Source organism: Lonchura striata, chromosome 15 (assembly GCF_050655825.1).
Source record: "Lonchura striata isolate lonStrDom1 chromosome 15, ASM5065582v1, whole genome shotgun sequence".
Classification (NCBI taxonomy): domain Eukaryota; kingdom Metazoa; phylum Chordata; class Aves; order Passeriformes; family Estrildidae; genus Lonchura; species Lonchura striata.
The window spans coordinates 5,050,015-5,302,464 of NC_140717.1; the positions used below are offsets into that span (position 1 = coordinate 5,050,015).

The 252,450-nt window shown below is 42.2% G+C and overlaps 8 protein-coding genes and 3 long non-coding RNA genes across 25 annotated transcripts in view; 6 read left to right on the forward strand and 5 right to left on the reverse strand.

Moving 5' to 3' along the window:
• Positions 1-843, forward strand: part of LOC110481290 (glutathione S-transferase theta-1) — an 8,207-nt gene extending 7,364 nt beyond the window's left edge. For both annotated transcript variants that reach the window (XM_021549826.4, XM_085592987.1), the window contains one exon: positions 509-843. In XM_021549826.4, the coding sequence (XP_021405501.3) occupies positions 509-709 (201 nt within the window). In that variant the 3' untranslated portion in view covers positions 710-843. The remainder of the gene's footprint in view (positions 1-508) is intronic.
• A 2,485-nt stretch (positions 844-3,328) lies between these two features.
• LOC110481323 (D-dopachrome decarboxylase) lies at positions 3,329-5,485 on the forward strand. Its single transcript, XM_021549873.3, has 3 exons — positions 3,329-3,450; positions 3,519-3,694; positions 4,477-5,485. Exons 1-3 carry the CDS (start codon positions 3,343-3,345, stop codon positions 4,547-4,549), a joined length of 357 nt encoding a protein of 118 aa, XP_021405548.1. The 5' UTR covers positions 3,329-3,342; the 3' UTR covers positions 4,550-5,485.
• A 3,516-nt stretch (positions 5,486-9,001) lies between these two features.
• On the forward strand, positions 9,002-118,119 carry CABIN1 (calcineurin binding protein 1). Of its 5 annotated transcripts, none has more exons than XM_021549888.3 (38): positions 9,002-9,154; positions 10,114-10,251; positions 11,348-11,412; positions 11,845-11,937; positions 12,233-12,346; positions 12,517-12,651; positions 12,915-13,095; positions 13,852-13,981; positions 14,674-14,823; positions 15,690-15,982; positions 16,532-16,700; positions 17,132-17,268; positions 17,653-17,870; positions 19,268-19,346; positions 19,587-19,774; positions 21,012-21,161; positions 21,540-21,734; positions 22,762-22,998; positions 24,238-24,391; positions 24,625-24,740; positions 28,576-28,737; positions 30,312-30,518; positions 30,903-31,048; positions 33,582-33,843; positions 35,915-36,175; positions 36,757-36,908; positions 38,288-38,466; positions 48,755-48,937; positions 51,339-51,673; positions 57,223-57,336; positions 86,937-87,100; positions 90,424-90,520; positions 91,753-92,382; positions 92,810-92,884; positions 102,493-102,784; positions 114,098-114,262; positions 115,981-116,207; positions 116,708-118,119. In XM_021549888.3, exons 3-38 carry the CDS (start codon positions 11,410-11,412, stop codon positions 116,849-116,851), a joined length of 6,537 nt encoding a protein of 2,178 aa, XP_021405563.3. In that variant the 5' UTR covers positions 9,002-9,154; positions 10,114-10,251; positions 11,348-11,409; the 3' UTR covers positions 116,852-118,119. The 5 variants fall into 5 exon arrangements, 4 of the variants coding, with proteins under 4 accessions (XP_021405563.3, XP_021405564.3, XP_021405565.3 ...); XM_021549889.3 differs by having other exon boundaries at positions 15,690-15,973; XM_021549890.3 differs by lacking the exon at positions 114,098-114,262.
• LOC146765991 (uncharacterized) lies at positions 56,439-57,307 on the reverse strand. Its single transcript, XR_014958562.1, has 2 exons — positions 57,203-57,307; positions 56,439-56,637 (listed from the first exon to the last, which is right to left on the reverse strand). It is a non-coding gene; the product is annotated as an uncharacterized LOC146765991 (long non-coding RNA).
• A 154-nt stretch (positions 118,120-118,273) lies between the features above and the next one.
• Positions 118,274-148,879, forward strand: LOC110481287 (T-box-containing protein TBX6L). Its single transcript, XM_021549820.3, has 10 exons — positions 118,274-126,914; positions 136,410-136,736; positions 140,821-140,965; positions 141,957-142,059; positions 142,502-142,666; positions 142,985-143,131; positions 143,627-143,697; positions 144,478-144,569; positions 144,906-145,098; positions 145,699-148,879. The coding sequence occupies exons 2-10, from the start codon at positions 136,721-136,723 to the stop codon at positions 146,123-146,125; spliced, it is 1,359 nt and encodes a 452-aa protein (XP_021405495.1). The 5' UTR covers positions 118,274-126,914; positions 136,410-136,720; the 3' UTR covers positions 146,126-148,879.
• A 9,796-nt stretch (positions 148,880-158,675) lies between these two features.
• Positions 158,676-176,407, reverse strand: CRKL (CRK like proto-oncogene, adaptor protein). 2 transcript variants are annotated; one of them, XR_014958563.1, is made up of 4 exons: positions 175,595-176,056; positions 171,990-172,452; positions 171,583-171,727; positions 163,303-163,438 (listed from the first exon to the last, which is right to left on the reverse strand). XR_014958563.1 is itself a non-coding variant. In XM_021549866.3 (3 exons), the coding sequence occupies exons 1-3, from the start codon at positions 175,906-175,908 to the stop codon at positions 163,304-163,306; spliced, it is 912 nt and encodes a 303-aa protein (XP_021405541.1). In that variant the 5' UTR covers positions 175,909-176,407; the 3' UTR covers positions 158,676-163,303. The 2 variants fall into 2 exon arrangements, 1 of the variants encoding a protein (XP_021405541.1); XM_021549866.3 differs by lacking the exon at positions 171,583-171,727 and having other exon boundaries at positions 158,676-163,438; positions 175,595-176,407.
• A 71-nt stretch (positions 176,408-176,478) lies between these two features.
• LOC146765992 (uncharacterized) lies at positions 176,479-187,913 on the forward strand. The gene is made up of 2 exons (XR_014958564.1): positions 176,479-176,619; positions 186,636-187,913. It is a non-coding gene; the product is annotated as an uncharacterized LOC146765992 (long non-coding RNA).
• On the reverse strand, positions 179,114-181,959 carry LOC146765993 (uncharacterized). Its single transcript, XR_014958565.1, has 2 exons — positions 180,879-181,959; positions 179,114-179,612 (listed from the first exon to the last, which is right to left on the reverse strand). It is a non-coding gene; the product is annotated as an uncharacterized LOC146765993 (long non-coding RNA).
• Positions 181,959-197,924, reverse strand: KLHL22 (kelch like family member 22). 5 transcript variants are annotated; one of them, XM_021549865.4, is made up of 7 exons: positions 197,875-197,924; positions 189,578-189,830; positions 188,586-188,751; positions 186,760-187,478; positions 185,467-185,659; positions 184,557-184,790; positions 181,959-183,117 (listed from the first exon to the last, which is right to left on the reverse strand). In XM_021549865.4, exons 2-7 carry the CDS (start codon positions 189,802-189,804, stop codon positions 182,740-182,742), a joined length of 1,917 nt encoding a protein of 638 aa, XP_021405540.3. In that variant the 5' UTR covers positions 189,805-189,830; positions 197,875-197,924; the 3' UTR covers positions 181,959-182,739. The 5 variants fall into 5 exon arrangements, with proteins under 5 accessions (XP_021405540.3, XP_085448754.1, XP_085448755.1 ...); XM_085592628.1 differs by having other exon boundaries at positions 184,557-184,829; XM_085592629.1 differs by having other exon boundaries at positions 184,557-184,845; positions 185,519-185,659; positions 189,578-189,847.
• Positions 197,925-198,237: 313 nt separating this feature from the next.
• MED15 (mediator complex subunit 15) lies at positions 198,238-223,700 on the forward strand. Of its 4 annotated transcripts, none has more exons than XM_077787126.2 (18): positions 198,238-198,363; positions 202,323-202,410; positions 203,580-203,631; positions 204,102-204,131; positions 205,303-205,518; positions 206,032-206,297; positions 207,706-208,083; positions 209,114-209,215; positions 213,999-214,118; positions 218,755-218,897; positions 219,222-219,349; positions 220,032-220,166; positions 220,555-220,618; positions 220,772-220,838; positions 221,291-221,451; positions 221,623-221,789; positions 221,927-222,025; positions 222,160-223,700. In XM_077787126.2, the coding sequence occupies exons 1-18, from the start codon at positions 198,296-198,298 to the stop codon at positions 222,294-222,296; spliced, it is 2,421 nt and encodes an 806-aa protein (XP_077643252.2). In that variant the 5' UTR covers positions 198,238-198,295; the 3' UTR covers positions 222,297-223,700. The 4 variants fall into 4 exon arrangements, with proteins under 4 accessions (XP_077643252.2, XP_077643253.2, XP_077643254.2 ...); XM_077787127.2 differs by having other exon boundaries at positions 222,163-223,700; XM_077787128.2 differs by lacking the exon at positions 213,999-214,118.
• Positions 223,701-223,974: 274 nt separating this feature from the next.
• Positions 223,975-239,970, reverse strand: SMPD4 (sphingomyelin phosphodiesterase 4). Of its 2 annotated transcripts, XM_021549862.4 has the most exons (19): positions 239,870-239,970; positions 239,564-239,650; positions 238,776-238,918; positions 238,549-238,624; positions 237,584-237,692; positions 236,930-236,982; positions 236,243-236,394; positions 235,776-235,908; positions 235,087-235,158; positions 231,618-231,707; positions 229,190-229,335; positions 228,645-228,735; positions 228,314-228,414; positions 227,859-228,022; positions 226,992-227,197; positions 226,247-226,480; positions 225,480-225,611; positions 225,188-225,316; positions 223,975-224,498 (listed from the first exon to the last, which is right to left on the reverse strand). In XM_021549862.4, exons 1-19 carry the CDS (start codon positions 239,906-239,908, stop codon positions 224,172-224,174), a joined length of 2,484 nt encoding a protein of 827 aa, XP_021405537.1. In that variant the 5' UTR covers positions 239,909-239,970; the 3' UTR covers positions 223,975-224,171. The 2 variants fall into 2 exon arrangements, with proteins under 2 accessions (XP_021405537.1, XP_085448751.1); XM_085592625.1 differs by lacking the exon at positions 231,618-231,707.
• Between the last annotated feature and the right edge of the window lie 12,480 nt (positions 239,971-252,450).

Sequence of the window (252,450 nt, forward strand, 5' to 3'; positions counted from 1 at the left end):
AAGGACTTCTTTCTCCCAGTTCAGTGTCTAAGGGACTGAAAAACAGCAGTTCTGCTTCTCTACAGTGAATTTCAGAGAGTGGCACAGGCAGAAAGCAGATAGATTATGTTAGTTAGGGCACTGGTTCAGTTAAACGTATTTTGTGCTGGGTGTTGCTGTACAATCCAGCACTCTGTACTGCAAACTGGGCAGTGGTCCCTGGGACTGCCAGCCCACCACATCTTCAGTGTCGTGGCTGAAAACCACTCACAGAATGTGCTTATCTATGCTGCACTGAACAGCTATTCCAGCCCCCAGGAACTGAGTTTAAATGCCCTTTAAAATACAAAGGTTAGCTTTTGTGTCCCCCAGATAGCTACACTGACCAGAGATTTCCCTCCTTCCTACTGCTCCTCTGTGAGCTCTTCCTTTTTTCCCCTTTAATCTGCAAGTATATTTTTAGTGCCTGTTGTCTCAGTTAAGAAGTGACTGCCCCAAGCCTCACTGTTGCTTCCTCTCCCCTCTGCAGCCTGTTGGAGTTGGTTGTGACATCTTTGAAGACAGACCCAGGCTGAGGGAGTGGCGCAGGCGGGTGGAGGATGCTGTGGGGAAAGAGCTTTTTTTCCAAGCCCATGAGATGATCCTCAATATCAAAGAACTGAGCAATATTCAAATTGATCCACAGCTGAAAGAGCAACTGGCGCCTGTGTTGATGAAGATGTTGAAATGAATTAACCTATCACAGCATTTTTCCTGCCTTTTGTTTTTTTTCCTTTTTAACTTCTTCTCTGACATCCAGTTCTCCATGTAATGGGCAAGAACACTGTAATTCTAATACAGAAATTACAGAGTGTTTCCCTATGAGCCAGGTCTTTCTTGTATCTTTGGGGGTGGAGGCTGGGGAATGTTTATGACCTAAAACATTAAATTTATACAGAAGGCTGAGGCCCTACAGGTCGCTTAACATGCATCTGGATTTTATTTCAGTGTCAGTCTTCTCAGAGATGGTAGAGACAAGAATGGTATTTCCTGACAGAATTCAAGCCAGCCTACAAACTGGGGACATTAAAGAACTGAATGGATGAGGATGAGGATGATTGTTTCCAATTTTAACATTTGTACTGCAAAGTGTGCCTGATCCTCATCTTCCCAGCATGTGGCTGCACAGACAAGTAGAGCACAAAACTACTTCACAAAAGTGAAAAAAAAAAAAATTTAAAGGTTTCTTATTGTTGAGGCATCTTGTTTGGCTGTCCATTACATTCCACACATCTTTTTCCCTTGAAGTTCCTTTGAGAAATTTCTTTTTATTCATCTACAATGGTGAATCTTTATAATTCCTCAGTTTAACTACTGCTTTGGATTTCTGAAAGCCTGGCTTCTGTTGATGCTCTGTCTACAAGTGCATGTGTGGCAGCAGCTGTTCTAGGAGATTCATCCTGCTGGTGGTCACAGCCTTGGAATAACTGCCTACCTAAAAACCCACATTGATATTATATAGGGAGTACCCTGAAAGAATGCATTCACAGTGTTTCTGTAAAAGAGAATATAACAGTACACAAACTGGGTTTTTTTTCTACGGTAATACTGTAATAGCACATTTCTCCTAGGAAATGCAGAGAGGGAATAAATGCAGACATGCTCTTCTGAGCCTGTTTTGGATGGAAGTTCACCAAGTAAGTCACCCAGTGCAGCTGAAGTAATAAGAAAGATTTTGTGGCATTGAGCAACACATGCATCACAATAAAAGGGCAAAGAGTTCTTTTGGAGCTTTTGGGCACTTTTTCTTGGCTGTTTGTTTCTGCTCAGTTGTAGCTCAAACACTAAATCCTTTTGTATTGCAGCACAATTTATGAGATAAAACTGAGCAAATCCAACTATTTCCAGTTTCTTCAGTTGAAGATAACAAATTGTAAAGGATGTAGAAATTGGTGGAATATATATCTTTATATTTCTGTTCATAAGTAGTTGTTGCCCTTACCCTAAAATCCTTGCCAAAAATTCTTCCTGTAAAAACTAAAACGAGTCATGGAATTCAGGAATTGCTTCTTTCACTAATCAAATAACTGTTTGTTATTTTTTTTCCTTTAGTTCTACCATGTCTTGGCCAGTGACATTTTTTGCCAGCAAGTTCTAAAAAACCTGTTGTTTTCTCATGGTGTTTTTCACCAAGGTTTCTGTTCTAGAAATCTTTGCCCAGCCTTCTTCCTGGCTGTTTTTCGCACATAACTCTGGGCCAGTATTGTCTTCACTAGCAGCAGTGAAGGCCAAGCAAAAAAAAACCAAAAAGCAATTTAATCAGTATTCATTAGCATTGTCTGGAATTGTGATTGTGTAATTGTAAAAAACCAATATGTCACATTACACAAGGCAAATTTTCCCAACAGTTTTGTACCTTAAATGATGACGTTTTAGTACAGCTGATTCATAACCTTTTATTGTAAAAGTGCTCATGGAACCTCACTGGACAGTAGCTCAGCCTCTGAGAAGCTTCTAATCTCTAGTTTGGACACCTGTGATCTGTAGATTAGACTGCTGCTGTGAGCCAGCGTGCCAGGTCACTTATCAACTTGGGAGTTCAAAGTCCTGATTGCTCAAAGTCCTTGTAATTAATACACGTTGGATAAAGCAGTAAACCTCTCTGCTTGCTTTTAAATTTCTTGTCATTTTGGTTAAGAGAAATTACCGCACTTCCATTCTCAGCCCTCCCTGCACAAAGGTGTATGTTGTAGCGACCTGAAATGTTTTTCCAGTGGCAGTAAGGGCTGTCACAGAACTCATTCTAGGCATCCCTTAGTGAGATGTGATGGTTTTGGTTTCGCAGCCTCCAGTGCACACCCCAGCAATGCCCATTTGGGTGAGCTCGGCTGTTACTTTGTGCTCATGGGTGTTCTTTTCCCCATTCCCCGGGACCCCTCCTTCCTGCCCTGACAGGGTTGGCGGAGAGCCTGTCCAAAGCCTGGATAAACCCCTGACATTTCTTGTTCGTCCTCTTTGCCCCGCTCTCCCCATGGACATCACAGAATAAAGAGAGCTGCACCAACATATATCGGGGTAAGAGCCTCTTTTGGAAATCTTTGCCCTCTCCTGATATTCCTCCCCTCACAGCCTCGGGTCTCTGGGTTAGCCTGATAATTTAGGAGGCCGAGAGGGGTGAAACCATCACCCGGCAGGCAGTCGGTGCAGCTGGGCTGAAGCGCGGTGACCCGCCCGAGGCCGGCGCGGAGCGAGGGGCGCTGCGGGGCTGCGCGCTGCGCGGGCGGTCCCGGCGCTGAGCCCGCCCCGCGCCGGGCGGCTCCGGGGCCGGACCGGGGCCGGACCGGGGCCGGGGCAGGGCGGGGCGGGCCGCGGGGCAGCAGCGCCATGCCGTTCGTGGAGCTGGACACCAGCCTGCCGGCCGAGCGGCTCCCGCCGGGGCTGGCGCACACCCTGTGCGCCGCCGCCGCGGACATCCTGGGCAAACCGGCGGAGGTGAGCGGGGCCGGGCGGGGGGCGGCGGGGCTGGAGGCGGCGGGGGCTGACCGTGGCTGTCCCGGCAGCGGGTGAACGTGACGGTGCGGAGCGGGCTGCCCATGGTGCTGTCGGGCTCGGCCGAGCCCTGCGCGCAGCTGGTCGTCTCGTCCATCGGCGTGGTGGGCACGGCGGAGCAGAACAAGGGGCACAGCGCCCGCTTCTTCGACCTCCTGACGGCGCAGCTGGGCCTCGGCCCCGAGCGGTGAGTGCGGCCCGGCGGGGGTCGGCCTGGGCACCGTGCTCGCCCCAAGGGCAACGGGAGCGTCCTCCCGGCGGGCCTACAGGCCTGTGTGCTCCGTGGAACACGACAAACAAGTGCCAAGGGGATGTTCAGAGCACTGGAGATAGTGGCTGTTCCCGTGGCCTCCCGGAGACTAAGTGGTAATACAGATCCAAGACGACATTGCAAACACTAAGTGCTCGGGGATGCTGAATCCCTGACATGTGGTTTGGAGCCAGATAAAACTACAGACTGGCACTTGTTGAACAGTCTGGGCATTACTGTTCTCTGAAGATCAGTAGTTACAGCTGGTGAAACTGCTGTGAAACACCACTGGAATTGGTAGAGCTTCACCCTGCCAGGGTGTCACCCTTCCAAATGCTGGAACAAGGCTGTTCCTGAAGGTCAGCCATGTCCGTCTCTGCTTGTCTTACCCATCTCCCCAAAGGAGAGTGATAATAGTACTTCCCTGCCTCTTGGGTGCTGTCAGGATAAATCCCTGACAAGATTATGCACTACATGAATCCTTTTAAAATGTACAAGTATGTCATTGAAAGTGTTGAAATACAGACTGGTTTTGTTTGTGTGGGTGAAGTGTGTTTGTACCCTGACCCATACACAGCTTATATTTCCTTCTGTTAAATGAACACCCTGAAGTGTAAGACAGAGAGACCCTAGTGCAGATTTTCTACTATGTTACAAACTGGGCAGCAATAATTGTAAAATTATGTTTCTTGTCCATGTTTTTGCTTTATACCCAAAAGGATTCTCATCCGCTTTTACCCACTGGAGCCCTGGCAGATTGGCAAGAACAGGACAGTCATGACATTCCTGTGATCCTTGGAGCGGCTGCTGGAACAAAGCCATGATGAAGGCAACCCAGAGATGATCGGCTCTGTCTGTCTACTTGTTTCCTCTTGTGATCAAATCTGTGTATCTTGATTCACCTTTGTCTTTGCATCTTGTACACACAAAGCTCAAGCGTGAGGCAATCAGCTGTACTGGTTTTACTGAAATAGTTCAAAGTCTTTGTCTCAAGCTCAGGCCTAGACAAAGGCTGCTTGTAGCAGTAAAAAGTTTAATTCTAGAACATTTAGCTTTACAGAGGACCAGAAAGACTCTGAGGTTTATCTAGTTTTTCTCCCAGTTTGAAAGGCAGAAAAAAAAAATCCTTTTTTTCTGTTTCTCTGTGGCAGCAGAAGGGTCTCAGGCCAGCAAAGATGACCTGGAAGTCAAATTCTTTTATTTTTCAGGTTCCCCTGAAAGCCCTTTCTAGAAAGAGAGGTGAGTACTGGGAGAGTTTAGGCATTGCAGGCTCATATCAGATCTTGTGCTCTGTGCTCTGTCATTGCCACCTCCTGTGACTGCTCCTGCAAAGTGTTCCTTGTTCACAAGGTTTCCAGGGCTCAATGTCTGTTGCTGATGGCAGTGTCTGGAGGAGGGAGTCACTTCTGAAGACCTGCACTGTGCCACCAGAAAATATTTTGAAGTTTCTGCTACTGCCTGCTTTAATTCCTGTTGTTCACTGTTCAGAGTCCTTTTCCTCGCTGTTATGGGGAGTTTTGGGATGATACAGCATCTCACTGTGATCTGTGGCTGATGTTTCTGGCTCAGTGTCCCTGCAGAGAAGTGTTTTAGGTTTTTAGCACCTATATACTCCCTTACTTTATACCTAGAATGCACAGGGCATTTTATTAAAATGAAAACAAGGTACTTTTTGTGTACAATGTTGCCTCTGCCTTCTGCTGCTAATAAAATAATGTATCAGTTCCCTTTCACTGTGTGAATTGGTCAGCTGGAGGTCAGGGAGCTCGGCAGAACTGAGAGCACATCCCTGGGACATGGGGGTACATGAGAACACAAGGCTGAAAGGGGCTGCTGTGCTCCTTCATCATTCTAAATGGAGTTTTATTTGTTTATGGCTTGAAGTATCTTCTAATTACCATTTAATTGTTCCCTGTACACCATAAATGACTTCTATGTTTGACAAATCTGACAGGAATACAATACCAAACATAAATTTGTGTATCAGGCTGGGGGGCTACACTTTATCTGGTTAATGAACTGTAGCAAAGCTTCTTTTGATAAGTATCAGTTTACTGGCTCACAGCACTGGGGTTTGTAGGTCTTAAGTGCTTGGACACAGACATTATGACTGCCCAGGTCCCTCCACTTTCTCAGGAGATCTTTTCAATCAAAAGTTGTTGAAACTCAGGCAACGACCAGGTGCGTGACCTGAGTCTGAGAACACTGACTCGACAGTGCTGTGGTGCAGAGAAGGGAGTGGACAGCCCTGGCTTTGCACCAGCTTGAAGTGAATATTCTGAAATGCAGAAAATAATCTCACTTTAATTCTGATCTGCAGGTGGTTAATTTCCGGGAGGTCCTTCTGCCTCCTGAAGTAACAACCACAGACCCTTGCCAAAACCTTTGTTTCCTTCAGACAAAACTTGCTCAGCCCTAGGCCCCAGCTCTCTTGGTTTTGGGCCATGCTGGCCACCCTGGGGATTTCTGCAGACTCTGCTTTCCTCACCCTTGGCTGCTCCCAGCGTGGGTTTGTGCCTGGGAATGACTTCTCCAGGATTGCAGAGTTGAGCAAGAAGATGTAAGAAAGTTCATGTTGGTCTGAAAAAATGGCCTATTTCTTACTTCATGAACTAATGTTGGAATAGGTTTGACAGTCTTTTGGGACTCAAGAAGCATAACCTGCAAAATGGTTATGCAGGCCTCTGGAACCCCCCCCAAGGCAAGAACACATCAACCAAATGAAGCAGGAAAAGTTTTCACTCTTCAGGTTGGAGAAAATCAGATACACCACCCTTATCTATGGCTCAGCAATGACATTATAAAGTCCCTTTCCCTTGCATGCAGATGGTCCCTGTTCCATGGGCTGGAGCCTGCCTGACATCTGGAGTTAGTAGCTCCCACCTATGGTTGATTTTTTACTGTTGTAACTTCCCAGGCTCAACTTCCTAAGGTTAACAAATATTTCTGCTCCACAAAGTGGCCTCTGTTTTTTGACAATGCTCTATAGGCATATGTTCAAATTGAAAGGCAATGCCCTGATTTTGAACATTGAGTAACCATTTCCTAGCCTCAAACCTTTGGACTTCGGACAATCTTTCTGTGTGTTTATACTAGAGAGGAGCAGTGAGGTCCTGAGGATGATGCAGGGCACCACTGACAGGAAAGTGCTGCAGGGCTGTGACAGCTTTGTAAGTTACTCTCCAAACACAGCAGTGGGATGCTGCTGCTCACAGCAGCCCTGTGCTTGGAGCTTCATGGTGGAAAGAAGGGCATTAACACAACTGGCACATTTGAGATGAAGAGGGCTCAGTGGTGATTCAGTGCAGTGCTTGAGCACAAGTTTACCTTCATCAAGGTGTGTGATGTGTTGTAGCCACAGGAGTCTTTAAATGTGAGGTTCTGTCCCACAGCTGGGGCCTTGCCAGCCTGTCTGGGCTGTGCTTGGGTCTCTGTGGGGCTGCAGGTGCCACATCTGCTCTAACACTCGCTGCTGTCTGACCACCTTACACCTTAGAGATAAACTCATTTCCACAGGGAGCTGTCTCAGTGCTGCTGGGCTTCACTTCCCCCAAATCCCAGGGGCACAGAAGTGTGTTCCCATCTCCAGCTGGCTCCGTGGCAAGCTTTAGGGAAACTCAGTGGCCTTGGGCTGATTTCCAGCCCCCTGGGCAGGGGATACACACACACACTCTCAGGGTTTTGCCCACACACCCCACACACGTTGTATCTGAAGCTCTGGGGCAGAATAACATCTGACTTTCCTGTCACCTATTGAGTAGGAACAGTCTTTAGACTTCTTGATTTCTGAAGCTGGAATCTAAATTTTGCAGATGGGCTGCAAAAGAAGGATGACAGTGTCTTCGTCTGTGAAGGAAAGCAGCTCTGCCCAGCATTGTTTGTGGAGGTGTTAGGGTTTGAGGGCTGAAAAGGCAGCCCTTTCTGCCCTTACACCATTTTTCTGTGAGAAATCCCCAGACATCTTCAATTTGGAAGATCAGCTCCACAATTTGGAAGTCCTCAGACTTCTTAATTTCCGAAGCTAGAATCCAAACTTTCAGATGGCCTGCAAAAGGAGGATGACAGGGCCTTACTCTGTGAAGGAAAACAGCTCTGCCCAGCATTGTTCGTGCAGGTGTTAGGGTGTTTGAGGGCTGAAAAGGCAACGCTTTCTGCCCTTGAACCATCTTTCTGTGACAAATCCCCAGACATATTCAATTTGGAAGATCAGCTCCACAATTTGGAGCTGGGCTGCTGAAGGACAGTGACAGTGCCGTTCCTTGGGAAGGAATGCTCGTGGTCCCAGTGTCGATGGGTCAGACAGGACTGCCTGGGGTACAGGAAACACCTTTTTGCCCTGACAGCTTTTGAGTGGGATCAATCCTTGGACGTATTAATTCTTGGAGGTGGTATCCAAATTTCAGCGGTGGATCCCTGAAAGGGAATGGTGATGCTTTTCCATAGGAAAGAGCTGGATATTGTAAATGCAGGTGAACCCAATGGGAAGAAATGACGATGTCTTGACTCAATCCAGAAGGCTGAATTATTTCTTTATTATAACTATGGTGAAATACATTAATATGCTATATAAAAGGAGGATACTAAAACTACATACTACTTTCTCTGACTCTATTTCTAACTCTAACACAACTCGTGACCCTCTCTGAGAGTCCAGCCCCAGGTAGATTGGATTGTCCATCAGGCTCAAACAATCCTCACCAGAATCCAATCAAGCAATCACCCCAGGTAAGCAATTCTCCAAACACATTCCACATGGGAAAAACATGGAGCAAAAATAGAAATTGTTTTCTCTTTCGTTTCTCTCTGTGTACCTCTATGAAAAATCTTGAGAGGGAGAGAAATGAGCTTGCCACAGCTGGACCTAGTGTTTCAGGTGCAGATACCAGACTGTCCAGGGGAGGTAAAGGCCAGCATGACTTTGCTGTCCTGGTACTTTTGCTGTTGATGCAGATAATTAATCTGGGCCAGGGGAGCTTTAGATTGGATATTGGGAGGAATTTCTCCACAGAAAAACTGATTCAGACATTGACCGTGCTGCCCAGGGCAGGAGGTGGTGAAGCCACCGTCGCTGGAAGTGTTTTAAGAAAGACTGGACGTGGTGCGGTCGGCACGGGGCTGCTGGTCCCGGCCGGGGCCGCCGAGCGCCCTCAGCCGCCCTCCCGCCCCGGCAGTGCGCGGCGCTGCCATTGGCCGGCTGCGGCGGCGCGGCCCGGCCAATGAGGCGCTGCCTTGTTGGCGCGGGGCTCCGGAGGCGGTTGCGGTGGAAACGGGCGGAGCGCGGCTCCCGGGGGAGCGGCGGAGCCCGAGGGACCCGCGCTGGGAACCCCCGGGAGACCCCGGGAACCCCCCGGGAACCCCCCGGGAGCAGCGCCGGCATGCCGGGGACGGCCCCGCCAGGTGAGTGTCCCGTCCGCCCGGCCCCGCGGAGGGGCAGCCGGCGTTTGGGCCCTGCCCGGTGAGGGTAGCGAGAGCCCGGCCTGGGCGGCCTCGGCCGCGCCGCTCCCTCCGCGGGGCCGCGGCCGGAGGCCGACGGGGCTCCCGCCTCCTCCCGGCCCTGCGTGCCCGGGAGCAGCGGCCCCGGCCTCCGTGCGGAAAGTGATCGTGTTCCGGTCCGAGCGGCTTGTGCTAAAGTGAGGCGGATCTTTGCAATGGTAAAAAAAAAAAAAAAAGAAACCCAAAACAAAAATCAAGTGTTTTTAAAACGTGTATCTGAAATGTATGGATCCCAAGTAGCATGAACAACAAAAAGCTGGGAAAGTCTAAGCCACTCCCTTTGTTTCTTACTTAGAAGTTGAGAACACAAGCTCTGGGAGTAAGAGCTGACATTGGAAATATTTACTTAAATTTTAAACTACTAAGGTTAAAGAAGAAAATGTTTTGAAGGCAAAAGGCTTGCTGCCTTTCAGGATGTGCACACCTGTTGTAGCTGCAGATTTATAGCTGAGACACTCTTGTATCTGAAAGAATGCAAACTGATTTGTAGTACTTAATATGAAAGAGTAATTATTTTTTGCCTGCTTATCTCATGTAGTTGTGTTCTTTGGAAGTGCTTGCAGTGACACACTCAGTTCCTAAGTGCTGTGGCACTGCTGTAACTCGCTCCACAGGCAGGGTAGTTGTGCAGCCCTGTACAGTGCCTGGTTTAAACCAAAGTGAAACAAAACCCTGCAAAAGCTGTGTGGGGGCAAACCCCTGCTCCTGTTTTCCAGCAGCATCTCAGTCCTGTTCGGTTCTGCTCTTTTAGCCTGTGAGCACCAGGCAGGAGAGATGTTAAATGGTTGTTACTAAGTTCCTGTGTGTTACAAGCTTCCTAAATAATAAGTAGAACTGAAATTGTTTTCCCACGTTTTCTGCAGCTGCAGTTTCTCCAAGAGTCCAACCTCAGAAGTAGAGCCTTGACTGTAGTCTCTGCTGCCGACTTCCTCTGCCACCTTGAGCAAGATTATTTGGATTCAGCAAAAGACTTGGGCATATTACTGAGTATAGGCATTTTTGTAAGTGGACTTAAACCCCATGAACTTAAATATGGAATTGATTTGGGATCACACAGACTGACTTACTTAAATGTCATAAGCATCTACACCCTGTCCAGATGTGTAACATTGTCTGTCTGAAAGAGGCAACCATTAGTATCTGTGCGTGTATTTTCTTCATGTGAAAAGTAGACAAAGTGTCTGTCCTGAAGGAGATTTGAGGTTTTATTAATGTTTATCTGGTGACTTTAAAGGGAAAATGCTTCATTGCTGTGCACTTGTCAGTCTGATTTAACTACAAGCCAGTGGTGCATGGGCCAGTAAATGCTCATTGCTGAATGAGTGAAATTCCTGTCAAGGCATTATTTTCTCCACATGCAGGACTAATCATGATGATGTATGAGTTAATTCAGTTTATAGTTCAAAACTCCCACTGCTTCCTGCTGTAGTTAATTCTGGACTTACTCTTCTATTAATGGAGTTTCCCATATTAGAGACTGTTTTTAGCCTGTCTTGCATATGTCATCTTCTTGTTTGAGTTGATGGGAAGATTTTATCATACATCAGTGAAGGTTTTCTTTAAAAGCAGCACAAAGCTCTTTCATATATTTTTGCCTTTGCTAACATGATGTTTCAAGCAGTTAATTGAATATAAATTGTGGGCTTACATATGAGGAAAAATTACTTACAGGTTATAAAGGTGTATTTGCCCCTTCAAACTTTTTATCAGTGGTAAAAAGGACTGGAAACATGAGTATCCTTTTTCAGAATGAAGAAATGCTAGTTAATAAAAGTTCAATAAAAGTTCAGTTTCTTTTGTTTGTTAGTAGATCTCGGTGTGTCTGCAGTAGCTATAACTTGTTTTTGCATTGGGGCTGGTCTGTAGAGGTTGGTCAGTATAGTCAGAACAACTGTGGGACAAACACTGGTCCTGTTCTAGCAGGGATGGCAGTAATGAAAATTATTCCTCAGTGAAATTGTTCCTCAGTTGTTGGGCTATCTCTTGGCATACTTTACAAGCATATTAAAGTATGCTTGTAAAGTATTCCCAGCTTGTCTTTCACTTAGTGTTTTCTTTGCCAACAGAATAAATACTCTAATCCTGTTTCCTTTTCAGACCTGTTTGTGATAGACCTCTCCTTCTGTTCCTGGAGAAAGACATTGTGAATAGTTGTGAACATGGTAAGGGTTTCTTGAGATGGCTTTTGAGGTGTTTTGCTAGCAATAAAATTGAGAATTTTCCTCTTTCCCTGGGACTAAGAATAAATTGCCATAATGAGAACATTGTTTTTAGAGTGATTGTAGTTATTGGTAAATTTAAGAATTTGGAAAAAAGTCACTGTAATGCACGTCTCTTTAGGAAAGCTGTTGCTTGCAAGACACTTGAAATTTGTTTTTTTTTCAGCTGATTTGGGATGGGAAGTGGTTTTGATATTTGTTTATTTGCAATTAGGGATGATTAAATAATTACAGCTCTTGTAATTTCATGTAGAGATCTCTCAGTATTGTTCATGTACCAGTTAATTAGAAAAAAAGGGAAAAATCCAGTTTTTAAAGGAAACTGGGATGTCTGTTGATGTCACATCTCTTGTGACATCTCAATTGTCATTCCAGATTCGCATTGCAGCACTGAATGCGAGCTCCACGGTTGAGGATGACTATGAAGGTACCTTCAAAAGTCATAAGACACAGACAAAGGAAGCTCAGGTAAGTCATTCCACAGTTGTCTTAATGAGGTTTTGTCTTGATGGGGGTTTTGTCCACTAGTTGGGATTTGTTCAACTGTGATATTTTGTTCTCATGAAAGTTTAGTTACTCTGTCTTGAACCCTCCTTTAGCAAACTTAAACTTCACTCAGATGAGTGATTTTAGGACAGTAACACAAATGTTCTGCTGTGTAGCAGAAAGTACTAAAAATGTGAAACCACTGAAATACATAATAAATGTAAGTGTATTTAATAAAGTTGCCTTAAAAAATACATTCTAATTATTTAAATCACAGGAAGCAGAAGCTTTTGCTTTGTACCACAAAGCTCTGGACCTTCAGAAGCACGACCGGTTTGAGGAGTCTGCTAAAGCTTATCATGAGCTACTTGAGATTCGCCTTCTGCGAGAGGTCAGTGACCCTGGGAGAAGGACACTAAGAACTGTTTGCTGTATTTTGTCTTACTTCAGTTCTAACTGGCTAACTAGAAATGTCAATATTATCAATTAGCAAGTTGTTTGTTGTTCTTGCTACTTGTCTGATTCCTAATGCTCACATTGCATTTATTTTATGATTTTTAGGCAGTTCTTTCTGGTGATGAGAAAGAAGGGCTGAAACACCCGGGTTTGATGTTAAAATATTCCACCTATAAAAACCTAGCACAACTGGCAGCACAGCGGGATGACTTAGAGACAGCCATGGAGTTCTATCTGGAGGTACAGTGCAGCTGAAATTAGACACTGGAACCTTAATGTTTGTAAAAACTTTCTAAAATACAGACAGATACATGCAGCATACATCATGTCAGAGTACAGTTGGGTACTGTATTCTTTCTGATGCTATATGGGATAAAATTGGTTCACCATTCAGCCCCCAAAGCAGTTGTGATCGTGCTGAAAACTAAAGCAGTGCCAGTCCCTGCAGCAAAGTGGGTAGGCATGTCTGAAATGTGGATAATATTGTTTGTTGTGCTTTCCAGGCTGTAATGCTGGACTCCACTGATGTCAACCTCTGGTATAAAATAGGTCGTGTGGCAATAAAACTGATCCGCCTACCCTTGGCTCGTCATGCTTTTGAAGAAGGGCTCAGGTGTAATCCTGATCACTGGCCTTGTTTGGATAACCTTATCACAATTTTGTATACCCTCAGTGACTACACGAGTGAGTACAATGCATGAGAAACATCTCGGGATGTGTGGAATTTTACATACCAAGAAAAATTGTAACAATGAAATCGTATAGGTTGAAGTGTCTCTTGCATAAGAAATGCAGCAGGATTTGGTAGAGACTGCTACATCAGGGTAGAGATTTTACTGAATTATAAAGCATAATGGTTTAGATAAGTTTTGGTTACCCTAAAAATAAACGTCTGTGGTCTTACAGATCAGACCCTCTGCAGGAAGTTCCCCTGTATAGTGTTCTTTTGCCTTTCCATACATATTTTGGCTTTCTAGTATTTTCTTCCTGCATAGCTCTAGGATTTGGGTATAAAAATACAATCTCTTTCATAGCCTGGTAGGATTAATTGTAGTTACAGCAGTGGATACACTGCTTCCTTCATTAGTGGAATCTGCAGTTAAGATATTTGATAACATAAAAATGGAGAATAATTGTGTTTCTTTTTTATGGTTGTAATTTCTTCTGTGCCAGAACAAGCTTGAAAGTAAGTGGAGGATCTACTGCAAACATTGTTTAAGTAAAATTAATTACATTATTTTTCTGGATATAGCACCTAGGAAGACACAACAGGCAATTTTAACGGTATGCATGTAATTATTGACACCTTACAAAGCAATTGGACTAATTCATGTAAATGTCACATTTGGGTGGAATTCAGTGGTGTATGTGAGGCCCAGAAACGGGAACTTTGAATTAACCAAAGCAGCCATTGACCATTCAATTTTGTTTCTCTGTCAGCATGTTTGTACTTCATCTGCAAAGCTCTGGAAAAAGATTGTCTGTATAGCAAAGGATTGGTTTTGAAGGAGAAGATCTTTGAGGAGCAGCCTTGCCTCCAGAAAGATTCCTTACGGATGTTCCTCAAATGGTGAATGTTGTCTTAGAGAATATGCTGCCTTTGGAGTGTAAATTTTAGGTTTGGGGTTGCTCAAAAAACCTGCTGAGCTCTTGTGCTTTAAGTGGTAGGAATACCTTGCTGAACTTCCTTCTGAATAATAATGTGTTGGTGCTGCTGACAGAATGTTCTTCAGGAATTCCTTTTGGAGGGAGGTAGAAAGAGGAAAAGAATCCATTTGTTGCTGCTCATTTATTTTCATACCTAGATCTCTTATAATCACCTGCATTTGTTTTTCTAATTAGTTCCTGATCCCTACAGCATTCACTTTTGTTTTCCTAATTAAAACAATCTAATAAAATAAAAACCAAAACAACTCTCTCCCCTCCCAAGAAAACCTCACCAAAAAATCCCCACATGTTACTGCCTTTCCTTCTGTGTGGATTTTGTAGTAAGAGCAGGTAGGAGGAAAGTGGGAAAATAGAGGCCCATAAAATTTACAGGATCTGTCTAAGTTAACTGATCATTCAGAACAAAGATTTCTGATGGTTGACACATCTATATGTGTGCCATAAAGTTGGTAACAATGTTGTGTGAATGCTTCTTTCAAGGCTGTTTTTGTTATGTTATATGATGGTATTAAATAAATCCCCGCTAGGCTTTAATAAAAAAACAAACCAGCAAACAAAAAACTTTTCTTATCTCCATTTTTTATTATTTCTTAGTGACATGTCTATCCATAATGTGAATGTGAGTGCAGCTGAAACAGGAAGAATCATAAATGAAGCTCTGGAGCTACGTAAGAAAAGACAAGCATTGCTGGTGCGTGACAGAGAGCCAGACCTCAGACTGGTGCAGCCAATTCCCTTTTTCACGTATGTCTATATTTCCTCTTTTCAAAAAGATCTTCTGAAGAGTTGACAACTGTGTTGTGCTTTGGATTTCTTCAAAACGCCTTTTTTTCCTTGTAAAAACAAACCAACCCTCCAAATGTTTTCTTATTAGCTGATAGGTTGGTTCGGTGTGCTTATGGTTTTAGCATACACCCCATAGTAATTATTTTTCAACTTTTGATTTTAAACCAGTGATGTAAAAAACAAATATGGTATCTGAGAATGATTTGGCAGCTATTCCAATGTATTACTGGATTTTTCATATGTGACTAGAGTTTGTATGTGAATTTGAAAGCAAGTTTAGCTTTTAAAAATTGTTTTTACTATTGAGATAATGAAAACTCAGAAAAAAAATTGCAGTTCTTTATTTGCAGGAAGATATAAGGATACTAACAAGTTGTTATATATGTATTTATTAAGGCATAAAAGATTGGGGTTTGGTTTTTGTATTACACATATTTATCTGGAATTTTAATGGACTCTGCATGTAGTTCATCTTGCAGAGAAATTGTTTCTACTTGTGAATATGGATGAGTTCTTTTAGTGTTGTTGATTGAATGCAGAACCTGAAAATTTTTCTTTGACACTACTCTTTTTAGCTTTTGGTGTAGAGTAATTTCCTCAGCAACTACGGCATGGACCTTGTGTTTTTTAGAGATATTTTTTGAGTGATGGGACAGGTTTTTGACACTCAGGTGTGTATCACTGTCCCACTGAGAAGCTGCTCTTGCTATCTCTAAGCTGTTAGAGAGAAACAATATTGAACGCTGTTAGGTTTGTAAACATAATATAGAAAATAATGTGACAAGAGCTGAAGACATTGTGATGCTGTTGTGTTTCCCTCACAGGTGGAAGTGTTTAGGAGAAGCTTTGCTTGCCATGTATCAGCACCTCACAACATGTGATCCTCCTAGACCCAGTCTGGGAAAGAGAATTGATCTCTCAGAGTACAGAGACCCAGTTCAACATTTGATGCTTTCTCCCACCTCTACTCCTGTCAGTGTTATTCAGCCAACTCCTGTCAGCACTAATCCAGTGGTGACAGTGCCAGATCCTGTATTACCTTACACTCCAACCACACCCAACTTCCCAAGTCACAGTCAGAGTTCATTGGAACCAGGAGCTGCTGTAGGTGAGCAAGGTACTTCAATCTAAGATTCAAGATCTCTTTCCTACTTACCTGGATACAAAAAACCCTTCAGATTCTTTGGGATGTGCTGTCTTTTGACTGCATGTTGGTAGAGGTGGAACCTTTTCAGCGTATGTGTGACATCTGATAGAGAAAGTGAAGGAGTATCTGACCTTTTCTGGTTTTGTGCTGTTACCCCCACAATTCAGTTTTTCAGTCTTTAAGATGAGAAAAATTGTGACTCCATTCCACCAGAGATGCATATCAAACTTTTTATGCTGGGAAGGGCCTTGAGCTTCTTAGAATGAATGAGCTATTTTACAAAGAAGATGACTGTGTTATTTTTCTGCTCATGTGTCACTTTAAGAAGCTGAGAAGACCAAGCTGTCAGCTATATTTATTTGAAATCTGTAGAAGTTTTTTTTGGCACTGTCCTCAGAAGGAAACCAATGAATCTCAAGTGTTGCTGTGTAATTATTTTTTTTAAAATAAAAAAGATTACTCTTTTTTTTTTGCCAATTTAACCTGTCGGTTTTGGGGTTTTTTTCATTATGTTTTTAGGTGACATATCTGCAGGTGATAAATCTAAGAAAGGAGTGAAGCGAAGAAGAATTACAGAAGATAGTGGTGAAACAGCCAAAAGGAGATCTGCTAGAGTTCGGAACACCAAGTGTAAAAAAGAGGAGAAGGTTGACTTTCAAGAGCTGCTGGTGAAGTTCCTTCCTTCCAGGTACTGTACAGCAACAGCTTTAATCATGAGATAATCATAGAGAGAAAGCTATTTGGGATTTTTTTTTGATTGATATCCCCCCATCCTTAAAACTGCCAGTCCCCTGTTATTTTTTGAAGCAGATGTGGTGCATTGTCTTCTGGTAAATGTAGTAAGATTGCTTGTAGTAAAAATTGCTGAATAAAAATTGAAAAATAAACCAGCTTTTACTACTCTTAAAGTGAATTAGTGGACAATGCACATATCAAAATGGATAAGAAACTAGTCTTGATTTGGACGAAAGGAACTGGATGCAAATCTCTGAATTTGTTTCAGTAATATATTCTCACTGTTAAAATTTGCACAGTGTTTCATATTTAGGTTTCACCTAGTAATGAAAGAAAGAATGAGGACTTTGTTGATATTATGGTTTTTGCTCCCCTTTCACACAGATTAAGGAAATTAGACCCTGAGGAGGAGGAGGACCCTTTCAATAACTATGAGGTGCAATCAGAGGTCAAAGAGGAGAATTCTCAGCATGTTGGACCACATAGAATGTCATTTGATTCTACAACATTTATGGAATCTGGTAGGTATTGCATTATAACACCTGTTCTTTCTTTGTTGTTTTTGCCATATAGTATGCTTTATTTTCTGTATTTTCCTGTCATGCCTAGAAGATACAGAAGTATATGCTGTTTTGAAAAGTGTAATTTTATGGTATAGAAGTATCTCAGTTGGTACTAATTTTTTTAAGTTTTGGGGAATTGTTCAATCATGGTGTGCAGGAGCCCTGTTGTGTGGAATTTCCCATTTAAACAGATCAGAATACAGTAACGGAATTCTGTACATGTGCAGTGCAGATGAACTGCTGTGATATAAGTGCACAAAACCCTGTTGAAACTTAATTGTTTAAAGTTATGATCTGCCTCAACCTTACACATGCAGGCCTTTGTGTTTATCTGCTTTCTAGAAAAACAGGATGTTCATGAATTCCTGCTGGATAATCTGAACAATGGTGGGATCTTGGAGCTGATGATGAGATATCTGAAAGTCATCAGCCAAAAGTTCCTGGTGAAGTGGCCTCCTGGCTTGTGTGAGGTGGTCCTCAGTATCTATAACAGCTGGAGAAAGCACAGCAGTAGCCTTCCCAACCCACTCCTGAGGGACTCAAGTAATCAACACATCAAGGTAGTTTCAACACCTTTCCTTATTCCATCTTTGCTGTTGGCTTGGTGTCAGGATGCTCGAAGTGCCCAACTGAGATCCAGCAGACACAGCTCAGCTCAGCTCTGCTTGTCTCAGCTGTGGTAGCTGTCCTAAACTTGGGTGCAGTGCAGCTCCTGGAGCTGTTCCTGAGCTGAACAGACCTGGGTGATGCTACCTGCAACTCTGACCTGTATATAATGGGTGTTTATGGACACATACACCTGTAGAGATGTAATAGATGCAGATATATTTTATCCCTTTATTCTGTTGTTGCTCTTTCTCCCCCCTCCCCTTTTTCTTCTGGTATGACAGAGTTTTGTTTTATCATCAGGTCAGTACAGGGGCTGCTCTGCTCTCACTGGCTGATTGAGGGTCAGCATTGGTGCTTTAAACAGAGTAAATACTATGTAGTTTTAAGATAACCTGAATTTTACAGTAAAAGAACCCAAACAACAAACCAAACCAAAACCACCTCCTCAGCATCACCATTTTACTACCTTTATAAATCTGGAATTTCCTGAAAGCAAATAGAAAAAAATAGTAAGTTCTTTACATTATTGTTAAACCAGCTTAATGATAGAAGATGGTACTTCTTGAATTATAAAATCAGTTCTGATACTTCTTGACCTCTGAGCCAGTCCATTTTATCTTTTTAATGTTAGCAGTTTGTATTAATTTGGAAAGTTATTTGCCTTTGGTATGACTTCAGTTGGAAAATTTTTTTCAGATCAAGTATTTTTACTTCTTTGCAAATGAAATATTAATTATGGAAATTGCTGTGTTCCATTGATGTAATTTACAAAACAAACAAAAGTGCCTCTATGTAGCAGATGTTAAATTTTTATACATCCTGTGACTTATTTATGTATATATTTCATGTATACGTACCCTTTTTTAAACAAATGTAAATATATTTATAAATGTATTCCCTTGGTTCTCATTATTACTGCATAACTACTTTTCTTAAATTTTGTCTTATTTTTCAAATGTCAGGGCTACTGCTGTATTCTGGAATTATGCTTTTGGCATGATTTGGCAGTTTAATGTAGTTTTATTTCAGCCAGATAAAAAAGTAAGGATGACAATTTTTTCTAACGTCAAGCAATGCTGTTCTGACCTTCTTTCATGAGCTGAGATTTTTCTTTGTTAATGGTTCTAAGTATTGTTTGGTTTTGTACCTGTTGATTTATCAATAGTATTATACACCTTTCAGGCAGAAGAAGTACTTAGACCTTGGGAATAGAAATCCCAAGAGGACAAGATGAAGGCTTTCTTTGAAGTAAATTGCAAATCTAGTGATTTTTTTTTTTAATTTATGCTTCTTTTAATGTATTTCTTTCTGTGAATACTCTTTTGATATCTCCTTACTTTTTCTGAAGGATATGATGTTAATGAGCCTTTCTTGCATGGAGCTGCAATTAGATCAGTGGCTACTGACAAAAGGGAAGAGTTCTACAGGTGAGGACTTGATGTCATTTTCTTCAGACTCTGAAAACACTGGGGGCATATGAAGAAATGTTTCTAGGAATTCACTTGGTTTTGGCACTGTTTTTTCTTAATATCCTCCAAATCTGTGTTTTATTGGGGAATCAGTTGTTTGCTTTCAGGTTGATCAGTACCTTTGAGATTCTGTTATGTGGGACTCCTTCCATGGGATGCCAGTAACTTAATGATAAAATGTAATTAATTGACTTGCAGTTTCTCCACGAAATTGTCCTGCTGCCTCTGTGAATGGCAAGTTTGGTCCTGACTTCCCAGGAACTCATTTTTTGGGAGACCTGTTGCAGCTGTCATTTGCGTCCTCGCAGCGAGATTTGTTTGAGGAGGGCTGGATGGAGTTTGTCACTCGGGTCTATTGGCTGAAGGCTCGATTTCTGGCACTGCAGGTTGGCTTCACTTTTGGTTCAACAAACACAGCTTGTCCCAAATTCAAGTCAAAATTGTTCAGATGCAGCTGATTTAGGAATCTCAACTCTTTTAAGCATGTGGATAAAAGCAGCTTAAACTATAGTGATTTAGTTTTACTTTATTAAATATAATTAACTTCCCCTGAGGGTTGAAGTGGAAATGAAGTAGGAGGTCTCACATGCTAAGCAAATATTCAGATATGTTTAATATGTAAGTTTTTGTTTAAATTAACTGAAGCTAAAAAAAAATATTTGTAATAAAGTTAATTGGAATAGTGTTGTGGAGCTGCAGAACATAAGATTTTTGAGGGCCTGGACTCGTGGACACTGTTGAAGTCTCAGGAAGTCCAAAATGCAGATTTTAACTGAAGCAGACACTGTTTTATTACTGTTTCCTCTGCTTTTCCTAGGTGGCATGGTTCTGCTTTTGAAGACTTTTAATTTAATATGCAAATTTTGAAGCAGAGGGTTTTAAACCTATCACTAAGGGAATAATTTGAAAGAAATGTTATTTGATCCCTGTCTTTTTCTTCCCCTCTAAATGTTGCTTCCCCAGGACATCAAAGAGGGTTTTTTAATGCAATAATTATGTCTAAATCAATTGTCAACTAGTTATGTGAGTCAGTTTCATAAGTGTGAATTAACTTGTTCCTTCCCCCTTTTTTTCACTGCATCTAAGGATTCCTTTCTAATAGAGTTATTTAGGAAAAATGAGAGTTCCTATACAACTAGTGGCATTCTTTTCCTTGTGATATGCAGAGTTGTATTTTGCCTGTGCATGCCTTCCTGACCTCTCAATTTCAGTAACTACTTTGCACAGAGCAAGTAGAATTCATTCGCTTTGCAGAATATACAAATGTTTCTTTACTCACTGTTTTAATTTGCACAAATGGAAGAGTTATTTCTGCTAGTTTACTCTTCTGCCTTTTTAAAGAAAAGGGGTTTTAGCACTCCGGACCAATCTTGCAAATTTATGCAGGCTGAATTCTGTTTTTCTGATTTATCTGTTATTGAAATAATTTGTAAAATATTTTAAAATATTTTTGCTTTAATTTGAGCTATTCAGTTGAATTTGTAATTTTTGAGGACATGCAGTAATCACACTGGCAGTGCCTGCATTAAATTTAAGCATTTCTATGAGTTTTGGAGACTCTTTCTGCAGTGAGAACCATAGGATTTTTTTGGTTAAATGTTTTTCTCTGTACTGTTTCTCTAGGGAGACATGGAACAGGCCCTTGAAAACTATGATATCTGCACTGAGATGCTGCAGAACTGCACTAGCACACAAGCTAAAGCTGGCAATGAGTGTGGCATTGTCATACGGTTGCCTAATCTGCACGTTGATTCTGTGGTCTCTTTAGAAGAGGTAAGAGTTCATTTGCAGGTGTGTGTTCCCTGTTCCACCCCTCCCACTCCACCTCTCCCAGTTTCAAATGTCACCTATGTATTAGTTCTTTTGTGATAGAAGTTTACTGTATTTCAGAGTGAGGGTTTTGTTTTGTTTGAAGATCATGTCAAGGCTACCCTCTCTTTTTCAAAAACTACAGTTTTTGTATCTCTTGGTCCTTGTACATCTTTAGATTGCTTTTATACAAAATAAAAATATTAAAGCAGCTGCATGCATTAAAACAGCAGTAGTTCATTGAATCAGTGTTTTCTTAAACATTAAGAGCTGGGAGAAGCATCAGTAGCCAAATATAAGTGAAAACAAAAGTTAAGATTATATCATCTGTGGTGTTTGCAGATTGAAAAGAACCTAAAATCTCTGGAGAGGTGCCAGTCTTTGGAAGAGATCCAGCGCCTGTATGAGGCAGGGGACTACAATGCAGTGGTGCATCTGCTCCGGCCAACCTTGAGCTTTAATGGCTACGGCAGAGCCAAACACCTGGAGTTTGTCACATCCATTCCAGAGAGACCAGCTCAGCTGCTGCTCCTCCAGGTTTGCTTTGTTTCCTACAAAATCTGGTCTAGTAAGGAATTAATACACATTCCTGAAAACAGGAGGGAAGGATTTCTGGAGTGGGTGTTAACAGTTATGAGTCTTATTTACGAAGCAAAACATGGAACCAAATCTGTAAATGCTCTGAAGATCTCAGCTTTATCGACATCAGTAGCAAAGTGCCAGCTCTTGCTGACTGAGAATGTGGCTAAAGATACAGGATGTTGAGGCCTCCATTGAATGAACAGAAACTTGAATAATTTCCTGAGTTATTTCATGGGTGAATTAATGCTGCTTTGACTATATGGTGACTTAAAACCATTTTGAAACTTGGTTATCTAGCATATGAATGTTTTTTATGCTGTAAAGACTCACTACTGCATGAATGAGAAACTGTTGATACATGCAGTATAATTGCTGTAAAGTTAATCCATTTGACACTGTAAAAATAAATGTACATTAAGTGTATAAATGAGCTCAGCTGAGTATATTAGGTTATTTGGGGGAAAAAACGTTTGAACCGAAAAAACTGATGGTCTTTTAACTGGACTGAACCAAGTCCTACATTTTCCATGCTGTCAGGTGACCCAGCCCTTTCAGAGTAGAAAGAAGCAGAAGTTGCTGTTACACTGGCCTTAGAGTTGCTTCTTTGTTATTGATGAAGTAATAAAATGGTAGCACGAGATCATCAAGATCCAAACCTCGTTTCTTGTAAGGGCTCTGTTGAGCTTGTAGATCATTAGAATTACAGACTTACAGCCATCCCTATTTTCTTTCCTTGCATGTCTTATTAAAGCAGAATGATGTGATAATTTTTTTTGTATTTAGGTCCTACTTGAGTATTTGTTGTCCAGGATCCATGTACCTCCTATTGTCCTTTTAATGTTGCGTTTAAAGATGTTGTTTCATTTCATTGAAGTAATCACACTAACTGAATATAGTGTTTTGCTTTGCCCTGCTGTGCATTCATGTTTAAAATAAACTCTTCATTGTTATAATAGATCTTTTTCATATTTACATTCCCTAGGACTCCCTGCTCAAACTGAAAGACTACAAGCAATGCTTTGAATGCTCAGATGTTGCCTTGAATGAAGCAATTCAGCAGATGATCAATATGACAGCAGCCTCTGCTAAAGAGGAGTGGGTTGCTACGGTAACACAGCTGCTCACAGGAATAGATACTTCATTATCATCAGTTAACAGCATCTTGAAAGACTCCTCTGTCACACCAAGCCTGGTTCGCTTAACAAACAACCTGATCCAGGTAAGCCATGGCCTGGCACCAGGGGAGATGTGCTGTGTGCTGCAGAATTCAAGGCATGATGCAGTAGCTGTGTGAATTCCCACCCACTCATAGTGATGGCTTTGGTTACATCCCTGTTACATTTTTGGGGAAGATGGGTATCACCATATTGTGTGAGCATTGTCATAGTCTGCAGTGTGACAGACCTGCACTGAGCACACACCTGTGTTAGAACCAGTACCTTTAGACACCAAGCTGCCTAAACCAATCAAAATATGGTGGTAAGATAACCCAACACTGGGGTTTTAGGCTATTTGAAATGGTGATAATGTGAAGATTGATTGAGCTGCTTGGGTGAAGTTTCTAAGTTATGGCTCTGATCTTGCCTGGATGTGCTTCAGGCTGGAGGGCAAGGTCCATAAGCCTTACAGGTAGGGTAGAATTGCTTGCAAATGCTTGCCAAAGTGTTTTTCTAGTAAAAACAGAAAGGATGATCTGAACAGGGCAGGGGAAAAGTAAAATGTGAACTGCTTCTAGAATTATGAATACAACTAATTTTAGCCTTTTACAGAAGGTACTTTCAAACCTCAAAACTGAATGAGTGTTTTCAGCCCAGGTAACAAATGGCAGATTTACAAATGGCAGTTCTGTTAAGAAGCAGGTGTAGTTAATGTCAAAATTCAATGTGCTTGCAATTCTCAAATCTCTATTTACTTCTGTAAAAGCCAAGGACCCTTCACTACTTACAAAATCATACTCTTATTATGTAAAATTGTATGTTTTATAGAATGTAATGGAATTCTGGAGAACAGAGTGTTCAGGCACATCATTTTTATAGCATCTTTAATGATTCTAGTTGGTCTTTTAACAGTTGTTGTAAGACTAGTTCTAGAATTCAGGAATTTTTTAAAGTTCCTCTTCATCTGGGTTGTAGGGAAATTTCTTGTACAATAATGAGGCCTAGTAATGCTAAGAATTGGTGCTGTGTATTTCCTTACTATGAATTGCTCATATAGCATATAAACAGAGACATGTAGGTGGAAAATGGGGGTGCAAGAGGAATGTCAGAGTAGGGCAAACCATCTGCTATCCTTCCCCTACTGATTGGTTTATCTCTAGCATTTTTAAGCCACTTGTGAGAAGCTGAGACTCAATTTTAGATTATTTCCTTGGGGTAAAATGTGGGATTGTTTGGGGAGGATTCACACCTGACCTTTGTCTTGCATCACTTTGTCTGTATAATGTCTGTTTCTTTATTAGATCATAGACTGCAGCATGGCTGTCCAGGAAGAACCAAAAGAGCCATATGTGTCCTCAGTGCTTCCATGGATCATCCTGCACAGGATCATCCAGCATGAGGAAGATGCTTTTCGATCCCTTTGCTGCCAGCAGCAGCAGAACCAGGGAGAAGAAGGTAGATTATTTCTTCACTTTTATATATTGGACCTGAGCTCTTTACCATCTAGCTCAGGAAAATATATGTAATAAACTATTTGTTTGTTGTCTTACCTTGCTGGCTGAGGGGAGTAGGAGGGCTATGCAAGCATTGCTTTCCATCAGAGAGGAAGCTGTTTGCCAGCTGAAGCATTGACTCAGACTTAACTCAGTTCTGTGCTACTTTAGCATTTACCAATTTCTTTCTTCCAGTGAGTCCTGATACCCCTATGTTGCCTTCTTCACTTATGCTGCTGAACACAGCTCATGAGTATTTGGGGAGAAGATCATGGTGTTGCAATTCAGATGGTGCTCTGCTCAAGTTCTATGTAAGTATTGGCATTGTGGAATAACTGAGATTGAACTTTGTTCCCTGCTTTGAGATGTGGCTTGGCCAGATGACTTTCAAGGATCAATCAGAATCAAAGTTAGATTGTTTATTGCCTTATCTTCATGTTAAATATACACTTTTAGATCCACTTTCCATCTTCTCCCAGACAAACATATGAAAGTTTCAGTCAGTTTAATCTGAATAGCAAAGGCTTGTTATTCCAGACCCTTTTCTATTGGTCTGCTTCTGTTATACTCCCCATTGTTCTCTAGACTTGCCTCACTGAAAAGAATTGTTTTATTCTTTCTCCTTTGTTTTGCTTCTTGCACTAGTATTTTATTTTGTTCATGGGATTTGAAAGAGAGGTAGGAATGACCAAGCAGTTGGATAGTACTGTACATCATTTAGAAGCTAAAAAAAACTGTTGTGTTACATCTTTAAAATTGCTGCTATAATAACACAGTGGGATTCCATATTCATCTTGTCTCAGTGATTCTAAATAAGTTGCTCACTTCACAGAACTGAATTTGTCAAGTGTTAGGTAGGGTTTGCACGTTTTCAGTGTACATAAATACTGTTTATCATGTAAAAAGAACATATTTAAACTTTCAGCCAAGAAAATTCAATTTTGAACAGCTTGGTTGTTTGTTTCTTCCAAATCATAAGAGTAAAGATTTGCAGCCCATCATCTATCCACAGTTACACAACTGGAATGCTCCTGATTGCACCCACATCCTGTGGTGTTACCTGGATTTGCACTGAAGCTGTGATGCATTTAATTGTTCTGCGATTGATAAATTTGTCTTGTTTGATTTTAGCTACCTTGATTTTATACCACAGTCTGAAAAAAATTGCAATTCTATTGTTTTCAATGTTATTAACTAAATATTATTTTAAATACTCAAACACAGTTCATCTGTTGAACAATGATAAGAATGATGAATTACTTTAACCCTCCATTTTCCCATGTCTTAAGGCTGTTCTTTGCTCTGTTGTTCAGATGGGTGTGTTGCATCTCATCTCATGTGCTCCAGGAATGGGTGTCTGGGCAGGAATACTGTAGCATTATTAGATGAAAGGACTTAGCCATTCATGGTTGATCTTTTTAAGATTATTCCTTGAGGTCTCGTTGTTACACCAGAAAAGAAATTTCCCGTGGTAACTAGAATGTTTGCTCATTTTCTCTTAGCTCAGAAAGCCAAGTGTTTCCCTGAGCAGAGCACTGACAGCCTGGCTTCTGGCAAATCCCAGATAATGTGATGCCATGGCATCCACTGGGTTGTGCTCTACAGGGACATTTCAGTGGCACTTTGCAGATTCAGCTTGACTTCACTGAGGTTTATTACCTTCAGCCAAGAGAAAATCATGATTAGTTCTGCATAGAGCTACTCAGGAATCTCCTAATTTCCCTTCTCAGCACTCCCTGGAGCTTATTAGCCACAGATCAGTGCCAGACCCCATCTATCTCTGCATTTGAGCAGTGGCATGTCCAGGACAGTAATTTAGACAGCTGGGAAGGATGGCACAGAGAGCCTGAGGGGTTCTGCAGGAGTCAGCTCACCCTGGTAGGGCTGGAGTGAATGAGCAGTGTTTGAACTGAGGCTGATTCAGGGTAGAACTATCAGATTATCTCTATGTCCTGCTCTCCTCAGCCTCCCTGGTGTTAGAAGCAAAATGCTGATACACCTGAGCTGCCCCTGCAGGGACTCCAGAGGGCTTATTAGCTCAGCCCTGTGCTTCATGAAAATAGATGGGCTGCTCCCAGGCTCCGGCTTGCCCACAGATGTCGTGCTCTGAAGTAATGAGTCTGAATTGTGCCTGAAAAATGTGCCTGTACCCACAGCCTGTGGAGTCACAGAGTATGGGCTGGGAACCTGGGAAAGTACAGATGACTGAGAGCTGCCAATGTATTTACAGTGAGATCTTTGCAAATGTCATTGGGTACTTTAAACAAAATGTTTCATTTTCACCTACAGAACTGGCAGCTTCTTAAACAAAAATATAATATAGTATTATTAAAGACAAGAATTTGGTTTTCAGAGACTAGAGGGTGTTGGAAGGATAGGGAAAGACAAAGGTAAAATGAGATGAATTATTTGAAGAGAAAGGCAGCTTCAAGAATGTGAAAAGTGTGTTTCATAGATTAGTGTTAAATGGTCACCTTCTGTAGGTAAACTGTCTGCTCGAGGACCTTATATTGCTTGTGGATGAATGTGCTGTGCAAGAGAAGGTGTTAATATCAATTAAGGCTTTTAGCAATACTCTGAATTATTAGGAACAATTCTGGATTTCTGCCAAGAACTTGAAAGTTGAATAATAACACAGGAGATTGTTTTGAATGCTGTTCAAGTGAGAATTCTGTTACTGCTGTTAGATGTGCTTTTGTTTGTAGGAGTAGGAATACAAGGGTTTTGTTACAGTATCCTCTGATGCTCACTGTTTTTCTTCAGCTTTTTTAGCTACCCTTTCTGTAAATTTCAAATGTTGATCACAAATTCATGTAGGGAAAGTGCTGGCAATAAGGTGGCTGCTGGGACTCAGTATGAATGAGTCTGCTGTGACTCCAGATGTCATTGAAATGCTTTCTAAGAATTGTCTTTGCTTTTCCTTTTCAGGGGTTTGGCTCTTAATAAACAGGACCTTGATCTTAGCACAGATATTTTAATCAGGAGAGAATCAGCATCTTCTATTTAATTCCACTCTTATAAATAAGCTTCTTATATATAGAAAGTCAGACTTTTGCCTTGTAATGCAGTGTTTGTATTGATAGGAAAGCCCATCATGATGAGAAGCTTAATGTAGGATCTTGCATAAGTAATTGAGTTTGCAATCCTAGGTGTTGAAAAATGATAAATGGTCACAAATAAACTTTTTTTTTTTTAATTTAAATCTATAGTGGAACACATTGAAGTTTAATCTTAAACCTCAGTGGCTGTGTGGGTCTTGTTTGGGTTACAAAATAAATATCCAGAATAGCCCTACACAGGTTATTTTTGGTGAGCATATTTTTATTGACCTTGAAAAATGTCTTCTTGGAATGTGTTCCTTAGTGAGAATTTTCAAAGAGCTACCTTTCTTCTTTTGGCATTCAGCTGCTGTTTTTATAATGAATGTCTTAAAGTATCAGCATCTTCCAAAATATTCTACTGATGGGTGCTTTCTCTTGTAGTGTTGAAGGTAAAGATAGCAACTTGCTACAGTGTTTAGTAATTTGGGATCAATCCAGCCACTTTCCTTGGTGTGTAGCCATCTGTGTAATACTGTTCATACTGTTCAATTCTATAGTCCTTTTAGCCAGATTTTCATTAACTCTCTCTTTTCTTTTGCTGCCAAGTCCTCTCCATCCTGCTTTTTTTCATGCAGAGGAAATTGCTGGTTGTGAGTTAGGGCAGAAATTCTTCTGTACCTTTTCTTTATTCACAGCATTGATGAACTGTACTTCACAGTTATATTCACAGAAGCAGCTTGGTGTGTAGGGGAGAACTTTGAATGATTTTAAGTCTGAAACATGAAGCTGATATTTAACCTCATTGATTAAAGATAAGTATTTATGAATTAATACAGGAAGAAAAATAAAAGCACTTCAGTACTGCTGCAGTGCCATTGGAATGACTTATGTGAGACCAGTTTACAGAATTACACGAGTAATATTTGGTTGTTATTGGAGACCAGTTTATAGAATTACACGAGTAATATTTGGTTGTTATTGGGGAAAAATCCATGTAAAAATCCCTTAAAATCTCTTAAAGTTGTTTCATCATCTGCCTTTAGCAGCTCACTGGGTAGCTCATTGTGATCTGCAGGTGACCTTGTCCTTGATGCTTGGCTTGCAGGTTCAGGTACTTCAGAAAGAACTTGCAGCTTCCACTTCTGAAGATACTCATCCATACAAAGAAGAGCTGGAAACAGCTTTGGAACAATGTTTTTATTGTTTATATGGTTTCCCTAGCAAAAAAAGCAAAGCAAGGTACCTAGAAGAACATTCAGTACAGCAGGTAAGTTATGTGGTATCCAATGTCCGTGAAATATCCTGAAGTGATGAAAGATGCACTCTTGTTTTGTTCTAATGCACTTTGATATAATTTGGAGAAAGCCTATTTTAATTTCCTTGTAAATTTTATGTATTTTACACATTGTAGAGAATAAAATGAAAGTTCTAGTATTTTTAAAAATTACTAAATATTTTTTAAATTAATTATTAAAAATTAAATATAACAAGTCGAATATTTTAAATGCTAGTCTTATCCATAGTAGTCTGCCGTTCTGAAAGTATTGAGAAATTGATTTTATTAAGCTATCACTTTCCTATTTTCAGCTGAGAAGAAGTTCAAGGTTGAGGAAAATTTAGAGAGGAAAAGTCAGCTTGAGAGAAGACAGTTTTAGCGGCCAGCCTTGCAGTTTATGAAAGTGAAAAATGTCACTGTTTAAAGTTTGCAAGTACATTATATTATCATTTATTTTGAAATCTCTGATGGTAAATACCTGATAGCTGTTTATGAGAAATGTGAAATTCAGTTGAATTTGGGAGAAGGGCGACTACATAGTGCCTCTGGAAGACGGTGGTAATATTAAGGGAGGAAGAGAAAAATACAGAGCACCAATACAATGTCCTCCCTTGAGAAACATCACTGATTTTGTTCAGAAATCCCAGACTATTTTCCACTTACCAAATGCAAGGGGTCGTAGAATTATCAATCAAAACCATTTTCATACAAGCAAAATTATTGTCTGGCTCTTTTGAACAAATCTTTTAAAATACACAAATACTCTTACAGTACTATTCACTGAGTATTTGGAAATTTTATATGTTATACGTACATCTTACAGAGTGAAGATAATGAAAGAAAGGGGAGAAGTAAGAAAAAGAGAAATATGAGGAGATTACCCTCTGCAACTTCCCTGCTTTTGAGTGCAGAGCAAAATTTACTGTAAGGGTAAAGTGAGCAATAAAAGGAGAAAAGTCTAGCAGAAGAGAACTCTCGATTATTTTGGGTATTTTTACTGCTTTCAAGAAAGAAGAGTGAAGAGAAAATGGGGAGTAAATTCTGGAAGTAACTTTCTGTAGAGATTTCAAAGATTTTTAGGGCTCAGAATTTTCCCATTTCATTGACTCTGATTAATGAAATCTGAATCATGAAAATGATTTGCATTTCATTAACTCTTCTTACTTGGCTCTGAAATGAAAGGGGCAGAGTTCTTCTCCATATTTTACCCATGATCTTAGTGTCACATAGAATGTTTACAATTGATTCTTGCTTATAAACAATTTTTCTGAGCAAGTCTTCTAAGCAAGTAGAATTAATTTATTTTTACTTTATTTTGACTTTAGTGACATACACTAAGTTACAGCAATATCTTTGTCTGTTAAATCAATGAGCAGTATATTGTATTTGTGAGCAGCATAAATTAATAGCACCATAGGTCTATTCTGGGGAGGTTTAGTTTGGTTCCTGCTAGAGTAATGTGTACACTCCTATGAACTAGAAAAGCTATAGAAAACCATCATTAGTAGACTTGAATTTTAGAATTTGAAGTATTTTTCCCCCCTCTCATCTACCTCCCTCTTCAGGTTGATCTGACATGGGAAGATGCTTTGTTCATGTTTGAGTATTTTAAGCCTAAAACTCTTCCAGAATTTGATAGTTACAAAACCAGTACTGTGTCTGCTGATTTGGCCAACCTTCTGAAGAAAACTGCCACAATTGTTCCTCGCACTGACAAGCCTATGCTGAGCCTGGAGACTGTATCTGCCTATATTGAAGGAACGTGCAGCAAGGTATAATTAATTGTTATTTTAAAAAATTAAATTGAGGGGAGTAAAAATTGGCGTTGCTGATTTTATGTTGACTTTGAGATTATTAGTGGGATGATTTATTCCATGATGTTGGGTTTCCTTGGGTAATTGCATTTAAATAAAATAAGAATGATCCCACCAAAGCTTTTAGTCTTTGAATGGTAAAATATAATCAGGATGAGATGTTCATTAGTGTTTGTAAGTGCTCTGTGTATCTTTGAAATGCTTTCAATGGCTTTATATTCAAAACCTTCATATTGTATGATGAAAACCTTCATTTTGTGTGATGATTGTGCTACTTCCTCTACAAGGAAGAAGCAAATGTGTATCTCATTTAATATAAACCCTTGCCTTTTTTATTTTCAGGCACCATCTCTCCCCGAGGGTGCAGACTATTCTCCACCAGTGGTGACTGAGCTGTATTATCTCCTGGCAGATTATCATTTCAAGAACAAAGAACAGTCCAAGGCCATTAAATTTTACATGCACGACATTTGTATTTGTCCAAACAGGTCAGTATTTTTGAATCCTGCTGCATGTCCTTCATTCTTCTCACTTTATTCAGCACTGAAAAGCAGACAACTGGTGTCATGAAGGAAAAAAATGCCCAAACAACCAAAACCTCCACCTGCAATCCATTTTCACAGGTCCATTGTATAATTAAGGGCAGCTCTTAAACAACCCAACAGAGAAAACAAAACCCGAAACACAGGGTTAAATATTTGATTGCTTTGAAATTAAAACCAAAAAATGAAAGGAGGGGTGAAGCTAAATTGAAATAAAGAGTAACTGTGAAGAATGAGCTGTTTGTACCTTTTGTTCTTGCTTTGGCATGTTCATGCATGATAAGGAGTGAAAAATATCATCATTTGCTAAGTGATGATAGCTATAGCACAAATGGCATCCTTTAGTGCATTAATTGCTTAGGCTGACCTCTTCCTAAAAGTGTTGATATTGCTGCTAGAGAACTACACAGGGAATACAAATAAAGTATTTAAGTGATACTTAAACAAAACCACCTTGTTTCTTGGTAATTTACAACTCACTGAAATACCATCAAGACTAAGCTCTCTCATCTTAAAAATAAAGGATGTACTGAATATCTGTCTTCTAAATTAAATTAAATAACCTTTAAATTTACTGATTAAATATAGAGTTTGCATATTAGGTGGTATCATTTTAATTCTCCTTGAAGTTGATAGATCAGGGTCAGTAATTTGATAGATTTGAGACAAGAAGACTGTTTCTAAATCCAGTCATGTAATGGAGACAAAAGGGAGGTGAAGGCACAGAGCAATTTTAGATGTGAAATCTTCAGAGGAAATAGCTGTAGCTTTAATGTTATTGCATCTTTTAGTATGGGACTTGTGACTAGCAAATGGCTAAACCTTTTGTTTAAAGGCAGATAAAGAAATTACCACTCTCACCCCCTTACCCATTTTTCTGCAGTTTTGATGTTCTAAAACTTAAATTCAAAAATAAATGAATGGAATGCATTTTTACTTTAATATGTGGTATTTTTTTGCTCAGAAGATGCCTTATGTGGTAGTATAGTATTTTTGCCCCAGTCAAATTAGTTGGTATTTGTCTGTACTACAGTTCCTGTTTCATTCCCCTCAGGAATCTGACTATTGAGGTCACTTGACCTAGAAATGGGTTTTCAGTTGGAATCAGAAGAAATTGCAGGCAAAAATATGAAAACATTACAGTTGTTGCCTTGGTGCTAAAATCATGGTAAAATTGAAAAACCTCAGAGAAGAGGAACCCTGGTGTTAACCCTGGTGTTAGTGAGGCTGTGGCCTATGGAAACCACCCTTCAGACTGTATTGTCAACAAACAGGGCTGGACTCTCAACAGTCCTTCAGGCAGAAATTACAGTTTTGGTGCATCAGAATTTTGCTACTTGAATGCAGTTTTGGCTTTATGATTTTTATGCTGGGAAATGATGATGATTATTCACAGTTGAGTCCAACAGTACAAGGTGTCATAATGTCTGCTGGCCTACAGGGTGACAACATTTTGACAAGACTGCATGGTTACTGAGAAAAAACAATGGGAGTGCTGCCATTAGAAATATAGATATCCTGGCTTTGCATGGCAAATAAACCTGGATTTTTCATCAGTTTTCCATGTGTGACAGTTACTGGGGACAGTGCTTTGTTAGGAAATCACTTTAAGAAAATCAATATGATTTAGGCCGTACAGCTTATGTTCCACTCTGAGGAGAGGAGGAAGTGCAGAAATCTGTTTTGTGTGATGAAAGGAGGAAAAAGTTGTAGATACAAGAAGACAAATCTTGTCTATGCCTTCAGTGTAATGTTCAGGGGGGGTTTGTTCATGGGTTGTAATAGCCTGAGATGAGAGATGTGGGACTCCAGGCAGCTCTTCAAATGCTGTTTATTGTGTAGAAGATGTTACAGCAGTCTCGGGTGGTGGGTAACAGAGCCACGCCTACAGCTGCCAGCGCCAGCTGCAGACAATTCTGAAGCTGCTTTAGTTCTGGTTACAATGCAGTATGTATTTTTCTTTGCTGATCATCTTAATACATAACAACCAATCAGCATCATACACAACACCTTTACTATTACCTACAGCTTATCATAACTACTGTCATTACCATATTATGGTCATTACTATCCAATCACCTGAGTTAGTATGTTACAGTTTAAGCTTAAAGTTGTTTTTCAGTTTTCTTGCAGTGGAACTTGCCACATTGGCATATTTGTTTGCCTATGGTATATTTCTGCTTTTCCTAAGACCTATTTCTGCTTGGTAGAAACATCTTTTTTGTTTGTGGTCAACATATCCTTTGCTGTAGTCATAAAACCTCCTTCCAGCTCGACTTAACCTTTGCTTTCTTAGTTGTCCAGCAATGGCTCAGCAATTCTCAATTTAGACATCTATTGGTCTTTTATATCAAAACTTGCTTCCATCTCTGTTCTGCTCTCAGGTTCTACGTTCAGAGAGCTTTCTGCCAAGCACACGTATCTGTGAAACTTTCTTGTCAAACTTTCATCTTTCCCAACAATGTTCCTGCCTGCACAGGTTTGACTCCTGGGCTGGGATGGCTCTGGCTCGAGCGAGCCGCATTCAGGACAAGTTGAACTCCAATGAACTGAAGAGTGATGGCCCCATCTGGAAGCACTCTACCCCTGTCCTGAACTGCTTCAAGCGGGCCCTGGAGATCGACAGCTCCAACCTCTCCCTGTGGATCGAGTACGGCACCATTTCCTATGCCCTGCATTCCTTCGCATCCCGACAGCTTAAGCAGTGGAAAACGGAGCTTCCCCCTGAAGTTGTGAAGCAGGTGGGATCTAACAGAGAGAGTATAACATTTTAAATATTTAAAACTAGCTTTTCTAACATAGTAAATATTTAAATTACGTATTTGCATGCTATATTCTACATATGAGACCGTATGGTTGCTTAGTAATGTTGGAAATTCCAATATTCATATAATATGGTGGTGTCAAGTAGCATTTGAAGGCGGGCTTTTTCCTTTCTTTTTCTTGTGTAAAATCAGTTTGAGCCTAATCTTCAAATTGTCTTTTGAAGATGACACATAATTATTGTAACCTTCTGGAAATTATATTTACCTTTCCTTTCTGTAAATGTCATACAATGTTTCCAGGAAAAGGTGAAATGCATAAATACTGAAATAGTGAAGAGATCAGAAATTACTCTGATACCTGTGTCCACATGTAATCTCTTATATCTAAAGACCTCTCCCCTTTTTCTGTGGGTTGGGCCATTTACCTAAACAAAAGATCAAAATGAGAAGATTGATAGAATTTCCATTGAAAACATTGTTATGAAATCATTATCTCTTTCTGTGTAAGGGAGGTGAAAAAGATTATTAAGAAGTTTATTGCTAAACCAAAATGAACAATTCTAAATACACTGTGACAGTGATAAGAGTTGCTTGGAAAAATGTGAGCTCCAGTGAACTCCATTTCTGATCTAGCTATTCTGATTTCCAAATGTTACCTACTCTGCAGCTGGAAGCACAGTGAAAAAAAGGAAGTGCTGGTGCTCTGCTGTAATTTGTAAAACTTTCAGTGTTTGAACTAGAGAGATCAGTGCTGGGAGCACCTTTTGCTTCTGGGAGAAGTATTGACAGGAGGTGGTGAGTGTCACATCTGAGCTGCCTCCAGCACTGCATTAACACTGCACTTCCCACAGGCACTTCCTTGCCTGAGAACAAAGCTGATGTCAGCCTGTATCAAAAGGGAACAAATAGCTTATTAAAAAATATGTTTGAAATAACAATAGAGATTTCTTCTGGAGGGTTATTGCATCCAACAACTCCAAAGTGAGCTCCTCATAAAATTAAGTTTACTACATTTTTTGTCTTTGCCCTATCAGAAGTTTGGTCTTATGGTCTTGCAGCCTCTTGGCAATGAGGGATTTGTTGAAAAATTCCAGGGATAGTGCTGGACTTACTTCATATTATCAGATAAAAGGAGCAATACAGAGCAGCCATCTGAAGTTGAGTATTAAATGAGAATGTTTGTTTAGGACTACTTAAGTCTTCCTTTTTTCAAGTGAATATATTAAAAATGCATAATTTAGTAAGAAAAGCTCTATTATACTAAAAGATAAATTGAAGCAATTTCATCTCATTTCCACAGATATATCTCTTCAGGTATGTGTTTCTCATACATAAAAACCTTATTATTCTCTTCTTCTTACAAAATGCTTAGGAAAGGAAAGGTTATGTTTTAGTTCTTGGTTATAGCCACACAGCTTAAATTTATAAACTTCATTTTCAAAGAGGGAAAATTACATTAATGCATCTTTTGACCTAGTTTTTTTTACATGAATTTATTGGCATTTAACTTTAATTTATGCTGCTGGTTTTAATATTTTTTGATGGGGTGGGGAGAATATTCATCTCAAAATTTAATACATTGCAAGCAAGATGAAACACTTTTCTTCACAAACAAGAGTGGTCCATAGTGGCTTTAGCAGACTTCAGTTGCAGAACAAAGCAAATAATTTTTTTCTTTGAAGAGTTAAGATAATTACAGCTGCGAAAAAGCAGTAGAATTTCTGTAGACATGAATATTGGGTTGTTATTTTTCAGATATCGATATAAATACATATAAATATATATAGATATAAGTATTTTTTCTGTCTTACTATTTTGTTCTGGTTGTTTGTGCCAGCAGTTACCAGAGTGAACGCAAACCTATCCATAAGCACATTCTGTGGGCTGTTGGGGTGTGTTTCACCACTTGGGATGTATTTGATCACTTCTGCATCTTTTCGGTGTGAAGTGTTTAAAGGCTGTGCCGTGTTCATGTGCTTGTACCCGTTTTTGGGGTTTGCCACGTGAGCTGCAGTGACCTGGTGTGCTGTGTTGTGCCCCGTGGCAGATGGAGGAACGCAGGGACAGCATGCTGGAGACAGCCAAGCTGTGCTTCACGTCGGCGGCGCGCTGCGAGGGCGACGGCGACGAGGAGGAGTGGCTCATCCACTACATGCTGGGCAAGATAGCTGAGAAGCAGAAGCAGCCTCCCGTGGTGTACCTGCTGCACTACAAACAGGCAGGCCATTACCTGCACGAGGAGGCTGCTCGCTACCCAAAGAAGATTCACTACCACAACCCACCAGAACTTGCCATGGAAGCGTTGGAGGTAAAAGAATGTTGGATGTGTAGGCTCTAAGTCTTCTTCTCTACAGGTTGGTAGGCACTTGTAGATGGTGTTCTGTGTTGGGAAATGTTTGCAAGACACACTTGGAGAGTGAAATGGAGCCTGGTTTCATTTCAAAGGCAATTTGGACAGGTGGGTAGCAATTCCACTTCTGAATTTTGCTGCACACAGTTCATTGGTTTTTATAAAAATCAAACCCTTGATAGGATTCACAGGCATCTTGTTCCTATGGAGGCACAGGTTCATGCATGAGGTGGGACCTTTGCTTTCACTGGGTTTTCTGGTAAAGGCAGTGACTCTAGAACATACCCAGTGGTCACTTGGCCCGCAGCGAGGCCAGTTCTGCTTTCTTTGTTGTGTTCCATAGGTTATGGTTATAAAATTTGTACAGTGTTAAGATTTTGTAATTTAAAAGCAACTTTCAAATGCAGGGAAAGTTTAATTCAGGTAAGTTTAGGTGACAGGTAGCTAACTCCTGCAGATTCTGTAGAGAAAGGACTATTTGTAATAGATTACAGAGCTACAAATTCTTTACTGACCAAAAGGACTTTGGTGTTTTTTAGGTATATTTTCGACTTCATGCTTCTATTTTGAAACTTGTGGGGAAACCAGACTCTGGAGTAGATGCAGAGGTTCTTGTTAGTTTTATGAAAGAAGCTTCCGAGGGACCCTTTGCCAGGGGTGAGGAGAAGAACACCCCAAAAGTTGCAGAAAAGTGAGTGCTAGCTTCCAGCAGTATCCTCTGAATGAATGCTGATAAACTATTGTACAAAAAGCTATTAAAATGAAGCTGAATAAAATATAAACAAAGTGAATAAAATTTATGCTAATGTTTGCAGTTTTCAGGTACCATGAATAAGATTAAATGCTACTCTGAGATCTCAATAAGTGGCACAGAGGAAATGGGAGGGGAAGAAACAATTTTGATCTTGTGATCCATTTGGAAGCCACTGTTTTTATTTATTCATAAATTTTATTTTTAAAATCAACAGTTGAAAAATGCAAACACAAATTACATTCGCTTATAGGACAAGAGATTTTGGTCCTTACAATTTTTCTCATTAACAACTGCAACATAAAGAAGAGTTTACTATTGACCAGTGATAAGGGAGTGTCATGGTGGAGAAACTTCATAATTACAAATTTCCCTGGGCAGCTGCTAATCATAAAAATTGAGAACCACAAAAAACTATTTTTCCTCTTATTAAAAAAAAAATCTCCATAACATTGACAAAAAAAACTTTCTCTCCCTAAATAAACTAAAAAAAAAAAACCCTATTTGAAAAGTAATAAACTAAAATTTTAAAATTTTATTTCTGTACATTATCAATAAGAAAAAAACTTATTTTAAAAAGTTTTCTAAAAAATGTATTTTAATTCTTTCTACTTTTTTTGATTACTATTAATAAAGTTTTCTTTATACCCTTTTAAAGTTTTAAATCTACTTTACCTTTCTCCTAATCCTATCTTCCTACCTCACAACAAGAAATTAATACATAAGTGATTAACCAACACTAAAACCCACAACACTCATCAATACATTAAGTTAAAAATACATTAAGTTAAAAATACATTAAGCTAAAAATACATTAAATTAAAAAATCTTAAATTAACAAACCAAAACCACTGCAGGGAGGAAGATAACTTGTACTAAAAATTCTTTATTTAGAATTTCTCAATGAATGTTGCCCTGATTTTTAAAAGTGTTAAGTTTTCTTTTACAGTTCTTTTGAAAGTTTTCTTTTAGTTTTCTATACCTCCTGATGTTTACATACTTCTACTGGAGTTCTCATGCACTGTTCATGTAAATAATGATTGTTTTGCATTCTTCTCTGTGGGAGAATTGATGGACTGTTGGTTTGACCAGTGTGGTTGGAGAGGTGGCAATTTCATCCTCCAATCCCCTGTCACTTTTGGAATTCTATATATTGCGAGGTCAGCAATACAATTGGCTCTTTTTCTCTTTGGAACTTACTAAGACTCTGTGTACTCACTTCGTGTCCAACAGCGACAAGTAGTGAGTTTCAGTTGCTGTATTGGAAATGTTGTAAGAACATGTATATAAAGACTTCCCCTTTCTTCTCGCCCTCCCAGAGAAAAACCTTGCTTGATAGATGAAGACTCTCACTCCTCAGCTGGAACAGTGCCAGGCCCTGGGACTTCCCTCCCCTCCTCCTCGGGTCCAGGTCTGACATCCCCACCTTACACAGCCACTCCAGTTGACCACGATTACGTCAAATGTAAAAAACCCCGTCAGCAGGCAACGCCGGACGGTACAGTCCCTGTTCTCAATTCTGCCAGCAGGGAGGTGCTCTGAGCTCAGCATGGGGGGTTTGACCAGTTTGCTCAAACTGCTCAAGGAGGGTGAGGGGTCTGTGGTATCACGGGCAATATTGAAGCTCATTATCTTTTTATATATTCAGTGCCTTAAATAAAATCGATGTACAGTCAGAGCTTTAAATACAAAACTCAAAGTTGTCACCTGCCACCACTGGTACTTGTCATTTAGTCAAAATGGTAATGTTGGTAGGAGGAGTATGAGCTCACTGAATTTTCAGTGATTTTTGTTCTCTTCAGAGCTCTTTAGGAAAGATGTGGGTTCAAACTTTAGAAGGCTGGACACTGTTTCGGCCTGTGTGAAATGAATGGTGAAAATTTAAACTGGTTCCAACAAGACAAATTGGTAAAAAAACAACACAAGCCAGTATTACAATTTCTTGAAGGAGGCAGGTGGCAACTATTTTGAATATATTGTGATTCAGCACGAAGTGATTTGCATGACAGTCCAGTAGATTTCATCTTTTAATTTTTATTTATCATTTACAATGACTGGTTAGCAGCTCATCTTTGAATATAAAGTGATAAAATAAATAATTGGCTTATAAGTGCAAGAAGAAGGGGGGTGGTGTCATAGTGTTAATGAAGCTTTTGCAATTGCATATATAATAGAAATTAAGTTACAATTTCAGTAACCTGAGTTTATTATTTGGCTAGGAATTTGATTCTAATTCTAATCTTCCAGACATTTGTTTATCCATCTGGATCTATGAGTATCAGCACTCAAGGAGTAAAATACCTACAGTGTTTAGCTTGGTGTTGTTAGACTGTGCCAGGCCCCACAGAAATGCTTTGCTTGATATAAATTTATTTCTGGAGGGTGGGCTGCTTCCTATTGTCATTTTCTGAATAATGGAAATTGTAAATAACTTGGTTTACATGGTTTTGAAACAAATGTTCGTATACCTGAAATTTTTTCAGGGTGAATTTATTTCTTTTCTTCAACAATTCTTGGTGCAATTGACAGAAGCTCTTTTATTTCTCTCATTATATTGAACAGAGAAATGTTTGTTTTGTTACTGCTTGCATTTCACTTGGGACTAATTCATTAGACTGTTTTGAAATCATTTGTAGTGTGGAGGTGTCAATGGGTTATGTAGTGATCAGGCTCTTTTATTGGCTTTTTGATTTCTTTTTACACAACAGCATAGAAGAGAGCAAATATTTAAATATTTCTTAAGTAATATTCCCTGTGGGGGGCATTTCTGCCTAGGACTACATCTGCTTAGGTCCTGAAGAGTGTCTCAGTTCTCCCAGGAGAGCCATAAGCTAGATAAATATTCAGTGTGTGTGCTTTGGAGCTCCTCTCCAGTGAGGCACGCTGGGCTGCGGCAGCCGAGGGCCCGGTGGGAGCGGAGGCGGCTGCTGAGCCAAGCCTGAAGGTGCAAGTGCAGGAACATCTGCCTCTGCCAGGGCTGCAGGAGCAGTGCCTGGATCTGCAAGCTGAGCCTAGCTGGGACTGAGCTTTGTGCTGTCAAAGCAATTCCAAATGTCAGCTGCTGGAAGAGGCAGAGTTTGGGTGATCTTCAGGAAGGCTGTGTGTAACCATGACAAGGAGAATTGCAGAGTACTGCATCATTCATAATGTTTTGTAAGTTGCTGGCACAACTAAACCCTGGATACAGCATATTGAAGAACCCCAGGAAAGTGAAATATTTGCCTTGAGGCTGTTACAGATGGAAGAGCTAACAGGCTGAGCTAACAGGCTCAGAAGTCTTCCACTTTTATATTATTACATATACTGTGCTCTTCTGCATGCATTTGCATTTTACTAGTTTTAAAATACATACTTTTGAAGTAAAATGCTCTTGACATCTTACACATAATCACATCACTGAAGAAAGCTGGCACCAGCATTTCCATTGTACCATTCCTAAAAATAGCAAGAAAGTACTCATTGTTTGACTACTCTTTGGATTATTTTTTTAACCATTCTGACAGGAACAAAGCAGTCTATATTGTTGTTCAGAAATTAGTAAGTTGACCAAAATTCAGCCTAGGTATTTATTCTTTCTGAGGCTTGACAATACTCTTATTTACTCTTTCATTGATATTGTTGATCATAGATGGCATAGGTAAAGTAAGGGTGTACAGTTTTACACACTTTTCATATACTATCATAAGCAAGATGCTGTTGGGATTATTACTGACCTCAGACTTTTTTTGACCATTTCTGTCTTCTGTCCTTTGAGAAAACATGACCTGTGAGGAAAGAGAAAAGGAATTGCAATGGTTTGTCTGCAAAGAAGAAGGCTCAGGGGAGACATGACAGCAGAGTAACCTAAATAGTGTTGGAAGCTGCACTAAGAATTAGAGGCAAAACCCCATGGATATCCATGTTCATGGAAGACAGAACAGATGATATTGCACTTAAATTGCATTTTCATTCTGAACATTAGAAAACTGTGTTAGAGTAGTCTTAGGAAATTCTGGTTTTGTATAACCCTGCAATATTTAGCACTGGAAGTCATTAAAAAGTGGCAATGCAGCTGTCTGCCAGGCATGATGGAGATACAATTTATCCTGATGGACAGAGGAATGGACTAGATGAACACTTGCAGTTCCTTCTGAACTGTACTTACTCTGTTAATTTTGTGGGTTTTGTGGGTTTGGGTTTTGGTGAGCTTGTTAGTTTAGTGCCTTCTAGAGCAGTGAGTTATCTCATTACAAGCTGGAGATAATTGCTGTACAGCAAAACATCTTTTCTTGAAAATACTGGGGTTCTGAACTTCAAACATTTATCTGTGAACAGGTGAAGCTGTGAGGGCAGTCTTACTTAGAATACATTATATTTGAAAGTGTCATAGTTCTGTAGCTCTCTAGGATGTTTTGCTGGTAGAAGATGATGACTGGGATATGCAGAAATCACTGATAAAGTTGAGAGCATTAAGAGGCTTCAGATCCAGTGAATGCAATGCTGGTGATACTAGTTTTAAGTTGTGTATTTAATGAAAATAGTAGAAAGGAACCAGTAAATACAACTTGGAAAGTAACTAAACTTCTTTTTTCTTGTGGCAGCTGCTAGCACATATCTCCTTCAAGGAGACAAAGTATTGCTGAGTGGCAGCTGTTATTTGCTGGCTGACTTGCTGCTGTCATGTGTGTAAAATGGGCAGCTTCCTTTCTCTTTTCTTGTCCTTCCATTTGGCAACATCTTTTCTTTCCTTCTGTTAATCCCTTCTTTCCTGTCATCACCCCTGCCTATTGCTACTTTATAACCTTCCAAAGTGAAAACTTCCATTTGAAGTCTGAAGCGTAAGTTCAGACTCTTATTTTCTAAGAGCAAAATAAGAAACAGGAAAACCCAGGAACTTGCCCAGTTCACTCAGGCACTGGGACTTTCATTACCTGTGCTGTTACTGTGTTTACACAGCTAAATGGTCAGTGTTACATAGCAAAACAGATAAGCTCTCTGTCCTCCTCCATACAGACTGGATGTATGTAGTCAGTAAAGTTATTCCAATAAAAGCAATAGAGCTAGTTCAGAAAGCAGGAAAAGTAGTAAAATTTGAAAAAAAAGTCTGAATAAGGAATCTGTTTCCCAAAAAGTAGACTGGGAGATTGTTTAGGAGTCTTTTTTGCTGTAATATGCCTTTGTTGTGTTGATACTCAATTCCATATTCCTGTGGTGGTATGCAGATGATGTATCCATGGCTATTGCAGTGTTAAAATGTTGTGTTGTTTAAGTCTTCATCCATGTCATGTAGTATGTCGTGTGTAGTTAGACTTAATTGTCCTTTTTTGTGTTTGTCTTTGCCTGATTGCTTTTGCAACCAATATTGCCCGTGCTGCCTCTAACCTTTACACAAATCTCTGTTCCCCAGGCATTCTCTTCCTGCTTTTACCTGTCACGGCTTGCTTTTAATAATTGGCAGAACCTGCATGATAAACTCACTGGGAAAGGCTCCTTGCTTCGTGCTGTGGGAGAAGTCTCACTCCATAGTTTGTCGGTCTGTAATTCTGCAAATGTGATGAAGATGCACAGTTTTTGTAAATGGGGGTTCTCAACATCCTGATGAGACAAAGGTGATCTCTGAGCAACTTCTTGCACCAGGTTGTCACTCCTGCTTAACTAAACCAGCTTCTGGGATGGAGTGGATGTTTCTGTGCATAAAAAGAACATCCACTTTGCATTTTGGAACATTAAAAGCTTGCCCTTAAAATTCTCTCTCTTCAGCAGTTAAAAATGAAATCTTTGGGTCTGCAGTGCATGTCCTGTTCTGGCACGTGGTGCTGGATGTTCATGGGGACTGCATACTGGACTCCATGAATAATGAATCACAGCCAGTTTATTGCAGTGTGCTCCATTTTTACCTTTCCCCAATTTAACCTCTCTCTGATTAGTACAAGTGTCACACTGAGATGTAGTGTGAGATTATGTAAAAAGCATTTGTCCAAATAAATGGGACACGGGTGAGATACTCTGGTGCTCTGCTCTTGAAGACAGAACAGCAATATAGGACTGTAAGTTATGGAAACACATTCTGTGTTCGGTACAGCCAGACAAAATATAGACTCTCATCTTTGACTCATGTTAAAAGAGAACTCCCTTTGAATTGCTGTCCTCAAATTAACCTACTCCCATGCAAATCTTTGCAATTCTTTTGTTTTTTAATAATGTGCAAATGCCTTTTGATGCAGAGCTAAATGTTGTCTTCCGTTATGGGTGGAATCTGTTTGCAGAATGAGAATTCTGTGATACATCATGTTTCTGACTGCAGACCAGTAGAGAAAAATGCTCATATGTTCAAGTGAAGAGGGGAGAGTGGTGCCAGGCAGGACAAAGAGAGTCTGTACCTTCACAGCCTGTGAACAGCCCACTTTTATTGCATGAGACAAGATTTTTTTTTCAGTTATATATAGTTGCTTATTCATAAGCTCTGAACTGTGCAGCAGGATGTTTTGTTTCTGCAAATTGAGTTAGCATATGTATAGAGCTCTGTAGAAAGGGTTTCTATGCCACTCATATCTAATTTTTTGACTTGGAACTGATTGTTTATCATGATTCAGATACCTTCTTACAGTAACTGGATGCACATTTTCCTTCACATGTTTAAGACTGACAAAGATATCATTAAGAAGTGAGTTTGGTTTTCTGAGCCTTTTACATGCTCCTGTATGTAGGTGTTTCAGAGGTCTTCTCCATCTTCCTTTTAACTTCCAGAAAGTTTCAAAAGAAGATTACTGAGCTGCATAGTAAATAATTGTCAAAGGCAGAACACCTCATTGTCATTGGCACCATGAAGCTGTGCATAAATTCTGTAATTCTGTACCTGGTCATCGTGCTTAGCAGTGAGAGCTCTGGCACTGGGATTGTCTGAGCTGGTTCAGGTCACTCACACTGTGACACATCACCCTCCTTGTCCCTGCTCAGTGCTGGGGGGGCTCAGTTTGGGTCACTCACTGTGACACATCACCCTCCTTGTCCCTTCTCAGTGCTGGGGGGGCTCAGTTTGGGTCACTCACCATGACACATCACCCTCCTTGTCCCTGCTCAGTGATGAGGGGGCTCAATTTGGGTAACAAGGCTTATGGATGGTGCACAGGGCTGCTGTGGGAGGCTGCTGGCACAGGGTAATGCTGCTGCCTGAGCCTGTTTCCTGTTGTATTTTAAAATTAAACAGTCATTTATGCTCCCCAGAGTTGAGCACAACTTTGTCCTGGTGATGGGGTGGCCAGCAGGGGCTGTGCCCAAATGCTGAGGGAGCAGTGACAGTGACATGCTGATGGCTGTTTCTGCTTGTGGAGAAACAGTGGGGAACAGGGATTTTTGAAGTCAAGCCATTAAACCTATTCCATTCAGGATAAGATTAGTGTTAAAATGCTCTTAAGCATGGGATTAAGGCAAACAGACTTCAGATCTTTTTTCTAACATCTGTGACAGATGTGTTTTAGTAATGACAGTGATTTAACAATCCATGTGACTGACAGGACCTCTGGGTGATGCAATAAAGGTCTTGGCAGTACAGATGAATACACAAGTTCTTTCTTCCCAATGCCATCTTTCTGATAATAATTAATATTTTTTTACTAATTTCTTTGAAAGTTAACAAGATTCTTCATTTGACCTGTTTAAATCTCCTGTCCAAAGCTGCTCTTTTTCACCTTTTGACAGCATAGGGGATGTTATCTGACACAGATTTGAAATGAAATGTCACAAATTGAGGACATTATGAGAAATGAGGTAAAAGAAACTTGCTTTCAAGTGCCATTTTCTGAAATTTTTAGAGATAAGCATGAAGTATTAACTTTACATCAAATTGAGATTTCAGCTCATTGGGTTGTTTGAAATATTCCTAAAACTTAGTAATGATGCAATGAAACAAAATATAATAATACCAAGGAGAAACATCTGCTATTAGATCATATTTTTCATAAGAATGTAGTTACAGTTACTTATGCACAATTTAGTAGAACTTTCTCCCTAGTCTCTTCATTTCCGCTCCAGATAATAATTTTGGGACATTAATACCCAGCTGTGTTTTTATCTTAGCTTTTGAAGTAATAGGAAACTTTATAGGGAGGGACCTCAAAAGAACATTTAGTTCTTGATTTACCAATCTCTTACAACGAGGGACCACCCCAGCTTTTTGGAAAAGCTTGCATTATTGCTATTGCTGGGTGGAGAAACTCAGAAAATAGGTCAACAAAATATAAAAACATAAAAAAATAAAATATTTTTAACAATATAAAAATACTTTTTAATACTTTAACTCTTAAATTACACTGGGTTGCATTAAATTGTGTCTAATCATTTCAGAAATTATTAAGAAGCACCGATGTTCTCTGTGGATTTGTGTCATTCAGAAGGGCAGGTGTTGAGAGCAGTTGGGAATTTGGAATTCATTCTCGTGCCTCATGCACTGCAGTCTTTGGCACGTAGGTTAAGTAGCACTAATGACTGTCTCAACTGCACTCAGCTCTTACCAGAGAAAGGAAAAGCTTCATAGCATAACAAATGTAAAATATATGCTATATTTTTATTTTTATAAAAGAGATGCATTTGGCAGCTAGGCAAGAAGATAATAGTACTTTCACATATACAGAATATGGAATTTTTTTTTTTTTTTCGAAAACCAGAGTTGCCAATAGTTCTCTATTGCATACTGCAATATTTAGGTATTGACAGAGCTTTTTATTATATTAAGGAACATCTTGGGTAACCTAAGAAATGATGGCTATTTTGTCTGCCTGTCTTCAAAAGCCCACAGTGACGCTGTAGGTTGGTTCACTGTGCTATTTTCTAACTATGTGTAGCAGTTTAGATAGAGATGAGGGGAAAAAAAGTCAATTTTCTTGCTGCAGTTAAAACCTATTGCCTTTTGCACTGTACCTAATGAATATGAACAGCAATTATTGTATTTTTATTTTGGTTAATCATATGTATTTGGAAATTCTCCCTCATCTTTTTAAGAGAAGTCCAATTCTCCTGGTAATTTTCATATGTCATCTCATTAATCTCTCATTTTTATCCTCTCCTCTGAATTAATTTTTCCCTATTTCAGTGTCTTTTTAAAAATGTGGGTCCCAAATACAGACACCGTAATTAAGTTTAATTTTCATTAGTGATCAGTAGAACAGGAAGACTCTTACATATTTTTTCTGTGAAATTACTGATTACACATTCAAGAGTGCAGCTTTGCTGAGGTGTGTTTAGAGTAGCCTGACATTTTGGCCAGTTCTGGTTTGAGACACAAATTCATCACAAATTCATTTGTGTCACTGTGTGTGCTGGGATCCACTCACACATTTTCTACTCCTGATTGTGTTACCTTTTTTGTACTTAGAGAAGGATTTATTTATTTATGCTCAAATAATTCTGTGGAAAATGAAGGCTGGCTGGCTCCCAGCTTTGACCTTTCATCTTTTGTAAAGATAAGTACTACACTTTGTTTGACATTCCCTGGGACTTTACCCATCCTCTGTGATTTCTGAGAAATTAATACTAATAATTGGTGGCTGCTGCTAATTTCTGGAATACTCCAGAGTTTTCCATCTGGCTCACTTAGTCTGAAACTATCTGCTGCATTCAAGGAATATCTAATATAATAGAAAGTCTCAATAGTCTCAATAGTCATCTTCCTCTGGTTTCCAGTGATTAAGGAGCATGATGTTAATATATTTATTTTTTAAATAGAGTTAATGTATTGAAAGAAAAGGAGATTAAACATCCCTACCTAGACCCACACTCATTTAAGCAGAAATTTCAAATTAAATTAGCTAGCTAATTGTAAGGAGGTGTTTACATTTGTTCCCATAAGGAAAAGCTCATGCATACATTTGAAATCTAATGTGTTGAATCATTGTCTATCTTTGCATGATAAAAAAGTACTGTAATTTCCCAGTGATCTGATCTCACCCAGGCATATTGGTCTGGCACTTCTTGATTTACATCTGTCATAACCCATCATCAGAACTGACCTGCAGGCTTGTGGCAACATCTGGAAATTTGCAATTTTTTTTTCCCTAGATGAGTAATTCAGCTTCTCTGCCACAGATACAGAAACTTCTCTTAAAAAAATATCAAGAGAACTCCTGTAAATGGTTTTCCTGATGTCAACTGGGAGTTCAATAGTATCGATTTGTACCACAGAAAGTTATTAAAGCTTTATAACTGAGTCATTTAAAGCTTGACTGACCTCTCTTCAGAATCCTTCTCTTCCCATTCTTTATAATTATATTCTTTCTGTATAAAACTTGTCATCATTAACCAGCTTATATAGCTTCCAATTAGGAAGCAAATACTGTTCCCCCATTCTTTTTCAAGATATAGTTTTATCAAGATATGCTCACTGAAAGGGAAGGTTTTCTTTGTGTGGTAGTGAAAAACCTACAGAGTGCATCAAATTTGGTTTAAATTCATTGGAGTCCTAATAAGCAGAACATGATCTGCAAGCTGAAGGTTTGCAGAGGGGTTTATCTTGATAAAATAAATTCATAGGAGGCCCTTAGCTCTCTCCTGAACAAGTGCAATTCAGATGGAACAGAAGAAATTTAATTAAATTATCCGCTCATCTCAAAGCAAGGGCTTTTGCTTTGTTAATTTTCTTTCTTGATCTTATCAATAAAATTAGTGAATCAGAATGCAGTGGAACTACCTAGACAATGGATGTAACCCCCTCCTGGTTATGCCATTTCTGTATAGAATCATAAAATGATTTGGGTTGGAATGGACCTTTAAAGATTGTCTAGTCCCACACCCCTGCAATGAGCAAGGTCACCTTTAACTAGATCACAGAATCAAGTATCAGTATCTTAAGAAGAAATTTGAAATAATTCTTGTGGATTCCAGATTTAAAGGGAATTCCCTGTAATGGAATTTTATACTGAACACTAAATTATGTTGGCACAATATGGAAAAATGCCAGTTTCCCCTTTCAGTGGGAATGTGCTGGTCTCTTTCTGTCAGAGACTAAGCTGTGTTCTTTAGTCATGCAGGATTGCCTCTGATAACCCTTGATGTAAAGAACTTGGGTTGTATCTGGCAGGTTTCAGACATGAGTGGGAGGTTTTCACTTGCCTGTTCTGAGGTGTGTTTTATCCCCCCCGATAAAGTCACAATGCCTGTTCCTGTGCAGATTAACAGCTTAGTTGTGACTGTACTGCAGTCAGCAGCCGCTGCTCCACTCTGTCAAGGTAAAATCACTTCTGCTATTCTTCTGTGCTGCCTTGAAGTCCAGTTTCCCTGTCTGTGTTAGGCCAAGTTCTTTGATGTGTCGTTTATTTGCCATATTAAATCACCTTTCAGAATGTTTGTTGAATAGCATCTTACACCTGCAAGATAGTTTGCATCAGAGATCACTCCTGCAAGTCTTTGCCTTCTATTTGTATCTTTTTTTCATTCTTTCATGAGAATTTTTACCAGTATTGTTCTTCATGGTTTTCTCTTGTCAATTGAACTTTGCTTGTGTCAGGTTCAAAATTATACTGGGTGCTTTTCAAGGCAAATGGTAAACTTTGGAGATTTTACAGGGCCATACTACCTGAAATATTGTGTCCCCAGTCTAAGTGCTCATGAAAGTTGAGCTTTATTGCTTTTGAATCAAATTCCAGGATTATAATCTCAGAAGAAATGTGGTGAGAATGAAATACCTTTTCTTGGTGGTGGTAAGGGAACCTATGTGGCAGTTGTAAGAGTTTGCAGTTTTGTGTTGCTGTTACCAAGAGACAAGTAACAGCTTGAGGAGTATGAAGTGGTGCATTCCTCCTTTATCTCTTTTGCAGAGAGGAGTCAGGATAGCACTGGGGCAGTGCTGTCTGACTCCAGTTCCACACAGGATATGTTCAATGAGCCTGCCAGCTCTCAAGACAGCCTGAAGAAGACTTACACAGAGAAGAGGATTTCTGCTACCTATGCTGATACACTGATGCTCAGCAAAGAGACCTTGGGATCTGCAGAGGAAAAGGGTATGCCTGATCTAATAGATAATGTCAGCTGCAAGAGTCTCATTCAGCTGTTTCTGCTGGCTTGTAGATGCACTGAAATATGTTGCACTGTGACTAAGAATTTTAACTAGGTATCATTGCTGCCTGTATGTGTGCTTAAATTTGGAACTGTGCCTCACTTATGTGGCCACCAACCCAATTTTTTCTATCTGTTAAATCTTACAAAGGAGTACTAAACTCCTGTCTGCTGGCCCTTTGACTGACTTGCCTTATTTTAGGTTATTATTTGCTTTTTCTTCAGTGTTTAATATTTTAAATAATTTAAAGAGTAGTTATTTGAATATAGTCTCAAACTATATTCAAATAACTCTACTTTTCCCAGAAACAGATGCCCTCTTATTCTGTCCCAGTAGCAGCTTAATAATCAGTACAGAGAAGAGTTTAAGTAGTAGAATTTAGCTGCTTTATTCCATTGTATACTTGATTCCAGTGGAGAACTAGAATTGCTCTCTACCAGATTTTTCCATAAATAATAGTACTAAGTGTTCTGTATTCCACTGGAAAAATGGTTTCAAAATCCATTAGCTGGAATTTTCCTTTGTCTGATGTTTGTACAGTTGGATGTGGCAGTAGATAAAGAGCCTGGACTTCAACAGGGAAAGACAAACAAAACCAATGTGTAAATTTTGTCCACCTTTCCAGGCTGTGGCTTTTTGTGGGATGTTAAGTCTTCTTTGCCAGTTCACACTTTCCCAGTTCCAGAAATGAGAGATCATGCTGTGTGGAGAGTCCTGAATCACTTCCCTGATCTCACTAGGAGCAAGTGCCAAGCAGTTATCTCTTTGTTTGCAGACTTAGATTACCTTGGTTTCTTGTTTTTAAAAATACTTTACTTCAGTCATGCCTAAGCTAGGGAAGCCTGTGGTGGTGCTTGCATTGACATGCTGGAATAGATGCCAGTTCCTAGTTTTGTGAAATACTACTTGCATAATCACTAAATCCAGTAGTCTTTTGGCTACTAGACTAAAATCATGGCTCTTTTTGAGGCTTGCAGTGAGCTGTGTTATTGTCATCATCTCTCTGTCAGAAAAACCATCAAATGCATTCTTAAATTACTGATGTTTTTTAGAACAGATGTTGTTTCCCATAAAGCTACCTGTACAGTAAAATTATAATAGACATAGGCATCAGGCAAGCACATTTTGAAAAATGTGTGTTGTATAAAACATGTTTGACTCAAAAGTTCAGCCTTATGAAAGAAAAAGTTATGGAGCAGCTTTATATTTGAGGATGAAGTACATTTTAGTGTATGCATGTAGCATGTGTGTTTCCAGCAGTAATGGTTAGCTAACAGGAAATGTGGAAGCTGCCACTGTAACAAGATAATTTCTGAAGTAAATGTTGATATCCTTCAGCAAAAGATGGGTCACTTGAATTATAAGTTACCAAGTTAATCACAAAAATACTTACATGGAACTGTAGGTCCTACATTATGCAGAAGACCAGGTGAGCTGCCGAGTCCATTTTGAGCTCTGAGATTGTGTTCTAGGCAGACTATTAAGAATAATACATTTCACTTGAGAGCATGGCTTTAATTTTCTGTTCTGTCTTCTTTTCTTTGCAATAAAATGTTCCTGAATTTACTCTTTTATTTTGGCTTTTTTTCCTCCTTCTCCTCCTCAATCTTCCAAAAGTATGTAAAACCCTGCATTATGTAAGGTGTGCTGAATTCATACTATTGTTCAGGATAAAACCCATATGAAGACAGTGGAAGTACCAGGATAAAACCCACATGAAGACAGTGGAAGTACCAGGATAAAACCCACATGAAGACAGTGGAGATACCAGGATAAAACCCACATGAAGACAGTGGAGATACCAGGATAAATCCCATATGAAGACAGTGGAGATACCAGGATAAAACCCATATGAAGACAGTGGAGATACCAGGATAAAACCCATATGAAGACAGTGGAGATGCCAGGATAAAACCCTAATGAAGACAGTGGAGATACCAGGATAAAACCCTAATGAAGACAGTGGAGATGCCAGGATAAAACCCTAATGAAGACAGTGGAAGTACCAGGATAAAACCCATATGAAGACAGTGGAAGTACCAGGATAAAACCCATATGAAGACAGTGGAGATACCAGGATAAAACCCATATGAAGACAGTGGAGATGCCAGGATAAAACCCTAATGAAGACAGTGGAGATACCACTGTGTGGCTCTGTCAATAAGTTGCAGATTACTTGTTCAGTGAACATCATGAATAGTCACAGTTTTTTTTTCAATATTTCTGTCTATGCTTTAATGGAGAAAAGGATTGCCTTTTGTCATACTGAATTTTTGTCATTTTCTGTATGTCATTTGCCATTTGGAAATGGCAATTTCACTTTCCTCTTACTGTTCCAACTGCAGGAAAGTCAGAAGAGCTGCTGGAGATCTCAGTATCCTACGATCCTGCTGAGCCTACTGGCCAGAAACTGCTGATGGATCCTCAGTGTGCTTCTGGCAGTGCCCTCAAGGCTGCCATCCCGCCAGGCTCGCAGTGGGACTGCAAGAAGAAGGCTGACCCATGTGGAGAGGATGTGGCCGAGTTTCCCCAGGGCCTCCCCGCAGACCTGGAGGAGCAGCGCAAGTTCCTGACGGAGCAGTGCATCTCCGCCTTCTGCCTGTGCCTCAGCCGCTTCCCCCAGCACTACAAGAGCCTCTACAGGCTGGCCTACCTGTACACCTACAGCAAAACACACAAGGTGAGCTCTGAGCCAGCGTGGGGGATGGATCTGTGCAGAGTTCTCAGTGTGGGTCATATGCGAACCTTGAGACAAGAAATGCTGGCTTAGAAATGCCGTGGAATAGGACAGACGTTGGGAGAGAAATGAAGCTAGAAACAAGCTTCAAAGGATGGCCTTGCAAATAAGACGAGATACTGTGGAGAAATAGATTATGAAAATGCATTTTAGTGGGACCCATGAGGGGTAATTTTAGATTATTTGCTGTAAGGCATCTACAGCATGGTGTGGCTAAAGCTGAGAGACCAATAAACACAGTGTATCATAATTAGAAAATAGCTTCTGATTGTGATGATGTGAATTATAACATCTGTATTGTCTCACCCTTCTCGTGAGAGTGAAAATGTTATAAAAGTTTTTAAAACACCTCTCGGTTCCCCCATCTCTGGGTCAGGAAAAGAGCATTGTTTGACACCCCAGCAAACCAACTGTGCTGCCACTGGCACTGGTGCAGAAGCCTCAGTGTTAAAACACAGCTTGTTCAGTGCAATTGGGAATGAAACTACACTTGAGGAAGTCTTCAGCTCCTAGATTGTCTGACTCGTGTGTGAGGTCAGTTAAGGAGAAAATTTCTTTTTTTATTACTGAACTAAGTAATTTTCTGTCATTCAGCAGAGAATTACATTTTAGTTATGTCACATAAATTAAGATGTTCTTCTGAAAATGACAGCAATTATTTTACTGAATAAATGGACTGAAAAGTGACTTGGAAGCAGAAATTAATCAGTATTGTGTAAACACATCATGTGACACAGATAAACTTTCTGGGTCTTTGTTGGTAAAATGTGTCAGAATAGTACATTGAAATGATCAGAGGTATTTTACTATTTGTCATAATCAAGGTTTGCATTCACAGATTTTATATTTGGAAGTCTTGTATTAGATCATATGCTGTTTTGCATGGCTTCCTGAGTTTTCTTCCCCACCAGTATTAAAGCTTATGTGAGCAACAGGGTGGGGAAACAAATTGTACCCCTGGCCTGGAGGCAGCAAATGTCACCAGTGTCACTGCAAATCACCAGAGCACAAGCAAATCTTGCCAACCTACTGGAAGGTGATGAATATTCCATTTGTCTGTGGAGTGATTATCCAGAAAAAGATCACCCTTTTTTATGGAGAGCTTGTTTTGAAAACATTCTTACGCTGTTTGTATGTAACAGTTGTTAATTTTTCCATGGAGCTAATCATGAATAGGAGCCATAGATTCCTGCAATCTGTCATTACTGTTGCTGACATGATTCTGTATCAACATTCAGCAAAAAAAGCTGCCTGTTTTCAATTTATTGGTTCAAATAGCATGTCCTTGCCTGAGGAACTACTTGGAAAATACTTTCTTCCATTATTTTTCCCTGATGAAGCTTTCTCTTTTGCTTTTTATATCTCTCTCCTTATATAAATATCTACTCAGTGATGGATTTCTCTGTGAAATACACATTGTTATCTAAATCTGTTTCCTCTTGGAACTCAGAAAAACTGAATCCTGCCTGTTTGAGCCTAGTAGTTACTAGGCTGGCTTCAATGAGCATTTTTGGGTTTAACTGTTCTTTCTATTACTTCTGCATAATGCAAAATGAACTTGACACAGCAAAACCCAAAAAAATCCTATTGATATATATGTGTGCTATGTATTTTCACATGGGTTTTACATTTTCTTTCTTCATTGGCTCATTCAGGTTTTTTTGTAGAGCAATGTCCAATGTCTGTGTTTTAATGGCACATTACTGTATCTTTAGTGGAAATTATACTCCTGCACAAACTTAAAACACAAAATGGATCTATGCATTGTCAGCAGTAACTGCAGTAAGAATTGTGCTTACATTTACTCATGATAAGCCTTATTTTAAAAAATGAGATACATTTCATGAGCTTGTGTTGTTGGAGGGCAGAGTGGTAAATTTTAGAAAACCAAGATTAATTTTTAAATGCGTATAACCACCTTGGAAAATTCAGCATTTACATTCCAACGCCAGGAATTTGCATGAAGAATTTAGACTGATGGCCAAAATTCATGGTTGGCTGGGAAAAGGAGAGGATTGGCAGACCTCCATAGTGCTCAGAAAAACAAGTTTTCCATATGCAATCTGTTTTCTCCCATTTCACAGTTTTCCTGGTTTTGCTGTTGTGAGATTAGTGAAGATAGTTGAGTGATTTTTAAACATCTTTTCAAACTCTTTGAACATTTTGTTTGGCTACATGTTCTGTTGGGGTTTTTTTCCCCCTGCAAAATCCAGCTTAATATTTAGAGTCTATTTTTCTTTGTTTTAGTCTGTTATCAGAAGATATTTATACATAGCTGGTTTTAGTTGGATTAAATGTGCAGGAAAATACAGATGAGTTTTCAGAAGTTACTTCATTGCCAGTTTGGGCAGTAGTTTCATTTTCCCATCAATATTGTCTTGAAGAAAAGTCTTCATCCTTTGCAAGTTTTGCCTCCAAAATGAATGTTGGCAGTTTGGAAGGAGAAGTTAGGACTTGGCAGGATGTTTGTCAGTGTAACTTTGTGAAAAAATATTCACCTTATGGTCCTTATGGATCAGTATGTGGAACTGGTCTGATAATCTGTAACCAGCAGGTTGTCAGGAAAGAAAAATATTTACTTTTTGTAATGTTTTTTTAAAATCTCAAAATAAAAAAGTGCTCTGTAAATCCTGGAAGAGTCTGCTCATAAAGACAGTGTGAATTTTTAAGTTTGTATATTCTATAATGTCTGTTATTAACAGAGCACTTAATGGGGAAATGAATGTTGGGTGTGACTGGTTGGTCAAACCAGGCATAATACATGCATGTAGAAATTACAAGATTTTATGTTGGTAGGCTTAATATATACTTAGAGACAGACATAATCTGGAAGCATAATAGATGTAACCACTTCAAGTAGAAACAGTTTGATAATAACAGTTCATTTAAAAGGCAACCCTTCAAATCAGTATCTTTTTATTTTGCTTTTATTTGACAGAGGAGCAGGAGAAGGTTTTTGAGACCAAGTCTTCTAATGGACTGTAAATAAATCAGAGGGAAAGATTAAAGTATATTGGTGTGTTTTGTTCACCTCTCAGAAAGACTTTGTGGAGGTTCCAGTTTAGGTGAAGGTGCTTCTGACACCATTGAGTTGAGGGGTATCCATCCCAGGTGATTCAGTTCCACTTGGTTGACCCTAAGAGATTTTCCTTTTCTACTTCAGCTTTTTTGCAAGTTACTGTACCCTGTCAGTCATCTTGTCTTTGAATCTTGGGGTGATAAAGATGTGGGAGGCAACAGCTGAACTGGAAAGAGTATTTCATAATTGCCCTGAGTCAGACAGCCAAATCCAGCATTTCAGACTGGCAAGCAGCATGCCAAGAAGAATAAATCCTTTTTGCTGTGTCCTGGATCCCTTCACCCACTCCTAATAACTTCAGGTGGAAACCAAGCAGAGCAGACTCTGTGAAATCTAATGAGTTGAGACCTGCTCAGGCATATTTACTGGGAATAAGTGATCATGCTGATTTAAGGAGAAGGGTAGTGGAAAATCTGTAACTATGTCTTTTATTCCTATTAGCTTTGATTGTGTGAAGTTACCGTGTAATTGCTCCATTTGTCTGAATGATCTTTTCTCCTCCTAGCTGGGTTACTGCCATCATCTTGTTCAATAAAAGCCTGTGAATTATGTGTACCAAACACATGCCTGTGGATGGTCAGGGTAATGTGCATAGCACATCCCAGCACCAGAGCATGATGCTACAGTTAATGATACAATAAATGATCTCTTAACCTTTTCCTTTTAAAGCTTCCATTTGAGAATACATCCACAGCTAACATTTCTTTAGACTGGAATTTTAGATTTAAGCTTTGTGGTGGGATGGTAACTTTCTTAAGGATTTTGTTTTCCTTGAATTTTTATGTGGTAGTTTTAACTGTAAGATTCAGATTAGGCAAGTTTTACTTCATTTTCACACTTGAATTTACTTAAACTTCTGATGACTATGATTAGCACAAAAATAAAGCATTTTCTCTGCCTGGTTCTTGGATCTTCCAATAGGCTTATTTTTGTTGGATTCTGATTTTATTCAAAACAAGATGACTTTCATGGAAGACCAGATTTTTGTAGGTTCTTTTGTGTTGTATTTTCTTCTGTATGTATTTCCAAGCATTTTTCAGGATTAGGTTAACAGGATTACAGAAATACATATTACAAAATAAGTTATGTAGAGGAATGTTAGTATGCATCTGAGTTTACACCCTCTGCTTTCTTCAGTCTTAATTAAATTTGGCACTCAGTGATAATAATTAAATTTACTGATATCCATGACCAGCCAGAAAGTACCTTGTGATGTTTATGAGTGAATATGTATTTGTTCCATACCAAAACAAAGCTGTCCAAATCCCCTTGATTATGCTGTACTATAATCATGAATGTCCTGTGTAAGTACCTCTGTGAGCTCTTGGAATGAGGGATTTTTGACACCCGTAAATATCTGGTTATTATTGTCAGTGTTCAGCTCTCCTGCACATGAATCCATAATCAGCATTTTGCTAGAGGGGATGCTGCAGTTCTGGTGAGACATTGGAGATTTCTGCATGATTACTGTCATTAGCACAAAGGCACTGATGATTGAGCAGAGCTTTCACTGTTTCATCAGGGTCTTATAAGCAAAAATACTCTGGAACACAGGAGAAGAACTTTTCTAATAACCCCCGCAACCCCAACATACAAACATACACAAAAGAAAGGATATTACAGCTGGAATATGCTTCTTGGATGGACATGATTTAATCACATTTATGACTCACAGAAGTGTATTTCCAGTCCACAGAACACAAACCCGAGTGCAACATTCTTATTTGTCTCTATGATCCAGACATCTTCCTCTTTCTTTCATGTCCTCTCTTGTGAAGTTTTCTGTACAAAAGCTGGCCAAATACAACTCAAATGCCACTTCTGAACACTGAAATAAAAAAATGAAGTAAAGCAAAGCTTCCATCAGTGAAATCTCACAATTAATACTTATCCCATCTGTTGGTAACATTCTGCCTGGAGCCAACAGCTGTCCCTAGTTCTCAGCTACAAAAGAAAGCTTCATGCATTGAACTCCTAGAGGGATAGTGCTTTTATCAATTTCTGGTTGTTATCTATCATTTAGTCTCCTGCTGATGATAATTTCTTGATAATTCACTGAGCACTATTATCCAGGTTTGATGATAGTCGTGGAATTTCCAGGGAGGTAAAGTGAGCTCACATGGAGGGCAGTGGCTGGGTAGGGCCAAAGGCTCTGAATTCAGCACCCCACTAAAAGAAGGCTGCAGTTCAAGGCTGAGGGTCGAGGCCTCAGCTCTGGCAGGTATTCCCTGCAGGTGCTTGGCCCGAGGGAAGAGCTGGGAGTGCTTCCAGAGAGTATGTGGGGAGAACGGAGCAGCAAGTATGTGAAAAACAAGAAAAGACACTTCAGCTTAATAAATAAAAGTGTGCTTTGTTTTATACTTTTACCTGTTTACTTTGTTTTATACTCTCACCTGGCTGTTGTTGTCCACAGAACCTGCAGTGGGCACGGGACGTGCTGCTGGGCAGCGGGGTGCCCTGGCAGCAGCTGAAGCACATGCCTGCACAGGGCCTCTTCTGCGAGAGGAACAAGACCAATTTCTTCAATGTAAGTTTACACAGCTGATAAACACAGTGCACTTGTGTTCTCAGCCAGCCCTGAGACACCTGTTTCTTATTGGAAAGGTCTGCAAAGTGGTGGGGATGTGAAATTCCACACAGGCACGTTAAACAAGCCTTGAGCAAGTAAAGGAAAGGAGAATTACAGAGATATTTACTGGCTGAATATCTCTCTTGAAGGGTTATTTCTGGTAAGCTTGAAAATATGGGGAGAGAAGCACCAACATTTTTTCAGTTATGCATCATTTTTCATATACTTGATGGCTGAGTCCTCTCTAAAAATTCTAATTTTGTTCATCTTAATTATCCTCTTGTTTATTATTTCTCAACTCAACCTACAGTTCTCATGATGAAAAATAGTGCTATTTGCTCTGAGAACTCTGCTGAGTTGGAAGGAGCTTGTGCTCTGCTGTCTGCAGCATGGCTCAGCAGGAGGAGTGTCCCAGCCCCACAGAGAGAGGCAGCAGCATTGTCACAGAGCCTGTCCCTGTGTCTGATCACTTCCACAGGCTGCCTGTGTCTCTCACTGACATGGGACACACAATGCTCCTGAGACTCACATGGGCATTTGTCCATCAGTTCCCTGCTGGGATTGCCACTTACACGCTGCTGTTGTCTTTGGTATCTTTGGCTTTTCTGTGATATGTCCCAGGCTTTTTGCCTTTTGTTCTGTTGTGATAGGGTTCTTTAGCAATTCTGTTTTGCAGTGTGTGCTGAGAGTCTGGAGATGCTCTGCTTGCCATTCTGGGCTGAGTACAGTCCAAATGTGTTATGTGGTTGCCTGTGATGGCAGTGACAAAATTTTGTGTCTCTGCTTTCCCATCCAGTGCTTCTGTTTTAATATTGGAATTGTGAAATTTATTTCAGCTTTATATCTGTGTTAACACCTATCTTCATTTTTGCTGTATGTTGTGTTAATTAGCACATCTCTGCAAACCTCTTTTAAGTACAAGTTAAGTGCTCATCTCTGATTATAATCCCTCAGATGGGTTAAACAACTAAGGAATATTGACAATAGTTCAACATTGATTCATGGGTCTGTCTGCAAAAAGGGTTTCTATATCATTACATCTTTCTGGAGAGAAGTTTTGATTAACAAGTGCTGTCAGCCAGCAGCTAAATACCATGCGCCCATGTGATCACCCCCCTCCTGTATCCTCTATGGGATGGGGAGGAGAATCAGAGAAAAGGTAAAGCCCATGAACTAAGATCAGTTAAAAAACTGAAATAAAAAATATAATAATAATAATAATAATAATAATGAAAGAGAGGTAAGAAATAGAAATAAAATCCAAGAAAAACAAGTGATGCACAGTCCAGCTGCTCAGTACCTGCTGACTGATGTAGCAGTTCCCCAGCAGCAATTGGCCCCTTCCTGCCAGCTCCCCCAGTTTCTATCCTGGTTTATATACATACCTCTGTTCCACCCTCTGGCCAGTTCCAGTCAGCTTTCCTGGCCCTGCTCCCTCCCAGCTTCTTGTGCACTTCCTCGCTGGCAGACCCTGGGAAACTGATTTAGAGTAAGCACTGCTTAGCAACAACTACAACATCAGTGTGTTATCAACATTATTCTCACACTGAATCCAAACCAGCGCTGTACCAGCTCCTAGGAATAGAATTAACTCTATCCCAGCTGGAACCAGGGCACAGCTGATGGGGCAGACTAAACAGTGGGGACCTGATTGATGGCTACACAGCTGATTTCCCTGTGATGTCTGCCAGTTTTCCCTACAAAAATCCTGCTGTGATTAGCCCCTGACACAGCTGAATGCTTGGACTCAGATTCACATAACACAAAGTATTTTTGTGGAAATTAATGGAATTATTCAACATGCTTCAAGCTAAGTGTGAACTTTGCATGATCAAGGCTGACTTGTTCATCACTGCAGGGTTAAGTGTCAGAAGTATTCTGTTTTAATGTGTGAGGAAGATGAGCAGCAGGGAGCTGAGAGGTGTGTATAAGGGAGTGTTTCTACTTGAAAATGTGAATTACCACATTAGGAGAGATCAGTGGTTGACCTAAATTGTGTCTAGTTTTTGAATGCTAATGCTAGCTAATTTAATTTAAAGAGATTCCACTATATTCCTAGGTGGAATTTTCTAGCATTGTTTCAGAAAGTAATTATTTCTTACTCTGCATATGAATATTTTTATACTCGGAAGGGTGAACAGTACCAGTATAGATACTTGACCGCAGTATAATGTTTCTTATAAATCAACAAAAACTTAATTCCCATAATTGATTTATTTAATCAGAAGTTAGATACACTATGAAAAAAAAGACAACCTTCAGCAAAAGGTATATGCTGGCCCAGTGCAATATATTGGGAACACTGGTAGAAAAGATAGAAGGTATTTGTAAATGGTATTCTCATTTTGAACTTGGGTCTGTCAGCATACAAAGGTAGTGTTAGTCTGGAGTCCTCCATGTAGACCACTGTCTCCAGGCTTTAAAAGTTTTGTTTTGGGGATGAACTCCAGTGTCTCAGCTGTGGGGACATCTTGTCTTATTCTCCATGCATGTAGGTTAATCTTCCTGGTAACAGGCACGAGTTTAGCATGATGAAATATTTTGGTGGTCTCATTTTCTACCCAGCAATATTTTCAAAATCCTCTTCAAGTAACATTGTGTAAAGCATGTGGCATTAATCCAGAACAGATGACACAGACATAGCACAGTGAGAAAATCCAGATCTGAAAGGGAAAGGGCTACAAGTGCCCATGACAAAAAGCTGGTGGTGTCAGCTGACATTCCAGAATTGGACAAACCTAAATCTGTGAACAACTTGGAAAACAACCTCTCAGTTCTGACTTTGCCTGGGTTAAACCACAACTATTCTGTTCCCATGCAAAGCTCCCAGGCAGGCAGTGGGGAAGAGACTGAGCTGCACCATCTGGGTCAGAGCTCTGGTGTGTCATCCCCTGTGCAGATGGTGCTGCAGCCCACTGTCCCAGCTCCTGTCTTCACATACTGACTCGGGTGATAAAACACAAATTCTAGCACTCTACAAAAGTAGTCTCATCTAATCTTAGAAATTAAATGGCCAACCTTAAGATTTTCTAAGCCTAATAATGTCCCCCAGGGTTATTTCCAATAGAAATCTTTTGCCCAAAGTGTTCATTTGCTTCCATAAAATGCCTTTGGTTTTCTGTTTTGAGAACTCTTCAGCCTTCATGATACAAAAGAGTTAAATTAATGTCTCAGTGGCTTTTTGTAGATATTTTACTACTGGAATACCTTTTTCTTCTGCAGCAAGTAGCACTGGTGTTTTTACTCTCTTGTAGAGAAGATTTAGGGTTGTTGAAATTACAGCTGACTCAATTTTACAAGTACAAACAACAGAGTGCAAGAGAGAAAACTAGCAGCTCCTCCCAGACATTTTATAAATCATGCATACTCCTAGTAGAATTATTTATGAAATGTTTATGACAGCACTGTATGAAAAGAAATAAACCTGGGTAAAGCTGTCTCTTGTTAAATTTTACTGCAGAACTGCTGGTCTGAATCTGTGTGTCACGGGCTGTTGTATAATTTGTTAGCTGTCACTCATCTACAACTTAAATGAGCAAAAAAGGCATGTTCAGTTAGCCCCGATTTCTTCTCATTTGACATATTAGAATGATGTCGGGATGCTCAGAACTTCCCTTTTTCAGTTCTCAGAAAAAATAGTGTTACTGCATTATTGTACCTATTTGTTTCCCGAGCAGTAAAGAAAGGCCCTGATTTTCTGTAAGCAGAGGTTTTTGCATGTTCATGGCTTTATTAGTGATGGAAATCATATGACTGAATATTGCTCTTAGATTTTAAGGAGTTTCAGCTGTGTTCCTATAAATTACTGTCAAATCTGGTGGTTTTGACCATTTGTCTCTTGCATGTACAGGTATAATTCCAGCTTTTCTCCTCTTCTCAGTGTGAGTGTAAATATATACAGAGATTTTTTTAGGATGGCTGCAGGATGGTTTCTATAGTAACTAAATTAGAAATTATTTCAGCAGGAGAAAAAAAATCCCAATATATTGCTTTATATAGTAGGGCACTTTCTTATATATCCATATTTTGTGGTACTATTAATAAAACAAAGTTAAACTTTGTGCACAGATGATGGGTATTGATCAGGCTGTGGGTAGGTGGGGATTGTGGAAGAAGCATTTTGGTGGTTGAGCTCTACATACCAGCAAGTTCTCCATATGGTCTAATATACACTATTTGTATTTTCCTGGCACATCTTCTATGGCAATAATAATCTGTTATAATAAAGATCTTCATGTCCATCTTTAGTAACTGTTCCCCACAGACAAAAGCTGTGCATGCACACCATATACTACAGTGTTGACACTGATGTGCATGAAGTCTTGCTGTAAACTGTAATGGGTAATTGTTCTATTTTTAATTCCAAAAGCAATGCAGTGTGTTTATTCTCCGCTGTGTGTGTAAAGCCCTTCATTCTGTGGTCTGGGCAAGCAGGGTCAAATCAAGGTGGGAGCATCTACTGGGTGCCTGAGGCTGCAGACAGCAGCCAGTTCCCTTTATTTTGCCTTTGTTCATGCCAGGTGTGACTGGGCACTGGCAGGAGGCTCTGCTGAGCAGAAGGGCAAGCTCTGGACACTGAGTAGTTGAGGTCTGAAGCTGGTGCTGCAAGTTTCTAAAGGTAGTTCTTATTACACAGCATGGTGTTACCCAGTGGGGGCTTTCTCTGGTACTCTCTGTGTAGTAGCTACTTCCCTTAGTTGTGTCCCAGGAAGGCTGGTTCTGAAAAGGAGAGCAGGGTGCTCTTTTGGGATTCTGTGTGACCAGAGCCATTCAGGTGAATTTGAGATGCAGAAAATAAGTCTCTTATGAAGTCCCCAAACAGGCAACATGCCTCAGCTCTCCTGGATGTTCTAGCAAGGAGATATCATTTTAAGCCTCAGTTGCTTTTATATATTCCCATAGATGTATATTACTGGTCAATGTCAAAAATATGGTATTGAGTGAACATATAGGATTTTCTTTTGATACAATCCAGCTGTTGTTTGTTTCTCTCCCATTTCCTGAAGTGCAGCATTAACGATTCTCATGCCTTTGATTAAAATGAAAGATTTGTTACAGAATTTAATGTCTCTGTTAGAGACAACTGGTTATCTATCATCCAAAGGAAGAGGGAAATCCATGAGCAGTGCTCTGAACCTATGTTAAGTGTGTGTTCTTCCCAGTCTGAGTTTGCTACCAAAGTTGGCTTGAAGAACCCCCAAGCAGCACACAGTGCCAAGGGGCAGCTCTTCGAGGCTGCTTGAGGCAACCTGACTGGAACCTAAGGTTCAGTATTTCCTGCCATGTACTCCAAAACTTGAAAACTGGAGGAACAGCAGACTAAAAGCACTTTTGTAGAAATCTTACCACTCTGCTTTCCTTCCTGTCCTTGGCTGGTGAGAGATCTGAGTTACTCTCCTCCTGCTCATAGTTGATGTGTCTCTTTTTGGTTGGCAAATGTGCTTCCAGCACCTAGACATCTGCTATGTGGAACATGAGCCTTCCAACCAAACTACTGTGATTTAAATCAGACTGGGGGGAAGATGAAAAAACCTGAAGAAACTTGTTGTGCATCCATTGAGTTGAGATTGTGCCCTCAGCATGGTGAGAGGTGGAATTTAGTCATGTATTGGGGCTCTTAGAAAATTAATGATTATGTTTTAGTTTGATCATGATTGGTTTTTGAAAAAAAACAGTTGGTCTTTTTAGTGCTTCTAGTGCTTTATTTGAAAATGAGTATGAGGGGTTGCCAACTTAAAAAAAAAAAAGAAGAAATCACAAGGGACATCCCAGAAATCACAAGGGTTTAGTTATTCCGTTTTGCTGTTGTTACTTCTGAGGGTTTTGGATGCCATTTTTATGCAGCCTCAAGGGAACAGAAATCATAAGGGAATCATTAAAAAAAAAAAAAAAAACTTTCTTTGATTCCAGCAACTAGATAATGCTTGAAGCAATTACTAGACTAGTACCATTTGATATACAGAAGCAAGTGTCTAGAAAAGGTGACCTCCACCATTGACACTTTGTAGTTGCACTAAACAAAATAGTAATAATGCCATAATGACAACATATAATAATAATGTAATTTATTTTTTCTACTACTTATTTTTCTTTTTTGTGCTTAGGCTAGGTAGGGTCCCTAGGGATAGGGACATCTGGTAAGGACATGGTTAAATTCCTACCTACTTTAGAAGATAGAATTGTCTTTAATCTCTTCAGGACATGGCCATGTTATAGCCATGAAATATCAGGGTTTTCCCTGGGCAGGATCAGTCCCAGTGCTCTGCTTTGTGCAAGGGCTGTTCAGTAATGCAGCTCCTCCTGCCAGCTCCCCTGACTGGGAAGTGTTCAGATGTTAAGGAAGAGACATGTCTCTGCTGCAGATTTTCTGCTTGTGCTGGAAGAGGAAGCTGCTCGATGTGGCACTTTGGGAGCTGCTGCTGGCAGCAGGGCTGGGCACTGCTCAGAGGTTCCTGCAGTGCTGCCTGTGCTGCACAGGGGCTGGGAGAGCTGAGCCTCTCCTGGGGCCCAGATTGCACAGACCTTGCTGCTGTGCCTCACGTGGGCTGCAGCTGCCACGCTGCCTGCCTGGCCTGCTGCCCCAGGAATTTTAACAAGGATTTCAGAGCTTTTGCTACGTTCCCCAGTAATGACATTATGGGCCTATTGTTCCTCGTCTGTGTGAGGAAACCATTTCTGGTGTGGTGAAGACATATTTGTGTGGAAAACTTCTGGGAATAAATGAAAAACCCTCCAGGAGTTCCTTCTGAGCCAAATGATTCTATGATCATATGCCTTAATTTGTAAATACAGTCAGCTGTATAAATGGCAGATATTTTATGGTTACAATACAAGCTAAAGTTTGGAAGACTGAAAAATGCAAACAAATCAGTATTTTCCCATTCTCTTTTCCTTGGTTTTCTTCATTTTTGGTCTTTTCTAATTTTCTCCATTACCCTTCACTGTATCTTCTGCAGAGCAAAATAATGTTACAGGTGTAATGCTTCCAGCACTCAGCATTGAATGTTCCTTGAACCACAGGATAAAGCAACTCCTACTGCAAAAAATCATTGTCAGACTGTCTCTAGATTCAGGAAAGAATGTTTGCATTGGTTACATAGAATTCTTATTTACAGGAATATTTTTGCATCAAATATAGAAACTGGGAGTGGTAGGGGTTTTTTTTTTTGTTTGTTTTTAATGAACATCTAAATTTTGGACAATCTGATTCATTAAAATGCATAATAAGGTGATAGCCCAGCCCTTTTCTCAAACCATGACTGAAAGTCAGTTTTATTAAACTGAATGTATGAAAGATTAGTGACTGTTGAATTTACTGAGGGTGACTGTTTCTATGTGGAAAAAGACAGCTTTTCAAAAATCCACATATTTCAGTCAAGTAATTGTTAATATGATTGTTATATGTTATCTATCCATTGTTTTTCTCATCTAGCAAGGTAAATGGCCTCCACTGGGGAAAGGGGAGGCAGGAAAGTATGATACAAGTTGTCCCTACAGTCAGAGTTAAAATTAAATTATTTCTCTTCTTTACCCTTGACAGTTGTTCTTTTGTCAGTAGAAAGCCATTTTCCATCTTTGTCCCTTGTTTTTCCATCTGTAAAGTTAATTTCATTCTATTAATCCATCCCTTGTCCACAATTTTCTAACATTGTAGTTGATAGAATGCTTGTAGCAGGTGCAGGGGAGTTATACCTCTCATTCTCTGTCACTTGCTCCCATGTGTGCTCACTCTCTTCTGCAACCTTAGTACCAGCTCTGGGACCAAAGGTAAGCAAGGGGTTAACTGTGCAAGTGAAACTTTCATAGTGACTGGCTTGAGACCAGAAACCCAGCAAGCAATGAAGTCTTAAAGTTGCCTATAAAAAGCTAGATAACTTTTTCAACCTCTGCCCAACATGTTATTTACAGTTCTTCACTCCATCCTCTTGGAAAAACAGAACTCATCAGTGAAAAATGTCCATCGTTCACAGAGTTTTCTGCCTCAATATATACACACTGTTCTTCCTGGCCAACTTTGCAGGCTTCCAAGACCCAGCTAGTAAAGATGCCAATAAATCTAAATCCCTGGAGATACAAGCATGGGGTTTGGAACTGTCGTTTATGCCAGTGGATATTAAACAGCTATTTTTTTTTTTTCCATTCTGTTTCCCTAGGAAAAGTTTCTTCTTTTGTTGAGTAGATGAATTTCTAGGCAAAGGTAATCAAGGGAGCAAATAACCCTGAAATAAATGAAGCTATTGCTTTGTGGAAGAAAGATTGTCATGGAGACTGTAGTGTGTTAGAGGACATAAAGCGCTTTGTTTTAAACCTGGATCTTAAAAAGTCTAACAGCAACTTTTCCACCCACTGGAAACAGTATTTGAAAGGTGGAGCCTTGCTGGAATACTGTGTGATCAGTGTCCTTTTACAAATGTGTAATGAATAAATCCATTATTTAATTTTTCCATCTGCTAACTGTGTATCAGATATAGGTGGGAGAGTTACCTTTAGGCACTTAAAGGGATTACTTTTACACTTGGATTGGCTTCTTTCCTCTTAAAAAAATTGCATAGGATTTTTAAACTAACTTAAGATTTTTAAATACTCTAGGAGAACAGAGTTTTAAAGGTTGTGATCCATGAAAAGTCTTTAAAATACATGTTTTTTATTATATGTGTATTATATGTCTATTTATCAGACTAGTTTTTGCAGGTTCTTACTATGAGTTAGTTCTCTTAGTTTTGTCATGGAAATAAATGGCAAGAACAGTTACATCAGTGTAGACTGCTGCATAAACAAAACAAAGAAAACAAACCCAGAAAACTAAATCTGGAATATTAGAAGAAAATCTAAGGCATAAAATTGAATCTTCATTAGCTGCCATTAGCTTTCCTTTCCCCTACAAATTCCTACAGTCTCTCTCTGAAAGCTTTGAAACAGGATTCCTATTAATGTCCATGTGTGGAGTTCACACAGGAGTGTTGAGCAGGCCAATAATGTCCATGTGCCTGAAGTGGTGAAGTTGTACCTTTTGTCTTTAAATACCCCCTTGTTTTGTTCTACAACTGGTGGCATCACTCTGAGGAACATTTATGTAATGAATGTCGAGGAAGAATCAAGACATACTTGGGAGTTTTCTTCAGTGCTTCCTTCTTAGGTGAAGCTGTGTGTGATAAAACCAAGGTGAGCAGTGCTTTTTGATGAGCTGTTTCCTCCAGCTGGATGTTCAGAGGATCCTGTGAGGTTAACCATGGCAGTTTCCTCTTCTATACATTCAATTTGTAGATATTTCCACAACTGCTTTTGGTTGAGATATCAGCCTGTATATCTTGCTCAGTTCTTGTCTGTTCCATATTCCAGGTATGGCAGACTTTATTCATTCCTGTGTCTTGTCTGTGTAAAAATACCAATCTTACTCTGAAAGACCCCAAATGGCAGTAAGGGAACACAAAACCACTTCCATCAGACAAACTGCTCATCCTGCCTTTCTGGAACCCTGTGAGAATTTCCTTCTGCACCAGTGATGGTTTTAATTTACCTGGAATTATGGTAATTTATAATAATTTTCATCCTTGTAGAAATAAGAGCATTAATAATGAAATTAACTTTATTTTATTAAAGAAGTGTATTTAATGAGAAATATTCCAGGAATTTTAGTTCTCTGGAAAAGGATGTATTTGTCATGGGTAAACACTGCTGTAGTGCAAAAATGAAAACAGAAGAATGTGGGATGAGAGCAGCATGATGCAAGTCTGTATGTACCTGTGCAAGCAAGTAGCATTTATAAATAAATATTTTTAACTCAATGGCTGCAATAAGATCCAATTGGCCAAGTTAAAAATGTTAGGATGGAGAAGATAAAATGGCAGATGTTGGTAGGTAAGAGCATGTTTGTTGCCGTGTAGGCTGACCAGTTTGCAATGTGGACATTGAAAGTGGGAGTTCTCTGAGTAATAGTACTCCATCTTTTGGCAAAATTCCTAAAGTTGGAGGAGTAAAAATGTTGAATATTGTATAGTGTGTTATTGTTGCAGACTCTTTGGCTCCTGTGGAGGAGGTAGGATTTCCTGGCATAATATGAACACTTTTGGAGTTTGCGTGGTAGCTGCTGTGGAAGCAGCAGGGGTTGGCCACTTAGACAAGGTGACTTTCTCAGCCTCCTGAAAGGAATTAAGAAAAATAGGATTGAGTAGGTGAGTGAAAGTAATGAAGGCCATAGTGGTCAGTATTTCGGCATGCTCCTTTGAACACTCAGATGTATTACTGTGATCCGACAAGGGAATTTCTGTAAGAGCTTGAGTGACAAATGGCTTTTTTCCAGGAGCTTTATGGCCTTTGTTCATTTGAGTGGCCTCCACTCCATCTCCTCCAGTTTGCTTACTCACCTCCTGTCAATAAAGTTTCACAAATTCGGCTTTTATGAAGTTGTTTAATTTTTCTGTAGGTTAGAGGAAGGAAAATCAGAAAAAAAGCTACCAGAAGCTTTTCACTTGAAGCACTTACTTACAGGTACTCAGAATGAATTATGAATTTTGCTGGCTGTTTGATTTGCTGACACAGTAAAAATCAGAACTGAAAACTCCTACCGGGTCATTTTCTATTTAAATCTTTATCTCTTCAGCTGCTCCCTGTGTGTGTATTCAAAGTGAATTAGCACTTAGACTATGATCTCCTGTTTAGCAGACTGAAACTAGTGGGAGTCATTAATGCAATGGCATTTTCTTAAGTATTCAGATGTTTGAGATAATTTAATGAGCTTGGTGTAACAGCTAAAATGATTTCTGTTTACATATACCTGGTTTATTCCTCCTGACGGACTACGCTAAGGGTTTAAAGGCATATGTTGGGGTTTGTTGCTAATTTTTTTTCTTAATTAAGAGTACAACTATCAACTACAGCATTTCAGAATCACTAGGCTTCAGTTATTTCAGTGATACTGAAATGACTAAAGTATTTCCAAAAATCTGGACAAACCTGAAGATAGGCCAGGCTTTTATGTCCATGTAGCTCATCCATGGAGAAGCGTGTGAAGCCATCCCAAACTGACACTTCAGTGCTGCCTTCTGTCATGGGTGATCTGCTTAATATAGAGTACATATTTTATGTTTGTAATCCGTGTGTGTCACAGCTCGTGGCAGATTCAGTGTTAAAAAAAGCTGAAATAGAATCATAAATCAGATTTTAAAGAGAAGTAGGGCTTGCAGGCCCATGTGGTTGTATAATGAAGATGGGATTTGTGAGGTGAATGCAGTGCATTGATTTCAAAGGTATTTTCTTGGTAGCATAAGGGAAAATACTCAGGAATAGAAGTGTTGAAATGAAACGCACATTCCAAATACTTTGTAAGCCGAAACACCGACAATGGGATAAACATAATCCTTAAAAATTGCATTTAGTGACACTTAAAGGTGCTGTTTTCATGCCTGTACCACAGTAGTTTTTTCAATAGGCTTGAAAGAAAAACATATGGCTTTGTTTGCCCTTAGACTGACAGCTCTGTACTAAAGGTCCTACTGAAAATTACTTATTTCCCAGCAGGTTTCAAGTCAGGGTGTTTTCACTGTAATTTTTTTCCCAATTAATAAGAAAGCAAAAGTATGTTTCTGAATTATTTATACTAAAGAGAACATTACTTTTAGGACCAACAAAAATAATACTTCACATTTTCTAGTGTTTCAAATAAAACATGCAACTTTGTACACAGACATTTTCTGAAAGTTAAGCTTATTTCAAACAAAGAGATTTTGGAAGCTTAGGCTTTTACTAAATTTTTTTTTTTAACCTTCTTTTCAATATTTAAATTGCATGAGCAAATAAGCAATATTCTATATAGTTTGTAAACAGAACACTAAGCTATAAAAGTATTAGAAACTGACTGAAATTTAAATTAACAGCAGTGAGTGTGTTCCAGCTGGAGGGAGTTTTAGTCAGGAAACAGACTTGGGCTCTCAGCATTGCTAGGTCATTGTTGCAGAATTTCAAGTGAAGAATTTTACCAAAAAACCCAGTGTTGATTGCTTTGGAGATCATCAGTGTCTTGATGTGAAATTCCAGAACAGTCAGTTGCCCTTGCTGACATGCAGAAATATCAACTCCTGTGCCATAAAAGTTATTATTCCAAGTTGTGCCCCTTGTAACTCAGGCACTTAGAAAGCAAAAGGGTTTGAATTAGAGAAGAAAAGAGGAGACATATAGACAGGATTTAACTGCCTTACACATTTCCTGCCCAGGGAGTTCTCAGCCCAGGATTGAGACAATCAGTCGACGTGACCCCACTGACAAAGTGTGGGAGAAATAATCTGAAGCAGAATGGTGGGTTTCCACTTTGTGAATTAGTAGTCAGTGAGTATTGCTCTCTTTCTGAAATCACTGCTAGAAGTCACAGGCACTGTTTTTGGGCTGAGTATCAGGGTGACAGGTAAACAATTCCCATGTAGGCCCGTTTTCTGGGTTATTTTGTCACTGTCTTCTCAATATGTCACTTCTCTCCTTTAAAAATCTGACAAGTCTCTGCATGCTTTTTGTGAATAATTGAGCCAGAATAAAATTCCCTGCCTCTGTATGTTCTCAAATCGATAAGGTAAAGCAAAGCAAAGAGTCTTTCTTCCTGCAAACTTCTGTCTGAGAGCTGTCTCCAGCAGCAGACTGGAGCTGACAAAATGAAAGGCCCACCAGGAGATGAATCTGAATCTGAAGTCTTTTAAGTATGTGGGCAGCAAGGTGAAGACAGCAAGATGATGAACTGCAGATTTCTGTTCCAAGACTCCTTTCAGCTTCATTTATTCCTATTGCTACCTTTTGACATCCTCCTCTCCCATTTTTCCATTTGTACTTGTTCTTTCTTCTTCCATTTGCCCTTTTGAGAACAACAGTTTGAATGTCATGTGTAGGCAAATCATTTGATATGATTTTACATTTGTTTGTCTCTAGACACACAGCATATGGTCCATCTGAAATTGCCAAAATAATAGCTCTATCTGTAGAAATTGTTGTTCTTGAGTAAGTTTTTGAGGCATAAAATTATATCAAATTCAGTTCTAGCACTGATGGAAAAGATAAATTTTCCTGGAAAATACTTATATAAGACCACCAAATTTGCCAGTCTGGATTAGACGGGGATTTCTATATAGTCTATATTTCTATATAGGCAAATATTTCAATTTGGTAGCTAGTGTTATCTCACTGTTTGCAAGAAAGAAACAAGAAAGAACTCAAGAAAATACTTGAGTTAAAGGAGGCAAATACTGCTGCTGGAGGAATGATACTTTCTAGTTCCTGTAGGACTAGCACTGAACTGGAAACTGCAGATTACTCTTATCTCTACAAGGAAAAAAGAAGTCATCTATAAATGAAAACAATGTCCTACTTCTTTAAAAACAAGAGGTGAAAGCTACCTCTGCTAAGTGGAAATAGAGTTCATGCTAGGATTTATAGTGCATATCCTTCAAACTGAAAAAAAACCATTTGAAAATGGAACAGAATTTCAAATGACCCTAACAAACTCATATGCTGTGTTTGCAAGGAAAGCTGGCACCCTTATCTCAACAGTGCAGAGAGGTCTGCAATCTTTCTGAACATTCATTATTCACCCTAGAATATTTCATGGAGAAATCCCAGAGTGCAGAAGTGTAAAATCATTTCCATCTGGCTCCTAGAATTGTGGCACTGGAGAGCACATGCTGGAGCTCACATACTGTAGGTGATTCTGGCTGAGGTGTTCATCAGACTTCTTCTGATTGTTACTGATTTGAAGATCCAAAGATTTTTACACAAATAAAAAATTTTAATGAGGCTCAAAGTAGGAAACATGGAGTGCAATACAAACTGTAAGTTTTAATGGTCTTTAACAGCTTTAATGGTCTTTCACATAATTGAAGGACAAGTATAGGACATAGTCTTTGAGGATTACCAGTTGCACCTAGGATGATTGTTTTCCTTTCTCAGAGATAGTTTGCTGAGCTGGAACTATTATTTCTGAGTATTTATTTTTAGAAGAACAAATGTAAAGTCATCTGTTGACTCTGGGCATGTTTCAAGTTCCTTGTAATTGCTCTGTCAGTCTTTTTCCCATCCATCCTTCCTTGCCAAAATGCATAGCTGCATTGTTTTGTTCCTAAATCACCTGAATTAAGCTTAAAAAGCAATAGATGTTAGCTGTTTCTACAGCTCTCATTGGCACAGTGTCTCCAGTTAATAAAACATGAAAACAGTGTAGCATCTCTTACCCTTAACCAGCCAGGAAACTTAAATACTGTGTCTTAAATACTGCTGTGTATAAAAGTAATGAGTGAAAAGGCCTTTGATTTTAGGTGGTGTTGAGTTTGACCCAAGAACACCAAGGGATGGCTGCACCAGGGCTGCAGCTTACAGGGATGTGAGTGGGTGCCTGAGAATAACCCAAGGACATTTCTGACCCGAGCACCAAAGGTTTAGTCCCTTTCTGTGAGAACCAGGTAGTTTTATCCACTTGGTCTTCACAACCCTCCTGAATTTGGAGCATCTCTGTAACGTCCCATATCCAGAACGTGCAAATCCCGTGGTGTGGTGTTGGTTCCCACAGGTACAGGGGATGCCACCTACCCTTCATGGAGCAGATGTGTTCTTTACCTTAGGTAACTAATTTGGAATTATTTTGCTCAGTAGCACTGTAAGTTATGTACACTTGCACATGCAAATATTGCAAAATTCCTTCTGCTTGTGAGGGTTCAGACAACTGACTAATGTATGCTGTGGGAGTCTGCAGTGCAAACATGGGAAATACCATGGTGATTGATGAAAATGCCAGTCAGAGAGACAAAAAGTTAAGAAACCTTTGGAATTGGACAGAATCAGAGATAATACATGGTGAAAAACATATCCTTTTAAACTTTAAAGATAAAGAGACAATTTCAAATCAGTGAACACCAACAGTGTATTTAATTCCAGGTACAGCAACTACTTAATTTGCATTAAAAAAATGATAGTACATAGGAAAAAGTCTCACTGTAATAGGGGAGATAGGAGCCCTACTGTGACTAAATGAGCAGATAAAAAAGGGCAGGTCAGAAAGAAGCCTATTTGCATGAATACATAGAAAGTAAGTATTCGTTTCAGTTCTGTATTTAAAATGTAAATCTGTGCTATGCAGTCAAAAGAGTAAAGGTTAATGGATTTTTGAAGTGGTCGTGTCAAAACTGTGTTGTTAATCAATATAGAATTTATTATTGCCTTTGGTGGAAAGATGTGAGAGGCAATGAAGACTGTTTAAGTAGAGACATAGGCATTGGGTATTGTTGATTAATACAATTTTATAGAAGGTAAATAGGGTAGCTGAATTATTCTTTAGCTGTTTTTTCAAGATGCTGTTAAGCATAGAAGTATGTGTATGATTTATGCAAATAAGTAGGAAGTGGCAAGGTGTATAGGGCTTTCAGTGTCAGAACCCTTGAATTGCTGTGCTAAGAAGATAGGAACATGAAGAAAAGATTGGTAAAAAGTGGCTAAAATTATGGGAAAGGAAGATAATGTTGGCACCTGCTTTCTACCTATAGTGGGGATTGTTGTGGTGGAGAAGCAAGGTATTAAACCTGAGGTGTTAGTAAACAGGATGGATTTTGAGCACTTTAGAGTAATCCTAATAAGTGGGAGAGGAAAAAAGCCAAACCAAATCAAGTCCCTGCAATGCTTGGAAGGGCAAGGAAGAGATCAAAGCCATTGCCCTGCCTGCAAAAGTGAGAGAAAGGAGCAAGTAAAGATAAAATGTTTAAGCTTCTGAGGTGAAGGTAATCTGGAGCAGAGCCTGGATCAGTAACTGGGAAAAGAAGATGAGTTTAGAGCTGTGCTGAGCTGAGATGGAGAAAGATGTATCAATGAGTTTGTGAGGCAGGATTACATGGACTGAGGTTGGCAGCGGAGTGGCACACATTTGGGGTCTCTTAATGGGGGATTGACTGGAGTCATCAAAAGCAGGGAGAGGGAAGTCCAGGGGAAAGGACAAGGGGAGATCTTTTGTTTTTCCCCTCAAATAGTTTGAGAAATGCTGAAGGATGTAACGAAAGAAGTGCCAAAGGGCTGAAGCCAGAAGGCTGCCAGCAGCACCCGCGGTAGCGCAGGAGCCGGGGAGGGGACGGTGTGACAGCGGCAGCCCGGGGACGGTGCCCGGGGGACGGTGCCCAGGGACGGTGCCCGGGGGACGGTGCCCAGGGACGGTGCCCGGGGATGGTGCCCGGGGGACGGTGTGCGGGGGACGGTGCCCGGGGGACGGTGTCCGGGGACGGTGCCCGGGGACGGTGCCCGGGGGACGGTGTCCGGGGACGGTGTCCGGGGGATGGTGCCCGGGGGACGGTGCCCGGGGACGGTGTCCGGGGGACGGTGTCCGGGGGACGGTGCCCGGGGATGGTGCCCGGGGACGGTGTCCGGGGGACGGTGCCCGGGGATGGTGCCCGGGGGACGGTGCCCGGGGGATGGTGCCCGGGGGACGGTGCCCGGGGATGGTGCCCGGGGGACGGTGCCCGGGGACGGTGCCCGGGGATGGTGCCCGGGGGACGGTGCCCGGGGGATGGTGCCCGGGGATGGTGCCCGGGGGACGGTGCCCGGGGACGGTGCCCGGGGACGGTGCCCGGGGGATGGTGCCCGGGGATGGTGCCCGAGGCGCCGCTGCCGCTGCCGTGCGGGGGAGCCGGGGTGGCCCCGCGGGGGCGAGCGCACAGCGGTGCGGGTGCGGCGCGGCGGGGGCGGCCCGCGCCCGGCCATGGCGGCAGCTGCGGCGGGGAGGCGGCCGGTGGCGGGCTCGGCTCCGCTCCGAGCATCCCGGCGGGCCCCGCCGCCTCGGCACTGCGGGCGCAGCAGCGAGCCGGCCGCGCCGGGGAAAAATAGGTCACGGACGGGCCTTCGGTGGCGGCGAGGTGAAGGGCGGTGAAGCGGCACCCGCGGGGTTAAACTGGGTCAGGGAATATTTCGGGAAGGTTTGGCGGACAGGTGGGAGCGGATAACTGGTTTTTATTAATGCTCGCGAACCGACAGCGGCAGCTGTTCGCTCCGCTGCCCTAAGCGGGATGGCTGCGAGCCGGGCTCGGCGGTAACCGGCACCGGCATCCCCTTGTCAGGCACGGCCGGCCCCGGCCCGCAGCCTCCCGGCGGCGAAGGCAGAGGGAGAAATAAAATAAATAACTGTCCGCGGCGGCAGGAAATCCGAGGTATGCGGCTTCCAGGGCTCGGGCAACTCCGGTGCGAGAGGAAGTGTGAGCCGGGCGGGGGCGGTCAGGTGGGGGCGCGGGGGCGGCGCGGGGCCCGGGCGGGGGCGGGCGCGCTCCGGCTCCGCGGCCGCCGGGGAACTCCGGCGGAGCCAGCCCGCGCCTCGGTGATGGTGAGTGCGGGGGGCGGCTCGGGGAACTTCCCCCGCGGGCGGGCGGGTGATGCCCCGCGGGGAGGCCGGGGGCTCCGGCGGGGGCAGATGCGGTGCTGGAGGAAGTTCGGTCTCTGTGCCCGCAGCAGCGCGAACAGCTGCCGGCTCCCCTGCGCTGTAGGGCGTTCCTCGGCGTGCCGTGCCTTTGCCCTTTCCCATTCCGCTTGCCCGCGGGGCTCAGAGCCTCCCGGGCGGCTGGCCGTGACCTGCGGGGAATCCCTTCTCCGGTGCTGGGCGGGCTGCGGGCGCCGCTGGGCTCATCCGAGCTGGAGGGAGGGAGATGAGATCTGATGACATTTGCCGTCGCGGTTGGGAAATACTTATTTCATTAGTTCGGTTCGCCTGCGGTTAGAGGCTGAACGGAGCTGCTTTGCTGCACGGGAAAATCCTGAGGGCGATGGGAAACGGAGGAGCCGAGCGAAGTTTGGAAGGGGGGACGAAAGGGTGAGGGATTTTTGTTTGATTCGGTCTGTATTGTTTGGGATTTCTCCTTCCTCCGCTCCCTGGGTGGGATGAATTACTTAGCACCCTGGTTGTCAATCCAGCCCTAAAAGCTTGCGGGGGGCGGTTTTCGGTCGGTCTCGGAGCGCCGTGTGGCACAGAGCAGCCCAGCTGCGCTCTCCGCCGAGCGCTCCCTGCTCTGCCGCGGAGCCCGGCGCGCACGGGAGATTCCCCCGCTTAGCCGTGACCTGACAGGAAAGCCTCTTGTTCCGTGTCTGTTCTGCATGAGCTACGACGCTCGAACAGTTGCTGCTTCATTCAGCTAAAGAGAGAGAGAGAGGATAAGAGGATTCCAATTTAATTAGCAGTTTGGTAAAACCAGTCAGCTTTGTCTGGTCACATGTTTATAATTTTAGAACGTATGTCTTAATTGCAGTAAATTCTGGTGTTGTGCATAAAGCAAGTGCCACATGCTGTTTGCGGCATTGGCTGTGGCAGCTCCACGTTTCTGGTTTTTTAATTTACTGCGGCCTCTGTTTATTTGTGCAATGGCAGATTTTTGAGTGTGCAGGGGGCATTTTGCATGAAACAGATCTAAGAATTAAAGCATATGCTGTAGAGGTTTTTATTACCCAGGGAGCTGCAAGTTGTATCCCTTCTATTGGAGCATATTCAGGTTGACATCTTGAATACCCAGATACTGTTTTCAGTAATAGGACTGTTGTGTGTTTCTAGCATCTTTATTGGAGTCTGAAATACTCTAAATGTTGAGGCCTTCCTAAGTCCTCCTCCCCCTCAATAATTACTCTGGTTGTTCTCAAATAATTTCTCCCTCACAGTATCAGTGGAATCAAACACTGTACCCTGTCTTCTCAGCTGAGACACTGCTGTGCCTGGTGTTAGACTGAGCTCTGGTACTATTGCTGCTGGTTGAACATTGAAGCTCCCCTGTGTGTACTGTCATTTATGTTACTGTAAATAGAGTAATTAAATTATTGCTTCCCTGCAATGTCTTATTCCTCTGGTGTTACCAAAGATCAGTCAACTTTAGTTTGGGTGCTAGGCAGGCTGCTGCCTAAATGTTTACTTGAATTAGGCATTTGCACTAACTCTTAGATCTGGATAAACAGCTGCTTTTGTTCCTGGCAGTGTCTGAAAGCAAGACAGCATAAGGTGTTAGCACACATATATGGCCTCCCCCACAAAAACAAAGGTAAAATACACGAGAAACAGATTTACTGAAATTCTTTTTTGTTGCATGCATTCCTGTATCAGAGGAGAAAAGATAACTTGAGATTAGCTGTGGGGTGCATAACAGAAAGAGATTTTTTTACCTTTTATAGCCGTCAGGATTCCTTTAGGGCCTCCACTTACTGGACAGAGAAGGGAAGTGTTCTGTGGATGCTGCTGTAGTAGGGGGAAATGAGAAAATGAAATTAATTACTTGTCAGCTCCTAATGGCTTAATTTGAGGCTCTTAATTGTTGAGGATAAAATGTGTAAACTCATGTAGAGCTTTAGTTTTTGGAGAGGAGTAGGTCTTCTCCAAGCCTCTACCCACTGCAGATGTCTTTTTCTGGTTCATAACCTCTGTTGTGGGGTATTTTTTTCTTACTAGCTATTTCAAATAAGCTGCTTCCTGCCCTCAACTTCAGCTGACAAACTGTTTGAAATCCAGGCTGTGTATTCCTGTCATTCCTAATCCAGTAGGAAACATCAGACAGAGCTGGAACCTTCAAATATGAATTGTCATGTGTTTACAAACACAAGGCTTTGTAGAACTGGCCTTAGAAAAAGGAGCAGGGAACCCTAGTCAGATCTCACAGGATTCTGGTTTGAAAGGATTTTCTGCTAGCTCCTGCTGTCACTTTACCTCTCTCAGAACACTAGAGGAGTTTAAATTTTTGTTCCCTTCAGCTTTCCATTGCTTTTTTTCTTCTCAACATTGACAAAAGATTTGAGTATTTCTGCGTGCTTCCAGATTGTGTGCACATACCAAAATACCAGCCTGTCATAGAACATGCCATTCTTGTCACTTTTCAAAAGTGTTTTCCAATAGTGAACAGTTGAGTATATTTTTTTAGTTCTACTCCTGGTATGTATTGCATTTTATATTTCACCCTGGTTGGTAGTGCTTGTTTATATTAGTGCTGTTAAAAGTACTGAGAGTTGTTCATTAAGTTCCAATATGCAGCTCTCTTAATTTTTATAAATAACTGCACAATCTATTCAGTGAGGTTTACTAGCTTTTTTAATAATCCTGATTTGTTCCTAAATAAGCTGCAAAACCCCCTACCTATGTGTGTTTTGAAGTCTGTGGCTTACAAACTAAAATCTAAACTTATAAACTATGAATGTAAGGTCATATTAGCTTTAAAAAAAATTGGCAGTTCCCAAGGAGAGCAGTTGTCACATATGGATTTGTCACTTCTGAGTAATGATGTGGCCCTTTCTGACCAAATTTCAGTAGGTACAGTACACAAACCTGATTTTCTGTTGTGTCACCTCGAACGTACTTTACTTTTTCTTACTTACCAGGGTCAGTTGAGAAAAGCTACCCAACAGGTCACTGAGGAAAAATGTACTCTTTTGAAAAGTCCCTAAATGACCCCCAAAGTCAGGTGATGTGGCTGTGTGGTTGCTCATAGTACTCTGTGGTGAAAGTGTTGTCTGAAAGATGCATCTTAGCCAGCAGGCATTTTAAGGAGGATGTTTCTGGGTAATTTTTATGAAGATGTAATTTTGTATCAAGATAAAATAAAGTGAAGTCTTTTCTACCAGTTTTAAGGAACATCACTTGATTGTGGTTTATGAGCTGCCATCTGATGCTATAGAGGGTTTTGTGTTTTCAAAAATTGTGATGGAAATTAGTAGCAAGCATTTTCTGGACCTTTTGATTTATGTTTCTTCGGGCTCAAATATCTCAGCAGGATCTCCTAATGCCATGTATTCTAGTGATTTGGTACTGACAAGAAAGACCACTGCTTGATCAGTATTGTTTTCTGAAATGATAGCATTTTCCTCTGTCCTGATCTAACACTCTAGCTTTTGATATTTTCTGAGACTTGGAGTCTCACACGGCGATATAGATGTAAAATGTAAAGGTGCATATGTCACTTTTCCTAAGCATTTCATGAACATGCTAAAATATTTTGCAAACACTGGGATTTTATGGACTCTCATCTTGGTATTTTACTCTGTGTTTCATTATGTAGGGGAGAGTAAAAGCTGAAAGTCTGTGCTGTCAGCACAAGGATGCTGGATGTCAGCTGTTGGGTGGGAGTGGGCAGTTAAGCATTTTGTTTGTTGAAAAGCAAGGGATGTAGGATGGAAGACCAGTTTGTGTTGGCATAAAAACTGGAGTATTTTGGTAAAATAACTTTTTAGCACTCTGACAGCCTAGTTTAAAATACTCCAAACTGATGAGTCTTTATATATTAGATAATCTGTAATTTTCATCTAAAACTTGGTATTTAAGTAGGTGAAAATCTATTCCTTCAAATCCTTCAAGCCTGAAGAGTTTCAGGCTGAAATAGTAGAAGTGACATCTTGTACAAGCAGGAGACCCTTACTGCAGTGTTACAGCATGAAGAATCTCTGAACAACTCTTCATGTTAACTCAGGATGTTAATTCTACATTAACAGTGTGCTGAATCTCAACAATTAGCATAGCACTTAATGTTACAAAGTTCTTGTCCTCCTTTCTTTTCTAGAACTGTATATACTGCACTAGTGGTGGAGGCTTTGTTATGCTGGAGTGCCCCTGCAGTCTTTTAAGGCAGGAGTGTAGTCAGAATAACCTTAGCAGTGCTCTGAGCCAGGCTCACTATTTTTGGATGCTACAAATCGTAGTCAGAAATTACAGCTGATAGTTCTGTGTTCTGAAGCAATTTTCAATTTTCTTAAAATTAGGCTGAGGTGCAATCATAGAATTCTAGAATCACAGAATAGTTTGGGTTGTAAGAGACCTTTAAAGGTCACCCAATCCAAATCTCCTGCAAAGGACAGGGACATCTTCAACCAGATGAGGATGTTCCAAACCCTGTACAATCTGGCCATGAATGTTTCCAGAGATGGGGATCCACCACTGCTCTGGGCAATCTGTGCCAGTGTTTTGACACCCTCATTGTGAAGTAAGTTTTTCATTATATCCTGTCTAGATCAACTCTTCTTTAATTTAAAACTATTGCCCCTTGTCCTGTCGTGACAGACCCTGCTAAAATGTGTGTCCTCATTTTTCTTAGGCCTCCTTTAATTATTGAAGGCCACCCTGAGGTCTTCCCAGAGTCTGTTCTGCAGGCTGAACAGCCCCAGCTCTGTCAGCCTTTCTTCCCAGCAGTGGTGCTCCAGCCTCTGACCTCCTCTGCAGCCCCTGCAGTGGCTGCAGGTCTTTGCTGTGCTCAGGACCTCGGGGCTGGACACAGTGACACAGTAGTGCAGCTGGAATCCCCAGGTAACCTTCCTTCCCCCAGATAATACCAGTTTCAGTGCCTGGACACTGCTGGCTGCTTGCTGTGTAACCCCTGGGGGATATTGGGGCAGTCACTGTACAGACAGAAGTGTTGGTTTCAGGGTGAAAACAAAAAAATATCTTATAATCCTTAAACTTGCCCTTCTCTGGGAGCCAACCACTGCTCCCAGCTCTGTGTCAACCCCAATTCTCTGGTCCTGCAGCACCTCCTTTAGGAGTAAGACTCAATGCTGGGGGCTCAGCCTTGGTTTGCCACTGACAGAGACCAGAACCACCAGAAATTTCTGGTTGTCATTTGTCCCCTAACGTTTGCCATCTTTTAGGACTTAGCCATCATCCTTTGTGTTGAAAGGAAATAGGAATTTCTAACTTGTCATTCATCTCATCCTGACGTGGAGCCTCTAATTGCTCAGGTGAGCCACATCCCCTAAATGCCTTTTTCTGGGTGGTACCATTAAATGTGTCTGTATCAGAGATGTGTGGAGTTAGATTAAATTAATGCCACGTGTTGTCAAACAAATGAAAGTTTGGTTATGTCTCTGGGGGCTGATGCAGAGGCTGCCCACGGGCTGTACCAAGCTTGTTTCATTAGCTTTTAGTACCACTTGCATCTGATGCCAGGCAGTCTGGTTGTGGCAGATACACAGAAAAGTTCTCAGCAGGAAAATACCTCTTAATATCTTTAAAGGCTGTCTATTAGGTGAAACCAGAACCCCTGTCACTGTCTAGATGTGCCCTGCTGTCCATTTATTTTGGTGGTAAAGAAGTCTTCTCACCTCTGGCCCCAGAAAATAACTAAAGAAATTCAAAATTCTGATAAAGGATTTTCCTAACAAAGTTTTCATATTCTTTCATTAGATTTCTGCATCAAGTTATTTGTGTGTTAGAAGATTTAGAAGCAGTCTGTGTTCTCTGGATTTCTGTGCTTTATATCCTCCCAAAGGAAAAAATTCCAAACTCTTTCATACAGGGACATGACATAAAACCAAAATGCACCTCAAAAAAGGGTACTGCAGTAACAAAGGCAGAATCTGATATTCCAGTACAGGTGAGGAAAAACTCCTCAGTGTCTTCTGTAGAGTAGATGGAAGAGCCTAAGTCTCTGGATGACTTCTGCTCTTCTGCATCCCTTTGGCAGCCTTGAATTGTCTGCAGGACATGGTGAATGAAACTTAACTGTTGGTAATTTAATTCCTAAGCAATTCCTTTTTTCTCTCCTCTAAAATACAGCTGGTAAAAGGGAGCAACTTCTAGAGGAAATATGATAAATGTACTTAAGTAATTTGTTCCAAAGTCTTTTTATCAGTAATTGACCTTCCAGCTTGAGAAGTTGTCCAGCTGTCCAAAAGGGAACCTTTGTTAATGTTGGCAACAGAAAAAAGGAAAAAAACAAAGTCTGTGTTCCACAGCTTTATCTTCAAATCCACTTTTGCTCTAGCACCTCAGATTTGCAGGTTAGAGGAATGAGGGACTGAACAAGAGGGAATTCTTGGAGTACCCTGAAGAAGGATACTGAAAAGTACAACACTCTGTTGGTGTTAACGTGGAAAAGCAGTGCAGGGAGCAGCCCCCTTCACCCAGAGGATTCTGCATTGTGCACACACCTCCTGTGTTTGCTGGATTTTCCTGTGGCTGCAGAGCTCTGGAGGGAATGCAGCTGTGTTATTGTTTGAGCACAATTGCACCTTCAAAACAGGTTTCAAGAGACCTGTGTGTTGCTTCTCCTTGCTTTCTTTGTCTTCCTTTCCATCATAGCCATGCAGTAGAACAGCTTCTTTATTTCCTTCTCTTACAGTCTAGTTAGCTGTTTCCCTTAAAAAAAAAAAAAAAGAAAGTGATGTGACTTTGTGTTGACATGGTTGTGAAATCACATGGTACATGGGAACCATCTGAGTAAAAACTCCTCAAGCCTCCTGACTGGGTGAACATAAACCTCCAGATTCTGCCTGGCAAGTGGCCAAACCCAAAGCTCTGCAAAGGCCATCTGTAGGCCTCAGTTTCTGTTTCATTAATTCCACCTGAACTTGTAACTCTTCTTAACAAGGCATTTCTGGTTTTATTTAATTGCTTATGCAGCAAGGAAATCATTCCCTTTTCCTGCCTCCTGTGTGGATGTCCCTGGCTTGTGCTCACAGTTTCCCAAAGTGGCTGTGGCTTGGGTGTTCTTTTCATAGGGTTGAAACCAATTTAAAGGCAAGTCAACTGTAAAATGATTGTTCTGGAAATTGAGAAGTCTGAAATTTAAGACTCTGCAAATACATTGTATTTTGAAGAGAGAAATAAGAGGTGAAAATTGTGCATTGTGTTTCTTTATCAGCATATGATGACTGGAACATGTGGAGCACTTCCATTTGTCTATATTTTTTCATGCTGCTGTCTTGCTAAAGTAAAGTTACAGAATTCCACAGTTCTTCCAAAATGCATACATGCTGTTTATCCATTTCCAAGTGCGTGTGTATTTAAAAGATAAGAAAATAAGGAATTGACAATATTTGCCTTATAGACTAGGAATTGTAATCCTGCTTGTTCTCTGCTTACTGAAAGGAGGTTACTGCAATTTAGCTTTTATTTCTGTTTCCTTTTCCACGCTGATAAAATGTAATTTCTGTATTATCATACTTTTTAAAAATATATACTGTTATTGGTCTATGTAATAACTATAGTCTGAAACGGTAAGATTTTCCTGAAATCAACTAAGTTACAATAAGCCAGGGTTGCTCAATGACACAGGCCCTGCAGATAATAGTTTTAATACTCTGAATTTAGCTGCTTTCCTTTCTTAATACTTCTGTGCCCACTTGCATTCCTGTTCACAGAGGCAGAATTGTTCCATTACAGACTGAATAGCAGTGTGGATGAAATGAGGAATTGAAGAAGAAAAAAAAATAGAATTATCTGCAGAAAAGAAGAAAAAGTCAAAATCAAGTGACAGAGTAAAATAATAAGAGATATGGGAGCATGTTAAGGTAGGATGAGGAAAGGTGGTTTAGTAAATTGCTGCATGGGGGAGGGGGCAGTGGTTTTAGTGGTTGTGCTCGGGGGTAGCAGGAAGTTGTGAGTGGAGCACTAAATAAAGCCATGCTGACAGAGGAGAGTGGGGATAGGGCTCTGTGCTAGACCTTCCTGACTTCAAATAGAGAGGTCTCAAACCCTGTGTGTTGAATCTGTTCAGCTTGAACCATTTTCCTTTCCTCTGCAGGCACCCAGAGCAAGAAGATAAAATTGCATAAGTAACTAAGAAGACAGGACATGAATAAAACTGGTAGTATTTCAGTATGTTGTGCTTAACCCTATTTAAAAGCAGGAACTTTAAGAAAGTGGGAGCTTTCCAGGGATTATACAGCTGTGCTTAGTTCAATTTCATGATTTTGAAATACTATGTAGGTTGTTACATTATTAATTGGTGCTTTCCCTGAACTGCTTAGTTAGTTTGCTAGTTTTGTTGTACTTTCTAGCAATCTTAAAATAATATTTAAATTATTTTTACTAAGGGCTCTTAGCAGGACATTACTGAGACTGACAAATGAAACGTTTGGTTTTGATATGGGCACTTGGAATCGAGTTTGTTATGTGTAGTATAATTTGAACTTCCAGGACCTCTTAAAAAAAAAAAAGATGAAAAGGAGGGAGTTAAGTAATGGGAAGTCTTTATTTGTATTAGTGTGAGTTTTATGTGTTTGCTTGTTCTATGTGAATTGGATCATGTGGAGCATGACTTGCATTTCTCCATTTCGTTGAGAAGGGAATCCATGGAGCACGGAGAGAGTAAAGTTTGATCTGTGCTTAGAAAATGGCTTACCCTGGAGCTGTGCCTGGCAGCAGCAGCCATCCCCGGGGAGCTTTGGGCTTTGCTGGGATCTGTCAGCCTCTCCTCCTCAGAGAGGCATTCCTAAACCCCAGGGAATCCCCTCCCCTAAAGTTCTGGAGTAAGCAGCATGGAGGAATAATAAGCACTTCCTTCCTTTCTATTTTCAGTGCCTGAACTAGAAAGTACCACAGTGCTGCAGCTCTGCTCCCAGCACCATCCTCTCCCTCCTGCTCACCCTCCTCCCGAGCCTGCAGCTCTGCAGGGGGAGGCACAGCAGCAATTCCAAGCTGAAAAAGAATTGTAGAAGTGTCACCAGGATTATGGTAGACTGGCTTCATTATTCAGTTTTATATTTAATGTCATGTTCAGTATTAAGTTCTCTGCAGGGTTTTCACTACTCCCAGATTTATTTTTTCCTAGCAGTGTGTGTCAGGCTTCCCCCGCCCCCACTCTTGCAGCGTGTTTGTTTTGCCAGGAAGGCATGGAGAGCAGCCTGATGTTTTGGATCCTGAGAGGCATTTTGGAGTTGTTGGAAGTGTCTCACTCCTTCCTCTGGTTTGTGTAAACAGCTCTGCTGGCTGTGGCAGCAGGGAGGAGAACCTTTCAGCAGTGCCAATGGTGGCCAGCCTTGGATGTAAAATCCTTTCAGTGGCCAGAGCTGGAGACATTTTGTCAGGTACCCTGAGTGGCCATAACCAGCAGCAAAACCTTTGAAAGAACTGGGAATTGTTGTCACAAGGATCTGCACTCTTCTGTGAGTTACCTTCAAGAGAGATATTTTGCTAATAAATCTCAATTTTCAAGTGAAGATATAAAAACTTTTAGTTAAACTAATTAATAGTTCTGGTCTTCTCCCCAGTTATATCTTTACAGGCTTTGCATTTGTATATTTCTTAAGCTTTGTTAAAAGTAATAAAAGCCTAACATTGAGCTTCTTAAAAAAAGTTGCAGTGTGTGATCTGAATTTGTAAGTATTCTTCCTGAAGTTTATTGATATTTAGGAAGCAAAAATTAATACCTGATGGGCTTTATGGAACTTCTCTTTGGAAGAGATTTAAAACAAGACATTCTTTAGTTTCTGACTGAAATTGAAGTCTTAAAAGTTCCATATGATTGATGAAATGAACTCTGGTAAACCCACTTTACCATCAGTATTTTGCATATTGCTTAACACAATCTCAGTGTTGGAATGAAGATTGCTCTGGTGGCAGGTTTCTTTCTGCTTTTGCCTCCAGGCTGCCTGTGGTACAAGCAGCTGTGTCACATTGAACCCCTATCTATTGCTGTTTTGCATTTATGAAGCTGCAAGTCAACACATGAAAAGTTAGTGACTTTCCTTTTAAAATCAGTCCTACTTTTGTAATTGCAGTGAGAAACTTGAACACCCCTAATGTGAGTTTTAATTTAACCTCTTCTAATGTGCCCTGTTTTGGAAGACAGCAGCATTCTCCAAAATATACAACTTTGATTCTATCTGAGGGGCTTTTTCCTGGGTTTCTGGATGCAGTCTTTGTATTCTGTCATTAAAAATGGTTCTAATACTAAATTGTTGTAATTTCCAGGGTAGCATTAAAATGTATACATGGGATATGTGAGAAGGAGCTGCAAGTTATTTCCAACTAATTCCAGATACGGTATCTGATCCAAGTGATCCTCCTGATTCAAATGAAGGATGAGATAATGCTGAAAAAGACCAGGAACCTACCTACACATTGGCAGTGTTCCACTCCTACAGTGTGCTGTAGTTGACCATAAATTGTTTTGTGTAGTTAAATTGGCTAAGTAGGTTGTTGCAATGTGGTGCCATTATGAGGCATTCACTTGTTTTGGGATTTGGCAGGAACCCAGTTTACATACGTGCAGAGAAGCAAAAAATAGCAGCTCCAGAATGTGTTTCATCTGTAGGCTGAAAGGGGAGCCATTGTATGGTTTGGGGGAAGAAAAAGCATCTCTGTTTAAATAGAAGTGTGTGCTGGCTTACAGAACTGTCACCTGCAGGATCTGGATGTGCTTGTGAGCTGCTGAGCTCCCTGAGCAGGTGAGCTCTTGGCCACCAGGCCATGGGAGGTGTTTGTGGACATTGTTGGGAACGGGAGGAGGCAATGGCTCTGCCTGGGGCTTGGCCATGGTGCTGATTTTGGTACATTCTGGAAAAGGGAAGCTACAAAAAAGGCTTTGAAAGAAAGGGAGCAAAGAGGAAGAACAGCTTTATTGTGATCACTAGGGAGTAAGAATAGAGAGAATGAGGAAAAGCAAGAGCAAGAAAAATTTGGCAGATCAGTCTGTGCATTATATCCAGTTGAAGTCACTGTTTTCCATGTAAAAACACTGATACTAAACCACTGATATTTCTGTGCTGTTTTTTCCTGAATTCCTATACATCTTATGGAGTGGAACTAGAGATTTTCTGCAGACATGCAAAGGAAAGATCCATTTTACACAGGGGGTTATGGATCTGCTTTTCTGGTCAAATGTTGTTTATGATTACAGGTACTTCTATCAATGAGACTATTCTTTCCTGCCTTGTCACAAAATTGTTTACATGATCAGAGTATTTTCATCTTAGAAAACTACTATAGGAAAAGCTTCAGAACCAAATAAAGCACGAGGGAAGGGTTTGCAGTGATGCAGCAGCAGTTTTGTGAAAGATCATAATTTAAGTCCTGTCCTAACACGCAAGCATGGTGGCATGTGCAGTTCATTTTTTCAGGTGTGGTTGAGTAGGGTGCTGACAGCATCCACAACAAACACCTGAAAACAATCTCATTAGATGTATTAGACTTGGCAAAATCTGAGCTAACTAACCCAAATTAAATTATATTTGCTATCAGCCTCCAGCCTTGCTCCCCAAAGATTCCCTTGTCCCAGAAATTTAATTAGAAGGATCAGGATGTATGGCCAAGTATTTGAATCTGACACTAGAAAATGGATTCTGCTCAGGAATCAAATTCTTCTATTGGACTGGTTAGTCCACAGTGAACACTGATGATGTCAAGGTTCCAACCAAGTTCCTAAGATGTTTAATAACAGATTATTTGAAGATAGAAACTTGCTCTGACTGCATATTAACAGCTTTCAGGCCAGGAAAACTTAGTACAAGTTACTCCTTATTTTTTGTGGTTAGTTGAGCTTTGACTTAGTAAGGTGCATTCATTGACATTGGAGAAAAATGCATAGTATAATTTGGGCTTTGCTTGCTGTTTCTTGGAACAGTTCAGAAGCGTATTTAGGAGGTGTGCTGTGGCTTCTGTGAGCCTTCCTCTTTTGCTACTGGCAGGAATCAGTTGACTTCAAATCCATATCTCACTGCCTGGGGGAGCTCAGCTTTTCTCTGACCACGCTTCCCTCTTTTCTCTGTCCACGCTTCCCCTGTCCCTCTGTGAAATTCAACACGCTGCAGAATCTGCTCCTCATTTTCCCAGTTGTGTCCTTTCCAGCTGGATCCGTGTCTGAAGGTTCCCCTTTGCCTCCCCGCAGGGAATCTGGCGCATCCCCGTGGATGAGATCGACCGGCCGGGCAGCTTCGCGTCTCATATGAACCGCTCCATCGTGCTGCTGCTGGACGTGCTCGCGCAGCTCAAGGACTCCAGCACCCTGCTCAAAGTCTCCTCCATGCTGCAGAGGACCCCTGATCAGGGAAAGTACGGGAGATTGATTTTAAAGCCCTTACTTTGTAAAGCTTTCAGTGTGTTTTGTTGGCTGCGTGACTGTTTTATTTAAAGCTGTTCTTTGTTTAGGAAAAGAAGTCTTTAGACAGATTCCCTTGGGAATGTAGTGGAATTGTTGGTTTTCTTGGTTTTTACAGAGACGGGGTAACTGAGAGGCATTTTAAAAGGTTTTATTTTATTATCAGTCTCAATGAATAGTGAGGCACAAAAGATATACATCTCAACTCTATTTTATCAAAAACTAACTTATTTCTTAGTTATAATACCTTATGTTTTTCAGCTTATTAACTTTTGCTACACAACACTACTACTACTACTTCTAATACTAATTACCTATATTTTTTCCCATAGGTAGTTCTACTACAATATATATTTTACAATCCTAATTCTGTAAGATATCTAGTCTTTTTACAAAACCATATTTTAAAACTTATTAAAACTTTTTTTTAGTTCAATATCTCTATTCCATAATAAGTCATCATCTCTATTCGATAACAAGTCAACACACTTTATCTTAGTATTTACATACAGATGTGTAATACTATGTGAGCTTTCTATCAGCAAATCCGTTTCCCACATGGAACGATGGCTAATTTTTCTCTATAACATAGCCTGGAGTTTCTCAGCATTTCTGCTGAGACTCAGAGCAGCCAGGGAGGTGCCTCAGCAGGCTTGCAGAGGTGGTGTGTCACATGGAGGGATTCTCTGGAGGGGCAGAGCGTGACTTGGGCACCCTGTGCTGGCTCTTGCGTAAGAGCCGAGCGCAGCGCGGGAGGTCACGGCCCAGCATCCTGCCTTCCTGTAATCCTTGATGGCCTGAACAATGGTTATGTGCCTCTTGGCAGCTGATGCTATTTAAAAAGCTTATCCTGTTCAGGGGTGATCTAATTTTAATTGCATTAACCTTATTTAAGAAAAAAGAAGCTATTAGTGCGAGCTATATATGGACTCGTATCAATGGGAAGACCAAAATAAACATCCAAGGAAAACATTGAAGCAACTGAGGTAAAATTCTAGTAGGTTGTCCTGTGGGAAATGTTGAAGTTGCTCTCTGGCAAACGCTTAAGAAATGAAACTTGAATGATTGATGGCAATAAGTTGGAGGCATTGAAGGTTTCTTGGTGTGTTTTTGAGTGTGAGTGCATGTGAATTTGCATGGATTGTAGTGTGTGTGGGAATATGTCCCCACTTGTTCAGCAAACTTGAAGCCAAAAATACTTTGACTTTTAACATATCAGAAGAACTGGACCATAGAAGGTTTCAATTTCTGTCCTAAGCAAACCCATAGTTGTACTAAAAATATTATGTTATTTGTAAGTCTAGACTGAATTAAAAAAACAAGTAATTTGACAGTTAGATCAGCCAGTGCCAGCCATGGTGAGGTGCAGTTGTTAGAGGAACTTAGAAATACAGATAATTCTGGGTGTGTCTACTATATGCCTGGAACAATCCTATTTTTAAAAACAGGGTGGTTTTAGTTACTACTGAACTAATGAGGAGTCAGATGTTTATGGTCTGCTTTTCAGAGAAAAGATAGCAAAATCACCAATTTAACCTAAAATCATAGAGAGGAAATATGTGTATTTAAAATGTTGGCCTTTTGACTGAAATAGTACCCTTCAGAGGTATTGACTTGATTTCTAGGCCTCTCATTCAAACCAGCTAATTCAGAAATAGAAATTTAGTTTTCCATTAAATGTGATTAGGTGGGATTGACAGCTGGAAGTGTTTTGCTTGAAAGCAGACTAAAGCATTGTGTCCAAATACACTGAAATTACAGTGCTCTAGTAAATTAAATGAAGCTATAGAGTGAATGTTTTACACATACAATGTTATTTTTTTGTAATACTAACTGGGAAAAAAGGTACTAGCACACCCATGAACCCAGGATTTTTAGAGCTAAAAAGGCAGTTGGTATGATCAAAGAGAGAGGATTTGCTGATGTCCTTAATCTCACATGCATGCTTTATCCAGAACATGAAAATCACCTGAGAGTTCAGCATAGTTTTGTGTAACTATAAGACTCATTAAAAAAAAAAAAGATTGAATAAAAACCTGGTATTTGAGGGGCACAGAAGGCTTGATACAAGAAAACTGTAAATCTGGTTGCTTGGTTTGCTCTGAGTTCGGTTGCTTGGTGTTTTCCCATTTCTCCCTTCCCTGTGTTTGTATGCAGAGCTGTCTCCTTCATTTGTGTCATCTCCAATGCTTGTGGTGAAGGGTGAGGTGGAGGGAAACAAAGCTAAAGTGTTAAATCCCAATAATGTTTTATTTCAGTATGCATCTATAGATTTTTGTTTGTTTCTTGTGTTTTAAAGTTGTGTTGGTTTTTTCTTGTTTTTCTTTCAATGTCCTGTGTCTTGGTTTAAAAGACAGGTGTCTGCTGAAGAAGGCAGGAGCCTTCCCTAAAATGGAAAATGCAAACCCTGTCCTCTCCAAATTATTATAATTTTGAAATTAAGGGGCTCTCAGGCAAAGATATGGGAATAGGAATAACAGTTCTTTATTAGGAAAAGTAAAAATACAAATGCAATAGTACAAACAAAAAACAAACCAGAGTCAGAGCAGCCCTGTCCCCTGTGGGTCAGGGAGGTGGCTCAGCCCCATCCCAGGGTGGCTCAGCCCTCCTGCAGTGCCAACTGTGCTTCTGCTGGAGCAGGATCCTGCACAAGGGGGGAGTTTTCCTCTGGAGCTCCAGGGCTGGGGGAGATGGGCCTGGGCTCCTCTGGGAATGCAGGGGGAAGAAAGCTGCTCCTCTGGGAATGCAGGGGGAAGAAAGCTGCTCCTCTGGGAATGCAGGGGGGAGAAAGCTGCTCCTCTGGGAATGCAGGGGGAAGAAAGCTGCTCCTCTGGGAATGCAGGGGGGAGAAAGCTGCTCCTCTGGGAATGCAGGGGGAAGAAAGCTGCTCCTCTGGGAATGCAGGGGAAGAAAGCTGCTCCTCTGGGAATGCAGGGGGCAAAGGCTGCTGTGCTGTTCCCAGGTCAGATTGGATCCAGGTAGGAATGCTTGGCTCCTCCCCTGGGCACAGCATCTCCCATGGATGATGGAATTTTCTCAGCCATGCAGGGACACTCAGTGGCCATGGACAGCAGAGATCTCCTGGAGGGAGGATTGGCTGTGGGAGAGATAAAGAAAAAACTGCCCAAAAAAAGCAGAGAACTGCCCCAGCTCTGACAGATGGGGATAGAACACACACCCCCAGCTAAACTTTCAACCTAAGACAGTTCTGGCTCTTGTTTTTAGAGTGCTGTGAGCTTTTGGCAGCCAACTTCATTTCTGCTCTCTTGCTGTACAGGAAGTACTTGCGTGATGCAGATCGCCAGGTTCTGGCCCAGCAAGCCTTTGTGCTCACAGTGAAGGTGCTGGAGGACACTCTCAACGATCTCACACAGGTGAGGCAGCAGTGCACTTCATGGCTGAAATGTAATAATTAGCTTTTGCAGTGTTCACTCATTCCTTAGATCTCCTGAGATTGAGGGGCTGCATTTCTAAGCATTTACTTCTCATACCTTTTGTTTATATGCCACTACACAGAAAATTTTCTTCCAGCATTGTTGATTTTTTGGTCTTGAATTTCAGTAACAAATACAGTTTGCTGTAAGGATTGCAAGATTGCAGTAATTTGGTCTCACTGTCCCATAAACTTCAAATAATGGTAGATACATGTAGTGTTCAACTTCTCCATTTTCACGTGGGGTCTCTAGGAAATTTCCTTTTAAATGAACTAGAATTCCTCTGCCAAAACAAGCCCTAATAGCTTGATGTTACATGCCTAGACACTTTCCACTGCTAGTCCTTGACATCACCACACTCATTATTACATATAATTGTAATCTAGGTTTAGTTTTTAAAAGTCATACAGAAGCTAATCAGTTCCCAGGTTAAGGGATCTGGATATTGGAACTTTACTTGGTAAATACATTAAAGGAAGGACTTGTTCCTAAGGGTTTTCTAAGTTAGCAGACTGTAGATGTAACAAATTAAATTAAAACATTGTCAAGATCACTGGAACTCTGTATATTCAATGGTTTGTTCATAAATCTGGATTTAAGAGTTATATCATTATAAGTTTTTGAAATAAAAGATGATGTACTGAGTTTTTCTAGCTTTCAAACATCACCAAAGTAAAGGTACAAAAAGTAAAATACTATAGCAGGGTTTTGCCTACTTCTTGATTTATTAACAAGAAGGTTATGTAAGAACAACAAAAGGAAAGGTTCTTAAACTTGAGCTTGATCTGCAGCTGCCAAAAGAAACAGGTTTGGTTTTGATTTCAATATGTTAGAAGTAAAATTTGTGCAGTTAAAACCTTGGATTTCATTTAGTTGGATCCCTTAGCATGGATTGAAGTAGTGAGAGAAAATAAACATTGTGGCTTCAGTTCAGCCTGAGCTGTTGACACTTCTCTGTGGTGTTTTCACTTATTAAAATGCTTCTAATTGTAAGATTTGTGGCCTGGATTAATTAATATCGAGGAACAAAAAAGAATGAACACAGAATAAATGCATTTTTTTCAGCAGAAGCAGTAATGAAAGGTACTGGTCAATATTCATAATAGACACAGCTGTGCTCAAATGCTTTCTGATTTCTATGATAACTGAGAAGAATGATTTCTTTTTTTAAGGTTTCAGAAGATCAGGGTTCCAAGTCTTCTAGCCTTGCTTCAGGAAGGATGACAACAGACGTGTCCAATAAAACGAGTGCTGAAGAGGGGAAAGATGTCCTTCCCAAAAAGGCAGTTTTATCCGATGGAGCAGTACACAGCACTGAGAATGGAGTGAAGGAAGTGACCCAGGGACAAATCCCCAATCCTATGGACATATTGGAACAAGAGGACAGGAGTGACAAGGAGATTAAAGAGCTTCCTGGCCCTGGTTCAACTGAGCCTATGGATCTTGATGGCTATTCCAATGACCCTGAAAAAATTGATTCTTCGTGCAGGCGCAGCGAGCCGGAGCGGCTGCAGCCTGGCAGGAGCTCCAAGGACAGGGCTCCCGAGAGCAGGACTCCAGAACTTTCCTTGGAGGAGCTCAGTATCAGCTCCAAACACCAGCAGCAGGCAGCTAAAGCAGTACCTACAGAAGAACCTGTCCAGAGGTCAAGCAGGAAGAGGAAATTACTGGAGGATGTGGAGTCTGGAAAAACACTTCTGCTCGATGCTTATCGAGTCTGGCAGCAAGGCCAGAAAGTTATGGCCTATGACCTGGGCAAAATTGAGAAGATCATGTCTGAAACATACATGCTGATTAAACAGGTATTGTATGATTAATTGTCATTTCTCTATGTGGCCTCAGACATGGTTTTAGGATCTAATAGGGATTGCTAAATCAAGCCCTATATCTGTTTAAAACCTGGGGAGAAAACACCTCCTAAAGAGCCATTCTCTTGACAAGACCATTGCTGGGGATAGGGAGTAGGACTCTCCATGTTTTGAAACTAAATTTCTGAAATTAGTGAAGAGCTGTAGTACCACTTACATGGTGTTTGCTCAGCTAAATGTTCGTTTGAATTGAGAGAGCTGAGTATTTATCTTTGGGTATGTGCTCCTGAATAACTGAAAGTCAGCATTTTGCTGTAGAACTGCTGCTTCCATGCTCTACATCCCCATTTCATCTCAATTTAATTGGATTTATAGATAAGCTAAGTGATTATGACTTCATTAGTTGTGGTTCTGTGTTCAGGTGGATGAAGAAGCAGCACTTGAACAGGCAGTCAAGTTTTGCCAGGTGCATATGGGAGCATCAGCACAGAAACAGGTAAGCTCTGAAGCCTTTGAGTGCTGCTGACAAGCTTTTGTGAGTCTGTACAAGCAAATCCGTTGCTGAGTGTCTGCAGCTCCTAGAAATGCATACCTTCCTTGTATTTGTGTCATCTGAGATAAGTTGAGCTACATTAGTAGGAAGATCACCCCTTCATTAGTGTCAGTGCTACTGTTTATGTCAGGCTTGCAGGATAGTTTTCATGCCCAAAAGCTTTTAGGGAAACCCCAAACAATCTTCAAATTGAAATATTTATAGCATACTACAATTTCCCTAATGTCCACATCGTAGCCCAGCATTTCATGGATGGTAATTACTTTTCTCTGCTCCCTAAGGGCTCCAAACTCATCAGCTCTTGTCTTGCTGGCATTGCACTCTGCTCCAGAGATACCAGATAGATTTTCTTCACTCTGTTAAAAACAAACAGTTACTCAGTTTCGTTTTAGCTTGTAGTTTACCCACCAAACAATTATAAGAGCTTTAAAGGGATCATTATTAGTCCTTGTGTGGTATCAAAGCCAAGAAGAAAACTGCATGAATGGGGTATTTATCTGTGTTCATTTTGCAGCCCCAAAGTATTTACTAGATTTGTATTTTCAATAATTTCTGTTCTGTGAAAATGTGCTTTTGTATAGTGCATCTCTTAGCAGAGTAATAGGAGAGGATGTGAGAGGAAAGGTAGGGTTTTTTTGTTATTAGGTTTTCATGGAAGTAACTTTCTTCAATTTGTGCCCCTCAGGAAGTCAGTAACATTGTTCCATTGAACTATAGAAATGAGCAGAAATGTCAAGAGGTATTTAGTAGCAGTGTTGGCTTGCTTGTAGTCTGGTATTTCAGGTTTTAAATTTTTTAATAAATAAATGTTAGCTCAGCATGGTAAGCCTTTTTCAGTTTATTTTGGGGAAAAAATAGACATCATCACACTGTGATTTATGACTTTAAAAGAAAAAGAATTTGCTAGAAAGCTTCTTTGAAAAGTAATGTTACTGTTGCTTTTTTGGATGTGTTCACCTTTTTACAAAACACTCACCAAATTCTCCTTTATCAACCCAATTCCTTGCTGGGCTTTCTTGAAGGTTTTGGGAATGTCACTGCTATTCCAGTTCTTGCAGCAGAGTCACTGAGTACTCAGGCATGCGGCAAAAAACATGAGAATGGTGAAAAACCTGCATGCAAACTAATCTTGAGAGTAGACACAATAGGTGAGCTAGTATTTAACAGCACTGGAAGCAATAAGATTTCCTGTTAAATCACTTGAAATAAAACATGCCCCTTCACATGCTGCACTTGGAAGCTTTCCCTTTTAGGAAGCAGTCCCAGCTAACGAGGTTATTACATCCTGCAGTCTCATTTTGGTCTGCCTCTAGCAGGATCTTGCAAGCTGTGTGAAGCTGCTCCTACAGCACTGTGAATTAGTGTGGAGACACAGGAATAGCCACTCTTGTAGACATCTGTCTGTTTTCAGCAGACTGAATCCTGTTTTATTTAAAATTGGCAAGTATTTGCCTTCTGTAAGCAAATGATGTCATGTACAGAGCTGCTGCAGCCGGGGGAAATGCTTTGTTCCTGGATGGTTTGAGTGGGTTTGCAGGGCCTGTGGTTCTTCAGTCACTTAGCCCAAGAAACTGACAGTAAGAAAAAAAAAAAAAGGTACAAAATCCACCTTGATATATGTCTTTCTCAGCTGGCTGTTGTATTTAAAGTTGCAGGCATTATATGGTTTCTTTATGAAAGTTTTCACTTGCTACTAAAATTAGGCATTACTTAAATTCTGTCTTTTTAACTTTCTTCCAGACCAGTCAGAGTTCCTAACCTAAATATTTAACAACAATGTTAAAACCTCCTTCTCTGCCTCCAGGCACAAGCAGGAAACAACAGAGCAATCAGTGAGAGGAACTGGACCAAGTGGGTCCTTACACTTCCATGAGCAGATCTCATCTTTTTAATGGCTTGGCAATGCTGTGACCCTTTGACTTGGTTTCAGAAATCCTCTCTAGTTCTTATGAGTGATGCACTGCTAACATGTTTCCAGCCAAGGAGAGGCACATCACCTACAAAGTCAGCTAAAAACATGGCAAGTGGCTGAGAAAAGTTGGCTTCCAGCTTTGAAGAAGGCAGAAAAAGTCAGTGGTACAAAACCTTTCCCTGATAAGTTCCAGTGCTCCTGGAGGACTGGAGAAATTGGAGTGTTTTCCATTGGGAGATTCCAGTAATTGATATAAAATTGTGTCCTATGTAAGTTGCTGGGACATTTCTTTCACTAATCAATATTAAATTTTTTTTAGTGATATATTAATCAACTTCAGCACATTTTGCATCACAATTACAGAATTGGTAGTGCAAAATTTTTAAGTGCTGATATTAATGCTGTTGTGGAGAAAGGTGTGGCCAAAAGTAATTCCTCCAGTTTTTGTCCATTTCCTTTTAATTTCCTAAGTGTGAATACACCTATCAAATGGCTGAAAACCAGTGGTGGTCACTGGATCTTTAGCAGTCAAGTAACTAAAGGTACACTGGAGATTAATTGACTTTCTGAGCAAGCAGCATTTTGAAGGTTTCTTGTACTTTTCTTTGATTTTTATGTCTGAGAATGTTATCTAAAAGATTTGCAGACATCCTGAAAGCAGTCATCTCAGTTGCTCTGAGTTATATTTTTAGTCTTGCCAACTGTGATTTTCATATGAAATTAATGGTCCCTGGAAATGGAGTCCTTGTGGAGGGAGGATGAAAGATTGAGGCAGACTGGTTTGATTTTGAAGTAGCATTATACTTAAATATCTGGTCCTGAGGACCAAGGAGGGGACATGTTGGCAGAAAGCAGTGCTAAGGATTCTAGATAATTAGAGAATTCCTAATAAGCCTTTCCACTGACTGCCTAAAATTGCTCTTAGGAAATTCTTCATTTTATGCTGTTAAGGACATATTGACATGGGAAAGTTATTGAAGTACAAGCTAAGGATGAAGCTTTGTATTGCACAGAATATACTATAAATGCATGTGGAGATAGTTTAAGAACCCATCTGTCTTCTGCTTTCCTGCAATCTGAAAAGGTATTTTTATTACTGGGGACTTAATATTGAGTTCCTTAATACTAAAAGTACACCTTTCACCAGTGTTAAAAGTCAAGGCAGTTAAAACTCAGTGTTGTGTGTTGGGATCTAATGTATCACTAATCCTGAGAACTGAATTTATGTAGAACAAATACTTTAAAACATTGTAAAAATCAACATCGCCCACAGGGCTGGATTTAATATCTCTAAAAATACAAGAGTGTTCGGAGGCAAAGTTCCAAAATGCCACTTAGTCTCTGGTCCTGTGTTGTGACCCCTGAGAATTTGGGACTCTGTGTAGAAAGCCCTGGTAACGGGTAGTGTTGTAGGAGCTGAAATTTCTATTGGCTCTTCAAGGTATAGTATATCATCCAAATGTCATGAGAAGGGGCTATGCTGAGTTATTTAAGACTCACTGCTGCTTTAGCCAAAAAATCCTTGCTCTGGGACCAGCTCCATCCCTGAAGTGTCAGGGAGAGAAAGGAAATTTTCAACTGCTCTTTCCTGCTCCATCTGCCAGGCCTTGAGCTTTCCCTGCTTGGTTGTGGCTGCCCAAATCCTCCCTTTCACCTTTGCTTCACTCACTCCTCCCAGGAGCACACCCATGGCCACCTTCTTCCCCTGGCTGCTGCCAAACTCCAGGTGCTTTCCCCAGTTCTCTGTCTCAACCTACAGTCAAAACACATCAGCAGATTTCAGTGTCAGCTCCAATTAAAACTGATGCTTCATGAAGCTACCACCAGAATCAAAACAATGAATTTTATTATAAACACAATCAAGTTATGCAAATGAGCCTTTCAGGCTGCTGGCAGGCTGCCAGGGTGATCCCTGATTTTATAAACTTGTGCTGCTGTAATAGAAGAGTTGTTTTATACAAAAGTGCTGTAATAGAAAGGTGCTGGTTTAATGCTTTTCCTGCCCTTCTCTAGTTCCAGAACAGGTAACTGAGGTCTTGTTTTCTCCTTCCACCAGTGTTTGCCCCTCCCAGGGCTGGTGATCAGTAGTGATCCCACAGCCTCATACTGAAGAACTTTCTGAGGTCATTGGTGGGTTTGATCTGTGGGGGCTGTGCTGAAACCACCCACGAGAAGCTCAGATGGACTCTGGAGCCTGGTCTGGTGATGGGACCTTAGAGTGAATGCAATATTTCACTTGGAACAGGAAAGCATTTTCTGCTGTGAGTGAAGCTAGAGGGCACTCCCATGGATTTTTCCCCTTCTGCTGTGGAATGCAGTCAGCACTGCAGTGACATGGGCTCTCAAGCATTTTTCTTCAAGGAGAAAACTTGAGAGTGACTTGTTTGAACTGCCTTGGGTGTCTAGAGCGTTTTCTTCTCGAATTCTCACATTAAAAAAAACTCCACAAAGCAACAAACCACCAAGCTGTTCTCTTCAGGAAACAGCTAAAAGCCTTCTGTAAAGGCACGTTGCTGGGAATGGGAGGAGATTAGAAGAATATTAAATAATTAGAAAATAATCATCTTCTACCTCATGTGTTTTCTCCCCCTTTTTGTTCCACCCACATGCTGCTAATTTTCATCTTTTCTTCCTGCACATCAAGACGTCAGAGACTGCTTACAGAAAAAGTTGTTTTTCCTGAGTTGTCTGTATGCTTTATTAATGCAGCAAAGATGACAAGAAAGGAGGGGGAAGGAGGAGGTGGGGATGGGGGGGACAAAAGGACGAGCTCTTTCATGGTCTCCTACCAAAGGGTGACCATTTTGTTCACTGTTGCATTTGCCAGTTGCCATGGCATCCCCCTCTCACTCTATCCTGGAGGTGTATTCTTGATATAATTAACAGCTCTCCTCCTTCTGTCTCCTGCAGAAAGCAATCATTAAGTGAACATGAAGGAAAGAAAAGACACTTTTTATCTTTTACTTTGTATATTAATGTTTTTCATCCTGCTACCTGGTCTTTCTTGGTTCAATAATGATGTTTTTGTGTATGGAAGTGTTGCTGTAATATGGCTGCCAATGTAGAGCAGGACATTGAGCCCCTGCTTGAATTTGTGTTAATGGGGGTTTTAATTAGGCTAGAGTTCAATCTTATGCATGTAAACCTTTGTTATTTTCTATATATAAAGTAATCTCAGGAAATACAAGGTTCTTCAGAATCTTGATCATAGATAATTCTGTATTTCTGATGCACCTAGAAGAAAACTTCCAGATGATATTTCTTTCAAATGGTGTTGTAGAGAGATTGAGGGGGGAAAAAAAATTAATTTAATTAAAACACAGTATTGAGCAGGAGTTGGAGTGGTAGTGCTGTGGAATGTGGCCAGCATATTGTTCAGGCAGTTTGTGTGACAGCTTCAGGTTTTGTGGGGTTGTCCTGGTGTCCTTTTAAAAAGGAGCATCTTTGTGTGAGGTGGGTTCTGACTTCAGTCCCACTAGAGTGCTCAACTCAGGCATGGGAGTAATTGAAAAAAAAAAAAAAGAAGAAAATAAAAAAAAAAAAATCACAAGAAAATGTTATGTAACAGTTGCAGTTCCAGCATCTTTCATTAGGAAACTTTTGTTGGGAATGCTGTCACTTTCCCTTTCTGGAACATTTGGTTGTTAATTTTTCCCACAGCCACAGAGCAGTGAGCCCTCCCAAAAGCAGGAGTGGGAAGGTTGCTGGAGGATTTCTTTGTTTTTCAAAATGTGTTTTGAAAAAACAATAAGTATGGTAAAAACAGACCCTTGGTCAGGTTCTCTGGTTTATGACTTCACAGGCTACAAATTAAAACTTTTCTCATGTTTTATCTTAATGCTGGATTTCTTTTAGCTGCTGCTGAAGTGCCTCACTGGAAAACTGTAGGGAGCTATTTTTTCCAGTAACATCTGTGAAAAAATTCTCCACTTTTGCTGATAATATTATTATCAATGGAGGGCTGTCCCAGTGCTGGATTTCCAGCATTTTCCTTACTTGTATTTACATCAACATGGGAAGGGTTTGTCCATCACCTCTGTGAAGCTGAATGAACTTTTGTGAGGAGTATGCTGAAATAGTCATGGTTCTAACAAATAAAGAGTCTGTTTTGTAACCTAAGTTAGAGACAGTCACAATTCACACAGACATCCACTCTGGTTATTAATTTACATTTCAGCTTTTTACACTGTTCAAATTAAAAACAGTTTTTGCTAAGTTTTTTTTTTTTAAATTAAGATAGTGGGGTCTTTATGGAGCCAGTAGATCATCCATGGCACCTCATTTGAATATTAATAATAAGCCTTAAATATTTCTTCTATTCACTTTGATATAGTAGTCAATTCAAAAACAGTACTACATACCCTTCAGTAGCTCATGTTTTTTTTTTTTTTAAATCTAGAAAGAAGTCCAGTCTTGAGTAGAGGAACCTGTAATTGCAATGAAAGACAGGAAGAAGTCAGATAAAAGAGTTTTTATCTCAAGTCAGTTATATTCACATGTTCTGTAAGTAACACTACATGTAAGAGAATATTCGTTTCTTCTTGGTGACTAAAGGCCCTCTGGAGTAGTGGTGGTAACAGGGGCACTGTGCATGGTGAGATGGATTAGGGAGGGGAAAAGAAGTTCTGAGTCAGAACTGAGTGAGTTTTGGCTTAGTACCACAGCAAAGCAAAAACTAAAAAATAATCTTCTGATGAGAAACCACATAAAACATTGGTGAAGGTTTGTCACTGCCTCTCCATTTCCTACTGTCTGTCTGTGGAAAACAATCTTTATTATGCCTTACTGGTGGTTTAGCAACAGAGATGGATGAACAAAAGGCTTCTGGTAAATCCAGGACTGCTGTAGTGAGTTTTTCTGGGTTTATTTCTCAGCTGGTTGTTAGGAGGTCCTGTGTTTTCCTAGAGATCTGCAGGATGATGAAATGTGGCCCAAGTCCTGAGCAGTGTAGTTAGTGACATTCCCTGAGCTGCCTTTAGTGAATAGCATCACTTACTGATCAGAGGTGCTGGAATTCTTGCCCCTACACTAAACCCAAAATCTTTTCAAGAACATGTGCCTCACTGTGGTGCTCATTTTGGCTTTGTGCTTACAGCTTGTGGATGGTCTTCAGTTCCTGAGTGCAGTAAAAACACACAAAGCAGATTTAAATCCCTTTTCTTAAGGCTCTGTGAGTTGCAGAGTGCACAGTAACCAACAATGGGTTTTTTAGTGCTTGGCTCTGATTTTAAAGAGAGCTTTCACCCTTTTCTTTCACTCCCACCCCCTTGTTTGAAAAAACAGTCAGTGTAAGATTTTTTGTTTGTTTGTTTTTCCTCCCAAAGTCTTTGTTTCATTGAGTTGAAAAGAACCTGTCTGTTTATAGCAGCCTGAGACAATTCTTCACCAAGTCACATCTGGAAAAGTCCCTTTAAAGTATAAGCACAACAATCTCGGTGTGTTGCTTTCTTTTATAAGGCTCCACTTTTTGATTACACATTAAAATTTTTGGTCATGATTTTCCTGAATCAGAAACATCACATTTGTTTCAGCTTTATTATTTTTTTGTCAATAAAATGTTTCAATTCTCTGGAAAAACAGCTGGGGTGCTTCATCCTGGTGAGGAGAAGAATAATGGAGGATAAGATTTTGTGGTCTTCAGCAGAAAGGAAGGAACCAGACTAGAGGCACCATTTAAAGCTGCAGCAAGAGAAATTTGGATGAAATGATTGGAAACAAATGTTCACTGGGAAGGTGGTAAAACACTAGAAAGGGGCCTGGAGAGGCTGCTGAATCTCCTTCCTTGGCAGTGTCTGGACTGGGCTGGCCCTGGGCCCCAGTGAACTGCTGGAACTGGGAAATCAGCTCTGCCTCGAGCAGCAAGTTGGGCTAGAGATCTCCAGAGGTCCCTTCCAGCAGCAATTATTCCATGGGACTGCACTCTCTCGAATAATTTTTCATCTGAATACCATCCAAATACTGCTGAGTTACTTTCCAAATGTCCTTTTTCTGGCTCTGCAAATAGCTGTGCATTTTTTTGTAGAAATCTGAGGTGCAGATCCATTTTTAACATCTATGTACCTAACTAGTACCTTCGTGTGTTTCTCCAGGAAAAAAAAAAATTGGATATAATACAAGCACAGAAATGTCAGGTTCTACATCATCCATTATGCAAGTTAATGAAGTGCATGGGTGTGAAGGGCTTTCCCTTTAAATCACAGCTGAAAACATTTCCTCAAGTGATCTCACTTCTAGCTTAAGGCTTTCTTCTGCAGTTTAATTTCCCTCAGGTTTGTGTGATCCCATTTGTGTGTTGAGACCTTTAGTTTTGGAACTGATGCTTTAAGCATCAGAAACAGAGGCAGAATATACCTTTTTTTGATCCAGTGTGGTAATTGTTGTGAATATAGCTGCTGTATTTTTTATTTTTTTTTTTTTTGTGTACACATAGAATCTGGCAGGTTTTAATTGTATGCTTTTTAGAGATTGATTAATCAAGTTCAGGAACTTCAAAAATACATTCTGCCAATTATTTTTTTTTATGTACTTGTGTGCTTTCTACCTTTGAATTTTAAGTATGCTTTTTCTACACCTGAAAGTTCCTCTGTTCTCTCAGTGAAATTCTACTGACTTTTCTGGCTTTGTAATAAATCTTTGGTCATCTGGGACATTAGGGTCCAATTTGATTTTACACTTCACAGCTGAATCCTGTTTCTGTTTCAGACACTCATACCATGGTTAAAATGAGGGGTTTTTTTCTTGGTAGAGGTATGGGGCAAACAATTAAACATCTGAGAATTCTATCTAACTGCATCTTTTATGGTCCAATAAATCTCCATTAAATGAAGACTGTAAAGAGTGTAAAATAAATGCTTTCAGTGGCCTCACAAGCAAGAATACTTTATTTGATTACTGATAAAAGTTGTAGAGAAGATATTTGTTTTATGGGTACTTTTATTCCCTTCTTTGGTGAATTTATGTCCCACTTCTACCTTCTGTCTGTATAATAAATGACTCTGCATTCAATTTTTAGCACTGGCTTTGGAGAAGAGCACTGCTTTTGGTTCCTCTCCTGCTTGTGCACAGGCAGCAGATCTTCTGAGCCTGGTTCAAGTGGACCTCAGTGTTACTCAGTTCTGCAGTTGTCAGGAATTTATGATTTGGACTTCTGCTCATCACTTATTTCACAAGCGAATACATTTTTCTATTTTCTCCATTTCTTCTCACATCATTCACTAGGAATTATTTCTTGTGATAATTTGCAGAGTCTCAAAGCAGTGCAGATCTGTTTTTTCAGGTCAAGCACTTGTCAATGTATTTTTAAATGAAAGAAATATGTTTCTGTTTACAGGAGATTGTAACTCATGCTTAATTACAGAGTTCAGGGAAGTGTGTTGTGAGGGATGTGTTAAATTAAACTTTGTAAATGTGAATAAGTGTTCAAGTGCTAGTTTGATAAACAGACCATAAAGAACAGAAAATAATCCGTAAAGGAGAAAAGATTTCTTCAGAATAGTGATTGAGTCATTGTTCTATTATATTCACTTTAAAGAGAGTGTTTTCTGTCCATAAAACGTGCTGCTTGCAGGAGTCACTGAAGCAGGTGGCACAGAGTTAGTGCCAGGCAGACCTTTTCTCACTCTGCCCCTTCTCTGTGCAGTCCACAGGAGAAACACCCACAACCCCAAAGCACCCGAAGGACAACCGGGAGAGCTTCTTCCCAGTAGCACCAGCCACACTGCATCCCACCCCAGTGAATCCAGACACTGTGACTCCTGAAAACCTCCTGAGACTGAACGATCTGCATTCCAAATCCAAGCCAGCCTCTTCCTCTTCATCCTCCTCCTCCTCGGCATCGTCGGCGCCGGCCTCGCAGGAGTGCCAGCGGGAGCCGGAGCAGCCCCGGGGCCAGGGCACAGAGGCTGCCCCCAGCTTGGGAGAGGCTGCTCGGGGTAAGTCTCACCAGGGAGAACCTTCTGGTCCCCTCTGATCAGTTTGCACCTGCTGAGGTAGTGCCCGAGTTCTGATTCTGTCCCGTTTTCTCATCACTGCACCACGTTTTTTGTCTTGCTCCTGAAGTGGCGCTTCTCTGTAAGCAATACGTACTTTAAATTTTAGCATAGATTAAAAGAGTGACCACTCTGTGTAACTTGTATGTGAAATCATGAAATAGCAGCCTGAAAATAGTAATCTCTTTTAGAGATTTGAAGTCTCTAGCAGCATTAAAATAAAAATTATTTTGTTTTCTTCAATGAGTTGAGGATCCAGTTCTTTTAACATTTAAAAAGATTTAAGTTATTTTAAGGTGATTACAATTAAAATAAACTGATGAGCAGCCTACATCTGTCTTAGAAGAGCTTGATTAACATAATTAGATGTGCAGCTCTCACTGCCCAGCATATGAGTGTGGAGATATATAACACTGATGAACAAGATTCTGTATGGTCTAGAAAGTTAGCTTATCATCACTATTATATTTCACATTTCAGAAAAGAAGCATCTGACAGGACCAGAATGTTGGAATGTGTTATTTATAACCCTGGTGTGGTTATGTGCCAGGTTAGAGCACAGGAAAGGATTGAAGAAACCAAACAAATGCTATTTATTCTATAGCATGATTGTGTGATTTGTTGATGACTGTATTATGTAATTGATTCTATACACTTTTCTAGATGAGGAAAGAATAAATGAGAATGCTGTCATTTGCTTTAGTGCTGTCATGGTAGGCTGGCTAATTAGCAGCTGAAAGATCTCTGTGCTGGGCAATCCTGATCCACTTTGAGGAGTGAAGTAAGATTAAACCCAATTTCAGACTGGCCTTGGGTGCCCAGAGAGGTGGTTGGCAGTATTTGTGGGACACTGTGCACGTTAAGGTGGCACAGCACCTGCCATAGGCTGTACTTTCTTGCAACTTTAGCAGGAGCCCTGTCTGAAAAAGCATCTGCTGCTGCCTGTGCTCACTCCATCTGTTTCCAAGCCTGGGCCCAGCACTACTCACAAAATGCCTTAGACAAGACATGGGAGTCCAGCTAAAGTTGTGAATGAACCACATATAGAACAGGTATTGTGGAAAATGATGAAGGTAGTGTCCAGATTTGTGGAAATAGTATCCAGATTTGTGAGACAGGATGTTTTCTTTGTTTGGAATTGCGACTTCGTAAAGTTTTTGTCTTTATACTTCTGGTATGTCCTTTCTTTCCTTATGTAATCAGCCTTGTTATTTGAATGCACATAGGCTGCATCCATCAGCAGTGAAGAGCAAGTTAGGAAGAAACAGGTTTTCCCAATTTGCTAATTTCTGAGTACAGAACAAAACTGAAATTTAACATCTAGTATCAGCAGTTGTATTGTCTAATTTTCCTTTTTCACAATTCCAGGGAGAGATTGTCTTAGGAAGGGAAAAGAGAAAAGTGGAGTGATGAGGAAGGAAAGGCTTAGTCTGTGTGTAAATTGCATTTTTTTACTGTCCTTGGGAAGCAAAAGAATGGAGTTGCCTGGTGTCATAAGATGTCTTGTCTGGCTTGTTCAGCAGGGAGTAATTTGGGTTTGTGCCTAGACAACAGGGGAGGAAAAACTGAATCCTCTGTGAAGCTATTATGGACTTAGTAAGGAGAGTGGTGTAGGAATGACAATGCTGATAAGAACTCATGCATTCTTCTGGTTTTCAAACAGAACTCGGGAGCATTTCTGATGTGCTTTCCTCTCTGTAGTTCCCCAGGCCACATTGCAGTGATTGAACATTTATTTTAATCTTTTGACTTTCTGGGCTTTGTTAAGGTTGTAGAGTTAGATATTGTTCACTCTTCTTTGATGTTTTCTATGCATCATTTTGGTTGAGGGAGATGGAAGGGTTAGCTGCCAGAATTACACCCCTGAAACTGAACATCAAGAGGCTCTCTCTCCAAAGCTCAGTGCTGAATGCATGAGTTGTATCTGGCTCTCAGCCCTACCTGACAGGTCATTTTTCTAGCTGAGGCAGACACCAATTACTGCTGTGTCCTTTCTTCCTCTTTTCTTTTAATTCTCCTACCTTTGCATCTACCTTTTCTAAAAAAAAAATAGTTATAATTCTGTTACAGCTCTTTTTCATCTGCCTTCCATTAGTTCTGTTTGAGTAAAAACTCCTCCCATTTTTAGGGTAAACTGTTTTCAACATTTTTATCTCATTACCTGTACCTACTTGTTCATGTGGAAGTATTACACATCAGGGAGTATTAGCTGCTCTCATTTTCTCTGATTTCACCCAGGAAAAGGATTTGTTTTTCCAAGCATTGTTGATGCTATGCCACTAATTTCTGATGTAGATGTTTTCCTGAGATTTTTGTCTCGTGCATGAGTAACTGGTGCAGAACACAGTGTGATGGAGTCCAGCAGCAGAGGGATGGTGGTGGCAGTTTCAGCAAGGCACCTTCCTACATTTGGGTATAAATGTGCTTGGGACTCTTAACCTTCCTAGCTCAGCCTAACATTTCTCTGGGGAAGCTAAAATAGGACAATTAAGGTAAACTCCCTCCAGCCTGTCACACTGTTCCAGTATTACATGGTTCTAAATTGCTGAAAAATCTTGACATTTTCTTCTTGGCTGTCCTTATTGCAATAATGATTTTTATGAGGAATGAACAGGAGAATATTCACATTTGAGTTCTGATACCAAGAGGAGGTTTTTATACCTAGAATTATTTAAGGTTCTGTGTTTTGCTTAAAGCCAGCTATTTACCAAGTTGGAATATAAAATCCACATAGAAGACTCCCCACTATTAATTTTTTGTCCATTTAAGGCCTAAGCAGTTCAATATAAAAGCAAGGTCATGATAAAGCTGTCCAAACTTAGAAATTCAAAGCTAGGGAAGACAATTCTTTGTGTTGTGCAAGGAAGTGGCACTCCATAAGCCACGGGAATATCCTGCTGTAATTTCAGATGTTTGTGAAATGGGCACAACAGGGAAAGTAGAGGTGTAAATACAGTTCACCCTGTAGAACTTTGAGAGTTTCAGAAGCACAAGAAATGAATTACAAGTGAGGACAGTTGCATGGAAAGCTGAGCAGACTGTTACACAGTGTGTGCAGGCAGCTGCAGAATCCTTGAAAGGCAAATGTTCCAGGTAAAGAGGGTTTTGAAGTGGGAAGTCCTAAGAATTCAGTAACACTCAGTAGTTTTGGAATGTGACATTTCACCCTGCAGGATAACTGGGTGCTGGAGTCACAGGAGAGCTTTTAGGTGTAAGGAGCATCTTTTCCCAGAAGTCTGCAAGTTTATTTTAGCAACTGATAAATGACTTTAGGTTGACAGTGGGTTCTCAGAAGACTGAGGAGACTGAATGTTTTCCTAAGGTATCACTACAGAGAATGTAAACCATCATTTTGCACTGACAACATCTCTTGTCTTAAAACAGTGCATGGCACAAGGGCCCACCTTGAGTCCTTGCAGTTTCTGGATACCCAAACATCAGTGAGCATTCACAATTCCTATTCCTTTGCCATCAGAAGTAGAGCTTAACCTCATACTGGTCTCAGTATGAGCCTCATACTGGCTCCTGAGCTTGCTTGTCATGAATTTCCAAAGACAAACACAGATTTTAAGAGCCTGTAGTTCAGTGTTTTGACAGCTTTTCTTCTTACACAGAAGTATTTGGCCCTGTTGGCTACGCCTTATTTTAACTATGCATTTCAATTCAAATTTTCAGGTACTTTTTAAATGACTATAAGTAGTAACATTCAACCCTCTTAATTGCAGTCAGTGTCTTACCTTGTTTTTTCTGTTGAATTCAAAATTGTGCTGTAGAGTACAGAGTTGTTCTCAACAGATGGCTCCAAAAAAGATGAAACAGAGAAAGTTATGTAAGCCAAGGACCTGTGGCCTCATGTGAGCTACCTTGATTGCAGTTACCTGGCATGAAGCTTCTCTCTTAAATGCATGTGTTCTTCCACTCTGTTTTCTTGTGGTACTTGTGTGCATCTTACTTTCACTGCTTTCTCCTCAGTTTCTTGACTTGTTGACTTGTTCTGGTTTTTGACAGCTGTCTTCCTCAGTTGCCAAGGTTGGATTTCTCCTAGGCTTTAAAACCTCTTCTCAAAATTCTTGTAGCCCCACCCCACTGGTGCTGTCCTGGGGTAGAAGCTCCTGCCCACCTGTGAGTGACTGAAGAGTCATCACTGGGAATCAGCCAGGCTGGGAATAACTGGGAATCCAGTGATTCTCTGATCCCTTGCTGCTTCAGCCTCCCTGCCATTGGTATTCTCACTTCTTGTCTGATCCTTGCTTTTTGTGAAGCTTTTTATTTTTCACAATGGTGCACTCTGAAAACAACTTGACTGCTGAATGTCAGCAGGGGTTTCCTGTTTGTGAATGACTTCTTAATTCCTTTTTGCAGTGCTCAGACAGTACCAATCGGTCATGGCTCTTCCTCTTCCCTTTGTAAAAATGTGCTGATTTACCTCCTGTCGAAACAAACTCATTCCACAAGAATTTTTCAGTACACTTAATGTCTATTTCTGATATGTACACTTCAGATTCCTGAAGTTTTATTTGCTCAATCCAGTGTAGTGCAGAAAATCCTTTGACATTTAAACTGTCATAATTTTTATGTTCCTATGTTGGATCAGAAAGAACAAATAGGGCAGGGACAGCAGAGGCAGGTGAGGTGATGGTTTGGAGCTAGAGTTTAATGCACTCAGGGCAGGTCTGTGCTCCAGGAGCCTCTCTAGCCCTGTGCACTCTTAAATCTCCCTGCAAATACTGGAGAGCCATTACCCTGTGGATGCCTTGCACTACTGAAACGCATTTTTGGAGATTTTTGTGAAGGAACATACAGCAATGCTGTATGGTTACAATATGGTTCAGTTTCACTAGTTTTAGATTGCTGTCAGCAGCATAAAATTTACATATATTCCTGCACAAAGGCAGACTGAAGAGAGATGTAGTTATAAGTCCTCTGCACGGGTATTGTGTTGCTTACAAATTACTTAGAAAATTGTGGGGTGTCATTACATTCACTTAAGAGATTTTTCTGCCAGCTGCTTTTGCTAATTTCCTCGTGCTTTGCTGGCAGTCAGGGCAAAGGAGGGTGAAATATTGGTGGTAAAGGAAAGGTCTTACAGCTTTTGTTAGGTAACTCATAGAGAAATTTCAGAACCATGAGACTGCAAATGACTATTCCTGCCCACAGGTGCTGCTGTGATGCTCTCCAGATGATGTGTCCTTGCTGAGTCAAATATTAACAAATATCAGTTAGCTGTATTTTGATAAAGCCATTTGAAAGTTCATGTCGTTGAATATCAAACTGTTGTCTTTTTGATCTAGGCTCATTGTTTGCTCTTTTAAATTAAAGTTTGGTTTGAAAAACAAAAAAAAAGAGAAAGTTAGGATTGAACTTCAGGGTTTTTCTTTACCCACGTGCATGCCAGGTTCCTGCACCTCCAGGACAGCTGGTGGTGGCAGGAAATGTTTTTGGACACAGGAATTCTTCTGTCTCTGCTGTCAGACTGGCCCCAGCATGGCTGTTAGAGGGATCTGGGAGTTAGTAGGGGCCAGGGACTATTTCCAGGAAGCATTTTCAAGGCAGCCACCCATTTTAAATTTTAGTCTCATTAGTGGTCTGTGACAGCTGACCTCAGCATTAGGAAGAGTTTTGGGGTATGTCTCATTTGATTGTACAGTACATTCTCCCTGCTCAGGACCTAGTGATAAATATAGCACTGTGCTGTGCTATTGCACTGCAAACTTCTGTTCACCAGACTGCTTGAATTTCTTTTCTTTCAGGGGCAATAGAACTTGTGTTCTGCAGCTTTTCGCCTCCAAAATTACTCCAATGCTTAATTTTTAACATACGACTTTGTGTGTCAGCTTTGAATGTAATTTCCTGCATTTGGCATTTCAAGTCAAATACTTCTTTCTACAGCTATAGGCACTAAAAGCACTTGGCAGTGCTTTTTTAGAAATAAATTTAATAGCAGGATATTTGGAATGAATTTAGAGAAAGCAAGGCTACCAAGTGTACCTGCCACATGCTGTGATGAGCTGAGTACCTCGCTGTCTGCTCTGCTGTGGTACCTCATGGCTAAAGGCTCTGTTGTTTCTGTGTTTCTGCATCTTAACTCTGTTCAGCTGAGCCAACCCTGGTGCAGTCTTTCTGCTGACTTAGTAGCACAGCTCATAAGGAAACTCTGAGCTCCTTCAAATTCAGCCTTTCCATGGCCTTTGCAACTGCTGTGTGGGGAAAAAAGCTGTATTAATTCCCAGCACACTGGAGAGCAAGGCAAATGGAATAGAGAAAGTGAATTGTTTTCACATTAGTATTATTCCTTGGAAATGTGGGAAGATATTTCCTCCACTATGTCAGGGAGCAAAGGATCAGATGCGTTTCCATTGGGTGGAAAAAAAATATTCCCTCCTTGTACAGTAAATGAGTTGTGTGAACAGTTGTGTGTGCTGTGGGTGGCCACCAGTGCAGAGTAAACCAGTTGTTACTGGGACTAGGAAGAGAAGTGTTTCCTAGAGTCTGGAGGCACACAGAATTCAATCCTTACTCTTTTGAAGCTGTTGGAAGGCAAGGTAGTACAAACCAGCTAAATGCTACTGATGAATTTCCAAGATTTTTGTCTTGACACACAGAACTGCTGGGGAAAGGATTTTGCAGAGGGACAAATGCAAGTGGTGCAAGTGCTTTATTTAAGCACTTGAGGCTGTTGTCTGTTCACTTGTCCTTGTATTGTCTTTTGAAACGATGGTAATATTTTGTCCTGGATTTCAAAGCTCAGCTCCTTCTTCTTTCCTATAATGGTGCTTTGTGCGTGCACTCTGCATTGCCTATATTCTTTAACATATCTGTGCTGTAATACTTCGAAGTGCTTCTGTTAGAAACTGGAAAATGTTTTTTCCAGGTGCTAGTCACATTTTCTGGGCTTGTCTTCCAGTTGTAATGTAAGAGGTTTAGTGCATGACTAAAGAATTTTCTGAAACTCCATACAAAATGTTTTATAACACTGATGTTACTGCCTCATACCTGACAGCATGATGAGATCGAATTAGTTAGTGCTCAGTGCAGAGGGACCAGAGCAGCTGCTTACTTACAATAGTACTGCTTTTAAACTTTCTCCACATCTTCAAATTGCCAAGTGATTATTTTTGCCAGCGTTATTTTAGATTTTTATGTACATCAGAATAGCCAAGTGAACGGTGTGGGTATAGAAGCAGCTGCAGGGTTGTGTAATCAGCGTGTTGATAGTGTGTGGATGAATGTATGTAGTGCATGCTGTGGATGAAGAACCAGGGAGAGGATATTAACTGTGATGAAGTCATGAACCCAGGCGCCCGCTATAGGCATCTGCAAACACTGGTTACCCTGGCAACAAGTGGGAAGAGGTTGGAGAGGAAAGCTGGAGTAGGTTGTTGCATTGAATTGTTTCTTCCTCACTAAAGCAGGGAGATGTTGAAAGGTATGATGTCCCTCTTTCTATGTCGTGTACTATTTTATATGTATTTAGGCAGTTGTTGGGAAAGGGAAGGCTAAAAAAAAATACTTGTAATTCAGCTCGATTGGAGAGGAACTTTTCAGTATCAATAGTGACGTGCATTGCAAATCTGTGCTTTTCTCTGTGTGCTTAATTTCTGTGTGTTGTGTTGTGAGAGTGCTAAATGGGTCTCCAGAGTACAGTACCTGCCCCTTCCTCAGCCTGGGGACAAGTGTCTCTTGCATATTATACCTTCAGAAACTGGTTTTATTTTAAACTGGTTTTGTAGAGCTAATGTTTGAAAACCTGCCAAGACAGTACAAGTACAGGGTAATACCAAAAGATTTATTAACTGATATTAAATCAGAGCTTCTGAACCTTCAAAATGTGCTGCACTTATATTCTGGTGTTCTTGCACTTGTGCAGGATATCGTGGCTCACGAGTTAGTGGAGTCTTTACCTCCCTGGGGAAAGTTTTTATTAGAAGAACTAGGACATTATGTTCAGGGCTTTAACAGCATCTTCCTCAAAACAAATATTAAAATATTCTCTTCAGAAAACTGTTTTAGACAAATCATTAAGAGATCAAACTGTATATTCTTGATTGTCCTTCCTTGTTTTGACCTTTTTGCCTGTAATGAAAAAAGAACAAATATCTATGCAATATATTAAAGTATAAATTATGATATGTATGCTGAAACAACCAATTCTTGCTATTTTCAAGAGGCCTAAAAATATTTTGTTTATTAACTTTATTTTTAAGGTGGTCACTTGAATAGCATTGTTTCTATTTAAATTTTAAAAAAACCTAAAATTGCACGGTCCTGAAAGAATAAAGTGTATTACCCAGAGAATAGAATTCTGTGACTGTACTGAATATTTCTGACAGCAAGGGAATAATTAACAGTGGTTCTTGATTTCTATTGTACTGAAAGGCACATTCTAATAAAATGTTATCAAACATTGTTTCCAGAAGTGCAGTGATAGAAATACACAGTGTGCTGGACTCCTGTCCTTTCATTTCCATTCACTTCTACATTAAAAATCGCTGTCAGATATTTTATTCAAATAAAAATCTAATTTTACTGCACTGTAAAACTGCATCTTCAAAACTTGAAAAAATATATTCTGGAAGATGGAGATGTGTATGACGATGCTGATTGCTCTTGAGAGAACACAGACTGATACCAGTCTAGTAGCATCTTCCTAGAATTAGGCTGCTCAAAAGAGCTTTTGTCAGTGGGCCATAATTTAGTTAAAATAAAGTACAGCAAATCAGTTTAAGCAATGATATATCTTATAATCAAACAAATATTGTAATCAGCATAAGAAGTAGAGTTTTGTCATTAGATAATAATGCAAATCAGAGCTCTTGCTCTGTATTGTGAGCTAATAAGTCCCTAATATAGTTAAGTATTAGAGTAGATACAAAACTGCTCTCAGTTAACAGTATAGTTGAGGCTGTAGGATTTGCAGTTTATTTCTGTATAGTTCTGTACCTGCTAAGTTAATTGCTGGTTTGTATTCTGGGTTAGTAAGTGGATAAGAAAGATTCTGCTAGTACTTACCCTGGCTACTTAAGGTGTTGATTCTGGAGGGAATGCTGGAGAATGAGTTGACTTCTCTGTCTTGTGGAGTAATCTGAAATCATCATCATTTTCATCCTGCTTTTCTTCAGAGGTTGTAACGTTTGATCAAGTGTCCTGTAGCCATGTCAGTGTGGGAGTGCTCTGGGCTCAGACTGCAGCCTGTGGGATGGGATGGCATGGGATGGCATGGGATGGCATGGGATGGGATGGGATGGGATGGGATGGGATGGGATGGCATGGCATGGCATGGCATGGCATGGCATGGCATGGCATGGCATGGCATGGCATGGCATGGCATGGCATGGCATGGCATGGCATGGCATGGCATGGCATGGCATGGCATGGCATGGGATGGCATGGGATGGCATGGCATGGGGGTGTGTGTGTGTGTGCTGGCCTGGGGCTGCTCCTTTGGCAGTGTGGGGTTAAATCCCTGTGTGCTGAAGAAAAGGGCAGGCAAAACCCAGGGGTCTTTCAGCTGTCCTCTGCTTCTTCAGAAGGGAACAATGCTTTGGGATTTTCCTACTCAAGATTCCTCCAGTTAAGCACTTCCTTCTGCGTTGTTCTCAGCTGATTTGGTCTATTAATACATGTACAGATGCAAGTATTATTTTCCTACTTCCAGTGCTGTATTTTGAAGTATCCACAGAAAAATGTGCAAGAGAGTGCTGAGAATGGGAACCACATTCATCTGCATTAGGCTGTTCCATTTTGTGGTTGATAGTGAGTGGAACATCTCAGAACAGGAGCTGCCTGTGAACTGTGCTGTAGTGGGTGACCTTTCCTTTTTGGGAGCTATTGGACACTCCTCTACAAGCAATCTCATTTATCCTAAGGCTTATAGGAGCTTTCAACTACAAGTCTAGATGATGGGGCTTTTTCTTTACCTATAAAAATTAGTGGATGAAAGAACAGCCTGCTTTCCTGAGCTTTTTTATCATACAAGTTATTCAAGAACCATAGAAATTATAACTCTTTTTAAAAGTTGCATCTTTCAAACTGCATAGATCAGACTGTTAAGCTGTGATGTTTTCTGAAACAGTTGCTGCAAGGGGAACTCTTGTACAGGAGAATATTACCATGGTAAATTCCGAAATCTTCTCTATATTGGTGGAGATGGAGAAGTGTTTTCAACACTTGAGGGGGTGGGAGCAGTTTTCCAATGAAGAAAAGTTAAAATATGTATTCCTTTTTAAGACGTTGCATGGTCAAAATCCCAAATTAATTTAGAGCATTGCCATACAATTAATTTTAGAGCAAATGAGACTGTGACTGTCCACTGCATGTGCTGACCCATGATAGCTGCCTGTGCAACCTTAGCCTGTGGAAATGGGAGGTGACTGAAATTAGACTAGGCAGCCCTTTGTTTTTTGAAGAATGTCTCCATTTTTAAGAGAGAATAAGAGCTTGTTTTGTGTCTATGGCCTTGAAGGGGTCACTGCCCTGCCCCACAAGGGCACTGGGAAATGACTCCTGCTATGTACAACATGCAGCTCAGTGTGTAAGAAAGCTGGTTTAACACTGCACTCATTTAAAAGCAGGTACAGCTGGTGCATAACAACAGGACTCTACACACACATGGATTCTGAGTTACAAACATCCCAGGCTCTAGAATAGCAGAAGGTGGGAATTTTAGGCTAATATATTTATAGAGATACAGTGGATGCATCAGTGAAGAGTGGGCATTCAGTATCACCTGATATTGGTTTCATGAAAAATGGATTTGGCCCTGGTATTGGATATTCACAGTAATGACTCTTTCTTAGCAGTGAGCTGTGCTCAGTGTAGCAGGTACCTGTGGCTGGAGATCAGAGAGGGTCCCATTGATCACAGCTGCTCCCTCATTAAGGGTGATGGATTTTGCTCTGCACGTGGCAGCTCTTCCTTCCAGCCCTCACAGCTCCAAAGGAAATGCTCAGCTCTCTGTGTTGCTACTGATGTGCACAGATGACAAAATGTCAACCTCAAAAATTTTTTCCTTTGCTTTTTCAAATGGCATTTACCATTTTTTAAGAGTTTGAATTGATGGCACTAAGTATGAAAAAGTTGGTTTTGCCATCTTACCTTGTCAGTATTTAATTTCACTCAGTCATGCTATGGTTTAGAAATGGAGCAAGGGTTAAAAGGATTTTTCTACCTGTTGCTTAGACAGCAAAAGGATTGAGGCTTAGGAGAGAGAGAGATCAGGATGTCTCTTAATCTATGAATTATATTTCATTACTAAAGAGGAAGAAGAGCTTGAAGTGCCTTTGGAGGGGCTTGGATTTCAGCAGCAGGAGTCACGGCTTTGTCAGCAGATGAAAATGGCTACTGTCGCACCATCGCCAGAGCCTGTTTGCTGGCAAGTGGAGCCCGTGCCCAGCACAAATTCGGGACATGTTTGTACCCCAGGTAGGAGCTTCCTGTGCTTCAGGGAATTCTGCAATGGGGTGGTGAGCTCTGCATCGTCTCTAGGCACTGAGTGGTTGGCCAGTTGGGATTGACATGCCTCAGTTTCTCTGCCTGCCTTCAGCGTTTAGATGCATTCCTGGCAATGCCTGAGCTTCCTGGGCAAGAGCCCTGTCATCCCTTAGTGGTGATTCTGCTTGGTGCATGTCTGGCATGCTAAATACCATGGCAGCAAAGCCAAATAAAAAACCTCCAGTACCAGCTTTCATGCAGTAGAGCTTGTGCATCCTTTAAAGCAGAATTTTTCTTTTAATTGAAGTCTTATATGGGACAGTATGATAACAGTTTGGATTACACTGTTGGGATATTTAGCAGAAGGAAATGGTTTTTCACAAAACTGACTCAGTCTAAGTAAACATAAAAACCAGCATTACAGCAGTTAATGTGTTCTATCCCTCCTCTGCCCTCTTCCCAAGAGAAGAAGTTGGTGTTTTAATTGAAAAAAATGTAAAACCGAGTATTTCAGGCAAGCATAATCTAGATTTTCATTTTTGGGGTATCTTGTTTTTCCTTATTTGTGAGAGCAGATTATCCTGTGTCTGATTACTGTCTGGAAGGATTGGCTGCCCATGGAGATGGGTCACTGACCTTGATGGAAAGCCATGCCTCATCTGTTGTGGCAGCTCTTACATTCCTGTGTGCTGTTGAGAACATGCAATTCAATTTTACATCCCTTAGTAGTTTGCTCTACTGCTGCCTGTTTCTCAGGGTAGCATTAGGAAACTGGCATTTTATTTTGCTGTGTGTAAGTGGCCATGTCCATTCCCAATACCTGCCAGAGATGGATTTGACAATACTGAATCTGAAAAAAATGCACATGAACACCTGTTATTATTACCAGACTGAGAAAGGCTCTGGTCTTTCCATTTATATAGTTTATAAAAAATCATTTGGACTCCGTGTGAAGCAGCATTAAGTAAGAAATCTCTTGTAACAAATACTCAGTTTTTAACATCATAGCATTGTCATCTACTGGTTATTGTTGTATATACATAATTTTGCAATGTGATAGTGCCTGGGGAAGGGCTGGATCCTTCTGGTGAGATGTACTCAATAAACACTCTGGGAAGGCTTGCACTGTAGAGGCCCCAAGCTGAGACCCTTGGGGAGGATGTGGAGATGATGCTAACCAGAGTGGGAGCAGTGGCATGAGCACACCAAGGAGGGCTTTGTGGCAGGGTTTGTAATGGGGAAATTTTGACAAGTGTTACCATATATTTGTCTCTATATATTTGTTGAGGAGTTGCTCTCTCAGTAATTGAAGAGACAATGCTGGGGTGGAGGAAATGAAGACTCATAAGTGAAGCTGAAGAGCTTTGTTTGTTGCATTGCAGAATGGAGAGACAGGAGAGGATTGCATCTGACCCAAGTGGGAATGTGGTGTTTGTAGTAGATGTAGATGGCCAGTGCTGCACTACCATTTGTTGTGCTTGGTCAGGTTGAGTTTCTGACATCCAGTAAGATATTTTTTAATTACTACTGGTTCCCAATTGTCATTATACAATCTTTTTTCTGGTTCTAAGCTTTGGTTATTACAAGGCTTGAAGAAAGGCCTTTTGAGCCAGCCTTACATCTAACAATGAACTCTTCCCTCTTCTTTGACATCTGAAATCCTAGATAACTTCCTAACATATTTTTTTTCCTTGCTGTTTTCTGTTTAGCCTCCAGTTCCAAGCCTGAACTCAGCTCCAGTTCACAGACTTTGGGAAGTCAGCAGAACAAGACAGATGGCACCCGAGTAAAAACTCGCATTCTGCCCAACATGCCAAAGCTTTTCATACCTTCATCTGTCACCAAATTTCCACCTGAGATCACTGTCACTCCACCCACTCCCACCCTCCTTTCTCCAAAGGGCAGCATTTCAGAAGAGACCAAGCAAAAATTAAAGGTAATAAAAGGGAAACAGTAATTTTTTAGATTATTGTTTTTAATCTTAATTCTCCCCTCAATAAAATACTTGTATGAAAGAAGCAACAGTTCATGCCCCCAGTTCATAACCAGAGGTAGATAAGTAGTGGAAGGAGGTGGTAGCTGTTACCAGCAGGAGCCAGTTCTTAAAGGACTGGTGAAATACTGGCTGTGGGTGAAATGAGAGCTATTCTAGTCCCTATCCCTTTTCTGAGGGATTTGGAAAAAATTACAAAAATGGCTGAGTGACCTGGTGCAGCCATTGCAGTTCTTAGATTAGTGGAAGCTACCAGAACATTAACTGTGGGGAAGCCTACTGGTAAATGTTATGTTGTTTTAATTAGGTAAATAGGTTGATATATCAACACAAGACAGGTATTGAATGTGAAGGAATAGCAACCAGTGGGCTTTTGTCCCTGTGATCATGGGTTTATCCTGACTATTTAGCAATATATTCTCTCTCTCTCTTTTTGGGATCAGTCTGCTATTTTGTCTGCTCAGTCTGCAGCGAATGTAAAGAAGGAGAGCCTTTGTCAGCCAGCTTTGGAAATCTTAGAGACCTCAAGCCAGGAGTCCTCACTGGAAAGTGATACTGATGAAGATGATGACTACATGGACATATGAATGAATTCTGGCCATCATCAACACCAACCACATAACCATTCTTCTTGTTGCCAGCATCTCTGGAAGTTGAAACATCTTCATTGGCATTACTCTCCATTTAATTGGCATCATTGTGTTCTTCACTTTCATTACCTGTGTTACACCACAGCCACTTGTATTGCCTTCAGACTCTTCGCCATTCTCCCCATCATGGTGCTTGACAGAAGGAATGATTGATTGTTTACCAGGCACTTGATAAATCTGGATCACACTGTCACCAGGAACTTCAGTAAACACAAGGATGTTTTGAGCTGCAGTTCTTATCTCTCTACTGTTCCTGCTTCTCCAAACCAGAGCCTTGGGAGTTGCTCCGGTAGCTCTTTTCTATAGTGTTTTCCTCCTTTTAGTTGTCTCGTATTTTCCCCCTCTAGCTAAGTTTTTCTCCCAGTAATTCAGCAACCTGATGTCTGTCTAACCATGCCATGATTAATCCAACAGCTTCTTTTAAGGTGGATGGAGTAGGGAAAAATTGCTAAGCTGGTAGAGATTTTAATTGCATGGAGAAAATCTGTGGCTTTGTCATAGGGCAGGGAGGGTGAGCTGAGAGTCTGTCAGCTCCTTCACGCTGCTGGGGGCTTGGTTGGAATTTGACTCCTTCAAATAGACAAAAGAACCAGCTTTGCCAAGCAGACAGAGAGGGTGCTCTCCTGTTTGTGCTCATTTCACACCAGTGTATGAGGTCCAGCAAAATTTATCTACCTGAATGTTGGCTTAAAGAACTGATCTTTCCAGAATTGTCTTACAGTCCTTTCTCTTCTAATGCCTTGGACAAGCATTTTGAATTGGGGGCTAGATGATATTTTTATGGTGGTATTGAAAAAAAAAAAAACTTGAAAGATTTCAGTACCATTTCAGTAATGTCTGTTTTTTACAGAATGACACGAAAAGGTGTTTTTTATCTATCTGCAGAGGGACTGCTTGCAGTTATTTATATGAGAAAATAATGGTAACAAAAATCCTTTTTTTTTTTTCTACTGAATGTTAACTTTGTAAAATAATGAATGCAAACCATGCAAAAAAAAAAACCGTCACACACTATATATACACCCGCGTGCGCCCACACACATATATATATGTGTATGTACATATATATATGTCTGTATATGAAAACAGAAAATGCATACAGCTTGCAATGTCGGATTTCTTTGTGTTTGGGGGGTTGGTTTTCTGTAAAATGCAGAGCTTTGTATAAACTTTTGGGTTTCTTTTCTAATAAAGTTGAAATGCACTGTTGTCTCTGTTTGTTTGAGAGGGCACAAGGTGCCATGGTTCTGAAAGAGCACTGCTCCTCTTTCCTGTTATTTTTTGGCTAAAAAAAAGGGATTGGAGGGATTTGATGGAGACCCCTTTATTTTCAGAGAACTGCCAGAGCTCTTGGGGTGGGTTTGGTGTGTGTGACCCAGAGCTCAGTGTTGCCAAGGTTGCCTGCAGCAGGTTCGGTTCCCCACTGAGATGGGAATTCTTTTTCACCCATCTTGGTGTCTTTGAAAGCTGATGAGCCACATAAGGAGGAAGACACCACATGGGGAGTGGGATCACACAGAATATTTGGCTGTACAAATTTGCACTTGATCCGTTATTACAGTGATTGATAAGGATGACAAATGGACTGTGGATAAAAAGAAGCTTCGGCAAACTTTGTATTGCAAGGTTGCTCTCAAATTCTGGGGGTTTTGTTTTGAAGAAAATGTGGTTTACAAGGAAGTGAGCATGTCCATTTTGGATGTTTTAGCAGCTGTTTGTGTAACTCGTTCACCTACTATAAGTGATAGGTGAAGTGAGTGCAATTGATACAGAAAAGATGAGTCAAATGATGGTAAAAGCAAACAAGTGTTTTCAGTAAAATGCTTTCAGTGTTTACTCTGATTTGCTGGAGGTTATTATAAATGCAGTGTATAGCATACTGTGTAGTCACTGCCAGGTAAAAAGCTGAGGAAGTTTCAGATAAGCATGATGTTTAATTTTTTTAGAAGAAAGCACAGAATGAAATAAAGCAGCTTCTTATGAGAAATTGAAAGGGGAGGGTGTAGTTCTGAACAGGGCTTTTTCACCCAAATGGAATAGATTACACAGACTGTTTGGCTAATGTGTATTCTTAAATGTATTCTAACTTAAAGATCACATTTAAATTTTTAGGTCCACACTTCAACTTGGGTTTGATGTATAAAACATTTGATTTTCTAATTTAATGTGACCACTGAAGAATGTTGGTTTATTCTTAAGGACTCCTTGGCATTAGGCTTTCTGGGCTTTTTCCTCCAGACTTCCTAAAATGCTGGTCTTGAGCTTTCCTTTGAATTCTAGTCCTGCTTTTTCAGTAAGATTTAAAATTTTGCTGGTTTAGAAAACCTAGAACAGTAAGTGTAACTGTTCCTGCCAACCAACAAGAGCTGCATTTGCTGGACTGCTCTAAAGTAATTTTAACCTTCAAACTACTCAAGTGTGCAACTTGTTTTATCCTATACTGAATTCTCTTACCTGGTTTTCTTTCTTTTTTTTTTTCTTTTTTTAATAAATTTAAGATCTTTTTACTCCCATTATGCTCCTGAGTAGCTCAAGGACTTTTTCTCAAGCTCAAGAAATTACTGAGGCTGAACTATACAGGCCATCTCCCTCCAATCCTGCCCTTCTGCTGTTGGCTAAATGTTTCTCAGCTGTTGGGCCTTCTTCCACAAGGGTGTTCCTGCTGCACTGAAGGAGCCTGTCTTCTTCTCCATGTGTGAAATCTCCTCTCTGTAAGTACAGCTGATGTAGTTCTTCAGTTCAAGGAGCCACATTTGGGAGTGAAGGTGCCAAGGTCCCTGGATGCACTGAGATAATCATATTTGTCTGAAGAACCATCCCTGAAGTAAGAGTAACAACTTCAAATCCTTACAAACAGAGGCATTCACTGAGTAATGAGTGCATCTCGTGGAGCTTGGCTATGTCATCTTGTGGAATTATCAAGAGAAAGTATTGCAGTAAAACTGCACTTAGCCATGGCCTGGAGTAGATTCCTTTATTTTGGTCTAATCCTGGTGGTAAGAATTTGAAATTCAAGCCTAGGCAGGATCCAGCTTACCAAGTTGCAGATCAAATGTAAACACTGCATCTGCCTTCAGGATTTACTGGGTACCCCTTGCTTGTGAAATCTGTGTTCCCAGGTGCCTTTCTGATGTGCCAGACAAAGAAATGGCAGCTGCTGAAGTTATGTTGCTCTGGCATGGCTTTGATTTGGGTTTTCCCTGTGAAGCCATAGGAATGTCTGGTGCCTAAAGCAAACTTTAAGGTGAGGTCTGTGACCAAGTGGGGTGAGCCTTTCTCTCTCCTTACTTTTTTTTTTTGTTTGTTTTTTAAACCCTGACAGTAATTGATTAAAAACCAAATCCTTTTTGGCTACTGAAAAGCCAGACTCTTCAGACTTTCAAGCAAATAGCAAAACCGTATTTGTTCCAAATGAGAGGGGAAAAGGAATTATATTGAATTGCCTGTGGAGATTAATTTGTGGAGAGCTGATATCCTTTCTGTGCTGCTCCTGGGCACTGTCTTTGCACACAGATGTCTTTCAGGGTTAGGGTGAAAGCATTGTTAAGTTGTACAGCACTGGGGTTTGGCTGTTTGCAGTTTCACTTCCTGGCACATGGATTATATAATCCATGTGTAGTTAAGACCATTGAGAATTTCTCTCTCTAGGCAAGAACTAGTGTTTTACTAAGAATTAATTTTGTTGAGCACAGCTGTCATTAGTGGCTTCTGCCCACTGTCTGACAAATGCTGTAGCATTTTTTCCAAAAGCTAATAATGTTCCCTTCCGCAACCAAAATAGCAGATCAAGGAAGATACCAAGTACCTCCTTAATTTTATTATGTGCTAGGGTTTGTCAGGTGTTGTCTCTTGGTTTTGTTTTGTTTTGTTTTTTTCTTAATTGGAGTGAGATTTCTCATGAATAATGAAATTAATGTCTTTTGCAGCCAAAATAAACACCATATGGTCAGGGAGAAAGGGACCAGGAAAAGATGAGGAAGGCACAGCAGCAGCTGAAGCTGATAGGAGACAAAATGGACTGAAGGAAACAGGGGCCAGGTGAGAACAGACCAAGTCCTGCCATGGAGGGTGGGATCACAGCACTGCTAACACCACTGTGAAAAGCACAGTGTTGGGCTGGAAATTCCAGTGAGGGTGTAGCCTGTGTGTACAGTTACACACTGAGCACAGCTCCTTTCTGCTCCTGCAGGTGCTTGCATATTTTAGGAGACTGGGTGGCAGGCAAAGGAGATGAGATGCACATCACAAAAAGCACAGCAGACATCAATTTTGTGGCCTCCTAGGCATGGAAAGCTGGGATGAAGAGGCTTTGTGCTTGCATTTGAAGATGATGGTAAGAAGTTCACTGTAGGCTGAGTGTTAATTTTGCCACCTTTCCCTTCCAGTTAATGACCAGAGATTCAGTAATGCTAAGTTGTGATGTTATTTATGGTTTTTGGAGTAACCTCAGGGTGCTGTGCCAGCCCAAGTGATGCCTTTGTGGGACTCCAGCTGTCCTTGCAGGGCATGGTGGAAAGGGTGGGATTGCAGAGGACAGCAGACATCTGGGTTTGTTGGCTTCTGGAGGAGGACTTACCTTCTCTGAAATGGCTCTTTCACATTAATACTCACAGAACCCCAGGCAAATCTGAGCAGAGATTAAAAGGTGCATCTCCCTGCATAGACATTTTTGTTCCTGCTGCTGTTTGTTTAATGCACCTGTGACAATGACACCCATAAGAAGTGATTCTTTTACCAACTCCAGAGCTGCCTTGTTGCTCGCTGGCCTCGGGCAGCCCGTGCAGGTGTCTGCAGGCTGTGCTGCAGCTCAGCCTGCCCAGGGCTCTCCATCCCTGCCTGCTCCGGGAGCACTAGAGGGGGCCCTAGGACAGAGCAGGGAAGGAGGGGAATTAAGGGCAGGGGGACCAACCCCCCCCCTAAATGGATGTCCAAGATCTATCCTGAACTACTGAGGCTACCGTGCATTGCTGGGTTTGATCCCATTGAGTTCTAAGGGCTTCCTGCTACTGTACCATATGTCCTTTGCATAATGTATGGTCTGACTGAAGGCAGAGGGGTGAGAATCCTCACAGGCTGCTTACAGGACTGTGTCCCTGGCCATGGCAACAAAAAAACAAGAGCTTGCTTTGTCACCATTAATGTTGTCACGGGAAAACAGATCCACCATATACTTGCTTTTCATACAAAATCTTGTTTGCCCCATGACTCTTTTTCCTTTTTTTTCCCTCAATTCCCCCATAAGAAGCCCCCTGGGTGTTTCCATTTTCACAATGTGCAGTATGTTGCACTGGGGTGTCATGGGAATCTCCTGCCAGTCAGTCTTGTGTGAAATGGCTCAAAAAATGTGTCCAGGGGGAATCCTGATTAGTTCAGCCCTGGTTTGTGGCAGTGGTGTGGGGCTTGTGCCAGCAAAACTGGGCCCAAGAATTGGTGACAAACACGCAACTTGTGGATCTGTGAAGTGCTTTGAGGTCATTCTGTTCGAGTCAAATTCTAATCAGGGATGAAAATGTGTTTGAGAATGATGGGAGAAGGATGGAGTGTTCAAGCTTGGATTAAGTCTTGTAAGGCAGTGTGTGTATGTGGAGCAGCCCCGAGGTGAGATCAGGTCCTGCAGCCATCTGGCAGCTCAGGAAAGGGAGCAGGGATGTGGAGCTGAGGCCACTGACTGCAGACTCAAAAACCAAAGCACTTCTGCCAAGGGGAAAAGTGCAATCACACTTCTGCCTGCGTGTAAGATTTATCTGCACAATTAAATGGTTGTGTCTGTAGCTGGTAGAAAAACATGCCATTATATAATCCCAGTGGGAGGAACACTCTGCAATGTCTCTAAGTGCATTGTCTTACTGAGGGAAACTGCCTATCTAAAGCCAAGTCAACATATATGGTAAAAAGTAGTTTTTGCTCTCAGATCAGACATAGATATCCCCCTCTCAAGTTTTATTTCTCAGCCTATTTTTTTTAATCTCCCATCTCTTTCAGAGACCTTGCAAACAACAGTGAATTCCAGCATAAATGGAATATAAACAAAGTTCATATATGGTATAAGCATATGAGAACCACACTGGAATGGTATTCATTGAATTTTAGTTGAGTGATATAATAACAAGTGAAAGGCCACGTAACAGGGCAAAGGTATTTTAGAAACAGTGTTTCCTGTGAGAATGCTGAATTACTACATTTATTACATGCATCCACAGTTAGCCTTACAACCTGCCTCTATATTCACATTGCTTTCATTTTGCTCCTCTGAGGAGTCTGACAGATACAGAGGGCTGTTCACAAGGAATAATATGCAGCTGAGTTTTAGCTGCAATATGCATTGCATGAACTATGATCTAATATAGCACTGAACACATACTGTTCGGTAATAATTAGTAAAGGATGTTGAATGAGCAGAAAAGCTTCATACTCAGAAATGTTATTTGATTCCTTGTAATTTAAGTCACACCAGAGATTTAATTTCCTTAAATTACACCCTAATGTGTATGAACAGTCATATTTTCTCTTCTAAATGCAGATATATATATAAAATGCAACTCTTTCAGTTAGATTGCAGTGATAATTTTCCCTTTAAGAGATGGTACTAGATGCTGAAAGAATTGCTTAACTTGTTAATTGAGCCAACATACACTCACCAAGAAACTCACCGTGCTGAGTGGATATCAGAAAGCACTTTGAATATAGGAACTTGTCACTTAAGAATGTGTTGGCTGTAACTTAGATCTCCATTAGGCTAGAGTGGGTTAGGGGGAAAAGAAAATTAAATTTTAGAATTCTGTAGTGGAAGTTCCGAGCTTACAACATCAATTTGCAATGCTGTGCCCCCAAGTCAGCAGCACAGGTTCCAGCAAATTACTTCTGTCATGGCTCTCCCAATAGACACCCTGCTGGAAGTGCTTCCTACACTTAATAAGTAAATGGGCTTTCCTGGGAGCAAAACAAAGAGCCTGAGTGTTTCCTCACAGCAAGCAGCAGTGGTGCAAGGTGATTTTTCAGTTTGGCTTGCTTGGAATGTAATAACAGCTTGGGATTGCACATTGTAAAGTATTTCTGCAAAGAGAAATGGGAGGATTCCTGGTCTGTGATCCCGTTGCTCTGCGAGCTGAGGAATGGATGCAGCCAGAAGCAGCTGCTGGTGCCAGGCAGAGCTGCCAGCTCCTGTTTCAGTGGTGCTGTGCAGGAGCCAAACAAGCCAAGTGCATTTCCTGCTGCATGCCTGCATGCACCAGGAGGCTTTGCAATGGCTCAAAATGGATGTTCCAGTGAGCTGCACAAGGAGTCTCCCACAATGGCACATTCTACCAGGCCTGCACTTTTCCTTGGAAGTTGTTAATAGAGCTGGATTCTGGGTGTAAGGAAGATGAGAAAGGAGTGCTGGAAAGCCTGGGAGGTGTTTGAATGCTGGGTGTCTTGCAGTGCCTCCCCTTGGCACAGAGGTGTCCCCGTGCAGCTGCCTGGCCTGGCTGGGCCCTGGGTGTGCATTGGCACTGCTGAGCCAGACACAGGGGCCTTAACTGGGCACAGCTCAGCTGCTGCCACCCTCCAAACTGGGCACTTCACCTTTAGGTAACTGAGAATTCCACTGAAGTGTAAGAGAGGGTAAATTTTATTAGTCTGTGCTTAAATGCACTCCTGCTGCATTTTATTTTTTAATAAGGTGAACTTTTTGCAATGTCAGTGAAACTCAGAAGTACCCAGAACGTGGTAATGTCCAGGCTGGGTGTGTGGTCATGTTTCAGTTACAACTCAGGCACAGACACAAGAGTGTCTCTTCTCTGGTACTATCAACACATGTGGAAAGGTACCTGGAAAGAATATGAAAATACAGAAATGTTATTTCCAAGTGCAGAGTGACCCCTGGGAAGAGGGAGAGAGAGGAGGAGGACAGTGTTTCTTCTTGAAGATGTGCCTGATTCAACAAGGTACCAATACATAAATAGCTCCTCTTGATTTCAGTGCAGACAGCAAAGGGCAGCCTCAGGTTGTGTCACCCCAGGCCTGTGATGTGTGCAGTTTCTTCAGTGACATAAAGTATTTCTACAACTAAAATTTCCATGGAAAATAGCTGCTTTAAAATAAACAGACTTAACTTCCTTAATATGTGCGAACTCAAAAGTTCACAGTTAACCATTGAAAAATGCAAAAGGCCAAGGAAAGGTGGAAATATCTCAGCTGGTAAAAAATACATCCCTAATTACTTCTCCCTGAAATTAGGGTGGCTGTGGCATATATAGGAACTCTGCAGAGCAACTAGAGTAAGTTCTGTTCAGTGACACCTGTCTTCATGTGATCCCTGAGGCAGTGTTTATTAGGAATATCATTTTCTTTAACAGCTTTTCTCCCCCATCATCCCCCAGTGGCTGATGTTGCTCCAGGAGGGAAATCCTGGTGGCTTTCAGAACAGCAGCAGCAGAGCTGGTGATAGGTTTGGAATAAGATGGACTTGAAGCTGGCTCATTCTTTCTGGGTTCTGTATCTGGCCTTTGTCAATATTCACTTCCTGCATTTATTTCATGGTAACACTATTGATTTACTGGCTAAATCATAAGTCAGAAGATCTCAGTTTTGCCTTAGAGCTTTCTCACTGGCTGGTAAGATTTTCAGATTATCTTCCATTTTCTGTCTCCATCAAATAGAAACTACTTGTCCAAAAACTGTCCCCCCTCCCCTAAACAGCCACTGAATTTGCAGTTAGATCATTTTCATATGTCATACATTATTTATAATTTTATCTCCTAGCCAATTTAGGGTAAAACTATGTTTTTTTTCAACTTGAGTGATTGAATCTGAGTATTTACTAGGAACCACTCCCATAATTAAGTTAACTAAGAGCAACAGAAAAACGTACCTGGGTTTTTGTGATGGTGAATAACTCCAAATAACTCAGAGCTTCCCATGAGCAGAGTTCTGGAGAGGACTAAAAAGTGTCTGCTCATGTAAGAGTAGAGCATGCTCAGTGTTTTTGGAGAACCCTTAGCTCTGAATGCTGAGAAATTGGCATAGTGCAGTGTAGCAAACCCAAGTCTCTGTTCTAATTAAGACTTACTTGGATTTTTCAGTTTTTCCCATTCCCTGGCTGAAATTTCCTGTGTCTTGTAACCATTTAACAATATGTTACCAACCATCCATTATGTCCTGCTTTATTCTCTTTTAGATGAAAGAGCCATGTAAAAAAAAGGATTTGCCAGCCCCTGTGACTGAATTTGAGCGATAATGTCAATGGAATTAACACATTGCCATTGTTGAATGGGCTCCTGTGGCTATATAAACATCAAGGTAACACATTTCCAAAGCAGAAGACATTACTGCTGTGATACTGTTGTTTTGAGAATATTTCTTCACTGCCAAAACACTGATGTAGATTTAGCACTTTGCCTGCTATGATGAGAATGATGTTGGAGTTGGAAGGGTGGATGCTGCTGCTTTTATTTTTGTTGAATTCTGGTTTATTTGTTGAAGAAAATATCTTATGGTGTTTGGCTAAACATGGAATGAGAGCATAAGTACATTGAGGTGTATGTAAGATGACCTCTGACTGGTAAATGCATTTAAATGACAGCTCTCTTCAGGGCCTAATTCCATTTCTGAAGGCAACCTTCTGGAAAAACTGGGGCAGAATGCTCTCAGGAAACCCAGAATCCTTTGGCTTGGGCAGAGTTTGCTCAAGAATAACTGTCTCCCACACTATCTCCATCCATTAACATAATTTTTATCTCTGCAAACAGGAGCAGACTGGGGCTTGAATGCCCTTGGTATATTGCTGAATGAGATACAGGCTTCAGTTTTAACTTTGGGGATGTTAAACAAGTTGTAAGGCCAAGCTTGTCAGAAAACCTTTTAATGGTGCTAATCCCACTGCAGATTTGCTGGCACTGTCTCACCTAATGCAAGACAGGACTAGCTAATGAGGATGTGGCACAGAAGTAGTTTGGAACTCCCTGGGTCACAAAATCTCTGAAGATGGCTGCACTGCAGGAAGGCAAAGCTGGTCATGCAGGTAACAATGATGATTTCCTTTATTCTGATCCTGGTGCAAATTGAACAAGAACTGTGTTTCTGCAGGAATATTTTCATTTGTCTTCAGGCAAGAAAAAATTCAGGCAGTAAGTGCTAAACCAGAACCTGACAAGTTCTGTTCCTAAATAACTCGTCATGCGAGTTTTACTTCTCTGCAAGGTTAAAACCATCTTTAAACAAAGAGTTGATGGGTTTGCTGTATTTCTGCTAATCAGAGACCATAACCCAGGTATTGAAGGGTGGGAAGTCAGTCTCAAGGTTGACCTTAGTGGACAAAGATGGGCATATTCCTCTCCAGGATCCATGGGAAATACCCACTGCCTCAATCAGAGCTGTATCTGTTCTGGTAAAAAGGACTTGAGTTTGCAGAGCTGAATCTGGCACTTCTGTGAACATTAGGGCTGAGACAGAAGAGAGGGAGTATTGTCCATTCCAGTTTGTTGCAAGAGCAGCCCTAGGTTGGATTCCTCAAAGGAAAGGACTTCTCAGCACAGGGAATGTTCTGTTTCTGGCCTGCTCTTGGTTATCAAGGGATAGAAAAGAAAGTTGTGATGGAAAAAGGGAGGAGCTGCCTGTGGCAGGAGTTTGTTAGCACACAGAGAATGACTTGGTGAACCATGAACACTGTGCAGGAGTTAAATGCACAGAGTGAGCATGGTTGTGTAACCTGAAGTTCTTTTCTGTCCCCTGAGGGCCCTTAGAAGTCCTCTGAAGGCCCAGAGAACAGCTCATAAACTTTATGCTTCAGAATTGCAGAGAAAATGCTTCTCTCATCCGTGAATCAATCTTTTGTCAGCTCTAACGCAATGGCTGGTGGCTTTAGTGTATCTCCACTGTCACCCAAAGCACTCTGTGGGAAATGTCACCTGTCCCCTCATTCTGACCTAAGCCCTGGAGTGCAAAAGGAGAGTGCTCTCCCAGGCAGTGCTGTTTCTGCTGCAGTCACACCTCCCTTGGGAGTTGATAGCTGGCCTGGTGTGAATTTTGGTGCAGAAACACAGTTCATGTGTAGTGCTGTGACCCACAGTGTGTCAGTGAGCCCGGGTCCATCCCACTGGGAAGCAGCCTGTTCACGTGCCAGCAGAACATCCATCCTTCCACATGGCCCCTGGATTCGTTTGAGGAATCATAGGAATAAGAGAGGAGCAGATCCATCAGAGCCTTCTTTACTGCTCACATGAAAGCAGGATTGCTCTCTGCAATGCCACCGTGTGTGCAAAAAGCCATTAAAAGCCTGATACAGGAAGGACTTTGTTCCTCTGCAGACAGGCAGCCCTTGCACAGCCGCAGTGCTTTTCCCTGCATAGTCAAATTGCTCCTCTCTCATTTTCATCCCAGCTAATGAAGATAATTATATCCCTTTGTAGAATATTAATCCCTGTGTCATCTGTATGTTTACACCCTGCAGACATGTTCATTTCTTCTTTGAGAACAGGGCCATCAATCATGGAAGCTTTCCTTCACCAGCTCTTCTAATTTTTCTGGTGTTCACCTCATCCAGTCTCCCTCCAGCTCCCCAGTAGCTTTGATAATGAGGTGATAAGAGTTACATGTGGTTTTGCCAGTTTGTTGTACAGCAGACTCACAGAAAGAGGTCCTGACACTTTCCTGCTCAACTCTATGCTATATTCACATATGTGTCCTCTGGTTATGTTTGTGGTTTTATTTTCAGCAAGGAAATGAAATCACACCTAGGGCAGAAAATCCCAGAAATTACCTCTGTAATGGAACCTCCTTAATATTACCATATCTTTATTGGTAGGCATGGCTGAACATCACTGTTCAAAATAAAAGTTTAAGTGATATTCTCTTAAGGGAAAATCTGGAACTGGGGAGAAGAATTCCAGAATTCAGCAATTCTTCCTTTGGGCAGCTTCTTCAGAGTATGGTGCAAAGGGAAGAGGAGTAGTTCCATCTTGGAGAGGGAATACAAGGCAAAAAAAAAATCAGAAAGACATACTGGGGGGTGATGTATGGACTTAGATTTCAAATTTTTGCTTCAGGTTTCTAATAATCTAAACCAGCCCTCCCCAGCTGCTGCTGTAGCTCATCCACTCCTGCCCTGCAGAGCACCAAGCCCTCCAAGTCTGGTGGATTCTCTCTGCACTGTCAGCAGTTATTTGGAAATGAAGGCCCTTGGTGGTGAGTCCAAATCTCCATCTCAGGCAGGCTCAGCTCACCAAGCCTGAACCCAGCAGCAGCTCAAAACTGAAACCAGTAACTGCAGTATTGGAGGGTGGCAGAAGCAGTCACCTCATTATTGATAACCATCTGATCTGTGCTCACAGGAATGCTTGCTCCCAAACTGACTTGGATTTCCTCCTGCACACTCCCCAGCCCTTCTCTGAGCAGAATTTATAAATATTTCTGTTGAATTTACATTGCATTGTTTGGATCTATGTTTGGTTGGCAGGCGTAGGTCAGACTGTGAGGTGGCAGTCATTTAAAAACAGTTTTGCCTCACAAATGCAAAGTCTGTATTTTTAAGAGTGGCATCTATTAAGTGTATTGATGTTTGCAGGGTTAGAGAGGAGGAGAAATCTAAGTCATTTATGCCTAAGTAGATAAAATCCAGTATTTTTGGTAGAATGCACTCATTGCACAGCTCACACTCATTGCACACTTCTGTTATCCTCCTTCCAAGGAAAGCTAATCTATTTAACTGTTCTGACAGGACAAAGCCATGTGTTATCCCTTATTTTCTCAAGGAATTGCATCCCATATATTTAAATCATTCAGGTGTCTGATGTTCTTAACCACTTAGAAGCATTTGTTCCATATAGTAGGGCTAATTTTTAATTTATTTTTCTAAGCTCATCTATCCAAAATGATGCTAGGCTTTTATATTCACAGCAGGGAACATTGTGAGGTTTAAATATCCCTTTAATCACTAAGGATGTAATAAAAACAAGAGGAGTTCTTTGAGCTGCAGAGTGTTACCCAGGGAAAAATCTACTCTGGAGCTTACAAATGTGAGCTGAAGAGACAAACTGGGCAATAAAATCCACAACTACGGACCAAACCTGCTAAAAGTTGGTCTGTAGCTGCCCATCAGGAGCTGAGACTCGAGGGGGGAAAAGGCCATTCAGCACCTCTAGAGCCATAAGAGCCAGGCCATAAACACTTCACAATCTGCTGGGGAGGGGGAGGGAGCTGGGCTGTGATCTGCCCGCAGTCTGCACCCAGCCCCTGCCTCAACAAACAGTGGGCATGAGAAATTTCACCACGGCAAGAATGAAGGAAAGAAATCTGGAGAGGTGAGGGAGTGCAAGGAGAGGTGGCAGCTGTGTTTGGTTGTGTCAGTTCATGTCCACTTATGGCAGCCTCATCCCACTGCTGATTTGAGGAATCCGTGAAATCTAACAGGTGCTTTTTTTCTATTATCAGTGGTCTTGAAGGAATCTTACCTGAGCATTGTTATTATGGACCCAAATATCATTTTTCTGCGAGGTGATGAACAAGCTGGGTGAGAAAAAGTACAGCTCAGAGTTTATCCAAGGGCTTTCTCCTTAAAATCCATGTATATTTTCAGCTCTTTGTTACTGACTTCAGACTTGGCTGCAGATGATTTATGTCCCATCAGTTTTCAGAAAGCATCTTGCAGGATGTGCTGCATGAATCTGTCTTGGTGTTCATTTTATTTTTGGGAGGTCCTGTAAAGCTCAGCTCAGACTCTACAGGTCAGACATCCTGTGGGTTCAGTTCCGTTGCTGCTGGGAGATGGATGTGCAGTTGTATGTATCCTGTGGCTATATAAATGTTTATAGTTCTTTTTCAAAGAAATTATAACTAATACTATAAAAGGAAAATAAACAAGCAGTAATAAAATATTATTAAAATGAAATGTGATTTATTTTAAGTGCCCTGAATCAAAATCTGCTGTGTATGGTTTAATTGTTCTCTTGTCATGATTTCTGGTAATGATAATTAACTTCCTCAGAAAGTTCTTTAGAGTCAATAGCGATGTTGGAGGAACTGAGCTCTACACAGATCTGTAAAGCTCACAGCAGTTTTTATTTTTAAAATCCAAATACTTTAAATCTTAACAATTTTAATTTGCTCTTTGAAGGTAGAACCTCTGATAAGGAATTATATATGTTTATTGATTTCCTGGTTTGATTAGAACCTTACTGTGATGAACAGTTAATGGAAACTTCCCTATGACAGAAGAGATCTGTGCCAAACAAAGTAACTTGCACCCTAACTTGCATGATGGAATTCTGGGTTTTTTTTCTGTTGGTTTAATGGTTATACAAATGCCTGATCACTAACAAAAGTAATCTTTTGTGGAAACCAAGGTACCATGACAATGTATCAGCAATATTGAAAATCCATGAAGTTTAGATAAAGTCTTCTGGTCTGAGTTGCTGCTTTTTTTCTGGAAACATCAGCTTTTTAACAGAGATTGCTGCAGTGTTGCCTGCTGGGCTTCTGCTCAGCAGAGTCCATTCTGCTCAGGGCTTTTGTCTGGTCTCAGTTCATGGCTAAGTAAAGTGCCAGCAGTTTTTATGATCTGCATGATGCTTCTCTTTGCATATGAGTGTGTGCCCATGTGTACAAATACACAAGTGTTTATAGATGGCTGTTAAACCAGAGTTACTTGCTGCCTGTTTCCTCAGGCTGCTCCTTGTGGCTGAGAGCAATGAGTTCGGGCAGGGCTGTGAGTGCAGGTGTGGGAGGGAGGGTGCAGGGCTGGGAGGGCAGAACCTGTGTGCAGGCAGGGCTGTGGATGCAGGGATGTGGATGCAGGGATGTGAATGCAGGGCTGGGAAGAAGGATGCAGGGCTGTGGATGCAGGGATGTGAATGCAGGGCTGGGAAGAAGGATGCAGGGCTGTGGATGCAGGGATGTGAATGCAGGGCTGGGAAGAAGGATGCAGGGGATGCAGGGCTGGGAAGAAGGATGCAGGGCTGTGGATGCAGGGAGGGAGGAAGGAGGCAAGGCTGGGAGGGCAGAGCGTGCCCCTCGTGCTCGGTGCCCTTTGCTGAGCTGCCCGCGGAGCTCTCCTTGTGCTGCAGCTCCTTTGGGCGAGTTCTTTTTGTGGATTTGAGCCGGACAGAGCGCTGAGCTGTGTCTGGGAAACACAATAGGCTGACAGGAAAACAGCGCACCCAACATCAGGAGTCTGTGAGAACTTGAAAGGGCTCTAGACAGACATATTTTGCATTTGACTCTGGACTGCAGCCTTTGAGGCCAAACTCAGGCTGCAGTGTTAAGTGGCCGCTAAGTGTTTCCCTTCTTGTGCCGTGCTGAGGAAGCGCTGGGAGCGGGGCTGGGGATGTGAGGGAGGCAGCCAGGGGAGTGCCCCCTTCAGCTCTGCTCCTCTGGTACTCAATCCACAAACTGCAGAAGTCTTGTCTTAAGCTTATAATAACAACTTTTTGTCTGCCTGAGCTGCTTTCCCAGGTCCCCTTCCAGAGCAGGTCCTGTCACAGCTGCCCCGTGGCCTGTGACCGTCCCCACAGTGCTGGGAGCCTGAATTAGCATGGAGATGTTACCAACAGGCCCCCTCCAAACAGCTGCTTTGCTTTGCCAAATGTCATTTTTGCACTCTTGAGAGCACGGGAAGAATCTGGGGGTGATGCAATTTGGGGCTCAGTATGGGGTTTGCAGCCCTACAGAGCCTACAGCCTTCTGTGGGGTCCCTTGCACTGGTCCCAGGGTAGGAAGGTCTGCATGACACTTGTAATGTATCTGAAGACACCAGATAGCTTTTCTCAGGAAAAAATTAATCAAAACCATAAGAAGGAAGGGAAAAGGTGCCATTTCCCTCCACCAGAAGAAAATGCTGTGTTATGTGAGCTGCTGTAAGGAGCTGGGTAGGAACTGTTTCTTGTGCTGCAGCATGATAGGAGATATGTACCACTTCTTCAGAGGCTCTTAAAACACTCTGCAGGCTTTTACCATTCCTGTAGCCGCCCACAGAGACTTGCTCAGAAAGCTGCCCAAGTTCAGGCTGTGCCTGTGCTGCCAGAGCTCAGCAGCTCTGTCCTGGCCAGCCCTGCACTTGTATTTCCTATTTTCTGGGTGAGGTGTCAGGCACCAACAAGGACAAGGAGTTACATGCTGGCACAGCTGTAGGAGCAAGAGTTTAATCAGGCTTTTTCTCTGGAAAAACTCAGCTTTTCCCCATGGGCCCATGTGCATAAATCAGGCTGCATTTGCTTCACAGTGAGCTGAGCCTGGATTTAAGGAGCTAGTTTGTGGATTCTGGAGAATCTGAGACCACTTCATGTTTTTAATGAAGCATGTAAGTAAGTAGGTATCAGTGTAGAGCTATCTGTTTTATTTTGGGTTCTGTTTATGACATGCTGTCTTTTCACTTTCCAGTACTCATCCCATGTAGATGGCAGAGCATCCTTCACAAAGAGTTGCCAAGATGTTCTGGGACTGTGGCCTCTGTGTGCCAGGTGGGAATGGGCTAAATGAGTCCCATCTAAATGGCAGCAAGGCTTTCCTCACATTTCAGAGGGGAGGATCTCTTAGATGCAGTTTGTCCTTCCCTGCTTGTGCAGGTCCAGGCAGACAAGGCAGCTTCAGCCCAGTTTGTTAAAGCTGACATGGTAAACACTTTCTCACAGAGGGGAAACCTGGGGGGTGGGTGCTGCCTGCTGCACCCACGAGCAACAATCCAAGGCAGGTTCTTTTGAAAGGTGACTTTTACACTTCAGCTGCTTCCCAGGCAGTAACTTTGTGCCCCACACTGGAGCTTGCTCTCCAGGCAGAATGCTCCCCTGGGAGCTCTGCCTGGGCAGAGGTGGCAGTGCCACTCCAGCCCCATTAGCCAAAGCCTGACACCTTTTCTGTTCTCCAGCAGCCTGGGAGCCCCGGGCAGCAGCCAGCCATGGCAAGATATCACTGTGCTGGAGAGCTTGTGTACAAGCCAGCTCCCTGCAGGGTCCTGCTGAGCAGTAAGGGTTAAACCTTCGCTTAAGGTGGGAGAAATGCCAGAAAACATTTGCCTTACTACAAGACCCCGAGGGGAATGTTTCTTTCTAATCAGCTTCTCAAAGACATGCAAAGCAAAAGCTCTTGGCCTGTGCTTTTGTCATCACACCTGCCCTCCCTCCTGCCCTACCTCATCCCTTCGGCACAGGGCAGAGCCTGCTGTTAGAGCTGGGCTCTGCAGGATTGATCCCTGCTGCTGAGATGGGCTCAGAGCAGAGCTCTGTGTGTCACTGACTTACACGTGTCAGATCCACTCTCTCTCCCGGCCCTTTCCATACCCTCAGCCTCCAATTTGCCAGTGAATTGTTAGACACCAGCACATTCACCTCTGACTTCCCATCAAACTGCCTGAGGGCTCTCCATGGATGGACAGATGAGGGTAATGTGCTAAATTCCCCCTTTGCTAGGGATGAATTTCCTGGGGATTGCTCCTATTAGCCACGCTTTCCAGCAATAGTAACAAATTCACTTTTTTTTTCACTTTAAAAACATTTCCAGTGCAACTAGAATGGCTGGGAGAAAGCTGATTGTTAACTAGTCATGGGTAATTAATGGCTCCACCTTCCCCATCAATCAGCTGGGAGAAGCCAAAAGGATTTGAGTACTTGCAGCAAATGTGCTGTTCCCCAGACATGCTGATACGCAGTGTGCAAATGAAGTGGCAGCAGGAGACCATCTCATAGCCTTTGTGAAGCAGCAGTAAGTCATGATACACATCCCACGCTCCTGTCAGGTGAAGTCTGAAATTCCCAGAGCTGCTGCTGCTGTTGTGCGGTTCCTGACTGTGTGGGATGTTGATTCATCTCGCTGCTAGCTTGAATCTGACCCAATTTTTGTTCTATTTTTCCTTTTCAGATTCTGATTATGGTTGTCTTTTTCCGCTTTCTACAATTAAAATACTAGCATTAGAAAAGCAGGACATGGAAGGGGGAGCAGATGAGATGCTGGCTTTCCTTCTGTAGCAGAGCAAAAAAAGCATTTCTGCATCCTATTTTGTTTGTGTCTGGTAGTGGCTGTGCAAGCACAAGCAGAGATCTGACCTTGATACCCTTTCAGCTGACCTTTTCCCTTCTGATTTATTTCTTCCCTTATTTAATAAATAATTTCCATTTGAGCTACAAGTTGACATTTCTCCACCATATGGTTTTCCTCTCCTCAGTATACTGAGACTCCACAGCTCTGGATGTCTCCAAGTCACCTGAGGGAGAAAAGCCTGTAGTCTTCTGTGTGTCCAATGGCTTAAAAGGGATGCCAGCAAGGCTGGGTGTTGTTCTGCAGAGGTGCCAGAAGCCAGTGGACTATCCCTTGCTATAAAATCCTCCTCGGGACTTCCCAAATTCTCCAAGCCTTTTCTTTAAAACATTCTTCCTTGCCACACTAAGCATTGGCTTTTTTTCTCCCTGGCTAGCACTGGGATGCCTAAAATTCAATATACCACTGGAAGAGAGTCAGTCCCTGCTCTGATTAAATTCCTTTGTCCTCTCTGCATGTCCTTGCATTTCCTGCTCCAAAAGGCAGTAAAAACAGAACTACAGGATTGTTGTTTGGGTGTAGAAACTCACTAAATAAATTCTAAATTTTGTTTGTACATTAGACTGAAGATCAGATGTCCCAGTAACATAATTGACAAAATAGAACAAAAATTTATTTTATTTTTAATAAATCTAGACAATGAAAGAGATGTAGCCTTATAGCAAGTTCTTTGTAATGAACAGAGCTCCTAAATTTGTGCCCCACACTGGATGTCACTTTGATATCCTGCTTTTGACCTCCATTTTTTGACCATCTTGGTCCTGTAAATGTTAGCACAGCCATTTGTGTGAGTGACTGCACAGAACCCCCTTCCTCAGGAGGTGCAGTGGCTGTGCTGGGCCCTGGAGCCTGAGCCTTGATTGCTGCCTCTTAGCACTTGTAAGCACTTATAAGCACAAAAGCTAATGGTCACACTTGCAGAATAAACTAATTAAGGGAAAATGCTCAAGCCCTTCGATTTCTGCTCAGCCTTCCCTGGGTAAGAGCAGTGCCTTGAGCAAAGCATAACCTCCCGGAAAAGAAGTGCAGTTAAAGGCTGGGAGTGCAGAAATTGGGCAGATGAGTGACGTTCTACCATCAAATGTGTTCATTGTTATTCACATTCGTGTTGTTGGAGAAGGCCTCTGTGGCTGAAGGGATGTGTTGCTGCAGCATTCCAGTGGGGAGAGCAAACTTTGCACAGGCTGTTAATCACCCATTTGGGAAGGAAGAGCTGGATGCATTCCTGATTCTGGTACCAGGAATCAAGAGTAAAATGATTCTGTGTGCTGAAGATGAGAATTATCACACACCCATGGAACAGCCAAAAAGAAATTATCCCTGCTTGCCCGTTTAAGGGATTTGTTTTTATTTTGTAGCTAAGTCCTCAACTGATGTTTTCAGTCTTGTCTCTATTTGTTTAAAAGTGCGTTAGCAGTAAATCAAGGTGCATTTCCCCTGTAGGGTTTCCTGTATGTCAAAGCCATGTTAATTCTCTTTGATTTTCTTCCCCTAGCCCCAGCCATTGCTGCAGATCCTTCCTCTCTTTGTCCCTTTGGACATCAAAGGCTCGCAAGGGGACAACCCTGGCGGGAGGCTCCTCCCTGCTCATTAGGCTCCATAAAACAGGAACTCACCTTGGCTAGCTGTGCTTGGAGTGCCATCCTCATCCCGCTCACTCTTGACACTGGATCTCGGAAGGAAGGGCTTGTGCTTGCTTCAGGAAATCAGACCTGCTTTTGAACTGGACTATTTTGGCTCCCCTTGTAAGAACTCTGGTGGCTCTCTTGGCCCTGCAAGCTCCTCGACGTCACGGTACATGGAAAAATGCAAGCTTTACCAGGTAAGTGAAGGACTCCTTCCCCTTTCTCACTGCACGGAAAGATCCCAGACTCATGCCAGAAAGGGAGCAAGTGCTCCTAAGGGCTTACCCGCACTTATAGAGGAGTGCATTGGGCTAGAGAGGATTTTTTTCATGGGAGTATGAAAAATTGTGCATTTGAGTGGGGTTTTTTTGAGAGCCTTAGAAGATTTTTTTGTAAAGGTTTGCTCACAATTGTACCCAAAATTCCCTTACCCAGACTGCCTTGTGCAGTGTCACCCTTCAGCTGAAGGCTGGAGGTATTTTTGTGTATTGTCTGCCAAGCACTGGGTTCTTCAGGTTGAAGGCCACAGAAAGCTTGGAAATACTTGTCATATTTTTAATAACAGTTCTGATACAAACTCTCTGGTTTGAGGTTTTTTTCCCAATTTCCTATGTCCTTTGAAAACATGAACCCAAATCAGGCATAGCTTCCAGGTTCACACCCAGCATAGGATTTTTGTGATTTCCTTAGGGTTTCATTATGTTTTCCTTCAATCCATCTCATATTATGCTGTTAATCTCTCCTGTGTGGAGCATTGTTGGATTGGGCACAAGGACAGAGATGCCTTGGGACACTAAGGGTCAGCCCAGAGGTGATGTATTTGTCAGTGCAACTGAATTTACTCTGGGGTTTTACTTTACATCAGAAAAAAAACCTGGCCCAGTTTATAGGCCCATCAGAAGTGACTGTGCAGTCTCAGCTTCCTTATTCTTCCTCTGCAAATGTCTCATTCATGAGCAAAATACATGTGCAGTGATTTAGATGATTCCCACCTTTGCTGCTGTTTTGGGTTTTTTCAGTCCCTGCTGTGTTGATCAGATTCATACTGGTTTCTGCCACTTGAATTTTAAGATGAAAAACAAAAGAGCAGCAATGGAAAAAAAGTAGACTGTATTATTTTTTCATGTTAAAGATTCCAAATATTGCAGTGTTCAGCTCATTTTCTTACTGGGTTGCTTCTGGTGTATGACCCACTACAGCAGAAATGTTCCAGGTGATGACTGGATGCATCTGAGAGATGAAGCTGTTGCATTTGTGGAAACATCATACTTTTGTTATTGCCAAAAAATTCTCTGGGGCTGAGAAATGAGGCTCCCTCCAGAGGGTCAGGGTGATTGTGCTGACATTGAGAAGATCAGAGAACATAGGAGTGGTTTTTTGCTTGTTTGCAAGATGAATTTATTAGAAAGCTTTGTATATTGATGTGTGTTCCTCCCTGGTGGACACTGGATAGCTGTGGGTGTTTGGCTTCACTTGGAAGATAACAGCAACAAATGTAATAATAACTGATTTTAGTCAAGGTAAACGTAGCTTTTTCCCTTATTGGAGCTTTCCCAATATCGCAAATCCTATCCTACACATTTTGGGAAGACTGCAACAAATTTTCTGACATTTTACCATTGTCTCAGTAACGAAAAATTAATTGAGGAACTGCTTTAGGTGAGGCAATTGTACTCCTATCCAGAGATTGTCTTCCTAAAACTGCTAAATTGTCTCACATTTCCCCTTTCTTCCTTTCTGTCCCCAAGATGACAAAAAGATATGTATGGCTCATTCTAGATACAGAAACTGTAGCACAAGCTACTCCTATTGGTATAAGGACCTCCAAATCAAGCACAGAATAGATTGAAAATGTCTTAATTTTCAGTGCTTTACCATAGCAGCTTCCTCCCTTTCAACCTCATCTGGACACAAAGAACATGTTTTTGAATGGACAACATGTGATGTTACCAACACAATGATAATAGGGATATTTTTTAAAAAGCAAAACTAGAACCGCTGGAAAAGGTTTAAATCTCTTCCAGATAACAATGGTTTTAAAACCAAGTTGCACAGAAGAGGGAACCGTAGAAGGACAGCTCACACAAGTTGCACTCAGTGCTTGGACACTGCCCAAACCTCTCTGTGCCATAGTTCCAGCACTCAGGCATCTTTGTGGGAGGGTGAGTGCATGAGCCTTGCCATCAGTTACACAGGCACAAACTAGGAGGGAAACAAAAATCCAAACAAAATTTACAAACAAAATCCGAAATGGATCCTACAAACAGATCCATCACTGAGGGTCCTGCTGAAGCTGCAGCAGCTGAGTGGATCCATTCACCAGCTCAGCATTCACCATTGCTGGGCTCCAGGTCCTCATGCAGATCACATCCTGCTTTTCAGCCTCAGCCTGTGCACACAAACCTGCATGGTGAAAGGCATTAACTGCATTTTAAAACCTTAGCTGCAACATTTATTGTCCCTGTCTCCTGCAGCATTGTGTTCCTACAGGTGTGCTGTGGACTCATTGTGGTAAAAACCAGATTATAACATCTGCCTTTGATTTTTAATTCAGTGTTGAACTCATTTCACTTCAGTTCCTCTCAACTTCATTGGAAACCTCCCCTCACTAAAGACTCCTGAGATCTGCCTTGTTGTAGTCTCTTTTAATGGCATTGGAATTTGCTTAAAGAAATGTTAATTCCAAAATTCATCTGGGGAAGGAGTGAGCATCTGTCTAGCTAATCAAAACCTGTTTGCTTTTATTTGTGACTGGATGGCTCCTGTGGGAAATCAGCCCAATTTTATTGTAACTCCGTTTGATACATGTGCTGCACTGAGCTACCAAATGCATCGTCTCATGGCAGCTTTCATGTCTTTGCAAGAGGATATGGGGGAAGCTTTCGTAAGAAGATGTTAACAGGCTAATCTTGGTGAGCAAACTAGGTGTCACTTCTTGGCCAGTTCATTAATGTTGGATCAAAGCAGAAAAAAGGGTAGAGGATTTTTTTTTAAATGCCTAAAGACCTCTACAAATAGACAAAATTACGTTTTAATGTTTTCTACTTCTTAAACCTGAGGGAAGAACCATTTATAGTTGTATTGGGTTGTTTTGGTGGAAAGATGTCCCTTTCTGAAAAAAGCTAATTTCTCTGAAAACAGTTGCCTACTTTTTGTGAATACTCCTTTGAAGGCATTACTCAGGAAAGCTGTAAAAAGGTGAAAATTCCCTTTTTTTCTGCTATGCTCTAAATAAGATCTGATCAGGCTGAGAGGCAGAAAAGTCTACCTTTTAAACAAATAGCTGTGCCTAGCTGCTAATGCACCACCCAGAGGGGTCCTGCTGGCCCTGAGCTGGGACAGCCCAGCTCCTGTGGGTGTCCTGCTGAGCAAGCTCCTCACCCCTCCTCAGGGCAGTGTTCCTAAAGCCCTCCTGGCTCTGAGCTCAGCCCACCAGACCTGTACTGGGTCACATTCTGACCTAAAATGGAACTGGGCTTTTCAGTGGGGCAGCAGCAATCTTGCCTGCCTTACAATATTGCTGAGAGCACCTACTGGGGGGTTTAAGGAGGTTTTTAATACAAATAGCTGTGCAGAGGTGATTGGTACCATCGACACCGAAGGCAGTTCCTCCAGAGTGGTTTCCCTCTCCTCTTCCCCAGGCCCACAGTTGGTCCTGTGCCTCCAAGAGGAAGAGCAGGCAGATTGCAGCACTCCATGGTGTGTTACTGGAGACACCTTCCACCCCCTCACAAGCTCCTCAGTGATCCCATCCTCAGTTCAGACCAGCCATTCTCTTTTCAGAATACAGTCTGTCCACAGTCTATCTCTGTCACCTCCTTTTCTTGCCTTCACTTACATTTAGAGCTCCTGTCTGTCTCATCTTTGTCTTTTGGGGGCATTTTTCACCTCTGCTACCCCCTACTTGTCATTTTCCCCTATTACCCACTGGTGCACTTAAAGTCTTTCCAGTCCTTTCAGCTTTCATTGTATTCTCTTGATAAATTGTTTTGTGTAACCCTGATCATACCAGAACGGTGGATGGTGGCTACCTGCCAGCATGGGTTTTGTAACAGTGGAATTTAGGCTGAGTTGGTACAACACACAGATCCTTACAAAAGGACCTACCAACTAAAACCAAATCTGTTGGAAAAGGCTCCCTACCTCTGAGCCTATTAAGCAACAAAAATCCTTTGAAGAAAAGCAACAGTTTTTAGGAGGTTTGTTGTGGCACAGACTGCCCAGGCCAGGGCCAGTTCCCCTCCTGTCTGTCTGCAGTCACTGTCTCATTTCTCCCTCCAGACGTGAAAGCGCCGTGTGAGGCCCTTCCTTCCCCCAGCCTGGAGCCCTTCCCACAGAGCTCCATCGTGGTCACCCTCGAGGACATGGGGCTCTGGATGAAGTTTCACCAGATAGGAACCGAGATGATCATCACCAAATCTGGCAGGTAAGGGGCATAGGACAGCTGACCACACACACCACACCCCTTTGAGCTGTTGGAAAAGTCTCTAGGTGCTCATTTTTCCAATAGTGGCCCTTAAGCTGGTTTTGTAGCTGGTTATGCAGATCTTCCTGATCCTGGCAGAAGAATTGCACTTTCAGGGTGTCATAGAAGTCCAAACTGTGAAGTGCAGAAGGTCAATTATGAGGGTGATGTGCTCAGAAAACTCCTGTACCCTTATCTCACCACTTAACACTGGTGTTCTTCCTGTCACTTTGAGGTTGCTCTGGGAAGTGCCCTGGGCTCTCTTTGCCTGGGTCACAGGCAGCAGCAGTTGAGCAGTAAATGTTTGGGTTTGAATCTGTGTTTGCAGACAAGAATATGGCCCAGACTCTTAAAGATCTGTGTGTGCAGACTCCACTGAAGTACAAATGAGTCATGTATTGTGGAGCTTGCAGTGAAAGAAGATGGAATTGTGAAGCTGTAAAGTATTGTGTCAAAGCTGCTGTGAGCTGGAATAATCCCTTTGGGTAGGGAGGTAGCTGTCAAAGCTTTTTTGCAGAGTCAGAAGTTAAAAGTAGTGGCAGGGAGTATGGGAACAGAAAGCTGGGTGTACTCTTAGATGAGAGCACATCTTCTGCCCACGCTCAGATTTAATCCATCTTCCAGGGCTGTGAGAGCTGCAGCAGGCCAGGAACTACGTACAGCCTCCAAATAGTTCCTTTCAAGTTTCCCACTGGTGTGTTAGAGGAATTGGAAGAACAAAAGCAGTAACACTGTCCGGCCCTCAGTGACTGCTGCCCTGTTAGTGTCTATCCCATCTAAGCCCACAGGACTAAACAGTCCATCAATGAGATGGACAAATGGTCAGTGGCTGGTTGGAGAAATACTGCTCACAGGGCTCTGCACAGTAGTGAGTAAATGTGACATGCTGCTGGATCATTAACAGCCACTTTACAGAGAAACCATTATACTCTATTTTTCATTTCTCCTTCAGACGAATGTTTCCTCAATGCAAAATCAAAGTCTCTGGCTTAATCCCGTATGCCAAGTACCTCATGCTGGTAGATTTTGTGCCAATGGATAACTTCAGGTACAAGGTAAGTACTTTAAATAACAGAATTTAGGCTGTCCTTTCATCTTGGTTTGAAATAGATTAATCTTTATGCTTCACTTGTCACATTGATAAATAAATTCTCTTTGGACAAAGTTCAGAAGTAATTGATGGATTTTGTGTCTCTCTGGAGTTATTTGTCAGTTTTGCTTGGGGAGCAGCTGGAAAGGTAACTAATTTTCATTGTAAGCAGTACAGTTTTAATCATGATTAATGTCAGACTTTTCTGGCAGCCACTGGGAGAAAGGCAGGAAAAATGAGGCCTAAACACGGAGCTGATTTGGTAACATGATCATGGCTCATAAGAGAGAATCTGCTTCTTGTGCTTCAGAGGATTTCAGTGAATTGGCAGTGAAGCAGACTTGCTGGGCCTTTTCTGTACTGAAAGCATTTTTTTAAGCTCCAGATTTCTGTCTTTCCCTTCACAGTGGAATAAAGATCAGTGGGAAGTTGCTGGAAAAGCAGAGCCCCAGCTCCCTTGTCGCACCTATGTCCACCCAGATTCCCCAGCTCCTGGCAGCCACTGGATGAAAGAACCTGTCTCCTTCCAAAAACTGAAGCTCACTAACAACACTCTGGATCAACATGGGCATGTAGGTTGTGCTGTGCTCTCTTGGAATTCATTGCAGATGAACTTTGTGGGAAATAAGCAGGATTTGTAAGAAATTAGATGATGTAGAAGTTAAAACATTCCCAAGTGCCCTTTCTTCCTCCCTCAGCTCAGCCCTTGTGCCCCCTTAGCTCCCTGCCAGGGAAGGCACAGCTCTGTGCTGTCACTGCAGGGGTTTGCTGGAGACACCAATCCCAGCAGGAGTCCCTGCTTAGAAATGGGTGTCCTGGGGGTCTGCACAGGGGATCTGCAGCGTGTGGCAGTGGTGGCACATGGAAACCTTGTCCTTTGTCTGTCCCAGATCATCCTGCACTCCATGCACCGTTACAAGCCGCGCTTCCACATCGTGCAGGCCGATGACCTCTTCAGTGTCCGCTGGAGCATCTTCCAGGTGTTCAGCTTCCCTGAGACTGTCTTCACCTCTGTCACTGCCTACCAGAACGAGCAGGTACGGTGTGCAGGCTCTGCTTCTGGACACACTGTGAAATGCTGTCTGTAAAATTCCTGTAAAGGAAGGTGTCTCCTCCCTGTCTGCTCATCCTGGGCACCTGTGGTGGACAGTGGGAAGAAATAGGCACGTTGTGGTTCCTGTGGAAAACATCTCCTCTGTGATGAGTCATGCACCTTGATAGTGCTGCGTGCACTGTCAGTGACACAGAACTCCAAATGCAGTAAAAATTATGGCTGCAGGTCCAGATATTCACCCTGTCTCTTTCTCTAGTCAGATGAATCCCACCCAAATCCCTGCTGACCCTGGCAGGGTCACTTCTCTCTGTGGGTCAGTTCTTGATCCATGATGGGAGCTACTGGGAGAGCTGAGACACTGTGGCAAGGCCACATTCAAATCCCTGACACAACTGATTTCTTGTGATAAATACCTTGTGATAAAGGTGAAGGTCTTGGAACAGTTACTGTGATGCTGTCTTGTTCCTTTCATTTAAAGATTACAAAGCTCAAGATTGACAACAATCCATTTGCTAAAGGTTTCCGTGAACATGGGAAGAACACTCGAAGGTAAACTGTTTTTTTTTCATTTTAATTTGTTTCTAGCTGGAGTTCACTTGTGAATTTTACCCAAGGCTTTGAACAAAACTCTACCAGCCAGCTCTGCTGAGCCTGCTACATTGTGCACACTGCATTTCCCTGTATCTGGGAGTGATGTCCCTCTGTGCAGCCTCTTCTCAAGAGACTTGGGGAGTGGGAGGTGACAATTCCTACAGAAATGTGGGAGGTGTGACAAATTTGAGACCTGCACTCTCTTGCACACTGGAGCTAGACTGGAGTCTGACATGTGAATAGCAGTGATAACAGGAGTCCACAGCAGACCATTTGGTCTCTTGGAGATCAGCTTGATTCTGACATTTGGAGGCTCCCTTGTCTCCTTTTCCTGTGGGTGGAAAAGTGTCTCTTCCAGGGGGAGATTTTGTCTGCAAGAGGAAAGATGGATCCAATACCAGTGAGATCTCCTGCTTGGTCTGAGGGCAGCCAGTGGATGAGTTGAAAAAAAAGCTTAAATTGCAACCCCAGACTGGCAATAGAGAAGGAAAAAATGGAGGTTTTTTCCAAGCAGAAAATGTTACGAAAATATCTGAGATTTTGTTTTGTGTTATTTTATGCCTGAAAAAAATCTTCTCCAGAAAAAAATTCCTGATGAAAAAAAGCCAAAACTGACTCTTTTTTACTTAGAAAATCCATAACATTTTTCAACTTTTTCTCCTCCTAATAGCATCCCTGCCTGTATATCTAGGCAAAAAGCTTACATCCAAGCTACCCCCACATCTTGTTTCTTTCCAGGGAAGGACGAGCCAAATGCCAGAAGCCCAGTCCAGCCAAGAGCCAGAAGAGGAAGCTGCCTGAGGAAAAGGAGCCTGCTGCTGAGGAACGTGGTAATATTGATCACAACAAACCCAGAGAATGATATTCAGAAAGTTTTTAAAGCTAACTCATTCCTTGCTCCAGCTCATGGTGCTGCTTGCAGTAGCACAGCTAAGGAGAGAGGGCAGGCAGGACTGACCACCACAGTATCTGGGCAGAAAGGAGCTGGAAGGGGCCTTTCCCTTCCAGGGATAAAGGACTCCAGATAAGGAGGACTGCAGGAGGTGGTAGTGTTTCCTTCCACCATCCTGTGATTACTGCAACTGCCAGCAGACCACTGCGAGCTTTGTTTTCCTCTTCCCCTTTCTCATTCTTTCCTATTCTTTCCTTTCCCTGCTTTGAGTCAGATTTTGAGAAGGATGAGAATGTAGACGTGAAGGAAGAGAGTAACCCTGTGGTGGTGAGCAGTGGATATCCCTTCTGGGGCTCGGAGCAGAACAGCAGCCAGGCCTTCCCTGCGGCCTCACCAGTGCCTGCTGACCAGAGGGAGGCTCTGGCCAGAGAGCAGCAGGTGCCAACGCCGTCCTACCACACCTACCGGTGAGTCCTGCCTGCTGCTCCAAAGCCACACTTCAGTTGTTGGGATTCCTCTTTTTCTGCTGGGTATTTCCTAAGAAAAACAGCCAGTTGGGAATAGGAGGAGGATGCCTTTCTGTTGGAGAGTACATGTGGTTGAGAGATGGTAGATTAGCATGGACATAGGTCTAAGGATAGCTTTTCTCTTCTAGTTCAAACTCACTGGTTCTGGGCATGCTCATGTCTTTGTAATTTATTTCCCTGTCCCAGAATGCTCCCCCATCCAGCTCTGTGTACTACAGAGATTGCCTGTCCTTTGGAGGAAGTGTTGGAGGAGTTACAAGACTCCAGTAATTTTTCCTTCCTCATTGCAAAATCGGGTGTGAGTGAGTCCAGACTAGAACTTAGCCTGAACTAAGGTAGTCTGGACTCACCTTCTCTGGCATTTTGTTTTTCTATGAGTGTGACAGTGAGGCTTGGGCTAAAATCCACAGTAACAGTAAGATGAAGCAGTAGACAAAGGGAAGAACTTGCCCTGCTTTTCCCCAGGGGATGTTTGTGGGTTTTCCATGGTTTTCCACTCTGGTTAGTCTAATTTGTTTTTCTCTCTGCCCTTGGGCCCAGGTTCCACGAAGCTGGGGACAGCCAGCAGCTTCCTAGCCGCGATGCCGCGACCTTGAACGATTTCCGGGCAAGGTGCCATGCCTTGGATCTCGCCATGGTGCCCGAGCACGACTCCAAACAGCTCCCAGAGGGCTTCACCAACCTGCCCCCACTGCCCCCTCCTCTGCCTCCTCCCCAGGACTACACAGGAGTGGTGAACATGGCTCTGGACTCTGTGGGGAAAGCCGGGGCCCGGGCGCCCATGTACAGTCCCTATGGCACCGAGCAGGGCCTGGGGCAGTGGGTGGTGCCTTCCCACAGCCAGTACAGGGCAATGAGCTACTCGGCCTTCTCCACGGAGTACAACACACAAGGAACTCCAGGACATGCCCATGGCACCATGGCAGAGTGGAGCCAGTATCCTCTGTTCCCCTACGCTTGCTGGTGAATGGGGAGGACCCTTCCGAGTGAAAAAAACTGAAAGAAAATTGTAAATGAGATTGAATTTACCGTTGGACTTGTGAAGCTTTGCCTACAGTAGGCAGAGGTATTGCTGCAAGCAGTAGCATGGGACACCTCCACTTCCTTGTCTCCTTGCACAACAACCTCACCATATTTCACAAGCAGTGGTTAAACTGGTGGCTGCCCCAGCCATGCCATTGTGGATCAGACTCAGTGTTGTTCTGCAGTGGTTTTTTTCCCAGCAGGAGTAGGAAACCACAGGTCTGCAAGAACAGTATTTAAGGAACTGCTGAACTCGCGGTCAGTGTTGGCACCTCACATTTGGCAGTTTCCAACATCCCTTCCTCCTGGGACTTGGTGCAAGGAGATAGGGGCTGAGGACTTCCAGTAAGCCATCCATGTGGCAAAAAAAGCTGTAGAAAATATTGCAGAGACAAGCAAAGCGAGCAATCCTGGTGAACTTTGAGCAGCTTCTTCAGTTAATATAGTCAAAGTAAAGCTAGAGTTGTGCCTTTCTTCCAGCAGCAGATGACAGTAAAATGCACAGCAAGGTGTGTCTGGAGCACAGCAGGGGAGAGTTTGCAGAGTCTGCAGGCAGGGGAGAGTTTGTTCTATGCAAGAGAAGTAGCAGCAAGGCTGTGTGTGGTGTCTTCCTGTCCCCATGCCCATCCCTCCTCTGCCAGCCCTAGATTCGAGGTCAGTGAAACGCTTTTCTTTCTGTGAAGATGGAGGGACTTTGTTCATGGAATGTGGGGGGCTCCTCTGGGGCCTTCCAAGGTTGTCAGAAGCAGAGCCATGAGCAGCAGTGCTCTGTGTCACTCTTCTTCTCTGTTTTCCCTCTTCCTTTAGAGGGAAAGGAAATTTTCCACTGTGAACTTACTCCTTCTTCTGCTCCCTGCCACCCCTGGAGAATATAATTTATAGTTGTGGTTCCTGCACTGCTCTGTGAGTGTTAAGTGCTCTGTGAAGTTATCTCGCTGCTGTTAGGGAGTCTGTAGGGATCTGTCCATGTTTAGTTATCAGAGTGGTTCCACTTCCCTCCTCTGTGGTCCCATTCTGGGCAGGAGCACCTGTGCACTGCCATGCAAGCAGGGATTCTTTTCATCTTCCTGTAAGAATGGGGAGGCCTCCCTGTTTGCCCAAGTGCAGATGGCCCTGGCACTTGGTGACACAGACTCATTCTTTCTCAGGGAGGATGGAGATGCTCCTAGGCATTATTTAGGGAATGTTTTCATGTCACATTAATAGCTGCCGTGTGGCCTGCAGCCACACTGAGGCGTGTCATTTAGCCTGTGTGCCAGATGATTTTCTGTGTGCACACACGTGTGAGAGAGTGTGTGTGTATGTAGCAAGATGTTGTCTCTGAGCAGACCTGGGCAGGTTTGTGCCTCAGGACCCCTGTGCAGGGACACTGGGAAAGGCTGTGCACCAGTTTTTTGGGGCACCAGCTCCTCACTGTGCATCTGCATAGCGCAGGGATGTTGAGCCATGTTGTTATTGTTAAAATTACTGTGAAAAGTAAAGCCTTGTAAATTTGTGGGCTCAACTACAATGACTGTTTTCTTATTTAAATTGTATACTGCAAACTGCTTTTGTAGCACAATTATGATATTTACAGAGCAGCTGAGTACTTCCCCTGGGCTTCCCAGGATTTGAGGATGTGCAGCATTGAAATAAAGGTCAGACTTTGCCACAGTACATGTACATAATGCCCTGTGAGCCTCCCCTCTGATGGCACCCTGGCCAGTAGTGATTTGTACCTGCTGTGTATGACACACATGTGGATGTCAGCAACTCACTTAAAAAGAAATCTGGTTGGGGAAACAAAATATGGAGCACAATTTTTTTAAATGCAAAAATATCATTATTTCCTGCTGTGCAAATGCCAGCTGTGTGAAGGCAGATCAGCTGTAAAAGGCTGTCTCTGGCCATTAGTAGTTAATTTTGCCACCACTGTCCTTCACATCTTGGAAATGAGAGGAGCAGAACGACCGGGGAGTTGAGTGAGTGCCTTGAGCAGGGGACCCGAAGGCGGTTCTTTGTGCATGGGATCACTGCCAGCAGCACACCCGCCAGAGAGAGAGAGAATGCATCCCCCACAGGCTACCTGGTTGGATCTGTTTCTTTATCTTTGTAGCTGGGATGTGTTTCCCTGTCACAGAGCGCTAATGAGGATGAAAAGCTGCAGTGAGCATGAGTAACTGAGGACAGCTGGGCAGCACTGGGGAATTCCTGTGAAAACACGAGTGCAATGCTGTTTCTTTCAAACCTTTGCAGTAGCAGTGCAGGTGCTGCTGCCCCCTGGGCCTGTCGGTAGAGCTGGTTTGGCAGACGGCTCTGCACTGGGGTACAAGACTCAGCTTTGTGCCTGGGACGAGCCATCAATTACTCATCAGCCTTCTGTTACAACGGGACTGCTCGCCCTTCTCCAGTGAATCATCCAGCTTGCACAAGTACCTATCCTTTCTCTCTGATTAGAGACTGCGCTCGGCTTGTTCGGGAAGCCTTTGGAGATTTTGCCTGTAGGTGTGCTCTGGACTCTGCTCCCGCCCCCTCCCTTTGCAGTTCCCACTGGCTTGTTTTCTTCAGCTGTGGCATTTCAAGTCTGTATGAGCTCGAACTGAAATGCTGGTTTTGCACGCATGTGAGAGAATGTAATGCCTCTGACAGCTTCAATAAAAGGAAATTAGACGTGTGGAAGTCAGGCCATTAAGACTAATAAAATAAACTCAAAAGTGTAGGTTTTGTGCATCTTTCTCAAGCACAACATGCTCTGCTTTAGTCATGTTACCTGGGGCCAGTTTGTACATGCATGACACGCTGTTGATTTCAGCATTCATTGTTCTCCACAGTGTGCTCAGTGAGCCTCAGGTTATCTGCTCACACTGCTAGATATGACTCAAGCTCTTGCACCAATTCTTTGCAGCAAATTGTTTATTTTCTCTGTGTTTTCTGCTCCTCTCCTGCAGAGAAGTTACATAAGGAGGAGGGCAAATGGACTATAAATGGGATCTAGGTAAATTTCCTATGGGAAATCAAGATCTTGATTTATTTTGGTTTCTCCTACTGGTTTTTGCAGCCTTAAGCCTTGTCTGACATTGTTTCGATGCAGATGGGAATGGCAGAAAAATGCTTTCTTGCCGATGCCGCAGTTCTTCCCCAGGCAGGCGCAGGTTCGGCCGTTCCCTGCAGCTCCAGCGCTGCCCGCAGCCCTGCGGGCACACGGCGAGCCTGCCCACACCTGCGGGCTGTGCCCTCTGCACTTGCACCTGCGCTGGCTCCGCACAACTTCCAGCTGGTTTCACGAAGGGATTTTCTAATTTCCAGGTGCTGCGGGGACAAGGTTGTGCGGGGCCGGTGCGAGCCAGGCTCTGGGACGGAGCCGCTGGCCGAGCTGCGGCCCCGGCTGGGGCGAGCCCTCACGCGGGGCTGCAGGGAGCCTGAGCAGATCCTGGGGAGCAGCTTTTCCATGCTAGGCTGGGGCTCTTGGAGCACCTAGTGCTGGGCAGGACTCCTGGCTTGCTTTGGGCTGACCCGCAGCCGGGACGGGCTGTCTGTCGTGGTGCTCCCTGAGCCTCCCAGGAGACTGCGACACGCGTTTCCTTGGACAGCCGAGCAGCGGCTCGCTGGAAGGCGATCCAAGCAAGCAGTGCAAACCCCCTTCCAGCAATAACAACATTCTTTCAAGTCGAATGGGTTTTTATTGCAGAGCTTAAAACCCGCTTAATTCCCGAGCCCTAGGGTGGGATCCGTGCGGAACATCTTAGCGGGGGGAGGCAGCATTTGGCTGGAGCAACAAGCAGCGCTGGTGAGCAGCCGGGCGGCTCCGGGCCAGAGCCGGGCTGCCAGAGCTGCCCGCGGTGCCAGCCCCTCTGCCCGCTCCTCGTGTGCCTGCCCGCCCTCGGCCTCCAGGTGCTCACTGCAAAGGGAGGGATAAAACTCTGCAGGGCTGTTTGGGAATGGAGGCACTTCTCTGGATCCTGGTGGGGGTGAGCTGTTCCGTGTCCCTCAGCAGCTGCTCACAGAGCCACAGCCTTGCTGCAGTGTCAGTGGCTATGAGGGAGGCCTGTTCCTGTCCTCGGGGCTCTGTTCCCAGCCCTCTGCTGCTGGCCTGGCCCCCTGATACTCCAGGTGAGCTGCTTTTTACTGTCCTGCCTTGCAGGGCTGTAGTGAGGTCTAAATGTCTTTCTGGACATTACAGCAGGAGGAACACAGGGAGAGGCTTACAGGACACAGTGAAGGGAGTAGGAAAGGTGTTTCTCCCCCACAGCACACGACACACACGTCCCAGAACAAACCCAGAAGCATTCTTGAAACCTGGGCCTGAGCAGAAGTGTCAGACAAAATTTTAACTGAGGGTGAAGCAAATCTTGAGAATAGGTGCTGCAGCTGTGCTGAGCAGTGTTGCTGTTCAGCCTAGTTTAGTGTTATTCCTTTTTTGTTTTTCCAAGTCGTGTGAGTTTGTTTTATGACCTGAAGCACTTTGCTGTGGGGTGCTGGATTGCCTCTGACACTTCTCTAATACTCGATTTCTTTTCTTTGAACATGCAGGTGTACAACTACAGTGTTCCTGCCCAGACAGCACCCTGCTTGGTGAGTGTAATGGATAGATTTAATCTCCTACAGTTCTTTGGGGACATGCTGAGGTTTTTATTTCCTCCTCCTCTATTTTTACTGAAGAGGGTAAATTATGTGCCTCCATAAAGCAGAGTGGGCAGCCGGTGATGCAGGATGGGCACTCCCATCAGTCATGCACTAGGCAATAAAGCACTGCTCACTTTCAGTATCTCTGCCTCTCATTGTACAAGTATGACTGTACATGTAAAACAGCAGCTGTTCACAGGAGAGATTTCCTGTGTGCTGGCACTGTCACTCCAGCTCCCATCTGTGGGGTCACAAAGCACGGGCACTGTGATCTCTGTAACTGTACCTTCCTTGCTGGGAGATGGTGCATTAAGGGTAATCTGCGTGGAAATGCTGCTGCAGACAGGGATGAGTCAGGCGTGATTCCTGCCACACCGCGGGGTCTGTCCCCACGCTGAGCAGCCAGCCCTCTGCTCTCCCACAATCTGGTTTGGGCTCTGCTTTGCCATCTAGAAGTGGAGACAGAGCTCAGGCTCTGCCCAGCAGCATCCGGTGAGGGGAAAATGGGAATTGCTTCGGTAAACTAAAGTCAGCCCTCCGGGGACAAAGGCAGTGAACTAGAGCAGCGGAGGGGATGTGATCAAACCCGCTGTTCACCAAAAGGATGTGCTGAGCATTGCACTGACATAGGCTGAATGACACTAATGTGCTCCCTGTAGAGCCCCTGGGGACACAGGGCATTTTGTAAATCCTGGATGAGAAAGCTGGGCCAGGAGAGCGGTGTTCTGCCCCCCAGGCTGGGCTGGCGCTCCTCCTGGAGCGCCGCATGTTCCTTGTCCTGCCCGTATGGCTGTTAATGGCCTTGTCCTGCCTCCATCCTCAGGGAATAATTGCCTCACACTTGAGCAAATGTGCTCGGTGTTTGAAAGGAGTCTATCGATTTGTGCGTATTCCTGAAAGCCTCACAGGGCCCTGTTCCCTTTGAAGTGTAAAAGCATCTGTCTGTCTCGGCTTCTCGAGCAGCCTCCCGCTCCATTTGCATCTCCTCTCGGGCTGCCCAGGAATCCATCCCTGGCCCCATGCCGTGCTCCGGTTTTGGCTGCTGACAGGGCTCCCTGCCACGGGAAGATGGGACTTGGAGACAAAGGTGCAAAGCTTCAGTCTAGGGAGGGGGTTGAGCTCAGCTTGCAGCTGAGGGTACTCAGGATAGAGCTGCTCCTGGAGGCCAGTTTCCGGCAGACAGACTGGGAATGTTCTTGTTGAGTACTGATCTGTGGTGGGTATGTTAATTAGGAAGGAGAGGAAATAGCCTCTGGCTTCTCCCAGCCTTAGCACTTCACTTCCCATGCCAGAAAACACTGGTTGGTAAGGAAGAAGGCCCGACCTGGACTGCCTTGGATAATCCATCATGTGGGAGCTGAATTGCTCAGGAATTGATGGTTCTCTGATGTGCATCTGGACAAATACTACTGAAATGTCACTGAGTCCCTGGTCTTTGTGTGGGAATTCAGCCTGTGATTCTCCCCATCCCACCTCCCCTGGGCAATGGGACTGGCCCTGGAAAAGGGCATTTCCCCTTACAGGGGTGACTGTATTCCTGGAGCTAGGACTCAGAGCTCTGACACTCCTTGGTCATCTCTGGGGTGGTGGTGGGAGCACAGTGCAGATAGCTCCAGGCTGGAATTGCAGGGGCTGCCTGTAGCCACTGCCATCCAGCACCTCCCAGATGGTGCATTGGGTTTCCTATTTCAAGGGGGCCCCAGTGGAGCAGCCGTGGCACCTCACTGCTGGAGGCAGTAAATGGGCTCCCATCTGGTTTTAATGATCAGTAGCACTTTGGTGCTTGTTTATTCCCGTGTTTTATGCTTCAGCAATAAAATACTGCTTCAGTTTGTTCAATCTATTCTGGTGCTGGATGCAGATGAGTTCACAGCCTCTGACAAAGAGGTCCCAGCAGTATACAGGATGTTGTCTGTTTTGTTTTTGTTTTGTTTTTTTTTTTTAGACAGCTGGACAGAATCAGAATCAGGTGGCTTTTGAAATATAAGCATCAGTGGACAGTATAGAAGGCAGGGCACACAGCTCATCATGTCTAGCAAATAAATAATGTCTTTAGATTAAAGAAGGCTTGGTTCTGGAGCTGGAACTCTCTGCCTTTCTATCCTCCACAGGGCAGCACAGAGCTCTAATGTGGAGACTGAATGAAGTTAGTCCTAACTTCAAACCAGATACTCAAGGAAATTTTAGTCCCGAAGTGCTGCCTGCAGCAGTCACTGAGCTGTAGCATTGTGCTTTAGCCATCCCACCACAGCCCTACAGTGGCAATGGAAGTAGCAGAAGCACTGGCAGGGCCAGTCTTGCCATGGGCACACACCAGCTCTGTGATAGGTTCCTGGTGCCACCATGCTTGGGGCAGCTATGGTGGGCTAGGAGCTGTACAAAATTCTCTGGGGGCAATGTAGTCATCTATTAAATAAATCTGAGGGGGCAGCTGTATGTAAGGGGCTGTGGGACTTTCTTCCTGACCCCAGTACACGTGTGTGCAGGCAGCTCCAGCACTAAGAGCATTGTCCTCTGAAAGGACAGGCAGTAACACCTGGCACATCTCTGGCATTCAGGATCTGGGATCCTGAATCAGTTTTGCAAAAGCCAGTTAAAGCTTTTCAGCACCTCTGTCACAGGGTAGGTGGGGACACTAAGGCAAAGAGATTAAAGACAATAAACCACAGTGGGAGAAATGGGCTCTTTGTCTCCCTTCTGACTTTTATGGAGACCTGGAAACATTTTGCTTTCCCATCTGACATTAATCTTCTACCCTAATGGTGGAGAAACTTTCTTCTCCACTTTATTTCCCAACTGTATGCTCCTTGGAGGATCTTTAACTCTTACCTCTAAAGAACATTGATTTTCTGCAGAGACCCTTTTCCCCAATTGTTTGTCAAGGCTTGGATCTTTAGGTGGCAACTAAAGGGAGAAGGATTTTAACAAACTAATTAACCTCCCTCCAAGTCATTCAGGGTCTGTTCCCCTGGTGGCACTGGTGTTGCATTTGTGCTAATTTCCCCTGGAAGGTCTAATGTAGGGGGAGCGATTAAAGGAGGCTTTTCTCGGGCAGTTTTTACACAGCAGGAAGAGGGAAGGTGGCAGCGGCTGCTCTGTTTGGTTATTGCTGTCCCCAGCGTCATCCAGCCAGACCCTGCTGGAACCAGAGCCCAGCTCCCTGCTCTAGGAATGAGACCGGCCAGGTCCCAGCAAGGCAAAGCAGTCCCTCAAACCTCACCAGATACCTCTGAAATGGGGCTCTGGGTTACACCAAATGTGTCACCCCAGCTTCCCAAACAAACAGGGGCTGTCAGTCAGGGTAGAGGGAAGGGTCGTCTGCAGAGCTGAGCGGGTTTTGCCATCACAGTGTCAGAAGGGCTCTCTGCTCCTCTGGCTTTCAACTGCAAATGAAGCAAATGGCAAAACATTGACAAAGGACCTCCCTGGCCTCTGCGCTGGCCCAGTGCTGGGTTCAGCCTCCCAACCCTGGACACATGCTGATGGTGTCAAATCTCCTGGAATCAGGGCAGAACTGCGTCATGGTACCCTGGAAAAAGGAAACTGTGATTCTTATGGATGCTCCTAAAAGCCCTGTGCTGCTGGAATCAGGTGAGGCTCTGGGTGGCAGGAGACAAACAGATGTAGGGGCACCATGCTCCTCCTCATGCTGCTCCCAGGCTGAAAGTGGGGATGATAGGGAAAAATAACACTGTGATTCCTGGGCTGTAGGGCTGGGACAGCTTGTGAGCTGTGGCACGAACTCCTCGGTCCAGACTATAAAGTACTTCACAGGCCTGTCCCAATTGCCTGGCCTATTAGTTTTATGGAGGGGCCCATTGTAAGGATGCAGTTGGTCTCCTTTTGCCACAGTAATGAAAATATAACCACGGTGGGGAGAGAGAGACCCTGGCAGGGAGGCAGCGGGAAGCCTGTGTTTGGGCACTGGGGTCACAACCCTATGGGCTCCTGGGGTCCCTGGGTATCTGTCGGTGCCACCGTGGGAGCACTTCGGCTTTACCCCTTGGTCCGGCCCGGGGCTCCTCCGGGCACCCCCGGGCAGAGGAGGAGGCTGGAGCCGGGCATGCACAGGCAGGGGCACAGTGCCACCCAGTGACTGCCTGTGACCTGTGAGGGGACAGCTGGGGCAGCCTGCAGGGGAATTGCTGCAAACCTCTGAGGCCTGGAAGCTGCAGCAAGGGTATCCCAGAGCAGTGTGCAGAACAGAAAGCCAAGAAACCATCTATGCCGTTGCTTTGTAGTTACAATGCACAAGGGGCAAAGCTCTGGGGCTGTTGTGCTGTGTCTGGAGCCAGGCTTCTGCACGACTTGCTCAGGTGCTGACAGAAGCCAAGTGTTGGGCAAGTTGGGGCTGAAGCAGCTCACATTTTAGGAGGGACCTGGCAGCAAAACTGGGGGAGGAGGAGGTGGTTACCTGGGATGAGCTGCTCTCCATGGGGAGGATGTGTCTCTGCTTGAGAAGTGCAGGTAGCTCTGGGGCATTGGGATCCCAGAGAGACAAGGCTGTCACAGGGGCTGCCTTGGAGCCCCTCGTCTCTGCCAGAAAGGGACCCCTTGTGTCTTGAGCAGTAGGTGACAGCCATGTGTGGTGGATTTGTGAGGTTAATGCAGGACCTTTCCTCCCTTCTGCCCAAACTCTGCCTCCATTCCTTGTTAGGTCAAGCCCTGTGTCTTGTGCTCCCAGGTTGTAACAGGTATCAACAGGCAGCTTGAATGGTGGGGGAGAGGGACAGGAGCCAGGTACAGTGGGACATGGTGCCCTCATCTCCTGAGATGGCTCCTGCAGGAAATCACTGCCCCAAGCAATGCCCTGATATATTTCCAGCAGGGACTGTCTGTTGGAGGAGGCACAGACTGTGACTCTATTTTGGGTGATGACTGCAGTGCCCACAGAGCATTTGGCAGCAGGGAGGGGTGTTAAATCAGCCTGTCCTTTTCCAGGTACATCATCTCCACCCCCCTCCATTTTCCACAGCTGTTCCAATGCAGCTCTGCCATGAGGCTGCAGGGCTGCAGTGTGGGCTGAAATCAGGGCACTGCAGCGAGGGAGGTGTGAGCCCTGCACAGCTGATGGATGCAAGTCCCACATCTTTACTGCCCTGTTAAGGACAGCACACACTTTCTGCTCCTAGGCTTCTCTCCAATGTTTTTATTTATTTTTTTATTTATTTTATTTTTTATTTATTTTTTATTTATTTTATTTTAATTTATTTTATTTTATTATTATTTATTTTATTTATTTTTGTCTGTTTAGATTTGCCAGTGTTGATCTCACAAACACCACTGTGGGCTTCTGCTGCTGTACAGCACAAAGCAAGGCTGGAGACCTGTTCCCTGTTACTTTGATGTGGCTATTGGACAGTTCCCATTCCATCACCCACCTCCGCCTCGATCAGATGGTCACTAGTGATGGTGAGGGTGGGTTACTGAGCCTCATACAGGCGGGAGCTGCTGCTGAGTACTTGGAGTAACCTTTTTGTCACTGCTGGGGTACATCCTGCACTTTGGGATGATTTTGGCCAGAGATTGCCAATGGTGCTGCTTATCCTGCATGTAGTGGTCAGACCTGTGTAAGCACATTCAGCAGAACCCCAGAACTGAGTTAATTTTAGCCTTTGTGTTTCAGACTCCTGCTGATGTGTCTCATGTCCAGGCCAAGGTGCTATTTCTTGCAGGGAAATGATCTTTGTTAATTTTAGATCTAGTTCTTCAAAGTGCCGAGTAGGCACAGCTATTCCAGGTAGTTGGGCACAGTGGGGGTGTTCAATCTTTGTGGGATATGGCTCTTGCTTACACAATGAAGGCCAAGCCTGATGAATTACATTTCCTTTGTGCCCTGCAGAGCATGAGGCTGATGCTCAGCAGGAATCCAGTCCAGAGCTGTGTATCACTGCAGACTCGGAGCCAGAGAAAGAGAAAAGCTCTTTCTCTTCAAGGTCAGTGGATTAATTGTATCACTGGTCACAAGAGCAGGGGAAAAGAAGAGATGGTCTAACATAACAGAAATTGATTCAGCAGGTAGAAGCCCCCATGAGTGCCCCTGAACCACATAATCCAGATCAAAGTAGTAAAGTAACAGAATACATTAAAAACTGTGGAAATCGAGTCTAGAAATACAGGGAGTCATTACTTCCCAGTAAGAAAAATGGGCAAGTTTGATTTTTGTATTTTTTATGACAAGGATAGCAACAGTGCACTCTAAGGCCTGGCTGGGTTTGTCACTTCTGTAAGGAGTATCCCTGGGGGTCTCCAGCTTGGCTGCTGACTGGTGGAGTTGAGTGCCAAGAGTTTCAAACCAGCTCCTATTGTTCACTTATATCAGTCCCTTCTGTCTGTTCAAAACAGTATCCTCTCCTTGGACTTGCTACTGCCCCCAGATCAGTTGGATTTTGGGTGCAGGGGCAGCTGGAGGAAAGCAAAGCAGCATGTCCAGCACTGCCCTTCTACCCCTGCTGCTCTCTGACAGCCCAGCAAGAGCTGCTTCTGCCTGAGGATCTGGAGAGGATTCACTGGATAGCACAGACTGGGAATCAGTGCAGTGGAGGGGGATTAGCAGTCCCTTGGATGCACACTTTCACTTCAGCTTTAGTGATAAATTTCTAGACCAAATGCTAGTAATGGATTTTTCAGCGCTGACTTTCAGCTGCCCTTGTTGGACCAGCCAGGACGTACGAAGCAGGAGCCAGTTCCCTGTGGATATCCAGATTTAGCTCTGATCCCAATTGTCTGGTGTGCCAGCAGCGGGTTAGACTAGTAACTCGTGCAGGGAGGGCTCTGGTTACAAAATGCCTGGAATGAAGCAAGCAGGTGCTGGGAAGGTTAACTGAGGGGAGCACGGCGTTAATTCCCCATCGCCTCTCGCTCCCCCCGCTTGCCTCGAGAGCAGCGGGATGGATCTTCTGCAGGTGAGGCTGTGCTGAGGGGCTCCAGTCCCCGGTGAGCACGGTCACACCACAGAGCAGGGCTTCGATCAGCTTTTAGCTCCCAGGGTTGTGCTGTGTGGAGGAGCCCCCGTGAGCAGAGGGCTGAGTCACGGTGGTGGGCGCTGGGTTCCCGGGCGGGCAGCTGGAGCAGAGTGGACAGCCTGACTCAGGGTGGGCAACACTCGGTGTCAATGAGTCACAATTGGTGCCGCTGTGGCTCTCATGCTCTCAGGGCTTGCATTTCAGAGCAGGAGGCTCACTCTGGACAGCTGGGCTGGTTTCTTTCCCTGCTGCCGGCCTGTCCCCCCGGACACGCGGCCCTGCTGCAGCGGGGCTCAGCTGTTCGCACAGCGACCGCCAGTTTGCAGCTCGGGGATGGAGAGTCCCTGAAATCGGAACTGCCTTACCTTTCCCTGCTGAGCTGTGACTGGTGGTCCAGCAGCTGCTACAGGAGCAGCTGACCTGTCCTCTAAACAAACAAGGCAGAGGATGGGGGACAAAAATCAGTACGATTACTCCAAGCTGAGAAGTGGAACTGTGTTCTGCTGTGGCTGCAGTTTATTTGGTTTATTTAGGTGTATTTCCTACTGGTGTAAACTCCAACAGACACCTCTGGAGTCTGGGTATGTCTAAAAGGGTGTTTGACATCATACTGGTTTAGAAATAAAACCTTTTGAATAAATCTGTGACAAACTGGTGAACGCAGCTGATCCCAGCTTGCACTGAAAAATGGAGGCTTGTGCTGCCCGTTGTTGGACTGAAGTAACTGAACTACTTCACGTTTGCACTTGTGGAAACCTGAATGGTAAGACAAATAAACCCACCTTGATGCTTCCTGTTACCTTTTACTTTTTGCCTTTTAGCCTGAAACAGGATTACCAAGCCCACTGAATATATCTGACCTATTCTCATCTTTAAAACACAAACGTTTTTTTTTATCAAAACATAACTTGATGATAAGACACTATGCAGAGTTGGCTATGAATGTTTATTAACATCACATGGAAATGTGTACTCCAGAGAAGACAAACATGGGGCTGTCACCATACCTACAGAGTCCAGGGAACCAGAACAAGCTTTGTAGGCTTCTCCTTGGCAGCAGTTGCATGGCTGATGTTCTTCTTTTCTTCCTGTACAGGATCAGCTCAAGCATCAACACGTTGTTAATGATTTAAGTAAAAAAAACCTTTAAGTTTAGTTAAGTTACTATTGATCTGGATTGACTGAAAAGGCAGGAGATGACCAGGATGTGGGTTCTGACTTCCAAACACAGATGGTTCTGACGTTTTGCACCAGCATCTTGTGGCAGGGGGCCAGAGCTGCAGTCGCTGCTCTCCAGTGCCTGCACAGGTAACACCTTAGTTACTCAACCAATAATAAGCAAAATTCAAACCATTGCATAATCCAGTCATTCTTACAAGCACACAGTCAAGGGCATCACAGTAAACAAAGGTTATGGTTTCCAGAGACCCTTAAAAGCCGAGGCCAAAGAGCACAATAAATACAGTGGTGGAAGAGCACAGACGTGTCGGGCGTCAGGGCAGAGGAGACAGTGGCCATCTGTATCACCAGAGCTGCATCTTTTTCGTGTGAACCTCCAGAGCCCAGCAGTATTGTCTGAGAAGAGGCACGAGGATGGAACAGGAGAGTAACATTCAGCCTGGCAACAGCATTTTCTCCTGCTTAATTCTTCCTTTGATTCTGGAAAACTTCAGTTGGCATGCACTGTTCACCCACAGAACAGGGCATGGTAAAGACAGAGTAAGGGCTTAAACACGCTGCTGTTATTGTCAAGGTTCTCAGACTAAAGACGACAAATAATACTGTAAGTTGAGGCAAGTTTTATTTAGACTGTACAAATGGCATTGGGGAAAAAACACAGTGGCTTGATGTTGGGACCAGTTCTATCAATTAAGTGGAGTAAGAAATTAAAAAGGCACTAATCTTAAGAAAAGACACTCTGTAAATTCTAAGAATATAATTCATTTAATACTGTTAATCTTATAGCACAAAAAATAAAACAAGCTATGATCCCCAAAATAAAATTTAAAAGCTTACATTTAATATTATTGCCTGAAGATCATGGTCTTTAAATTACATATTGTGTTTAAAAGTTTACACAGTGAAGACTGTCTCAATTACAAGGCCACCTTTCCCACTGCAATAATTGTATCCTTGTCCCAAAATACACTTTAACACAAATAAACAGAAAATGACAACTATACAGGAACGCTTTCACTGGTCCCAAAAGGCAGTCTTTTAGGCAGGTCTCACTTTCAAATGCAGGTATTGAGGAAAATGCTTGAAAACTGGACTAGAAAACAAAGGCAGCCCATTCATTCCCAGGATGTTAATACAATATAAAAAATTACTTTACAGGCACATGAAATGGCACAAAGAATGCTGTTTTTCCCTTTACAAAAATAATGCTCAGGCTCTTCAGAGCCTCAACCCAAACAGGATATTCCCTTTTGTTTATTCTTTCCCAATTTGTAAACAATCATGAATTAAATAAGCGCTTATCCAGTGATGGACACTGATTAAAACAGTTTTCATTTAAACTTTCAGACTGATCAGAGGCTTCAATGTCTATATACACATGTACACAGCAGGTGGAAGCCAAGCCTTTTGTGACAGTTGACTACTGTGGCACCAGGTCATTACACCAGCTCCTAGTTCCAAAGCAAGGACAGCTTTAATGCTGCATAGATCGAAGCCATCACTCGTAGGCTCTCATGCTTCATATCAAGGTTACCTTACACGCCCAAGAACATTTACACTGATAAGATTATCACTCAGATTTAAGAGGTTCCATAAAACATCAGCACATGTGTAAGCAAGCGACAAGCAATTGAGAATCCAGAGTCCCTCAAAGAGAAACACACACTGATCCAATGCAGTCTTTATATGAAAATACTTGTCTCATAGTAAAATAGCCAAGACACATTTTGAAGCGAGGTTACAATCAGCTTAGGCTGGTCAGTATGCTACATTGAAACCACATTTTACATACCTGAACCACACTGCTGCTACTTGGAGAAACACTGTTCATTCATGGCCTAAAATCAGGTTCACAGAAATTCAAGAATTCTTGTCTTTGCATCAGATACCACTACACTCAAATTTTGCATAGTTTTGAAGGTAAAGTACTTTGCTATTCTGCAGTATTGGAACATAATTTAATCTAAAACAATGTTTGTGTTCAAAGCGTACACCTTATTCAATGAGGGGATGAGTCAAGATGTTTATTTCAGAAAAAAAAAATCAGGTTAAAAGTTACGTTCAAGATCTCAAATCTCACAGTATTTATTTACCACGCAAAGGAAGAATTCTACAGTCAGTCTTCTGAAGAGCTGCCTGTAACTAGGTCAGGCCTGAAATAAGATTTCTCTGCAGCAGACTGAGTTTAGTGCAGTTTGTATTCAGAAGATGACTTTCAGTAGTACAATCCGTGTAGTAAACGTGCAGGTATTGTTAGGGCACAGGAAAAACATGACCTTCTTTAGTTAAGAGAACTGCATAGCTTTTCTTTGCAAGACAAAATGTCAATGCCTATTGTCAAGGATTACAGCACCAAACACTTCAGTCAATGCTACTCTACTTCACAGTTAATTTGGTAGTAAAATGCTCTACAAGAACTTCCAGACTGTCAGCCACTTGATCAATACTACAAAAAACAGTTAATAGATGGAGAGATTTCTTTAAAACCTGGCATTTTGAATGTCTGCTTGTGAATGCCATTTCTGCAGTTCTTCAGTGCCTTCCAACTGAGGATCTCATGGCACTCCCACATGAACTACCAACAATAAGCTTTTATTAGGATCAAGCAACACAAATCAACAAGAAAACATGCTGGAACTTAAGACAATGTTTATATCATTAGACATTTGTAAGATCTGATGACATTCTGCAGGTATTTGAAGTTTCTCAATTTTGCTACAACCAACAGCCTACCGAAGCTGAAAGATGGGAGCTGCTGTTTTCCTGCCAGCTTCCACACTGGACATCTGCCTTAACCAGGCTGTCTGAGAAGGGAGGTTTTATAGCTGTATCTTTGCAGACATGTATTCTGTTAATTCAGTGTTCCATCATTTTGAAATGAGCATTCCAGTTCGCCTACAACACACATTTGAAGAAGGTGGCACAGGATTCCCCCGTGCCTACGCTTTCAGATCCTGCACCCAGGCTCAGGCTGAGCACCCCAGTGGCGCTCACCCAGCTGCAGCCAGGAGCTCCCTGCTGCAGAACAATCACAGCAGGAGAGCTCAGGAGGGAAAAAGCTACACAAAGAGGGAAGGAGCTACACTAGTAACAGACACCTCTGTGGCCTCCTCCAGCCCCAGCATTACCACATGGGGAACCCAGGCAGCTGACTCCAATTGACCATTTTCTAGAGGATGCTGTGAAGGGGAGGGACCTGGGCCATATATAAAACAGAGCCAATGCCTTAGGAAGGGTAAAAGAAAGATGTCAGCATGCAGAGGAGTTGGCATACAAGCAAGGAAAAGGAAAAAGAAGGAAGGGAAAAAAGATGAAAACAGCTCTGGAAGAGAAGCAGAGCAACACAGACACTCTGGTAAAAAGGTACTGTGTTTGAAAATGAGCTTTTGATGATCTGGGGCTGGTATAGCTGGGAAACTTTGGAGAGCAGGGAGCCTGCAGAGAAATGGCTATAAATGGTCTTTAAATATTTAAATAAGAGGATTTTATCAGTATTTACTAAATTCTTCTGTCCCACTCCTACCTCATGGCAATCTGATCTGTCTACCAAGTAACAGCTTGATGACAAGCACTTCTGTGTAGTAAAACTACACTTTCAACACTGCAGAAGAGTTGTATGTAGACCAGGCCAAAGTGTTTCCCCTTAAAGCTCACTTTCTACAGTTAGTGCTTGCAAAAATCAACAGAAATGCATTAAATATGTCAAAACCAAGTTACAAGTATCACCCCCTCTTAGGTTTCCTTATAAATAAATGCCCCAGCGTCAATGCAGCTCAATCAATGGTTATTTGCATTAAACACACACTGTTTCAGGAAGGTCAACAACAAGCTTAAGAGTTAACAGAAAAGAGCAGTGTCTAATACAACTGCTTAGAATACATAAGCTCCAATTATTGTCTTTTAAAGAAACCATAATTTTAAATGTACTACCTTAGGACAGGTAATTTCAAAACTAAATCTTCTTCAGTTCTAAAATTGCATTTTTGTTGTTGCTTTTTGTTGGACAGTAATGCACAAAGTTGCATGTTTGACCTAAGATTGGGCTCTTCCTACTGAGCAAACCGGAAAATGTCCATGGAAGTCTCAACAGGAAAGGTTTTTTTCCCATACCTCTCTGCTATATTCTGGTTCAGTCTTCTCCAGCTTAAGGCCCAAAAAAGTTTTAAAAATGAAACTAAATTCATGATGCTATGTTCTGAAGGTCAGGCAGTGACTTCAGTTGTATGTATTCCAAATGTATATTAAAAGAACTGTCAACTGCAGCAAGCTGGAAAATGGGCAAGGCTAGCAATGTGCCATTAAGTCATCACCCCACCTCAAACAATGCTAATGATAGCCAGGAAAATGAAGCAGCAGTGTAAATCAGGCAGAGGGAGTCACTCGTTCTCGTCTGGGTTTTGAGGGTCAAATAGCTGGACATGCGTGAAAGGGAAGAGCCCTTTGCGACCGTTGACTTCTCCTTCCCACTGACCGTTTATATTCATCCTCGTGACCTTCACAATATCTCCAACCTGCAGAATTAGAAACAAAAAAACTCCTTATCATACATGGGATTCTCACCTCTGATACAAATCAAATGAAGAACAAAAACAAGCCCATCATAGGGAAAGAAATCTTGCCCTCTTCTTGGCAGAAGGTTCAATTGAAAAGTTGATTTTACTGAACTACAATACCAGCACTTTGTTGCTAAACATAATAATGTTGTCTGTGCTCTGAGATTCTTAATTACATCTATATTTATAAAGATTACTGAACTACACCTCTTTTTATAGGAGAGCTTACAGCTTCATGCTGTATCTTTAGCTTAGATATAAATTCACATCAGTAACGCTACCATCAGTGATGAGTCACAACATCCTTTCAAAAGAGCACAGTACTAGGACTGGTTTTAGCAGCAGCTAACTTAAAAGAAATGTAGCTTTTCTAAGAAAGACCTCCTAAGGCAAAGAAACCATTACTTGAAGCTCTAATTCTGATGATCACAGTCTAAGAAACCTTCTGTAATTTCTAAAATAATGGTACACTTCCAAAGTGGGGAAAAGCAATCTCAAACTTTTATTTTTTTAGTAGTAGTAGATGTAGACTCTAACTTTATTTGTGGTTTTCACATCTACTTCCTGTCAAAGCATTTGAAGCAGGAATGATATGTCAAGCCTTTCCTACCATACCTATTTTCTTCCTATCTGGCAGTGGAAAATGAGAGAAGTCTAAGCTATGATCAAGCAAGAAACAACAGCCCAAATGATGACAAATTATACTCTCACTGTTCAACTGCTGTATTTAATCTGGATTAGTACAATTTACAAAATGAAACACCCAAACTGACAAGAAGCTTTTAAGACAAGCTAAATACTCATTCTTCTGAGATGCTTCTGGTGAGCTGAACACGTGGTCTGTTAACAGCAGCTCTCTAACTTTCCCCCTCCTTTCCTGTTTACTTATTTGACTCTATGTGGTAACTACATTAAATAAAAGTAAATATTAGACAAGTGACATTAGCAGCTAAAAACTAATTTTACAAATAGTAGAACTAGCCTATGGCCAATGCCCAACAGTTTGTTCCTTTCCCAAACTAGGTCCAAGCTCTTTGTAATTGAGTCTCAGTTATCAAACTACTGCTGTGAAATTCAAAGGAAACTAGCTTTAATCTTATTAAGGAAAACAGACATTGACACAGTATAGAAAGCAATTTGTCTACTTTTTTTAAATAGTATTGAAATTCAGACCAGATAAAGGTAGACCCTTGGCAACATCCTTAAACTTTTCAGGTGAGACTTATATATTTTATGTTAAAGAAAAACCCCTGAGTTTACAAAACAATGTGCACATCACTAGATGATTTGAAGCCCATTTAACCCATTAAACCCATTTAAGCCCATTACTGTAACAGGTATTTTTGAAGATCACACAGAAACAAGAACCCTTAAGTGAAATTTAAGATACTATAATAAACTGGTTGGCAGTCAGACACTCAGTGTAATGTCTCTTAAAATAAAATTCATTGAACTCTGAAACTATTCTCAGAGATTTAAGCCTTACGTGTTGCTCTGCTTCCCTACTTTTTCTCTACTACTTTGGCAGGCTGCGTTCTGTCTGCCTCCCATATTTGAGACTGTCTCACTTGAAACAATTGTAATCTTGTGCTTTTGAGAGAGGAGAAAATCCTTTGAAGTCCACTGAGGCCATATAACTTTCTTAAATGGACATTTTTATATATGCTGCTCCTAAACTCAAACATGAAGTCAGCATACAGAATTAAGCAGTTAAACACTGCATGTACACACAGAATCTGCCTGCTTTTCAGTCTCCAGGGCCTGCTGCAGCATGCTCTGACTGTACATTTGCTAAAAAGCACAATTTGTCAGACTCCTCACTCAAGAAAGCTTTAAATAGTAACAAGATGACCTAAACAGGAACCTAGTAAATGTTTCTTTAGGAAAATGCTGATAAGATCTATAAATACTCAGTGTTACATTTGCTACATTTAAATAACCCTTGAAGACAGATCTAAGTTCCAAATTCTAGACCCAACCTGAGGAAGATGCAGCTGACATCACAACAGTTTAAAGCTAATGAGTTGTGTTTTCACTACACCATAAGCCAAACCCACTCTCAAACCCTTTAATCTTAAAAATAATCTTTTGAATCAAAAAGGTGGACCTGCATTTTCTGAGTCTGACAATGTAATTCTGTTCATGTGCTGTAGAGACCAAGCCAATAATAATTCTGATGCTCTAGAACAGATATTCTTCAGCTTGGTTCTGAAAGACTTCACAGTGTGAGTATGTTTGGAAATCTTTGCTTCAGCTGAGTGAAAGGAGTATTTAAAATATGTCTCCTATTGCATGGCAACAAACTGCCCTGTAGATTAATGATGTAAAATGTCCTTCATACTGCTAGGTGGGCAAAGCTGCTGCATACCAGCATCTGCCACTAAAGAGAGCTGGCTGAAAAAGGCTACTCAAAACATACTCCCACATGCTGAGAACCACTGGAATAGTAAATTAATTTGCAATAACTTTCAACTATTTTTGAGAGGTTTTTTTTCTTAATGAAAGCTGCTGAATATCCTCTTGTGCTGTATTATTTTAAAAATGTAGTTTATCTGAGAAGACTAAATGAAACAGCATGTTGAAATAATTGGTGCAAGAACCTTGATTTCATGCTGGACTTATTAATGGATCTTACCTGAAAGACCTTATTTTCAAATGTATTTTTCCCCCAAGTGAAAGCATTATTTCATAAATGCCTTGTAAAGCATCTATAACATGGTCAGCTGAGGTGCAATCTCCCACTAAAATTATTTAACACACTATCTTTTTCAGAGAATGTTTTAAACTAGGGAGAAGAATTGTCTTATGATTAGGCACAGGACAGAGTCAGGAGACATGGTTCTATTCCCATCTCTGCCACAAACTTCCTGTATGACTCTGGACAGCTAATAGCCCTTATCTACAGATGAGGAGAACACTTCCTTAGACTCAGCATCTCTCAGATAAATTAATTCAGTTGTGAAGCACACCAGCATAGCTGGAATGAAGTATCACTGCTGAAGTGAGTAATACTTCTGAAATGCAGCCATTTGGTTACACCCAAATGATAAAAATCAAAATGTATTCTAGATAGCATCTTTCATAATGTCCTTGTTAGAGCATGAATTCAAAGCCCTGGGGTAACACAAGCTGTGGAACATGCCAGTCAGAAAGGTTACTTCATTCACTCTAGACTCTTCCATACCTGCCCCTTCCATTTGAAGCTGATTCATACTCTGCAAAAGGTTTCCTGCAAGCCATTTTAGTCAGCCAATTCAATGAGTTTTACAGATATTCCAACAATTTTATGTTAATAGTTCTATGACTGATAAAGTTCTGTAATATAAGTTTAAGGAGATAAAAATGCATTAAAATTCTAAATCATCATTTTAGCCCACTGGGTCAATCTATAGAAAACACTGCTCTCTGGAATCTACAGGGGGTTGAATCTCAGTCATTATCTTAATTAGTGTCACAGCTCACCTCCAGAACACTCCAGTTACCAGAACACTAATATTAGTATCAAAACAAAGCAGTTCTTCAGGCCAGCTGCCTGTCTGGAGAAGAACAGACAAGGTCCAACACTGAGAAAATACCTGATACCCCACTGTCCCCAAAGTGAGGAGTTACACGAGAGAGGCAGAGTTCAGCCACTCTGCAGAAAAGACAAAAGGACACTGAAGGAGCTGCTGCTCTATTGGAAGATCCAAGAAAGCACCAGGCTAAAAGCACAGCTTAATTATCCTTCAGTTCTGATGTTCTGGGCCAGAACACTATTGATGCCCAAATAGTAGAATGAAAGAGTTCAGAGGAAAAGCTTCATCCATTCCTGAGACACAAAAGGAGATTCAAGGGCAACACAGAAATGTGGAGGTGCTAGATGCAATTAAGCAGGCCTCACCTAGGAACAGATTGGAACAAAGGAACTTTGCATTTCACCAAGAGCCAGGAAAACTGTCAGAGCAGGGGCATTTCATTACAGGTGCTAGTCTGTCTCCTTCAGATTGAGCCACTGTCGTGACAGTACAGAATTCGGGGAGTTCACTTTCAGTTCAACAGTTATAGCACCTGATCAACAGCTCACACTACAAAAATATAGAATCAATACTTTGCTTAAAATTCAGACTTTGTGGGTTAGATGCATTTTAATGTGGAACACAGCAAGGCTAAGTTTCCTTGGCTTCAGAAAAACACAATGCTTGTTGTCTACTGAAAGAAGCAGCCTAATTTCCTAATTAAGAAAGTTCTACTGCTAGCACATTTTGGCCTACTTGTATCAACTTTCCTTTGAAGAGGGAAAAAGTTAACTGTAACCTAATTGTAACAAGCTCAAGAGAAATATTGTAAGCCAGTTATATAATTATGGTGGATGGATATTTATTTCACCAAAACAGTTCAGTGACAGGGTAACTTTGTACTAGCAAATATATACATGTATGATTGCTACATCACAAAAAGGTAAACTACTTAATACTATAATGCAGGCACAAGTCTATAAAACACTAGTATAAAAAAATTTAAAATAAAGTACAATTCATGTTTAAAAAGAAAAAAAAATAAATCTTTGATTCCATAACACTATTAAGTCTGGAAATGATCTCTAGAACCACTGTGGCCTTCAAAATTTACTATGACACTGATTAGAGCATTGGTGATATATTTAAGAACATTTTTTTAAGCTCAATAAGTATAAATCTGATGGCTGCTGCTGGTCTCCTGCTGTCTGGCTCCTTACCCTGTTTTGTTCCATGTTTTAAGTGACTACAGAATTTGTTGTTCATGTCCTGCTTAGAGCCTGTCAGTTTGAAACAAGGCTTCACACTGTTTCTAATAGAATGGCTATAGAATTACTACAAGTTTTTAAATGCTGGGAAACTTTCAGGTAGACTTTGCTGTTCTGTATCACAGTAAGATGCCAAAGAGTCAAATCAATCACCTTCTTAAAGTGTAAGTCCTTTGAACATGGGACGGCCCTCCTGGTTTTCCCACAGTAATCAGGAGGATGGAAGAACAGCAATGCATAACCCTGTGGTGCAGAGTTTTGGTCCCAATAAGCACAGGACACTGTAACCCTGTCCTTTGTAGCCCTTCCTCTACAGCACCAGAAAGGAAGGAAATTGCTTCTTGGCTAGAAGTACACAAGTAAAGAAACAGACCTGGCTCCTCAGCTGTTGAGCTTTTCGGTTAGGGGTTGGGTTTGGTGGTTTCTATTTTTATTTTGTAGCTTGCTTGTTTAGTGGTTTGGGGTTTTTTTAATGCAGTATCCATAAAATTCTACACATATTTGTAATGAAGTTAGTTGTAGTGAGAAGCTACAAACTTCAATCTGTAGAATTTAATGTTCATTAAAAACCTTAAATCTGAACTGCCAAAGTAATTCAGTGGACAAGAGTACAAGAAAATCTTAGAAATATATGTAATTTATTGTAGACTTTACTAACTGTTCCCTGGTGCAGGGAGATGCACAAAATTACATGTAACACCAGCTGTAAGCTTTGAGATATTGTCTATACTTAAAACTAGCATTTTAGCCTATAAACAGATTATAATTTAATTTTTTATTTCAGAGAATAAAAGTGGGGTATATAACACAATAGGATCGAGTCAAGACTTAGGCATTAGTAACTTCAATAACACCAATATTGTTACCCAGAGAGGCTGTGAACTCCCCATCCCTGGAAGTGTTCAAGTATTGGATGGGGCTTGGATCCACCAGGGTTAGTGGAAGGTGTCCCTGCCCATGGCAGGGGTTGAAAAGAAATGAGCTGTGAGGTCCTATCCACCCCAAACTACTCTGTGATTCTATATAATGTTAAATAAACTTAGCCCAGCAAAAATAGATGCCCTATTACTATCCTACAGAAGTAAAATTGTAGTTGCTCTTCAATTGTCACACTTTTAAACTCATCAGTTGAATTAATCCTTTATCCAATCTATTAGATCTCATTTCACATTTTCTGAAGAACAATCATTTGGTCAAATTGGTTAAATTTTTCATGTAATAAATTGAAAAAAAAAAAAAAGCAACAAAAAACCCCCAAACAAAACAAAACAAAAAACAACCAAAAAAACCTTGCTTACAAAACAAACTTCTCAGTAATAGGCAATAAATTCTTACCTTTTCTTAAGGAAAAATTCTGTCAGCTTCTGTAAACAATTGTGTACAATGGAAACACTGGCCTTGCAGGCAGGGAGCTTGTCCCATTTTCAAGCTGAACCAAGAAGAATGACACCGCTCCACTTAAAAGGAAGTCGAGCAGATTACTGTGCCATGGCTTTATTTACTCCAGATGCTATTCTCTTCCTTTTAAGTACTGTCTGTGTGCTGGCCACACAAGGCTACAGCCAGCAAACAGATATTTTGTTTTCATATTGCTTTATCAGTTGAGAAGAGGTTGCACAATCAGCAACCATGTAATTACACCCACAAGATGTTCTACCTGTACAAGTGAACAGCCACTTAGGGTACACCTATTCTGAGGGGGGAACTGTCAAATAATATTTTTATCAAAGAACACCATTAACTTTCTTCCCCAAAACAGTCCCATAACCTGTTTTTTGTCTAACACTACTTTCAGTGGTCTTACAAAACAGAAGTTTCAAATGGTTCAGTTTATTTAGTAATGTGTAGAGCCCTCAGAAGGCTGGGATTAAATATTTTATCAGGATCCTGCAGGGGATTGGCAAACTAAAAAAAAATAATGAAAAGAAGCTGAATTATTTTTTTCTTTAAGAATACCCTATGTGACAAAAAAAAAAAACTGCTATAATGAAGTTGCTGAAGTTCCCTATGCATGGATAGATATGGAGAAGCAGCAGTCACTGATTTCAATGAAAATGTAGAACAGTTCCCAGAATTCTGCTTCTGAAGCTTCTTGAGAAGCCACAGTGTGGATGAGGTACACTTGCAAAAAGAAAACAGACTGCACGGGAAGGCAAAACATGCCAGTCTTGAGAGACACAAAAACATGAGGCAGTAAGTGATTAGAGGATTAAAAGAATCTCTCAAACAAAACTTCAGTAATTTGTGGGTTCAAACCAAATCAAACCTATTTGTTGGCCAGAGAATTAATCCTACTGGTATTCTAGAGCAGCTAAAGTGATGGGGCTAACTAGGTCACTTAAAGAGCAAGTCAGAAAAGTTGATATGTAAGGACCAACCTTCCAAGTGGTTCTGCAAGTTCCCTGAAGTAATTCCATGACATATTGATAACATCACAAAATCAATTGCTTGCCTTGCTTTGCTTTCAGAAGTATGAGTAGTTTTGGCAGGAATTTTCTGTACAGTGCAGTTGGCAGTAAATTTACACTTTGTTCTATGATAATTTTCACACTGTTCACAAATATCAAGCTGCTAGATTTCACAAGACAAAGAAATTCCAGTGATTCATATTTAACTTTTAACCCCACAAGAGTAACCTTAGAAGTCTTACAAATACAGGAGTAAAGCAATTAGGGTGAACACTCTGAATAATAGCAAGTCACAAGTATAAACTTCCAAAGTTCAGTCAAAAGTATCAGCCATAGGTAACAGCTTTAATTTGCAAAGTAACTGAGCAAAAACAACAGGAAAAAGTTCAAAAGTATTTTAAAAACCATTATTATTTTACTTGCTAAAATGTTGCTGCTTCCTATGCTTGTTTGCTTGAATTTGTGCCTGGAAGTATTGCAGCATGCTCAAATTTCACTTTTTCCAGTGTGTCATTTTTGAATTACAGGTTAATTAGCCTTCAGAATCATCTAAATGCGAAAGTAACAGTCTTCTGGAGATAGCTTTGAAAAACTTCTTCCAATCAATCATTTATTCCAGTTTAACTAGAAGTACGATATGAATTATTTACAGAGTAATACTCTAAAGTTTTACAAGATATCTCTAATAAAAATAAAATTTAAAATGCAACAGCAAGCATAGGAACTTGCAGCACTTTAGAGGTTACACTGCACTCCTCACCCCCAGTTTAGGTGTTAAGGTTTCTTAAATTCCACTTTTGAAAACCAAAGCAAAAGGGACTAGAATATTTCTAATATTTTTTGACCAGATTTTACCTCTCAGCACAAGATCTTCAAGTGCATCTCACAGCTGAGGATCAGAAACACTAAGTGTATCAGCCAGCAATCTTTACCTTTCTCTGGAGGATGCCACTGTCAGTTCTTCGCCTGGAACTCTACAATGATTAAGGAAACATCTCTTTCCTTCCTCAAGATTAGGTGAAGAAGCAAAGCCATCCTCTCACTAGCACTTCTTCAGCATGTGTACACTCTGCTACGCTGGTAACATTTGCACAGTTGAACAAGCAAGAAGGGAGGGAAAATACAGATCCTGAAGTTACTTACTAGGTCACTTTTCTCAAAGGAAGTGGTATAGATGAAGCAATTCTTGTGGATGTTTCTTCAGAATGTAACCTAACTTCTCGGTCCCTCAACATAAATAAACAGACTCCACATGAAGTCATCCACATCAACTTCACCATAACATAGTTTCTTCTTTCACAAGGCAATTGAAAACTCTGAGACTGAAGGAAAAACTTACCTCTAATGCCAGCGCAGTCTTGTCATAAGCACAGGGTACTCTCTTTTGGACAGCTTTGGCATAGACTGGTCCATTCTGTGTGGATGGCAGAGGATTGATCACTGCTCCAGGTGTGCTGGATACTGAGGGAAGGGGAGTTGCGGTTTGAGGCTGAGCATAAGCATGGGCAGGTTCTGGAATACCGTAACTGTTGGAATTCCTGTTTCCATGCTTCCCAACTGAAGATCTGACTAGCTTTTCTACGTAGGGAACAGGAATCATCCCAATTCGACCCTCCTTGTTTCTGGCACTCCACCACTGTTCTTCTGGCTTCTCTACAATTACCAGTATCTCGCCCTTTTTGAACGGGAGATCCTCGGCATCGTTGCCAGGAAAGTCATAGAGAGTCCGAACACACTCCATGTTTTCCTCTGCAGCAGACATGGCAGGGGCAGATCCAGATCCCATTGGTGGACTTGGATACCTGAAGATTTGGTAAAAGTAACAGCTTGGTTTGTATTTCCAGTAACAAACTAAGTACTAGGTTTGCAGCAGGAACATCAATTAGAGAAGGATTAATTACTTGGGTTTGTAACCAAATCATTGGCTTGGTAGCACTGTGAGGCATTTCATGAGTAACTCACACTTCTCAAATAATGACTTAAACACCCTAAGTAGCCTCCCCAGAAGCCCAAAATAATCTATCATGGGATGCAGAAAACTGGAGAAATCATGCAAAATCTTCAACCACATGTTCTGGATTGTTGTGATGATCTTAAGAGTCAAATTAATTCTATAATTTAAGTTATGAGAGTAATGATACAGAAAACCAAATTAAGACTATCTGGGGGATTGAGGTGGAAGGGCATTACATAAAAATGTAGCTATGAATCTCTCCAAGAGTCCCTTGCCACCTCCAAAGTCATCCAGATAATTTTGTTTTTATCTTCAGCATCCACTTCTAAAGAATTCAGTAAGTAAATGCTAGACTTGAAACACTGTAGAGGAAAAAGGGAACAAAAGTAAGATGGTATGACATCTTCATAAAGACAGTATGAAATACTTGCATCCACTGATAAGAAGGAACTAAGAAAAAAAAAAGCTAGCCTTCTATAAATATTCCTTTGCCTATTTACCTATTAACCATATTATCTATATTTATTTACATAATTGTTTATTACTATGTCCATCATTTGTCAAATACAGTCACATTGTTGTCTGTGATAATATATAAGATTGTCCATCAAATGAGAATGATTTCATTATTTTCATCATAAATGTTATACATTTTATTCAAAGCAGCTGTCAAAAAAACCTTAGTGGATATAGGCCACAGCAGATACTTATTATCTAAGCTATGATAGCAAGGATGCATGTCATTAACCTACTTCAATTCTCTTTTGCTACTTGCAAAATATGATGGAAGTCAAATCCCTGTGATTTTTGCAAGATATGCCAGAAGCCCTGAAGATAAAGATATTCCATCTTCAGACACCCTGCTGCAGCCAAAGCAGGGGGACAGAGGGAACCCTTCAGGGAACAATTACTCTGCATAAGCAAGAGCTCAGAAAAATCAGCAAGGATGGTCAGAGCTCACTACTAGAGACATAAAACAAACAGAAAGTTTAAAACGGTCCATTTAGGACTGTTTTAAAAGTTTAAGATGTCATCTCTAAGATCTAGAAGTACTGTAGGGCTCTATATAGAAACCACCTTTCAGACTGTACTTTATGAAATTAAGAATGAACAGCTTTCAAAAGCACAAGCATCTGTGCCCAGGAAAATGCCAGACAAATAAGAATTAGCATAACAGTTCTGACGCACATACCTGGCCACCCCTATTCTAAATCTAGTCTATTAACTAAAAATTTTAAAAAAACACACCAAAAATCTGGAAATTCTACCTTTCATCATCCCTCTTGCAGCAGGAAGTCTCCTTTGCACAGAATTTAAAACCATCAACCACATAACTGATTTTTCTAAGAGTTTTAACAAAGACATTGTAAGGAAAAAGACCTAGTCAATCCCATTTGTAGCTCTATATAAAAGCTAAAAAAGTCAATTCCCTGCAGATTAGGTCCCATTTGTCTGTGTGCTGAGAGAACAATATGCAACCAAAACGTTGCAAATGAGGTGGTACTAAAATGTTCACAGAACATTTCACACAGGACTCCTCAAACTCCACAAATACCAAGTGTGCAAGTGCAATCAGCTCCAAGTTCTCAAGTGCTTTGAGAAAGCCAAGCCAGTCATGGCCATAAATGATTATGAACAAGTTTTTGCATCCAGAAAGGTTCAAGAGAACAGAGATAACCATGAAGATTGCTTCAGCATAAGACTTTTTTTCTTCCCATCTCTCCACATGTTTAAGCATGCACATAACACTGGGCAGCTCCATTTAAGCATTCCTGCAATGGTGAAAACCATTTTTTTTATCTACCCATCTCTCTAGCCACAATCACTACCCAAAAGGCTGCCAGCAGATTGAATAGTTCTTGAAGGTTGTGCTTTGTCACATCCTGCCCATCACTTAACAGCTTTTCAGAGTGACTTTTGAACACTTGGGTTTTCAACTTGACAAGCTATTGTCAATCTTTGACAAGTGACTGTCATTAAGTACTGGTCTAGGCCAAGGTTCAATTGTGATTATAAACCTAAAAGTTATTCTTCCCTCCTAAGAACTTGCTATCTGCAAAACATAATAAGATATTAAAATGCAGAATTCAGAAGCGAACCAATTTGGATTTATTTTTTCAATATGTCCCTACTTTTCTCTTATTTAATTTAATTTCATTCTCTCCAGGAAGCCCAAAAGTTTTGACAAAAGACACTGAGAAAGGCTTTATTAATTAAAAGTAAGGAATATGTTATAGGAGTCTTCATAAGCAGTTTACTGATGTATGTTGCAGGTATGTCCCATGCTGGGACCAGGACAAAGAAGGAGCTCATAGCCAAGTCACATTTTCCCATCCTCCTAGAACAGCATTTCTCAGTGAAGTGTATGGTATATGCAGATATAGATGAACAGTACCATAAGCAATCTGTGAGAAAATAAGTGTTTTACATTTTTTTGGTGCAGAAATGCCACTCTAAAAGTTTGGGAAATGCTGCCCTATGTATTAACGCTGACTTAACAGGGCAAAGCAGTCTAATCACATAAAAGCCAGTCCTATTGTAATCGGTGTGGGTGCAGGGGTAGACAGCAAACTAAGCTCAGAGGCTGTACTTCAATCATGGAGAGGACTGGTGAACCAGCTTCTCAACCATCCTTGGAACAGAGAGACAATGCTAGAAGAAGAGAGTAACACAAAAAGGGTGACGTGCGACCACACCCTCTTTCAAGGCCATTTCAGCCCGTGGCAGATGTACATGGTACCTTTACACACAAGGTCAGCACAGGGAGAGTGGATGATTGCACTGAAAGAGCAACACTTTTAATTGTCGGGGAGATCCAGAGCGTTAAGGCTCAGCGTTAGCAACGAACGTTTCCTTAGTATTTATTCATAGCATCTACACCCAGTGCCAGGCTCCGGAGCTCCTGGGCTGGGCTGTGACACCTTCACAGGTCGCACCTCCTGGCGCCACCCGGAGCAAAGGTGGCGGTGGGTGTGGCGGGGGACACTCACCTGGGCGCGGGCTCGATGAGCGTGGTGGTGTCCAGGTAGTGGATCTTATAGAACTCCAGCAGGGCGGGCAGGTGCTCGAACTCCTGGTCGCCGATCTTAAAGCGGCGGTTGGGCAGGGAGTTGATGATGTAGTGGGAGACGCGGGAGTTCTCGGACACCGAGAGCACGTAGTCCCCCGGGCAGGTGGACGAGTCCCGCACCAGGAACATGCCGTGCCGCTGCCCCTGCAGCCGCGTCTGCGCCTCCGCCCGGGACACCGGGCCCACGTACCAGCTGGAGCGGTCCGACGAATCGAAACGAGCGGCGGAGGACATGGCTCCGGGCGGGGAAGGGGAAGGAAAGGGAGGAAGGAAGGTGAGGAGCCCGGAGGCCCTGGCGGAGGAAGAGACCCGGAGGAGGCCTGGGCAGAGAGGCCTGGGAGGTGGAGCGGGCTGGGGGCGAGCGGGAAGCGGCTCGTGCTTAGTCCAGGAGAAAGGAAACCCAGGGCAAGGGGGATAAGGGAGAAGGAAGCTCCGCGCCGCTGGAGGCGAAGGGCCGAGGAGCGGCTGGGGTGGGGCTGGCCAGACGCGGCGCGCAGGGCCCCCGAGTCTCCCTCAGCGGCGGGGTGTGCAGGGCATCCTTCCCGCCTCTCTCAGGCCTGCGGCGGGCCCGGCCAGGCGGGTGACGAAGAGCAGCGGCGGCTGGCACGGGCGGGCGGCCCGGGAAGGCGGCGAGCGGAGCCGGCCCGGCTCGGGGCGGGACGCGGAGGCTGAAGCGCCGGGCGCCGCGTCCTCCCGCGGGTTCCTCCCCTCGCGAGCCCAGCTCCAAAATGGCGGCTGCGCCGGGCCGCGCGAGCGCCGCGAGACACCGCCCCGCGCACGCGCCGTGGCGGCGGCGGCGCGGGGCCGCGCCCGCCTCAGGGGCCGGGCGGGGGGTTCGAGCCCCGGAGCCCCGTCCCGGCGCCCCGGGGAGCGGCAGGGCCGCCCCTTCCCCGTTCCTCCGCGAGAGTCACTCAAGCCGTCCCCGGTGCACCCCCGCTCGGTGCGGTGAGTGAGGCGGGGGTGACCGCATCCCCTCACAGGGCAGGGCTCCCTCAGTGCTGCAGGCGCGCTTTGACGCGGGACACCCCCCAGAAACTCCCCAGCCCTTGGCCTTCAGGTATCTGAGGGGGCCCCTCCATCTTCCCCCCATCCCTCTCGGCACGTTCTCCCTGCTCGGTGCCGCCCAGCCCCGGGCTTTGCTCCCCGCTGCCCCGGGACTGCCTCGGGCTGCTCTCGCTGCTCCCGGACCCGAGGGGTGCCAGCACCCTGACCCCAGGCGGTTTGCAGACAGACACCACCTCTCCTGAGGTTTTGCTGGTTTTTACTAGTTAATTAATTCTCTTTTAAGGAACAAAACGGCCCGCCGTGATAATCATCTCTGATCTCGAGATAATTTCCTACGTGCTCCAAGGGGCCGTTTCCTGCCTCTTCGTAGCTTTGTTCGCAGATAACGGGGTCAAAGCCCGGCCTGGCCCGGGCGGGAGGGAAGATGGTGTGGCAGCCGCTGAGGAGGAAGGAAGGCCCGGAAAGGCCTCGGCAGGGCTCGGGGGCAGCGCTTGGCACATGGTGCGGATGAGCTGTTTGAATTTGAGAGGAGGTTGGCGCCGGGAGCCCAGACCGGCACCGGGCTCTGACTCACGCCCCGGGGGCCGGCAGCGCCATTCGGCCCGTCCGGCCGCACTGCGCGGGGGCGCGGCAGAAAAACTGCGCTGCCTCCCCGGAGGTGCTAGAAACCTCCGAGAACGGTGTGATTTTAGCTCAGCCTTGTGACTTCGTTTAATTTGTGCTTTTTTAATTCATTTTGCTTCAGGGCTGGCAATGTGAAATGAAGCAGCACTTGAAAAAAAAGAAAAAAAAGCCAGTTCAAATGAGAAATAGATTTAAGATGTCTGTCTTGAAGCGCTTAGCTGGACTGTTGTGCAGTGTTATTCCAGCTTTGCTGTCTTTCTTTCATGCTCTGCCTTTTCCAAAAGTTCAGTCATTACATAGTCATATTTTTCCTTTGTTCCTCATCCTCCAGTGCCAACCGAGGTGTCTGGATTGGAACATATGGGCTGTGTCTCTGCAGACATTTAGCAGAGTTCAAATCATCTAAAATGGAAGACTTCTCCAGTGTCATGATTTAGACAAAGCCATCCAGGAGAAGTCTCATCATTGAGATGAAAGGATCTTAAAGCAGCCCCTGAATCCATGAGCAGGTATCGTCTTACCAGCTGCTGACATACAGCCATCTCCTGGGTGGAAAACAACAGCTGTTAGTCATGTACAGCAAAACAGTGACCTAGAGATGAATAATTACATCTGAAAATTCACATCTATGCAAAAAAATGTTGTCCATTACTAGGAAATGTTACTTAGTAGCTATACCTCTGATCCATTCCTTCTGGTTTAAGTGCTTGTGTCTGCTAGTAACAGCCAGTTTTAAACACTTGTAGACAGGCTATAATAGAATATGAAGGTTATGATGTTTTCTTGTGTCATTGAACAGATCTGGCTTGTTTTCTGTTTGACCATGGCCAAAATACAGATTAAAAGATAGCACTTGAACTTGCAATAATATACTAAATAACATTTAAAAATAATTATAAAAGCTGTAAGTTAGCAGCACATTTAGTAACTCATAGTATATAAAAAGGAAATAAAAATTCCTGCGGCTTCATTTTGTTGAATTACATTTTTTGTTAAAATAAAAATCAAATATGTATAGTGATTTTGCCTCCATTTTGTACAGATAATACTAGAATCTCAATATAGTTTGAACAGGTCAGAAATAAGTAGTATTCTAAACCAGTTTTTGTGCAGTACTGCATGGGGCTGGACTGCTGCTGAAGAACCAACGCTTCCACCTTCCCATCCAGAGAGGATTCTAAGGCATGGAGAGGTTTTCAGTTTGAATGAACTTTGAAATTAGATATTCTGAACTTGTATATGTGCAGGTTGTGTGCATCCTTCAAGTAATTCCCTCTGTTTTATTAACCGGGGTTAAACTAAACCAGGTATTTTAGGAAAAAGATCCCACATATGAGGGATATCTCATATCGTATCTTCCATATGAGCAAAAGTTAACTTGTTCATCATTAATGCTTTCTGATAAGACTGTGCTTCAACTTCCTAGACTACAGACAATCATCTCAGGTGTATTACATCCCTACAAATGCATTTGGTTTAGGAAGAATGGATGAATGTCTGGTACCACTTTGCCTTTTTAGTACATATAAATACCTTTATGCTCTTTGACTTTACCTGTTGGCAGCTGAGCATGGCCAGTTGTAATGCAGGGGGAGCTCAAAAGTGCATCAGCTGCCCATGAAACAAAACCTCAGCTGGCAGAATATTCCCTTGAGAAGGCCCTGTACCTCTTTCCCTGTGCCAGCTGTTCCTTCTTCCTTTTCACCAGAAGCTTCTTCCTTTCACCAGATCCCATCAATTGGGCTGAGTTCCAAATAAATTGTACATGTGGCTCATCCCTAAGTAAGGAGAAGTACATTTCTGCCAAGGCTACAGAATAAGAATCCTTATTTTATTTCAAATCAAGTACTGGGTATGCTTCCAATACAAAATTAATGACCCTAATTTGAACTATGAGGAAAATGGGAAAGGATATGTTGGATTTGGAAATAGACAGCTGGAGAAGAAATACAGTAGTGAAAGCAGTTATGAAACAAAACTGAAGCAATCACAATCATTTCTGCAAATATGGAAAATGTAAGCCTGAAATACTTCAGGATACAAGTCCACTAATTACAAATCTGGCAAATATGCCTGTACAGCTTTACCTCTGTGCTGGCAGGAAATAGGAAAATAGATCATCAAGAAAGCTAATTACTATTCTTCTGGACTTCCTAATGTATCAGCAGTTTGAGTGTTGGTATTTTGATCACTCACTTCTGGAAGAGCTGTTTGATTGTTCTCTCACAGACCAGAAATAACTTACAGCTTTCTTAGTTCATTGTCCATCTGTCCACAATGTCTTGTTTTATACTGGCTCAGGGAGCTTACTGTAAAAAAAAAAAAAAAAGCCTTTTACTGTCAGATACAAGACTGACATATTTAGGACACCAGAGAAGTTATATATAAAAAAAAAACAACCTAGAATCAGCTTGAAATCCCTATGAGTACATGTTTCTTTTGAGGTAACAAAGCTTAAGTGGGCTTGTGAAAGTTCAGTTCCTGAAGCATCATTCTTGATAGGAAAACCAATCAATAATAATTACAGCCCTGTGTATCAACCTGTAATCTTTCCTGCAATTTGTTTATATAGGTAATGGTAGTAAACAAGAAGTAATTTATGTCTGCTGAGTATAAGAAAATTTACATTTTTAAAGCAAAGCAATTTTATTATTATTTAGCCTGTGTGCTAGTTTGAAAAAAGGACATGCTGGCCTAAAGTGAGCTACTGCTAAAAAATGATTAGGATGGTTTGAGCTAAACTCCATGGTTTTTTACCTAAATGAAATACATGCAAGTAAGATAGTGCATACTGTAACTTTCAACAGTCACATTGTCGTCAGATGTAAATAAATTTTGGGGATGAAAGCAAAAAGTTGTTTTTTTACCAAGTATTACCTGCCCTTAGGATTAGTTCAAGTAACTTAGGGTTATTATACCAAATATATTTATATTATATATAAATATATATATATATAATATATATATTATATATAAATCACTCAAATAAGTAAAAACAAGAGAAAAATAATGTAATGCTAAGGTAGATGATCATCTGCTTTAAGTAATTTCCTTGTAACTACATTCTAAGCCTTATATTCATTAGCTTTTCAGAGCATCCAACTGCAACATTTAGTGAATAATGCAATCACAAAATAGCATATGCTGATAAATGGAATGTGGATGAGCTCTCTAGAATCAGTATTCACACACAGAAGGAGTGACAGGGTAGAAGCTGGAACACTCACTCTCCCCAAAGTTTGCTCAAGATGTTTCTTTGGCTCATTAATTACTCATGAATGTCTTCTATTCTCGTATGTAATCTAAGAATTAGCCTCTCAGGTTGGTTATTTGTAACAGTGAGTAATACCCTCTAGCGGTACACATAGGAAAAGGAGCTAGACAAAGAATGATTAATTCTTTTTTCATTGTTAAAGAGGCTAAGTAAGGTTTCATCTAAATAACAAGAATAACCCTGTATCTTTGTATGATACAGGGCATCACTGGTCTATCTAGAGATGGAAAATGCACTGCACTGAGTTAGATGTCAGTTAGAAATAATAATTTGTTTGCAGAGGAAACAAATTGCCACTTACAGTCTGGAAGGAGTGGTTCTAGTGACTCCCACATCAGAGAGGTATGTCCTTATATCTGAAGGCTACATTTAATTCCTACATATGACAAGTAACTCTGTAGGCAAAAAAGGAATATTTATCAGTCTCTAATATTGCAGTGTAATAAAGCCTGCATTTCCAGACCCTGTGTGCAGTCCAGCGTTCACTATCAAAAAAGTATTCTCTAAAAAAGCTTGTAATCAGGGTTTCCTGCAGTTACCAGGACTTTTGTTTTATTTGCCATTGGCAAAGGTTCAGAGATGGAGGTGAAAATTGACAGTGCTGAATAGAGTCCAACAAATGCCTCTCTTAACAAGAAAAAGCTATTGAACTCATTTAAAGAAGTAAGTTTAATGCAAGTAATTCAAATACCCTTTAATCTTTTTCCAGAACCCCGGTCTACTAAAGCAGAGTAATTTAGGTCTGTTTTGAAATAATCTTTGCTTCCATAAATAGAATATCCCCAAGCAAGGGGAATATCCAGGAACTTAATGCATTTCTCTGAAGTAGCACATCCATGTGCAGTGTGTGTCACAATGTGATGACACTTGTCTAGTCCCATGTCATTCTGATTGTCACTGGTTTTGCCTTTCTGCAACCCCAGTATTGCTCTAAGATTTAAAAGCTTTTGGGAGTTTTTCAGGATTTTCTGGTGCACTGAATACTCCACTCCTCCAAGAGGAAGGATCTCACAGTATTCAGTATCACACTGGTTCAGAATTTGTATCAGATTCTAAGCTAATGTTAAGCAAGATGGGAGTCAGAAATCAATTATTTTAAGGTCCCATGAAGGAAGGATTTACTGTGCCTTATCTTTCTCAGCTGTAGTTCCTGGCATTAGTTCAGCTACTGCAGTCTTGGACCAGTGTAATCTTCCATACTTCTTGTTATCTCATTATTTTTTTATTTTGCTGTGGCAAACCAATCTCTGTTTTCTTTATTCTCTTCTAAAACATATAATAAAAGAATGGAAAAAAAATCAGAGTAACTTTGCCAATCCTGCTGTAGGATATAATGACACTTTCAGCCGCCACATCACTGTTAATAAAACAGAGACAGCAGTTTAAAAAGTTCTGACAAGAATTTATTAATTTATGGTTGAGAACAAATGTGTCTGACAGTGGAATGATGAGATTACCACATTCTGTACAGAGAGATTTTTCTAGAAATCTTCTTTCCACTGTGTTGACAGAACTTGCAGTATAGAAGTTCAGGAGTGGGTGTCAGTTCACAGACTCTCAGCCAGTTACAAGGATGGCTGCATGCCCAGATGAGATGTAGGTTCAGACTTTCCTTACTGTTCCTGTTTCTGTATGTTCACTCCTGCTGAAAAACTAATCAAGCTGTCTGACACCTGGCACAGGAGGGCAGCACTAGGTGTTACCTTCCTGTATTAAGCTGGCTAGGAAGTTTTATTACCCAAAAGAAAAGGAAAAAAAAATAAGAAGCTATTTTAAGCTAAAAGCTGGAAAGAAAGAAGCTAGTCAAGCTGAGCCTTCTGTGCTTTTTTTTTTCTGTCCATGCTGAAGGCTGAGAAAAGCCTCCTTCAAAGTACAAGAACCTCTATACAACTGGGGGAAATGGCAGTTGTGTGGTTACTTTAAAAACACTGCTTTCTGGCAGGTGGGCAGGTACTGACTGTAAGTGCATTTTGTGCAGGACACTTGCAGATGGGTAGATATTGACTGTGAATGGTATTTTGTGCGGAACACTTACTTTTAAAACCTTTAAATACTTTTATGATATAAGAAAGACATATAAAATCTCTCAAGTACTTTCCCCAAGCCTTAATATCTTCATCCACCGGCAAGAAAAAAAAAAATAAAAAAAAAATTAAAGTTTTCTAATCTTCACTTGAGTTGTCAAATTCCTCCCAGTCTGATACGCTTATAACTTCTGATGGAAAGTCAAGATGATGCTTCATTCGGTCTGCGTGCCATTCTGAGAGCCACTTCTCTGTTTCCATTAAAATAGCCCTGGGCAACGTGAGGACACAGGCAGCCATCCCAGAAATGTCATCCTCCAGCTGGGGTCCTTCCTCCCAACAGTTTCTCTCTGCATCATAAATGTGGACGTAGTCCATGCGGATCCCCCTGTTGTGGGATCTGCCTCCCAAGACATAAATCCTGTTGTCTAAGACCGCGATGCCTGGCTCTCCGTGCCCTGCAGGAAGTGGACATACATTTGTCCACTGATCTGTGCTTGGCTTATAGCAGGCAACCTGTAGAACAAAAAAGAAAAGAGAGAAGGCAAAGCTGGATTTGTATCCTAGTGACAGAGCCTGGCCATAAGGTAAACTATTTAGGGAGGAATATCATCAGTCTTTTGACAGTGTGTTGATAATAGAGACAGCATATGAATAACTAATACAAGTACAGTGCTCAGCAGAAAATTGTGCATAGGTACTACATAGCTTTGAAATCACAAGTTCTGACCCTGCTCCTGGAATAACAGCTGTATGTCATTCCAAAAATGTATACAAAAGTGAAAGAGATGGGGACACATGCTAATATAAGCCCAGACGTAATTCACCTGTTTGTATTAGAGAAGAAATGCTGGAACATACAAATATGACAAATCTCCTAAACTGCGTCTGCACCATATGTTGAAGAGCTTCAGATTTCATTGGGTCCTTACTTGGCTAACTGCTTTCATTTGTAGGCACCTTCTTATCATTCAGACACACTCTTCAGCTAGATTTAATTATGCCATCCACTGGCTCTATAAAAGCAGTTACTTTTGGTATTTCTTTTCAAGTCTCTAGCAATTCTAGAAGCTGGAATAAGGTTCAAAAGAATTCTCTCCAGATGTCCCTTATCATCAGATACTGTACATTTTAATTGCATTATACAACTGCCATCCAACATATCCTTAACAGCTCTGCCTTGCAATTATACATTGGTAATTCAAAACTTCTCCACTTAGAAAAAAATGCATGTAAAGACAGTAAATTTAACTGATGTTGTAGGATGTCAGAGAGAGAGGACATGATTTGTATTTGGAGTAAGGGTTGAGCTACCCCCAGTCTAGGCCTCAGATAATCGGCCTTGGTGGGGCCTTTGAAGCCTTTGACGTAGTAAGAAAATAGTTGTTGCCAGTTAGAAATTACTTTAAGGTAACCATGGTGTTAACAGATTTTCTGGGTGTGAATTGGTGGAGAGCTGCAGTGTGGAACTCTGGCCACCTTGAGACAGGGACAAACAATGTTTGCTGACCAATGATAGTGTGCTCACAATTTGTAAACTATATTGAAGCATATATAAACTACCATCTTGCAGACAATAAATGGAGAACATAGCATTAACCATATTGGCTCGACCTGTGTTTGTCCAGTCCAGCTTCCCTCTTATTGTAAGAAGTCCCTAGCTTTTAACTGATGTGCTGCTTACTAGGCATGTGCATGCCAATGAAGTTATCCATCAGAGATGTTTTAAAATTGAAAAGAATTCCAAGTGCTAGAGCTTTAATGCTTTGTGGGTGAGACTAAGACAGACAACAGTAAATAAATCATTGCCAGTTCTGCAGGTGAGTGGGGCAGAGCTCACCCAGCAGCCACTGCAGAGCAGTTTGATTTGCATACTTAGTAGAAGAACAATATTACATCTAAGTGCCAGCATCCACGAGCAGCCAAGAAGAGACACGGGTGTGACGTGGTCTCACCTGGTGAACGTCCCTCCTGTAGCCAGAGTCATTGTTGCTCCCCCCGATGACGTAGAGCTTTCCCAGCAGCGCAGCCATCCCGTGCCACGCCCGTCTCACTGGCCCGTCTGCCAGGACATCCCAGCGGTCAGTCCTTGGGTCATAGCACTGCAGCTCCTTCAGGTAGTCCTCTCCTCTCCTCCCACACGTGATGTACATCTTCCCATCCAGCGCCGCTCCCGCGTGGGCGTACACCTGCACCGCCACGGCAATGGCAAAGCAAGAGGCTGAGCTCTGGGTTTGTGTACATCTCCCGGTTTTGAAGCAGGGAATGGACATGAAGGGAGTGACATTGTTCATGAGTTATGCAGAGATCAAAAGCAGAAAGGATTTTCTTATGGACAGTTATTTCTAAGATATAATTGCAAATTTCTGAATAAAACACACTAGAATTTCTAAAACTTTCAGAACTGCAGCATTCTCTGTCTTTATTGTTCCTTGATTAGATCATTCATACTATAACTTTACTCCCTAGTCTACTTGGAAGCCTTTTTATTAGTGATTTTTCTTATACAAGCACTGTTATCAGGAATGCAAGTTACTCTATTTAGTAGAACTCAATTCAGGCTTTTTGTATTTTCAGCACTGACACACATTTATTATTTGCTTTATTAATAGTTTTAAGGATTAACACAAAAAAGGTGCAGATAAAATCAACAAGAAACAGGAAAAATAAGCATTTAACTGGGAAATGTGATTTACATATGCTATCATTTCATTTTCTTGTCATCCATTTATTTGCATATACAGCATTTACTGCTTCCCATCTGAATATCAGCAAGTTAAAAGTTACACCTGAGAAAAACATCTAGCAAGATTAAATCAGGAATTGGGGAACTGTGGTAGAGTGTGTGGCTAATGCACTCCTTACCTCCTTCTTCAGAGGTGTCACATATTCCCAAGTGTTGGTTTTAGGGTCATACCTCTCCACTTCCCTCAGGTCTTCATGGTAATCTCGGCCTGCGACGGCATAAATATAGTTGTCCACGACACAAACACTGAGGTCAGCGTGCTCTTGCTGCAGGGACTGGATCTGGAACCATCTGTTGTGTCGTGGGTCATACCTTGTAAAAGAATGGGATCAAAGGAAGTTATTCCTGCAGCTGCGGAATGACTGCTGGAATAGCAGACAGCTCCATGGATGTGGGTTACTGCACTGTCTTCAGCTGAAATTGAGCTCATCTCTAAGTGATGTGAAATTTGGCCTTCTCAGCATTTTATTATTAGCAAGGTTGTTTTATTCTATTTATAGGAGATGTACTTTAGCTGACATGATCATGCTATCAAAGCCTAGGTTTTCCATTATCTTGTACACTGCTGTTGGGTGACACATCACAATCTCTGTTTGCAAAAAGCAATTCTACAAGGTAACACAGTCTAAAAATAACACAAAGACTGAATCGGGATCTTCAAGAATATAAGAAGGGCATAAATATACGGCGGGTTCTTTGATTTCTTTCCCCAAATATTTGCTGATCAAAGTGAATCTCATTATTCACTTTCACATCAAACTATCTCTCTCATCTGGAAATTTTACTTACAGAGAAAACTGGTTGAGAATTGAAATTATGCATGCCATAAAATAACAAAAACTCAGCTAAGACTTGTAAAAATGAGCACAATTTAAAGACAGAAGGGTATATATCTGTTTTTGTAATGTAATGGGCATGAAGATCTAAACCTGATCCTTCCTCCTGTCACACAGAAATATAAAAGGACTCTGGAATGCTGCTATTGTGCACACGGATTTTTGAAAATCTGTAGGTAATAGCATTTTATTTAAAATCATTTTGTATTGGGACAAAAACTACATATAGAAGACTTCCAGAAAATGCCAGTTAGAGAACATCTAGACAGCCAAGAGTTCAGGTTCATTAATGCTTCCCACACCTTTAATACTTCCCTCCTCCAACAAGGCAGAAAGAAGAGTAATACTCTTGAATGAGTAGCTGTTTCTACACTGTCAGGCTTAGCTTTGTCTCATAGCTCTGCTGGGAGCTTCCTGTTACAATGAAGCTCATTTCTTGTGTTTTCTTTCAGTGAGGCTCCTGCTCAGTTCCTAATCTTTTGGCTGGCAAGTGTACTGACTGTCTACTGGCTTACAGACTCAGAAATGGGCAACAGAGTGGCAATAAAATTAATAGCAGGATTATCCTTATCTTACCTCCAACACCTTGACTCTGCTCGAAAACCACTTACATTGTTGTCTCCACCAATTAAATACACAAAATTATTGAGAACAGCAATCCCTTGGTTGGACATTCTGGGAGCTAGTGCAGCTGTAAAGTGCCTCCACTCCCCCAACAAGGGGTTCAGATACTTGGCTTGATCACTGAGAACAATGGATGGAGTAGAATGCATCCCTCCAAATCCCACTACACATCGAAATTCTGATCTCAGCTGTGTCTGGGAGCTCTGAAGCATTGGCTGAAGACATTCATTCTTGTGGTACATTAATGCATCTGCAACTGTATCTTTTAAAGGACATGGACTTAATTTGTCATGAAGCCTTTGCAGGATCTGGGGTTCCATCAGAGGAAAACGAACTGTCTCAAGTAGCTTAAGGGGCTCCATCAGGGAGATGTGATCTGTCTCCAGCTCCTCTGGAGAATAATGATAAAAAAGTGCTCCATCATAAACTTCAAACTCATAGTTAACCTCCAAACGGTTGCTGCTGAGAAGGGAGTAGACCTTCTGCAGGGGTAGCTGTCGGTACACTTGTGTCCTTGAGAAAGCTGTGAAGTTCTTCAAAATGTAGGAGTCCAGCTGCTCACTCAAATGCTTTAAGTCATAGTGGTCAGCTAGTCTGTACACATCAAGGATGTTCTCTTCATCTACCCAGGACATGAGGAAATCACAACAGAACTTAATGACTTCTGGAATCTGCAAGAGAGAGATGTTTTCATTTCAGACACCACCTGCCCCACACTTGAGAGACAGGGGACTGAAGCCTGGGATGACTATGAGGAAATTGTCCACGAAATGGCTGCTCTCCTCACAGTCTGACCACCACTTGTGCCCTCTTCACCTTTCCCCAGAGAAAGAGAACTCAGCATGGGCATGTGGATGAATATAACACAGCTCTTCTAGCCATGCTCTACTGCAAGACTAAGCTTGGCTTCAGGTGCAGCAGCAATGTGCCTTCCAAGCCATGTGGGACACTGGGCACTGCAGGCTCTGCAGCCTGCCTGGGAGCAGCCAGGAGAACAGACACAGAGGACATGGTGATTACAGTCACTCTGTGCTTGTTTTTTTCAGAGCACTATAGACATACTATATCCAAGATTGTATCTGTAATAAATATATCACTCAAGAGCATAGGATGCCATTGGAAAGGAAAATGAATATTTAGTATTGTCTTCTGAACACAATTTGAAGCTGTATCTGGCAGGAGGAACAAAGAACTAACTGCTGTCCAGGAGCCCCTCTGCTAACAAAGTGTGTAAAAACCAACCAAAGCAAGCACTCACAAAGTTTAAGATTCAGAACCAAAGTCTTGTGCAGCAGTTAGCTGCAGGGGAAATTAAAGAAAAAAATTCTTGTCTTAAAAGCACATGAACCCTGCACTTAGTGCAAACCATAGTGGCAGGATTTCCTGTAGTGATGGGGTCAGGAGAGGTCACATGCCTGTGGACCCACCTTGAGCAGCACAATTTCTGAACAGCAAACCCTATTCTTTACCATAAGCCAGGGATATTTTGTTTCAGGGAAGCTTTCACAAACAGATCACGGAAAGGGAATGCTATATAAAATTCTCCTCTAGATTAAATGGGTAATGTTTTAACTAATGAAACCATTGGCACAAATGAGATGTGCAAGGAGCCATTAATTGTTCCTACCCTTCCACAGCATCCCAGAAATCCTTCTTATCATGCCCATGCTCCTGCTCACCTCTTAGCCCTCCCTCTAACCAGATATCCATGTTTTCTGTTTCTTTCATCATTGCTTTTGTTTCTTGTTTCTTTTTTGTCACATTTCCCAGTACCTCACCTGAAGCTGACAGGCTGCAGCTAAGGTTTCCTGTACACTGTTCACACTGAGTTCCAGCTCAGAAGTGTAAATGAAGTTCAAGATTTTACACATTGCATTGTAGGAGATGCCATGAATATGAACTTCTTCTTGTTCCATCTCCCTCAATCCTCCTGCAAACATTCCTCTGCAAAACAGACAATGGTACACACTATGGCAGATTTGCATTGAAGCTATTTTCACTTTGCTCATATTATGTTGTCCTGGGAACATAAAAAATATTTGGAAATACAAAAACCTAGCTAGACACTTCTATGTGATTACCTCTTCTCTAAGTTAAGAGTACAAGCCTTTAGGACCTAAGGAAGTAACACTTCATTGTGCAGGAAAACAGCAGGGGCAACCTAGAAGGCACAGTTCCTAGGTGAAGGACTTAAATACAGACCCAGTATATGGGTAGTCTATGGTCAAAGGCAGAAACTCTGGGTGTGGGGAAGAGGAAACACAGAGCAACTTGGGACAAGGTAGAGTAGTCCTTCCTTCAGTTACAAGTTTGTCTGGATTGACTTGGGTGTTTGCTCTATAAAAACAAAGGAACTGCTAATCAAATTGATTGGAGACTTCCTGGTTTAATGGCCAGTGAGTCACCCTATAGGCACACAACAGTGACCCACCTCGAATGAGTTTTTGTGTATTATGAAATATCACCACCGTGGGCAAAGTCTTACAATGCTAAGGATATGTTAAAAGTGCACTTAAGCAGAAGACACCAGTTCAGATAGTCTTTCCTCTTTATAGACCTCCAAGTACCAAGTGAATTTAGTGGAGGTAAGCTCAGTGTGCAGGAACAAGAGCTTTATTTCGCAGAGAAATAACAGAGAGATGACTAAGCCATGGTTAGTATTTTGAAACAGCCTCAGCTCCATCTTATGGGTCTGATTTTAGATTCAGAGACAGAAGATGTGGATGTCACAGCTCTAACAGGCAGCCACGTGCCTGTTGCTGCAGCGTACCTGAAGTAGTCACAGGAGGCGGCCAGAAGGATGCGATGAGCCTCGATGGGTTTGTCTTCCACCACCAGCACCACATCAAAGAGGATGCTGCTGTCCCGGAGAGACACCAGCCCGCTGAGCAGGGCCTGCGAGTGCTCCGCGCTGCGGTAAGTGTTGCTGCTGCGCTGCTGCACCGAGGGCTCCAGTGCAGCTTTGTGTGCCTGAGTCAGCTCCTGATCCTCCGCCATCCCAGGCAGAAGTGCTCAGCCACCAGCTGCAGCAGAATGAAATCTGTGAGACAACAGAATCAGCAAAGGTTTGTGCATTTTGCTTTACAAATGGACCCTTGCCTGTCATGGAAAATAAAGCAACTCTTCAGTCAATGGAGAGACAGTCCTGTCCTGAACAAATTATTAAATTACACTGAAAACACACAGATGGACATCAGCACACCAAAGTTGTAGAATAAGTTTTTCCAAAACCAAGTATCTGGGTTTTCAGACCAGTATCAGGGTATGTGTCACATGAGTATTTTTTTTCTTAGCAAGAGTTTCACTTCCCAATCCATTACGAAACCCCTTTGTTTCTTTTGTATTTCTGCATCATCTGCAACAAAAAATGGACCAAAATTTTGCCAAATTCCACATTGCCTGCCTGGTATTCTCAGGTAACCTTTCTGCAATATAAACTGCACCTTCCATCTTTCTCTTAATATTTTTTCTACAGAATCTCCTCTCTCCTCTTTCTCCCTGTGTTTACTTTTTGCATTTTCTGTAGCTAAGCACATTTCCAACCTTAATTGTGCAAAATACCATAAGAAATTGCAAGCTTCAGAGTTTATTTTGACAATTTCAAGCTAACATTACTTTCCACTTTCCACAAGCAACTACTTTCCACTTCCCTGTGACTCCCTGCAGAGAGGAGGTATTTCCTCCAGAATGGGCACTGTCCAAGGCTATCCTGTACCTTTTTCTAGGGCTGCCACTAACACACTGGGAAGGTCCCTTATGGCACATGGGGAAACACCTGTAAAAAGCTATCTGCAAGTGATTGTGTTTCATGCCTATGGTTAAGCAATCAAAATCTCATGAGTCCTCTTCTACCATCCTGTAATTTACCCTGTCCATTGTCTTTGAGCAATGTCAGAAGCTGTAGCAGTCAGAGCTTATAGACTCTATCCAATTGTCAGCACACATTAAAAAAACAGCCCCCATTAGCAAAAGGAAGTAAGTGAGCTGATATGGCTGCTAACAATTCAGAAGATCCTCTCCTCAGCAGCCTGGGAAATAGCTTAGTGCCACAAGGGATAGTCACAAGGGCTTAGCAGCAGTCAGGAAAGCAAAAGAGAACAAACCCAGCAAATCCAAACAAACAGTGAAGAAATTGAACCACCATTTTGTTGTGCCAGCCATAGACAGTGAAGGCAGCACTGAAGATCTCAAAACACTGCAGGTATTCTGGGTATGGGCAGCAAGGAAGGAGCTACCCAGATGACACCAAGAAATATGAAAATGTTTATTGCTCTGCCTGAGGAAGTTACCCTACACTGCCCAAAACAAAAGGAAGGTGGTGTTGCGTGGTGAATAGAATGGAAAAAAACCTGGGGAAGTGTATTAATGTTTATCTGCTCTTTGGCAGCAAAACCAAGGCAGCAGCTCAGAAAAGGAGCTCTGACAAGACAGCCTTCTGGGGAGCACTCAGGTCGATTAGAGAGGGAAAACTATCCATCATCAGCTGAAGAGATGAGTAATGGGTTATTTTGCATGACAGGTTGATGCTTTTCCTAGAAATCAAATGAAAGCAGGCAAAACATTAGTGTATCATTGCATTTGCTCCTGGGGAATACTAAGAGTGATGGATTGAGGCAAGGGAAATAATGTAGTAGGAAAGGCAAGTGAAACAGTGAGTGTTACATGATGCTGATCAGAAATTTCCCATTTCACTAAAAGAAAATAAATGCAGCAAAACCAAAGTAGGGCAACATGTGGTCCAAATGAGGGACTGATTAAGATTAACTGTTAATGTGGTTTAAAAGCTCCAAAATAGGTTACATCTTTTCCTCTTCTTAGAGAGCTGTATCAAAAGTCCCTATGGAAGTAAAATCACTGTATCAAAAAGCAGAAGCAAAAGCAACAAATTAACTATTTTCTGAATCCATAGACATTTTCAGGATTAGGGGAAACATCATGACCTTTGATACAATCTTATCATATACTGCAGTCATTGGTGGGAGAGAGGCCAAGGCAAGATAAGTAAGAGATAGAACTTCACAGGCCACTGAAGCCCTGTAATAAGTGTTAGCAAACAAATGTATTGTAGGATAAGCAGGCTACAGAGAGAGATACATGCAGGGTAGAGAGGGAGACCCATATAATAGTGCAAGTCTTTATTTACTTAATTTTATTTAATATGACTGCAGGTAGTTACTGTTCAGAATATATTCTCTATCTGAATAATCTTAAAAGGTAACAGAAAGGGGATGAGGCTTTCAGCAAGTAAAGCCCCAGAAGAGATTTGATCTCACAAATGTGGTAAGTGGAATCAGGAAGATTAAATGGTATTGTGAAAGAGAGAAAATAGAAATACATTAAAATGATAAATTATTTAGTGATTCTGTAGCCAGTATGAGCATTAGTATCTGAGTAGCTCTCAGTGACAAGTGGGAGCTGTCTTGGAGATCTGCAGGGAGTTTATCTCACACTTAGTTTGAGTAGATACAGACTTCAATTATGCCACAGCCACTGTGAAGAGCTGAACAAACCAGCTCTGCTGTGACCACCCAGCGTGGTCAAGAAGAAATGCTGGGAGTGCAGCTGAACCATCCTCCACAGCTGATTTTTGGCTGGTGAACAGCTGAACCTACAGATTTTTTTGCTATGCTCTATTTTCTGAATTCTGGCAGATCTGACCTCCTGTTTCCAATTCCTGCCCCTGGGCTGTACCTCAGCTGTCACTGGTGAGCTGGACTGTCCCTCAGGGTGGTCACTCATGCTTGTACATCATCCTAATGAACTGCTCCTAGCCTATACAATTAAAGGTAAACATTTGTAGTATTAAAGTCTGACTGACAGATGTGGTTAAGTTTTCCTTGAGCCAAAAGCCTCTAAACTCCTGCCTAGGTAGTTTCAGGAGCTGTTAGAAAAGAGGTGTAAGACGAAGAAGGGTGGACCAAGAGGTCCATGGGGTGGCTGTGGGGGATGTGGCCAGCAGGATTCCCTCAGCTGAGTGTGCTCAGCACTGGAACAGCTGCACCAGGAGCAGCTGGGGTCGGGTGGGCAGGAAGGTACAAGAGCAGCTGCTGTGGCAGGGTTAGTGGGGTTGTGTTGTGGGCTTCTTTGAAAGAGAAGTGGGATGGGTTTGGCATTTGAATTTTCTGGATTAAATGCAGTGTGTTTGCTGAGCTGATTGATCATTGTGTGTATTTCTTTGGGTATTGTTCTAAATGCTGATTACAAAATTGCTGAGGAGGGATATTGTTGTTAGCACAGCACCCTGCTTCTCAAACTGTGTGGTCTGACCAGTGTGCTTTGGCCTTTGTTGCTGTCTAAAAATCTATTTTGCCTAATGTTTATTTTAAAAAACCAAAAACCAACCCAAAGCTGCCTAAATGTAATGTAAACAAGACAGTTCTGGGTAGAAAGACAGAACAGGTTTGTTCCTCTATCCTGAGCTTCTCTACTGTCAGCTTGTAGGATGTACCTGAGGCCTCTCTGCTCTCTTATTTCTGTTATTGTGAAAACAGCTCTGTGACAGACAAGTTCTTAGAAATTTGAGTAATATGTTTTCTTTCCCTTCTCTTCTTGAGAAAGTTTCTCAGTACTGGTCAGCTTTTAGCAGTGGGCTTCAGTGGCTGAGTACTGCAGAGCTAACCCTGCAGGTGGAAAAGAGGAGGAATTCTTTGAGTTCACTGTGTTTCTTTAACACTAGCAAAGAGAAGTATTGTCTCATGTGCTGTGGGATGTTGTCTGCAGAAACAGCAAAGTCCTTGTTCTGACTACTTTGAAATTGCAGAGAAAATTGGGCTAGACACTTTATTTGCTGGCTGCACAATGTATTTTAGCCTGCAGTTATGCTAGTTTGTATTTGTCTTTTGGAGGATGTGGGTTGATGTAGGGATTAATTTTAAGGTATTACAACTGAGTTTCCAGTACATAAAGAAGAAAGTCTATGGCGTCAGTAATTTTATGTGCATATCTGCAGGCAGGTGTAGAAAGATGCTGACTGTTTGGTCATGTTGAATCAAGGAGTTAAAAAAATTACAACAGGCAGAAAAATCCCCCATAAATGGAAAAACCCACAGGGGTAGCTAGAAACACAAGATTGCTCTTTTTCAGTAGACTGAAATCTTCTACATTCTGTGTCTGGATTCCATCTGAGAACCAAGAGAAGGCAGCCATGCCTTGCAATGGAGGGAGCAGAAAAGAACTTGAGTACTTCCTTCTCCTTCACTGTCTCACCAGTGGTCCCTGGTAAAAAGCTGTGGACACAGTGAAAGCTACAATGTCTCAGAGACCTGCAGATAACTCCGTGGTTGTCTTGTATTCAAATTCTACAACATGCTTCTGCAGATTACTGGCATGAAGAAAAGTAGAGGTCTTAGGCTTCTGATTACTCAACTGAAATAACTCATTAACTACCCATGAAAGGAGTCATGGTAATTTTTTAAAACAAAATCCTCTTTCTGATCAACAGCTTGCTTTCATAATAAAGGTATGTGGCTTATGACTGAGGAAGCTGGCACTGGGACAGGAGGAATTTAGGGAATGCACTGTAGTTTGATCAATGGCAAAATGGTGAGAAACTGGTATGCTGGTTGCTCTTGTGCTCACTGAAAATCCTGATCCTTTTAAGAACACAAGGTCTAGGAATGGAGTAACTCAACTACAAGCAAAGGGGAAGGGAAAAGTTAAAGGTATGGGAAAATAAGATAAGGTAGAGAAGAACGCAATGTGTGTCCTAATGGTATTTTCCAACACAGATCAATTGTCACACATGGTGCTCCTGTGCTGCCATTACAGCTAACTCAAGCTCTCTTTTCTGGTGAGGGATGCTGTGCTTTAACATGGTATAGGACATTTACAGTGCTGAAGTGTTGCTGGTGTTGTGTGTATGATACACACCTAGCCAAGTGTTCACCCCTTGTATGACCAGCACCCAGGTCAGAGAGGTGCTCCTAATGTCAGGTGCATGTGTGGGTTTGGGGGTGTCTTTTTGTGAAGTTGTGCTGACAGCTTTGATTCTCTACTGTAGAGAAATGGCTGGATGCAGGAAGGATTAACCAAGTTAGTTTCTATGGAAACTCAGACATTTTTGTATTCAAGAGCTCGTGGCTGTCAGTTACATCACTACAAAGAGGTGTTTTACGCAGATAGTGATATTTTCTTGTGCATCAGCTGTGCCTAAAATAAACTCGAGCTTGCTGGTGTCGGGTATCCAAATCTGTTTAGCTTACTGCCATATGGACAGGTGGCTCGAGCTTGGTGGGGGTCCCTTGCTTTCTTAGAAGTGTGGAATAATTCAGACTGGAAAGAAACTTGGGGGGTATCTAGTCCAATCTGCTCAGAGCAGGGAAACCTTCAAAATCAGGTCAAGATGTGGAGAGCCTTGTCTAGTCAAGTGCAAAATCTCCATCCTTGTCAGTAGTCAGAAAACTGATTGTTTAACCACCAGATTTGTTTTCTTCTTTAGCTGTGTGAAGTTTTCCCCTGCAATTTGCGTCACTTGCCTCTCATCCCTGGCATGGTACCACAAAGAGTTTGGCTCTACATTGTCCTGTGCCCATTAGGTAGCTTAAAAAACGTCAACTGGCTCTGCCCTTATTCTTTTTGTCCTGAACTGAACAAAATCCAGTATTCTTGCCTTGCAGGTGCTTGTATCTTCTTGTAAGTGCTCCTGCCCTGTATGATTCCTCCACTGAATTCTCAGCTTTTTCTTTCAGTAGAGAGCTCAAAACTGGGCACAGTATTCATTTTTTTTTTTATTATTATGAGTGCTTAACAGAGTGGGAAATAAAAATTCACATGACCTACTGGCTGTACCCTTGCTAACACAGCCCAGTATGAAGCTGGACCCCACTGGAGAAATCCCATTCAACAGCTGCTCCTCAGGTGCCCCAGGGTTTCTCCTTCCAAGCTGCCTTGCAGCCAGCCTTGTCTCCTACCTGCTGTGATATCTGGAGTTGCTCTCACCCAGCATGACTTTGCTTTTGCTGTTAAAAATGATGTAGTTCCTCTTGGTCCCCTCTCGCAGGCCATATTCACCAGAGCTCTTCCCTGACACAGAACAACCAGTGTGGTGTGCTGGTTGGCATCCAAACACATTAGGCCCTTAAAAATCTTAATGCATTGGAGGAATTTCTGCCCTAAGGCTGCCCACACCTTCATCACTCCCTAGGGAGTAACAAGGATGAGGATTTAAGGCTGGCTTCAGCTGCAAGCCTGACAAGACAAGGTACAGGAGCAAAATGCTCTGCTGAGCCTGGGGGTTGCAGATCTGCAAGCAGAACCTGGCTATGGACCAGGACTTCAACAGGGCAGAGGACAACAGGCACACATCAGCTCAGTCAGGAAGTGTCAGAAAGGGGAGGCAGCTGGGTGCCTGCCAAAATAGTTGGGAAAACAAATGTGATGCCACAAACAATGTAAAATGAAAAGCAAAACTATTGTTCATTCTAACTGGAGTGCAAATAGCAGAATAATTCACCAACTATGTGATTATTTGTAATGGGCACTTGTTACATTGAAGCCAATTGAGTTCAGTTATGTGTAGATAAGACTTAAGGCAGTTTCATGCTTCTTCAGGGAAAAGGGAAGGCAGAAGCTTTTGTCAGTAATTCAGAATCTATGCATTCGCAACCGTGCAAAAATAAATATTCTAAAATACTCCATTTTAGGAACCTTCTACAAATACAAGAAACAACCGAAACAACTCCATTTGACTGAGGTCCCCACATGATATCTCAGCATTATTTTTGAGCACTCAAATGATGATGTGCTTTTGCCTGGTCTGCACACACAGTCCTCCCTTGCTTCACTAATAGAAATAAGCAGAAACACACTCTGAATTGACTTTCTGAGCCATTTGCAGTTTCTAGCATTAGTAGAATACTTGAAGAGTGGGAGGAAACCTAAAGGTGTGGCCTGGGAAACCGCTTTTGCAAATGATGCTGTCTCACAAATGCTGGCATTCATTCCTTTCAGCAAACACCTGGGGGGTTTTTCCTTTCCCTCACCCCCCTGAAAACCCATTACAAGTTATTTCTAAGACATATCCAGAATAAAACACCTCGTTTAAAATGCATATGACAACACCACCATGAGGTATATCTATATTTAAATAAATATTTAAAAATATTTTTCCTCCTGTGAATAGTACTACAACCTAAAGAATATGAGCTTTCTAATTTGAGTGTTTTACCTAATCTGTAGCAGATTTGCAACTTATCCACATTCATAGAACTCTAATGTTTTCTGCTGTGTAATTTTTGTGTAATTTATAAATTAGCCAATCTGCTCAAAGAATTTTGAGAAACGCAAGTAGCTGCCAAGACTTGAACCTGATTTATTGAATTACTAAAATCACATAATGACTTTTTAAGCATTCTAAAAAACAAGGAGGAAAAAAATTAGGAAGTAATTACTTCTATGCCAAACACAACACTTAAATGCCCTGGAAGAGAGCAAGGACCTCTTCCACCACTTTCCAGCTCCAGTTTCTCATGAACTGGATTATTTTCATATTATTCACCACATTAATTTTGTTCTGGCAGGCGCCTGTGGTTTCTGACCCATGACTTAGCCATTTCTCACGGGTGACAGAGAGTGAGCAGTTTTCTCTGCAGGGGAAGGTGACCTGGAACCGCACACCACAGACAGAGGCAGCCCGGCTCCAGAGGAAGAGGTCAAAGGCAGGTCAGGCGCGGTTTTACTTTCTGTGGCCGGGCTGGCGCTGCCTTCGCAGGCGCTGCACCCGCTATGGCGGCCCTCGCTCGGCCCTGCGCTGCGGGCAGCCCGGGAGCCCTGCCCGGCTCCGCGGGGCCGCCCTCCGCCTGCCGGGGCCGGGGCTGCCGGGCCGGGGCTGCCGGGCCGGGCGGGGCGCGCCGCCGGCCGGCGCTGCCCCGGCAGCAGCCCCGGCCCCGCTCCGGCCGCTCCCTCCCGTGCCCGCGGCAGCCCCGCGGGGGACCCGGGGTCGGCCCGGGGTCGGCCCGGGACACGCTCCCACCCGGGGTCCCCCCGGGGAACGGCAGCGCCGGTGCCGGCAAGGGAGCGCCGGGCGGTCCGGCCGGGGCCCGCGCTCCTCGCCCCCGCCGCAGCACCTACCGAGAGCGGCGGCGGCGCCTCCGCCTTCATGTGCGACCCGGAACCCACCGGCCGAGGGAGGGGCGGCGGCGGCCGGAACCGGGGCGGGCGGCGTGGGCGGCCCCGGCGCTGCCCGTGCAGGTGTCGCGGCTGTGCCCGGTGGGCTCCGGGCCGGTCACCGCCGCGCGGAACCCGGGGCTGCCGTGGCCGCAACCCTCGGGGCCCGTGAGGAGCGCGCCCGGGCCGCCACCGGCGAGTAGTGCTCCCGGGCCGGACTACATTTCCCAGCGAGCCTCACACCGAGTAGGCAGATCCCGCGAGAGTTGGCGGGGCTCGCTCCGGGACTCCATTTCCCGCGATCCCTCGCGCGCCGGAAGCGGCGGCGCGGCGGTTCCGCGGCGGAGGCCCAGGGCAGCGGCGGGAGGCGCTCCCGGGGGCCGCCATGGACGTGACCGGGCCCGAGACCGACTGGCGCAGCACCAACTTCCGCCAGAAGCTCGTCAGCCAGATGTGAGTGAGAGCCGCGGGCTCGCCGCCGGGTAGGCCGCGCGCGGGCCTCGGCTCCTGCCGCCCGCGGGGCCGCCCCGGGGCCGTGTCCCGGCGTGTCCCGCGGGGCCGTGTCCCGGCGTGTCCCGCGGGGCCGTGTCCCGGCGTGTCCGCTCCCCTGCCGGCCCTCCCCGGCCTGGCCGGGTTCCTGCTTCCCGCTGGTTCCTCTCCCGAGGGGGCCTCGTTGCCAGGATTTGCCCAGACCCTGTGCGGGGTAACCGGGGCTGCTCTTTGACTTAATTTTCCCGATCTTCCTTGTCTTTCACTGTCTCCAGCATTCCCGATTTCCTGCCCTGCTTGACACCATCTGGTTTAGGGCCGTGATTTTGCCAGTGTCCTTCAAGTTGTGAAATTTGGCATATTCATCCCTATGAAAATCACTGTCATGGGCTTGTGGCTGACTTTTGGGGGCAAACATGAAATAAAATGCTGGCGGTTTAATGTGAAGTTCAGCTTGTTGCCTTTTCAATTTTCGTGTGTGAAACAATTGCTTTCCTTGAATTACTGTGCTGCTCTGCAGGCTTTTTCTGTTTTTGGAAGGTGGTGAGCACAGAAGTGAAGCACTGTTCATTCTTTCTAAAATAATGTTGGAGTGCTAATTCACGTGTACTTGGAAAGCTTGGTATTCCCTTGTTGATTTTAACAATCAGTACCTAAAACTGGATTGGCTTTTTTATGACATTTGAGTAGTGTGAGTGTTTGTGGTTTTACTACAATTAGGGTGCTGTTCCAGAATTAGAGTGTTGCAGTATTCCTTGAAGAAGCATGATGGTGTTTGTCTGTCAGAGCCACACAGACTGCCTTGGTGCTCACAATGGACGTGTCACTTTCTAAACTTTCTGTAAAGTCATTAATCTTGTTAGATTAATCCCTTACTTCCTCTCCTGTTCTACTGCTTTGGCAAAACAAGAGTGCCCTTGAATGCTGTGTTGCTTTGAGGACATAAACGTGAGTAAGCACATGCAAACCTAACACAGTCAAACTTTGAGTTTGTATTTGCCCTGCAAACTGTAATGTGTTTTCACTAAGCAGCAAACTATGCTCAAAAATGTTTCAATGGAAGTGTACAACAAGGGATTAAAAAATTACTACTACTGACCAAAAAAGTCTTTAAGCTTAATTGCCAAATGAAGAGATGACAGTAATGCTAAACTTTTAATATGTGCCCTCTGTTTATTTTCTTCTACACAAGTGCACAGATGTCTCTGTAGGATTTCTGTGCTTTTTATTACAGGTGTAGTGACAGTCTTTTTTTGTCACTTCCAGTTTTACAGGGTGGATCAGATATTTGTATTCATGGCCTTGTTCAAAAAGCAAACAAAACTGTTACTGGAATGACTGGGATGAGTTGTTACAGTGACTGCAGCAGACTTTTTTATGCAATTACTGTGTGTTAGATGTCCAAAACCAGCCTGGCCTGGCTCCGTGTGGCACTTGGAATTAGATAAAGCTAGCCATAAGTAGAGTTTGTTGAATGACAAATAAAAGCAATTTACTTGCTAAAAAATCTGGAGCTCTCTATGCAACAAGTTCCTATTTCTTTCCAGAAGCTCCCAGCTTTGTCATTACAGGCTGACATAGTAGGAGGAAGATGGAGGTAATTAAATATCTGGTGAATCACCTGAAAGTTTTTGTAATCTGTGGGAAGGTTGTTCTGAGCAATTAGGGAAATACAATCTTAAATGTTTGTGTATCTTTCAGTTCATCCTGCAGCCAAGAGGTGATACTTGTCAAGATAAATGTTAACATATCTTGAACATTAAAAGCATGAAACCATTCACATTACTCATTTCGAGTGCCTCTTTAGAGCTGCTGGATATAGGTGTCTCCACTTGTTGAATTCCACACTTGGATTTTCATTACAACACAGAATTGAAGTTTTCTGTCTTTCAGGAGCGATGTTGTGTGAGTGCCCATTTCAGTGTGGGCAGTGGGTATCCTGAGGAGTGTCTCAGTGCTCCATGTGCATGATTTGGATGTGGACATTTGGGAGAATCGTGCTTTGGATGTCCTGAGTCCAGTACGAGGTGCTGTGGGACTGCAGGGCCAAGCAGATCTTCCATAGAGAGCAGGACTGAGGAAGCCTGAGCTCCAATGACTGAGGCTGAGGAGCAGCTTTGGCTTCTCCCAGGGTGTTCCAGGGGTCAGCAGTGATGTAGGAGTGTGGATAAATCCTTTTGCTTGCAGGGCACCACTTTATTCTGGCCCTTACATAGCTCCTGTACACACTGGTGCCCTGAGAGTCTCCCTTCTGAAGGCCTTTCCTTAACATGTTTTTAGATGTTGGTATTGCCTGAAGGACAGGTCTGATCTGGGCTGTAAACTCAGTCTGTGGCTGTGTCTGGTTCCTGCCCTGAGAAGGGAATTGTGCTGGGATGTAGCTCAGCTGGTGTGATGGTCCCTGGCTTTGGGAGGTGCTGGCCCTGAATCTCCTTGTCCTGGTGTTTCACTGCAACAACTGATTCACACAGGGAGCTGGGCAGTTTGGAAGAACATGTTCTGCAAGAATTTTCTGTTAGACCAGCTAGCCTGAGTGAGAGGTTGCACATATTTGGGCTGGAAAGAAGCTTCTTAAGAGTGGAGGGGGAATTCCAGAAGCTGGAGTTGGTGCTGAGCTCTGCCTCTTGTGAAACCACAACTCTGAGTGTTCTGCATGAAATCAGAAAGACGGATTTTTAGTGCACATCTACACATTTACTGATGATACATTTACTAAGTGCTTAAAGGCAGATTGAGGTTGAATTTCTAGTTCCCAAAGTTTTGTAGAGTTGGGTGTTCTGCAAGGAATGTGGTCTGTGCTAAAGTTGTGACTCTTTTTTAGCTGACTGCCCTAGTCTTTTAATGTAACTATTTTTATGTTTATTGCAGTTAAATATGTGAACAAGGAACAAGTTGTGTGTTCTTGTTTCTTCCCAGTCTAAACCTTTATTGGAATGTTAATAAATAGGATGTGGAGAGCTTGGAGTGGCATTTTCAGTAATGCAGATGTAGTCACAATAATTCATCTTTCATGTTCTATAATGTCGAGAGGAAATGATCCATATAAAAGCAGATCATTTCTTTGCTGTGGATTTTTTCCAGGTTCCTGATACCATATTGATTACTGTCTCTATCACATCCCCTAAGTGCTACTTAGTCTGTAACTACCAAGCTGCTTTAAAAAAGAACAGGTTTGGCAGGGAAGTTTCTGAGAATGACCGTGCCTAGAGGATTGGAACAGAACTTCACTTGGCTGAACTCCTTGTTTTAGGATGGCTTTCTTTGCATGTTCCATAGTTGAATTGGTTGCTACTCTTTGATGTACTGAGAATGCCCCTTCTTTTCCAATCATGTCCCCTCCCACCCTGCCCATGGCTGCACCTCTCCCTCCTCTGTCCCTAATCCATGCTCCTACTCATTGTCCTCACTCACTGGTTCAGCCTCTGTGCCTTTGGGCAACCTATATTTTGTTTTATTCTTCCACCTTATGTTTAGGGAATTCTTTTGGAAAATCCTGATGCTAGGAATTTTAATCTCGTTGTTTACTAAACATGGATTACATTAATCCTGCCATTTAGTTTTTCTCAATTAAGTCCTGGTATTTTGTCAAAATAATACATCAGGTTGTAAAATTATGACTTGTTTAGCAGTTGGTCTTGAATTCTGCAAAGAATATTTGTGTTGCCTTTTAGAAGTTAGTTGGCTTTTTTCTCCATTATTTGAAGAAACTTTATAGGGTGGCAGTTTTAAGTAATACGTGGTGGTGATTTGGTTTGGTGGGGTTTTTTTGTTTGTTTTGTGGTGGATATTTGGGTTTTTTGTTTCCTTTTAATCTATAAATGAGAGAGGGGTAAAAGCACAGACCTTTCTAACTACAGGAAGTATTTGTAATACCCTCAATTAAAATCCAGCCTTGTTTTTTTTCCTCTTTTTTTTTTTTTCAGTGAGGAAGCCATGAGGAAAGCTGGTGTTGCCCATAACAAATCTAGCAAAGATATGGAGAGCCATGTGTTTATGAAGGCCAAAACAAGGGTAAATCTCTATTTGCTTCCAGAAGTTATTGAGTGTCAAAAGAAGTTTGAAATTAATTGCAGAAATAGCAAAGCCAGTGCACTTAAGAATACAGATTTATTTGAGATTTTGATTTATATGTGCTGCTTCTTTTACCTTGAGGGGAAGTGAGGAGTTCTGCATCCAGCAGATGCATCAAACTGGCCTTAGTGCAAGACAGCTTTGCTGATGCTGCAGTGTTTCATGCACATATGGAACCACACTTTTCTTACCTGAATGTCTGTATGTAGTGAATTGCATGAAATTTCCTTTACCTACAGTGTAGCACCATTCCAGTTTGGTGGTCAGAAAAACCAAGGATGTCAATGGAAAGGCTCTGAAAAGAGTAACCCCAAGGGAAGAGCTGTGGTCTCTGTGAAAGTCTGGCTGTAATGTACAATTCTGTGCTCTTATCAAAACCTAAACTTCTTCCCTGGAGCTGTGTTGTGAGAAATTGGATACTGTTCCTGTCTCCAAATGAGCCATGTTTGAGATAGAACCTGTCTTGGTGCAAATGTTACAATGCTGATGTCACAAATCTGCACCCACTGTTGGCATCCTCCCTGCTGGGTTGTTTCATGGGCAGGAAGGCTTGTCTCAGCCCTCTGCAACTTCCTACAAATCATAAAGCACACTAAGAAAATATTTCAAGGAATATTTGTCTTTTCACTTCTGACATTTCTGTCATGTTAATTTTCCAAGTTATTAATTTACTTGTATTTGTAATATGAATTTAGCTTTAGAAAAGTTACAGTGGTACAAATGTGGTATAATTCAAGTACTTAAATAATTGTGTGCAGAGTAAGCAGGTTCTGTCCTTACAAAAAAAGGAATTATAGTGGATAAGAAGTGGAAAATGATGTTGGTTTATAATGCTTGCATGTTGTGGTCCTGTTAGTGTGGCTGTCAGGAGGTTCTTTCCTGTGAATTTTGTGGTTTCTCGGTGTTCTTGTACCATCAACCCCAATGACGTATTAGTGAAAATATTCCTGGTTCATAAACAGGCTGTTCTTGGAAGTGAACTGCTCTGAAAAGCCCACACACATTGTAGAGTAAAATCCAGTATGTTGAGGAAGAATACTGAAGAACCAGAAAGTAATGGTTTTTGTGTTTTCATTTCTTTTGCTAAAATACTCATTTTTCACCTCTAGGAGGAGTATCTTTCTCTTGTGGCCAGGCTTATTATCCATTTCCGAGATATTCGTAAGTAATTTTTTAGTTTTGGTTTTATTTTCTTCTCAATTGTGGTTTCTCATTGAAGCATCATAAAAGGGAAAAAAATAAAGTAAATTTTAGGGCTTCTGTGTGTGATTCTGCATGTGATTCTTTAAAAACTGCTTTTAAAATCTTCCTGTCGTATACATGCCTAATTTATAAATACTATTTCTTTTACACATCATCTATATTTGAAAAGTAATTGAGAAATTATTTAAACTTGCTACTTTTCCTCCTTCCTAAATTTTTCTGTATCTTTGCTTTCCTTCCATTTTTATATAGAATTCTGATTACCAAATTGGCTTAGGTTAATGTATTTTATTAGAGCTACAGTAGATAGTAGGTTTTTAAAATTTATTTTTAAAACTATGATTTGAGTATATTTTTTGTAGAGGGTATATCCAGAAGGTCAATGTGACAATATTAACAAAGATGATTAATATTTTTTTTCTTTGCAGACAATAAGAAATCTCAAGCCTCAGTCAGTGGTAACAGTTCCTTTTTTGTTGCTGTTTTCTTCCTTCCCTGTACTGTCCTTTTCTAAATAGAACAGCTTAGACATCAGGGCTGTGGTCACTGAGAGTAAAGCATCTGTGTGTTCCCCAGCTGGGATATTAAATGGTGCTGGAGTACAGGAGGGGAAGCATGACAGTCTTGGAGTTGTTTAGTGGTGAGGGAGACAGGCTTGGCCAGTGCTTTGGGTATAGCACAGCAGACTTGTTTGTTCCCCTGTTTGTACTTCTGTCAGCTCACAGCAAGAAGGTTCGTGAAAGCACGAGAGTGATGGAAAATAATCTCCTGCTGAGCAGCCCAGGTTCCTGTCTGTTGGCTGCTGTGGCTCCCCAGGTCTTGCACCAGAGGCAGAAATATTTGTGGGGCCATTTGGTGAGCTTAGGTCTGATCCTGGCTTCTGCCTGTGTGCTAATTCTCACTGCAGTGGATGTTAGGGACATAGTATGGTCCTATGGTTTTATCCCTACAGCCAAATGTGCACTCCGTGATTGATTAAAATGCAGTCTGGCCTGCTGGAAATTATTTTATAAATACTCCTAAGAAAGGTGGTGTGTGTTCTGTACCTGGTCAATATTGCTTCTGTACCCCGTGTTGTGTTTTGACCTTTTGAATTGTTTTTTTCTCTTTAACGTCACTTTTCTGTGTGCCCAGGATTCAGATTGTGATATGTTTTGGAAGGCATAAATTAATTCAGTGCATAATAACAGTGATGTTAGAGGGGGAACTGTATGGCAAAGTACATCCTCTGGTCTGAGCATTGCTTCTCTGACTTGAGGAGGAAGATTCACAGTAGGACGCTCTTAGTTTTTGAGGTTAAAAGCTTTATATCCTCATGGAGTTTTGTTGGCAGCTTGTTTTGACTTGTGTATAAAATTGGAGATGGCTAATAAGTTCCTTTTCTCTGATGTATTTAAAATCTGTGTGTAACTTCATGGCACTAGAGCACTTTAAATCATCTCTCTCTCTTTACAGAGAGGCAGAGATGTGCCAGAAGCCTCACAAGCAGGGCAGTGAATCTGAGTTTGTCAGGGTATTGGATCTAATCATGGCCCGAAGTTGCCAGATCAGAGTGGATGATGGAGAGCAGGGGATTCTGGAAAAGCAGTTGCATGGCTGGCTGCATATCAGTGTCTGTTTTCTTTGCAGATCCGATGAATGCCCTGCAGAATCTAACTGGGGGTCCCGCAGCAGGGGCGCCTGGCATGGCCATGGCTTCCCGAGCTCAGGGGGCACCAATGAGTGGCATGACAGGCCTTGGTCCGATGGCACAGCAGATGAGTCTCCCAGGGCAGCAGCAGCCTCCTGGAACCTCGGGAATGGCCCCTCATGGGATGCCTGGTGTCTCTACAGCTACTCAGCAGAGTAAGTGTTTGGTTTGTTTCCACCACTGAAGTTGTTCAGCTTTTCATTAATAAGGCCTTTGCCCAGGGAAAAGGTGCTGAAGAGATACCATGCTTCTGACTAAATCAGCCAAGTGACCTGGGGAAAGAACTGATTACAAGTACTGCTACCTAATTGGATAAATGTCTCCCTTAGTATGGCCAACACAGTGTAGCTGTTGTATGAGCAAATTCTCCTTTCATCATGTCAGCTTCAGAACATTGCTTTTGTACAGCTCACCTATGTTTTCCATGGTACGGTGCTTCCTGCTGGTGACCTCAGTGCACATTTCTTCCTGCACATTTTCACTCTCTTTACTTACTCTCAATGGAGGAGGAGTGAATTACAAGTTGGTAGTACAAATTGTAATTAATTCTGCTGTTAATGTGCCCTATTCATTTGGAGAAGCAAAAGTATATCCTGCTAAGGAAGGACATTAATTAATCTCATGTCCTTTGGGTATCATGTTTTAAGTACGGTCTATCTTCTCTTCAGCCCAGCTTCAGCTTCAGCAGATAGCTCAGCAGCAACAGCAGCAGCAGCAGCAATTCCAGCAGCAGCAGGTGGCCCTGCAGCAGCAGCAGCAGTTCCAGGCCCAGCAGTCAGCCATGCAGCAGCAGTTCCAGGTGCAGCAGCAGCAGGCAGCGGCCGCTGCGGTGGCGCAGCAGCAGCAGCAGCAACAGCAGCAGTTGCAGGCTGTCCAGCAGCAGCAGCAGCACATGCTGAAACTGCAGATGCAGCAGCAGCAAAACCAACAGCAGGTGATGACATACAGCTACCATGGCAAATGTGATCAGTGTGCTGGCTTGAAAGCAAACCAGTGGGAGATCCCAAGTCAGAACTACAATTTAATGGGAAAATTAAAATAAAATGCAGTTGAATAAAACCACTGCCAGAGTTAGAACAGGAGCTGACCCCTGTGGGTCAGGGAGGTGGCAGCAGCCCCATCCCAGGGGGGCTCAGCCCTCCTGCAGTGCCAGCTGTGCTTCTGCTGGAGCAGGATCCTGCACAAGGGGGGAGTTTTCCTCTGGAGCTCCAGGGCTGGGGGAGATGGGCCTGGGCTCCTCTGGGAATGCAGGGGGAAGGAAGCTGCTCCTCTGGGAATGCAGGGGGAAGGAAGCTGCTCCTCTGGGAATGCAGGGGGAAGAAAGCTGCTCCTCTGGGAATGCAGGGGGAAGAAAGCTGCTCCTCTGGGAATGCAGGGGGCAAAGGCTGCTGTGCTGTTCCCAGGTCAGATTGGATCCAGGTAGGAATGCTTGGCTCCTCCCCTGGGCGGAGCATCTCCCATGGATGATGGAATTTTCTCAGCCATGCAGGGACACTCAGTGGCCATGGACAGCAGAGATCTCCTGGAGGGATGGTTGGTTGTGGAGGAGATAAAGAGCACTGCCCTACCCGTTTTTAACAGATGGTAATAGAATACACATATTTGGTTACATCTTGCATTGTAACCTATGACAATCAGTTATTTGTCAAGTGAGGCTTGGCTTGTGTGGAACTATCAGCTCTGCCTGTTAATTAACACATTTCCACTTTAGGGAAGGGCTTCAGGTTAGATTGGCAAGTTAATTGACAGCAGTATATCACATGCTAGAGGAAAAGCTTTACAGATGTTTTGTTGCTTTCTTCTGTCATAGCAATAGAGAATGAAAATCTTTGTCTCTTTCTTTTTATAAATGTCGGGATAATCTTTCATTTTGACAGAAATTGGGAAAGAATAACCCTTGAATTACTCTACCAATAGTGGCTGTTTTGTCATTGTGTGACTAATGTGTTGCCACTTTAAAAAATGTATATATATACATGTATATATATATATATACGTATAATATCCTTAGTACTAAAGCAAGGGGGGAAACTTCAGCTGTCATATTCTTGTGCAGTTTTTGGTAAGGGGTGATTACAGTATCTGTATCTGAGCTCATTTGTACAGGAGAAGCTGATGGACTTCACCTTTGATTTTAAAAGTTATGGGAAAGCTTCTAAGTGGAAATACAGGCTATTTAACCATTTAGGGTTGAGATATACAAGGATGAGTGGATAACCCTTTGGGCTTAAAACACCAATCTGAGGTATTAGGATTCTGTTTACTTTTGGTTTATGCTATAAAAGTAAGTCTGGTGTTGCATTGCTGGAAGCTTTAACATCCTGGCTTTTCCTGCTTTTCAGATGCAGCAGCAACAGCAGCAGCAGCAACTGCAACGGATTGCTCAAATGCAGCAGCTGCAGGCTGCACAGGTCATGCAGGCACAACAGCAACAGCAGCAGCAACAGCAGCAGCAGCAGATACCACAACAACAGATACAGCAGCAGCCACCTCAACAAGTCATGCAACAGCAGATGCAACAGATGCAGCAGCAACAACAGCAGCAGCAGCAGCAGCAACAACAACAACAACAGGTTGCTCAGGCACAGCAGTCTCAGCTTCCACCACAGTCCCAGCCTCAGCCCCAGCCCATGGTATCTCAGCCTCAGGCAATCTCAGGACAAATTCCCAGTCAGGTTATGCCTGTCACTCTCACACCACAGCAGTTAAAAGCTATGCAGGTATGGGCTAGTGATCAGCTGGTTATGTCCATCTAGAGAAATAAAACATATCTGACTCTTGCTAATAATCAAGTAGGAAAACCATAACTTTTAAGAGCTCTGCAGTTAGCAAGTACAGCGTGTTTAAAGGTTTATATCTGGGCCTGCCAGTAGAGAGCAGTTTTTTTCTTAAGAGTTTTGGAAATCTATGGAAACCATTGATGCAGCTGATATTTAAAAATTATCTCTTGTCTCATTCTTGAATGGACAAGTGAAAAAAAGAAAAAGAGACATACTCTGGTTAAAGAAAAATTACCTTCATGCAGTTTGCTTTTCTAGAACATGAGCAAATGCCTTGAAGTGTTCTAGACTGCAGCCAATGTTAGCTCTCTGCCATGCTGGCTGTGCTTCTGCTGCCATGTTGGGAGGTTTTGGTCACAGTTTAATCCTGCCTTGAAGAGAAGGTGGACAAGACAATGGTTTTACTCTGTTGAATCTCTTGCTGGGTCATCCTCTTAATGGTGCAGCTTTTTGAAGTGTTAAAGAGTATTTTTTATCTGGGCTGCATAGGTTACTGTTGCACCAAAGCTCAGACCTGTTTTTCTTTGGGCCTTACTGGGAAGGAGTGTCAGCCACACTTCAGAAATGGATGAGTTGATACCTCCACTTTGTGGTCCTACCAGCTAAGCTAGGAGTAGTTAATGTCATGATTGTCACACCTTCAGATGTAATGAATTTCTAAACATTTGAAATGCTGGTCATTGGTAGGCTTGCGAAAAATTTAAGTGTTATTATTTTTATATATAAGACTTGATAGTAGAGGTAAGAAGTGCAAGAAGTTGTTGAATTGGGTGGACAGTCTGTGGGAAAACTGTTGTAAATGTTTTAAACATGGGAACTTGTTTTCACACAAAAAACCCCAATTTTAGTTGGTGAGGCTGGTCTTGTCTCCATACTCCTTTTAATGAGCATCGTCAATGCAGTTGAAACAGGAGTGTCATACCCTGCTCAGGTATGTGTGTTTACTTTGGGTTTTGTTCTCCTGCTCTAGGTAAGAGCTCAGCTGGTGCAGCAGCAGCAGCAGCAGGCAGCAGCAGCAGCAGCAGTGCAAGCAGCTCAGGCCCAAGCTGCTCAGATGGGAGCTTCAGGGCAGGTAAGGGCCCAGGGGCCAGTGGCACAGGTCACAGGCCTGTGGCAAGTGCATGCTAGAGATGAGCATGGAGTTGGGTTTCTGGTGGTTCCTGGTGAGGGTCTGACATTGGTCATCCCCTGCATAAAGGGGACATGGTCTTCTCTGCTGTTTCTCCTTTGCCTGGAGTCAGAGGCAGGATTTCATTGCCCACCTCTCTGTGCATGCTCTCTGTCCCAAGTAGGTACGAGTGTTGCCTGTACTGACACAGGAATGCACATGAGTAAGGTGGTCTCCTGTGGGCACACTACAAGTCTGACTGTTGGTACCTGGAGTGTATCACCTCTTCTTTCATTAAACTCTCCTAGGTGACTGCTTTGTTGTGTAAACTGATTTCTGTACTGTGAATCTTTGCCTGCTATCTTTAATCACGTGTGATTTACCTTCCATCTTCATGTATTGACTATAAAAAAAATTAGTATAGATGATGAAATCTCTCTGCACTCTCCTGTCAGTCCTTTCATCTTTCATTCTTCTTCTGAGTGAAATGGGCTGTAGATCTAGATGCTCTTGTTCTGGATGTGAATTGTGAAGAACAAATGGTGTGTGTCACAAGTGCAGAGTTACATTAAAAAAAGAAAGGTGCTGGGTGAAAGCTTGTTGTCTAACATGGTTTTTTTATCCTGCAATATACACCTGTAGCCTCAGTGGTTGTTTCTTGATGTGTGTCTGGTATGAAGGAGACATGGGGAAAAAAATGGGGAATGGCTTGAGCTGAACCTCTTATCCCATTTTCCACAAAAATATGGAAGTCTTTTGTGGCTTACCTGTGTAATGTTTCATATAGAGGCATTTTACAGACATGGGTAAGTACAAATATCACCACTCTGTAGATTAATAGAGAGGCAGACAGATGAAATGAGGCTGACTAGGACTAATGGCAGAATTCTTTTTGCATACCCAGACATTCCATGTTTTTCAAGCACCATTTTCCATTCAGTGCACAAGTAATTTTATAGATTCAGTAGACTTTGACAGCAATTGCTTCTCCTATGTGCATCTCCCAGACTTGTATCAGGGATAGTGTCTTGTACCATGGTAACTCTCAGCTGGCCACATCCTTGTTGGTGTGGCCAAGTTCTGTTTCTGAATTGCTCCTTTGGCTTGTGTCAATGTAACACAGGATGTAAAAGCTAGGCAGTGGTAAGTACAGTTGGGACAGTGCCGGCAGCAATGCAGAATTCTCTTTCTACAGTTGAAATGTGAATTAAAACTTGTTTGTTTCTTAAATAATTTCCAGGTGGGAGCTGCAGGGACTTAGGCTGACTGGAAGGAGACTTTTTCCCTTGTTGCTAACTTTAGTGGTGCTCTTTTCAACTCTGAAGCAGATGGACTGTGTTTATGTAGAGTCAGCTTAATTTTCTTGCCCCTTTAGTGACTTCATGTGCCAGTGGCTTAACAGCACAGTGCATTTGAAAAGCTTTGGGTGATACCATGGTTGACAGCCAGTTTTGTATTGCAGCTTTATCCAGTCCTGTGTGGGGATTGCTCTATCTAGCACACGTGGAGTTGGAATATTCCACACACAGGCTTTATTCCACTGATGTTCATGCCAGTGCAAGATGAGTCTACCAAAATTCACCTACCACTATGAAGTCCAATAACTAAGTGGGTTTCTTGTACTTGTCTAAATATTTTCTGTATATAATAGGCTTACGATTGTGGCTGTATATAATATTACAATGCAGCTTCAGTGTTGAGAGTGTGTAAGGATTTTCTTTACTTTATAAGAAGTGTCTTTTAAGACTAGATTTTTGCTTTCTATTTAGTACATTTTTCAGTAGCATCAGCATTTTTAATAGATCTGCCTTGATTTCTTTATTTGGCTCAGGGAAGCTTTTTCTTATAAACAAGCCCTATCCTAATCTTTGCTTGTTACATTTAAACTTAGTCTTTAAGGGCTTTCAAACTGGGAATTTTGCTTGCTGTGTCTGCATTTTTCCTTTTCCATAAAGTTTCTGTAAATCCTTCCTCCATAAAAGGAAAAGCAGTCCCAGTTTAAACATGTGAGAAGTTCTTCTCTGAAGTTATAAAGACACCACACAGATCAATGTTACCCTGCTGCAGTCCTTGTGGGCATGTAGCTCCCAGGGAAGCTCACAGCAGTAGTGTCCCAGCAGGCAGAGACCTACACAGAATGCTTGCAGCACCAAGGAAAAAGATCTGTAATCAACTAGAGTTAAGTATGAGGAAAGTTAAGTCCCTGTTCTGGTGCAGTTCCTTCAGGTGCTCAGAATGCAGAGTGGCTGATGCTGATTGAAAATTGGAGCTGCCTTTAGTGCAGTGGCAGTGGCACTGTATGTACCTGTGCTCACCAGAAGCTGTGTATTTATGGAACGCTCAATGTTTGGATGTTAGATAAAAGAAATTTACAGGTTCTGGATTCTATTTGTTCTATTCCACTTCATTTTTATAATATAATGGGATTTGTAGTTTAGTTTGGAGGGAGATCTTATTGCTCTCTGATTTATCTCAATTTACAGAGTCTGGAATTTTACCTCATAAGAATCAATTTCACTTGTGGAGGAAGATATGTGTTCAGTTAAAATCTTTCTCAAGAGTACTTAAATATTTCTGGTTGTCTTATTTTATGAGAAGAGTAACTCCTTTATGGACATATTGCTTTGGAACCCCCTTTCCTGATTCCTTTATCAAAGGATCATGGGTTTTGTAAATATAAATGAGCTGCAGAATGGGGGAAAAATAGATTGCTTTTGTTAAGAGAGTGGAATTGATGTCATGTATAAATTTCCTTTACAGAGCACACACTTAAAAGAATACAAGAACCTCTAACCCAAAATTGTAAGCTTGAGCACTTGTTTGACCAACCACAATACTATAAACAGCTGAAAGCCTTTGAATTGGAGTTTGTCATGCTGGTGTTCAGTGGTTTGCCAGACACTTAACCTGTGGATATTCTTCTAATTTCCTTTGCCTCAGTGGAAGTAATCTAAATCTTCACATTTTGGTGGTGTGGCTTCAGAAACACGGCCAAGATGGGACATGTGGATCACCATAACATGCCTGGGATTCCACAGCTCCAGAGATCTGTGTGCATTCACGAGGGTCTAAGATGGGGTGATTGTGCCTGAAAGGATATTCCCCTCCCACCCCAGCAATTTCCCCCTTTGTTTTGGTTTTGTTAGGGTTATGTTGCTTCACCAGCTCTCATGTTGATACTGTAGCTCTTCACTGCACCCCGTAGCATCCACTTGTGCTCTGTGGCAGGGCTGGGTTGTTGTGTTTGCTCTGGCAGCTGCTGCATGCTGTGTGTGCACGTGTGCATGTGTGTGTGATGTCTGAGGCACTCCCCTTTGTTCCCCTTTTGAAATCCTGTCTCTGACCATCCCTCTTTGCCTGGATGGAAAGGGACTGCATTGCTCTGATGTTGTGAACTAACAGCTGTGCTGAATTTGACACTATTTTCTTTATCAGTTATTGCTTTCCTTTTTCAGTCTTGCTATGTTGTATTTAATTTTATTTATTTTTAACAATTGTAAGCACATGCATTCTTTGACTTTCTAGAGATGTGTTGCTGGCTGCTTCAGTCCATTTACATAAACACCCAGCAGGAATGCCCCAAACCATTTACAGGAAGGAGACTGCATAATCTCTTAGGGTAGTTAGGATTTTATAGGTTCCTTGGTAACATGTAAGCCAGGAAAAAAAGGTAGCCCAGAGAACTTTACTGTAGATCTTTGAAGTCCCAAACAGAAGCTCTTTCACTGTAAAGTAAAAGACTAAGTAAATCTACCAAAGCTACCTGAATACTACCTCAAATATATGCTGTATTTGTTGTAAATTCTCTGTATGTGAGGTAATATAAAATTTTATAGCAGAGGGCTATACAGATATAAAAAATTAAATCTTTGTGGCTCATGCAGGCTGATGGTTTTGAAAGGTCTTTTTAGACACTGCAGAGCAGCACAGTCCTAATACTATTTTAAAACAAAAATTGATTCTAATGCTGACCTTTATCATTTACCCTAAATTATTGTACTTTAGGGTGTACTCGCCCTATACAGCTGGAGAATCAAAAAACTTGAGGAAGATCATGGACTCAGAAAAATATAGTAGTAGAGGAATAGGTGTTTGTCTAAATGATGGTAATTTAAAAAGTATACTTGACTTAGTGTGTGGGTTTTAAAAGGGAGGAAATAGATTTTTTCAAACCTGGAAGTCCTTTTTGTTGTGCATAGGTTGGGCTGGTGTGACATTTGCCCTCTGTGGAGCAGTGCACTGGCAGCTGCTGTTGAGCTGTCTGTGAGTGTCCTGTACCAGGGGGCATGGCCAGAACTGCCTTGGAGCCCACAGTGGGGGAAGGCACACCAGAAACCTGTGGCATTATAGAGCTGCTTAGATGGAGAGCTCCTGACAGCAGTCTCTGAGTACTTATTTCCAAGAATTTCAGAATTTCAAGATGTCAGGAAAGATTTAGGAAAGGCCCTTCATGGAAATGACAGGATAGTCAACCCTTGACCCACAGATCTGAGGCTGTTTATGGGCTCTGTCAGGATACCAGGAGTTCATGAGGTGCTCTCTGAAAATGGATAGGAGGAGTATAAGAAGGATAAAGTTGGATTTCCAAGCCAGCAGGTTAGGTTAACCTTTAGAGAAAAGCTCACTAACCTTCCCTTCACGCTCCCCCTCCCCAGTTCCCGGAGGCTGCATGTGCTTCTCATCCTGCCAGTGCACTGCATTTCTTGTTTTGCGATTACTTTTGTCTGTTGTCCCTCTGTCCTCAAAGATGATCACCGCACCCATGGCCCGAGGTGGGATGCAAATCAGACCGCGGTTCCCGCCTACCAGCGCGGTGCCTGCTACACCACCGAGCTCCATGCCCTTGGGCGGACAGCAAATGCCACAGGTATTTACTGGGTCACAGCACATTGTGTCAGCAACTGTGCAACGCTTCACTGCCTGCTGCTGCCTTTCCAGCAAGGGGACTGCTCACTTTTGCATCAAACGATGAACTTGCTGCCTTACTCAGGCTGTTGGTGTGTTTAGGTTGTGTTTTTTAAGGATTCTTTTTCGGTTTAAGTAGTAGGTTTTCTTGGGATATCAAATAAAGCATTTTAAAAGTGGGAGAGATCTTTATTTTAACATTTAAAACTTTGCTGTGTTCAGAATTGATTCATGACTCAAATTAAAGGTCCACACTCACAGAGGGTGCATTTCTGAGTGGTGCAACTCAGCACTGCAGTGTACCTGGCTGAGTTGTGTCCAGGACCTTGCTTGGCCTATGTTCATGCTCTGTACAGGTGCTTCTTGTGCTTTGGTAAACTTGGCTCATTCCAGTTTGAGCAGCTTCATGGCATGGTATCAGGGACCCAGAAAAATCTGAGCTGTTCTTTTCTTTCATGGCTGTGTAGGAGGAATTGCCAGAAGGATTCCACTAGTACCTGCATCAGAGAAGATCCTGTGTAGGCAGGCTGGCAGCTCCTATCCAGCTGTTGCTGGAAAATGCATGAGGTCAGAGCACTTCATTTCTTCTCAGGAGTTTGCAAAGGTAGTGACAGTGACCAGAAAGATTCTGCAGCCCTAGGCAAACACACCTGTTGTCATTTCTGGTTGAAGATGGATGGTGATTGCAATCCAGGACAGTGTGTATCTGTTAACTGACACAGAGTCAGAGAGCAATTTACTTTGTGTCACTGTAGCAGTTAATATTGACTGAGATAATCATCTCCCATTTCAAATATCCACAATATTTGAGGCTTTCCCATGGATATTTAAGTATTAGTTTTGCTTCTGTTTAATACTTGACTCATAGCAAAAGGCTTCTAGTTCAAGCATTCAGTGCCATAGGGTGACTTTTGAGCACTGCCATTGTTAGTGAGGAGCTGTGAGTTCTCACACCACTGAACTGCTCCTCAGGAAGTGCTGTCAGGAGCATGCCAGGGGTTCTGAAAGTGATGGAGAGGCTGAACAACAACTGGTCAAAGCAGAAGAAGAGAAATTTTTCATGAGCAATGATTGTAGTGAAAATGGCTCTGAAGCAGGTGCTGGGATCAGTGAGTGAGTCATGGTTTGCTGGTGGCTGGAAGCAGATTTTGGAGGCAGTCTGACCTGCCATATAACTGACAGCTCTGGACCAACATGAGTCTCTAGTATTATCTGCCAAAACACTTTGTTCAGGCTCTAGGTAGGTAAGAAATAAGAAGTGTTGTCATTTACATCTCTTAATTTTATGAAATGCTAAACTGCTACTGCCTGCTGGGTATAACTTCCTGGCCATCAGAGCCCTTGCAGCTGTTCACAGTAGGAGTGAAGGGCTGTAGCAGATTTGTGGTTATTAATCACTCATTTAAGAGCATGTCTTCTCCTTGACTGTAGTATCAAAATCCATTTAGATGTGGTGATAGGCAGTTCAGGGTGTATTTTCTCTTTAGAAAAGAATCCTGGTGTTGTACTGAAGAATGCTTTTTAACAGAAGGACCAGATATGATACCAATACCTTGTGGCTATTTATTTTTATCCCATAAGACGAAACAGTCTGGCCTTTTTTATCACAATACTCATTGGATTCTCCAGTGAGTTTATTTGTTTGGTTGGGGTTTTTTGCTTCTTACAGTCTTTTCAAACAAAACAAAAAATTACTGATATGAGGTTTTATTCCACAATCACCTGGTGTTTTGATTTGCAAGAGAATTAGAGCTGAGAGCCCTTACCAGCCTTATCTCCTGAGTGCTGTGTGGTGCCTGAGACTCAGCCAAATGAAGGTAGAACTCATAGCTGGGTTTGTCTTCCAGGACAGTGTGCTCTGAACACTAACAATAGCTTTGGTTTAGTGGATGTAAATGCAAACTTCTATTATGCAAGCCTAAATACCTTTTGGGCAAGACTGCAGAAAATTAGAGTACAGTGTCATGGTCAGGTCACTGAAGAGTCACAGGGCAAATTCATGCTCAGTGGGCTGTAGTAGCTGTCCATGGACATGCTTTTATGTGCAGAAATTCATATCCCTCAGTGAAAAAATGCCTACTTGGATTTCCTTGTGTCTGTTGAAGATGCAGGGTATGTAAATGATCAGCAACCATGGCTTAACTCTGGAGCTGAATGAATTCAATGGAGTTAAAACTCTGGAGGAGGGGGTTTTTGTCTTTTGGGTTCATAGCTATTTTTGTAATGTGTTTATTTGATTTTCTTTTTTTTTTTTTAAGCCTTCTTTTTACTCAGAGTCAGCTGCAAAGAGCATTCCCTAGAAGTTGAAATTTCATTAAATTGTTACAATCTTAATCTTTATCCTACAAACAATGTAGAAACCTAAGTCTGAAATAATCTTTAAACCTGTTCTGAAATGATGTAGCAAATGAACTGCAGTCAAAGAAAACCAAGGCAGTAAGTTCAGAACTGCACACTTCTGAATGCTTGTTTTTGAAAATGGCATCATTTTGCTAACTATTAGGCATTGGCCTTTGCTGTTCTGAAATGAAGGTGGCAGAGAGCAAACCTGGAGAGGAGGAAATCTGCCTGTGAAAGTATTTGGATGAGGAGGGGTAGTGCAAAAGAATTCAGTTCATCCAGTGCTTATGTGCACAGTAAATGCTGCATTATCCTTTTCTTCACTTTCTGCAGGATTTCTAAATAATTGTAAATAATGTCCTTGGTGCTGAATTACACACAGAAACTTAAATCTGTCAGAAAACCTAATGAAATCTTACTCCTTCCTTCCCAAAACACAAGGATTTAAGTATTCAGAAGTGCTTTTTTGTAACAACTTGAGACACTTAACAGGAGCCTGATTTTCAGGAAGTGATGAACCACTCCAAGTGGTGTTAGTCTGACTTGATGAAAAATAGGTGCAGTGTCCACATGGGTAAGTTCTGAATCACTTGCTGTCTAATAGCACATTAAATAGACCTGTGAAGGATCAGGGAATGCTCTTTGCAGTGTCCATCCTAGGCTTCTTTCAAACACAGTGTCTGCAGGAGGCAAACTGTGCTTTTCAATCTCAAAAATGCTTCCCCAGCTGTTGAGGAGAGACATGCTGTTAAAGAATCCACCTCCTTTGGAAAACAGAAGCCCAGTAGCTGTTGATTATGGAAAAAAGGAAGATATTGTATAATTTCAGCCTCATTTGTTCCACGTATTAACTCTGTGAGAGGTTGCAAAGGTGCTGGGGTTATTGAAGATTGAAAAAACATCATAGTATGTCAGGCTGCATTTGGTTTTGAACTATTCTGTAATGGGTGATAAACTAGTATCTTCAAGATTAGTAGTTTTGCACTGAGCTGGGGGATTGATTGTGCCTTTTTGGGGGGAATGTGACCTTTTGCACAGCTGCAGTGGGATGTACCAAGCAGAGCATTTCCTGATGTAGTCAGTGTGTCCATGCAGAGGTAGACAATGCAATACCTTTCAGTGTGCTAGGTATCATGTTCTCTGCATACAGGTGGGTTATTTAAATGGATATTTAACAAGAGAGTGAAGGACAGCACCAATCTGCAGTGCCTGGGACTTGTGGATTTCCGGAACCTTTGCTTAAAAATGGTTTAGACTGAGGGAAAGAGTTGTTAATTCAAAGAGGCTAATCAGAGACTTACAGAATGGACACATAGGTTAAAGAACCACAATCTATTGCCTCTGCAGGCTAATTCCATTTATCTTTGTACTTATTTACAGCCTCAAGTCATAGAACTCTCTCCATGTACCTTGAACAAATGTGATCACTCAATATCTGCATTACTATCCCATGCCTCTGCCATTGCACAGGTTTTCTTGTTTGGTTTTAAGGGATTAAGAGGAAAAATTGTATTACAACAATGTGAGAAGTTGCTAAAATTTTGGTGTTCATCTGGCTCTAGCAATATAGAGTATACAGAATAAACTTAGTTGTTTGGTGCTCTTCTGGAAATTCTCTTACTTGCCTTTTTGTCCTTTAGGCACACCTCATCATTCTCCCAAGGTCAGGAAGCTACTTTACTTTTTTTCCTCCCAGCTGTTTAGTTTGGAGTTTCTGTCCCCACCCAGATTTTCAGAACTCAGTATTTAAACAATATGTTGGTGATTTGGCTTACCTAATTTTTTTCTTTCTTCTTCCTAAAGAAAACCAGTTGAGAAGCTGCAGCTGAGTCTGACAGACCTTTGAAGACTATAATTAAAATGTCTAAATAAGGAGGGGGCTTTGACTCTTAATTATCAAGTGGGAAATGTCTTTTCTTCCTGCTCTTCTTTAGTTCTAATAAAGTACAGGTTTTTCACATGGCACTTCCAACATTTTAATTGCAACATGATGGTTTGGGCAGTGAATAATAATTATACAATTAATTCAAGCTATGTGCAGTTTTAATGGTTTCTGCTGAAGTTGGTAAGATTTACTGGCCTGAGAGCTTCAAGAGTGATACAGGTGGGAGTGTCCTCATGGGGGAAAAAGGAAATTAATGTTTTCATTTCTTGTAGGCCTGAGGATACATTTCTCTCCACAGGTAAAGCCTTTTAGTTAGGTTCCCATGCTCCGCTCCCTTTTGTTGTTGTTGATGGCATCTTTTCCCACATTCCAGGTCAGCCAGAACAACATCACCATGATGTCATCCCCATCTCCTGTCCAGCAGGCTCAGACACCCCAGTCCATGCCTCCACCCCCGCAGCCCCAGCCATCCCCTCAGCCAGGCCAGCCAACTTCCCAGCCAAACTCAAATGTCAGGTGAGCCCCACTGCAACTTCTGAGCACTTCTGTCAATGCTGTCAATGCCCTAAGTGTGAGGTTCTCAGAAACATTTAATAACCTTACTCTGTTTCCTTTGAAGTGAATGAATTTTAATACCAGCTCCACTGGGAGCACAGGTGAGGAGACAGTGTTGAATTCACTCTAAAACTCACATTTCACATAAAGAATCTGTGTATGAAATCTCACCAGGGCAGAACTACAGAAAGCCGTAATGATGCTTATTAAAATCATACCTGCTAACAGGCTGATGATACTTCCTTGTCAGATTCTGGCAGGTTTAATTTTGTGTTTATTTTTCAGCTCTGGCCCTGCCCCTTCACCCAGCAGCTTTCTCCCGAGTCCATCTCCACAACCATCACAGAGCCCAGCAGCTGCACGAACACCTCAGAACTTCAGTGTCCCATCCCCAGGTCCTTTAAACACTCCAGGTAGATAATCTCAGAGTTATACTGCAAACCATGGGTTGGGCTGTGTTTTGGTAACTGTAAGAATTCCTGGGAAACCTGTTATTTTTGGCACAGTGTAAACTTGCAAGAGCTCTAGGTAGCAGCTGGCATTGCAGGTAGTGAACATGTCACATGCACCACATAACACAACTGCTTGGATTCCCAAATCAAAATCCACTGAAACCTCTTTTCTCATCATGAACTGTCTAATGGGTGTACTCTGGCACTTGGCACTTCCCTCCCAGGCAGAATAAGCAGTTGGTGATACTATCAGTGGAGGTCACATACTGCCTCCTTCTATACCAATATTGTGTGCTTTACAGATAGGAAAGGACCCACTTAGCAAAAACTGCTGTGAATTTTTTGTGTTTAATGCTTAAAGTATCAGAGTGAAGGCAAAATAAAGACCTAGAAAATGGGTATGTGGAACTTTGGAACTTCGCAGAAAAAAAATGTGTTAAGTGGGAATTGCTCTTCTGCCCATAGAACATGTTATTTCCAAACAGAAACTAGAGATTGGGCAAGCACTTAAACTATGGAGGGTATGGATTTGACACAAGCTACACTGAGAGTGCCACATTTCAGATCAAGGTTCTGAAATGTGAGAATAATGTTCTGCAGTATCTTTTATCACCCTGTGACATGCAGTCTTCCTTTTTGCCAGGAAATCCAAATTCTGTCATGAGTCCAGCCAGTTCTGGTCAGTCAGAGGAGCAACAGTATCTGGAAAAACTCAAACAACTATCAAAATACATCGAGCCACTCCGGAGGATGATCAATAAAATAGATAAAAATGAAGGTGAGGTTTCTTGTATTCCATGCATTTATCTGTCAGCTCCTTTATCTGCTGAAAAAAAGCAATACTTTGTCTTTTGTAATGATTTCTCTTCCAGGGATTAAGAATGTCAGAGCTATTCTTTCTTGCTTCTAACTAAAGACTGTAGTGTGAGGAATGGGCAAAGCCTTTATCCTTAAATTCTCATCAGTTTTTTATTTTTATTTCTGATGGTTTTGAAACATGTAGAGTTCATGCTTTGGATATACTTGGGATTAGATGAAAGATCTTTAATCTTTACTACTTCCTTTAGTATTGGCTCATGTTTTTATTTTTGACAGTGCTGTATTTCTGTCTGCAAGAATGGAAGCTTTTCTTGTAGTCAGTGTTTGTGTTTCTGATACTGTTTCAGATAGGAAGAAGGACCTGAGTAAAATGAAGAGTCTCTTGGATATCCTGACTGACCCTTCCAAAAGGTAAAATTTCCTGTCAGTTTTCCCAGCTATTCCAGAAATCTGCTCTTAGCCCCCAGCCCTGTTGCCACTGAGGCTGTCCCTGGGGCTCAGCAACACTTCAGCTGAGGTGCCTGCTTGGTAGGTGATGTGGGTGAAATTTCTCCTCTTCCTCAGGTGCCCCCTGAAGACGCTGCAGAAATGTGAAATTGCTCTGGAGAAGCTGAAAAATGATATGGCTGTGGTATGTAATGCTTTGGGCCAGCAGAGATAAGCAACTCATTCCAAAAGGTCTTAAGGCTTGGCAGGATCATTTTTACAGTTTTTATTACTCATCCTGTTAAAACTTCAATTGGACAAAATGAGAGAACAGGAAAAAAGGGACAAGCATTTACTTCATGTAAGTCACCTGTGTGTATATTTTAACTGAGTTTCAATTTCTTGTGCTCTGTGCCAAGACTTGAATAATTCTTTGGACTGTGGCTATTTTAGGACAGCCTTCCTAAACCAAAACTGAATATGTTGGGGTTTGTTTTTTGCTTTATTCCTCCCTTAATGTTCCTGTGTACAATTTTGAGAGTCATTTGCATTTCATGCCTTGGAAGTTTACTGCTATAAAATTTTTCAGACTCAAAACAGTAGATATTTCTATTTCTGGTGGCAATTAAAGGAGAAGGTGCTTCTGTTGTGTTTCAGCCTACCCCACCACCTCCCCCAGTGCCCCCCACCAAGCAGCAGTACTTGTGCCAGCCCCTCTTGGATGCTGTTCTGGCCAACATCCGCTCCCCAGTCTTCAACCATTCCCTGTACCGCACGTTCATGCCGGCGATGACGGCGATCCACGGGCAGCCCATCACGTAGGTACCACGGGCTGCTGCCTGCCCAGAGCTCCTCCCGTGGGCAAAAACGCTCTGCAGAGACCACTAAAACAACAGATGGGTTTATGGATGGGGGTGACCTGTACCTTTTTACCTTTTTTCACGTGTGAAATAATTAACAAGGCCTTTTGCGGGCTGTGCTGTACGCAGGGCTCCCATTGTTTCCCCTCGGAAGAGGAAATATGAAGAGGATGAAAGACAGACCATCCCAAATGTCCTACAGGGAGAGGTTGCAAGATTAAATCCTAAATTCCTGGTGAACCTGGACCCTTCACACTGCAGCAATAATGGCACAGTTCATCTCATATGCAAGCTAGGTAAGAAGAAAGGGGGAGATGTGCAGTCTGGTTCCTTCTTGGGGTTCACAGGCTAGAAAGCAAGTTCAGCTATGCACTAAAAGTCTCCTGTATGACAAGAAATGCTCTGCTCTAATGGAAGTGTGTTTGCCTTTTAGATGACAAGAATCTTCCAAATGTCCCACCACTCCAGCTCAGTGTTCCTGCAGACTATCCAGACCAGAGCCCTCTGTGGATAAAGAACCCCAGACAGTATGGTATGACATTTGCTGGGCACGTGCATGTGGCAGTCGTGGGGAAATGTGAACACCTAATGTTGCTCTTTTATTTTAGTGTTTTTCATATGATTTTTATGGCAACATCCTTTATCTGTTATCTCTTTTTTCTCCAGCAGCCAATCCCTTTTTGCAGTCAGTGTATCGATACATGACTTCCAAACTATTGCAACTGCCAGACAAGCATTCAGTCACAGCTCTCTTGAACACCTGGGCACAAAGCATTCGTCAGGCCTGTCTCTCTGCTGCATAACAGCTCACCTCCTGCAGCACGAAGCCAGAAAAAAACTCACAATCAGCAGCTGGCCTCTTCCACATGCCACTGGAAAACCACAGAGTGGGGAGGTTACTTCAGAAGAAAGAAGCCTTACGTTGTTTTGTTTCTAGGTTGTCGGGTTCACTAGAGAACCTGATGTTAGACTTAGCTTTCATGCTTTCTATCTTCTGCCTCTGTGGACTTTTGCCAGCATTTTCAGATATACAAAATGTGTATATATGGTTCTCAAGACTGTATTTAGGATGAGTTTTTATTGTCTTCTTAGAGAAGAAATTATTTGTGGACTTCCATCAGGGAGTCTGTTATAAGAGGGGGCAGGGAAAAATGTCCTAATTTGCTTCAAAATCTGTTCAGTGCCAGTATTTCTTTCACACTGTATGTTTTGTGACCTATACTGCCCCAGAAATAAATGAGCTGCAACTCGAATGTGCTTGCAAACTTGCCAGTAGGTGCAGGAAATCTTTTTTACTATTAGCTTTGCCCAGAGATGGGATAAATTACAACCTTTTAAGAAAGGCATCCCTCAAATATGTGAGATAAATCTGCATAATTATACTTGGGGGTGGGAATGTGGAACCAAACAGAGGAAAAAAGGATTCATTTTATAAAACCTTTTATAGCTTATTTTAAATGCAACTTTGTATAAACGGTTTTTGGTTAGCATGGACCACCTTTCTCACTCCAACAGAGTAAGGGTGATGAGAAAGAGATACTCATGTGCACACTGACTTCCTCTATAAATTCAGTAAATGTGTACATACAGATGGGGGGGAACCAACAGTATAAAGGCCAGTCCAGCAGGTTTGTAGCTGCATTTCTTCTTTTCAGAGTCTTTGTGAGGCACCTGGCTTCCAGTGGGAGTTAATGCAGTGCACTGAAAATGTTTCTATATTACATCAGTTTGTTAAAACAAAAAAGGCAAAAAACATCTCAGGAGTAGAACTGACAACTCATCCATCGTGCCTTTGACAGTGATGGGCACTCCAGTCAGTCATCAGCTGCCTTACTGTTGGCACTTTGAAAACGTTTGCCACAAGTAACTCTAATGCATTTTTCATATTTCCCCGTGTGTCTAAGTTGCTCCTTTTTAAGTTCCTGGTGCAGGAGAATTTCAAATATCAGATGTTCCAATTATATCCTGCCCCATCTCTCTCTGTAGTGTGCAGCAAAATTTAAAGAGTAGCTGGGCTCTCTTACAGTAGTGTCAAGAAATTGCTGTGACCTCTGTAAATCCATGTGGTGTCATCAGTTTTAGGATGTTTTTAAATGTGGGTACTTAGTAAGCACTGACTGAGGCAGCAGAATGCTGTCAGTATTTTGTACATGAGCAAATGCATTATCTGTTTGTTTCTACTGTAATAAATTTAATATTATTCCTGTGTTGGATGCTAACATTGTACTGCTCTTCCCCTGTTAGGGCACCATGGGATGAGGGCTGCTGTGTTCTGTAGTAGGTGAAAACTCACAGGCTTTGAAGGTTAGGGAACAAAATCATAAATGGTTCTGTGTCTCAGGCACCACATCCTTCCTGTCCTCAGTGAACTGGAAGAACTGGTGAAGAGGTTAGTGATGGGATCCACCTGTGGCATGACTGCAGTTTTATAAATACTCATGGCTCATTCTTCCCCCCTCAAAAAAACCCAAACAAATTCACTCGAGTCTACAGGAACACTTTTATAAAAATAAAATTTACATTGATTATCTCTACAAGGCCACATCAATGTTTATAAAACTCCATTAACTTCAGTATTAAAAAATATTTTAGGAAGAGCTGATATAATTAAACATTTTAGTCATGGAATCTCAGGCTCATCCTTAAAACATTTATTACTAGAAGCCAGGAAGAGGAAACTAGTGTTCATGTGGTTTCCATCCTTCAAAGAAAAAAGTCATTATTACAGCATAAAGGAAATATCCAGTTAGGATCATGAATGTGCAGCCAACTGGCCCCACATAAAACCAGGATGCAAGGAAGTAGATCATCAGCAAAGAGATCAGAGTCCTGTAGCTGGCCAGAAACCTCAGACTGATCCTGGGTCCCCAGTTCTGGCTCGTTCTGTCCCTCACCACGGGGCTGTACCTGATTTTCTGTACGAGCTGGGGGTTGGTCAGATGATAGCGACAGAGTCTGCCCACAAAATCGTCCCTGGAGCAAAGCATCTCCATCTGATCAGCAAACTGAGGGAAGATGCATTTTAAAGTTAGTGTCCTCCTGCAAATGCTGTCATAAAGTAACTTATTTTATTATTTTCTTCATGTAGATAATGAGGATTATAGGAAATGGTGGGATCAAACTGCACTTTTATTAAACAGCAGAACTGTCTTGGTGCAGACTCACCTTGTGTTTTCATAACTAAGAAAATTTGCTTTTCCTGTTTAGAAGCATTCACTCTGAATGTTACTCCCCTGTTCATCAACCATGAGTCCCTCAATAAATCACATTTGTAGTGTTTTGTGTATGAAAAGCAGAATTGCAGGTAGAGAAGCAGGCCTCATGCTACTAGGCAATACCCATCCAGACCCCACTGAAGAAGATGAGTAAGAACAAACAAAGTGTCCCATAGGCAGAGGTGGACAGGGACAGGAATGTGCAGAGGGAGGCCCAGGAGGGCAGTGGTGGAGGTGGACAGGAACAGGAATGTGCAGAGGGAGGCCCAGGAGGGCAGCGGTGGAGGTGGAGAATGTGCAGAGGGAGGCCCAGGAGGGCAGCGGTGGAGGTGGACAGGAACAGGAATGTGCAGAGGGAGGCCCAGGAGGGCAGCGGTGGAGGTGGACAGGAACAGGAATGTGCAGAGGGAGGCCCAGGAGGGCAGTGGTGGAGGTGGAGAATGTGCAGAGGGAGGCCCAGGAGGGCAGTGTGTGCTCACCCTGTCATTGAGTGCGGAGGACAGGCGGAACAGGAGCCGGACCAGGGCGGCGTTCTCGTAGCTGCGGATGGGCTGGAGCTCAGCGTCCCCCTGGTACTGCAGCTCAAACCTACGTAAGCCATTTATGATCTAGAAATGGGAAAATAAACACCTGGTCCTGCAGCTCCCATCTGAAACACCTTTCCACTGGCACCTCTCTTAGCCCCAGGTAAGTTTCATTTCTCTTTGTCATAGGAGAAGGTGTTTTTTCAAGAACAGCCTAGGCAGTGATATGGGATTGTTTTTCTCTCACCTGGTACCTGCCAAGGGGTGTAAGGATGAGGCCGTTCTCACTTGCAATGCAGTCTGGAAGCTGTTTTTTTCCATTCTCATCCTGAGCTGTCCCACACTTCATCATCATCTGGGTCAGTTGGGCTTCACTCAGCTACACAAGAATAACACAGTTCTAAAGCAAGTATTTGATCCACACCCTATTTAATTTATTTCTCACTTACTCAGTAGCATTGGAAGTCTTTGACAGGCAGCTCAGATACCAAGAACTGCTTAATAACACCTCAGACATTAAAACAAGATAAACCTCTCCAGATTTGTTGTACTTGTCCAATTCTAGATTAGTGCTCTGGCTTATATCTCCCTTAGCTCCCAAGGAGTATCAAAGAGCTGTCTCCTAGGGCAATTCTGTACAAGGGAGTGTGGCTGCAGAGAAATTAACCTGTTATTTTTAAGTTTAACAGTTCGTCCACAGCTGCAGTTGTATTTTTACAGCTCTACATTTAGAAAATATGGGAGAGTTTTTTAAATTGCCTGTTTGGAAACAAGAGGACAGCCTTGGTATAAATTATACAGTCCAAAAGAGTCATCACTTAAACAAAGAAGGTTTGATACTTAGAACACCTAACTCCATCTATATTGAAAATGGGTTCTGAAGCAGGTAAAGTTGAGATGTTAGAATTTACTGGACAGCTTTGTGACCCCACATAGTATAAGAGACACAGACATATATTTGATGAATCCTGACTCTTGTTCTTGCCGCCAAGTTCTTAGAAAGATGTTACTTACCTTAAAGATCTGGCAGAAATATTCCAGTGCCTTCTCTAAATATTCATCTGTTTTTTTGATACTGTCCTGCCCAATTTCATCAAGGTCATTGCCTGTGTAAGAACCATTCATCTCAGATGGTGTGAATCTAAACCATGAGAAGAAGGACTGGCTGGCCATTGTCTCTGCAGAATGGTCTGATATGGACTTTGCTGTCTGCTGTGCCTGACAAATTAACTGGGCCAGCTTTAACACCTAAAACAAAAAACAAAAATTGTGTGGGACAAAGATAAAGGACTACTAAGTATCAATACATGGATAAAACTGTGCCTTGGCAGCTGAAAGTGAGAGCAATCCCAGCAAACTCACTCCCTTAGTGCATATGGATTTGTGCTGACTGTTAGCTGGATTTCCAGTAGGGTAGAGGCAGTTCTGTTGAAGCATTTAAGAAATCTGAGTGCTGCTCAGGTTCTTCAGCTGCTTGTGGCTACTGATCAATCAGATCACAGTAAGCATGTTTGAGAGGAAATACCATACACTGCTCCAAGGCAGCAAGCTGCTACATTAACTTATTATTTATCAAAGAGAAGCATATTTTTACAGCTGTGCTGGACTGAGACCCCTCAGGGTCCAGAAGTCCTTGTCAGCAAACTATTCAGTAATGCAGGGTGTGACGTTTTCTGCTTTTAACTTCTGATATGGGTGCTCAGCACTGAGAAACATCTGTCACAGTAGAAAGGCAGGTGCAAAGGAGCTTGTTGCTTACCAAATTCCTGACTTCTGTGCCAAACATCTGTTTATACTGGAAGTCCTGTCCTTCCAGGCTGTAAACATGACTCTTCACCTTAAATGAGGCATCTGTAACAGCTGGAGACCGTGATGACAGAAAACTGCCACCAAGAGTGGGGCTCATAAAGAGTCGGTGTTGACGGTGGGGAATCACAAGTTCTGGCTCCAGGAATAACTGTTCTCCTAGAATTTGGAAAAAGCACTGAAGATGGTTACATAATACTGGTCTTGCTGGGAAAGGCCCAGCTGCCTTAAGGCTGCTAGGCAGTTTTATTTAGAGAGAGAGTTCTAAGGGGAAGGAGGCCTTAATTAGTGTTCATGATTTACTTCTCTCTGCCCAGAGCAGAAAATGTCAGCGTGCATTTAATGCAGACCATACAAAACAGCATTTTAAATTTGTAACATTTTTCAACAAAAAGCAGGGGAGAAACATATTTCAGACATTGATACTTGTCAAATCTCACTACTCCCAAATTCACCATATCCTAATTATCCTGAAATACATGCATGACTCTTTTACTAAGTACACAAACTTTCAGAGATATATAAAGTTTAAATTCTGAAGTATATAATGAAATAATACAAGCATAAGAAAAACTGACAATTATAATTGGGTTCTTTATTCTTTAAAGAAAAATTGTGAAATGCTATCTATGGTGATTAGAAGAGAACTGTAGACTTACAAACCAATTGACAAACATTAGTGAAGACAGACTTTTGAATGGCAAAATAGCCTGAAAAATGGGAGAGAAGTCCATTCACCTCAGTGCTTCTGAGATGAGATGTAACTACTGTGAAGAAAGATTGAGACAGGACAACACAAGATGTCAAAATATCCTTTTACCTTTCAGGATCATTTCAGCTAGATTGGGCTGAGCAAAGACTTTAGCTACTCGGAACACCATGAGGGCATTTTTTGGACTGACCAAGTCTGTTCGAAGAGCTCTGTTCAGAAATCCTACAAACAGCTTGGTATACATGAGCAAGTTTTCTTGAATGAAGGCAGCCCTGTCAAAGTGAGCACAGGATTTGTGAGTACAGGTATTTAAAGAAGTGTTATTTTGTCTTCTACCAAATAAGCCACTAAGGGAATGTTTTACCCTGTCTCTGGAAAGATAGTCAATTTACACTGAGACAAAAGAATGCTCTCAAATCAAAAACTAGTATTCTAAGAGATCATTCTTTAGTCTTATATAGGAATTTAGCTCAGGTTGGTGCAGAGTTGCTGAAATCCTGCTGGTTTACTCAGGACCTCCTTGAGGTTTGGCTCAGATCAGTCCCAGCTGCTCCCCTCCTCACCATTTCTCCGAGACGCTGCGAGGCAAAGGCTCCGTGCTTTGTGGGGGCTTTTCGGGCGCGTACCTCCAGGGCTGCAGGTAACTCAGCCACATCTCAAGAACCTAAGCAAAATCACACATAAACCCACATGAGTGCCAATACTTGTTTGGAAAGGAAGTGAGGAAGGGTTTTGTGTTAATTTTTGTATTTGTTATATAAAGAATTCTACTGGTCTAGAAAAGAGATGAAAAGACCAAGAAACAGCTGCTGAACAGCAATAACTAATAACTAGTTCTAGTAACTAATAACTAGTTCTTTTGAGTATAGACTAAGTGGAGAAGCAAGTACATACTGCTCTGAAGGAGGCATCCAGAGGCCAGTGGCCAAAACAGTGTTGCAAAAAGATATAAAGCTTCTCCTGGACAAACCGAGGAATCACAACCCTGCAAAAAGATTCAAAGACAGTCACGTGTATAAACTGGCAGCAAATTTTAAAATTAAAACACCCAACCCTACCAACCAACAACCCAACATGCTTTCACAAATTCAAATAGATAAAGAACTGAGCAAAATTTGTTCTTTTTTAACTGACACTACTTCAAGCCTTTGAATTCCAACTCAAATTATTAAATACCAAGTACTAAACTAACTTTGGCCAGCATCCTCTGGTAGCATTTTCTTTTCTCTATAGACTAGTGCAATAGTTGCTCCTGAAGCTGCCCTCCCTCAGAGGACGTGAGAAACATAATCCATCAGTTCTCACATACTTTTAATAACGTACTTCTGTAGTTAGCATCAAAACAGACTAATTCAACCTCTCAAAGAAAGCTGAGATTTTCATGCAGAAAGCTCAGCTTTTCAGTTCTATACATTTCAGAGACATGCTCATGTACCAACCTTTTAAACTCCTCCAGTGGGCTGGCTGTGTGGGAGTGAGCTGAAGGGGAGAGAGGCTCTGGTTTCAGGCTGTTGCTGAAAGCATGCAGATGTTTCACAAGCAGTCTCACCACTAGCACATGCTCTTCAGTGGGCTTGAATGACTCCTAGATTCAAAGCAAAAGAGAGGCACCCAATGAGTGTCATTTGTTAAATGTCCAGGGAATTCAGGAAAATTATATTCTCAGATTGAAATACAGGAAGGAAATGCTCTTTTCCTTCTAGGTTCTTCACCAGTTTTGTGCCACCTGATTTTGGACAGGTTTGCTCCCCAGGACAAGCTGCACCAGTCTTCTGCCATCAGTTCACTAAGAAACAGTAGCATATTTGGATTGTAAGAAAAGTTATCTACAGTACTCTAATGCACTGAATTTTGGGCTAGCTTTAAAGAACAGAATAACTTGTAGATTTTGACTTACCCTTTTTGAAAAAAGAATATTCAGCCTTTCATTATGGCTATAAGTTCCTTGCTGCAGAAGCACAGCAGGTCCTTTGCTTATACTCATGGCTGGCTGTACTGAGTTCTCCTTCCTATGCTGGTACTCATTGGCCTTACAGGAGAGAACAATCCTAGACAGTTACAGTAAGAATAGGAACTGTTTTGAGTCCTGTGAGATCCTGCTGGTTCCAACACCCTCAGGGGCAGAACAGCCTGGGTGGGAGCAGCACAAGGAGGGATGGTGAGCCACAGTGATGTTACTAATGAGACGTGCGTGTTTGATACAGCAGGGAGGTGAACAAGGCAAAGAAGTGCTGGCTCAAAGCACAAACTCCTTTGCTACTGTCATCTGCTCTAAGAGTAGTGAACTAACATCAACCCACCACTAAAGGCAGATTTTGAGATTTGTATTCTGTTTCACAAAAATTGAGAAGAATAATGTACATGAAATGTAAGTTACAGCTGCAAATATAATGGAAAGTGCTGGAAAGGTATATTGGATTAGCTGCAAGATGCTTGAGGCAGGGAGGGAGTGTTTGTCTATGTCTGTCTTTATGTCCTTTCTCAGCAATGCCTGAGGCAAAGCAAATGTCTTTTTACACTCTAAGATTTTGAATACACTGACATTCACTCCAGGCTCCATGACAGACACAGTCCTGTAGTGCAGCCAGACCTGAGACTCTTCTAAGAGAGGGATAAGCTTTACCACTTATAATGAAATCTGGGCTTGTTTTTGACAGCTCCAATTTGTATCAGCACATTTTCTACAGTCCTGATGAGTTTATACAAGAAGGTAAAATGCCAAGAAGTCATGTGGTCCTTGGAGTTTGGACCAGGATCTCCGCAGCAATTAGAGAGACTGAGTATTCTGCTACAGGCCTTGAAAGGGTGCAATTTTAAAAATCCCAAGCCCCCCCTGAAGGTACCTTTGGAATTTACAAAACCACCCTATTTCAACACAATTTTGGACGATGTTAGTAGTTTCTCCACATAACAGTTCTTACAATTTCCTCTTAGTCTGGATCACCACCATTATGAATGTCACTGGTTTAAAAACTACCTTTCCCCACAACTGTTTTTGTTGTCAAACTTTTTTCTTTTTGTACAGGATGGATGTGTGCCACTGTTAATTCTTAATACAATAACTAAATAAATATAACAGTAAAAAAGATTTAAAATAGTACTTTCTGTGTTCCTTTCTAAACAGCACCTTGAGATATCACAGTACTTAATGAAAACAAAACAAAAAAAAAGGATTAAAGAGCAGGGAAATGCCATGTAGTGCTGAAGAGCTTCACAGTACATAAGCTCAACCCTCCCCATTCCCAACATGAAAACCCAATGAATAAAGGGCTGAAGTAGGAAAAGAGGAATCAGCAATCTGTTCCAACAGGAATGTTTTTGCATGCACATTTCCTGAACAATCTGCAAATGTACCACTTGTGCTTTTGCAAAAGTGGACAGCCAAATTGACATTTCCACCACAAATTTAGTATTATCCAATGACATTTCCTTGGCTAAAAACCCCCAGATGTTACCTACCTTAATCTGGGTGACAGCCATGCAAATTCTGATCTTTTCTTCCACGCAAGGTTTGCTTAAATGACTACTGTGTGAGAGGCAGAAATCTGCCATTGGTGGAGACAGCTTTGGTGTCAAAAAACAGCATAGCTGGTCAGTCTTACATTGCAAGAATGCATCTCTAGAAACAGAGTTTCCAAGTAGTCCTCATCACATGCTAGAGTTTAACTCTTTTCTCCATGACCTTTGCTAATATCTCTCAGTATCTGTTTCACTGAGCAATTTGGTGAATTTCAATGCCATGTTCTCAAATTATAAAACCACACCTTGGCAGAAGAAGCTGCTGTACAGCCAGCACCAATACACTTGGCAGATTATATGATGGAACAAGATTCTTAAAAAGGAAACAAAATGAAAAGATGGTAATACTTGGTATGCGTGGAGGGCCTGGTAGCTGGATTGGGCAGGACTACCGTGGTGTTTACTGGAGATACTGAGTCGGTAGTGGAGAACCTCCAGCTGAGACAACAGAAACAAAAAGGAAGGGGGGAGGGAAAAAAGGAGAGAAGAGAGCAAGAGAAAAAAAAAAGTGAGAATGAGCCCAAGGAAGAAGGGTGGGGGGATAAATGAACATCACAAATACAGTCAGGGACAACATATCACAATAACAACTGCAGCCACAGTATCCTCTTTTTCTGGTGTTCAGTAATTTGATTCCATAGTATTTCTTACACTTTATCAGCTTGGAAATACAACTGGGAGCAGGTGTCAAAAAAACTGGCTGCTCTCTTTGCTGAGCTCAGAGCAAGGACTGGTGGGGGATATGGAGCTTTTGCCAAATAAATCCCCCATTTCAGAAGTGAATTGAACTGCAGCAACAAGTATTTACACACTGTTTGTTAAAAATGGGGTAAGAGAGCAATATTCTGCAAGCTTTTTTATATCTATTTTGAAAGCTTTGTCATTTCTTCCTGTTCTGCTGAAGAAGCACAGTTTGTATGTGGAAGAAACTCAGATTGGACTTTCCTGTCCAGAGAAATCTGTGTCTTCTCTCTACTTAAAGGCCATTTATTTGGGAAGGCTGCAGGTCTTGTGAATTTCCTCAAAAGAGGAAATTACTTTTGCCGTTAGGGAAGCATTACACATCTGAAAAGGCAAAGACATACCTAGCACAGTACTATATGCTGATGCAAAAGGCACCTTGCCATAACACTGAAGTCTCTGCAAGCCTCAGCCAGATCCCTCCTTGAAGGAACAACCTGAGCAGTATTTTCTGACTATGGCAGTGAAGAGGATACTGTAGCAACAGTAACACACATGTATGAAATTAATGAAAAAACATAAAACAAAAAATGTACACTACACAGACCCCAATGACTGTTGTCAGGCATCTAAACTAACTCTCCAGATCACACCTCTGCTGTCTTTAAACAGCCTCTACCCCATCTCCTCTGTTGCAAGTTTGGCAGCTTTTGGTTTCACACCCTTGGAGTGGCAGGATTGTTACTGCAGGCTTGTCTGCTTCCAAACTGACTTCCCTGCCACAGGAATCTGCAACCCCCTGGATTTTCATGGCTGTTCCACGTGCAGTGCTGGGGGCTGAACACCTGGCATTGGAAGGTCAGGAAGCATTGCATAAAGTTTTATCAAACTACTTCTTTTTAAGTGTTTCTTGTGGTAACAGCAGAAGGGAATAGGAAAAAAGATGCTGCACACTTGGACTCTAGATCATCAGAGAGAAAAAAACAGACAAAAGAATTGGAAAATAGTTGAATTAAAAGGGAAAACAATGACAGCATAGCAAATAGCATCAACCTCAGGTTCACAGCAGACCCAAGCAGAATTCAAAGCTGTAATGTATCTTCTCAAAAGAAATTGTTTGCTATTCATTCACATTCCACTGCCTTCTACTTATAAAGGGAAGTGATGACATTACCAAGGCTTAAGGAAAAATCTATGACTCTTCTTCTCAAGAAAGTTATTTATCTGAGATCTGTCTTGGCCCATGAAAGCAAACAAATCTGGCTGCTGGACAAAGAGCAAGCAAGTTCTGCAGAACTTAATCCCACCTTCCAAAACAGATATGCAGCCATTTCAAATCACTGATGGTCAAACAGCTCTAGATCCAGCACTGAGTGGCCACTAATTACCCTTCCTCCTAAACACACAGAAGTTAAATGCTATCAAGTGAACCTGATGATCGATAATTTCAAGAATAAGGCACAGGGCCATCTTGGGTTTCCAGTCAAGGTCTTTAATGTTTATGTTATAACAAAACTTACAGTTTTGGATGTTCTACTTGTTCATCTGAGGAACTACAAGGCAGACTGCTCTCCCTCAGCCCATCCAATCTACAAAGTTCAGTTTAAGCATCACAGGCTAATGAACATTCCTGCCCCCAACTGACCTGGAACCTTTCCTCAGACCTGCAGGACAGATCCTTCATCCATTTATGTATCTCATGGGGAACTCCAGTCCCCCATTCCACTGTTCCACCCCCACAAAGAGGAAGACTTCCTATTTTACATATTCATGATTACTTCCCATCAAAGATGAAACTAAAATACCATCAGGGAGTTATGGCCTCAGGTTGTGGCTCAACACACCTTGTGGAGGATCCTGAAGTGCTGATTTCAGAGAACTGTAAGCTCTACCTAGGCCCTACTCCACCATAACGTGCAGAGTCATTGTCTGCAACTGCTGCTCCCTAGTGCTAGAAGAAAGCATCTGAAATACAGAGGGTGAACAGAGGAGAGAAGTTTAAAGCAATCATCATTTCTGGCCTAAGCACAGCGCTTGATGCACAGAGACTGGACAGACAGACAGACCAAAGGTACTTCAAGCAAAGCCTTTCCATCACAGGTGCACAGCCATGCTGCTGGGAGTCCCAAGTGGAGACTTTGCAACATTAGTGAGTTTGCATTTTGACCTCAACTTTGAGAATAAAAGACAAAACCCATCACATTTCAGCTCTCCAATGTTTTTCCCTAGCAAAATATAAATGTGTTTTATTTCATATCCTGTGGAGTGAAGGATTAGAATTTTTCAATCAATTCCCATATTGCACTTCCACACAGGAATAAATCCTGAGTAGTTTTTATTATCTCTCCCCTTCTATGAAAGTCCCACTGTGACCCAGAGGGAATTCAGAGGATCAATATTTTCTCCTTCAAATTCCCTTTACATTTATAATGCCTTCAATCTTAGCCTCCCCAACATTTACTTACTTCTTACATGCAGTAGTTTGTTACTGAACAGGCCACCACAAACTGTTTACAACAGTGTATTATCTGAGCAAGAGCTTGTCAGATAATCCAAATTCTGTAGCTACAGAACTGCTTCTGACACCATTATGGTGAAAAGCATATTTTGGAACATGAAACAAAAACAGCAGTTTAGAAAGATATTTTACAATTTGGATTTAGGCTAAAAATGGTTATGGATGTTAGAAATCACTAATTGGTGTTTCAGTAACAGTTGCTATCTCTGCTGGAAATCAATTTTAGCTATTTTTAGCAGTCATGTTGCCCCAGTGGGATTTAATACAATGGTTTTATAGTGACATCTTCTCAGTCATTGGTACTTTGATATTGATATTCAGATTGTTGTGATCATCCCACAAACTCATTTTGAACAAAAAAATAAAAGAAAGGAAACAAAAACCAGAACAGAACTAACACAACTTCTGCAATGAAGGCAAATCTGGATGACACACTTATTCACAACATTCTTTGTAACTGGATTATCAACTCTGGCACACTTATGTAGATACTCTGGTAAGTTATTTCTTTCCTTCAGGCCAATATACAAAAATAAATTCTGCACAGAATTGGAAATTTACCCCAAGGTAAGAGCTCAACCACCAGGTGATGCTCACAAGTGCAGTACAAACTATTACCTTGACGTGAGGGGACTGCATTTTCTGATACATTTCCAGTGAATAATGATGAAGCCACATTTCAACAAAGATCTGCAAAACAAATATTTTCTCAGCTAGGGAAAGAGAAGTAATCCCACACTGTCAGTCAGAAGATAAGTACAAGGAAGACCACGGTAGAAAACTAAGGTGTACTGGTAAATAGACAGCACCTCTTCCAGATGTTTCAGGTTATCATGCCAATGGCTGACATGACAAACGCTTAGCCAGGCATCAATTAGTCACCTCAGCAACATGATAGGAACTTGTTTCAGAACAACTGCTAAATCCAAATTTTCTTTTGCTTCCCTTGATAATGAACAAAACCAATTTGGCTGTGTTTAACCCTTGCCTTTGCATAGAGCACAGAATTGATGTAAGATAAAAAGAAAATCAAATGCAGAAACTTTTCCAGAAAACAATACTCAAATGCCTGAGATCAGTTGATACATCCTGAGTCTAAGAAAAGATATTAAGTGCCTTTCTAAGCTACAACTTAACAGCTTCACAGTGATTCTTTGTTGCATTAACAGGAAGCAACAGCTGCACTGCTCAATTCCAAAACCAAGCTAAAGCAAACTGGCCTTTCTGCTTCTGCTTTAAAAACAAGAGATCCCACAGTGAGCAGAAAAAAACGTTGCAGGGCATTTCCTTCCTTAAATGCCAGGTACCTGAAGCAGTGTTTCTGATCTCCAGATCTCCTGGGAGGCTGGGTCAGCGTTCACAGAGGGCTGGTGGGCAATGTGCCGCTTCAGCAGGCTGGTGTGGTGCATGCCATAGGAGGAGAAAGGCACTGCTGGGGACCTTGGAGGACAAATACATGGAATTACAGAATCAGGAGGGCTTGGTGCAGTACAGGGGGATGTAGGGATGTATCACTGCTTTTAATCAGTATTTTATAAACTTTAAAACAGTATTTCAAACTGCATAATTGATTACATATTTCAAAGCTCTGCAACTTCCTGTAATTGCTAATCACTTCAACTATAACTATAAGCAAACACTGCATCACTGTTCCTATGGAATAAGTACATACATATGAAGTATGGAGGTGTTTTCTACTTGTTTGATTTTGTTCCAACAAGCCATATTTTGCCTGCACTGTTCCCACAGTTTGCCCTGACACTGGAGCCATTACCTGGGAGTAGGGGAAGGGATGGCTCCTCCAGGATTTGAAGAAGGTGGAGGAAGGACACTTCCTTCTGTGGGTAGGAAACACTTGAGGTACGTGTCCACCAGGATGAAATAAGCACTGTTGGAAGGGCTGACATGATGGGTGACAGGTGAGTTCTGTAAGAGACACACAGGATACACCTAGGCTTAAACACTGATGCTTTAAGCCAGTGCTGGGGGGTGATGGCAGACCCCCTCGGAATAAAAAACCAGAAGCCCAATGGTTAGAAAGGGTGAACTGGCAGCAAAGAGCCCCTGGAGCAAAGGAAAATGAGCTGTCAGAGAAGGGGTGCTACAGCAATGACTGTAACCAAGCAGAAGAGAAGTAACAACAGGCAGAGGAACCAAAGAATCACAGCACCAAGCTGTGGTTCTGACTGTAGAGAAATCCTTGCTGGGTACAGGGGAAGAGAAACCATTTGGAATCCACTGCCTGCTCCTTGTTGGCATGACACTGCTTACTGGTGTGTCCAAGGTGGGTATTTTGTTTATTATCCAGTCTTGGATCACCAAGTGAACCAAAGCAATAACAAATTCCAAGAGAACAGATGAAACTGATGTTAACTTAGCTACACAGCAGCCTAGCAGCTCTTAGAGTACTATGTAGAAAGGCCAGTATTATTTTAAGGGAAAAAATGTGAAAGATACTTACCTTCTGTGTAATCAAACTAATTGCAAAGTAAAACATGTAATATTCAAATGGATCTGGAAGAACAGAGTTAGGGATCACATAATAAAAAGCAGGTACAGCTGTTAGATATTGGGAGATGCTGAATAGACACTACATTTGTACTTTCTCAATGCTAAAGTACCTTGCTAGAGCTTTTGAGCAAATTCAGCCTTGGCTTCTTGCTCGCCAGCTGACTGAAACATTGGTAACTGAGGTGTTCTCTGTGTGACAAAGGGTGTTTGGGCTACTCTTGGCACATCTGACTATTTCAAACTGAAACCAGCACAGCTATGGCTACACTGCTTCCAAAAGTACTCTAGGTGCAAAGTGAACATGCCCTTTTCCTACCATATTGTATAAACTCCAAGCAGTTACAAAAACAAAAATTGTGAAATACAGGCTCTACTGAGAAACACTGGGAATTCTGTTGACTTGATTAAGGCCAGAAATTCCTCCAACAAGGGTTTATAAGAAGACAAGTTTATTTTAAACTGTAATCTAAAAATTTCTAATCAGCACAAACTCTTCAGCATGACCATGATCTACCCCATAGATAATAAATGTAGAACGGAAACACTCATGATCTCTGTTTTAGATTTTTTTTTTTAATTAGATACTCAACAATTAAAAGGATACTAAGAGCCAAATTCAAACCTAAACCACCAGATGAAGGAAACTGGACTTTGTTGTGGTATAAAGAGCATTCTGGTAGAACTTGCTCTTGTATTGAAGCCTTCACAGGGCCCTGTAAGACAGAGTAACAAAATATTAATCTGGGTATTCAGCATATTGCAAAGTATTTTTTCAGACAGTGAGATTCTGCATTCCAGCATTCTGGGATGATCTCTACATTCAGCTCAGTGATTTTATTGCATTGCAGTAGTTCTATGTCCAAATGCAGGGAAAACTCTTTAGAAAACTCTCAACTTTCTCCCTGAAAATAAGTATTCAGTATTTTTAAAATGTAATTTCAGTATTTTTTTAAAAAAGCTTTCACCATGAGTTTCCCAGTTGGAGAGGGAGCAGCAGAGTACTGGTGTTTGGATGCTGGTTTTGTCCAGGTAACTGAGCTATGGACCAGCAATTGCCATATATTTAAATTATTTTTTCCTTTTGTCAAAGCCTGTAGGATTATTTGAACCAATTTCTAGATAGCACGTCGGTGGCAGCAATAGAAGAAATACAGCAAAACAACTCTGCAGATGAACACTTTTGCTGGAATGTGACAGTTCACACCCAGGAGAGCAGTCAGACTTCAAACACACAGGCACACAGCACAGGCAGGGAAGGCACTGTTCTGGGATAAGTTCAGAAAACTACTTTCAGTCCTGCAACTACTAATAACCACACAACTCTCCCTGGGGACAGAGTAAGAATCACAGTGCAGCTTTCTTGGCTGAGCACACATATCCAGCTGCTGAGAACCACAATCTCATAGAGATTTTATGGCTCCATTCAAGAGTTATTTCAAGAAATGGGTCTGCTCTAAACCTGGAGCACTGAGGCTACACTTTGGCCTATACTGAAATGTAGATATAAAGTACATGCAAACAGCTTCCACAGACAATACATCCCTTCTTACAAACAATTCAGTTACTCACTGGAAGATATGAGACTGGGAAATCATATCTGTACTCTTCTGCTTGGAGCTTGTAAACCAGCTTCATCATCGGGCCACTGCAAACAAGCATCAGAAATGAATCCCACAGCAAATTCCCTCTGCTGCCTCACTTCTGTGAACTTGGGTTTGCACAATGGAAAAAGGCCACATACTGGTCATTTGTTCACCAATCCATTTCTGCATCTGTGCCGAAATGAATGAGTTTACCTGGGATCCAGGAAATCCAAAGCCACAGAATATTCATTGGGATTTGTTCTTCCTTGCAAGCAGCGAAGATTCCAGCCCACGATGATGCCATCGAGGCTGCCAAAAATGCTCTCCACCAGCCATGGGAAGATGCCATGTAGTTCCTTCAGGGAAAACAGATACAGGAAATTAATGTACACAATTCCTCACTTGGACAATCTCTATTGCATGCACTAGAACAAACAAAGATATGTCTACCATTTATTTATGACTGTTTCTGGATTATCACAGGTCATATAATCCATTCAAAACATTGCATTAATACATGGCGATCACGAGAGACCTATCCTGATTTCTGATCCTACTGAAGTTGCAACAATGCTCATCAGCAACACTTGCAGTTGTTTGCCATATTTTAAAAACAAGTTTTCTTCGTAAACTGAGGCTGAAAGGTATCAATGAAGGGTGGTGAAATGAAACAACCACTTAATGACTAGAAAAGGCTCTCAATTCTTGGCAACACTGGATTCCCACTGTTTCACTGCAGGCCCCCAAAACTCAGAATCACAGGACCAGTTAGGCTGGAAAAGAGCTGAGATCATCGAGTCCATCCCGTGACCGGACACCACCGTGCCAACCAGCCCATGGCACCTAGAGCCACATCCAGCCCTTCCCTCACACCTCCCTGGGCAGCCCGTTCCCGACAGCTTGTCTTGGGAAGGCAGCGAGGAACAACCAAAGCAGTAATATAAAAAAACAGTTCCCTGAAGCTTGCCAGGAAGCCAGGTTCTGAAGCTGGGGCTGCTCACCTTGGCAGGCAGCTCCTCGATCAGCGTCTCCAGATCGCGGCACCTCTGCGCGAAGGGTTTGTTGACACAATCCGCCTTCAGCGTGGCCTAGTACGAACCACAAGAGAAATCCCATCAGGGCTGCCGGGCAGGATAGCACTTACCGCGGCCATGACGTGCGAAAATCCCCCCGAGCGCCGCTCCCCCGTTCCTGCACAGCCGAGGCTGCAGGGGCCGGGACAGCACCCGCGCACCGAGACCCGCCCGGCCCGGCCCGTTCCCGCGGCCATTCCCCGCGGCAGGAGGAGGCCGTGGCCCCGCACCCACCAGCAGGAAGCTGGGCTGCTGCAGGTACGGCGCGGCCATGCCGCCGCTCCGCTCCCTCGGAGCCCTCAGCGCCCTCAGCGCCGCCCGCGCCCGCGCGGCCCGAGCGCGTCACGGCCCGCGCTGATGACGTCACGCGGCGTTGCCATGGGGACGGCCCCGCGCGCGCTGAGGGCGGGAATCGCCTGAGGAGCCTCAGGGAGCACCGAGCCAGCCCAGCGGTGTTATCAATAACTGCCTCAGGGCGCTATCCTAACACTCCTTCAGCCGTGTTAGGTTTGCCGTGAGGAGCCTCTCGCAGTGCTCAGACACCCTCTGGGTAAGAACTTTTCCCGATGTCCAGCCTAAACCTGCCCTGACTCAGCGTTGTGCCGTTACCTCGAGCTGTCTCTGGTCACCAGAGGTGAGATCAGTGCCCGCCCCTGCACCGTCCCCGTGAGGATTTTGGAGACCACAATCAGGTCTCCCCTCAGTCTTCTCCAAGGTGAACAAAGTGCCCTCAGCCGCTCCTCGTAAGGACCCTCCAGACCCTTCCCCATCCCTCATGTGGAGGCCCTCTAATATAGCTTAATGTCTTGTTTACGCTGTGGTGCCCAAAACGGCACACAGCATTCGAGGTGAGGCTACCCAGCAGGGCAGAGGGGACAATCCCCTCCCTTGCCCGGCTGGCGGTTCTGGGGTCCCCCAGGACACGCTGTCCCTCCTGGCTGCCAGGGCAATGCCGACCCACACCCAACTTTACAGCACCCCCAGCTCCCTTCTGCTATCAATGAAGCTCTCTGTGTCTAATTCATAAACAACAACATTGAATTGAGCAGCAATTTTAATTGAGCTGAAATTTTATAAAAATGAATACAACACAAAAATTCGGTAGTGATTAATTATGATTAAAGTTTGTATAAAGCATAAGCAAAACTGACCAGGGTACTGGGAAGGCTTTTCACTCTGCCTCATGTACAAAACAAAGGAATCCAAACTAAACTTATAGACTGTATGCCAATAAATATTCATCAATATTTTCTGTAAATCTCCTCCTATTTTCAATTATTGAAATCTATGCCACTACTTCATGGCGCATGCTCCACTTGTTGCTAAGGGGTCTTCTGGGTTTTTGGTGGTCTTTTCAGAGGAAGGCTCATCGTCTTCCTCACTGCCCTCTGAATAACCTGGCAGGTTGCACATGTGCACTAAGCTCTGTGTTATGTAAGTAAGCATTATGCTCCAAATAAGCTTTATTATTTCATAGATAAAATCACTAGATTCCATATCTGCAATCCGCAGCTTTGCTCATCCCAAGGCTGATTCTGCTTTGGGATCTTGCTTATCTCGGTACTTAATCCTGTTATGTGTAGTAGATATAATTCGCGCCTTTTCTAGTATGATATATGTGATATTGAATATTTGTTGGAGTACACACGTTTGTATTAGGAGTCCCCCCCCAACCCTCGCAGGCGAAACCTGGTGTATGTTGAAACCCGATTTACAAGTAAAAGGATGTGGCTTTCTGGAGATGGGCGGATCTGGGGGACGCCCAGGCGCTGATCATCGTGTGAACGACCCGAGATGGATTATCATGGAAATCCTGGGACAGATATACATGTGAATGCAGCGTTCCCGTAAATTTCATCAAGGAATTGCACATCGGACATCGAATTGTTCTACCTCATTGCCGAGAAAAGAAATCTTATCAAACTATGGGACTCTGAATAGAAGAAAGGACTGATTGCCGAAATCCTGGCCTCAGGCAGAATTTTCCCTATAAAAACCCGCTTGTACCAGAATGGTGGTGTGGGCATAGAGGAAAACCTCTGCTGAGGCTGACTCCTTGTTGCACACCCAGTGCCAACCCCGGGCTCGGCTCTGTTCTTTCCTTGTGGCTGGCTAGATAGAGTTTGATTGCAAAATAAATATTTTATTTTTTCATTTTAATTTGGCTGGACAAATTTTCCTTTATAACACTTGGTTAATGTAATAACGAGCGTGATGGGTTTGGTGTTGGTAAATTACTAGTGAGACAGTGTAGGAATGTGCCTCCTGTTGATGGAGTAAACAAGTTACACTTTGTCCCCTTAAAAAGGAAAAAAAGGCCAGAAGTTTCTCTCCTCAATTTGGTTAAAAGACACCTCATAGGACCTTGGAGACTTCAAACTTAAGGATAGCTAATTGGACAAGAGCCAAAAGGTCCTGCCTAAGCAATTCCCTAGAAAAGAAGAGAACAAAAGAAGTAAATTGCTTTTGTGAAGTGTTTTAGCAGGAGCAAAAACCTCTTGCCCTGGCTCTGTTTTTCTGTGTAAAGAGCTTTTTTTAATTTTTGCCTTTTATTTTAATAAAACTTTTTGTTTCCAGCACTGTCTCAGGAGCCATCCTGCTTTTATGCCACCTGAGGTAGCTGAGCTATCAAGGGTATTATGCTTATCTCTGAGAGCTTGTAAGACCTGGCTTGAAGAGAAAAACTGAAGTGATATTTATTTTATTAACTTAAGTAAATTCCAAAAATCTCTGTTTCAAAAGCATTAAGATAGGATTAGGAGAAAGGTAAAGTAGGTTTAAAAGCTACCTGTCTAGCTTTCTAGGAGTTAGAAACTTTGTGTCACTTCCCTAAATGTCTCTCTTAAACCATAACAAGGGCAAAGGCAGACTTCACTGATAGCACACACCTCCGTGAAGCGATACGTGGAATAAATAAATAGACTCCACAACTGGGTAGTTATGAAGTGGATATGTGTTGTCAGCGCCCGACACAAGTGAGATCGCTCTCCAAAAAACTTGTGCCACGATCCTTAGTCTGACCCACACCTTTATTCCCAAAGGCGTTCCATATGCAGTACATTGCACAACTTGGTCATGCATATTCAAGCACTGGCCCCGCCTGCTCTCGCCTCTCATACTAAATAGGTCCAGTCTCTTCTGGGCACGCATGATTTGTTGTGGTGGTCCTATGGGGTTGTCTTCTTCATGGCTGAACTTTTGAATTTTTCTCCTTTCCGTGTGCGCTTTTGGTCCTTTGGTGCTGATCTGAGTACGTCTGTCATTCTCGGTAGGCTTAGGGACAGAGGAGCCTCTTTATCTGGGTTCTTTGTATCCTTGGTCCTTTTGGTATTATTCTTTATGCAAGAAACTTCAGAAATTTACATTTTCTTATGCCCTTTTGTACCATGGCAGAGGTTTCTTAAGTAAAAGGTTAAAATTCAACACATAACTCTACAAGCTAGAATATAAATGCTTAATTCATTTTGTTAACTTAAGTGAACTCCAAAAATCTCTGTTTCATCCGGCCTGCTCAAAAGGACAGCTCTGTCCGCACCATAGTGCACGTGTGTGTGCGTGTCCTGTGCTGGGTGTGATGCACACACGTGTGCGTGTCCTGTGCTGGGTGTGATGCACACACGTGTGCGTGTCCGGGTGGGATTCCTGCCGTGTCCAACACGGCCCTTTGCGGACAGAGACTGCTGTGAGTTGTGCTCTGGTCCTCGAGGGGTCGGCCCGTCCTCCAGGTGGGGATAACGAGCTGCTTTAGTTCCCGGAAAAGCTGCTGGGACTTGATGGCAAAGGTTCTGCGGTGTGCTTATTTGGCTGTGATTTGTATGTGTGAGTGTCAGGAATTAAGGAAACGCAGAGCTGGCGTGTTTTCAGTGGGTGATAGGATCGGAGAAAGAATGCAAGAGGAAATAAAGGATTAGGTGAAAATGTGGAAACACAACACTGGAGGTGCTCAGTGATGCCTGTTCAAACAGACAGCTGCACGGGAGAAATCTATCAAATTATTTTAAGCACTGATAGAACTGCTGAGAACAACTGTGGAAGGACAGTTTGGTGTGCTCTGGAGCCTACAGAAATAGATGGTATAGGTTCACTATCCCTCCTAGACCATTTTCACATGTATATATCAAGATTGTATATGTACTTTTTTCCTATTTTGCAGATGCAAAGACTGAAGTCCAGAAAAGTCACCTTACCTAGGTTTCTTCTGATATGCCACTTATCTAGGTTTCCTTTTTCCCTTCCTTCCAAATTTTAGCTGCCTTTAAGCCACAGCAACAAGAAAGGCTTTTTTCTGTTGTTGGTATGTTTTTCCTGGGAGAAGTATCCCTGAGGGAGTTGGAGGCTGAGCTGTTTTCTGCAAATATGGATTCCGTGTTTTTGGGCTTGTTTTATGTTTTTATCATTCGGTGTCAGAGGCTTCTGACTGGCAAAGAAGTGACTAACCAGCCATACCAAGGGCTCTCCTGGGTAGCCTCACATTTTGTCACCTTGGTATATATAATCACTAGAGCATCAATCAAACTGTACAGAGGTAATTAGGTTAATGTAACTGTCATAAAGATGAATAACTCAATTTGTGCACAGAAGATTGAGTTAATACAGCGCCCACTTACCAGAAAATCCGTGAAGAAAAGAGAGTCTCTAAATCCTCCAATGCCAGCTTGCACTGTTGCTGATGCTCAGGTTAAACATTTGGGACAAGTAAAGAACCAGACTGTGCGGTTCTGGTGCTCACAGTGCTGGCTCTGGAGCTCACACAGCTTTTTTTTTTCTGAAAGCAGTACTAAAACACTTTGAATTAATCCATATGAGGCATCCACTGCACCATCCACAGGCATTGATGGGAAGTTTGGTTATATCAAGGCTTTAGTAAGTGGCTTTTCCCCTTCAAAATGAAATGTTTGCAGTGATTGTTGTCATCTTTTATAGAGCTGGTGGACATCAGAGGGAGAAACAGAAGCTTTGGGACACTCGAGCTTCTCTTGAAGTCTGACTCAGATGCAGCAAACAAGTCCAAGCTGGGAACACATGACTGTAACTTTAACCTGATTTTGCTGATTAATGAAGGGAAAAGACAAATTAGAAATAATCTAATTTAGAGAAATAACATAGGCATCTGGTAACATAGACCTTTTGGCTTTTACAGGATTAATCTAGTCTCTTCCTGTAAGTACATGTTAGAGTGTTCTAACAGTGGAGATCTGTCAAATGTTTTCTTTTGGCTGGAAAATTATTTGGGTGTTGATATATCAGGGATGGGTGAAATTATTAGAAAACATCCAGTATGTTTAGCTGTGATGGGAACAAAACCAGATTACCAGTTAATGAGAAACCATCTGGAGCAGGGCCTGGATTCATACAGGTGGGGAGAAAAGGGGAATTTTCAGAACTGTCATTATGTTTCTAGCTCAATCAAAGTAACTTCAGTCTCCAAAACTGTTCAGTTCATGCAGACACCAACTTTATACTGTTCCTGACGTGCACAGGCCTGCTAAGGCTGTCAGTCAGAGTTCCACATGGCTGAAGATGAGACTTCATGTGTAGTCTGAGAAAACATTAACTCACCCAGTGCATGTAATGGCTTCTCCTGTGAAGGAAATGTTGGCAGCATTGAACCATTGCAGGATGAGGCATCCCCATCTCAGCACAGTTTGAGTGTATGCATCTCTTTGGGCATCCACTATCATTTTTCCTAATGATTTCTACAAATTTGTTATATTTTTGCCTGGTTTCTGCAGGCAGAGATTGCTTAAGATATTGTATGACAGCATGGTACCAGGAGCTCCAGCTTGCCTCCTGCAGTCTTGAAAGTACCTTAAGAATAGTCTGATTTAATAAGCAGTGTATTTTGTGCCTGTTTAAGGGTACTTGGCGTTTTGCAGCTTTGTCAGTCCCATTTTGAAGATTTTCTTCTCCATATGAAGCACTAGAAATTTGGTTTTAATTAAAATTGGATTTCTTGCATAATCACAGGAATCCAGGAGCTTGAGGCATAAGTAATCTCAGTATTTCAACACTTGGGATAAAATATGAGTACTGGTGGCAGAGTGTGTGAACATAATGCATTATGCAGGGGGATAAAGCAACTCTTGGATCAAGAGTCTGAGGAAGCTGCATATGGTGACCATTACTGAGTTTTGCTTTTTTTATTATAGTGGTTGAGATCTGGGGTTGGACTTTGAAAAGTAAAGCCACACTTAAAGTATCATTTTCCATTCTAGCTGCTGGTGGTCCATATTCTGATTTTAATTAAGGTTAGCCTGAGCAAGAAAATGCTTTGTGCCATTTGTGAGAAGCTTTTCCTGTTGATTTTGAAGGAAACAGTGCTTCAAGCTGATAGCTGTGCTTTCATTTCTAGAGATTTCCCTGTTTCTTAAACAAGATCTTGTTCCAGTAAGATAAGGATGACTTGCTCAGCTTTAACTAATACTTGAAGCATGCAGTAGGAGCTCTGCTTGCTATTTATGCTTTGCCAAATTTGTGTTCCTATTTCCCAGTTCACCGGGTTTCTGCACAGGGCCACTGACAGCAAAGTCACCTTCTCCTCATGAGCTGCAGTTCTGCTCGTGGGGCCACAGACAGGGGCACTGTGCAGGAGGGGGCTGCCTTTGGCTGCACCTGCATCCTACCCTGGGTGTGCACGGTGCTCCACACAGCCTGAGGGGAGGAGTGGGCTTCTGATGAAATGCTCCTCTATCTGTGGAATTTGTTACAGAGCCCCAAATCAGCCTCTAAATCCTGTGCATTTCCAGCTGTGCAATCTGGGCCTTCCAGAGAGAATCTTTATTTGTCAGGTAATTGCTGTTCTCACTTAGAGCAGCGACCTCTTTGTGTTCTGGCACATTTCCAAGTGCCTACCCAACTGCAGGATATCCACCAGGGTGGTGGAGAAGCATCTGTCCTGCTGCAGAGGGACAGTGATAGTCCTTGCTCCACAGTGCTGGGTACCTGTGAAGGTGGTCACTCTTTCTGTGTCCCTGAAAGGCAGCTTCTCTAGCTACAAGATGTGTTAGGTGAGTATCCCCAAGGAACTTGCTGAGCTATCACCATGGCAAGATGTCCTTGGATTAGTTTGGCATCCAGGCTCTTTTATAACCCCAGTACTCAAAAAAAACCAAGTAAATGCAGCTCTTAGCTGCTTAATTAAATGAAATATAATAAAGAATAAATAATAGCCTTAGGAAGGGAGGCACTTCAGAGCTATAATATGAATGAAATAAGCTGTAGCTGGTTGGTTTTGTAACTGATACAGTATTTCATGTTATTTTTATCTTTCCAGTTAAAACTAGATACTGCCATTCTTAAAGAGCACAGAATCAATTTAATGATACCTTTAATAATCTTTGCTTTCCTTCTGAAAGCCATATTTTGGAAGCAGAATATCTCTCCCACTAATGGCTGTCTGCCAACTGGCTTTCATCTTTATCCTTTCTGGTTCTGCAGCCTTCTACCCATGTGAATAATTTGCTCTCAGAACATGTTGTTTTTAGCTCCTGGCAGTCAAGAAGAGAGAAATCAATGTAGATTGCTGGGGTGAGTGACCACGAGGTGAAACTTGAAAGCCTTGGATATTGGCTGCTTCAGCCTGACAAGCACAATGAAGTGTGCATGGATGGGGAACTGCATGGAGCCATGAAGGAGGATCAGTCACAGGACTCAGAAAAGACTATAAAAAAGAACAAATACATAAGATCTCCTGAAGCAGAAAGTAGAGACTCATGTAAGAAGCTTCTGAGAATAATGAACAACTTCTGGTGTAGATTCACCTTTCAAATCTATTACTCACATTTATTGTCCACCTTCTTTTTTTAATTTGGCTTAACAATGTGGGAGGCCACAGGTTTTCATGAAGATGCTTACAGACATGGTATTGACATCTGTATTTAGTCAAATACACTTTTAAATATAGTTTGGATTTATATGATTTTTAACTTCTCAGAAGGTGACTCTTTTTTGTTCCTTGAAGATGGAAGATGGATTTGTTTCCTTGCAGTACAGGAGTTGAATCTGCTTTTCTAATGTAACACCATTTTGAATGTAACAGATTTACCATGAACCATTATTTGCTTCTTTAATTTTATTTCTCATTCCAAGGGCCCAATTCTGCAACCAAACTTGTCTTGATAAAATCTCCCAGTCATACAGGAGAGAAATTAAAGATGGAATTAAGAGTTTCTGCTCTGGATGCTGAGCCAAGAACATTTGAAAAGTTGAAATGAGAAAAACTGTCTTGAACAGGCTGTTTTTATCCTGAACCAGATTTCTTGGTGTATTTCCAGCAGTACTGAACCGAACTGAGAAATGGGTCCCAGAACTAAAATTTGGGACCCTGTAGGACAGGGCCTGTTCTATTGCTTTGCTCCCTGGGGTGTTAGAGCCAACCTAAAGCAAACTGTGTGCAGGGGCTCCAGGCTCATGCCTGCTATCTGAGACAGCAGGACACAGAGCAGATAGATTACCAACCAACAGTTCATCCTATGCTTGTGAAATTCTCAATTGCCAGATTTCCTGCGTTGAAGTTTATTTTGTATCATGAGACTGGATTTAAAATAAACCCTGTAATCCTTCATTGTCTGTCATCCTGTAATACCTGTAGGGAGGACAATGGGATCATATCTGGTGCTGGACAGTACATAAGGGCTTACAGGAATACCATAAAAAACAGTACAACACATTGTTCTCGTCTCCAAAATACCAAAACTTTACACTCTTGCATCTAAATATGAAATGCTGAATAGTGAATGTCACAATTGTGCCTATAAATAATGCAAGTTTGGAGAGTAAGTAAAACATTTGCCTGAGGGGAAATATAAATTTTTATACCTGCTGTAGTGGGAAATGAATGTGATTTGTGATTTGTAGGATTGCTGTTGGTTAAAGTGCAATACAGTTTGTTGCATAAAGAGGAAGGGATTCAGACAAGTGCCATGTGCAGGGTTATTTCTGTTGTGCTGTATAAATATATGGCTTAACTAACAACAACTCCTGTTCTAGGGAGCCCAGAGACTGACTGAGAGTAGGAATTGTGCCTGGACAGGGCTGTCATTCAAGGATAGAGTTCAGACTGTGTGGCAGGTACCTTATGCCTCCATATCCTGTTCTTATATTCTTCAAGTTCAGAAGTTTAGGAGTTTCTGAACAAGCCACAATAGAGGAGAAAAAAACATTGCCAACCTTATAGTATCTAAGGTGATGTCAGCTGAAAGTTATGGAAATGCATAAGCAGAAAAACCCAGACATTTCTGAGTGTTGGTCAGCTCCGGGGGTTAAAAAATCACCCCCATCAATGCCAGATGAGCTATTGCTGAACCTGGAGCCCTGTCAGTCATCCTCTCCAGATCTATCAGCTGCTTTGTGTAGCACAAAGCACAATGTCGTGTCAAGACTTAATGAAGCAATGCTTTAGGAACAGCCTGGGGAAGATCTGTTTTCCTGTAGGTGTTCTCATCTATTCACCAAATTGTGTATTAGTTTCTAAATGCCCTGAGGCACTGATGGATCCTGCACAGACCTTTCTCAAAATACAGCCCACCTGATATGACAGGGTACTCATCAAAGCATCACTGGAGAAGAGCAGTAGCTCTGCCACTGGGGACAGTTGGGTCTATTTCCACCTAAACCTTCCCAAGTTTTGCACTGTAAGTCTCTACTGTGTAAGTCTCAGTACAGACATGGAGTTAGAGTTAGGAACCAAAGAAAGAGAAATCTAGATGTAGAGTGAGAGGGGACACTTGAGAGGGGTTGTCAAAACAGTGGGAAAACTGTTGATAGGGTTCACCATGTGCCCTGGGAGTGTGGCTGCTGTCCTGGCTTAGAGTCCAGTCAAGGTTCAGAGTTAAGATTATGGCTCTGGCAATGAGAAATTCAGCCACATGGCAGGAGTGGAGTTCAGAGGTGACATCACAATAAAACGAGGGTTTTTACTTGGGTGATCCTTTGACTGGGGACTGGATAAGGGACATCTTAGGGGTAGTGAGGGATGGGGTCTAGTGGCTCTTAGGCAGCCACAGTGAGGTCACAGAGTCATGTCAGTTGGAAAAGGCTTTTAAAAACATCAGGTCCAGCTGTTAACCCAGCACTGCCTTCCCAGCCAGAGCCTTGTTCCCCTCTGCCTCCTTCTGAGCTGTATTTGCTGGGCTCAGTGTGGATGGTGCCCACAGCAGCACCATCCAGGCACCACAGGTCACCAGGAGCGTAACAGAGCCCTCAGCAGGGTCTCCACTCCTGCTGAAAGCACTGGGGCTGTCACTGCCAGACAGGAAAAGAACCATGCCATGGATTTTTCCTTGGCACAGCCAGGGTTAACACAACCACCCTCAGCACCCACTTATTTTTCTTGGGACAGAGCTACTCTCCTGTGTAAATAGAGATTAAGTTCATTGCATCCTTCTAAAGGACCTACTATCAAATTGTGTTTAGAATTGTGCAGAGGTCTGGGGAGAGGGCAGAGTTCCCAGTTTCACTAATGTACTTTGTTTCTAAGCCTGTATCTTTTTTTTTTTTAAACTCTTCTCTATTTCCCAGAAATGTGTTCAGCTTTTTGACCCTTAGAATTAATGTCATATTTCTGACATGCTGAGAGATTCCAGTTCCATACTTCCTTACTTCCTGTCCATGATAGTTTAACCTCTAGGCATTCACATTGCTTCCCCACCATCACTGAGCTGTGGCTGTGCAATTCCTTGCCTATTGCTGTCCATTTCATACTGTTCTTTGCTGCTCTCTGAGTGTTTGGCTTTCACATTCCTGTTACTTCTAGCAAAAGGAAGTGACTAAACACCAACTTTTACATCGTTTTACTGCTACCAACATTATACGGCTGATCAGAAATGCCAAATCACAACCTCAAGAAGAACAAAACTTTGGCTCTCTTACATGAGCTATATTTGCAGGATGAGAATTCATGCTGTGCTGTCACAAAGGAGCAGGCATCAACTTGGGGCAAGGAGATGCTTGAGGGCTACTTCCAACATCCAGCCTTGTTAGTCACAGTGACAGTGACTAACTATTAGTTTCAGAAATGTAGACATCTGTCCTCTGCAGCAAGTAGTCACCATTAATCATCACTTTGCTGAGTCACTGGGGAGCTACCAAGGGAACTGCTTGGACTCAAAAGCAAGTTCTATCTTTAATTTCTTGTGGAAACTGGCTATTATGGAGGAGAGCTCTTAACTGTAGTCTGATGTAAGTATTACTCCTGTCATGTTCTCTGTTGGAAATTATTTCCAGTCTATCACATGTTCTCAGTGAGTGGCTCCTGCCTGTGTTGTGATTGTGGCTTTGACAGTTAAACCTTGAATCTCAGGTGACTTCATGTGTCAGCATAAATACAACCAGGATAGGAACTTGCTTTTGGGTTTCTAGTGGGTTATGGGAAATGAAGTTTATAACTTGCAAGCTATGATTTGAGATGGTTTTGTGTTTATCTTGAACTCCTCTGTCATAACATATTTGCATTTAATAGGAGATTCAATTTAGCTGTCCAACACATCCATGAGGCATGAGCTAAACATTGGCTGTAGGTGCAGGGTTGTGGCTGAACGGATAAAGCCTGTGTTTTTTAAAAATACTAAATTTCCCTTTTTCTTTCTTGTTATAAATCCCTCTATAGTTCACATTCTAGTACTCCTGCTGGGCTGTGACTGTACTTCAGCCTGTTTTTCAGAAAAGCTCTGAGAAGTTGGCTCAGTTGCCCAAAGGGTCAGAGGACAGGCAGCTCTCTCAGTCTCAGGGCGTTTCTTTCCCTCTGATTGCTCATTTAGGGTAATGTTCCCTGAGTCTTTATTCTGGGTTGTAGCTGCTCCCTGCAACTCCATGGCTCGAGGTGCTGCAGTCAGGAGGGTGTCAAAGGGGACACAATTTGCAGTGGGTTTTAGAGGCTGCTGCTTTGAGAGTGGCTCTCTCCAGGTCTTTTCATTGCTCTGGGCTCGCTGGAGGGGCAGCAGTAGGTGACAGGCCTGGCAGCACTAGTCCTCCCCAGTGTTTCTGTGGGGCAGGAAGAGCTATTCTGGCAAGTCCTATTTTTCTAAAGCAGAGAATCACCACTCTTAGTGTTTTTCTGCAGTAACAGCAGTCTGGGGGATCAAGAGTGATGAGCCTGAAGGGAAGAAGCAAAGTGAAGATGTGTTTTGCTCTGAAAACTTTCATCATCCTGTAAATCAGAAGCTGGATGACATTGGAAAAATCCATTAAACTAAATTATCAAGGGATACCAGATACAAAGAGGCACTTGTGGCTCAGGAATTTTCTGAATTTCAAGTATTTGATAGCTGAGAGAACATTTAGGGAAGAATCACTGCACATTTATAGTGGCACTCTTCCTGCTGTAGCCTTCCCTGGGCATCCAGTGCTGGCTGCTGTCAGAAACAGGAACTGTGGAGCTTTCAGTTTGACCTACCTGCCTTGTTTTTTGTTCTAATATAAACATAGTAATTATCTAAACCTATTGTTTAGAAAGGATGAAAATGCAAGCAAAAGAGACTAATTTTCTTTAGATGAAACAATATCTGTGACCACGAAACCGGGACAGGTCTGTGCTGTATAGACATTATTACAGACATATATACAGACATTATATGGACATATATTACATATGAACACTGAACTGTTTCAGGGGGTTTTAGAATTTTTTTCTCTTTCTAAGCAATGTATGGAGAATATAAACATTTTCTCAATATAAACACTTTTGTTTTTGCTGTGTTTATGTTTTCAAAGTAGCTATTTGGTTGATCTTGAATAAATAAGCCTCCAAAATATGGTGTTGGGTAATCTTGGCCACTAATGCGTGTGTGACGAGTGTGTTTATGTGTGTGTCCAACTCT

Excerpts from the sequence above, each read along its gene's own strand:
- LOC110481323 (XM_021549873.3), top strand. The coding sequence starts at position 3,343 with ATGCCGTTCGTGGAGCTGGACACCAGCCTGCCGGCCGAGCGGCTCCCG. Across the intron at positions 3,451-3,518 it reads TCCTGGGCAAACCGGCGGAG|CGGGTGAACGTGACGGTGCG; the intron begins GTGAGCGGGGCC and ends CTGTCCCGGCAG. Across the intron at positions 3,695-4,476 it reads CTGGGCCTCGGCCCCGAGCG|GATTCTCATCCGCTTTTACC; the intron begins GTGAGTGCGGCC and ends TATACCCAAAAG.
- CABIN1 (XM_021549888.3), top strand. Across the intron at positions 28,738-30,311 it reads AAGAACATTCAGTACAGCAG|GTTGATCTGACATGGGAAGA; the intron begins GTAAGTTATGTG and ends CTCCCTCTTCAG. Across the intron at positions 51,674-57,222 it reads CCTACAGCAAAACACACAAG|AACCTGCAGTGGGCACGGGA; the intron begins GTGAGCTCTGAG and ends TGTTGTCCACAG.
- LOC110481287 (XM_021549820.3), top strand. Across the intron at positions 142,060-142,501 it reads TGGATAACTTCAGGTACAAG|TGGAATAAAGATCAGTGGGA; the intron begins GTAAGTACTTTA and ends TTCCCTTCACAG. Across the intron at positions 143,132-143,626 it reads CTGCCTACCAGAACGAGCAG|ATTACAAAGCTCAAGATTGA; the intron begins GTACGGTGTGCA and ends TTTCATTTAAAG.
- CRKL (XM_021549866.3), bottom strand. The coding sequence starts at position 175,908 with ATGTCCTCCGCCGCTCGTTTCGATTCGTCGGACCGCTCCAGCTGGTAC. Across the intron at positions 172,453-175,594 it reads CTCATCGAGCCCGCGCCCAG|GTATCCAAGTCCACCAATGG; the intron begins GTGAGTGTCCCC and ends CCAAATCTTCAG. Across the intron at positions 163,439-171,989 it reads AGACTGCGCTGGCATTAGAG|GTTGGAGATATTGTGAAGGT; the intron begins GTAAGTTTTTCC and ends CTAATTCTGCAG.
- KLHL22 (XM_085592628.1), bottom strand. The coding sequence starts at position 189,804 with ATGGCGGAGGATCAGGAGCTGACTCAGGCACACAAAGCTGCACTGGAG. Across the intron at positions 187,479-188,585 it reads CTGCAGCCTGTCAGCTTCAG|ATTCCAGAAGTCATTAAGTT; the intron begins GTGAGGTACTGG and ends TCTCTCTTGCAG. Across the intron at positions 184,830-185,466 it reads TGACACCTCTGAAGAAGGAG|AGCTCAGCCTCTTGCTTTGC; the intron begins GTAAGGAGTGCA and ends ACACAAACCCAG.
- MED15 (XM_077787126.2), top strand. The coding sequence starts at position 198,296 with ATGGACGTGACCGGGCCCGAGACCGACTGGCGCAGCACCAACTTCCGC. Across the intron at positions 208,084-209,113 it reads AGCAGTTAAAAGCTATGCAG|GTAAGAGCTCAGCTGGTGCA; the intron begins GTATGGGCTAGT and ends CTCCTGCTCTAG. Across the intron at positions 221,452-221,622 it reads ATCCACGGGCAGCCCATCAC|GGCTCCCATTGTTTCCCCTC; the intron begins GTAGGTACCACG and ends TGCTGTACGCAG.
- SMPD4 (XM_021549862.4), bottom strand. The coding sequence starts at position 239,908 with ATGGCCGCGCCGTACCTGCAGCAGCCCAGCTTCCTGCTG. Across the intron at positions 226,481-226,991 it reads GCACAGAAGTCAGGAATTTG|GTGTTAAAGCTGGCCCAGTT; the intron begins GTAAGCAACAAG and ends TTTTTGTTTTAG. Across the intron at positions 224,499-225,187 it reads CCTCCGCACTCAATGACAGG|TTTGCTGATCAGATGGAGAT; the intron begins GTGAGCACACAC and ends ATCTTCCCTCAG.